The 256,446-nt window shown below is 54.2% G+C and overlaps 99 protein-coding genes and 1 non-coding gene across 100 annotated transcripts in view; 54 read left to right on the forward strand and 46 right to left on the reverse strand.

Annotated features, from left to right (window-relative positions):
• Positions 1-188: 188 nt before the first annotated feature.
• Positions 189-2,427, forward strand: POSPLADRAFT_1045210 (hypothetical protein; the record flags this gene model as incomplete). Its single annotated transcript, XM_024478703.1, has 6 exons — positions 189-726; positions 786-1,435; positions 1,496-1,820; positions 1,854-2,125; positions 2,176-2,287; positions 2,321-2,427. The coding sequence occupies 6 exons, from the start codon at positions 189-191 to the stop codon at positions 2,425-2,427; spliced, it is 2,004 nt and encodes a 667-aa protein (XP_024340883.1).
• Positions 2,428-2,718: 291 nt separating this feature from the next.
• Positions 2,719-6,783, reverse strand: POSPLADRAFT_1045211 (hypothetical protein; the record flags this gene model as incomplete). The annotated part of the gene is made up of 8 exons (XM_024478704.1): positions 2,719-2,970; positions 3,032-3,716; positions 3,907-4,543; positions 4,600-4,669; positions 5,106-6,042; positions 6,091-6,239; positions 6,295-6,732; positions 6,781-6,783. 8 exons carry the CDS (start codon positions 6,781-6,783, stop codon positions 2,719-2,721), a joined length of 3,171 nt encoding a protein of 1,056 aa, XP_024340884.1.
• A 391-nt stretch (positions 6,784-7,174) lies between these two features.
• On the forward strand, positions 7,175-8,259 carry POSPLADRAFT_1054708 (hypothetical protein; the record flags this gene model as incomplete). Its single annotated transcript, XM_024480548.1, has 4 exons — positions 7,175-7,669; positions 7,731-7,949; positions 8,016-8,129; positions 8,188-8,259. The coding sequence occupies 4 exons, from the start codon at positions 7,175-7,177 to the stop codon at positions 8,257-8,259; spliced, it is 900 nt and encodes a 299-aa protein (XP_024340885.1).
• Positions 8,260-10,918: 2,659 nt separating this feature from the next.
• Positions 10,919-13,923, forward strand: POSPLADRAFT_1065440 (hypothetical protein). Its single transcript, XM_024481947.1, has 8 exons — positions 10,919-10,947; positions 10,994-11,463; positions 11,535-12,443; positions 12,512-12,666; positions 12,749-12,933; positions 13,002-13,066; positions 13,167-13,553; positions 13,614-13,923. The coding sequence occupies exons 1-8, from the start codon at positions 10,926-10,928 to the stop codon at positions 13,716-13,718; spliced, it is 2,298 nt and encodes a 765-aa protein (XP_024340886.1). The 5' UTR covers positions 10,919-10,925; the 3' UTR covers positions 13,719-13,923.
• Positions 13,924-14,327: 404 nt separating this feature from the next.
• POSPLADRAFT_1039289 (hypothetical protein) lies at positions 14,328-15,490 on the forward strand. Its single transcript, XM_024477521.1, has 3 exons — positions 14,328-14,667; positions 14,722-14,801; positions 15,020-15,490. Exons 1-3 carry the CDS (start codon positions 14,355-14,357, stop codon positions 15,215-15,217), a joined length of 591 nt encoding a protein of 196 aa, XP_024340887.1. The 5' UTR covers positions 14,328-14,354; the 3' UTR covers positions 15,218-15,490.
• A 6,855-nt stretch (positions 15,491-22,345) lies between these two features.
• On the forward strand, positions 22,346-25,625 carry POSPLADRAFT_1168242 (hypothetical protein). The gene is made up of 2 exons (XM_024488003.1): positions 22,346-22,777; positions 22,895-25,625. Exons 1-2 carry the CDS (start codon positions 22,367-22,369, stop codon positions 25,307-25,309), a joined length of 2,826 nt encoding a protein of 941 aa, XP_024340888.1. The 5' UTR covers positions 22,346-22,366; the 3' UTR covers positions 25,310-25,625.
• POSPLADRAFT_1045215 (hypothetical protein) lies at positions 25,624-26,424 on the reverse strand (the record flags this gene model as incomplete). The annotated part of the gene is made up of 4 exons (XM_024478705.1): positions 25,624-25,654; positions 25,714-25,764; positions 25,819-26,251; positions 26,307-26,424. 4 exons carry the CDS (start codon positions 26,422-26,424, stop codon positions 25,624-25,626), a joined length of 633 nt encoding a protein of 210 aa, XP_024340889.1.
• A 619-nt stretch (positions 26,425-27,043) lies between these two features.
• POSPLADRAFT_1045216 (hypothetical protein) lies at positions 27,044-27,996 on the reverse strand (the record flags this gene model as incomplete). The annotated part of the gene is made up of 9 exons (XM_024478706.1): positions 27,044-27,073; positions 27,132-27,211; positions 27,271-27,305; positions 27,358-27,387; positions 27,439-27,529; positions 27,597-27,600; positions 27,682-27,768; positions 27,833-27,848; positions 27,902-27,996. The coding sequence occupies 9 exons, from the start codon at positions 27,994-27,996 to the stop codon at positions 27,044-27,046; spliced, it is 468 nt and encodes a 155-aa protein (XP_024340890.1).
• A 1,910-nt stretch (positions 27,997-29,906) lies between these two features.
• Positions 29,907-31,999, reverse strand: POSPLADRAFT_1045217 (hypothetical protein; the record flags this gene model as incomplete). The annotated part of the gene is made up of 9 exons (XM_024478707.1): positions 29,907-29,919; positions 29,970-30,091; positions 30,171-30,562; positions 30,616-30,742; positions 30,795-31,002; positions 31,052-31,149; positions 31,209-31,411; positions 31,519-31,738; positions 31,793-31,999. The coding sequence occupies 9 exons, from the start codon at positions 31,997-31,999 to the stop codon at positions 29,907-29,909; spliced, it is 1,590 nt and encodes a 529-aa protein (XP_024340891.1).
• Positions 32,000-32,366: 367 nt separating this feature from the next.
• Positions 32,367-33,332, forward strand: POSPLADRAFT_1137415 (hypothetical protein; the record flags this gene model as incomplete). The annotated part of the gene is made up of 4 exons (XM_024484789.1): positions 32,367-32,452; positions 32,509-32,649; positions 32,707-32,877; positions 32,933-33,332. 4 exons carry the CDS (start codon positions 32,367-32,369, stop codon positions 33,330-33,332), a joined length of 798 nt encoding a protein of 265 aa, XP_024340892.1.
• Positions 33,333-33,487: 155 nt separating this feature from the next.
• On the reverse strand, positions 33,488-34,462 carry POSPLADRAFT_1054715 (hypothetical protein; the record flags this gene model as incomplete). Its single annotated transcript, XM_024480549.1, has 5 exons — positions 33,488-33,800; positions 33,853-33,992; positions 34,052-34,131; positions 34,190-34,202; positions 34,253-34,462. The coding sequence occupies 5 exons, from the start codon at positions 34,460-34,462 to the stop codon at positions 33,488-33,490; spliced, it is 756 nt and encodes a 251-aa protein (XP_024340893.1).
• A 1,632-nt stretch (positions 34,463-36,094) lies between these two features.
• Positions 36,095-37,018, forward strand: POSPLADRAFT_1137213 (hypothetical protein; the record flags this gene model as incomplete). Its single annotated transcript, XM_024484765.1, has 7 exons — positions 36,095-36,187; positions 36,294-36,406; positions 36,510-36,635; positions 36,692-36,721; positions 36,777-36,808; positions 36,865-36,938; positions 36,989-37,018. The coding sequence occupies 7 exons, from the start codon at positions 36,095-36,097 to the stop codon at positions 37,016-37,018; spliced, it is 498 nt and encodes a 165-aa protein (XP_024340894.1).
• Positions 37,019-37,652: 634 nt separating this feature from the next.
• POSPLADRAFT_1088234 (hypothetical protein) lies at positions 37,653-40,199 on the forward strand (the record flags this gene model as incomplete). The annotated part of the gene is made up of 10 exons (XM_024483059.1): positions 37,653-37,868; positions 37,924-38,391; positions 38,449-38,805; positions 38,875-38,966; positions 39,021-39,363; positions 39,419-39,512; positions 39,576-39,643; positions 39,697-39,819; positions 39,883-40,008; positions 40,062-40,199. Coding segments are annotated over 10 exons (2,025 nt in total), but the record flags the coding sequence as incomplete, so codon positions are not given.
• Positions 40,200-41,676: 1,477 nt separating this feature from the next.
• POSPLADRAFT_1136713 (hypothetical protein) lies at positions 41,677-42,844 on the forward strand (the record flags this gene model as incomplete). The annotated part of the gene is made up of 4 exons (XM_024484718.1): positions 41,677-41,826; positions 41,923-42,136; positions 42,205-42,360; positions 42,417-42,844. 4 exons carry the CDS (start codon positions 41,677-41,679, stop codon positions 42,842-42,844), a joined length of 948 nt encoding a protein of 315 aa, XP_024340896.1.
• A 1,267-nt stretch (positions 42,845-44,111) lies between these two features.
• Positions 44,112-45,476, forward strand: POSPLADRAFT_1054718 (hypothetical protein; the record flags this gene model as incomplete). Its single annotated transcript, XM_024480550.1, has 6 exons — positions 44,112-44,257; positions 44,320-44,442; positions 44,501-44,867; positions 44,931-45,091; positions 45,149-45,365; positions 45,420-45,476. The coding sequence occupies 6 exons, from the start codon at positions 44,112-44,114 to the stop codon at positions 45,474-45,476; spliced, it is 1,071 nt and encodes a 356-aa protein (XP_024340897.1).
• Positions 45,477-45,876: 400 nt separating this feature from the next.
• On the forward strand, positions 45,877-47,316 carry POSPLADRAFT_1137636 (hypothetical protein; the record flags this gene model as incomplete). The annotated part of the gene is made up of 8 exons (XM_024484811.1): positions 45,877-46,117; positions 46,172-46,335; positions 46,397-46,523; positions 46,575-46,677; positions 46,732-46,797; positions 46,848-47,101; positions 47,151-47,170; positions 47,230-47,316. The coding sequence occupies 8 exons, from the start codon at positions 45,877-45,879 to the stop codon at positions 47,314-47,316; spliced, it is 1,062 nt and encodes a 353-aa protein (XP_024340898.1).
• Positions 47,317-47,576: 260 nt separating this feature from the next.
• On the reverse strand, positions 47,577-51,363 carry POSPLADRAFT_1137387 (hypothetical protein; the record flags this gene model as incomplete). Its single annotated transcript, XM_024484787.1, is given in 19 exon segments — positions 47,577-47,660; positions 47,714-47,970; positions 48,001-48,299; positions 48,350-48,519; positions 48,572-48,709; positions 48,740-48,741; positions 48,758-48,854; positions 48,907-49,366; positions 49,435-49,495; positions 49,546-49,550; positions 49,607-49,693; positions 49,752-49,889; positions 49,945-50,016; positions 50,068-50,099; positions 50,152-50,471; positions 50,525-50,571; positions 50,624-50,889; positions 50,947-51,111; positions 51,184-51,363. The coding sequence occupies 19 exon segments, from the start codon at positions 51,361-51,363 to the stop codon at positions 47,577-47,579; spliced, it is 2,880 nt and encodes a 959-aa protein (XP_024340899.1).
• A 1,228-nt stretch (positions 51,364-52,591) lies between these two features.
• POSPLADRAFT_1045228 (hypothetical protein) lies at positions 52,592-54,225 on the forward strand (the record flags this gene model as incomplete). Its single annotated transcript, XM_024478708.1, has 5 exons — positions 52,592-52,940; positions 53,196-53,301; positions 53,356-53,431; positions 53,521-53,742; positions 53,797-54,225. The coding sequence occupies 5 exons, from the start codon at positions 52,592-52,594 to the stop codon at positions 54,223-54,225; spliced, it is 1,182 nt and encodes a 393-aa protein (XP_024340900.1).
• An 858-nt stretch (positions 54,226-55,083) lies between these two features.
• POSPLADRAFT_1137856 (hypothetical protein) lies at positions 55,084-57,085 on the reverse strand (the record flags this gene model as incomplete). Its single annotated transcript, XM_024484846.1, has 12 exons — positions 55,084-55,152; positions 55,209-55,374; positions 55,427-55,485; positions 55,546-55,687; positions 55,749-55,802; positions 55,858-55,976; positions 56,031-56,068; positions 56,124-56,305; positions 56,365-56,493; positions 56,549-56,659; positions 56,714-56,927; positions 56,983-57,085. Coding segments are annotated over 12 exons (1,386 nt in total), but the record flags the coding sequence as incomplete, so codon positions are not given.
• Positions 57,086-58,032: 947 nt separating this feature from the next.
• On the forward strand, positions 58,033-58,821 carry POSPLADRAFT_1039295 (hypothetical protein). Its single transcript, XM_024477522.1, has one exon. It carries the CDS (start codon positions 58,062-58,064, stop codon positions 58,791-58,793), a length of 732 nt encoding a protein of 243 aa, XP_024340902.1. The 5' UTR covers positions 58,033-58,061; the 3' UTR covers positions 58,794-58,821.
• A 5,754-nt stretch (positions 58,822-64,575) lies between these two features.
• On the forward strand, positions 64,576-65,332 carry POSPLADRAFT_1039297 (hypothetical protein). The gene is made up of 4 exons (XM_024477523.1): positions 64,576-64,631; positions 64,692-64,975; positions 65,036-65,106; positions 65,157-65,332. The coding sequence occupies exons 1-4, from the start codon at positions 64,593-64,595 to the stop codon at positions 65,252-65,254; spliced, it is 492 nt and encodes a 163-aa protein (XP_024340903.1). The 5' UTR covers positions 64,576-64,592; the 3' UTR covers positions 65,255-65,332.
• Positions 65,333-65,382: 50 nt separating this feature from the next.
• Positions 65,383-65,698, reverse strand: POSPLADRAFT_1045232 (hypothetical protein; the record flags this gene model as incomplete). The annotated part of the gene is made up of 2 exons (XM_024478709.1): positions 65,383-65,533; positions 65,586-65,698. 2 exons carry the CDS (start codon positions 65,696-65,698, stop codon positions 65,383-65,385), a joined length of 264 nt encoding a protein of 87 aa, XP_024340904.1.
• Positions 65,699-66,481: 783 nt separating this feature from the next.
• Positions 66,482-68,652, forward strand: POSPLADRAFT_1054726 (hypothetical protein; the record flags this gene model as incomplete). The annotated part of the gene is made up of 8 exons (XM_024480551.1): positions 66,482-66,497; positions 66,549-66,675; positions 66,729-66,805; positions 66,868-67,359; positions 67,410-67,643; positions 67,694-67,869; positions 67,918-68,046; positions 68,101-68,652. The coding sequence occupies 8 exons, from the start codon at positions 66,482-66,484 to the stop codon at positions 68,650-68,652; spliced, it is 1,803 nt and encodes a 600-aa protein (XP_024340905.1).
• A 437-nt stretch (positions 68,653-69,089) lies between these two features.
• POSPLADRAFT_1138372 (hypothetical protein) lies at positions 69,090-74,772 on the reverse strand (the record flags this gene model as incomplete). The annotated part of the gene is made up of 14 exons (XM_024484900.1): positions 69,090-69,307; positions 69,362-69,521; positions 69,573-70,548; positions 70,600-70,854; positions 70,909-71,084; positions 71,135-71,496; positions 71,523-71,796; positions 71,848-71,937; positions 71,987-72,027; positions 72,085-72,665; positions 73,068-73,772; positions 73,822-74,005; positions 74,056-74,129; positions 74,678-74,772. Coding segments are annotated over 14 exons (4,191 nt in total), but the record flags the coding sequence as incomplete, so codon positions are not given.
• Positions 74,773-75,129: 357 nt separating this feature from the next.
• Positions 75,130-76,270, forward strand: POSPLADRAFT_1045234 (hypothetical protein; the record flags this gene model as incomplete). The annotated part of the gene is made up of 10 exons (XM_024478710.1): positions 75,130-75,267; positions 75,324-75,356; positions 75,427-75,430; positions 75,475-75,553; positions 75,603-75,646; positions 75,701-75,759; positions 75,810-75,884; positions 75,934-75,976; positions 76,040-76,069; positions 76,125-76,270. 10 exons carry the CDS (start codon positions 75,130-75,132, stop codon positions 76,268-76,270), a joined length of 651 nt encoding a protein of 216 aa, XP_024340907.1.
• Positions 76,271-76,460: 190 nt separating this feature from the next.
• On the reverse strand, positions 76,461-78,270 carry POSPLADRAFT_1054729 (hypothetical protein; the record flags this gene model as incomplete). Its single annotated transcript, XM_024480552.1, has 6 exons — positions 76,461-77,280; positions 77,327-77,394; positions 77,446-77,508; positions 77,561-77,602; positions 77,650-77,691; positions 77,743-78,270. The coding sequence occupies 6 exons, from the start codon at positions 78,268-78,270 to the stop codon at positions 76,461-76,463; spliced, it is 1,563 nt and encodes a 520-aa protein (XP_024340908.1).
• A 464-nt stretch (positions 78,271-78,734) lies between these two features.
• On the forward strand, positions 78,735-79,724 carry POSPLADRAFT_1138334 (hypothetical protein; the record flags this gene model as incomplete). Its single annotated transcript, XM_024484894.1, has 5 exons — positions 78,735-78,833; positions 78,885-79,046; positions 79,097-79,193; positions 79,255-79,329; positions 79,396-79,724. The coding sequence occupies 5 exons, from the start codon at positions 78,735-78,737 to the stop codon at positions 79,722-79,724; spliced, it is 762 nt and encodes a 253-aa protein (XP_024340909.1).
• Positions 79,725-80,055: 331 nt separating this feature from the next.
• On the reverse strand, positions 80,056-83,254 carry POSPLADRAFT_1137777 (hypothetical protein; the record flags this gene model as incomplete). The annotated part of the gene is made up of 6 exons (XM_024484832.1): positions 80,056-81,115; positions 81,175-81,682; positions 81,731-81,786; positions 81,849-81,967; positions 82,082-82,256; positions 82,311-83,254. The coding sequence occupies 6 exons, from the start codon at positions 83,252-83,254 to the stop codon at positions 80,056-80,058; spliced, it is 2,862 nt and encodes a 953-aa protein (XP_024340910.1).
• A 393-nt stretch (positions 83,255-83,647) lies between these two features.
• Positions 83,648-85,874, forward strand: POSPLADRAFT_1069597 (hypothetical protein; the record flags this gene model as incomplete). Its single annotated transcript, XM_024482356.1, has 5 exons — positions 83,648-83,824; positions 84,053-84,570; positions 84,624-84,867; positions 84,930-85,740; positions 85,792-85,874. 5 exons carry the CDS (start codon positions 83,648-83,650, stop codon positions 85,872-85,874), a joined length of 1,833 nt encoding a protein of 610 aa, XP_024340911.1.
• Positions 85,875-85,934: 60 nt separating this feature from the next.
• Positions 85,935-87,705, reverse strand: POSPLADRAFT_1039298 (hypothetical protein). The gene is made up of 8 exons (XM_024477524.1): positions 87,629-87,705; positions 87,494-87,573; positions 87,318-87,443; positions 87,182-87,264; positions 87,021-87,130; positions 86,310-86,968; positions 86,149-86,249; positions 85,935-86,096 (listed from the first exon to the last, which is right to left on the reverse strand). The coding sequence occupies exons 1-8, from the start codon at positions 87,675-87,677 to the stop codon at positions 86,024-86,026; spliced, it is 1,281 nt and encodes a 426-aa protein (XP_024340912.1). The 5' UTR covers positions 87,678-87,705; the 3' UTR covers positions 85,935-86,023.
• Positions 87,706-88,437: 732 nt separating this feature from the next.
• On the forward strand, positions 88,438-89,484 carry POSPLADRAFT_1045239 (hypothetical protein; the record flags this gene model as incomplete). Its single annotated transcript, XM_024478711.1, has 6 exons — positions 88,438-88,465; positions 88,532-88,558; positions 88,615-88,736; positions 88,801-89,118; positions 89,177-89,356; positions 89,410-89,484. 6 exons carry the CDS (start codon positions 88,438-88,440, stop codon positions 89,482-89,484), a joined length of 750 nt encoding a protein of 249 aa, XP_024340913.1.
• A 771-nt stretch (positions 89,485-90,255) lies between these two features.
• On the forward strand, positions 90,256-91,283 carry POSPLADRAFT_1138035 (hypothetical protein; the record flags this gene model as incomplete). Its single annotated transcript, XM_024484860.1, has 6 exons — positions 90,256-90,283; positions 90,343-90,369; positions 90,422-90,543; positions 90,602-90,919; positions 90,976-91,155; positions 91,209-91,283. 6 exons carry the CDS (start codon positions 90,256-90,258, stop codon positions 91,281-91,283), a joined length of 750 nt encoding a protein of 249 aa, XP_024340914.1.
• A 750-nt stretch (positions 91,284-92,033) lies between these two features.
• POSPLADRAFT_1045241 (hypothetical protein) lies at positions 92,034-93,067 on the forward strand (the record flags this gene model as incomplete). Its single annotated transcript, XM_024478712.1, has 6 exons — positions 92,034-92,061; positions 92,116-92,142; positions 92,207-92,328; positions 92,385-92,702; positions 92,759-92,938; positions 92,993-93,067. 6 exons carry the CDS (start codon positions 92,034-92,036, stop codon positions 93,065-93,067), a joined length of 750 nt encoding a protein of 249 aa, XP_024340915.1.
• A 596-nt stretch (positions 93,068-93,663) lies between these two features.
• Positions 93,664-94,694, forward strand: POSPLADRAFT_1054737 (hypothetical protein; the record flags this gene model as incomplete). The annotated part of the gene is made up of 6 exons (XM_024480553.1): positions 93,664-93,691; positions 93,760-93,786; positions 93,842-93,963; positions 94,030-94,347; positions 94,406-94,585; positions 94,638-94,694. 6 exons carry the CDS (start codon positions 93,664-93,666, stop codon positions 94,692-94,694), a joined length of 732 nt encoding a protein of 243 aa, XP_024340916.1.
• A 359-nt stretch (positions 94,695-95,053) lies between these two features.
• POSPLADRAFT_1045243 (hypothetical protein) lies at positions 95,054-96,768 on the reverse strand (the record flags this gene model as incomplete). The annotated part of the gene is made up of 7 exons (XM_024478713.1): positions 95,054-95,206; positions 95,284-95,478; positions 95,539-95,692; positions 95,749-95,897; positions 95,960-96,183; positions 96,471-96,693; positions 96,745-96,768. 7 exons carry the CDS (start codon positions 96,766-96,768, stop codon positions 95,054-95,056), a joined length of 1,122 nt encoding a protein of 373 aa, XP_024340917.1.
• Positions 96,769-96,991: 223 nt separating this feature from the next.
• POSPLADRAFT_1138600 (hypothetical protein) lies at positions 96,992-99,242 on the forward strand (the record flags this gene model as incomplete). The annotated part of the gene is made up of 5 exons (XM_024484929.1): positions 96,992-97,135; positions 97,195-97,279; positions 97,335-97,528; positions 97,582-97,799; positions 97,853-99,242. 5 exons carry the CDS (start codon positions 96,992-96,994, stop codon positions 99,240-99,242), a joined length of 2,031 nt encoding a protein of 676 aa, XP_024340918.1.
• A 566-nt stretch (positions 99,243-99,808) lies between these two features.
• POSPLADRAFT_1045245 (hypothetical protein) lies at positions 99,809-100,186 on the forward strand (the record flags this gene model as incomplete). The annotated part of the gene is made up of 2 exons (XM_024478714.1): positions 99,809-100,091; positions 100,137-100,186. 2 exons carry the CDS (start codon positions 99,809-99,811, stop codon positions 100,184-100,186), a joined length of 333 nt encoding a protein of 110 aa, XP_024340919.1.
• A 432-nt stretch (positions 100,187-100,618) lies between these two features.
• On the reverse strand, positions 100,619-102,240 carry POSPLADRAFT_1054740 (hypothetical protein; the record flags this gene model as incomplete). The annotated part of the gene is made up of 5 exons (XM_024480554.1): positions 100,619-100,807; positions 100,898-100,944; positions 101,008-101,095; positions 101,161-101,385; positions 101,443-102,240. The coding sequence occupies 5 exons, from the start codon at positions 102,238-102,240 to the stop codon at positions 100,619-100,621; spliced, it is 1,347 nt and encodes a 448-aa protein (XP_024340920.1).
• Positions 102,241-102,621: 381 nt separating this feature from the next.
• On the reverse strand, positions 102,622-105,074 carry POSPLADRAFT_1065459 (hypothetical protein; the record flags this gene model as incomplete). Its single annotated transcript, XM_024481948.1, has 3 exons — positions 102,622-102,661; positions 103,413-104,130; positions 104,159-105,074. 3 exons carry the CDS (start codon positions 105,072-105,074, stop codon positions 102,622-102,624), a joined length of 1,674 nt encoding a protein of 557 aa, XP_024340921.1.
• Positions 105,075-105,319: 245 nt separating this feature from the next.
• POSPLADRAFT_1069603 (hypothetical protein) lies at positions 105,320-108,027 on the reverse strand. Its single transcript, XM_024482357.1, has 4 exons — positions 107,887-108,027; positions 107,729-107,825; positions 107,171-107,672; positions 105,320-107,113 (listed from the first exon to the last, which is right to left on the reverse strand). Exons 1-4 carry the CDS (start codon positions 107,930-107,932, stop codon positions 105,818-105,820), a joined length of 1,941 nt encoding a protein of 646 aa, XP_024340922.1. The 5' UTR covers positions 107,933-108,027; the 3' UTR covers positions 105,320-105,817.
• A 1,197-nt stretch (positions 108,028-109,224) lies between these two features.
• POSPLADRAFT_1136726 (hypothetical protein) lies at positions 109,225-111,626 on the reverse strand (the record flags this gene model as incomplete). Its single annotated transcript, XM_024484723.1, has 4 exons — positions 109,225-110,043; positions 110,125-111,023; positions 111,076-111,180; positions 111,353-111,626. The coding sequence occupies 4 exons, from the start codon at positions 111,624-111,626 to the stop codon at positions 109,225-109,227; spliced, it is 2,097 nt and encodes a 698-aa protein (XP_024340923.1).
• A 1,133-nt stretch (positions 111,627-112,759) lies between these two features.
• On the reverse strand, positions 112,760-113,859 carry POSPLADRAFT_1179742 (hypothetical protein; the record flags this gene model as incomplete). The annotated part of the gene is made up of 6 exons (XM_024488692.1): positions 113,784-113,859; positions 113,689-113,715; positions 113,514-113,635; positions 113,137-113,457; positions 112,893-113,072; positions 112,760-112,834 (listed from the first exon to the last, which is right to left on the reverse strand). Exons 1-6 carry the CDS (start codon positions 113,809-113,811, stop codon positions 112,760-112,762), a joined length of 753 nt encoding a protein of 250 aa, XP_024340924.1. The 5' UTR covers positions 113,812-113,859.
• Positions 113,860-114,897: 1,038 nt separating this feature from the next.
• On the forward strand, positions 114,898-115,293 carry POSPLADRAFT_1032585 (hypothetical protein; the record flags this gene model as incomplete). Its single annotated transcript, XM_024476871.1, has 1 exon — positions 114,898-115,293. The coding sequence occupies one exon, from the start codon at positions 114,898-114,900 to the stop codon at positions 115,291-115,293; it is 396 nt and encodes a 131-aa protein (XP_024340925.1).
• Positions 115,294-116,388: 1,095 nt separating this feature from the next.
• POSPLADRAFT_1045251 (hypothetical protein) lies at positions 116,389-118,445 on the forward strand (the record flags this gene model as incomplete). The annotated part of the gene is made up of 5 exons (XM_024478715.1): positions 116,389-116,408; positions 116,991-117,117; positions 117,168-117,227; positions 117,278-118,326; positions 118,388-118,445. The coding sequence occupies 5 exons, from the start codon at positions 116,389-116,391 to the stop codon at positions 118,443-118,445; spliced, it is 1,314 nt and encodes a 437-aa protein (XP_024340926.1).
• Positions 118,446-118,669: 224 nt separating this feature from the next.
• On the reverse strand, positions 118,670-121,105 carry POSPLADRAFT_1179745 (hypothetical protein). Its single transcript, XM_024488693.1, has 10 exons — positions 121,036-121,105; positions 120,757-120,985; positions 120,066-120,710; positions 119,731-119,999; positions 119,485-119,672; positions 119,402-119,435; positions 119,315-119,345; positions 119,067-119,257; positions 118,997-119,018; positions 118,670-118,941 (listed from the first exon to the last, which is right to left on the reverse strand). Exons 1-10 carry the CDS (start codon positions 121,053-121,055, stop codon positions 118,807-118,809), a joined length of 1,764 nt encoding a protein of 587 aa, XP_024340927.1. The 5' UTR covers positions 121,056-121,105; the 3' UTR covers positions 118,670-118,806.
• A 243-nt stretch (positions 121,106-121,348) lies between these two features.
• Positions 121,349-122,698, forward strand: POSPLADRAFT_1045253 (hypothetical protein; the record flags this gene model as incomplete). Its single annotated transcript, XM_024478716.1, has 6 exons — positions 121,349-121,397; positions 121,458-121,478; positions 121,536-121,588; positions 121,648-121,751; positions 122,299-122,419; positions 122,543-122,698. 6 exons carry the CDS (start codon positions 121,349-121,351, stop codon positions 122,696-122,698), a joined length of 504 nt encoding a protein of 167 aa, XP_024340928.1.
• Positions 122,699-122,862: 164 nt separating this feature from the next.
• Positions 122,863-124,256, forward strand: POSPLADRAFT_1138382 (hypothetical protein; the record flags this gene model as incomplete). Its single annotated transcript, XM_024484901.1, has 4 exons — positions 122,863-123,027; positions 123,085-123,148; positions 123,202-123,778; positions 123,833-124,256. 4 exons carry the CDS (start codon positions 122,863-122,865, stop codon positions 124,254-124,256), a joined length of 1,230 nt encoding a protein of 409 aa, XP_024340929.1.
• Positions 124,257-125,721: 1,465 nt separating this feature from the next.
• POSPLADRAFT_1045254 (hypothetical protein) lies at positions 125,722-126,281 on the forward strand (the record flags this gene model as incomplete). The annotated part of the gene is made up of 4 exons (XM_024478717.1): positions 125,722-125,770; positions 125,829-126,063; positions 126,128-126,192; positions 126,244-126,281. 4 exons carry the CDS (start codon positions 125,722-125,724, stop codon positions 126,279-126,281), a joined length of 387 nt encoding a protein of 128 aa, XP_024340930.1.
• A 601-nt stretch (positions 126,282-126,882) lies between these two features.
• POSPLADRAFT_1054751 (hypothetical protein) lies at positions 126,883-127,925 on the forward strand (the record flags this gene model as incomplete). The annotated part of the gene is made up of 3 exons (XM_024480555.1): positions 126,883-127,046; positions 127,121-127,484; positions 127,548-127,925. 3 exons carry the CDS (start codon positions 126,883-126,885, stop codon positions 127,923-127,925), a joined length of 906 nt encoding a protein of 301 aa, XP_024340931.1.
• Positions 127,926-129,811: 1,886 nt separating this feature from the next.
• On the forward strand, positions 129,812-130,663 carry POSPLADRAFT_1045255 (hypothetical protein; the record flags this gene model as incomplete). The annotated part of the gene is made up of 1 exon (XM_024478718.1): positions 129,812-130,663. One exon carries the CDS (start codon positions 129,812-129,814, stop codon positions 130,661-130,663), a length of 852 nt encoding a protein of 283 aa, XP_024340932.1.
• A 559-nt stretch (positions 130,664-131,222) lies between these two features.
• Positions 131,223-131,550, forward strand: POSPLADRAFT_1054753 (hypothetical protein; the record flags this gene model as incomplete). The annotated part of the gene is made up of 2 exons (XM_024480556.1): positions 131,223-131,318; positions 131,386-131,550. 2 exons carry the CDS (start codon positions 131,223-131,225, stop codon positions 131,548-131,550), a joined length of 261 nt encoding a protein of 86 aa, XP_024340933.1.
• Positions 131,551-131,834: 284 nt separating this feature from the next.
• POSPLADRAFT_1179753 (hypothetical protein) lies at positions 131,835-133,871 on the reverse strand. Its single transcript, XM_024488694.1, has 3 exons — positions 133,621-133,871; positions 132,974-133,561; positions 131,835-132,917 (listed from the first exon to the last, which is right to left on the reverse strand). The coding sequence occupies exons 1-3, from the start codon at positions 133,834-133,836 to the stop codon at positions 131,886-131,888; spliced, it is 1,836 nt and encodes a 611-aa protein (XP_024340934.1). The 5' UTR covers positions 133,837-133,871; the 3' UTR covers positions 131,835-131,885.
• Positions 133,872-136,763: 2,892 nt separating this feature from the next.
• Positions 136,764-139,825, reverse strand: POSPLADRAFT_1137627 (hypothetical protein; the record flags this gene model as incomplete). Its single annotated transcript, XM_024484809.1, has 13 exons — positions 136,764-136,972; positions 137,029-137,256; positions 137,308-137,422; positions 137,484-137,752; positions 137,804-137,943; positions 137,997-138,397; positions 138,470-138,660; positions 138,717-138,829; positions 138,896-139,010; positions 139,162-139,274; positions 139,331-139,415; positions 139,481-139,640; positions 139,697-139,825. The coding sequence occupies 13 exons, from the start codon at positions 139,823-139,825 to the stop codon at positions 136,764-136,766; spliced, it is 2,268 nt and encodes a 755-aa protein (XP_024340935.1).
• A 504-nt stretch (positions 139,826-140,329) lies between these two features.
• POSPLADRAFT_1138508 (hypothetical protein) lies at positions 140,330-140,980 on the forward strand (the record flags this gene model as incomplete). Its single annotated transcript, XM_024484914.1, has 3 exons — positions 140,330-140,405; positions 140,455-140,505; positions 140,565-140,980. 3 exons carry the CDS (start codon positions 140,330-140,332, stop codon positions 140,978-140,980), a joined length of 543 nt encoding a protein of 180 aa, XP_024340936.1.
• Positions 140,981-141,038: 58 nt separating this feature from the next.
• On the reverse strand, positions 141,039-142,315 carry POSPLADRAFT_1138309 (hypothetical protein; the record flags this gene model as incomplete). Its single annotated transcript, XM_024484890.1, has 7 exons — positions 141,039-141,239; positions 141,291-141,485; positions 141,558-141,692; positions 141,744-141,833; positions 141,892-141,937; positions 141,988-142,089; positions 142,143-142,315. The coding sequence occupies 7 exons, from the start codon at positions 142,313-142,315 to the stop codon at positions 141,039-141,041; spliced, it is 942 nt and encodes a 313-aa protein (XP_024340937.1).
• A 1,307-nt stretch (positions 142,316-143,622) lies between these two features.
• Positions 143,623-144,343, reverse strand: POSPLADRAFT_1045259 (hypothetical protein; the record flags this gene model as incomplete). The annotated part of the gene is made up of 3 exons (XM_024478719.1): positions 143,623-143,984; positions 144,046-144,172; positions 144,230-144,343. 3 exons carry the CDS (start codon positions 144,341-144,343, stop codon positions 143,623-143,625), a joined length of 603 nt encoding a protein of 200 aa, XP_024340938.1.
• Positions 144,344-145,247: 904 nt separating this feature from the next.
• On the forward strand, positions 145,248-146,187 carry POSPLADRAFT_1039310 (hypothetical protein). The gene is made up of 5 exons (XM_024477525.1): positions 145,248-145,293; positions 145,345-145,398; positions 145,466-145,549; positions 145,620-145,756; positions 145,816-146,187. Exons 1-5 carry the CDS (start codon positions 145,263-145,265, stop codon positions 146,014-146,016), a joined length of 507 nt encoding a protein of 168 aa, XP_024340939.1. The 5' UTR covers positions 145,248-145,262; the 3' UTR covers positions 146,017-146,187.
• A 128-nt stretch (positions 146,188-146,315) lies between these two features.
• Positions 146,316-147,511, forward strand: POSPLADRAFT_1073772 (hypothetical protein; the record flags this gene model as incomplete). The annotated part of the gene is made up of 5 exons (XM_024482638.1): positions 146,316-146,525; positions 146,586-146,662; positions 146,717-147,148; positions 147,204-147,267; positions 147,324-147,511. 5 exons carry the CDS (start codon positions 146,316-146,318, stop codon positions 147,378-147,380), a joined length of 840 nt encoding a protein of 279 aa, XP_024340940.1. The 3' UTR covers positions 147,381-147,511.
• Positions 147,512-148,373: 862 nt separating this feature from the next.
• POSPLADRAFT_1054760 (hypothetical protein) lies at positions 148,374-152,095 on the reverse strand (the record flags this gene model as incomplete). Its single annotated transcript, XM_024480557.1, has 5 exons — positions 148,374-148,849; positions 148,957-149,083; positions 149,145-151,064; positions 151,118-151,180; positions 151,901-152,095. 5 exons carry the CDS (start codon positions 152,093-152,095, stop codon positions 148,374-148,376), a joined length of 2,781 nt encoding a protein of 926 aa, XP_024340941.1.
• Positions 152,096-152,598: 503 nt separating this feature from the next.
• Positions 152,599-154,712, forward strand: POSPLADRAFT_1054761 (hypothetical protein; the record flags this gene model as incomplete). Its single annotated transcript, XM_024480558.1, has 2 exons — positions 152,599-154,117; positions 154,219-154,712. 2 exons carry the CDS (start codon positions 152,599-152,601, stop codon positions 154,710-154,712), a joined length of 2,013 nt encoding a protein of 670 aa, XP_024340942.1.
• A 371-nt stretch (positions 154,713-155,083) lies between these two features.
• POSPLADRAFT_1065467 (hypothetical protein) lies at positions 155,084-158,047 on the forward strand (the record flags this gene model as incomplete). Its single annotated transcript, XM_024481949.1, has 14 exons — positions 155,084-155,402; positions 155,522-155,581; positions 155,659-155,741; positions 155,798-155,865; positions 155,922-156,025; positions 156,088-156,184; positions 156,234-156,275; positions 156,457-156,529; positions 156,651-156,953; positions 157,023-157,155; positions 157,204-157,229; positions 157,280-157,321; positions 157,374-157,555; positions 157,611-158,047. 14 exons carry the CDS (start codon positions 155,084-155,086, stop codon positions 157,783-157,785), a joined length of 1,707 nt encoding a protein of 568 aa, XP_024340943.1. The 3' UTR covers positions 157,786-158,047.
• Positions 158,048-158,072: 25 nt separating this feature from the next.
• Positions 158,073-159,349, reverse strand: POSPLADRAFT_1137027 (hypothetical protein; the record flags this gene model as incomplete). Its single annotated transcript, XM_024484750.1, has 6 exons — positions 158,073-158,257; positions 158,316-158,434; positions 158,490-158,709; positions 158,816-158,963; positions 159,001-159,158; positions 159,310-159,349. 6 exons carry the CDS (start codon positions 159,347-159,349, stop codon positions 158,073-158,075), a joined length of 870 nt encoding a protein of 289 aa, XP_024340944.1.
• Positions 159,350-159,596: 247 nt separating this feature from the next.
• Positions 159,597-161,983, forward strand: POSPLADRAFT_1168307 (hypothetical protein). The gene is made up of 6 exons (XM_024488004.1): positions 159,597-159,667; positions 159,718-161,235; positions 161,295-161,365; positions 161,422-161,525; positions 161,578-161,708; positions 161,753-161,983. The coding sequence occupies exons 1-6, from the start codon at positions 159,626-159,628 to the stop codon at positions 161,825-161,827; spliced, it is 1,941 nt and encodes a 646-aa protein (XP_024340945.1). The 5' UTR covers positions 159,597-159,625; the 3' UTR covers positions 161,828-161,983.
• A 19-nt stretch (positions 161,984-162,002) lies between these two features.
• On the reverse strand, positions 162,003-163,512 carry POSPLADRAFT_1179766 (hypothetical protein; the record flags this gene model as incomplete). The annotated part of the gene is made up of 4 exons (XM_024488695.1): positions 162,003-162,760; positions 162,828-163,147; positions 163,235-163,307; positions 163,383-163,512. 4 exons carry the CDS (start codon positions 163,510-163,512, stop codon positions 162,300-162,302), a joined length of 984 nt encoding a protein of 327 aa, XP_024340946.1. The 3' UTR covers positions 162,003-162,299.
• Positions 163,513-163,846: 334 nt separating this feature from the next.
• On the reverse strand, positions 163,847-165,832 carry POSPLADRAFT_1039311 (hypothetical protein). Its single transcript, XM_024477526.1, has 2 exons — positions 164,374-165,832; positions 163,847-164,317 (listed from the first exon to the last, which is right to left on the reverse strand). The coding sequence occupies exons 1-2, from the start codon at positions 165,825-165,827 to the stop codon at positions 164,113-164,115; spliced, it is 1,659 nt and encodes a 552-aa protein (XP_024340947.1). The 5' UTR covers positions 165,828-165,832; the 3' UTR covers positions 163,847-164,112.
• A 2,526-nt stretch (positions 165,833-168,358) lies between these two features.
• Positions 168,359-171,014, forward strand: POSPLADRAFT_1179770 (hypothetical protein; the record flags this gene model as incomplete). The annotated part of the gene is made up of 2 exons (XM_024488696.1): positions 168,359-168,784; positions 169,542-171,014. The coding sequence occupies 2 exons, from the start codon at positions 168,359-168,361 to the stop codon at positions 170,703-170,705; spliced, it is 1,590 nt and encodes a 529-aa protein (XP_024340948.1). The 3' UTR covers positions 170,706-171,014.
• A 200-nt stretch (positions 171,015-171,214) lies between these two features.
• On the reverse strand, positions 171,215-172,329 carry POSPLADRAFT_1045269 (hypothetical protein; the record flags this gene model as incomplete). Its single annotated transcript, XM_024478720.1, has 5 exons — positions 171,215-171,285; positions 171,336-171,400; positions 171,464-171,864; positions 171,924-172,014; positions 172,082-172,329. 5 exons carry the CDS (start codon positions 172,327-172,329, stop codon positions 171,215-171,217), a joined length of 876 nt encoding a protein of 291 aa, XP_024340949.1.
• A 142-nt stretch (positions 172,330-172,471) lies between these two features.
• POSPLADRAFT_1179771 (hypothetical protein) lies at positions 172,472-173,956 on the forward strand. Its single transcript, XM_024488697.1, has 4 exons — positions 172,472-172,663; positions 172,726-172,866; positions 172,926-173,207; positions 173,261-173,956. The coding sequence occupies exons 1-4, from the start codon at positions 172,562-172,564 to the stop codon at positions 173,756-173,758; spliced, it is 1,023 nt and encodes a 340-aa protein (XP_024340950.1). The 5' UTR covers positions 172,472-172,561; the 3' UTR covers positions 173,759-173,956.
• Positions 173,957-174,232: 276 nt separating this feature from the next.
• POSPLADRAFT_1096711 (hypothetical protein) lies at positions 174,233-177,338 on the reverse strand (the record flags this gene model as incomplete). The annotated part of the gene is made up of 7 exons (XM_024483136.1): positions 174,233-174,307; positions 176,502-176,524; positions 176,579-176,658; positions 176,721-176,800; positions 176,853-176,960; positions 177,074-177,194; positions 177,250-177,338. Coding segments are annotated over 7 exons (576 nt in total), but the record flags the coding sequence as incomplete, so codon positions are not given.
• Positions 177,339-178,353: 1,015 nt separating this feature from the next.
• On the forward strand, positions 178,354-180,536 carry POSPLADRAFT_1069613 (hypothetical protein; the record flags this gene model as incomplete). Its single annotated transcript, XM_024482358.1, has 6 exons — positions 178,354-178,549; positions 178,744-178,808; positions 178,868-179,083; positions 179,142-179,348; positions 179,407-179,552; positions 179,860-180,536. 6 exons carry the CDS (start codon positions 178,354-178,356, stop codon positions 180,041-180,043), a joined length of 1,014 nt encoding a protein of 337 aa, XP_024340952.1. The 3' UTR covers positions 180,044-180,536.
• On the reverse strand, positions 180,367-182,221 carry POSPLADRAFT_1054772 (hypothetical protein; the record flags this gene model as incomplete). The annotated part of the gene is made up of 9 exons (XM_024480559.1): positions 180,367-180,634; positions 180,691-180,824; positions 180,889-181,029; positions 181,182-181,518; positions 181,573-181,678; positions 181,734-181,830; positions 181,880-182,002; positions 182,062-182,139; positions 182,195-182,221. 9 exons carry the CDS (start codon positions 182,219-182,221, stop codon positions 180,367-180,369), a joined length of 1,311 nt encoding a protein of 436 aa, XP_024340953.1.
• A 370-nt stretch (positions 182,222-182,591) lies between these two features.
• POSPLADRAFT_1045273 (hypothetical protein) lies at positions 182,592-183,322 on the forward strand (the record flags this gene model as incomplete). Its single annotated transcript, XM_024478721.1, has 3 exons — positions 182,592-182,715; positions 182,770-182,972; positions 183,038-183,322. 3 exons carry the CDS (start codon positions 182,592-182,594, stop codon positions 183,320-183,322), a joined length of 612 nt encoding a protein of 203 aa, XP_024340954.1.
• Positions 183,323-183,523: 201 nt separating this feature from the next.
• On the reverse strand, positions 183,524-184,385 carry POSPLADRAFT_1137202 (hypothetical protein; the record flags this gene model as incomplete). The annotated part of the gene is made up of 4 exons (XM_024484763.1): positions 183,524-183,573; positions 183,628-183,658; positions 183,714-184,013; positions 184,071-184,385. 4 exons carry the CDS (start codon positions 184,383-184,385, stop codon positions 183,524-183,526), a joined length of 696 nt encoding a protein of 231 aa, XP_024340955.1.
• A 322-nt stretch (positions 184,386-184,707) lies between these two features.
• Positions 184,708-186,033, forward strand: POSPLADRAFT_1138660 (hypothetical protein; the record flags this gene model as incomplete). Its single annotated transcript, XM_024484934.1, has 8 exons — positions 184,708-184,769; positions 184,823-184,932; positions 184,994-185,044; positions 185,103-185,107; positions 185,154-185,266; positions 185,323-185,666; positions 185,695-185,892; positions 185,957-186,033. The coding sequence occupies 8 exons, from the start codon at positions 184,708-184,710 to the stop codon at positions 186,031-186,033; spliced, it is 960 nt and encodes a 319-aa protein (XP_024340956.1).
• Positions 186,034-186,187: 154 nt separating this feature from the next.
• On the reverse strand, positions 186,188-187,376 carry POSPLADRAFT_1179779 (hypothetical protein; the record flags this gene model as incomplete). The annotated part of the gene is made up of 3 exons (XM_024488698.1): positions 186,188-186,433; positions 186,483-186,813; positions 186,865-187,376. The coding sequence occupies 3 exons, from the start codon at positions 187,374-187,376 to the stop codon at positions 186,311-186,313; spliced, it is 966 nt and encodes a 321-aa protein (XP_024340957.1). The 3' UTR covers positions 186,188-186,310.
• A 307-nt stretch (positions 187,377-187,683) lies between these two features.
• On the forward strand, positions 187,684-187,976 carry POSPLADRAFT_1138540 (hypothetical protein; the record flags this gene model as incomplete). Its single annotated transcript, XM_024484918.1, has 2 exons — positions 187,684-187,853; positions 187,907-187,976. 2 exons carry the CDS (start codon positions 187,684-187,686, stop codon positions 187,974-187,976), a joined length of 240 nt encoding a protein of 79 aa, XP_024340958.1.
• Positions 187,977-189,598: 1,622 nt separating this feature from the next.
• Positions 189,599-191,387, forward strand: POSPLADRAFT_1032607 (hypothetical protein; the record flags this gene model as incomplete). Its single annotated transcript, XM_024476872.1, has 12 exons — positions 189,599-189,618; positions 189,666-189,712; positions 189,778-189,880; positions 190,061-190,116; positions 190,191-190,288; positions 190,345-190,433; positions 190,484-190,491; positions 190,547-190,626; positions 190,837-190,845; positions 190,899-190,936; positions 190,995-191,195; positions 191,276-191,387. The coding sequence occupies 12 exons, from the start codon at positions 189,599-189,601 to the stop codon at positions 191,385-191,387; spliced, it is 861 nt and encodes a 286-aa protein (XP_024340959.1).
• Positions 191,388-191,836: 449 nt separating this feature from the next.
• On the reverse strand, positions 191,837-195,310 carry POSPLADRAFT_1065475 (hypothetical protein). Its single transcript, XM_024481950.1, has 23 exons — positions 194,951-195,310; positions 194,803-194,891; positions 194,727-194,749; positions 194,651-194,673; positions 194,575-194,581; positions 194,261-194,521; positions 194,171-194,208; positions 193,975-194,117; positions 193,883-193,921; positions 193,758-193,829; positions 193,580-193,707; positions 193,310-193,526; positions 193,099-193,245; positions 192,989-193,042; positions 192,862-192,934; positions 192,760-192,804; positions 192,688-192,710; positions 192,608-192,626; positions 192,492-192,550; positions 192,417-192,435; positions 192,215-192,351; positions 192,151-192,159; positions 191,837-192,085 (listed from the first exon to the last, which is right to left on the reverse strand). The coding sequence occupies exons 1-23, from the start codon at positions 195,246-195,248 to the stop codon at positions 192,047-192,049; spliced, it is 1,962 nt and encodes a 653-aa protein (XP_024340960.1). The 5' UTR covers positions 195,249-195,310; the 3' UTR covers positions 191,837-192,046.
• Positions 195,311-195,843: 533 nt separating this feature from the next.
• On the forward strand, positions 195,844-197,393 carry POSPLADRAFT_1045278 (hypothetical protein; the record flags this gene model as incomplete). Its single annotated transcript, XM_024478722.1, has 9 exons — positions 195,844-195,934; positions 195,993-196,048; positions 196,095-196,292; positions 196,351-196,407; positions 196,460-196,528; positions 196,592-196,762; positions 196,823-196,968; positions 197,028-197,144; positions 197,198-197,393. 9 exons carry the CDS (start codon positions 195,844-195,846, stop codon positions 197,391-197,393), a joined length of 1,101 nt encoding a protein of 366 aa, XP_024340961.1.
• Positions 197,394-197,969: 576 nt separating this feature from the next.
• Positions 197,970-202,966, forward strand: POSPLADRAFT_1065477 (hypothetical protein; the record flags this gene model as incomplete). Its single annotated transcript, XM_024481951.1, has 26 exons — positions 197,970-198,131; positions 198,193-198,291; positions 198,347-198,459; positions 198,531-198,655; positions 198,715-198,810; positions 198,866-199,303; positions 199,356-199,603; positions 199,657-199,767; positions 199,830-199,898; positions 199,953-200,432; positions 200,492-200,574; positions 200,632-200,717; positions 200,768-200,772; positions 200,826-201,031; positions 201,081-201,217; positions 201,267-201,487; positions 201,543-201,582; positions 201,641-201,675; positions 201,738-201,755; positions 201,810-202,136; positions 202,190-202,236; positions 202,295-202,454; positions 202,510-202,672; positions 202,732-202,748; positions 202,803-202,863; positions 202,920-202,966. 26 exons carry the CDS (start codon positions 197,970-197,972, stop codon positions 202,964-202,966), a joined length of 3,594 nt encoding a protein of 1,197 aa, XP_024340962.1.
• Positions 202,967-205,742: 2,776 nt separating this feature from the next.
• Positions 205,743-206,764, forward strand: POSPLADRAFT_1168332 (hypothetical protein). The gene is made up of 5 exons (XM_024488005.1): positions 205,743-205,764; positions 205,823-206,128; positions 206,187-206,247; positions 206,304-206,451; positions 206,506-206,764. Exons 1-5 carry the CDS (start codon positions 205,762-205,764, stop codon positions 206,522-206,524), a joined length of 537 nt encoding a protein of 178 aa, XP_024340963.1. The 5' UTR covers positions 205,743-205,761; the 3' UTR covers positions 206,525-206,764.
• Positions 206,765-208,842: 2,078 nt separating this feature from the next.
• On the reverse strand, positions 208,843-211,382 carry POSPLADRAFT_1137846 (hypothetical protein; the record flags this gene model as incomplete). Its single annotated transcript, XM_024484844.1, has 3 exons — positions 208,843-209,178; positions 210,712-211,269; positions 211,329-211,382. 3 exons carry the CDS (start codon positions 211,380-211,382, stop codon positions 208,843-208,845), a joined length of 948 nt encoding a protein of 315 aa, XP_024340964.1.
• Positions 211,383-212,452: 1,070 nt separating this feature from the next.
• POSPLADRAFT_1039318 (hypothetical protein) lies at positions 212,453-213,209 on the forward strand (the record flags this gene model as incomplete). Its single annotated transcript, XM_024477527.1, has 1 exon — positions 212,453-213,209. A coding segment is annotated over exon 1 (271 nt), but the record flags the coding sequence as incomplete, so codon positions are not given.
• A 1,342-nt stretch (positions 213,210-214,551) lies between these two features.
• POSPLADRAFT_1136753 (hypothetical protein) lies at positions 214,552-215,412 on the reverse strand (the record flags this gene model as incomplete). The annotated part of the gene is made up of 5 exons (XM_024484727.1): positions 214,552-214,671; positions 214,732-214,904; positions 214,969-215,068; positions 215,173-215,294; positions 215,364-215,412. 5 exons carry the CDS (start codon positions 215,410-215,412, stop codon positions 214,552-214,554), a joined length of 564 nt encoding a protein of 187 aa, XP_024340966.1.
• A 173-nt stretch (positions 215,413-215,585) lies between these two features.
• Positions 215,586-219,105, reverse strand: POSPLADRAFT_1168339 (hypothetical protein; the record flags this gene model as incomplete). Its single annotated transcript, XM_024488006.1, has 7 exons — positions 215,586-216,186; positions 216,261-216,644; positions 216,695-216,832; positions 216,888-217,098; positions 217,147-218,103; positions 218,216-218,437; positions 218,809-219,105. 7 exons carry the CDS (start codon positions 219,103-219,105, stop codon positions 215,801-215,803), a joined length of 2,595 nt encoding a protein of 864 aa, XP_024340967.1. The 3' UTR covers positions 215,586-215,800.
• A 1,298-nt stretch (positions 219,106-220,403) lies between these two features.
• POSPLADRAFT_1078639 (hypothetical protein) lies at positions 220,404-220,697 on the reverse strand (the record flags this gene model as incomplete). Its single annotated transcript, XM_024482966.1, has 1 exon — positions 220,404-220,697. A coding segment is annotated over one exon (294 nt), but the record flags the coding sequence as incomplete, so codon positions are not given.
• Positions 220,698-221,690: 993 nt separating this feature from the next.
• On the reverse strand, positions 221,691-223,156 carry POSPLADRAFT_1045283 (hypothetical protein; the record flags this gene model as incomplete). The annotated part of the gene is made up of 2 exons (XM_024478723.1): positions 221,691-221,908; positions 222,001-223,156. The coding sequence occupies 2 exons, from the start codon at positions 223,154-223,156 to the stop codon at positions 221,691-221,693; spliced, it is 1,374 nt and encodes a 457-aa protein (XP_024340969.1).
• Positions 223,157-223,852: 696 nt separating this feature from the next.
• Positions 223,853-226,446, reverse strand: POSPLADRAFT_1179798 (hypothetical protein). Its single transcript, XM_024488699.1, has 9 exons — positions 226,320-226,446; positions 226,049-226,264; positions 225,681-225,986; positions 225,413-225,629; positions 225,187-225,342; positions 224,820-225,130; positions 224,639-224,729; positions 224,358-224,537; positions 223,853-224,300 (listed from the first exon to the last, which is right to left on the reverse strand). Exons 1-9 carry the CDS (start codon positions 226,382-226,384, stop codon positions 223,902-223,904), a joined length of 1,941 nt encoding a protein of 646 aa, XP_024340970.1. The 5' UTR covers positions 226,385-226,446; the 3' UTR covers positions 223,853-223,901.
• Positions 226,447-226,669: 223 nt separating this feature from the next.
• Positions 226,670-227,762, forward strand: POSPLADRAFT_1138072 (hypothetical protein; the record flags this gene model as incomplete). The annotated part of the gene is made up of 8 exons (XM_024484865.1): positions 226,670-226,728; positions 226,792-226,830; positions 226,887-226,980; positions 227,039-227,172; positions 227,231-227,344; positions 227,398-227,472; positions 227,524-227,600; positions 227,662-227,762. The coding sequence occupies 8 exons, from the start codon at positions 226,670-226,672 to the stop codon at positions 227,760-227,762; spliced, it is 693 nt and encodes a 230-aa protein (XP_024340971.1).
• A 345-nt stretch (positions 227,763-228,107) lies between these two features.
• On the forward strand, positions 228,108-234,451 carry POSPLADRAFT_1065482 (hypothetical protein; the record flags this gene model as incomplete). The annotated part of the gene is made up of 23 exons (XM_024481952.1): positions 228,108-228,191; positions 228,249-228,414; positions 228,469-229,400; positions 229,453-229,653; positions 229,709-230,218; positions 230,271-230,342; positions 230,399-230,579; positions 230,640-231,205; positions 231,264-231,488; positions 231,547-232,003; positions 232,054-232,429; positions 232,485-232,572; positions 232,630-232,728; positions 232,784-232,838; positions 232,894-232,940; positions 232,996-233,067; positions 233,126-233,220; positions 233,272-233,434; positions 233,487-233,663; positions 233,720-233,998; positions 234,058-234,188; positions 234,241-234,301; positions 234,356-234,451. 23 exons carry the CDS (start codon positions 228,108-228,110, stop codon positions 234,380-234,382), a joined length of 5,064 nt encoding a protein of 1,687 aa, XP_024340972.1. The 3' UTR covers positions 234,383-234,451.
• An 83-nt stretch (positions 234,452-234,534) lies between these two features.
• On the reverse strand, positions 234,535-234,623 carry POSPLADRAFT_t51. The gene has a single exon. It is a non-coding gene; the product is annotated as a tRNA-Arg (tRNA).
• Positions 234,624-235,120: 497 nt separating this feature from the next.
• POSPLADRAFT_1077219 (hypothetical protein) lies at positions 235,121-235,273 on the reverse strand (the record flags this gene model as incomplete). The annotated part of the gene is made up of 1 exon (XM_024482948.1): positions 235,121-235,273. A coding segment is annotated over one exon (153 nt), but the record flags the coding sequence as incomplete, so codon positions are not given.
• Positions 235,274-237,014: 1,741 nt separating this feature from the next.
• POSPLADRAFT_1045287 (hypothetical protein) lies at positions 237,015-238,178 on the reverse strand (the record flags this gene model as incomplete). Its single annotated transcript, XM_024478724.1, has 10 exons — positions 237,015-237,133; positions 237,186-237,311; positions 237,352-237,355; positions 237,449-237,487; positions 237,543-237,581; positions 237,635-237,705; positions 237,773-237,855; positions 237,915-237,966; positions 238,025-238,064; positions 238,128-238,178. The coding sequence occupies 10 exons, from the start codon at positions 238,176-238,178 to the stop codon at positions 237,015-237,017; spliced, it is 624 nt and encodes a 207-aa protein (XP_024340974.1).
• Positions 238,179-238,423: 245 nt separating this feature from the next.
• POSPLADRAFT_1179805 (hypothetical protein) lies at positions 238,424-242,143 on the reverse strand (the record flags this gene model as incomplete). The annotated part of the gene is made up of 14 exons (XM_024488700.1): positions 238,424-239,344; positions 239,408-239,536; positions 239,617-239,822; positions 239,877-240,119; positions 240,179-240,269; positions 240,326-240,417; positions 240,474-240,483; positions 240,552-240,650; positions 240,734-240,995; positions 241,075-241,301; positions 241,444-241,753; positions 241,805-241,832; positions 241,883-241,959; positions 242,010-242,143. 14 exons carry the CDS (start codon positions 242,141-242,143, stop codon positions 238,658-238,660), a joined length of 2,595 nt encoding a protein of 864 aa, XP_024340975.1. The 3' UTR covers positions 238,424-238,657.
• Positions 242,144-245,215: 3,072 nt separating this feature from the next.
• On the forward strand, positions 245,216-247,085 carry POSPLADRAFT_1065484 (hypothetical protein; the record flags this gene model as incomplete). The annotated part of the gene is made up of 5 exons (XM_024481953.1): positions 245,216-245,634; positions 245,711-245,880; positions 245,953-246,103; positions 246,159-246,592; positions 246,650-247,085. Exons 1-5 carry the CDS (start codon positions 245,482-245,484, stop codon positions 247,083-247,085), a joined length of 1,344 nt encoding a protein of 447 aa, XP_024340976.1. The 5' UTR covers positions 245,216-245,481.
• A 531-nt stretch (positions 247,086-247,616) lies between these two features.
• POSPLADRAFT_1054791 (hypothetical protein) lies at positions 247,617-249,049 on the forward strand (the record flags this gene model as incomplete). Its single annotated transcript, XM_024480560.1, has 3 exons — positions 247,617-248,735; positions 248,790-248,954; positions 249,008-249,049. The coding sequence occupies 3 exons, from the start codon at positions 247,617-247,619 to the stop codon at positions 249,047-249,049; spliced, it is 1,326 nt and encodes a 441-aa protein (XP_024340977.1).
• A 1,283-nt stretch (positions 249,050-250,332) lies between these two features.
• On the reverse strand, positions 250,333-251,525 carry POSPLADRAFT_1032618 (hypothetical protein; the record flags this gene model as incomplete). Its single annotated transcript, XM_024476873.1, has 2 exons — positions 250,333-250,859; positions 250,919-251,525. The coding sequence occupies 2 exons, from the start codon at positions 251,523-251,525 to the stop codon at positions 250,333-250,335; spliced, it is 1,134 nt and encodes a 377-aa protein (XP_024340978.1).
• Positions 251,526-251,994: 469 nt separating this feature from the next.
• On the forward strand, positions 251,995-253,618 carry POSPLADRAFT_1069625 (hypothetical protein). The gene is made up of 6 exons (XM_024482359.1): positions 251,995-252,357; positions 252,421-252,574; positions 252,633-252,739; positions 252,796-253,085; positions 253,143-253,212; positions 253,265-253,618. The coding sequence occupies exons 1-6, from the start codon at positions 252,052-252,054 to the stop codon at positions 253,319-253,321; spliced, it is 984 nt and encodes a 327-aa protein (XP_024340979.1). The 5' UTR covers positions 251,995-252,051; the 3' UTR covers positions 253,322-253,618.
• Positions 253,619-253,911: 293 nt separating this feature from the next.
• POSPLADRAFT_1136678 (hypothetical protein) lies at positions 253,912-256,051 on the reverse strand (the record flags this gene model as incomplete). The annotated part of the gene is made up of 7 exons (XM_024484711.1): positions 253,912-254,157; positions 254,928-255,030; positions 255,083-255,175; positions 255,230-255,323; positions 255,387-255,587; positions 255,638-255,880; positions 255,931-256,051. Coding segments are annotated over 7 exons (1,101 nt in total), but the record flags the coding sequence as incomplete, so codon positions are not given.
• Positions 256,052-256,343: 292 nt separating this feature from the next.
• POSPLADRAFT_1138270 (hypothetical protein) overlaps positions 256,344-256,446 on the reverse strand; it is a gene marked incomplete at both ends in the record, with an annotated part of 336 nt that continues 233 nt past the window's right edge. Inside the window, one exon of the mRNA XM_024484885.1 lies at positions 256,344-256,433. Within this exon, the coding sequence (XP_024340981.1) occupies positions 256,344-256,433 (90 nt within the window). The remainder of the gene's footprint in view (positions 256,434-256,446) is intronic.

Below are 256,446 nucleotides of genomic sequence, written 5' to 3' on the forward strand. Positions count from 1 at the left end.
GTGACATAACGTCCCAACATATCTCCGCTGTTCTCCAAGCGTGTCGTTCTTCTACCATCTAGGCCCCCGCTTAACCTGCCGCCGCTTTAGGCGCCCGCACTCCCTCCCCTCTCAAAAGACTTGTGGCTCGCATTCTCCGCAGCTCGTCCTTGCCAAGACGAATACATTCTTGTTTGCAACTCGGGGCCATGTTGCTCCAGTCATCCATCTTGTGCAGGTTCCCGGCGGAGGTGCTCGTCGACATTGCTGTCGATATCGTGCTCCTAGACGATCCCCTGGGGCCCCCATCGAATCTGCTCTCGCTGCTTCTCACGTGTAAACACATCAACTACATTCTACGCTTTGACAACTGCCGCTATCTCTATGGCCGTATTTTTCGTGGCAAGTTCGACTCGCGTGCGGTCGCACGCCGCCGCGGTGTGGATGCGGCACTGACGTCGCACCAGGCGGCCCAGCTCAAGGCGTATTGCGTTGCATTAAAGCGCATACGCTCGGGGGACCTCGATTCGGAATACCTCGAAGACGATCTATGGACCGCCTTTGTTATGTGTCTGGAAAATGACGGGAGGAACGAGGCTCAGTTGTCCTGGGCTCGCTTGGATTCCCTCTTGGAAGAGCACTTGCGCACCCGGCTTTGGGTGGACACGCATCACTACAGAGGCTGGCCCCCAGAGCATACTAAACACTCCCTAGCCATCTGGCTGTTCTGGTTAAGGCTGGATGATGGTAAGCATGTTTTCTTTCACCTGTAATTTGTCTATCTGACACGCCATTATCGGATTTAGTGAAACTCGACGCTTTGTCTCCTGATGTGCGCAAACAGCTCCTCGATGCGATTCGGTGCTATGCACATACCGCGCTCCGCTACCCATCGTTCTTCGCGCCCGATAACCACTTCAAGTTCCCCCTGTCGGCGGACGTACTGACAGCGACGCTCAAGACTCGCATGACACCGCATGGCCACTGGCCACAGTATCGTGACCCATCGCAGGTCATCGAGAAGGTTACGCACTACAGCCGCCGGCTGGAGTTGTGTGCGCCGATTCTCGGGCATGGCGCGAAACTACTCTACATGACGCTCGACGAGCTCCCATACCAAATTCCCCCCAGCCTCGCACGCGATCGGGAACATGCACTCGCGCTTGGTTGGTCCGATGTGCGCGCGACGCAAGCGGATTTCCTCGAGGCGAACGCACACAGATCCGTTAAGCTCCTGGCACAGAGCGACTGGGACTGGCACAGCAAGCTGACACCCGAGCAGGCGCGTCTCGAGGATGACGCGGCGTGGAGGAAGGGCCTGCATGCGAAGAGCGCCCTGCTCGACGAGCTGTGGAACAGGCTAGCGTTCTGTGGAGACCCGTGGGCTGATCAGGTGCTGAAGGGCGTAGTCTATATGCCTGGCTCGCTCTCTGGTCTTTGGCAGGGCCGGATGCATGTACGTGTTCCCCCGATACCTGTTGATATTGATCCTTGTTGTGCTGACTTCGTAGTACAGTCGTTCAGACCCGGGGAGTACAGCGCCCTTGCCCGGTCTACCGACTACCCTGGAGACATTCCGGACGAGCACGTTCAAAAATGGCCGGTCTACTTCAATTTGCGCGAACACCACTGCATTATGCCCAAGACTCCCATGCCCGCGGGCGGCGACGCTGCCGAGAACGACGAGGGAATCTACACCGCGTGGTTCCCCTCGAATGTTTCGTGGACAGAGCGGGAGGAGCGTGCAGGACGGTTTATCGAACTGAGAGAAAATACGAACGAGTTGCGCAAGTGGGAGTACGAGACCTACGCCGAGGGCCGCCCCAACTCGCATGATGAGAGTAAGTGCACACACTGTGTTGCGCGCTGGAAAGAGGAGGAAGAAGCCACGCAGGAAAGGGCACATCAAATTGTTGCCGGTGCTGTAGATCAGCCTCCCTCTGACAACGACGAGATCGATCAAGTACGGAGCACTTTGAATGCGGCGCTTGGCCCCGATGAAAACGTCGACCAAGTCATCAGCGACGCATTGTCGGACGCAAATCGTTCCCCGCCAGCCTCTGACGACGGTGCCGAGAGCGATTACGAGAGCGAGTATGTGGAGAACTCCTGCAGCGGCATTTGCGACGTCATTGTCACTGGCGAGGTACATTTGTCGTGTCGGAGGATGTGCTACGCTGACGTTGGCCCCCACAGAGTCTGCCGCGGCACGGTCAGGCGTGGAATCACTTCCACTTTTATGGCCGCGTTCGACCCTGGGACGGGCTCATCGCGATCGTTCGTGTACCGGTGGAGGGGCCGCATCTGGGTGTGTATATCTTTCGGGGCTACATTGTTGCAGGCTCCTTCGTCGGGTCCTGGCGTCTCCGTGCGAACAACCGGAATGCGGTTCCTCTGGAAGGTCCATTCGCGATGAGCAAGGTCGTTGGGCCTCGCAGCGAGTCGTAAATATGGTCTCCGCATTCCTCTCACGCGGGCTGTGGTATGCTCTGGAGCACACGCTAGGTCGTGTCTAAGATGTATGACCTCCACCTTGAGAGACTATGTCACTCGTGTTGCGGATTGACTTCGAGTTTGCTATTATGTCAATAGGCGAGTGTAAGATACGCACATCGTATTGCGTCCTGCAACTTTTCATTAACCAATAGGGTGTGTTTGTGGTCAGTCATTCCTACTGAAACATCGTGCAAAGCCAGAATCGTAAGGGAACAGTCAGATGATGTGCAATTTAAAATACGGTCACTCCTCATGGAAGCCACCCATGGCGCGAACTGTCTCCACAAGCCGCTTGTACTCTCTCAGAAGTTCGCCCACCTCCGAAACCTTGATGTCATCTTCTGTGGCGTTCATAAAGCGGGGGTTGGGAGGTGATATCCGTATCGCAATTGGGGACGGAGCGCGAGACGATACAGGTGAGTCGAAACGATTTGGCACAGAGCCTGCGGGCAGCAGCAGCGATGATCTGCGAGAACCAGGCGGAGAGTTCTGGACCTAGCACATGGCAACTAAGTACGTGCAAATAGCCAGGGGATGAGTAGAAGCAGGAACAAACCTTTGAGGGATCCGCTTGCTGGTTCTGGGACAGACGCGAAAGACCAGGCATGCTTGCAAGTCGATCCGTGAGGCTCATCCGCCCGTTCGGCTTTCTCTTGCCTTTCGCCCGTCCAGTGCGACCGCTCATCATGCTTTCGAAACTGCGTATGCTCCTTGTATCGTGTCCGAACTCGGCTTCATCGTCCTCCTCGTCCTCGTCTTCTTCATCTCCAGTGCTCTCTGCCTCTGACGCAGACAACTCGTCGTCTATAATCCGCACAGAGCGACTGGATCCTGGCCTTGAAGGGACCTCGATCATCATCTGCCCGGTTTCCTCATTTGTCGTCGCTGTCGCCGACCTTGCACGACTTCCCGGAAGCGATGCCGCTAAACTCGCAATTGAGAAACCAGTATCTCGTCGCAGGATCCCGAATCCCGGGCGCGACGACGCGTCATCCGTGGTCTCACTAGTAGGACTCGCCACGATCGGTTGGCTCTGATTCTGGCCTGGAAGGAGCGAACGAAGGACCCCAAAGGAGGTGTCGACGACGCCAGAGATCACCTTGTTTGCTGAACCGGTAATGGCATCTACCTGCTGCTCGACACGGCCACGCAAGCTAGCTTGTATGATCTGTGGCGAGGGCGGCTCATTACCCGGGAATCGAACTGATCTTCCGACAGGAATAGGACTGAGCTGAGAGGCGCTGTGTGCAAAAGCGAGCATAAATGTAGGTAAGCCTTCGCGTTGTGTCATGAGAGATGGAGGAACGAAGAAAGAGGGTACAGGTGGTCCAACAAAGAAGCATAATCAGTAGCCAACAACGGGCGGTACAAAGTTTGATTACGAGAGCGCAGTGGCGCAGCCACGGGTAGACAGAATAATATTTCACATACCTTAGCACGGTGCCCTCACTCTCGCCCAAACCCAGCGCAGCCAAATCAACGTTCTCGAGGAACTCAGCCACTGCCATCAGATTTATGAGGCAGTATCCCTCCTCGCCCCCACTTGCACTCTCCCTGCGGAAGCGCTGTGTGTAAAGAAGGTTAGACACGAGGCGCGGGGGGTTTGCCTTGACCACGGCGAAGATCATCAACGGTAGGATGATGTCCCCTGAGACGGGCGTCGGTGATGCATTCCGGGACGATACTGTGGGTTGCAGAGAACTGCTCTGTAGAGACGCGGCGGACCGCGGGGATGGCGGACCGCTGGGCGAGAGATGTGACGAGTCTATCCGTATGGATGCGGGCACGGTAGTAGCGCCAGGCGCGGGAAGCAGTTCTTCGTGTCCAGGCTTATCCTCCGGAGAGAGGATGATCGTCGGTGACAATGGTGCACCCAGGGCTGGTACAGGGTCTTCGGCATTCGCGCCGGACTCGTCCCTCAGCGTGATGTTGTTCTCATCATGATCGTCGTCGACGTCGTCGTCTTCTTCTGATACTCCGCGCCCAAAGCTCGACGCACGCGGGGTCTTCTCGTCCAGCATGTCTTCCTCGGACCTGAGCCCGATAGGTGGAATCTTCGACAGTCCATCTGGCACGAATGCCAACGATTACTCAAGTTAAGCAGGGTCGACACGAAGTCCTCACCGACTATGATCTTGTGAACAGCAACAAGTATAGCTGCCTTCTCGGAAGGCGCCCGGCACGCAATGTCCAGCTGCATCAGAGCTGTGCAACGGTGACCAGGTGATCAATTGAGCGGGGGATAACGTAAGTGCACTCACATTGTCCACACTCGTGCACTACTGTTTCCACCTCTTTTCCTGAGTTCCCTACATCGACGCCGAGATGAGCCAAGCCAAGATCGAGTAGGTTCACGGCAGCTATGCGGCTCGACAGCGCTTCGTCATGCGAGGCGTCGTCCGTATTTGCAGGTAAGAACAATCTGTGAGCCTGGTAGTCAGTGTATGCGCGACAAATGCACATGTAGATACACACCTGTCATAGAAAAGGGAACACAGCACACGCTCGACGGCATCCATGATCTCTCTGACTTGCTCCATTCTGCCTTCTTCTCCATGCGCGTCTTTCTTTTCGTCCTCTCCGCCCCTCTCGTCCATCCCATCCTCTTCTTCTTCCCCACCCTCACTCACGCTCTCCGCCAAGCTCTCCGCGTCATCCGGTGTCTTCCTCCGCCCAAAATGCAGCCCGCGCCTGCGCGCCTGCGGCCGCGCCAGCTGCTCGGACACCGCATCCTCCAGTTCTGCATAGAACTCTTGAAAGCGTGACGACAGCTCTTCTCCGCGCTCGTCCGGCCCCCACGCATTGGCCACCCACTCTACGTCTGAGCGCCCTTTGATCTTCTCGCGCACGCTGCTCACGCGCGCCGGCTCTCCTCCACCGACCGTACGGTGTCCTTTCTCGTCCTTGCCTGCACCACCAACACGCCGGAACGGGTACAGCGGCGCAGCAAAGCGCTCCACTCGTGCAATAGCCCATGGCGGGACGCCTGCCTCGCCGAGCACGGCACGTAGCTCGCTCGTGAGCGCATCCGTAAGCGCGCGCCCGAGTGCGGCACGGTCGATGCGAGATGTGATAGTGTAGGCAGGAACGTCTAGCGTATGTTCCTGTGGGACCGCGCGCTCACTCAAGGCGCCTGAGGGAGGTGTAGTTCCGGGTGCCGGCGTAGGGTCAGGGTGCAGTGGCAAGGGTGTCGTAGACGGGCTGGCGGGAGGTGTGCCGCGGCCAAAGAGAGAGGCAAATGATGTTGAGAGGCGGGCAGCTGCATGCGGAGGGCCAGAGGCGACGCGAGCACCAGGACGTGGGGGAAGTGGAGGTTTCTGCGCAGAAGGACGGGGGGGAAGAGGAAGTGCATGACTGTGGGACGGGACCGTGAAAGTTGGGTATTGTGACACCGACGGGATGGACGAGGTCGATGAAGATGGCGAGGATGGCACGACAGTATGTGGGACGAGGGGTTGCGGGAGAGGGGGAAGCGCAGAAAGTGCGGATGAACGGGACGCGGGCGAGAGGAACTTCTGAAACTGCTCAGACGCGGGTGAAAGTACGGATCGAAATGTTATTGTGGCGCTATAATCTGATGAGTGGGTGCAAAGGGGGACGGCGAAGGAAGCTTACTCTGTAAGCGTTCCGCGCAGTCCCGATAGCGTGACGATGGGCGCATTGCTCTTCGCTTGACCGTCACAAAGTGCTATGTGGTCTTTGATGAATTCTGCTGTGATTACCTCGCTGGGCTTGTACGGTTCGAGAGGAAGGAGGAGGGTCGCCTTGTAAACTGAGCTTGAGACGCGCACGTTCATGAAATAATGTGTAAATACGCACCTTGCTCACAGACAGCGCATTCCAAATGTCATTCCATTCGGGACCGTGATCTGTCTCCGTGCTCAGACGCTCCAATATGGCCCAGCCCACGCTCCCCGAGTCAAGACCAATGCGTTGCGCGGCAGCCTTGAGATTCATGACCTGTAGTTTGCTCGTCGCGTCGCTTGTGCTCTGTTGCTGCGGGGCACTGATGCTCGGATGCATCGTCGTGCCGGTGGTCGCGGATGTGGGGGCGACGCGCTGACGCGGGGTATACGGGACATAGCGCGGGGAGCTAGATGTTGCTGACTCAACAGACGTAGCTGATGTGGGTGAGCCGGGTGGGGGTGGGGATAGCAGAGGGTGAGTCGAAAGGCTTTCGTGAGATGCTGTACGCGATACTGGTGAGTTGCGGCCTAGGGATCCGGGCGGGAAAAGACTGTCTCTTCGAGAAGGAATCTAAGATATAATGTGAGTGCGTGACGGTAAGACTAAGACAGGACTTACCATGTCTACGGTCGTGGAAGCGATCTACTTCGGCCTGAAGTATGGTCTATGATTGGCGAGTGCACTACAAGCCGTCCAGCCTGAGATATAGCTCGTTGTTTGAAGAATTTGTGCTCAAGACGTTCGGGACACCTTGAATTAGACAGACAGGATCCAATCACTGTCGATGACGAGAAACCTGAGTCGCTCGACCCTCGACATCATACGCGGCGCCAAGGGCGGCACATTCCTGCCACGTGGTTTCCCCGCCTCGTGATCGAAGATCGAGCTCGCGAGACCAGCGCCAAAGGTCTTCGCGAGTTGTCTCCGAGTTATCGTTCGGGCTTTAGATCCTTGTTAAGTATTTACGCTTTGGATTGCACTCGCATACACCTGCACACCAACCCTAGTGGCCATGAGTCAGCCCCATCTAAAACCCGCACGTCCCAAGGAAGTCTACAGGGATAGAAATGGATTCGTCGAACCTATCAACCTTCGTATTTCAGGCCAAGTACCAGTTCCCAACCTTCACGTAAAGCCTACCACTTCCGATCCAAATGTCAAAGCCGCATACGCAAAGAGCCTTCGCAACGGTGCAGAGCGCCGTCGATTTGCGGAGGACGTCCTGTTGTTGAAAGGCTCGTATTTTCCCGGGTGGGCCTTCTTGTCGGGTCCCACTGGTGCCCGGAAGACTAACCACGGTGGAATGCCCAATAGTGTGGAGGCAGCAAGGGAGCTGGATGCTCAGCGAGAGACTTCAGATAGCGTCCAGCGGTCCATTGATGATCTGAAAGCACGACACAAAGAAGAAATGCAAACCCTTTATGATTGGCAGGCGGACGACTATTTCGAAGAAGCCAGACAGGCTTGCTTCTCCAAGGATGAGGAAGTGACAGATCCCAATATAGATGTACGACGCCCGGTTTTCTACCCATCCGTTCACGCGTGACTTCCGTCTTGTGGCATTATAGACATTCTACCACTCCCTACACACGCCACATCCACCCATGGTGGCGTCGTTCGACAACGCCGTGTCCGCGCACCGCTACGCGTATCTCTCCACGCTCAAAAATCTCACGCGTCAGCACGCTGGCCTTACGCGTGAGGAAGAGGACCGCCGCCGCCGAGCGGACGCCCAATTTCCTGCCTCGTTGGCAGAATATCGTACTATTCGTTCCAAGGATACACAGGTGCGCCGTGTTTAGGTACTATGACCTCCGTACTCATAGAGGGCACCACCACGACCTGTACCTCAGCTCCGCATCGCGCGTTTCCTGACTGCGGACAACACGGCGCGGGATAAAATGATGGATGAATTCCAGTGGGTCTGGCGGCAGGTCAAGCCGCTCATCGACGAGTACGAGTCAAACGTGAGTCGCAGGGCAGTTTGGCTGGAAGTATATTGACCGATGGTGCGTGAGCTGTTAGACGGACTTCAAGTTAGAGGTCCAAGCGAGCATGCGCCAGGTTGAGACGCACGACCCGCGGCGGAAGGCATAAGTTTAACACATGCCCACGACCACACTTGTCATTCAAGACGGTTCGCCGCCACGCTGGCGGAGATTATCTATCAAGTACCGTATCTGCATGTCACGAGGTCCAGCCGTCTGGTGTCAACGAGGTGGGAGCACAAGTGCCGCATCCGTCTATCTATTTGCAGGAACGTAGATGAAAGGGAGGACATGGCACTGCTCCTCGTGTACGTAGTTGTGAATGGTTTGCTCCGATCCGATGCCACGACTTTGTCTGTAAGGTTGCGCCGCGGTGATCCGCGCATATTCATCTAGCATCTATCAAAATATGAAAAGGACGTGTGTGGAGAGCGGGGAACTGAGTGGTCAAGAAAACGTCGCGCCACAAGATCATGGAAGTATCAACAACATCCGCTTCTCGAACTCCAATAGCCGGCGGAACATGGCGTTTGTGCGTACTCACAACATGGGCACTGCCCTATCCACAGATGTATACAAGGAACTTAGGCGTGCTATCAGGTCAACAAGATGCTATGTACACGTGCAGATATCCATCACATGGCTGCGCTGACCCTTACTTCTGAGATTCGACCGTCGACGACCTCTCGAACAGCAGACAGTAGGTTAGTCAATATGATCAGTTGCAGATGGAGCCATTAGTGGCCCATCTCGCCGGATCATCTGCACGCAGCCAACATGGAGTTGATCCCTGCGGAAAGGGTCTTTTCAGCGCTCTCGAAAGTGATACTGCTTGGAAGATGGCATCTTCCATATTCGCGACCGCCGAAGGACTTCGTGGGATACCGCTGCAGCCCACCACACGGAGACATGCACTTGTCATAGCGTGCACAATGCAAACGTTCTAATCTGCAGCGCGCAGTTCAGAAGCCACCGGGACATCTTGCAAACCTTCCAGCGGTCCGACCCGAGTACGTTGTGTGTCCTGAGCATCTATTACACAAGACGTCGACAGCGGACCAACAATTGAATTGAACAGTACATTTTGCGTGAATGCAAATACGCATAGCGAATCAGTGGATTCGTACGTCACCTTGGAAGGTCGGCATCGGCCATGGCCATGTGCTACTCGGATAGCAGGGGCGCTCCACTAAAAATGAAGGGTCATGAATTGCGACGGTAACACAGGAGAGGGGAGCTGCCTACAAGCTACAAGGTTACCTACCGCAGACGGCACAATCGTGGGGGTCCCTGGAACATCAATCAGTATGCGGATGGGATATGGATGCTTGCCCATCTAACGCCGCAGGCTGTGTGAATGGTCAGGAGGCCTGGCGAAAAGACAGAGCCTGAGAATTCGGGCAGCGGGAGGCGATCGGCGGTCGCTTTGAAGGCCCGTACGACGGCCCTTAACGCCTCCGTGCGTGCGTAGTTGCCAAACGGGATATCCACATATCGAGCCTGCGCGGGTAGTGGTTTCCTCTCGTAATGCCAAGGCACTACTCGCGTTTCGGCAGCTCAGGCGACGTGAACGGCGGGCGACATCTTGACATGAGCGCAGTCCCGCATTGCAACCGTGGCGCCATGGCGAGCTTAGGCCGTCGTCTGTCGTATTAGCACGCAGGAGCACTCACCCCAAACTTTGTTATCTTCATGAGAAGTTATCAGATACGCGTGTCCCATACCAGGCACTCCATCATCAAGGAGCGCCATCACGGCTGAGCCTGTGAACATCCGCGAACACGTCCCGAGGCGCAGCGGGACCGAGAGGGTCTCACGCAGATTGCACCATTTGTACAGTGCGGCCGAGGTCGCGTTAGTGCGGATTGAATTGAGGCGAGCTTCGAGTATGTCAGGCGGCGAGATGTGTGGGATGCTGCCGGTGCGAAGCGGTGGGGCCCCAGTCCGGGGCGGTCGGCATTGTCTCTTCCGTAATGTTCGTGTATAGACGGCGCGACGCCAATAGCATATCTGACATTCGCTTTGAGGCAGCGTTGCTACCCTAGAAGACGAGCGGCGAGGACGGCATGGTCAATAAGACCCGTTATGGGGTGTGAATGCGGGAATTGTGAAGGCTCGTGTTCACTCTGACAGTAAGCTTGGACAGAACGGTTAGTTATTTCCCTCGGTTTAGCATGAGAGAATAATCACGCTTGTTGCCCCCTCCCGATAGGTGGTACTGTGATTGTTGAATACAGCAACTCAAAAGCAGTCTGAGCAGAGAAGGGCGGTCACACACTATGGAATACAGTTGATGCATCTTTTGTAATCCTGATACGGTCCTGGGCACCGAGCCAGCGGTATGAAATGGCAATACCTTCCGCATTGCAGCGATGCAGAAACAAGATAATCTTTTGAGCTAGGCTTGAATAGACAAAGCAGAGGCTCTCACGAAGAAATGGTGATACACGTGCAGTGTTGCATGGGATCCTCACTGCGAGGAGTCGGAGGGTCGCTAGCTATACACAGGAAGGCATCGAATGGTCCCAGCATTCATGCGCATAGTGGTCCAGATACTTCCCATCAAGCTATATTGGATGTTATCAGTCAATCGCATGGCCCTTGTAGACTTCAATTCCTAATGTTCATGGAATATTTAGAGGCGGACGAGCAGAATATGTTCCATTTCGAGCCTGAGAAGCGTCTCCATTGTCCTTGCTTACATAATCCCATTTGCTTCTAGTCGTGAATTACCGCCAGGCGACACACCTACTTACGCCCAATTCCACGACAGAAATGCCCATTAAACATCTGGACGGTGTGTTTTGACTGTATATCCAATTTATTGAACTAAATAATCCCAGGCTACCTCGCTGAGAGGAAGCATTTGCAGACACACCCGCTGTCTGTGCTCTCGGACTCTCGTCTTGGTATTGATGCCTCATACTATTTGTCTTCACTCCTGGACAATCCACCTTCCCGCGAACCTCTCTTGGCAGCAACTGGCGGCCTACCGCTCGCTTTTACTACGCGGATAGAGGAGGACTTGCGCGCACTCGAAAAACTGCACATCAAACCGGTCTTCGTGTTCCCTGGCCTCATTCCGAGCAGACGCTGGAAGCAGTACCAGCAGCAACAACAAGAGATTAATGACGGGTGTCGGGACAGACGGGAAGCATGGTCGAAGTACGAGGCGGGGCAAGACGAAGCTGCGACGAAGTTGTTTGAGGGACGGGCGAACCTGCAGCAGTGGGACCTCTGGAAGATGGTCCTGAGGATATTTAGGCATCGCAACGTGGAGTACGTCGTCGCGCCGTATGTCGCGTGGGCTCAAGTACGTTCTCTCAAGTGACGTGTCATGCGCTTGGACTCGTTCATGCATGAATCTAATACTTTTGACCGCAGTTGATCTACCTCCAACGGCATCAAAAGTCGTACATCCATGCCATTTACGGGCCGACCGACACTCTTCTGTGCCCTGGTGTCGACAAGATTATCACGTCCGTCGACCTCATTTCCGAGAAACCCTCGTTCACCTTTGTGTCCAAACGATCAATCCTCAATGACCTCGGCGTCAGCGAAGACCAATTTTTGGACATCGGTATCCTCATTGGTTTTGACCATTCTCCTTCCTTCCCACCCACTGTCCATGATCAGGCGTTGAAAGCGACTGTGGACATGGTCAAGTATTATAAATCAGGATTCGCAGCCGTGTCTGCATTTGCGGATCAACCTCAAGTGAAAAACATCAGCTATCCGGACCACTATGCACGGACACGGTCCATGATCAAATACTCTCTCGTCTTCTCGTCGGAAGGCTCGGTTGTGCCTCTCCCATTATCCATCAACACACCTCCACCTCACGGGCATCAGAATCACCACCCTCACCACCCGACCGCCGCCGATATCCCTCAAGACCTCCACGAGATATTCACCAACCGACTACCCGATGAGATATTCTTCTATATGTCCCGTGGGCTGATGGGACCTCAAGCTCTGGTATGGCTGACCTCGGGACAGGTATCCGAGCACCCACCCCTGGACAACGGTGAGACCACCGAGTACCGAAGGTTTGTTAGGGAAGTAATTACCGAGGGCGAGACGGGTCCGCGTGCCACCGCTCTTGCCCTGGTTTCTAGTGTTGCGCATCCTTTCTGGGCGAACAAAAAGGTGTCGGCACATTTCTGGTTTGAGCAGTCTGCATCGTCGAAGCCGATCCAACACAATTCCTCATCAACCAGGCAGCTAGCCGAGCGGGTAGCTGGATGGAACGTTCCGTACACGATCGTAGAAGAGGAGTTAAGGAGGCAGAACGTAGGTTTCATTTTGACTTGTTCTTCTCCGATCGCGGCTAAAGAGCAGATTGTGCCGCCGGCTCGCAGTCGTCCACGATCGATTTCGCACTTTGCCTGGGAGCCACTGGCTCGGACAAACTGGCAGCACGCACGAGGATCAAGAGCAGCCAGGCCTCGGTTCCGCTGGAGAAGAAAGATGAAATTGTAGCAAATGTCATCTGGCGATTCCTGGAACTGCGAGGGTGGGTGTCTCTGTCCTGTTTCAGGCTGTTGCAGCCGCTCCCGTTTGTCAGATGTTGACGCGAGCGCCGTGGATCTGTCCAGATTCTTGCTGAACCACACGCACTCGAGCTTGGCCCGCGCTATGCACACAGCACTGAGGACAGCGCGTGTGAACGATAAATTCCAGGACCCCCTCTATCTGTTCCTAGAATTGGTCAGGGCTGGCGTTATGCACGGCAACCTCTGGTCCGGACGCGCATTTAGCGGCGGGCCTAGCTTCGGTACCGGTGAGTAAATTCCCACGGATCATAACGACTGTCGTAATGTTGACGGATGTTGGACACCGCGCCGTTAGACGACGAGAAATCGTGTATGTTATTGGTGATGCGGGTGCTCAGCATAGTGCCATTAAACTTCAAGGTGCGCCCAAGCATGCGTAACGGTGCTGCGGTTGCTGATTGCTCTTTTTGCATGCGCACCATGATGGTTTTGGCCGATCTCGCCTGATAAACGCTTGCAGCCGCAACCGTGGTCCGCGCCCCTGTCACGCGAGCTGCTCGTGTTCAACTCGTTTGTGCGCTCGCTCACACGGGCATTGCGGACATTGTTGGAGGTGACTTCACTGAACATCCTCCTGCGCCATGATGCCAAAGGCGCGCGCGATGATTTGCTCGATATCAATCTGTCGCTGCCTTTCCAGTCGGAAGTGAACACCGGATTTGGGGTCCTCGCAAAGGTATACCTGGATGCGCTGACACATCTGAACAACCGCCAGCGGGTGCGAGATCCGAACGGCGAGGGCGTCAAGGAAGCGAAGCAAATGGCACTTGACATCTGCGAGGAGACATTCCCTGGGGTGAAGAATCCCAAGGGCGAAGTAGAGCGGGGCTTCCGTTTCTGGGACGTGGTGAGTTCGCCTCTCGGAATGCTACTGCTGTATGACGCTGACAGTATATCCACTCTGCAGACGCTGACCGCCATGCGGTGCCTGCATTCCGAGAACGCTGCACCGGCTGAGGTGATCGACCAGTTTGAAGCGGCTGAGGCATGGTTGGCGCCAATGAGGCCCTGAACTCTCACACACAACCCGGTATCGCGGGAATGCGCCGAGTGTGGCAGGCGCTGGTCGATTTCTTGGTTGGGGGCGAGGAGAGGCGTATTTGTCTGTGTAGGCTGTGCGGGGTGATGCATGTGCACACTCCGCGTTCGCGTGTCGGTATTAGTACTTTGTCTACGATGCGCGCACTGGCAGCTTGAATGCCTAAAAAGCGACTGCGACGAGGTGTGCAGCGCAGAGCTGGGAAAAAATGGCAGCAGGTGAGCGGCTTGTCCGCTTAGGGCGGGCTAGCGCGAAACACGTGAAGTGGGGACGAGAATCGCTATGGCGTAGCCGAAAGGGAGGCAGCCTGATTAGGGACATCTGAGATGCGATGGGATCTTGATTCGAGTGGCGGGAAAATAGGTCTGGGAAAAGAAAAAGAAAAAGAAAAAATCGCGCGGATCTGGTGTCGGAGGATGGCGTCCGTTTTTGGAAGTATGCTCCTGAGAGAAACTCTCAGCCTTCTCCCCTGTCTCGAAGATTAAAGATGCTCCATCCCGCCCGCAACGTCAGACTGTCCCCTCGTTTCCCCCTTCGTCTCGCCGAGGCGCCGCCCCGCGAACAACCATGTTCCAGCAATCCATTTCTCTTCCCCACCATGACCTCCTCATGACCAAATGTCCCCAGAGCGGCCCCGTATATCTCCAGCAGCCCTCCATGGAGATCATCCAGCTCACTGAAGTTTCCCCACCGCCCCGCGGCGAGGCTCCCTTTGCTCTCACCGCCAGCTCCTTCGCCTCTTCCTCGTACTCCTCGTCCACCGACTCCGAAGAGGACGAGTCTGTGTGCTCGTCATACTGTTCGTCCGACCCCGAGGAGGAAGCGCGCACTTCTGCGCCGGACGACACGTACAAGACGCGTCTCCACCGTGTCCTGCTATGGCGAGAGAAGCTCGCAAAGGCTATGGGCACAACCGCCCTTGGTACGTTCTGTCCTTTGCCGCCACTGCCGCCCCTTGCCTGACTTGGCTTTTCAGCCTCACTCGCAACCCCACCATCGTCAACTCTGTTGAAGCGAAAGGCCGATGTTGATGTGCATGATTCGGATGATGACATGGTGAGTACTTTCTCTTGGCGGCTGCTGGGGATAGGTTTGTTTGTGGTCGGTTCTGCACCTCGACAGCTACATCCGAGGCGAGTTTCCCTCGGCAGAACGTCACTCATAAAGAGGTAGACACACCGGATGTGGCTGCAACGAGTGCATGCAGCGACCACCTACCCCCAGACTGCTCTCCTCGTCCCGAATAGCCGTTCTGACCTTCTGACATTACGTAGGCTTCCCATTCGTCGAAACGATCGCGTTCGGATGCTTATCGATCGCAAGCGCCGTGGACGCAGAGACGTCTTTGCGCACATTCCTGCCCCGCATGCGACGCGTCGTTCGCCACGCGGCACAGCCTGCAGGAGCACGCCCAAGACCCGTCGTCCAACGACGCGTGCCGCACCGCCGTGGAATATGGCTTCGAGCCGTGAAGCACGACCCACGCACCCCATTCTTGCCGCCCCCATAGCCACCATACCCGCATCACGGCATGGGTCCTTCGCATAGTTTCCTGCAAGTCTTCTGCGTTCTGCACTCTCACGCCCGCCCGTTATGCGTAGATTCGCATAATCCTACCCTACACGTCACTAAGTCGTCTATTCACACCGCACTGTATCGTTTATCCTGTTTGGTAATGCACCGAGCTTATTACACCATAGCACAGCTGCAGCTGCTTGTACTAATACCACCGAAGCTTACACTTATCTTATTGCCCCTCGTCGCGCGCCCGAGCGCGTCCCATGCTCCTCGGCTCGCATCCGACCATCCGATAGCGTGTTCCAGGCGGTTTTCTGCGCTACCGAGTGGGAAGCAAAATTGTTCAGGCTTGCTGCGGTTGCGGTGTGTCTGCGCTAGCGACGGTGATCAGTTCGGAGGCGTTGTGCAACGTTGAGGATCCTGTGAAGAAAGTGCTCCATCAGGGACAATCGCTGGCCGCTGGCGTTCTTTTTTTGCTGGATGCAGCGCCCGCGGCTCCTCAACGTCAACGGCGAAGGGCACTCACATGCGGCCACGTTCGAATTCCCAGCAGAGATGACAGCCTCCACGACGAGAACTGTGGCCTCGGGCGCGGGACGCACCCAAATAGGCAGCACGGTAGCGCGTGCGGGCTCCTCTCGAAGACGCGAAGACGCGAATTCACCTCGACGGGCGGAATTCCTGCGTTCGCGTTTCCACGGCTGCCCGGGCCTGCTCGATGCCCGCGATGGCACGTCTCATCCCCACCCCCTGCCTAGCGCCGCGCACAGTGCACCAGCGTGATTGGAGCGGACAGCTTATTGTCGTTTTCGACTCCGTCTGGTGATGCTGGAAATGTCACGATCCATCACGATCCATCATCACATACATCATGCTTGTTTTCGCACCATCAGCAGCGGGCTGGTCTGTGGCAGTGACAGTCCGGAGCTTGCGTTTGCGTTGGGCGCTCGCGGCACCCCCATGCATATGGGCACAGGCCTTGGCAGGGAAATCGAAACCGCCAGCGGCGCAGTTCGATTCTAGGGCGCGAGCTGCGTCGAGTCGCGAGACGCACAGCGCACGCGCCCCAGCTGAAACGTGCTTATCGCGGATCGCTGCATTCTCATGCCCGCGTTCATGATCGTCTCTTGGTGCTGAATCTATCGCCCTCGCGCACCCACCGTCTGCATCATCGCGGCACCCAGGTGATCTCTGCTGCTTGGCTTCGACGCAGATATTCGGTGTATGCGCTGACGTCGAGGGACGTCAGTGCGTGGTTCAGGGCCTATAGTGGTCACTTGTCCTGTGCACGAACCTCAGGCTGCGCTTGCGTGGGCCTCAGGCATCAAGACGCTTCGCCGGATTCCAGACTGTCACCGAGGCACCGTCGTCCTGATCAGGACGATAGAACATTACTTGGATTTCTGCGCACGCCATGCCAATGGAATGCATGATGGATTTAGATCATCAGGTGCGTCGCTGGGAAGGAAAAGACCCATATACAGCTACTGCAGCTAGGCCAGCCCTACGGGCGACGCTAATCATCGCGCACCCGTAGAGGCACCGACAGGGAACTACACTAGCGACGAACGCGTTCTCGAGCCACCGGGCCTCGCCAGCATGTCAGCGGATATCCATGCAAGTGAAAAGCGTTGGGGAAAGTCGGCTCGCACGCACTGTGCGCGGGCTTCCTGGGCATCCGCAGATCGCGACGCAGGAGGCTGACGGTATCCCGCTCGACATCGCCCTGGGTGTGAACGCACAAGGCCCGAGCTTCCGCGGAGCGCGCCAGGAATACCCTGTTCGCGTTTGTGCTGCCATTTCGGCGGCTGTAAGATCCGTTGTGTGTACATATGCCGCCCCGGATTTGGCACTCAGGCCTCGGGGAGGGGGAAGGCACGTTCTGCGCTCTGCTAAGAGCTAACATGCCGAGCGAGCATTTCAGATTAGATTGATTGACAGCCATTCGTCGCGCCACGGGGCAGCGGAGGCGTTCGCTCAGAAGGTACTACGATGCGTCAATTGAGGCAGTTCCGTCCTGCCTCAATCCAGGTACCACGCTAAAGATAGTGCCGCGATCTATCCACCTGGGGCGTTCTCACTTGAACAACGACTATGTGAAGTACACACCCGTCACACCATTACATGGCGCGGGGGCTTGTCTTTCGGGCTTTCAACATTCACCAGATTCATGTTAATATCGACGGGCGCCAAGCTCGGAGCCTCTCCCGCGTTCGGTGTGGCGCATGATATAGATCGATAACAGGATGCGGAGCAAGCGAATACCGTACAGTGGCTGTCCGGTGCTTTGTTCTCCACCAGCAAAGGCTGTGGCCTGTGGGAATATCGCCTCGAGGCCGACAGAAGGTAAGTTATGTTCAGTGGCCCCATGTAGGGCGCCGGCCTAGTTCACTCATAACTCAAGGAGTTTGCACACGTAGGAATAGAATTTGTTCCAAGAATGCATACGCTCACACACTGCAACCGCAGCGCGATGGATGGATGCAGAACATTTGTGCATGGAACTCTGCAGCGGCGACTGATAGAATACATTCGTCTAATGCAATTGCAATTGCAAGGAACAGACTCCTCGGAAGGGCCCGGTAACAGCATTGTCCTTTTCATCATGCATCAAACAGCCATCGCTTGTGCTTCGGGATGGAGTTGAAAATGGACAGATGAGGACGTATGTCGGGTAAGAGCCTAACGCGTTGTACTTCTGCGCTGCTGTCACTTCAAGTGAAAAAGTTGGGCTAACGAACGTTACGAAACTTGCAAAGCGAGCAGACGTGTTCTTTTGAGATGGTCAATTGGATCCCTCGTTGCGACTCGCGAGTGTACGGCCGATGAGTGCATTGATCGTAGTCGCAATGTTGAGCAGGTGAACTTTGCTACGTTCGCACCCAGACCACTTCTGACGAATGGAGGAATGGAATGGGAGTTGACATGTTATTACCAAGCCGCACTCCATTGTTACCGAGCGGTCATTGCGGAGTCGGGCCGCTTTCGAGTATGTGACGACCACGCAGTTTGGATTATACCGGACTGTGCATGCATGGGTATGGACCTGCAGTTTTCCATACTCCCATACGCCCGAGCCGACGGGAAATCCAATATGTTCCTGTGCAAAAAGTACTTGCATCCACGGCTGGTCTAAAAATAGGTCAAATGGGCGTCACCTATGACCATGGTTCAGGAAAATTCGTAACGCAGGCCGCCAACTTTCGCAGCGGCCAGTGGAGAAGAACGTTACCCACAATGGAAAAACATCAATATCATTCGGTCATTGGGTCGACGACGACGAGGCCCTCCAGTGATAGGCCCGTGCGAGTGTGCTATCAATAACCAGGGGCAAGACGCGGGCTTTCTCCTCAACTCTTGACCGCGAGCCCGACCACAGAAGACGCGGACAGGCGCTCCCATGGGAACCGGACGGTACACATGAAGCGGGCTGGAGCGCATAACCCACGGTGGACAATCGGGATACACAGAGCATGGGCGCCCAGAGCCATCCCGCCGGCATCTCGATGCACGTGAGCGCGACAAGCATCAGGATCCAGGCGAGGAGATGAAGGCCGAGCCGTACCCATCGTCGTATTGCTCTCAGCAATGTCATGCTGCGCACCCACGACGGCCAGGATACGAGCTGATGAGCAGGGATCTTCCCTCCTGGCCGTCCGCGTTGGCAGGAGACCGGATGTGATGGCGTCGCCGTTAACCCAGAGGCTTACTTCCGCGCGACTCCTGCTTCTTGCGCGGCGGACAACCATCCTGATAGGCAACAGTTCGGTACCGCGGCTAGGGCGGCGGTAAGCGCCGCATGGGAACATCTGGCGTACTGTGCACGGCCCAAGGCGCAAAACCATGAGAATGCGCAAGGAAGCGTGGTACGTCAGACGCTCGCTGACGACGGGGACCTGACGCAGAAGCGGATTATAGGTGAATGCATGGGAATGCGCCTGAGCTCCGTGCTGGACAGGGCTTCCGGAACGAACCTGCCTGGCGCCTGCGCCGGTGGGCCGTGCCAACGTGCCAACGAGTGGGAAGAGCCTAACTGTCGGTGTGGCGGCGTTGTATTGTGTGCGCGGTAGCGGAATAGAGGCGAACAGCGTGCCAACTACAGTCTGGTCGCGGGGCAAGCCCGAATAGCGCTCTGCGTGGGACGAAATTCCGCAGACGTGTTTCAGTGACGATGGTGGGTGCTATGTGAGGAGAGAACGACAAGTCGTCTATTCATCAGCAGTACAGCCTCACCACACAAGGGCACCAGCTAACGAAGGCTCATGCAGTGCCATCGAATGACAGTCAATGGTATTCCCACCACATGTGAAATAGTGGGTAACTGTTCAAGTCAGTGTGGATATCTGCATATTATGCACAGTCCGTCTCCAGTACCTACTACGACGTATTGCCATTGGCGAATGCGCCGGAACCGAATAGGGCCTCTTCTTCGGGCGGGAGAAGTTACACGGAGATGAGCCCAGAATCAGCCGCGAGCATTGAACGCAAGGGTGCAACTGTGTCGTCTGTGAATGCGGAGTGTTGGGTTAGATGGCGGTAGAAGTCCCCAGCGCTCAAACGGTGCGACATGGTGGGCGCCCGTATGACCGAGCCCGGAATATGTTGAACTGCGTGAGCGCTAGTGGAAGGACCCGTGGGGAGGTTTGAACCTTGTTTTGAATAACGAGAGGTACGCCGTCCCGAGAATCGGAAATATAGTAGTATTGAATCTCAGTGGTTCTGTCAGCAGAGGCGACCCAGACGGAGATTGGAGCCGAATATATCGGCAATTGTTATTGAAGTAGTGGAGTGGATCGGATTATCGGAGGATTTGTTATGGTTGGCACCGTGGGTGAATGCGGTAGAACCGTGCGGTGGGTAGGCATGACGAAATACAGCGCTGTAGGACGTTGGCGGCTGCTCAACGTCAAATGACCGTGAACAAGAGCGACGTTGAGCGAGAGACTCGGATAATGACTGTGAGGCTTGTGTTGTCGCGGCGTAGATGTATGGCAGTGTCTGTTAAGAGGAGAAGCACCCACAACACAGATTAATCACTCGCAGTCTCTGACCCGTATCCGACAATGCCTCCCGACAAACAAGACAGTAAATCCTATGGAGGTTTCGAAGTCTTTATACGCAGAGGCTATCTGAGGCATCAAATTGACATGTTTGAGGGACGAGTACAAGCTCTTCAGACGATTTGGCTGCGGGAACAAAGATCGAGCGTTGTGTATAGCTTTTGGGAGACGTGATTGGTTGTATATGGATTGAGAATATAATCCATGTACTCGTGGTGGATACACATGGCTTGTGTTTCCGCCATTATGCGTCGCTGCCAGAGAAAATGCGAAATTGGGAAACCGTTGTGAGAGATGCTCACCAAGGAGTTCTCATGCTTTTTACACACCCATCTGCACAAGGGGGTCAACGACGGGTGGCGTGCAGAGCTTCCATACACTGTGAGGGCACGAGAGTTCAAACACGGCCATATAAAAGAATGCACTACAGACCTTCGTTCGTCGTGCACCTTTCTGGAGTCGCGGAATCAGAGAAAAATGCATTCCTGGAGCGGTTTTGACCGACGACTCGTGCCCAGACATCCTCGTTTTTGGCAGATTCACATGCATTGAAATTAGACCGTATATCGTCACGCAACCTGCTGCGGGCAAACAGCGGTGACTCTGAAATCAAAAGCAGGGTAAGTGGCAAACGTGAAGTCGGACCAGTCACGACGGTAAGGGAGGACCGCACCAGTCTTGAGTACCGCACCGATCATGTTATATACATGCGACATGCAACTATCTATTCATCCTTTTTCTTGTTTGCAACCTCCTTCAGCCTCTCCCATGGCTGTGGCAACCGTTTATCGCGGCTTTCTCGACGCTCTAATAACTAGGCTCGCTATGTGCATGCCGCTTTCCCACAAGAATGACTCCGGTCACGCGGCTTGCCATTTGCAAAGGTAACTCCCTAAATGAGGTAGATATTGCCTGAGATGCAGCGCAGAATAACAGACTGAGGGATGGTCTTGCAGAATGTATGCAAGCTTGAATGCGCACGGACATGGTGCGCCTCGAGCACATGGCGTTTCTCGGGCGCGGTTGCTCGCGGGTTTCCGGCAGAATTTCTACCTTAGCGGTCCAGGCTGCCCTGCGGTTGCGGTTGCCCTATCGCCCGACCTCCTTCCCTCATTCCCACCATGGCTAGTCATTACCTCCATCATAACGACACTGAACCGACGCAAGTCAATCAAGGGGAGCAAATGCACGAGCACGGTCATAACCATGGACCTGCACCAGCGGTGGAACAGACGAATAACGGTTGTTGTAACGGCAGCGCTTGCGATTGCGACGGTGAGCAGATTTCTTTGAGGTCTACTATCACATAAAATCCGGGAATTATTCTGCTGGATCAAGAGTATGGACTCCGTATGGATTATCTCCATGTCCTATATGCACCTCTTACTGGGAATCTGCGAATTGAGTGCTGAACCAGCATCGATATGCTATCAGGGGTTCAAAGTTACCCGGGCGCTGCATGTTGATTGTCTCGAGCCCTACGCAACACTCGACATAGTATGGAAAAGTTGTACCTTACATCCGCTGTCTTTATAAGTCCCAAGCTTCGTCAGTGCCAGCTTTTCGTGTTGTGATGTTGGCATTTTCACGTTGTATTGTCTTGCTTTCGGATTGACAGTCGTGATCTAAATGCTGACGACTTGGCCTTTCTAGATTCCTGTTTGGAACAGCTCGCCAGAGCGATCTGTGCTAACGATGCTGGGCATATTCACGAGCATATGAGCAATGAACATACCGCTAGTGACGATCCGATGGATTGTACTACGTGTTGCTCTAATCTGGACACGATGTCATCCGGTAGTGAGTATGAGTCTGCATTGCACATTCTGAGCTTGGAACTTATCGAGCTTTACGGCTTTTATAGTCTACTCTAATGAGACACTGGCCCCTGAACAGGGATGTCTGGACATGAAGGCTTCCGGAGTAGAGCTCAGCGAGAACGGTGGGGAATGCACCCACGGGCTGCGCAGCCGCCACACCGCACGTACCGATTCGCCGACCAACGTAGAACCTCTCCCGAGTGAAGCGTGCGGACAGCACAAGATGTTCGCTCGGCGGAAGCGCTACCAGGACACGCTCGCCATGTTTGGCTGCGTCTGCAGGGCAATGCTTGCTCACGGTCTTCAGTCCTGCTGCACGACTAAGCACGCGCACAACAACCACTCGTCATTGCGACTCGTTCGCTCCATCTATTCTTCCCGTGCCCCTTCTGTCACCTCCGCCAGAAGTCGCAAGTCGGTAGATTCCCACTGCAAGGGAAATGGCTGTTGCACCTCCGAGCGCCCCTCAACAGGCTCGCACTACGACAAAGCCGTCAGTCGCTCTAGTCGAGTGTCGGTGGATTCTTGCTGCGATGGAGATGGTTGCTGCGGTGCTAGCAAGCCCTCTATGGAGCATAATTCCGCATCGCGCATCTCCCTGGACTCTTGCTGCCGTGACGGACAGTGCGATGTCGTGAAATCCGGACAGGAGGTGTACGGCAGCGAGAATGCACACGAGAAGATACCGGTCGCCGGATCGGGCCACATCGAAGTCGAGATATCACAGAAGGCCACCATCACCCCTGACCAGCACGCTGTCCTGGCAATTAGGGGCATGACATGTACGGGTTGCGAGAACAAGATGATCCGCGTCCTTAGGGCCATCCCGGCGATCCACAACGTCAAGACTAGCCTGGTGCTCTGCCGCGCTGAGTTTGACTTCGATACCAGCGTTGCTGACCTGCAAGAGCTTGTGCACGTCATCGCGACGCGGACGGGGTTCTCGATCGAAACAATTGAGGCTGGCAAGACGCGCGACTTGCAATTTACAGTCCAAAGGTTGCTTCTCAGTGGATTCCTAGCGATGCCTTTGCCGAAAGGTGTAGAGAGGGCCATCCGCATCAACAAGGATACAGTTCATATAGAGTATGACCCGGAAACTACGGGTGCGCGCGATGTCATGCGAGCCTACGAGACTTTCTCTCCCATTTTGGCGCCAGAGCCACCCGATCCTGCGATCACTGCCGGGAGGAAGCACATACGCACCCTCACGCTGCGTACAGTTACATCGGCCCTGCTTACGATCCCGGTCCTTGTCATGGCGTGGGCACCACTTCCTCCCAACCCGCACGCGTACTCTATTGCGTCGCTAGTCCTTGCCACAGCCGTACAGACTGCAATCACAGGGCCGGTCTACGTGGGCGCATTCAAGAGCCTGTTCTTCTCGGGGCTCGTGGAAACAGACCTGCTCATTGTCTTGAGCACCACGGCGGCGTATGTCTATTCGGTGGTAGCGTTCGCATTCAGCATTCGTGGGCATCCTCTCGAGTCGGGCGAATTTTTCGAGACAAGCACGCTCCTCGTGACGCTAATCATCCTCGGGCAACTTGTGAGCGCTTGTGCGCGTCAGCGCGCCATCACCATGATATCCATACGTGCGCTGCAGCAAGAGACCGCAACACTTGTGCATGCGAACGGCTTGGAAGAAGTGATCAATGCGCGATTGCTACACTACAATGATCATATCAAGATCGCCCCAGACGAGGCTGTGATCACCGACGGTGTGGTGCGCGACGGGCAGAGTGAGGTCGATGAATCGATGATGACCGGTGAATCGCGCCCTGTCGCCAAAGTGGTCGGCAGCAAAGTCATTGCGGGCACAGTGAACGGGCCAAGCTCGTTGCTTGTCGAAGTCACACGGCTTCCAGGCGAAAATACTATCAGTGACATTGCCTCTATGGTGGACGATGCCCGGTTCTCGCGCGCTAGGGTGCAAGCTACCGTGGACCGCATCTGCGGTTCGTTCGTCCCGGTAGTCCTGTTGGTTGCAATCGCCACCTTCCTCGTCTGGCTCGCTGTTGGCCTTGCCGTTCGTAAACAGTCTGGCGCCGAGGCGGCAGTTACAGCGCTAACGTACGCCATCGCTGCGCTGGCCATCTCGTGCCCATGTGCGATCGGTCTGGCGGTTCCTATGGTCATTCTCATAGCTGGCGGTGTAGCAGCGAAGAACGGATTAGTGTTCAAAGCCGCAACCACGATCGAGTCGGCGCGCGACATCACTCACGTCGTGTTCGACAAGACGGGCACACTTACCCAGGGTCGACTCTCGGTCGTCGCTAGCGAGATATTCGACATGCCCATATTCAATGCACGCGCGGCTATCAGCGAGCTGGTTAAGTCCAGTAAGCATCCCGTCGCACGAGCTGTGGCTGCATACCTTGGCTCGGCCGCGAATGACGAGAAGACGGATGTAAGCGGGATAGAAGTCGTGACTGGCCTTGGTATTCAAGGCAGTATCGCTGGAGGGATCATTCGCGGAGGTAGTGCCAGCTGGCTCGAGTCGATCAATCACCCCGTCGTCGCTCCTATTCTCGGACAGGGCTTGACCACCTTCTGCGTCACGTACGACGGACAGCTTGTCGCAGCGTTCGGACTTGAAGACGCCCTGCGGCCCGAGGCCCGCTTCGTGGTGGCTACTCTCAAGGCACGCAACATCGGTGTCTCAATTCTTAGCGGCGACCATCCTGCCGCGGTCTGCACGGTTGCAGACAGCCTCAGCATTCCTGGTGACAACGTGAAGTCCGCGTGCATGCCTGTAGACAAGCAAGCATACATCAAAGCACTTATCGCGACGCAGGAGAAGGTACTCTTCTGCGGAGACGGCACAAACGACGCGATCGCATTGGCGCAAGCTAACATTGGTGTGCATCTGCACACCGGCGAGGGGGCGGGCTTTGCGGCCTCCACGGCTGCGGATGTAGTCCTGACTCACCCGTCTCTTACTGGGATTATCATCCTGCTCGAGCTCTCCGAGGCCGTACAGCGCCGCATCATGCTGAACTTCGTCTGGTCGGCGATTTACAATTTGGTTGCGATTTTATTTGCCGCGGGCGCCTTCGTCAGAGCTCGCATTGCCCCTGCTTATGCGGGACTCGGCGAAATTGTCAGTGTTCTCCCTGTGGTGCTGGTTGCCCTGCAGCTGAAGTGGTTCAGGCCTTCTGCTTGAGACGTGATCACCCGTGGTCAACAATTCTGATAGACGCCCCTAGGTATTTGGTTCTGAAGGGCAGTTTCGTCTGCAATATTGCTTGTTTGTGTTATGTACAGTATGTATGCGATATGCCGGATTAGATGGCTCCATGTTTCACTGTCGTTATCTTCGCTGTAGTAGGTTACGACCGAGAGAAAAGAGTCGTTCCGATAACAATGCGATGTATGTATCCTTTGAACCTTCTATGTTCCAAGTGAGATGCGATAGCTGGAGGATTATATGCTACAGTAGTGTCCGATAGCATCTGGTTCGACGTCTGCAAATAAAACTTATATTATATCAACGACCGAAGGCCATAAGCTGTCAAACATCAATATGAGTGCGCAAATACAAATAGCAAGGATCCACGTAGGCCGCACCCTAGAAGACCAACAAGCGACTGCAGTAATCCTCCAAGAAATGGTATCCATCTATGGCGTATTGAGTCAATAACCTGGAGGCCACGACGTCAGAAAAATGCTTACGTCGACATATTGAAGTCGCCAGCTTTGAACAAGCCAGCAAGGACATAGCCGATCACTGCTGAGCCAACAACAGCACCGGCAACAGAGAACACGACAAACGCCAAGAAGACTAGCAGTGCGAGGGTAACACGCGAGCGTGTCTCGTTCGGCTTCCACAGCGCACGATACTGATACACGAGCGCGAGCGTAGGATCAGTTCCGGGATTAGGAGATGAATGTTGCCCGGGCGCCATCAAGGGGATGTCGGCCGCTGCAGCGGGTGGAACCCTAAAGTAGGGAGAGAACGCAAATGAAGATGACAGCCTATAACGAGGACGTGTGTGCGTCGCGGGCCGTGGGGGAAAGGTAACGTTGAGGAACGCGTATATAGCGCAGAGAACATAGGCTGGTACGTAGAAGACAAGCGTCCAGTAGAGAGTGAACCGGAATATTTCTGAGCGTACAAATCCCGTTTAGCAGATGCACGCAAGAGAGTGCTGATAGCCCACCGTGAGAGTCATACAGGTAGACACCTCCAGGTTGCACAGCTGCTTTACCTTGGATGGGGTATACCTCGATAACCCAGTTGTACAGAGATGGCCACGGTACCGAGGTCGAGTCGGGCATGGCATTGAGAGCACCCGGCGGTGTCTATGAAGGACTTGGATGAAATGCTCTCCAGTGATCTAGAAAACGCGGGCGGAGAGCGGGAATGCATGAAGGACTACTTCATGACAGTCGCAGTGCGGCAATAAACATGAGGTGCAGGCGCCCGTAGTGAAGGGGCGCTTATTGTTCATCATCAGAGACTGCTCAAAATAGGCAACTCTTCAAGAACACTGTAAATGAAAGGCGGTGGGCGGGTGAACGCCAAGACGTGCCACATTCGACACAAGGCAACATTTTCTGAAGCAGCTTTGCATAATATTATACGTATGCATTTCGAGTACGTATACTCATGTGGGCAAGGGAATACCGGCGTAGCTCTACCTCAGAGGCCCAGAGTATGCCGATATTTGCCATGGTTGTGGATGGTAGACTGAAATGCGGACTGCATTTTTCGAATAGTGGTTTCCGTTAGTCGTGAATTTCATAAGGGCACGACGAGGTGGACAAGCAACTGATGTCTTATTTACAGCCTCCGATTTAAGTAGGTTTATCGTGTATGAACGTCGGGATGACCAGCCGTGCTAACAGTACAACGCTACTTCCATAACAGAGATATCCTTTCTTGACCGCGATGTATTTAGTCGCAGAAGGTGATGACCAAATCACACTGTCAAATATATTAGCCTCGATGGACCTCATGTAGCACGGCGAGGTCTCAAACTTACGTTGGCAACTGTGCAGGGAACCTGCACGTAAGTGTCATCAGGATTAAAGAAAGCACACTCCGTGCAATCAGCGGAAGTGCCTGCATGGATGCAGATCGTGAGACCTCATAAGTTCAACCGCCGATGGAAATGCTCTCACAGTCGCATCCGCTGACGTCGCAGCCGTTGTAGTATCTGCGCGCAAGGTGAGTCCTTAAGAACGAATAGTCGAAGAAATAACACATACCCAAATCCGGTCGTTACCGAGAACGCGTGACTGTGCGCACGTTAAGAACACCGGTTTATTGATGTGAGATATAGTACGCACGGAGGAATCAGGGAGATATCAGTGCTGCTCTGCCCGTTCTCGAGAGTCGTCTCGACGAGGGTACATCCCTCCCCATTGTTGCCGCAGTTGCCTATAATTCGTGCCGATATGGCGCACGTCAAGGATCATCGATCATTGAACATACATGGCTCACGAACCTGTCTGCAAGTAGCTATAAACATATTGATTATTGTTAGCCTTCCTGGAGACCTAGTATCTCAAGTTTCTCAACAATATAAACACGTACGCGATGGCGCCGATGAGGGGGCCGTCGATCGTGTAAGCAGTCCCGGTAGAGAGAACGTCTCCGTTCTGGGCTCTCAAGTACGGCTACATACAAGGAGCCGTTAGCGGCTAGCGTCTGAAGGTTGTGAAGTATCGCTTTGGTACTGACGGTTCCAGTACCACACCTTCAGAAGAGGGGTATCAGTTACGCATGGAGGTACAAAACAGCTGCACTTACTTGTTGTCAAAAGTCACCGTGTGAGACTCAGCGTTGACCCGGACGATGGCCATGGAAGCGGTGAGCAAGGCTGCGAAGGTGGACTTGAAGAGCATGTTAGTAGTTGTTGCGAGGAGTCTTCAGGGTTGGATGTATAGAAGAGGGGAAGGTACTGAGATTCCATGTACTGTGGCCTGGCTTTTATAGAGCCAGAACCCGACATCATTGGGCGGCCTCGTCACACATAGAGCCACTCTTGACAAACAGCGGCGGTACAGGAGGCTGATCAGCTGTGGCGCCAGCTGTCGTCGGGCGGCGAAGGGTATGGGGCGTCCACGGCGTCAAGGGCAACTCACAGCGCGCGATTCAATGGCGGAACCGCAACGAATTGTGGGATTTCGGGCGGCGGTACTGACTACCGCTGATGAAAGAGGGATGTTGATTGTGCGTTCCGATGTTTCAAGAGGGGTTAGACCATGTTGAAATCTCACCAACTGACCGCAATTCGTCTTGCAAGGATTTAAGGGTGACACTTCGTAAGGGATCAGCTCGATGGACGGCATGAACTCCGACTCTCGAAAGATCTGTTGTGTATCACAACAAGAAAATAGTGCTGTGGAGAACTTACCGTCCAAACCGTGGTACATATTGAAAAGCACTCCTCGGCAAACGTGTAGCGTAGACACGTACTATCTTGAAATGCGAGTGTCGTGGAGCATTAGCTGACGATACAACACTCCAAATCCGTGTTCCATCATCATAGAGGCGCGGCGGCCTACATAAATCGAGGTTAGTTGCATGTCGTGATCAATATAGAAGCGGAGGGCTTACCCTTCTGGCTTGTAGAGAGCGAGAATACATCAGGTGTACACCGCGAACAAAGAATAACAAGATGTTCTTGGGGGATGAAACACCTATTAGACGACGTGTATGAGACGGTACAATAATAGACAGCATTGTCGCCAACAATGTCTCAACGTGATCTCTGTAGATGTCCGCCCGAACACACCTCGTATCACTAGGAAGGAGTTAGCAGGTGATGTACGCAAGATCCAGTGATCCGAATCGGAGCTTCTCGCAGGACTGAGTGCACAGGGAAACCCAGTTGCTTGTTTCTAGCGGATATAGCAGCCGCGGAAATGGAAGCGCAACCTACGGCGCGTCAGTGTGATCTGGAGGCGCGCCATGAGATCGGGGACCAAGCACCGGTCACGCGCCCGCCTTCGAGCGGTCATGCGTGCATTCAGTGGCAAGCGGAGCAGGTAAATAGAAGCCAGTTAGGAGAATGTAGGTGAGTATGCGGCAAGCAGAGACATAGTGAGATGCGCCCCATAGCTACATAAACGATATGCGGTGAGTAAGATACGAGTCATATTGTACTAATGCTTAGCAGAATGTGTACCCGAAACACTTTACCACATAACCATAACATGATGCCTTCGTAAAGTAATAGATTGTGAACCACGAGACACGCCAATTTCGAAATGACATACCACTTGCACTAGGCGCTCGACCCTCGAGTCAATATTGTTGATCTGGCGTTTAGTCACAAACCCAATCACAGTTGGATAGGCGGCAAACACGGATACTGCATCCCCAAGGTGGGTGACAATGAAAGCGCATCTTTGAGGTGGCAGCCATGCTTTGCAGCTCCACACACCGACGTACGGCGCGAGCTTTTTTTCTCCACCAAACACAGCGCCGCTGCGTAGCGTGGACAGCTGTCCCCAATATCATTGTTTTTGATTGACAAGGTGGCGACTCGGAAGCGTATGATATATACGCCCGCGCCGCTGTCATGAAAGCGCCAATGCCGGAGAACTGACTAGAGAGAATATGTGAGGTCGTTTGGGCTGGGGAAAAATCTCAGCGCGATGTATCCCCACGAAGCGTCTCGCTAGGCTTGCACTTTGCAATCCAGCAGCGGCAATGAATATATGATGCAAGATGCAGGTAGAGACACAAATGTACTTGACGGTAATGACGATCCGGATTGTGGGTTTTTTTAAACATGACCTGACGGAAGTTAATTCTTCCAACTGTGCAATGAATGAGCGACACAATATCCAGCGTATATCCAAATACATACATTTTAACGGTGCGGTCTCTGCCCCCGCTGACGATCTTGTCCGCGACAAAGTCGACGCAGTACACCTCGTCCGTGTGCCCAGGGAGATCCGTCTTCAGCTTGTACGTCTTAAGGTCCCAGATCTACAGCGCGCGGCCACCGTCAGCTCAACGCCGCCCATGCCCATGCCTAAGCTGCCGCCACACAACACACAACACGCACCTTCACCGTGCTGTCCTTGCTCGCGCTCACCAGCAGCCGCGAGTCCGCGCTCCACGTGAGCCGGTACACCGCCGCGATGTGCCCGCGCAGCGTCGCGACGAACTTTCCCGTGCGCCCGTCCCACACGCGCACGCTGTTGTCCCACGCGGCGCTCGCCGCCCAGCGCCCGTCCGGGCTGAACGCGACGTGCGCGACCTGCCGCTGGTGCCCTGTCAGCCGCGCGACGGGCTTCAGCTTCCCGCCGCGCGCCGCCGCCGCGTGAGCCGCACCGGAGGCCGCCCGCGCGGGGAAGAGCGACCAGAAGAAGAGCGTGTGGTCGTCGGAGCCAGAGATGAGCGTCTCGCCGTTGGCGGAGGCGAGGGCGTTGTAGCGCGCGAGTGCGAGCGATTGCGCTGTAGTGCATGGATATGAAGGCTGACGGGGTCATGCGGGAGGATGGACTCACCCTCGCTGTCTGAGGCTGACTTCTTTCCAGTGTGGTCATACGGGCCTGTGCGCAGGACAAAGTCCGTGTTCAGGGTTAACGTTGTAACCCAGTGCGCATGGTCTTTTAGGGTATGCAATAGCCGGCCCTGCACGGGCGGTCAGCAGCACAGACGGTATCGTTCAATAAACACAACTGACCCCGTTCGCATCCCATACGCGTATTGTTCGGTCACTCGATGCGGTGTACAGCACACCCTTGCCGTCCACTCCGCCGCCGCCCCACCGCACGATGTTGACGCTGGCTGTGTGCCCGCCCAGTGCGTATTCACAGACGCGGGTCGCCACCGACCACACGCGCACGGTGCCGTCTTTCGAAGACGATGCCAAACGCGGAGCGGACGGGTTTCTGGTATATGTCAGATGAAACACGGTGCGAGGGGAACTGGCGTACTTACAGGTGGACGGGCTCCCATGACAGGGACGTGACCCACTTTGTATGACCCTTCAGAGCATCGCCCATCGGCTTGCCGGTTTTGGGATCCCACAGCCGGACCTGCGAGTGGATGTAATTAGTTTATTCGGGTACGCTGCGGCGGAGCAGCCCGCACGCACATGCCCGTCATGGCCACCTGTTGCCAGTTTTCTCTCCATGGCCTCCCATTCGACGCATAGTACCCAGCCTTTGTGCCCCGACAGAACGTGCGACGGCGTCTCGGTGGAGAGATCCCATAGGCGGGCATTGCAGTCGCCGGATCCTGTCGCAAGCAGGTTGCCGGTCGGCGAGAATGCCGCGCAGAGAATGGGAGACGTATGCCCTACAAAGAGGAACAAATGGGAGCAGGAACAAATGGGAGCAGGAACAAATGGGAGCAGGAACAAGTGTGAGCAGAGTCGGCGGTGCGAGCGTGCCAGGGGTGCGTACCAGACAGCGTCGAGGAGCATCTTGTTGCAGGACGCACTCGAAACACGGCTTGCGGCGAGCAGCGCACGACGAAGACGTCTTCCGCGGTGAAGTGTTGTGATGGATGTGCGAGCACGTCCTGTTCAATAGATTTTGTGATGGCTATCCTTGTGGGCGCCCCTGCGGTAGTAGCGTCCGCGGGCAGCGCGATGTGGAAGGAGAACGGAACAGGGTCGTCATCCTAGCCGTTCGCGGGCGTGAGATGCATCAGTAAGTACAGAGTAAGCCGGCGCACCTTTGTATTCAGCTTGTTGACCAGCGCCTCGAGGCCCTCCCTGGAGACATCCGCGGGCAGATTGACGGCGGGCGCGAGGGGCTGGCCATCGTCCTCGGAGACAAACTGCACGACGACGTTCGGGCATGGTTTGGGGGGCTCCGGGACGGGCTCTGGGATGCCGTGGTAGACCTTTTGGCGCTTTGGCGGGGGAAGGAGGGTGGCCATGGCAGACGGAGCAGAGCAAAGTGCGGTGGACGATCGACTCGCTTTGGCTCGATCAGGGCGTCCCGACGAAAAGTTCGGTGAGCCGTGAACAGGTTGCCTTATATGGACCGCGGCCTAATACACATCTCGTAGTGTGATCGCTCGGTCAGAAGAACCTGACCAACGCTGCCCACATCCGTACTTTCCATTCACATATCGTCGCCGTATAAAGCCTCGCCCGCGCAATGGATAGAGCATCCCCTCCTCCCCGTCTACCAAGGTGTCTGCCCTACTTCGCCTCGCAAAGTCCAACGCGCTCAAAGCACGCTTCAAATCAACCCCTCTGAACCTCGCAGCCCTTCTATCCACCACCTCCTCGACCATGTCTATGAAAATTGTCCCTCGTCGCAGCATCGAGCGCGGGAACGCCAACCATGGCTGGCTCAAGACATTCCACACGTTCTCCTTTGCCTCGTGAGTAGCCTACTGCGGGCTTGGCACATCCGCTGACCCAGAGAATACCCGCTCAGGTACTTCGATGATGAGCACGCACAATTCGGATGCCTCCGAGTCCTCAACGAAGACCGCGTCGAGCCTCACACCGGCTTTGGCACGCACGGTCACCGCGAGTTCGAGATCTTCTCGTACGTCGTCGCAGGGCAGCTCGAGCAGTAAGTGCAGGTGCAAGCGCGCGCGCGTGCGATTATCCCAGCTGACGCGCGACATAGCCGCGACTCTATGGGCAACCTCGAGATCCTGAAGCGGGGCGACCTGCAGATGACCTCGACCGGCACGGGCATCCGTCACAGCGAGAAGGCATACGGCGAGGAGCAGGTCCACTTCCTCCAGATCTGGAGCATGCCGTACAAGGGCCAGCTCCCGCCGACGTACTACACCCGGTAAGCTGCTCCGCGCGCGTTGCGCCCTGAGCCGCGCGCTGAATGACGCGCCCAGGCACTTTACCGACGAAGAGAAGAAGGACACCTGGGCCCGCATCGTCGCGCCCGCCGGCGAGTCCGGCGTTTCCGACGCCCGCGAGGCGTCCGGGCCCGCGCCCGTGCACTCGCGCCTCTCGCTGTACGCGACACTCCTGTCCCCATCCGCCTCCCTCCCGCACGCCTTCCCCACAGACGGCCCGGGCGCGCTGCGCAAGGTGTACGTGCACATCGTCCAGACGTCTGGCTACAACCCGGAGGCCGCGGGCGGCGCGACGGTGCGCGTGTCCGGCGACGGTGCGTCTGTTGAGCTGCGCGAGGGCGACGGGGCGTACATCGTCGGCGAGGCAGGGAAGGAAATGAAGGTCGAGAATGCGGGCGATCGGGTCGCGGAGATCCTGCTGTTCGACGTGGAGTAGCTACTGTCCCGCGCCGGACCTGCCATGGGCTTTGACTCGGGTCTTGACGCTTCTCTCTCTCTCAGACGTGTTCGCTGTATCCATAGCACTTCTAGCATTATACTTGCTCTATCGCAATAATGACACAGTCCCAGAAGACCCAGTGTCCGTGCACACTAGCGAAGTGCGCACGCCTCTGCTACGCTGTTTCTCACCTCGTCGATGCCAAAATGCGGCTCCCGCGCTGCGGCCGTGACGATGGCCGGCAGGCATGTCGGCGCCGCCTCGAAGACCGCGTGCTGTATCTGCGCGACCAGGCCGCGCCCGTTCTTCGCCCTCGCGAGCGCGTCCGCCTTCGTGATGATCGCCTGCAGCGTCCACCGCGTGCCCCCGGACGCTTGGCACTGCGCGTCGAGCTGCTGCAGCATCGCGCGGTCGTGGTCGTTCAGCCCGTGCGTGCCGTTCACGCAGACGAACACCCGGCGCAGCCTGCGGGGGCGGGCGGTCAGCTGGTGGGCGCGGGCAGGGGGGACGCACCTACTCCGTGCGCGTCTGCAGGTACTGGTCGAACAGCGCGCCCCATTCCTGGCGGCCGCGGTCGCCGTAGCCCGGCGCGTCGACCAGGACGAGCTTTCCCGGCTCTGGTCCGATGCGGAAGAAGTTGAGCATCTGCGTGCGGCCCTGCATCGTGCGCAGCGTTGAGCGACTGCACACCCTCGAAGGGGGGGGAAGCGACTCACAGCCTTTTTGCTGGTAAGACATAGGTTGACGCGCCCCATGACCGCATTCATGAGAGTAGACTTGCCCACGTTCGCGCGGCCTGTGAGCGAGGGAGTGTGAGGTGCGGATTGCAGCGCGCTGCGCGATGGGCTACGTACCGGTCACCACTATCTGAGGCAACTTCAGCGTCCGCGGCGGGACGCACTGCATGCAAGGCGCACCTCTGGCAGGCCGCCACAGCTGGGTAGCCGCGCGGCGTCCGTCGCCGACGTCAGGTACTTGGCAGAAGCGGGGTGCGAGAAGACGTCGGTTGTCGTTGTTCGACTTGAGTGGTGTCTTGTGCACGGCCGTGCTGGACGGTTGACCCAGCGCTGCGCGCGTGTGAGGTTTTCGATCGTGTTGAGCGCATTCTTGTTCAGCGAGCGGGACATGGGTCGCGTTGGAGAGGTTTTGGGCGTTGGTGACAATGTTTGGGTTTGGGTTCGGAGTCTGTTAGGCGCGGAACGTGCGCTTGTTTGACCAGGCCCTAATAATGCTTCTTGATCGCGATCGCTTACGCGGTCAGACATGGGCATCCGGAGCCGGCGTAGGTTGATGGAATTGTCTACTCTGCTCTCAGGAGACTAGGCAGAACCATGCTCGGACTGAAGTCTGATATACGCAGGACAATGGCACGTATTCCCAGTGTATGCTCGGATTATATTGTCTCACTTTGAGAAATAGACTCAGTCTTGCACCCTCATTGCATGCTTATCATTGGGGTCCTTAGGCCTGTCTAGCGGGGCTGTCGTTTCTGGTAACTGGGCAACCGAACGACCGCTTGTTCTCAGACTCGGACGCCTCAGAAGTAGCCTGTAGACTCCGGGGTGGGCACCAGCCACTGAATGTCGCGCCTGGGAAGCCATGCACAGAACTGTTCGATTGTATGGAGAGCTAGGGCATGTCGAGGCTTCGCGCCCGGCTGCCATTGGAGCCAGACTGATGAAAACTGACTACGGTTAGCTCATCAACACCACGATGGCATGGTGGCTAACCTTGATCATCTCACGAACGTTGTGGTTTTTCCGGGCGTGATACGCAAGAGACGCCTACACTTCTCACAATGAGCTCAAGCAATGTACGTTTCAAATTGACATTGCCTCTTGGAAGCATTTGGATGATAGGATACCATATGACCTCTTCGGAACAGGACCAGTCCCAAGCCCTTTGAGGACGAGGACACCAATATAATAACGTGACTGCGCATTGTTTGAGCGGCTCCGTCGAACGCGCGCGAGCGAGACTCCGTGCCGAGTGCAAATATGGAGACTACGTCAACTGCCATACTCGTGCGCAACACAGCTTCAGAAGCGTATCGGCTAGTCTAACTTGACACATTGCGCATGTGCTCCTTGTGAGTTTTGTGGCTTCATATTCTGCGCGCCTCAAAACGGACGCTCTGCCTCAATATTGTCGTGCCTGGAGCTTTCGTAGTTTCACTTTCGATTTTTGTCGCGAGAATGTATGACCTCTTGTTTTTGTGAGTCTCAAGAAGGCTTAAAGCAAAAAAATAGCGGATTGCGGTCGAGTTTTTTGCCGTACGTCACTGATGTGCACCCGTACAGCGTGACATCTTCAGCATATTGCATCAGCACCTGCTCCCCGACCTGTCGCGCTTCGACCCTATTCACGAGTTTCGTCTCCTCCTTGAATCTAGACTATATGTGAGGTTCTCCACTGCTCCAGTTGCTGTCTGTTCCTTGTTTTCCTGTACTATTTCCCCGTCAGATGCGCCGGGACTTGATCTCGGCCATTAACACTCTGGGTGTGCAGTCCCCCGCTGATGGTGGATTCTAGCTCTCGGGCCGGGTGCATTGAGCGCACCTGACGAGGATATTCACCGCCCAGATGAACATTGTCAGGGGGGATGGATGTGTTCTTGCCGCCATCTGTCCGGCATGGTGATGAGATTATAGACTCTGTGGCGCTTCTCTGTGTTATAAATTCGACAGGGTGTCCCTCAGGCTGGTTTCCCTAACCCTTGCCACGAGCTCTCATAAAAATCTGGATTTCAATCTTGCATAATGCTCGCAACGTTCGCCGTCGCTGTGGTGACCGCCGCTTTTGCGGCGAAGGTCAATGCGGAAACTCACACCGTCAGCTTCACGAACAAGTGCGTCTTACACTGTCTCTTCAACGGGCGCAAACTCATAATGTGATGACCGCATGATTGCAGCTGTGGCTACGGCGTAGTCAGTATGAATTTGCACGTAATAACATGAGTGCACTGACCGGTATTGCTCTCAGCCGTACTTGTTGGGCGAGAACGGCGAGATAGTTCTGTCCACTGGAGGAGAATCATACACGTCTGACGGCCCCCTTGTGGACTTGATCTCGTGAGTTCTCATCAAGGCTTCTCGCTCTCTCGATAATTGACGAATCCTTTTTTGCGCTTTCAGTTTCCTCCAAACGGGCTCGTGATTTCTTGCTGGTACCTAGGGATGCCTTTCTCATGATACGCTCTCATTTCATAGGTTCCTGTGGGGACAGTGGCGAAGGCTGCACGGTTGTGAACGCAACACTGACCAACACTGGTAGTAGTGTTTCCCTAGAACTTACTCCCCCGTAAGACGCGCACGTTTTACATCCTAATAAGATGTCACTGATTGTGATGAACCTAGCTATGCTTTCAGTGTCACGACAGGATTTGGGTCAGTACGATGAGGAAAGAATGACTTCATCTTGTATTGATAGGTGAGACTACAGCTTTTACAATGGTTGCGACGGAGGGTTCGATTGTGAGTAATAATCAATCAATAGCGACTTATCGTTGTTGACCCGCTCTACATATTAGGTACTTCAGTAGAGTGTACAGAACCTTACGGAGTCTCCCCCGGGCCAATAAGTGTTGAATGTTCTGCGCCTAATGTAAGCCGAACTTTACGAGACATCCCAGTACTTACGAGTTCTCTCTAAAGGTCGATCTTGCCATCACGTTCTGCGACTAGATAGCTCAGCTCGAGGATTCGTTGGGGCGTTTGTTACGGCCGGTGCGAGATTACTATTTTTGTCGATTGTGGGCGGTGAAGTGGTGAAAGTTCGTGTGTGCAACCGCCGTGTGCCCTATCAACGTGGGCAGTGCCGTCTCAGACCGTGACACTTCTTGCACCGCATGATCTATGTACCTGGAAGCTGTCAGGAAACTGCCAGCTTCCCAAATGCCAATAATAGAAAACAGAACCGCGCTTTGCACGTGATGGGACGCGTCGCGATGATTGCTTTGAGGGAATCTCCATTGATTCTCCGATGGCATGACCGTGGCGCTCATACTTTAAATTCTCTCCCATGCTCTTGAAGCTTGTGTAATACCGCACGTAAACTTTACCATGCGAGAGAAGCATCCCCCCACCCCCGGTTGTCCTGTACCATTCGCGTTGTACGTCTTCGCAGTGCGATCAAACACGTCCTTCCCATATTGGAACTAACCGTCAAATCAGTTTTGTTTCTCTCATACAGGCAATTGCAGCACTAAAGCCACGGAAACCAGGAGTGAAACCACCCAGTGGTACTTCCGGCGCTGTAAAAACTCTCCAAAATTGGCAGGCGGAGCTGCATCGGCGGTATGCACCCCTTCTGCCAGGAACTACGGCCATTATTTTCCGCCTGCTCTTTCCGGATCACGATGCGGACCGTAAATACGGAATGCAAGAAGCTCGACTCGCGCAATACCTAGCTGAGATCATCGGCGTCTCAACATCTCCTGGGGGCAGGGGCAACGCTCTCGTCAACTGGAACGGTGAAAATGCGATCGGCTGCCTCGGAAATGAGGTACAAGACGTCTTAGAGAAGAGCACAAGCGTAACTGCATACATCCATCGCATTTACGCCTGTGTACTTACACCTTATCCTCTAGACAACGGAAAACACTCTTAGTATATATCAGGTTGACGCGCTGCTCACTGAGCTCGCGGCTACATGTGCCTTCTCCTCCCCGGCATATAGATATCCGTCGAGTTCCACCACCGTCACGACGATGCGCCACCGCCCCAGACGAGCGATCCTCCGCGAACTCTTCTCTGCTCTGTCGCCGGTCGAAGCGTCTGTCGCGACCCAAATCATTCTAAAAGATTTGCGACCACTGTTGTATCCCCTACCTGATGGCCAGACGCACTACACAGCGCTTCTGCTGCAGCACAACAGTAACGCTCTCACGACGCTTACTTTAAGCAATGCAATGTATGCGTGGGATAATCGCGGTCGCTTCTCGGCTGCATTTCGCGTTCGAGCTCGCCTGGCGGATGCAGCGCTTCTGTATGAGCAGATGTGTTTCACTGATGGGCGTTACGTTCCTCTGAAGCCTCGAGTTGGGGTCGCTGTCCAGGTCCGTATGCCCGTTATCGCGCGATGCAGTGTGCTCATAGCCATGTTACGCCGACAGATACCGAAGTGTGTCAAAGGACAAGGCTGTATTCAGTCTCTGCGTTTGCTATCCGAGTCGAAGAAGGTCTGGGCAGAGACCAAATATGACGGCGAGCGGGCACAGATCCATGTGGAAATCATCTCGGGTGAGCCACAGATCACGATCTACAGCAAGAGTGGACGTGAATCGACCATGGACCGCATTGCAATTCATCCGTATGTCGCTCGGAGGTTTCGTATAGTCGAGAAAAGCCTCATGCAATTCATTCTCAGGACTATATGCGATGCGTTTCAGCTGAAGTCAGACGCATCCAGGGTGAAGAAGAACGTGATCGTTGAAGCCGAGATGGTTGCGTATTCAGATACTCTTGGTCAAGTAGATGGTGTGTCGCCTCTTGCATCCCGAAAACAGTGATCTGAATCACGTCCCTGATGGCCCTTAGAGTTCTGGAGAATTCGAAGTCTGATAGGAAGCACGGCTGTTGGTCCCCGGCATACCAAACCATCTAAAGGAGTACCGCTAGAACCTGAGGACGGGTGTGTTGGATGTATGCGCCGCGGAATCAGCGACTAATCAACAAATTATCTCAGTGGTTCTCAGTGCTCTCTCGATTCTAACGCCTCTGATGACAGCGCGCGTCATCTGGCTCTCGTTTTCTTCGATGTTTTGATGCTGGATGACGCGTCGCTCCTGGACTCCTCATACTCCGTGCGGCGCCAGACCCTGGAATCGATCGTCCGCGTCATACCCGGCCATTCCATGCTCGCGCAGCGCCAGGCAATTCCTACCATACAAAGATCCCCCAACAAAGACGTTACGCCCGATAAACAGCTGAGGGATGCATTTGCAAGGAACATTGCCGACCATCAGGAAGGTCTCGTACTGAAGGCAGACGAAGCGAAATACAACGAGCGGCAGTTGCCGTGGATCAAGGTAGCGTTGTCCTGATCATTTCTGGACTGACAGTATGTTGACTGTCTTTCCTCAGTTGAAGAGAGATTATATCCCTGGTTATGGGGACACTGTCGATCTCGTCATTGTTGGTGCAGCTTGGGAAAAGGAGCGCGCGAGAGAACTGAGAGGTGAGTAGTCTCTGCCCAGCCTGCAAGAAACACCTACTTATCCTTTCGTCATCTTTCCACTAGTTGCCCCTACTGCATATACTACATTCTATTTGGGCGTCCTATCCAACAGAGAAGTCATGAAAGCCGACGTGAGTACTTACCTTGATCTTGGCTACTTACAGGTCTTGATGATTATATACAGCCCCGGATATTTCCCCATTTCGAGGTATACTTTACGGTGTCGTATGGATTGAGCCGAGAAGCACTCGAAGAACTCAACTTCGTGATCAAGAGCTCTGACTCGATCGTGTATACTAATGATAACGTGAGCAGCGATATCAAATGTCTCTTGCACACGGTCTTGCTGACGTTCCTTCCCCCGTTGCAGTCTTTGCGTAGCCTCTCCTACCAATTTAATCTGTTTGCTGGGATACCTCGTCCTACTACCCTCCTACGGGAGCCACTGCTAGTGGAGATCTTTGGCGCCGGTTTCACGAAAGCACCACACAACAGAGTTCGTCGTTATTGCTTTTGTCGACCAGCTGGACTGACCTGCATCGTCGACAGTTTTATGAACTTCGTTTCCCCCGACTCACTAAAGTGTATCGCGCGAGCGAGCGTACCTGGGCAGACGGTATGACTTTGACAGAGCTTCAAGAAATTGCACACAATATCGTCGGCCGTGACCCGTCCGACAAGGACGTGGAAGACTGGTGCAACGAGATCTGGGGGAAGCCATCGGCTCCCGGCGCGAAGTGCCCCCTAAAGCGAAAGCGTGTTGAGCAGCTCTGGATCAAGAAGCTGGAAGAAATCGACAATAAAGAGTGCGTCAAAGCTATTGGCAAGTCAGAATCTAGTGCCCGCAAGCGCGTGATGGCGGATCAGAACAAGATTGGCGAAAACGACACCCAAGACGCGGCGAGACCGCTAAAGAGGCTCAAAGCTTTAGGCTCAGTAACAAACCTTACAGACCAGTTTCAGTCGTCAGCATCACATCACTCTTCTTCAAGGAAACGTTGCTCTGTGGAGACAAGCCTTCGCACCGAGCGGCCAACAGCGGCGATCGTCTCGCGTAGCCCTCCGTCTAAGCAGTACACTTGTACGCAGAGAGAATACCACTTGCCATCTCCACCGGCGTCGTCTCCCGCCCCCGAAATGAAGCCTGCTGAGTCGACGGCAAAGAAATCTACCCTTCATGAAACCCTTCTGCATAACCCGAGGCAGATGAAGTCAGAATCTGCAGAGCAACAATTGTTCAACACCCTGTCCGTCAAGCACGAGGTCGATGTTACTGCGCCATCAGTCAAGTGGGCCGATACCCCTCTGGGGGCGTTCTTGCGCAACGCAGTCGTGTGGATTTCGCGTAATCCGCACTCCCATAAACTGGTCAGGCGAGTTCCCTCCTACATGATAGTGCCTGCCGCCCAGCAAGTATACGGACTCGAGTCATTCTTACAAGCATGCAGGTGGTGCACGCCAGATAAGGTTATTCCTAGCTGCGACTGGGTTCAACTTGGTGTCGTTTTCGTCGATGATAACGACAGCGATGTCAATCAATGGATGGACTACCCGCTCAAGACACTACTGGAACGACGCTCCTCTTTACTGGGCACCACGAGTCTCTCTGATTGCAAGCCGGTGTGGGTGTTGAGCATGAGGATGCTTAGCTACGATGAATTACGGACAAATAGTAGTGATATAGAAGGCCGTGCGATATGCAAGCTGGGTTGACGACGTGTTGGTCGTAACTTATCTCTAACTCTTATTCCATAAATCTCCTATTGTAATTAGTGGCCACTTTTAGCATTTGTCACTGGCAGTACATTGTGTAGTCAGAAACTTCGAAACTGTAACGCGTGCATCCACAATGCCCTATTGTCCAGCTCTGTTGTGACTCTTCATCTCGACTCGGAATCCGCTTTTCTCTTCCTAGTCTCGTACTTTAGTACATCCAAGAAGGGTCATCACTTGTGCCGTTATTAGTGCTATAAGATCGCGTACACAGCGTTAAGAACAATGGTGCCGAGGTCTCGATGATGCCCTGACGTGGGCAATATTAATACTTATATTGAACGAAACGGACGTTCTTGTAGACTTACTTTATAAGGAGTCGCAATACCGGCAACCACCGAACCCAGTTGACTCGCGAATCTTGATTTTGTGTACCGCAATCTCGCTTGTCATGACCTCCGCTCTCTTAAATTCCGAGCTCGCTGGTCTCTCTCTGGTCTCTCGGGGAAAGGTTCGCGACGTCTACGCTACATCCTCTCCGGACCATCTGCTTTTTGTGGCTACGGATCGTATATCAGCGTACGATGTCATTCTGCGCAATGTTTGTCCACTTTGCCCTTTTGGGATGCATCAAGTAAAATGACATAGGGTCTCGCTGTGTTCCGTGATCTCTGCGTGATGATCACCGAACCTCTAGGGTGTGCCTGACAAAGGAAAAGTGTTAACGAAGATATCTCTATTTTGGTTCGACAAGCTGAAGCATGTCCTCCCGACGCATTTCGTTACCGCCAACCTCGAGGATATGCCTTCGGAGGCTAGACAATACAAAGAGCAGCTTGAAGGTCGCAGCATGCTTGTCAAAAAGGCAAAGGTCGTGCCGTTAGAGGCCATCGTTCGAGGGTACCTCACAGGTACATCTATGCATCTATGGCGTGACTAGAGATAGATGAAGCTCACCGAAACCTCATAATGCCACCAGGTTCTGGTTGGGCAGAGTACAAGAGGTCAGGGACGGTACATGGCATTCCTCTGCCCGAGGGCCTCGTCGAGTCGCAGAAACTACCGGAGCCTCTGTTCACCCCCTCGACGAAGGCGGAACAGGGACAACATGACGAGAACATTTCCCCACAACAAGGTAAGCGGCCCTGTCCTACCTCGGTCTCGTATTTCACACTTCACACACACCAACAGCCGCAAAATTGGTAGGCCAGAAGCTTTATGATAAGATCGCGGCCGCCGCTATTCAGCTCTACCGTGAAGCCGCAGAATATGCGCTGACGCGAGACCTTATCCTCGCCGACACAAAGTTCGAGTTCGGGCTCGTTCCGTCGCCTACCGGAGGAGAGGATCAACTTATCCTCATTGACGAACTGCTGACGCCGGATTCATCGCGCTATTGGCCTGCTGCGGGCTACCAGCACGGCGGTCCGCAGCCGAGCTTTGACAAGCAGTATCTGCGAGACTGGCTGACTCAAACGGGCTTTCGCAAGGGTCTTGAGAGCGGCCCCGCGGGACGCGAGGGCGAGGGCTGGACTATGACGCAGGATGTAGTTGAAGGGACACGACAGCGGTATGTAGAGGCGCTGACCATGTTGACAGGACAAGGGTTGGGCGCTTGAAGAACAAGAAGTTAGCGGCAGCGCTGTTATTATGTATCGCTAATCGTAAACCGAATATTCTAACCGAATTGTTCCTACAAGTGTCGTATTCAAATGAACCCAACTCGTTGAATTATCCGAGATCCCTCGGAGACGGGTAACAGGGTGCAGTAGAGGCTTGCAACATGTCCATGTCCGTTATCAATCGGATCCCCGACATGGGAGCGTTGTGTCCAAGACGCTTTGCGAGGTGACTACATCGCTACGCCAGGATGACAGCAGTTTGATTGTGTCGATGTAACTAACTACCCCAGTTCTCCCGGGGTACGACACTGTCATGAGCTGGTGTTGGGTCATATTGTGGATATACATCTCAAATGTTTTGTCTCTGATGCTTGTAGACGATGTAGACGACGAAGTCGAATCAACCATCAGAAGGCATTGATGTTTGTGCGAAGTCTCCAGGCACGTCACCCGAGTCCTAATCAAAGTTCAGCTAGCTGATATTCGCTGAACAGAACACCAATGCCACAACCGCCGAGGTACTGAGATGTTAGTCTGTTCTCGCTCCCTGATAACGTTCAGGACCATTCTTGAGCGCTCCGAAATTTGTTCCACCAATCCATGGCCGAGTCACGCGTCATATCGACGTCAGTCTGCTAATTCCTTCGCCGCATTATGAGCGCTCAGATTAACGAAATCACGAGCACATTCAGCTGGCATTCCGCTTCCACGAGTGACCCTGTCGATGCTAATCTGATAACGCGGAATCGCGTCTCCGAGAACATAATCCGTACTTAGGATATAGATAATTCCTATCGGCAGGAATCTGGCAGCGGGGAATCAGCATCAATTGATCATATGTCCGTCCTGTGGACATTTGCTGGTGCGCGGGGACCAGATTCGCACGGATTTCCTAAGCATGCTGACGATGGTCTGGGCGACTACAGCATTTGGGGGGTTTACCATATCTCCACTTTGTACACCGGGTCCCTTATTTGGGTCGTATGCTGAGAAGCTCGATGCGGCTGCTCAAGCGCTCACGATCTGCGACTGCTTCTTGCGGTGCACACTGCTGTAATCTTCCGGGGGCGACGTCGAGCTGCGCGCTTTGTCGCCTGCCAGACTAGGCGCACCCCGTTCCCAGGTCATGACGAAGGGTATACTTCAATTGTACCCCAGGCTGCCATATATAAAAGCACTCCCACCGCTAACTAACCAGCACCGACATCCCCAGCAGACTCACCTCAGAGCTCCTTGTTCTATTCGTCATCTCTGAGCAAGCGCAATGGCAATTCACACTCAACTTCCACCTTTCCCCGAGGACGTGCCTACGCACCCCCTGCTCATAGTTGACTACACCCTGCTTCAGGCTGGAAATGAGGAAGAGATATCGAAGTTGTGGATGGCAGCAACTACGCTCGGTTTCTGGTAGTAAGTTATGCAGGTCTTTCTGTGCAGCAAGCGTAGTGACTGATTACTGCTTTTCTACGTAGTCTAAAGAACCACGGTGTCGACGACGAGGTTAACGGAATGTTCGATATGGGTGCCGAAACTATGGCTCTTCCCTTCGACGAGAAGATGAAGTTCGAGCAAGGCGATGATGGCATGTCATTCGGGTGTGCATCCTTCGCATTTGTTTTACTCCGCGCTGTCCACTGATACTCCTATCTGTAGATACAAGGCACCCGGTGCTAATGCTGTCGATGAGACCGGCGCACGCGACAACGTAGAGTTCATCAACGTCTCTCAAGACGATGCTCTCGCGTGGCCGACGCCTGTCCACCGCACCTATCCTTCGACTGTCAATGGGCGCATGGAGTCGACAATCGTCCCGTTCATGCGCAAGTCGGCCGAGATAAATTCCACGATCATGGAGATCATGAATGCGAAACTTGGTCTCCCAGCTGGCACGCTCAACAAACGGCACTTGTTGGAGGAACATAGCGGGAGCGAAGCAAGGTGCATCAAGAGTCCTCCGAGGCCAGGCGGTATCTCAGAGGAAAAGGCGGCGCTCGGTGCACATACTGACTTCGGGTCTCTGGTCCGTTTATCTATCATTCTTGCTAGCCGCAGGGCTCCAGCTTACCTTAGTTAATTGTCACAGACTTTCCTGAACAATCGCTTGGGAGGTCTGCAAGTCATGGTTCCTGGGACGGACAAGTGGCAGTATATCAAGCCCATCCCTGGTCATGCTGTCTGCAATCTCGGTGATGCGATGTACATTTTTAGCGGTGGCATCCTCAAGTCGAACCTGCACCGAGTAGTGTGAGTGCCAACCACTGGCCAGGTACCATCACGCTCTTATGCACCCTTTCCGGATAGTCCGCCTCCGGGTGCTCAAGGGCACTATACCAGATGGTCTTTGGCCCTCTTCACTAGACCCACAAATTCTGTGATATTGCGCGCTCTGACCGAGGAGAGCCCAATCATCGCCGAAGCCGTCTCGAAGGCGACCGATACGAGTCTGTTTATCGGTAATTCTACTTCGCGCGATTGGTTCGCGAGGAGGATTAAGTACCAGAGGGCCAATAACCAGAAGGTGCAATACCTCTAACAGCTTGTTCGTGATACATGTACTGACGTCAGCTTGCAGGGTGCAGAGACATGGCGCGCTAGCCGTGGCACTGAACATCGCCCTGACGCAGCTTGAAGCCTTTGCCTGTTCTCCGCTATGGTTGATATCAAGACATTTAGTGGCTTCTGTGAACCTTGTACATCATCTCCGGAAAACAAATCAGTTAACCGTCCTCATGCAACACTCTTGGTCGTGTCGACCGCTCCCAATAGCGCCGTTTTGATTTGTAGAGTTTAGAGTGGCTAGAGACGTAATCTCAGTGTTTGAGAGATCGCATAGTAATTGTTTCTTGTAATATTCATGAGATAGGAGAAGTCATATCTAAGTTCGTTGTGGGATTGGTGTAATCGCACTGCAATGTGCCACCTCGAACTTAGACACCTGCCATTTGGGGTTGTTGACAGTTGTTAGATTCTCAAGCCGTAGCCTTTTTCGGCAATTTTCTGACGCAACTTCTCCACGTGCGGTCAGAATTATGGATCCCCTGAAGGGACTGGATGAATCGTCGACCGACGATGATGCAGCCTCTCAAACAACGGAGGATGATCCCCAGATCCCGGAAAGACATGAGCCTCCGGCACCTCCTCCAGTCGCACCACCTACAGCCAGTGGTCGGGAGAGACCGCACTACCAGCTGCGACACACCATGCGGGGACATACTTCCTCAATCTCAGCGGTCAAGTTTAGTCCCGACGGCACGCTACTGGCCTCATGTGGTGTGTATGTTCTTAGACTGAACCGGAGCCCTGTTTCACGCAGAGAAACAATAGGCAACGACAAAGCTGTCAAAATCTGGTCGCCGTTTACCGGCGAACTCATCAGGAATCTAAATGGCCATACGAAAGGTCTTTCCGACATTGCATGGTCGTCAGATAGTGTATACCTAGCATCGGCTTCTGATGACCACACAATTCGAATTTGGGACGTAGATACCGTACGTTTGAACTAATCACTGATCAAGTCCGTATCGAATATATGTTGAATTCTCGTATCAGGGTCTCACGCACAGAACGCTGAAAGGCCATACAAGCTTTGTATTTTGTGTCAACTACAACACCACCTCGACTCTTTTGGTGTCGGGCGGCTGCGAGGGCGATGTGCGCATCTGGAACGCTTCTAAAGGTGGGATGCGTTTTGAGCCAGATTCTCGATCCCTTACTCATATCTTGGCAGCCAAATGTATTAAGACAATACATGCACACCTGGATTATGTCACTGCAGTACATTTCAACCGAGATGCGAGTCTCATCGTATCCTGTGCGCTCGATGGCCTGATGTAAGCAGTCTCCTTTATTGTAACCCGTTCATCTCAAAATCTCCAATTTTTAAGCCGTATTTGGAATACCACGTCAGGGCAGTGCCTGAAAACCCTTGCGGAAGGACATGATGCTATATGGTAAGTTGGCTCTTCCCTTTCCTGCGTGCTGTTATCTCAAACTTTCTCAGTCAACACGTGCAATTCTCTCCGAATTCGAAGTATATTCTCTCGACAGCGCACGACAGCGCAATTCGACTTTGGGACTATCAAACCTCACGGTGCTTGAAGACGTATATGGGACACACCAACCAAAAGTACTGTATTGCAGCATGTTTCAGCGTCACAGGCGGCAAGTGGATTGTCTCCGGGAGCGAAGATAACAAGGTCTATTTGTGGGACCTTCAGAGCCGTGAAATTGTGCAGGTGCTCGAAGGTCACCAAGGTAGGTGTACACCGACTAGAATCGTGAATCTTCGTTGACCGCTTTGCAGACGTCGTAGTTGCAGTCGCAGTAAGTGGGCAATTCTCTCCTCAACAATCGGTGGTTGACGACATGCATATTTCGTGTAGACGCATCCTTCACAAAACATGATAGCGTCTGCGTCTATGGAGTCGGACCTCACTGTACGTATATGGGAAGATCGTGGAACTCAATGAAACCTTCTGTGTCATTGATCCCTTTCGCCTCGCGGAAGCTACTTCCGCTTGTAGCATATCTGTACTCTATTTCGGTACTCATGGATTGTTATGTGTATGTAATGTGCATCGGGATAGCGTGTTATGCATGCGATAGATACTATACAAACGTGAACGAGCGAAACTATACGACAAACCCGACCATCCATACAATCCTCAGACCGGCTCGGCATTGATTAGATCTACGCCAAGATAACCAGTCAGCATTGGCGAAGAATGTGCTACAAAATCAACAACAGACCTTTTGCCACCTCCCGCTCGGCCTCTGTTAGGCCTGTATCATGTTCCTCCAGGAAAGCATCGACCTGCGCATCATAAGTAAACGTCCATGAGACGACAGCACTGGCACACAGCTTACCTCGTCCAAGACACCATCATCCTCGAACCCACTCTCATCTTCAGTGTCTTCGTCCTCATCCTTCGCATCATCGATGGCGAATGGTGTCCGTTCCATATACGCAGCGGCTTGAGCGGCTGCTTGGAACATGCTGGGCATGGGCGTCAACGGTGTCATCGTCGCTGAAGGTTCAGCGCCGAGCTGCGATGAAGACGAAGGTGACACTGAAGATGTTGAAGAGGGGCTTGACGGGTCTTTGGGGGAGCCCTCGGCCGCTGCTTGGTTAAGGCTATTCTTCGACGCTGAACGGCGCATAGTAGGCGTAAGCAGTGACTCGCGAGCCTTCGGCTCCTCCAGGGTGGTGTACTTCCCAATGGCAGGGCGGTGGTACACTTGGTGTTTGCCGATGGTCCTACCGATTTGATCTGTAAAGCTGTTGAAGATTTTGCGGTTGTCATCGCTAGTAATGTTATGCCATAGTCCGCCGAGCAGTCCACTGTTGGACGAGGGAAGCTCGAGGGGCACGGGCTGCAATCGGAACGTTGATGAGAAGTCGGACTCAAAGAATGACTCTAGAATTTCGTCTGCTAAGACGACCATGCGGAATCTAGGATACAGATGAACAACAGAGAATACTGGAGGCATTGAAGAACGTACGTCGCCAGGTTCATATATGGCTGGTTTGACTCGATTTGCGGGGGTGTATCGTCGTCAGTGTTTGCATCTTCTGGTCTTGGCAGCAGAGCATCGCCATACTCAAAAGCATTGGACATAAATCGACTGACAGCTCCCAAGTATGCGTCACCAATCTCATATCGGAAGATAAACTATACACGCATATGAGAATACAGACCATCGACAATTGTGCAAATGACCTACCAAAAGCGACTCGGACAAGGTGAGAACCTCATCCTTAGTGAGGTATCCATCTTTGTTCTTGTCATGCAGATTAAAGAACCATTCGATGTTCTCCATGAGATCGTTGAACATAACACCATCCAAGCCGGACACAAGATCCTACGCGAATGCATCAGCATTGGTGTGCACCACTCCGATCTGAATCACATGCCTGGAAAGACAACGCTCCTCGGTATGATATGTCCCAGAAGAAGAACAAGCGATCGATCAGCTCATGGTCAGCTACTTCTCGATCTATTCTTTGCTGAAAATTAGTGAGCTTCTGGCCATACCAACACTATAGACTAGTTGCCTACCTGGAAGCCATTCCTGACGATCTTCTCGTCTCTCGCCCAAGTGCAGATCTCACTGAGGAACACCTTGAAGGTCTTCAGCTCAATCCGGGTTTCCGGCCTCTCCTCGGCATTGTCCTTGGTCGTCAAAAGCGAGGGCGGGGGAAACGCAACGGAAGTTGGCGGTGCGATACAGATGGCCTTGAAGAGCGCGTCGTAGATCAAACCTGCCTGGTCCTTGCTAAACCTGGCCAGAGTCCTCAAGTTCCGGATAGCCGATCGCTTCGAGAACGACTCGATGCTACTGATGATTTCGGATCGGTATTTGCGTCGCTCGGTGAGGATGGTGTCGTCGGTGATGATTGCGAACTCGCGGAACGATACCAGCAAGAGCTCTTGGAACCTGGTGATAGCTCGCGCACGCGGATCACTCGAGTTGGGGTGAGCTGAATCTCCCAGCGTGGCGAAGTAGCGGCGCATCAGCCTATCCTCCGAGATCAACGTAAGATGGCTATTGCAATTGCATATACCAGGAATGCATGGGAGACTTACTGAATGAACCCTCCGTCATCTTGGATTCGCAACAGTTCCTCGCCATTGATCTTCAAGATCGCTATGGGTCACAATCAGTCAGACGTAGAGTTGACACCAAATATTACTGACCAAGCCTATGCAGGATAATCAGCTTACAGCGCAGTTGAATGGACGTTAATGTGAGGCTCACCCTACTTGGAAGAGAACCCGAGGTCCCATGCAGAAGAAGCAATCGATGATTCTAAACGCGAACACCATAGGCATGCTGTTTATGAATCTGGTTGTTGCACATATTCGTCAACAAATGACTTGCGATAGATGCAATACAATCGCACAAACTCAAAAACCACGGCAGCGATGCGACCGAGAGTTGCACGTCAACTTGCTGGAAGTAGTCGTGGATAATGGGCAGACACCGTTGGACAAGCGACTCGAACACACGTTGGTCCAGTAATGTCCCGTGCATAGATGGGCTTGTGTATGTCATGTCAAAATTCGGCAGATCTGCGAGGTAGTCGGGCACCAAACCTGTAATATCCAGGCAGTAGACGTCCGCAGATGACTTCCAGGAGCCAGAATGCTTGCTCTTCGGACATGTAACTATATACGAGGTTGAGGTATATTTTGGCGCGAGGTAAGCTCTTCACTCACATTAGGATTGCCGCAGCCAGGATGTTCATGGCCTGAGTTGCAATAAAGTTCTAGCTTTAAACACCCATGAAACAAGATGCGTACCTGACAATATCCTGTTTCTGGGTTCTTGAAGGAGTATGCCTGTAGAACCCTTCGGAGCGAGGCAATGCCTTCCTCTGACTGATACGCAGAGTACTCGGGAAGACTGCGGTGCAAATCTTTCTCAATCTCTTCGGTGCTCGTGTTCACTCTACCCGAGTTCTCTTCTAGCAGACGCTCGTAATAGCCCGGATTCTCATATCGCAAGTAAAGCGAGCCTGAGAGGGTCTCCCACATCTCGCCTCGTAGCCGATTTGGGAGACCTACCTGCACCAGTCGAGTGCACTGAGGATATCGTAGCAAAGTGAGGTTACGACCATGCGCTGGTGCCATTCTGCCTCAGCGACATCATAGAGGTTCCTGAGGAGGCCCTCACCTCGGAGATAATTCGTCCACAGCTTAGTCTTAGATGCTTCGCGCAACCTGCTCATGCCTGAGTAATTGCAAACGCCAGAAGTAGCTGGCATGCTCTCACTTCTTGGGATCACCGGGGAATTTGAACTTCAAGCCTAGTCCTCCGTGGTATATGGACTCGTTCGCTGGTCCACCGTCTTCCGCTTTGGCCGCGGCGCCATCTTTCTCCTCGTTCTCCGCTGTCATTACCAACACCTCGGAGTAGCACGACTTCACGAAAGACTTCACAGACTTCATCCGGCCGCGGGTCAGCTCGACCTTCAGCGAGTCGCGCAAAAGCGAACAGAACAGGTCCGCGGTCGGTCGCAATGAGGTCAACTGCACGACCTACTCCCCATTGGAAATTGTGAATGGACATCTCATGCGTACCAGGAGTGCACTCACTATCTTCACGCCATGCCATAGTGACAGACTGAGCGCATACACTCCCGCCCGCGCATTCAGCCGCTCCACCCGCCTGATTGTGCTTAGCGGGACCGTGAAACGCGTCGACTTGCGGTCGAGAGATGCGAAAGCAAGATATGGCGGGTAGAGGTAGAGTTTCCCGGGCTATACGGTAATGCATGACAGTTGTGTAGAATGTGGTCAGACATCCCCGCGCGCCAGGACGCCTGCACTCACCCATGACTGCTCGTCCTGCAACACCAGCACTGCACTGATCTCCATTTTCTCCAGCTGGTCTACATCGCTCTTCTCGCCTTCCAGTGGGTCCAGTGGGGGCGGGAGCGCGAAGAACAGCTGCGTGAGCTGCTCCTTTGTCGGCTCCTTGAAGTTGCGAAGCTGCGTAGAGATGGTCGACATAGCGAGTACCCGACCGATACTACGTCCTACTGAGAGAGCAGTGCACTTATGGTTGCAGAGTATCCGATAGACAACAGAAATGTGGTGACAAAGACCCGTGTGCGCCCGCTGCACAGAGTAGTTGGCGGCAATCTAGGGCTATGCGACGGCACGATCGCAGCGGTGTTTGGGTAGTTTCGGCTAATTCACAACCTGACCGAGACCACCTTGAGTTCGCCTACTCCGAGCCTCTCGACGCCGCTGTGAGCTGACTGCCCGTTGGCTGACGGTTAATCTTACCGCAGGCGACTGGGAGTGCTTCCTAAAAATACCGGATATCGAAGAACCCTGCTGACCCTTGGCTACTGGCATGAACGACCGACTTCCTCCCGAGATCCAACTGTCCTGTAACTGCTCCATGTTATTATGATCTCAGCAACAACTATGCATCGTCCTTGCGTGCTACATGTGGACCGTGTCACGGCTGTACTTGACGCTGATAACGAAGACAGCCCACTAGGCACTCTCTATGACCCTGGACCCTTTGCCGTAAGGGGGAGCAAGTAGTTGGTGTAGGGTGATTGCTCATATGCCCATTTCCTGTATCCACTGAAGGCGGTTTCAGCTCGACTTGCAACGCGTATGTAAAGCAGCCTGTCGGCTTGACTGGATTCGCGATCCTGCTGGCTATCTCTCCAGGCGTGTGCTATGTGTGTGTCCGAAACAGCATGCCCGTGATATAGATCCCGGCCTGCACCCAACGTGTCGGCGCATTACGGACTGACGCAGCCAAAGTTGGCATTTCAGCGGACTTTCAAGATCGGTCTGACTGAGATAACAATGCAGAAGTCTATCGCATCTACAGCTGATTATCCACGCATGTCTGCTGTGTCACTGACTTGCTAGCCGGAAGTGAGGAATCGCGTCAGACAGTACTGCCGGAAGAATTGCAATATTGTCTGGTGGCGTATATTGCCCTACGTTGCAGCTATCAACTCTTGTACTGTAATGAATAATTCTTGAATGTCAAGTCACCCATCAGTAAATTGAATCTCATGGTGCCCGAGAATGAGCAATGTCCAATGTCCATACGGGATGGACTCGGCAAAGGCGCGTGCCACCGACGCGCCTCGACGCGACGCGAGGCTGCCGCTGGCTGCCATCACGTGCGTGTCTCGGGTTATGGCCCTCGTTAGAAAGCATCCGCCTTTGTGCTCCTTTCTAACCACTCCATCTTGACGACTACGCTATGCCCTTCTCTTTCAGCTTCACGCTCACCGTCCCTGGTCTTGTCAATCCATTCTCAGCGCCGTCACAGCTGTCTGCTTCGGCCGCGCCACAACCCAAACAGGCTCTTCTTGACGCCAGAAGTGACATCCTGACGCACGGGGACACGGCCGTATCGCATCGTCGTCCCCCCTCTCCCTCCCTCTTACCTCCGCTCTCGCGCAAACGAGGATGGGTGCCCTCTGACTCAGAACCGAGCCACGCTGCTGCAATACCCACTTCCACCAACGGATATCTTGACACACCCGCGAAATATAGGGACATGATGGCGAACACGAACGAGGACGACGAGATCGAAGAGATGGTCGCAGGTAAGCTTCTGATTAGGTCACACACATCGGCGTACGTGCGTACATCTCGCATAAGTCGCCGCTTATCGCCTCCGCGCCCGAACATTGCTGTCAGCACGTGTTGGCATGCAGGCGTACTTCATGAAATCCTCCCCGCATACACGCACACACAGTGCTCAGCTCACGTTTATCCCATCCGCCAGCTTTAAATGCTTTCCCTCAAAGTCGAATATTGCCCCATCATGTCACCGAAACTTACATTCCATGTTCAAATAGACTTGCCTCCGGCCAAGCGCCGGCGCACGCTTGCTGGCTCAATCGTCTCGACTGCGTTGAGCGCTGCTCTTATCGGGACTGCAGTAGGCCTTACAGTGTATCGCCTGTGAGTGTCTACGCTGCATGTATGCGTGGTCGCAGGCTGATCTTCAGCGTTCAGATGGAGAGACCGGGGCAAGCAACCCGAGTCTTCACCTCCGCCCCCGTATGAACAAGGTGAATGGGTACCACCAAAGGTCCGTATTTCTGATGTTATGCTGCGACGCCTAGGCTCATATATCACCAGCCCAAGCCCTCTTCTGTCCGTTCGACCCCTCCCGTCCAGGTCACGCCCCCCACTCCTCGCTCCCGCAAATCCCGCCACGTTGCTGGTCGACGCACACAACCTCGTCACCGGAAGACTCATTCGCGCCCCATGCACGCTTCCAACTCCTCTGCCTCTATCGGCTCTTCAGCCGCATCGTACATGCCTATTCCTCCGGAATTCAGTTTCAGTGCACCCACTGCCGACCCGGAGCCAGACGCAGACGAAGACGAAGATGACCAGGTACGCTCAGTCTTTCAACCGTGTCTAGTGCGCACATAGTAACCACCATGGTAGATGTCCTGGATTGGCGACAAGCTCACGTCGCTGATCGCAGAAGGCCAGCGCGCTCTTGGCAAAGAGATCGTGGTCATGAGCGAGGCACCGGAAGATGAGGAAGACAACGGCACGGATGACTGGGTCGAAGAGGATGGCGGTCGCGCACAGTCCTCGCATGGCGGCCTGCCGCCCTACTCATCGCGGCACGGCTCACCCCTCCTCAGCGCGTCTCCGCGACGCGATCGCTTTGACCTCAGCTCGTCCTATGCGACCTCGTATGCACGGTCAATCCCTGGCTCTCCCCGCCGTCGCGGCCGCGAGGCGTCCGTCGAGTCCGACCGTTTCGCGAGCACGTCCTTCCAAGAGGACGAGTCGGCGTGGCAGACGCCCGAGCTACGGGAAGCAATGGAGCGCGCACGCCAGCGGTACCGGCGCGAGCACGCGTGAAGTCCCAGACTTTGGCATCCTCGCCGCAGTGTGGGGACACCTGACATTTGCGCCTTGCGTTCCAGGATAGAGGGACGAAGATTGTAACATTATCCATACCTGCACTAGATGACGCTCGCCATGACCCCGACGAAAGCGTAACGTATTATCGTCGTATTGTTATCTTGCACTGCACCGCACGTCACTTGCACCGTCTTTTCGTTTGCCGTAAACCCATTGTATATCTATGTAGCACGTCCGTTGTTGTTCTTCACTCTTTCAGCATGGCTAGGATCGCTTTTGCCATCGGTGCAAGTATTTTTGTAGGTAGTTTTCACGCAATAACGTGTAATTGAAAGCATATTCATTTGTTCTGATGGGTCGAATCTCGCATATAATTAGACTTTAGTTGGGTGATCATAGTGTATAGTACGAAGATCGATCACCGCATGCATGACTTTGTAAAGCTTGGTACTACTAAGAACACCAAAGTGGTCGTGTAGCGATCGTCGAGAGCGTGAGGGACTGAAGTCATCAAGAAAGGACGTCAATTCATGATGTTGCAAAAAAGATTCGGCTGGTACGCTACGTTCAATACCTGCAAGAAATACAAATGAGGCTACCGGGACAATCTACGAGCAATTATGCTGCAACCTAATAGTAAAGGAGAGTCTATGCTGCTCGATGCTAAGAGTGTTTAGATGATGCTGTGGCCCAGCTATAAATTATATGCGAAGAGGAGGCCTGCTTGATGGCAGTCGGCATTTGACATGTGTTCATCATTGCGGACAGAATCCTTCGGCGTGAAGGATACGTTGTGCCCGCCCGAGAGCATGTCGAAGATGCAGACGCGCGCACGGTTGTAAGCGAGGCGCCTTGTTACTTCTGCATGACCTGTGATGCAAACTTGCTCCGTGCACGGATCTGCGGTCCCTTGAAGAACAAGATCTGCGGGAGGATGTTCAATACCACACGGCCAGCAATATATATGCGGAACGACGTACATATGGAATGGGAATCATGAGGACAGCAATGAACGCGAAAATCGTGTTCGCCCAGTGGTACGTGAGCTTTGCAAACATCTGCTGGCAGAACAGCGGGAACGCCATTCCCATCATGTTACGGAACAAACTCTGCCCTGCGAGCGCCGACGATGCGAACGGACCGTAGCTACCGCGAAGTCAGTATCGCCCATGATGGCCACATGAGAGACATGACACACCAGTCCGCGAGGTACGTGAACACAGACAGGTAGAGGATGAACAAAGCCCACATGATGATCTAGAACGTACCGTTCAGTAACCGATAGCAAGACACAGCAGTGGTGGAAAGCTAACTCACCACGATACCAATCGCGAGAGCGATCCAATACACCTTGGAGTACGTGGACCAAGCATATATGAACATGCCAATGGGGAAGATAAACGCTGCGGCCATGGGTGCAAACAGACGCGCTTCCGGTCCGCGGGTGCCGACATATTTACTGTGAGTGTACGGGTATGAGTCCAGCTGGCGTAGATCGTGAGACAGGCGCATATACGCACCGGTACAACCGCTCCTGGATCAGGTTGGTGGCAAAGCCGAGCACGGAACCGATGCTGTTGAGGCTGGTAAGCAATACAGCCTACTAGGACAAAGGTTTGTCCGACTCACGTTATAGCGATGTAGACTGTTCCGACCTGCCCCGAATTAAATTGGTGCAGGGTCCTGAAGACAGGTCCGATGGACTCAATCAGGACGTAGAGAATGCCCCACGCGAAACCGACCCAGAGCTATAGCGATCATTAGTATCCAGCCAGCCGACACAATTAAAACTCTAGACGCACCGTGAAGCTCGCGATCACAGGCTCGGTGAGCAGAAGATCTGCGCAATCCATCAGTCAGCAAAACATCTCCCATGCTGAGAGCCAAATACTCACATAGCGGACGCGTGCAAGAGATCCAGATCAAGGTTGACAATGCCGCACGCTCATCCTCCACCCGCGCGCGGATGCGCTTGTTGCCGTCCTTGCGCATCTTCTTCGCTAGGCGCACGAGCAACACGGAGGCGCGCGTCTCCCTCATGAAGATGGGGACCATGATCACAAAGACACCAGCAAAGCTAGAAACGACAGAGCCTAAGCACAAGAAAGCACGGGAATGGGAAGGGTACTACCATACATAGCATGTATCCATTGAATCCACCGCCATTCCATGTGGGGATTCTGTTCGATCCAGCCGGCAGCAAGACAGCCAACGCCAGTCGCGCCGATAGCGGCGACTGCGAAGCTCGACATTGCAAAGCCACGTCTATAGATGTTGTGTGTGAATGAATGCATATACATTATAGAGGGGAAAATCCTACTCGTAAGGTGCGAAGATATCAGCAACTGTGCCGCCGACCATCGTTGAGCCAGTCGACCCAAACGCGCCGGCGAAGAATCGTGTAATGAGCACTGTTTGTATATTCTTGGCTCTGGGTTATTATGTCAGCAGGGGACCCTGAAGGGGCGAAGTATTGACAACTGACTCTGCGGTCCCAATAGTGAAGAGCAGGAACCCAATGCCGCTGCATAGATACAGTGGCTGCCTGCCAGTTTCCTCACTGAAAGAGGCAGTGACCAAAGGCGGGACACCAAATCCAAGGGCATATACAGCAATACCAACGGTGGCTTGGAATTGGGTGCAGTTGAGATCGCGGGTCATAGAGGGGAAGCCAAGAGCATAGGCTCCCGAGGAAGAAGCTGTTGGGGATGTTAGGCGCACTGTTGCAAAAGGGCACAGATTCAGTTCACTCACCAACAAGGACAGAAAAAAGACATGCCGTGAGTAGGATCGCCCTTTTCCTGGCAACAGAAAAGTTTGCCGGGTCTCTCTGGTCGCCTTTTTCGAACTCGATCTGCCAGTCGATGTAAACTCAAAGCGGATGGTGGCGACAAAGACATGAGCTCACGTAGATGGGTTCCTCCGACGAGTCGCTGGCTTTTTCGTTTTCGTCCTTGCGGTGAAGGTGGTGGTCGCGATGGTGAATTTGATCCGCCAGCTGCTGGACATAGCTCTCGTCGAGGACCTTGTTGTCCGGCCTGTCTGCAAGGGTCAAACGGGGGTCGATGCGCTCAGTAACGTCCTCGACACTATGGAACGCGAGGGGGTGGGCATTCTCGTCGGCGAGGGTGGCCTCTTCATCGAGAGCACGAGTCATCGCGGTAATGTGCAGAAGGGTGGGGAGCCGTCGCAGGCTCTGCGGGGCCACTGCCTATTATACATACTACCACCCTCTTCGGATCTCCAACATTGTGGATGAAGGTGCCGTCGGAAGATCGCGCCACACTCGCCGCTGACTTAATAGATCTCGGGCTCCTCATTGGCCCGTGCACCCCCAAGATCTGAGAGACGATCAATGTCCGAGCCTTGCTTCTGCCGCGCCGGGCGGCAGACTCTCCTAGTCTTTTTCTGCAGACGGCACCAATCGTCTTTGGGTTAGAATTGCCCGGGATCAGTCATGACAGAGCAGTGCGGGTGACATCTTTTACCGGATATTGTTTCATGAAACTGATTTTTGATGACAAAACATGTCTCTTGGTCACTGGTCACGTAGACCGAAACGAAGATGGCGTGTTTCTGTTCCTCGCCGCCCCTAACCTCACCGGGCCGCTCGTCAGATCAGATCTAAGGACATCGGCTTGCGAATCCAACAAGGACAAACAGTCTACTCCTCCTGGTCACATGATCGCGCAGCAGGGCCAATCCCCATCTCGAGTCCATTGCGTACTGTCAGGTTCGTAGCAGTCCGTCATATTTCTTCCTTGCCGTTTTATGCAGTCAATCAGAGATGCTAAATCGCGTTGGACAACAGCAAGCGGTGTGGATGCAGCGACATGCAGGCTTGCCGCCGTACTAGCCGCGACCTCGCGCGCATAGTGCGCAAGACCCATTACAGCACTGCTAGCAACCCAGAACATATACGTCGCGACTTACGTGCACTCCTGCGAGAAACAGCGCAACCAGTCGCCGTCGTCACTTCCCTCATGCCCCAAGCCCCCAGCGAACCGCACCCAGACACCACTCACTATTCTAGGTTCCACGGCGCGACGCTCTCCTCGTTTAGCTCCATCGCGCTGGACCCTCATCCCCTGGTTGCGTTCTCGCTTCGCGTTCCCTCACGTATGGCGACGTCTCTGAAGGACGCGCACGCTGCTCCGCCCGTCCCCTCACACATGGTCGTCAACATCCTGTCAGCGGCTCAGGCGGCCATCGCAGTTCGCTTTTCGCGTCCTGATCTTCATCCGCACCCATTCGCGCATACCCCCTATACGCTGACAAGCGAGGGGCTCCCGGCGATCACTGGCTCGCTCGGTGCGCTCTCCTGCAGGCTGATTGCAGCATCGTGGCCATTGCATGACATAGAGATGCTGGACAGCAAGAACAAAAAAGAAGGGGCACGATCATGGCAGGGTGACGGCATTGCTTCGGAGCTCTTCATAGCGCAAGTCACGCGCGTAGAGTCTCTGTGTGCTTCTGACGAAGAGGACAGCACACGGACATCGCCTCTACTGTACTACCGCCGTCGCTATGCTACCACCTGTGATCTAGAGGCACCAGATCACTGAACTAATAACAACTCAGGCTATCAATATTGATACAACAGTTGTGACAATGAATACAGTAATTGCGACGAAAGCTTAACACAAGATCCAGGAGTCCGTACACCCTACATCTATACTTTCATGAACGAGAAGAGGTTTGTGAGGTTTACCCACCGCCTGCCGCACTGGTCAAGGTACTTCTCAACCGTGTCCGACATGCCCTGCAGGAATTCGGCCTGGGCGCCGGCAAGCGCCCGCACTTCGTCTGAAAGAGAGGAAATTTAGTCGTTGTCAATCCCTTTTGAGAGGCTGCTCACCCAGTCGTGAGCCAGTTGACGTCTTGAGCGCCTTCTCAGCGTCGAACAGCGACGAATAGAACCGCAGCTGCGTGTATAACTGTGCATCTGAATACTGAATAGCAGCCACATAAGCATCACATCTAGGTTCGCAAGCTCAAATACCACTCACCTCGAAGGCCACAGTCCCGCGGCATCCCTGCCGCAGACACCGCCGGCCGTAGACACCCATCATGCGTGTGCGGTTGCCGCAAGTAGGGTCGTCGCACACTGTCCAGCCTTCGTAATACCTGCCAATGTGCTCGCGTATTTGCGTTTCAAGTTGCGCCTGCATGCTAGCCCTGCCCATGATTGTATGGCAGGCTGGGCACGTCGGCCCTGATGCCAGGAGAATTGATGACTGCAGTCGTATGTGAGCAATCAGAGAGTTAGACAGATTGTAGGAAGCAGCGCACGCTTCGATCACTGATGGGTTCGAACGCGACCTCGCCCTTGCACGACCGACAGCGGACGACGAACGGACTAGCGTCCTTGAACCGCTCGGCATCGGACATGAGCGAGTCGAGGGTACTGAAGGACCGTTCTTCTGATTCCCCTGCCGAGGTGCGGTACCGACTGGCATCCAATCCTACCTTGAACTTCAGTAAGCAGTGACAAATGCCATATAGTACTACGGACCTAGACATTCTGCCAAACGGGAACGATCAGTGCCTTCCATGGGTTCACAGAGACGTTCGATTGGCGGAAGGATTTGTTGGGATAGGTAGTACTCGTAGTCTGCAGGGACGTGAGCACAACACAGCATGGACAACTACCTCCGATGCTTCTCACCTATTTTCAAATCGGATTCTGCTCTTCGGAACTCGTCGGGGTGTTTCGCACGGTCGGCTTGTGCAGATTTCGACGTTTCGCCGTTGTCGCCCAAGCAGAAGATGTACGGAATAACATCGCCGGAACGGGCAGTCCCACCCCTTGCCTTCATCCGCAGAGCGACCTGGACGTGCGGCTGGCTCTTCGCATCAGGATAATCCTCCGGGTTCTTACCCAGCCGCTAGAAACGCTGTCAGTACGGGGCACATCTCGAAAACATATATCGCAGTGTACCTTGAAGACGATAAACTCGTCAAGTTTCACCTTCCCGGCGCGAACATCCTCCCCAATTGTTACCAGATAGTCATGTATCTGCTCCACCACCGTTTCCGTGGCTTCGCCCGAGAGAATTCGATCCAGGACGTACCTATTGCATACGGTGAGAAAAAGGAATAGGAGCATAAGTCATACTGTTGCTCACTGAGAAACACTCTTCGACAGCGCACAATACTCCCTCCGCTTCATGTCCAACCCCTTAACCTCAGTGGATGTTCGAGTGCCATCTTCGACCTTGATAGCAGCGTACTTCTTCTTTTGCAACAGAAGGAGCCGCTGGAAAATACCGTCGAGGTCGATTTCGAGCAATCTGTAACGATCGTTCACGGCCTTTTTGAACTCCGCGGAGATTTTGAGAGCCTCAGCCAGATCTGTCACGTTTGAGTTCACGAAGACAGAATCCGTGTCTCCGTAGACGACCTATTTTAGACATGTCAGGGAACCGCTTGGGCAAGAACGATGTCGCCTACGTCGAGCTGCAAACTCTCAGCCAATTCTCTCGTGTGAGTCAAGATCTCACGGCCTTTGAATGTGGTGAGAGCAGCGAGCGGTCGGGCGTAGAATCTTGAATATTCAAACCCAAGACACCCGTACATACTGTTCGCCGTTAGCTTCAAAGCCATCTGCTTGATGTCCCACTGCATTGATTGTCAGTCAAGGAGTGACAACGCATGGTTCTCGTCTCCCACCTGAAGGAGCTGAGCTTGAGTTGCTTTTCGATCCTTCATGAGGCTTTTAACTTGGCGACGCCGATTGACGAGCGTAGCAATGAGTCGGGGTAGAACTCCCTGTCCGACGCCAGGCGAAGGCGGCTCTGGGATTGCCTCCTCGCCATCCTGCAATCAGATATCAGTGAACGCACCATCTATATACAATGATACAGCACGCACTTCGTCTTCTGCTCGGTCTACCGTGGTGAAATCGATGTTGTACTCCTGGATGATACTTGGGTACAGAGAGTTGAAATCCATGACCAGGATATACTTATCCCACAGCCCACGCTTTGGCTCGAAGACAAGACCACCCTTGTACTTGTCCTTCTTGCTCTTCGTAACCTTACCACCTTCCGCGTCGTCATCGTGAGCTTCCTTTTCAGCGGTAGCCGCCTTTTTGCCCCAGAGTTTATCAGGGCAAATATACTTCAAGCGGTGGAACTCATGCAGCAGAATATACTCGTTGCGCTCTGCACGACCACCATTGAGCGTTTTGTTCCTGAAGGCAGGCTGAGTATTGCGCATGTTGTTGAAGTTTATACGTACCACGAGTTCCCGGCAAGATTGGTGAGCTGTCTTGTCAACGGAAGAATCTGAACTTTGGCTACAAGCGCCATCTGATAGTGTGCATCCAGCTCACAGTGACGGACGAAGGTCAGCAGCCGATCCGGTGAGCTCACACTGCTGTCGAAATAGCTGGCAGTGTCATCAGGGTCGATATCCTGCCGATCACTCTTGAGATGTGTCTTGCACATCTCAGTGAGCGACCAAGTTGTCGAGGAGATCATGCCCTGTGTACATTAGTTAGATTCCCTGCGGCTGCTTTTTCGGCGTGATATGGTCTACCTTAGCGCTGTCGCTCGCCAAATCACAGAGCAACCGCCCATTCATGAACTTCAGGTTTGTGCCCTGCCTGCCGATATTCGGCCACTTCGACCGCCGGAAGCGACCTATGCGCGACCAGTGGTCTGCTTTGAGATCACGCATACGATGAAGGAGGACATCCAACGAGACTCCCAAGACCTCATGCCCGACGATGGCATCGGGATCCGCTTTGTGTATAGTAACTGAAAGTTGTGATCATGAATATCCGGGGAAACGTTCCATGAAAAGATGTCTTACCAAGAAGGTTGTTCAAAAGCATGCGCTCGTTCTTCTGGGGAGAAATCACGCCCTTGCCGTTCTTGGCTGCACGAACTTCGAAGTTCGGTGGGAACCGGTCCAAAGGTCGAACGAATGTTCTGACCGTACAGGGTAGAGCCTCCGGAGGAGTCGGGTCGTCGAGGTCCACTGTGTTACCAAGTTCATGAGACTGCACAGGAGATGGTACACGCGTCGAGCTGTTGGGACGTACAATTGGACCATATTCTCGCGGTAGCACAGACAATCTCGCGGTTATTCTCCTTATGGTTGACGATCGTTCGCAGGCTTAAACTCACGACAGTGAGGGGAGGGGAGCCCCTCGGGGCTTGCTGATCGGTCTCAGCAAATGGATTGATGTCTTTCGGATTAGACACCGTTGCTTCCACTTTGCACCATGAAACCTACAGGTAGGTGTGAACAATTGACATCCGCATGTATTCAGAACAATGCTCACTCCTTTGTGCTCGAGCTTAGGCTCCTTGACTTGAAGCCAACAAGGTCCCATGATCTTTCGCTTGAGAACAAGCAGTTCGAATGCAGTAGTATTCGTCCCGAAGACACGGGAGATGTTCGGACTCGAAATATTGCTTGGAAGCTGAGACTCTGCAAATAGCCGTCTCAATCACGTTCGCGATGGTGCTCACAACGGACATACCATCGAAGCCATATACGACCTTGAACCATTGAGATTCGCCCTTGGGCACGTCCTTCTCACCGAAGGCGTACTTTCGCTTCACAAGTTTGCCTCTCCATTTCTTGATGCCCGCCTTTCGGCGGATGCGATCGACATCGTTGTAGATATCCGTCAGCTCAGGGACAACGTCCGTCTCGTGCATCTCGCCAGTCTCTTCGTCCTCCTCCATGCGCCGCTCACGGGAAAGCACGAACAGGTTACGCTCCAAGTTCTCGACAGTCACGCAGCACGATACCCACGCCTTCGACTTCTTATCTTGTACCTTGCCGACAAAGTACAGTTTGCCCTCGTGCTCGAGGTAATCTAGCCAGTAGAACCGCAGAGAGCCATCCTCCTCCAGAACGGTCATGTCAGAGGGATTCGCCGTCGACCGTGAAGCCGTCGCCGCATAACCCAGACTGTCGTCAGCCGTGGTGCTGAGAGACTCATAAATAGAGAGCCATGATGGAGTCTCGTCCTGCTTCTTTATCTTGTCCTGAACATTAAACTTGTTGTCGATGGACTTCAGCGCCTTCGGTTCGTCGTCCACTTCCATCTTGACAGGGCCGATCCTGGGCTTCGCCTTGACAGAAGACTCGCCACCGAGGTCATCTTCGTCCACCGACATGAACGCGTCCATGTCAATGTCGTCGAATGAGTTGTCATACTCGTCAGCTCCGCTTGTGGCGCTGTTGACATCCATCTTGCCCAATCGCTCGATCGCAGGCGTCATGCCGGTGTCCGTTCGCATTCTCTTCTTTGGACTCAGTCTAAGGTCATCACTTGACGGAATACCGCCAACGCAGTCGTCCAGTAGTCCGTCTGACGACATGTCAAAGTCTGCGTAGGAGGTTCGGTGGCTGTGCACGCTGGGTTGTCGGTAAGACGAGCTCGCGTACGGAGTTGGGGAGGAGGCTCTGTCGTCATAGTCAGGCTCTGGGGCCGGCTTGCGCTTGCGGGACTTCACGCTCTCCTTGACCTTGTCAGCGGCATTGTCCATGTCAGCGAGCAGAGACGCCATGAAGTCGGTCTCCTGTTCTGCAGAAACCACTGGTCTATAGACACTGATGCTCGGTGTGACAGCAGGAGGGGGCGCCTTTGGCTTTGACCGCGCCTTCGCCTTCGGGTCTGCCTTGCCCTTCTTCGCTGCGAGAGAATGAATACGAACCTGGCTTTGCGAGGGCTGCGTATTCCCACTTACATTTCGCCTTGCGGTCATCTTCATCGCTCTCACCTTGTTCCTCCGCCTCCTCAAAGTCGTCTACTCCGTTGTCCATGTAGCCCTGAACGCCATCATCCACCACAAAGTCGTCCTTAGCGAGTCGGCCGCGAACAATCGACTTGTACTGGTCTTCTGTAACCTCATCATACAGACGCACGTCCTCCTCTTCCTATAAGACCGATTAGCAACCACGAACGCGTCGCGTATGTAATGGCCCTGCCTTCCACATCCGAGCACCACCCTCTCTGGTGCGTTTGTATTCTGCGAGTTTGTCGAGTTTGGACCTCCGCTCTCTTCGGGCTCTATCGGCCATTTTGTCGCGTGGATGTGTCGCAATGGAGGTCAGGGAATGCGGCGACCACACAAGACGCGGAAGCGGTATGGGAAGTCAGGTATAAACGACACGCCGCAGACGCGACGCGTTTTGAGCGGAGATTAAAAGCGCGTTTAATCAACACGTCGGGCGTTTTCGCGCCGATTACTCCAAATATGGAGTTATGGACCCTAACCCGTTACCTCCTATTGGTCCACAGAGCTCCGCCAACCGATATGTCCGGATTTATCAGCTGTACACGCAAAACCCGGGAGACTCGGTGTAAGGCTCGTCCCTCACCTCATACTCGCACCACCATGGCCACACGCATGTTCCGTTCTGCGTTTCGCTCTACAGTACGCCTACTAGCTACTTTGCCGCGCCATGAACGGTGTTGACGGATTGCTTTGTGACAGGCAAACCCCCTTCTCCGTTCTTCAGTCCCGTCTCAGCTGTTCGCATCTCCCACACTCTCCCTCGCGAGGCGATATCTCTCACAGGAAGCGCGATCCAAAATTCAAGAAGCAGTGTCTACGACGCCTGTTGTTCTCTTCATGAAGGGCACACCCGAGGCACCTGGGTGCGGGTTCTCTCGCGCGGCAGCACAGATCCTCGGTCTCCAAGGTGTGCCTCCAGAGAAGCTGAAGACATATAACGTTCTTGAAGACTCGGAGCTGCGAAGTGGGATTAAGGAATTCTCGTAGGTGCTTTGTATCTTGACTCTTGGTGCACCGCTGATAGCCTGCGTTTCTGTTCCCAGTGACTGGCCAACGATCCCACAGCTATATGTCAACGGTGAATTCGTTGGCGGCTGTGATATCATGTTGAGCAGTGAGTCTGGTCATATATCAGACCTCTTCAGGAATGCTAACACTCAATAGTGCATCAATCCGGTGAACTGGAGGAGCTGCTGGACAAGAAGGGTGTTCTACCGCCAGTCGCAGAGGAGACACAACAGCCTACGTCAGCATCTACCTAGAGCGGAGGTAATGATCCATTATAATGACCAGTGCTATGATGTACCTAGCTGTGTAATATGCATTCCCCTTTTCAGGAATGAGCGTGAAAATGTAACATAGATGTATAGTACCTGGGGAGTGCGATCTGCTACTCTGGTGCATACTCCACAACACCTTCGGCATTCAGCACTCCTCGTCTGACCTTCTCTCCCTTCGACCGCATGAGATCCTCGACTGTTTTGAGTTTACCCTCTTCCATGCTCTCTTTAAACCAGGCAAGGTGGTCAGCTATGAGATGTCTGCAGGACTCCGGTGAGTATGGACTGGCGATGTGAGCAAGCAAGGTCTCACCTATTTTGGCACCCTGGACACTGAACAATCACAATCCCCTTTTCATAACTTCTCCGAGTAAACTGATGCGAGGAGCGGTGACCGCAATCCGTCACAGTGCAAGTGAATGTCATGGATAAACGCGGCTCTATCTGGAGCTGCGCTTCCTTTTGAGGGACCGGTGATGCTGGCGCCTGTATGGCCCCGTGCCCTGCATCATTCTCTGAAGATGATGCATAGCGCCGCCGGGAAGTGGACAATGGCAATGCCTGTGGGCGAAATTGTGGACGCAGTGAGGACCAATGCGACAGAGAACGGAGTTGTAGGCTGTGGGGCGCGGTCGCTGGCGAGCTTAGTGCGTGATGAACAGTTTGTCGGAAAGAAAACATGTTTGCAAAATAATGATTGTCTGAGTGGGAGACTGGGAGCAAGATGGTGGTCGAGGGCAGGGCGGTTAGGATCGGCGATCGCTGACATATGATGCTACGGCATTTGCCGACATAGCGAGCTAACATGCAGGCAAGATCAGCCTGGTTGAATTGTTTCCGCTACACTTCACTGAAATTTATGAAACCTGTGTTTTACGTATGGCTTGGTATATTATCCCAACATAGTCAGTATCACCGCCTGCCTAAGTCTACCACGAGAACTATGATCTGGACTCTGCATACTCCTCGAAGAAATACGGACTTGCCTGGTTCTGCTACTAGTATTTCACATGCGTTACTTAGTAGCATGCACGCATATTTAGTCATTCGTTTCGTCGCCTCTGTACATTCATAAGCATTATCTTGCATGCGAGTTTGTGCGATCGACTTTGGAATGGCGATCGAGAGATCGATGATCGGGGAAAGTCAAAATGGGCGCCAAAGCTAGAACGAAAAGTCTTCATCCTTGTCCTCGACTTGTCCTCAGCCATGGCTGCACCCATCGGTGGGAAATCTCCCCCGCCGTCTTCAGCGACGATGCTGATAGTATGAAAAGCATTGCTGTCCGTCTATGACAAGACCAACCTGCTCGACCTGGCGACCGGCCTGCACGCGGCCGGCGTCCGTCTTCTAGGATCAGGAGGCACAGCGAAGAAGATCCGTGAGGCAGGGATCGCCATCGAGTGCGTTGCTCGTTCACTTGCGACAAACACCACTAGATTTGTCGTCTTTACAGAGATGTCTCGGACATCACGAAAGCCCCTGAGATGCTCGGTGGCCGGGTGAAGACGCTGCACCCTGCGGTCCACGGAGGTGTGCGCACCTGCTGAACGATTTTTGAATGTCTGGCTGAGAAAGTATGCGCCTCCGAACAGGAATTCTTGCACGGTCTATCCCTTCCGATGAGGCAGACCTCAAGGCACAGTCCATCTCCAAAATCTCCATTGTCGTGTGCAACCTGTACCCCTTTACCTCTACCATCGCACAGCCGGGCTGCACCCTCGCCGATGCAGTTGAAGAGATCGACATCGGCGGTGTGACCCTTCTTCGCGCAGCGGCGAAGAACCACACGCGCGTGTCCGTGCTCTCAGACCCTACGGACTACGCCGAGTTCCTCGAGGCATGGCGCGCGGGACAGGGAGACGTCGGTCAGGCGATCCGCAGCAAGCTCGCCCTCAAGGCGTTCGAGATGACGGCCACGTACGACGACGCGATCAGTGGGTACTTCAGGGAGCAGTACGCATCCGCGGAACTTCCCGCAGAAAGGCTTGCGGGGCCCGTGCAGCGCCTCGCATTGCGCTACGGCGCGAACCCCCACCAAAAGCCTGCCCAGGCGTATGTCACCGACGGAGAGCTTCCTTTCAAAGGTATGAGATTCACCATGCCAGCCGCGCTATCTGCTTCTCATGCTATCCAGCTCTCTGCGGCTCACCCGGATATATCAACCTGCTCGACGCCCTGAACTCGTATGCGCTCGTCAAGGAGCTGCAGGCGGCGCTTGGTCTCCCTGCTGCGGCCTCGTTCAAGCACGTCTCCCCCGCAGGCGCAGCTGTCGGTGTCGAGCTCGATGAAACGGAGAAGAAGGTGTATGGCGTCGATGATCTCAAGGAGCCTATGACCCCGCTGGCATCTGCTTACGCCCGTGCTCGAGGTCAATACCCCATCAATTTCGTCTAACTAGTATTCATTCGTTTGGCACAGGTGCCGACCGTATGTCATCATTTGGCGATTTCATTGCCCTCTCGGCGCCATGTGATCTGGCCACCGCCCGGATCATTTCCCGGGAGGTATCCGATGGTATCATCGCACCCGGATACTCGCAGGAAGCGCTCGACGTCCTCTCCAAGAAGAAGGGCGGAAAGTACTGCGTCTTGCAGGTAGGACATTAGTGCCTATGTGCCGCGAGGTATCCTGAGATCACGCAGATCGATCCGTCCTACGTGCCCGCAGAAATAGAGACACGACAAGTCTACGGCATTCACATGCAGCAGAGGCGCAACGACGCAAAGATCGACGCTAAGCTCTTCGAGAACATCGTCACCAAAAACAAGGCGGTGAGCAGCCCGACTCTTTTCTAGGCAGCCCGCACGCTTATCCGTGCTTCGTAGCTGCCGAACCAGGCTCTGACTGACCTCATCGTCGCCACCCTGGCGCTCAAGTACACACAGTCGAACAGTGTCGCGTACGCCTATCGGGGCGCGATCATCGGCATCGGCGCGGGCCAGCAGTCGCGCATCCACTGCACGCGGCTTGCAGGCACGAAGGCAGACCTGTGGTGGCTGCGACACCACCCGCGCGTGCTCGCGCTGCCATTCAAGAAGGGCGTTAAGCGCGCGGAGAAGGCGAACGCGATAGATCTCTTCGTTGGCGGAGAGGTACTCGAGGGCGGTGAGCGCGCGCAGTGGGAGGGTCTCTTCGAGGCGGTGCCTGCGCCGCTGAGCGCGGAGGATCGCGCTACACACGCGAAGCTGCTAGATGGTGTCGCTTGCTCGAGCGATGCGTTCTTCCCGTTCCCGGACAATGTCCACCGTGCGAGGCGCAGCGGGGTGCGCTACCTGGCGGCCCCGAGCGGCAGTGTCATGGATGCGGAATGCATCAAGGCAGCAGATGAGCATGACATGGTATTTGCGCATACCAGTTTGCGGCTGTTCCACCATTAGGGCGGGTGAATGCTGGTCGGAACGTTTCTTCGGGAGTTGTACGATGTCTAGCAAGTAGAGCGTAAACGTAAATATATGTGCAAATATGTGACTGGTGAGCTGAATCCAGCTGAGTACTTTGCCATTGTTAAGTTCACGAAAGCATAACTGGTCACAGTGAGGACTGCATGTGCGAAAAGTATATGTATCTGATAGCTAGAGCGCATTAGGCCCCAAACCTCGATGTGAGCCGCACACTCAAGTGGGCAAAGTCTGGCAGAAGCTCATCGCTCCATTACGCATGACATGCGGCAAATGTTGAGAACGTTGAGAATCTGACGCACTACCATTTGTGGTACTTAGACCATAGTATCAGCTTTTCCTGCTATCGACTAGATCATGATGGGTAATATTACAATGATGTTGCAGAACAACAAAACAATAGTCAATCAAGCTTATTACTCCTCTTCATCGTCCTCCTCTCTCGTCTCTGGCTCGGGATCCTTCTCACTCGCTTTCTCCTGATCCAGATCTGCTTCATGATTCTGCAAACGCATTTCGACAAGGAACTCTTTATCTCGAATCGTCTGAGACCACGCGGCGAGTAGTCGCGAGAGAGCAAATGTGGCGTGTATGAACCCTGCTACAGTGAAGATGCTTGGGTAGAGATGTATGACTAATGGCAAGACATCAGCAACGCTCAAGGTGCCCGTTACAGAAGTGGACTCACACAAGAAGTCATCTGGGACTGGTAATGAGAACACTTGACGAATACCGTACAGGATGCCAGCTGGCAACAGGAGCATGCCCAAGAGACCAATAGTGATGGGCGCGATGATCTCTTTGGTCGCTCTGAATGGGTCGAGATGTGTCCATCCTTGCCGTTTGATCTGAGGCCAATGGTTAGTACTCAGACATGCAGGCCTCCTCATCGCACTTACATGGTCAATACCGCGCACGAAGTCGTTGTCCGGTTGCAATCTTAGGCACCGGATGATAACCTTGCTGTACAGAAGACCTAATGCCCACATGTCTACCATTCTAATCCGCAGGTCAGTCGGAGGCTCTGTGATATGCCGGATGGGTTGCACAATGTAGAATTCGACTACTAGGGCAACCAGCGTCGGGATGACGAAGCCGAGGAAGAACGCCATGTACGAGATTTGGGCAATCCAAACGAAGCTTCTCTTCGCCAGATACAGCGGCCATTCTGCACGAGCTTCGTGTCCGCCTCGTCGCTGACGCCGTTTGTCCATGCGATCAATTGTATGTCCGACGAACCAGCAGACCCAGAGCAAGTAGAACCCAGCAATAAATGAGTAGCCATCGTGTACGTCACGAGGGATGAACAGTCGCAGGAAGAGTCGGCCCAACAAGACTGGAGCGCCCAGGAGCATCCCAAGGAGGATAGACCCAACAATCCAGACGCATGCGATGAATGCAATGACACGATACTTGAGATGCGGAGGGACATAGACGACGGTGTAATCGTCCTTGATGTTTCGCCTCGCCTTCTCAGCCTCGGCGTTTTGGAGGGCCATTAACCTTGCTTGTTCAGCATTGACTGGATTGCCGTCCTCATCCACTTCAGCTGTTGCCGGAGAATCCTTGACCAATGCAACATTATCAGAATTGGGGACACGCCTGAAGGTACCATCGTGGGCAGCCTCTGCATCATCCATCTGGACCTCTGTCTGAATGAATAGCATCCGCCAGTTCCAATGCTTGGGAGTGTATTCTTCTGACGAGTAGCGCCCGCCAAACATGTACGAGGACAAGCGAAGTTGAGCTGCCAAATATTTCCAGAGGTAGGTGCCGAACTGCTTCATAGGTTTTCGAGGACGGAAGTACTGCATGGTATACGGAAGAACGAGGTGAAGGAAGAGAAGATCTATGGGTACTGCTGATAAGGGTTCCCTGTATCATTCCCAGTGAACAATGGAACTAAGAGTGAAGTAAGGAGCATACCTGAGCTTCCATCTGAATGGCAGGATTGTCCGGCTAAACAGCTGCAAGACCCCAGAAACTGTGCCGACACCAGCAGCCACCACCATTCCGTACATCATAGCACTTAGAAGCAGCTTACGTAGTTGTACCAAGGTGGGTCGTTCCAAGATATCTCGTATGGGATGAAAGTTCTGATCCTGGGGGTCCTTGATGAACCACATGGCTCCCTTGCGCATGATGCTTCGGCACCCAGCTAGTAATATCGCAAACTGATACCTGCGGACACAAAATGGTTGGTCGAGTTATCGAATGAGTCGCAGAGTCACTCACATGAACATAGTTCCGATGACCCAATGATAGAAAATTGAGGTGACTGGGGCGTAGAAGAGATACGCTTTCCTGGACGTGATGTTGCCCTGAGGAAGCAGCCACACGGTACAGGCATCAAGCATCAGACCACATCCCAGTGGGAAGATCACCAATTCGATGACGATGAACGCAGCGACCTATAGAGTAGGATGAGACACTGCCCGTTCCACTTCTAGTCGACGCTTACTTTGACTACAAGCAGTTGTTGTCGCACTGCACTGCGGACGGCCCTCCCGGCATTCTTTACGTTCCCGATTGTAAGAATGTTTAGGTAAATGGCAAGAAGCACCGCGGTCGCAGCATAGCCTAGGCCCACCGCGAAAATCCTTTCGTTGGGTCCGTCGCCAAGGGACAAACGCACCCACTCTGACTTTGCCTCTGCAACAGTCAGTCGAGTCTTCTCACCCAATGGCGCGAAGTGCGGTTCAATGAAGCGCATGATGGCAGAATCTTGCTGAAGGAATTGTGAGAAGAACGGTATCGAGGTAGATGAGCCCGCGGCCTCAGGTTTGGAAGTGGACGACAGTGCTACTTGGGACAACAGTCCATCTAAAAGACCAGTGGCCCAGAAGTACTACAAACGGCCATAAAGCGCGGTTCAACATTAGATGCCTCGAAGATACTCACTATATTGGCGATCAAACTTGCAAGTCGACTTGTGAGTTTTTGTCCAATCACGAAACTCGTAGCACGAAAGGAAATGTTTAGTGCAATGTTCGTCACGGACAACAATGACGGTAGCAGCAAGCGACTCATGAGCAGAAGCGCGGTGTCGACTATAGGATCGGTCACAAGGCGGATCAGCCGGAGAGGGAGATGGAGGATGTACAAAAACTGCCGAGGGTCCAACTGCCGACATGTTAGTGACAGTAACACGCAACCCAGTCAAGTCTCACGTACCGAGAGCAACGCTGTGCACTTGCCAATAGTAAATGGAAGCCATATCCCTAGGCCGATGGTCGTGTTTAGGATGAAGATCATTAACGCAGCCTAGAAGCACTCGTCAGTACCACTAGATACCCCCGCAGTGTTTGCTCACGTTCTGGAAGACACCATGTACGGGACCGCGAAGTCCAATAGCTAGAAATCGGGAATGAGCTCAAAGCGCGGATGCGAGGTGTTCATGCATGTACGTACCCTCCAGAGCACCGTCCATGTCGTCATCCAAGTTCACATCCATGTCTTCATTAGCCTCTGGTGGTATGTCATCCATAGGGGCGTCCCCGACTGGCAACGCAGCATTTACAATTTGAATAGGCGGATTGTCTGGAAATTCAACTGGCGCCTCGGGCTCAGGGGGGGCCATGCCATCCCTTTCCTCGTCTTCAGCATCCTGGACATGCTCCGTCCAGTCGACTAGATCGTCATGTTTGTCCCAAGGGGCCACGGGGTCGTCTGGGTGGGTTCGGAAGTACCGCCGAATCTCGGCCACCTTGCCACCCTCGTCCTCATCCTCCTCGATCGCTTCGCTGTCGAAGTAGCTCGCCAAGCGAGACGGACCTGCCTCGAACTCCTCTGGTGGACGGTATGTCGCCAGGTTCGGAGAGGCAAGTGGCGTAGGTCCTCGGCTGCGAGAGCCTCCCGCAACTGGTGATGTGGAAGAAGATGGTGGCAGAGTAACGCTGGGTAACGCTGGACGCCGTAGCGAGCCAAAAGCCTCCGTTGTGGGTTGTGAAGATTCTGCGGCGGATGGCAACGTAGGTACGGCGTGGCTAGCACTACTTTGTGAACCCTCGAAAGTTGTGTCGCCTAATCCTGTGTCACTGACGGGAGACGTCGGCATTGACACAGGCGCGCTGGCCTCTTCAGGTACGTCCACCTTCCGCGGCTGCCACGGGGTCAGCACGTAAGATCCAGATCCTTCAGAACTTTGCGACTGTTCGTCTATTGATGGTATTATGGACGAAATGTCTTCGGGCACATCAGGAATGGTCGATCGCACGCCTTGGGGGTTCTCGCCCAGAACTGCATTGGTGTCGTCAACCTGAATATTTTCCGCGCCGTCCGACTCTGGACGTGACGAACTCGCTGCGATGGTAGATCGTGCTTGTCGAACGCTCAGATTGAGGCTTTGCGACTCGGGCGTGTCCTGCCAGATCGCCGCGGTTTGCTCTTGCCACAGTCTCGCGCGCTCGCGCCGCCGGTCATTAATTTGTTCATCGTCGGTGTCGGATCCACCAAACTGACTGGCCGTAGTCCTGCCTACAGACGTCGATCGCCGTATCACATCAAGCTCATCGCCGTACGGTCCGTGCCTCCTTTTGCCTTTGCGCGCGTTCGCCTGCTCGGGTGGGGCATCTCCAGCTTCCTCGCCGTCTGGTCGTAGGTGCTTGGCACGCTCCTCGCGTTCCACATCTGGTCGTTCAAGTTCATTCGCACGACGCCAGTGATGGCGCAGAGGTTCAGCTGGCGGCACGTTGTGCATTTGCGCATTCAGCGGCATCGGCCGCCGTCTGGCTATCATCCTGTCACCTGGCCTAGCCACCTGCACTGGCTGCACTTGCACGACCTGAGGAAGCGGTCCGACGTCATCGGGTAGTGGCGGTGCATCAGGTTCCTCGAAGATGCCCGGCCGGGCATTCTGGGAAATCCACTCACGCAGTAGGAAGATGGCTACGAACGCGAGCACGATTAAAGAGGCAATGATTTGCCCTGACACAATATCCGAAGACACCGTGCGTACCACGGGATGCGAGAAGATGGAGACTGTGCCATTGTCGGCGCTGGCGGCAGTAGTGTCGTTGGAGGATGAGATATTCGGAGAGCGCGTGAGTAATGCGTCTACGGCCGAGACCGGTCGTGGGCGGTTGCTGACCCACCACGCGCTGTCCTGGCGGTCAGTGACACTAGCTGCGGCAGCAAGCGGACACGCACGCAGTATCTCCCATGGTGAAATACATTCTCCAGGTCCATATCGTGACCCAAGGTAGGAACGCCAGCCAAATTATGGCGACGAGAACAGCTCGGGCACAGAAGAGCACGCCAACAATGGCCTGTTTCGACAGCTGTCGAAGCACCAGTACTGTGGGCAGCCTTGTAGGCATGTGCGATGCATAGACTAACTAGCAGGTCAGCGTTCCGCCATGATGGGACGGCAAAGCAACCCACCTTTCGTGAAGGAGTATGGGTGTTTGCAGATGTCACACGTCTTCTTCTTACTATGTGCTAGCCATGTTGTCAAGCTAACATGCATCGTCAGTTTTCATGCTGGCCTATGTGGTATCCCGTGGAAAACCGCCGCAAATTTTAAGAATAAGCATCCCACAGTCAAGCGCGTTTTGTGAACCGAGAAAATAAATGCAGACGCCTCCTCCTTGGTCAGTCAAAATCTAGGGCAAGGGGGAGGGCCGGTGTAGCCTCCGCTGCAGAGTGAATGCCTTGGAAGTGAGAACGCTGTGACCACCTCACATGTAGAGCATTGAGAGACCTTCGCCGTCAGGGCCGGTGAACGCACATTCGGCACCCTAAAGGGTGATCTCGGGGGTTCGGTGTTGTATCAAGGAAATGCAGAGCCTGAACTTCTACCGTTGGGGTGTGCCTCTGGATCGCCTGAATACTATCCGCTTTGGTCCTTCACGGGCCGGAATGCAGCGACAATATCTTACGAGCAAACATTTGCGAGAATACACGAACTAGAACATATCCCCCATGTGCATGGGTATGAACAACGCGAATGCGACGAACGGGGGAATTCCACGGGACACTTAGTAACAGTGCGGCGATGGCTCACCAGTCCTGATGGATGTAGCGAATGGTACCCGAGCATTTGCAGGGGTGAAATAGAGGCTGGTCTGGTTCCGCTGGTGCGCTGCATATCCGACATGTAACTGTGGCGAGGTGTGAGCGGTGGGCAGACAGTAATGGTGGCCAAGGGACGAACTTTGTTCCTCCTGCATAAGAGTGTCGTCGTCGTGGGGCGTCAACGCGATTCGTCTTGCTAGACTATCAAGTCGTGCGGGAAAGATGTGGGTGTAGCCTAGGAGTTGGTAAGAGAAGGCAAAACGAAGGAGCTCGTCTGAGCCGAGCTTGTTCTGTTCCGAGTAATAGTACTATAACAGACTGTGACACGTGCTGTGCGTAGGCGATTGAGGGCATACTTAGCGCCCAGCGCTGTGATATATGGATTTGATTTCGACAGGAACATCTGAGGTCGTCGTATACGGACACCTGTACATTGTAACTATGATATCTAGCGAGACAACACCCGAAACATCCACAGAGTCGGCTCCTTCGGGGAGGACTTTCCCACCTTTATACTCTTCGGCAGGGGACGCCTCGATGGACAGACTGGCGTTCTTTCACATCCTCGAGAGACTCAAGGTCTCATTCATGGCATTATCTGTGCGGTATAATTGATTCTGACCGCTGGCTCAAAGACACAAAAACGAACAGGCTGGGTCGACAATAAAGTCTGAGTAATCCATAGAGCGTACACATGCGGCAGCACTCACGGACCACCTTAACAGATACCTGATGCAGAGAGGTATAATGCAGAAGTCTAATTCATTGTACGCGAAAACTAACAAGAAGCCAGCATTGCGGATCATATGTACAGGATGGCTGTACTGGCGATGTGTGCCGGAGACACCCAATTAGACGTTTCCAAGTGAGTTCGTTTCGTTTCACTCAAAACGCCCTTCGGGAACCTGAGCCAGATGTGTCATGATGTGCATCGTACACGATCTTGCCGAAGCGCAAGGTGAGCGTTTGCGTCGTGTTCGTCGGTATGCCCGTTGACGTAGCCGTTCATAAGTCGGCGACATCTCGCCACGGGAAGGTATCCCTAAGGCAGAGAAGCGACGTCTCGAATCAGTACGACGTCGTTGCTGGACAGCGTGAAACATTGCTGAGATGCGATGCAGGAAGCTATGCATAATTTCACTCATGAGATGCTTCATAACAGCTTTGCTGCACAACGAATACAAGCTCTCTGGAAGGTAGCCAGTGCCTGTGATGGCCGTGAAAGTGAATCTAACGCCTGCATAGGAATACGAAGATGGTGAAACTGCGGAAGCGCGATTTGTCAAGGGTTAGTCACTCCATTCAGGTCCACTGTTCGTCATCGTCTGATATCGATACCTTGGCACAACAGATCTTGACAGATTCGAGATGGCGTCGCAGGGTGAGCTGCGCGGTACCTCTGAGTGTCATACTGAGTTTGCTAAGAAGATGCCCAGCTTTTGAATACGAGCGGCGACATGACAGGTCATTGCAGCCGTTCTTCGACAGCAGCATCCCTTTCATCCGACATCCCGAGGTGAAAAATTGGGGCGAAGACCTCTTGGCTGAGAGACAAAACGCCAAAGAGTCGACTGCAAGCTGATAACCAGACTTCAAGGACGACAGAGACACAGGTCACAGACCGTGGGCTATATTGTAGAGGCACGAACAACAGAAAAGAACGCCAATGTACAACAGTCTCTGTATGCAGTCAATAGAGATCGCAACCGTATAGTAATCAGCAAAGTCAACAGTACAAGGGAATACAGCATTTGTTTCAGCACACGATCATCTTACATGTCCACATCTTCGTCCATATCCGCTGCCCACGCCTCCGAATCGCTCGTATCGTACTCCTCTACCTCATCCTGCGGCACGAGCCTCCACGCCGTCCACGACCCGTTCATGTCCTCCATGATCTCCCAGCGCTCCGGTCGCTCGAAGATGTCCCCGGTGATCCATTCCATGAACTGCTCTCCCATTTCGTCGCCCTCATGCAGCTCAATATTCCACCCGAGGAATATCACATTTGCGTTGTCCACGACCGCCTGCAGGCCCGACTCATGTGTGTAGCGCATCGAGAAAAGGTCGATCATCTGCAGCGTGGCGCCGCGCCGCAGCATCGCGAGGTCGTCTCCGTCTAGCGAATCAAGAAACGGGAAGTCCGCGGGGGATACGTTGACTGTCGGCGGCGCCCACTGCGGATGGGCGTACGGGCCTTCGTAGCTCTCTTCGTCGTCGGGTGTCCCGTACCCGTAGAATGACCAGCCATCGTCATCGTCGTAATCATCATCAGATTCCTCCCCGCTCCAATCCTCTTCGGAGTCATGTTCCAAGAAGATGCCTGCCCAAGGATCGTCTTCGGGCGGCGGCGTCGCTCGCGGAGGCGCACTGGGCGACGCCTTCGCCTTCTCAATGGCAGATGCAAGAGACTTCACAAGGAAGATCGGAATTGGCCGGCTGCGTACAGCAGTCCGGCAGCACGGACATGTCTTCTTGCGATAAAGGACGTCATCGGGGAAGTCATCATGCATGTCTTCATCATTCGGCGGCGCAGAGCGAAACCATTCTTGCAAGCAGCCCTGGCAAAGTACGTGACCGCAAGGAGACAGGCTGCATAATGTCAGGGTAACGTAGCCAATAACAAATGCGCACGGACCCATGTGGTCTTGACAATAAATCCATGCATATTTGACAAGTAAGGTTGGTTTCAACATTCGCCACAAGCTGGTCAGAGAATGAGACATGGATCAGAGACAGATACTGGGTCTCACTCACTTCATCCGACTTCTTCGTCAGATCTTTCAGCTTCTTGATTTCGCTTTCGTTATCTTTTTGAGCCTGCATGCATTCAGCGACCGTGAGGCGTACATGAGCATAGGCGGGAACCAACCTTCGTTGAATGGCTTAAATCCCTTCTTAACTCGTCGATAACCTACGCATATGTCAGCTCTGTGAATATGCACGGACTCGTCAACCCACTTTGCTCTGTTTGAGGACCGTCTTCTTTGATACAGACAATTGCTGCAAAAACGACTTAAATAACGCATGTAGAGATGAAGACGATAGGCATACCTTCCGCAAATTCTCCAACTCTAGTTTCATACGGAGAAAGTCCGCGCCACTATATTCGGATGTATCTTCTGCGAGCTCTTGTAGTTCCGGCGTAGGTGATTTACTAGGCAACGGAGGAAGTTCGCGAGACTTTGACCGATCTTTACGCTTGCCGCGCATGCTTCCGGCACTTGGCCGAGCCAGTTCTCTCAAGACAAGGCTCTCACCCTGTTCGACGAAATATGACTGCGCCCGATGTTTTCCCTTCGCCTTGCGTCCACGCTCTGGGGCAGCATCGTCAGAGATACCAGAATGTAGCTCAACGGGAGCTGTGGCTGAGGATTGGAGATGTGGCCTCTTCTTTTTGCGGTGTCCTGAATCATTCCTTGCAATAGCGACCTCCTCAAGAGCGCGCGCATCAGGAGAACGAGACTTGCGTCTTCTGTGAGAGACAGCTTGGGTGATCTGCGCAGATCTGTTCTCTCTCTGCCGCGTACTTGCGGTCGAGCGGCGGCTAGAGGGTGGTATGCCTAGGAATGAAGTCGGCATTATGCTCCTTTGAAACGGCGATAGCGAATGTGGTCAACACGAGTGCGGTACTTGAATTAGCTGTTTCCGGCCACGAGGATTGAGCACGACGGATGATAGATGTCGTGCCGTGAGTACGACCGTGTACAACGAGGAGGGAGACGAGACCGCCACCCTAACAATACATGTAACAGTCACGAACACCGATCACGTACAGAATGACGCGAGGCGTCACACATCACGCTACTTTGCGTTTCATGCTTCTGGCGGTCTGTCTCTCTGCTCGAAGGGGGTTACTGACCCAAGGCACATCCGAAATCTCCAAAGCGGGACGTTCACTCAGTAGACGGCATTATTTGATGTCTTCAATGGATTCAGCCCCTCAATCCGAGAGACAGCCACGCAAGAATGAACGAAAACAAGCTCCCCGAGGCGGTGGTTCCGCTAAGCTCAGGGGACACCCAAAGGACACACCCGAGACTCGCATGTCAAAGACGCTATCTTGGGTTCTGCGTCATGGCGCACGATCCGAAGGATTAGAGATGCGCCCTGACGGGTATGTGCGCGTCGACGACCTTGTGAGTGTACTACTCAATTTACCCACTTACTTGTAGTCTGAATGACCCTCAAAGTAGCTGAAGATACCCAAAATGCGCGAAATGAACTTCGACATGCTAGAACAGATTGTAAAGGCCGACAACAAGAGCCGGTATAACTTAATTCACGAGCCTGACAAGGCTGTTGGCTCTCCAAGTCAGATCTGGTGGATCAGAGCAAACCAAGGGCACTCAATGAAGGTCTGCTTTGAGGCACCACTGCTCTCCGACTCTCGCTGACTATGGTAAAGACCGTCGTACTAGACTTACAGCCCATTCAATCTCCTGCTGACATTCCGACCGGTCTTGCTGTGCACGGGACATCGCGAAAAGCATGGGACATCATCTGTCAGCTCGTGATATTTCCTGCAGTCGGTTGTGTGTCCTTACGACGCTTTTCCACCTGCAGGTGAACAAGGACTATCCAAAATGTCCCGCAATCACATTCACCTCGCTCAAGGTGTACCGGGCTCAGGCGTCATCAGTGGTCAGTGTATTCCTGTCATCATGGAATGCTTTCTCAGCGGTACCTGCGCTGCATCTTGTTTAGGCATGCGCAGTTCCTCTTCTATCTTCATATTCGTCGACATACAGAAGGCTCTCGCCGCCGGTATCAGGTTCTACCTGTCCGACAACGGTGTCGTGCTAACAGATGGCGACGAGAAGGGCTTCCTGAGCCCGCAATTCTTTGCCCGTGTTGAGACAGCAAAACGCGAGCCGCTTCCTGGCTGGGAAGGTGCTGGGCCCATCCAACTTCTCAATCAGGACAAGGTAGACGTAGAACAGGTCGAACAAGAAATCGAAGTTCCCAAAGGTAGTAGTTCACAGCCGTCGAGCTCGGAAAGGAAAGTGGAGAAGACGGAAACGCTTCTACTATAAGTGAGGTATACGAGTTATGTATCTATGTAGCATCATTGTCAAAGCACGCACACGTCCGTATCGTTTACATATTAGAGCGCACTTAATTACTGGAGCCTAACATTTGGAGTGGGTCGATCTAACCTTCGCTGTCATCGAGAAGCCACTCATACATATCAGATGTGTCGCCATGAGGCTGGTTTGAATCATCCATGGTCGTGGACACTCGAGTGGGATGACAGTCATGATTAACATTCATCGACTGCCCCCTCCACGGTGCCTTCTGGTACTGCAGAACGCTGCATGTACTTCAAGTCAACATAAAGCAACATTCTTTATTCATTGGGTATACTCACGGTTTCGCGCGCCGTTCCTTTGCTGCCATCAGAGGGAAAGAAACGTTTGGCTTGGTTCCACTCGTGGCAGCGGCGGACGGGGGGGATGAAACAGGATAAATCTTTCTCGGCCGCGGCGTAGCGTCGTCGTCAGGCGCCTCAGCCCGAGACGATTTCGCGTCCATGTGGCGTGTCCGCGGTGGACGCTTGAGCTGGTTTGACGGGGGAGGTTCAATCTCCTGCGCATCAGAGTAGTCCGTGCTGTAGTCCGTAGGTACGTTCTCCTTCTCTAACGTGCTTTCTTGGCCCGCTCTTGGTGGAGGTCGCTTGATCCGCGGTCGAGGACAAGACGTAAGTTTAGGTGACTCGTCATCTGAGCTAGCCCTGAGCAACTCAATATCCATGTCGGAAGATGCGGCGACACCGCGCGCCCTTGACTTGGGCCTTGGCTTCGGACGAGTAGCTATCCCTTTCTTGGGCGTGCGTTGCGATGAAGGACCGCTGTCGGTTAACATAACCACATCGTCTCCAGCATCCACGTCGCTCGTGGCGGCCTTGGACCGCCCACGCCTCGGTGGGTTCTTTCTGACTTCGGATTGGGCCTTTCTCTGATGCCTCGTCCCGGCCCATTCACCGTCCTTGCTGTCATCGCTTGAATCGTTCCCTTGGGCTTTTCGCCGCCTGCCCTTGCGCTTTCCTTCGTCCTGTAGCTGACTGCTCTCGACCTCGTCCATCGATGTCCAGAATCCTTCGTCTCCGGCCTCCTCCAACTCCTTCCGCCTCACACGGGCCCTCTCCATGATAATGCGCTCGCCAGCACTGACTGCGTCCGCGCTATCGTGGTCATCAGGGAACATGGCAACACCATACTCCGCACTCTCGCGAAGAGTAGCAATAGCCTCTTGTCGAGTCTGTTTCATGTCCTCCGTGATGAGAGAGACCGCGGCTTCGGGGACGAGAACAAGGGCAATAAAGTCGGTAGGAGTGAGGGGAAGAGTCGAGTCGGCATGAAATGAAGCAGGAGGGAAGAGATTGTAAATGGTCTGGTTGATGATCATGTAACCTAGCTCGCCATAGCTTGACATTACCAATACATGAGCTCCATGAATTGGCGGTGAGGGAAAATGCCAACTCACTAGCCTGGTTGCGTCTTATCGAAACTGGCGAACTGTCCAGCTACACCGGCGGTCTGCCTAGAGCCTTTCTTGCGCACGCTCTTGACCACATCTCTCCAGAATACGCTGCCTTTCCGGGGCCGATCAGCGTACTGTCCGTCTTCTTCGTACTCCTCCTTACGAGATGCTCCAGGCAAGAAGTCTTCGTCAATGTCGTCGAGAATTGCTTGCAACCTAGGCTTTAGCGCTGCAACGCGCGCACCTACACGGTCCCACTCAATCTCCGTTGGCCAGCCCCGCCGTTTGGCAAGCGGTACCTGATGGCTTTCAAAGCGATGTCTCTGGCAAACGCCGACGAATGCACCCAGCGGAGCCCGCAGACCGAGTGAATTAGAAGGCCGAAGATCTGGCCAGGATGCCTGTTTGGCGATGGCAATCAAAGTCGAAAGATATGGTGTCGGTACAGGTGGTAGCCGTTCGTCACACCAAGGACATAACGTCTTGGGGTCAACCTCAGGATCTAGAAATACTGACACAACATATGAGCAAGATGATGCAAGGGACACACGGAACTTACGCAGATCATCCTCATCAAGGTCATCATCGCCATCCCCACGCATGAGTTCGGCCAATCTGCGCGCATACTTCCATCAGCAGCAAGTTTCAGTGCAATATACGCGTCAAGTGCAGCATACATCGCATTCGGGTTGGCCCTTCTCCTCTTCCGCTCTCTCTGGGCCTCCTCATCAACCACCACGTCGCAATCGTCCTCCGACAAACGCTTCCCTGGAGAGTGACCGATGCTCTCAAGCACCTGCGTCTCCATCGGGAATGGCAGAATTTTATAGCTTGACGAAGGGGGCTCGCATTCATCCGCGCTACTTTCCGCAGACGATAGAACAACACCGTGGCCATTGCCTTTGCTTACCTTGCAACGTTGAGAGGGACTGTCTTGATGTACGGACGACAATGGTGACAACTCCGGAAAGGCAAGTAGCGGCCGCGGCGGAGGCGTTAAGCGATCGTTGTGCTTCTGCGAGGAAAGAGGGGATAGTGCTTCAATAGGATTACACTGCTCCTTCGCCTTGCCCTTCCCATTCACCCTGGGCGGCATAAAATTCTTATCTTTGGAAAAAGGAGACGGCTGGTGCACGCACCCTTTGCGGTCTTTCATTCTCTGGGTATCCTCGTCGCCGCTGTCAAGGAAAGGCGGTGGCATCGGAAAAGGCTGTGGGTTCGGAGTCCGTGCTCCCTTGCGGACAGGGCGAGGCCTTGGTCTCTGAGGACGAGGGGTCTTCGGGTCGTCTTCAATGTCTTGATGATGTATTAGCTCAGAGGACGGTCGGTCATGGTTAGAGCTCAGTTCGTTGAGTGGAGAGTTTTGTTCCCGCCTTCCCTTCCGCGCGGACGTGCGCTTTGGAGGTGGAGGAGGGCTCGTCTCAAGAGCTAGTTTCCGCGTGCCTGCATGAGCTGCTCTCGGCTTTGGACGTGCACCTGAGGCCTTCCGTGGTTGTGATGAGCCTGAAGGCTCCGGTGTGGGAAATCTCGATGTAGAGCTTTCGGCCGTCACGCGTGCAGAGGACGTAGATGGTTGGCTCAAAAGAGGTCCAGAGCCAGTATCGGCATCGAGACCTTTCTTATTCTTCCTGAAACTGGGTAAGGATTTCTTCGGAAGAAATGCCGGGTTATATTCGTGGAATTGACCGTCAATGACGACACCTTGGTTGTTAGAGAGAGGTTTCTGAGACGCAGTGGGCTTCTTGGATGACGTTCCTGGAGAGAAGGAAACTTCGCGCGAAATAGATCGCCTTGAAAGCATGTCCAACTCGTCATCGCTGTCCTCACTGCCTGTGTCCCAAATAGTGGTGCGAATGTCACGAGTAGCCACTTTCACCTCCCCTTTGTCTTGAGACCGCGTCACTCTGCTTTGGGAGCTGGGAGGTTGCTTCGAAGGCCGAGCGAAGCTACTTCCTAGGTCTTCAAATCCCTTGCCTTTGGTTTGCGCGGACGGAAGCGGACGTGTTTTGCATCGCACGTCATGAGAGGTATCCGAATGCAAGGTCGTCCCTCTTCGTCGTAGATTATCCTGAAAGTTCTCCATACTGGTATCTTTCATTCTAGGTCTTGCAGAGGATTATCTCAGGATTATCCCAAGCCGCATACAGCGCTTGTTTGCGCGGATGCACTAGTCTGCAAGAGCAAAGTGTTACCATCGTCAGCTTCTAAGTGATATAACAACCACAGACTAGAGGTACGCACCTCAAAGGCCAAGATCTGTCAGTGTGTACGCAACACGCATACAGTCAAGCACAAACAGGTGTGGCTGTCACTTGTGGCGGCGCTCGCGGTGTTACGCGGTCAGTGTGAAGTCAACGAGACGCGTCGGGTTTGTCACGCTGACGCGATGCGCAGACCGTTTGTCACGTCATGTCATTACGTGACCCAACGCGCCTCCGCCCGCGCCGTGACCGTGTAGTAGCTCAATACTGCTCTCATGCAGCCTGGCCGACCCATTGCTCTTGATGCGCAAGACCACACCACCTCAGGCTCAGACGAAAGCTCAAGATTGTCCTCGCGTGAACATGTCGCCACCCTCCTGGGTATCCCAAGCGAGATCTTCCTGCATATCATCTCATACTTGAGTGCGGCCGACGTCCTAGCAGTCCGTCAGGTTAGTGCTCTTGTCCCGGGCTAAGCATGGCGATGGTACTCTCAGCATGCAGTTCTGCCTTTCATATGGAGTAATGCTTTACTAGCCCGACCTCATGCTCTATGTTGTCGGGATTATATCTTTCGAAGTACTTCCCATCCCGTTCTTACGATCTAGTGACAAGATGTACGGGCTGACCTGCCTTGCAAACTTCTTGTGCGCCGAATCTATTCTAACGTTTGACTGTAGACTTGCATCAGAGCAAACCACCTCACGCGCGACAGACTGCTCTGGCTTGATCTCTTGCACACCACTAATGGTCAACTTCCTCTGCCATCAGCCGTCGCTCGCGACCCCAATGCGACTGCTCGTGATTTGTCCAGCACCGAAATAGAACGTCTTGTACTTTCTTACCATTGCGTTGAGCGTACTTGGCTCCGTCGGCGAGTGTCTTCAGTAACCCTTGAGCCTCGGCCAAAAGGCAGTGTCGACCTAGAATTCGACAGCCACACTGATGGCTCGAGGACCATTCTAGCTCTCGATGTTTTCCTCGACCGATTTCTTCTTTGTGTCTATCATGAACGTCTTATCGAAGTGTGGGACCTCCTGCCCAATAATGTCCTACATACACTCGGAAAGTCAGCAAATGCAACCGAATCAAGACCATTGCTCTGCGCAAGCAAGCCCGTGCTCGGGACCGGTTTGTTTACTTCATGTTGTGCATGCTTGGATGGCTCTCAACGTGTTGTCCATGTCGCGGTGACTTCGTACGTTAGCTACATGTCATATCTTCAATGTTCTCACGGAACTTCGCGTACAGTCATGATGGAAGTACCTTCCTTCGTGTAGGGATGCCACATGAGAAAGACCTGGGGACAGTACCACAAATCAACATCCGTATCTCGCCTGCACTTCAGTTGCCCAATCTGACGATGCTAGTTCGGGCTATCTGCCCGACTTCGAAATTCGCATTTTTATCGTATTCGAATGTGTGTACCCTTGCGAGTCAAGAATTGCAGGTACTATACAAGCTGGACATCCCGGAGCGTGACGAAGATGAAGTGGTATGTCTTGTCGTGAGATGCATTACGTGTGGCGCTGATCTGATCCCTATTCCGTTCTCCAGCAATGGAATGGGGTTATTGCGGCTAGATTCATTACCGAATATCATATTCTCTGCGTCAGGACGCGCTCGGTGGAATTATACACGCTCCCAACGAACTACAAAGTCAATGGGTCGTCTGCTCCTCCTGCTGAGGTTGTACGCCTTCCTGCACAAGCAGTGACCCACGATTTCCCTCGCACAACCTTCCGCGGTGCATCCGTCTCGGAGCCTCAACGATCTCTAAATCCATCGCAACGTCTACATTCCTCTGAATCACCGTCTGAGGCCGACATCATTCGCACCACGGTATCCTTCCTTGCATACGATGTGCTCCGCGGGCTCTTCCACTACCGCGTATCCCTACTCCTCCCCGTACCCACCCCCGGTGGCGGCATATTCCAAGACCCTCCGCCGCCACACATGACTGTCCATCTACTCGCTGCTCGCCATATGGCGCTACCCTACAATCCATCCACCGTGAACATCGGGTCAGGCGTTCGTGTCCCTAGGAGTGGGTTGACGCCAGGCTCTCGCGGGTTTGTCTCGGCATGTACCCTTGGACCGCGGGGCATGCGTGGTATCTGGGTCGAGCGCCGCAGAGGAAGCGTCCAGCGAGGCGTGCTAGGGTTCAAGTCTTCCCCGGATGTGGCGCTGTCATTTGGCGGCCGCCCGAGCGAGCAGGATGAGACCGTCAGCGACACTCAAGCGTCTACCAGTGAAAACGAAGGGACTGGTGAGGGAACGGAGGAGGAATTGAATTGGTGGGAGGATCCTGGCGAGCGCACCCTTCGCGGTGAGACGATTTACGAAGTGTTTTCGCCTGACCTACGAGGTGAGCTCAGCATCCTTTTGTGAAATTCAGTTCATGAATATGCTTTGCCAGACGATATCACACATTGTGCGTTCTCCGAGGCAACAGGAAGAGTCATCCTGGGTACGCGTCACGGAGAACTTCAACTGCTATGAAACATGGTAATACGTCGTTGAACAATCTCGTAGCGCGGCATTGGTAGCCTTCACGAATAATGAAGCTCGGTGCTCGGTGTTCCGTAGATTTTATTGGATATAGCAAGTACAGACTAGTGGCGAGGCTGCGATCTCAATTTTGGGGCTGTTCAAACGCGAGAGCCGTATACGTCCTTGGGCTCAATACCTCCCTGACCTTTGCGGATGTTGGCCTGCGCCCACCTAATGCACAGTCAAGTCAACACGGCTCCTAGCAAACATCCTGTTCACTCACTTCTTAATGCGGATCGACTCAATTTGGATGAAACCAGAGGTGTCGGTCGGCTCGAAACCACCAAGTTCATCCATGGACGACTCTTTCTCGTCGTAGAGCCCCTGATGAAAGCCAACATCAGTTCTTTTTTCAGCATTCGCTTATGATCGAAGCATGCTGACCTCGCTAGACGAGCGACCCTCGACTGCGACGTTGCCCTTGTACAGCTTGAGACGGACAAGGCCGTTGACGGTCCGCTGGCTGCTCGGGATCGCACTGACGACGAACTCGCGCTCAGGCGTGAACCAGTGGCCGTTGTACAGGATGCGGCTCAGCTCAATCGTAACGAACTGATCCCGCAGCGCGCGGACGTTGCGGTCAAGCGTAAGACCCTCGAGGTCCATGTGCGCGACGCGCAAGATTGTCGCAGCGGGCGACTCGTAGCAGCCGCGCGACTTAACACCAATGAAGCGGTTCTCGACGATGTCAATACGCCCGATGCCGTGCTTGCGAGCGAGCGCGTTCAGCGCGAGGAACACCTCGACCGGGTCCGTGTACGTCTTGTTCTCCGCCGGCACAGTCACCTTGACGGGCAGCCCGCGAGCGAACTCGATCGAGATGCGCTCGGGGGTGGTGGGCGCATCCTCGGGCGCGGTGGTGAGCTTCCACATGTCCGCGGGCGGTGTCGTGTCGGGGTCCTCGAGGATGCCTGCCTCGTAGGAAATGTGGAAGAGATTCTCGTCAGTGGACCAGGGCTTGGCCGCGGTCTGCTGGACAGGAATCTTCTTCTCTGCGGCGTACGTAAGAAGTGCTTGCCGGCCCGCAAATCGATGGTAGAACGCTGGGGGTGATGGCTATCAGCTTATGATGAATTGAACAACTGTTTCGCGCACCAGGGATGCGCCATGGTGCAATAACCTTGATGTCGGGCTTCAAGCCGTAGAAGGCAAGCTCAAAGCGAACTTGGTCGTTGCCCTTGCCTGTGCAGCCGTGAGAGACATAGCTATCGGACTTCAGATTCATGCATGAGGCTTCGTGACGGTCGCATACTCACTCGCATCCCTCCTTGTCTGCGACGGACATCATGCCCCGGGCAATGACGGGACGTGCAAGGGACGTGCCCAGCAAGTAGACGTTCTGTGTAATGGATTAGATATCCACAGAGATCGAGATATGGAAAAGGAGCACACCTCGTAAATGCAGTTTGCCTGTACAGCGGGGTAGATGAGCTCAGTTACGAACTCTCGCTTCAGGTCCTCCAGGAAGAACTTCTTCGCGCCCACTGCGAGGGCCTTCTTGCGGGCAGCTTCAAAGTCCTATAGAGATATGAGAGCGATGGAACGTGGAGATGAATACAAGAACGGACCTCCTCCTGTCCGACATCGGCCATGAAAGCGTAGACCTCATATCCCTCCTCAATCAACCAAGCGAGGATGCACGAGGTATCTGGCGCATCGGTGAGCTCGAACGCCCGACACGAAGTAACATCATCATGACTGACCAAGACCTCCAGAGTAGGCCAACAGAACACGACCTTTCGAGGCAGACATGATGGACTGAGATGAGGGTAAACACAGATCACCGCACCGCTGAGGCTTTAGCGCTAAAACTTCGAGTGACTCAAAATCAAGATCAATATGATCGCACATGCAGATCAAGCTACTCAGATAAGACGAGATGCGCCCCCCTCTATCGATTCGGCAAGGCTTGGGGGCTGCCACCACAACCGCTGCTCGCCTGCGACCGCACATTTTATCACTGTCTGCTGACATGGTCCTCCGTGATGAGTCTGTCAAGAGCGGAATTGCTCCGTGACGTGCACTTATATTTGGCCAGATGAACTTAGGCTGCCGTTGACCCGGTCTGACTCAGGCTGGGATTCCACAAATCGTTATAATGCAGGTCTGCACCAGGTGCTCCAAGGGCAAGACATATCTATTATCTTCCAAAAGCACACCATTTTATTCCATTTCTCTCGTGTCTTGGGCTCCTTGGCGGGCAATGTCGTCGAGTGCGTCTCTGAACGTACCGTTTTGCATTACTGCGCACAGTGCCGAAAACTGACTACCACGACGCAATTGGTTGGGCTTTCTCGTAGATCTCCGGTCATATTACTCATCGTGAGCGCTCATGTCATATTTGTAAGGGATGCTGACGCCTTACCACTCGAGAATGATTGAAGACCGACAGCGGCGGATGTAGCACATAAGACAGAACACCCATACCTCTTTAATAGCCAGGGTATGCCGCTTTAATTCATCAGGTCGCCTTTACATCTTCTATCCACCGTCACCAGTCAAAGCGAGCGAAATGAGTTCCTGCAAGGATTGCATCAGCGGTGCGAGGGGGATCAGCGTCGCATTTTGACCCCTGACCGAACTAACGGTATCTTTCTCAACCCAAGGTGTACGCCACGAAGGTACTCCCGAGGGTGAGCGCGTGCATGCCGATTTTACGTTGCGGCACCTATTCTAATCAAACCTCCAGGCAAGATGGAGAAAATTGGCGGCGTTGAATGTTACGTCGCGACACCCACGGGCGACTACTCTAAGGACAAGGTCGTCCTGTACCTCACGGATATCTTCGGTATTCGTCTGAACAACCCCAAGGTACCCTTGCTAGTTTCTACGTCTTTTCTGTACATGAATCGCTAAGACCAAACCACCACGACAGCTACTCGCCGATGATTTTGCGCGCAACGGCTTTAAAGTCGTCATGCCGGACATCCTGTTCGAAGATCCCGTTGGCGAAAATGACCTGAACAATACCAGCTTTGACATCGAGGGGTGGCTTGCGAGGCACACCCCCGATACGTGGCTCCCCACGATCGACGCGGTCGTCGCCGCGCTCAAGGCGCAGGGCGTGACCCGTTTCGGCATCACAGGCTACTGCTTTGGCGCACCGCCTGCGTTCTACCTCGCGCTCAAGAACGAGAGCCACGCCACGGCCGTCGCGCACCCGTCGCACTTGAAAGCTCCTGAGGACCTTGAGGTACCAATTTTGGCAATCCGCAGAAGTGTCAGTATGTCATTAACTCACCATGCTGCAGAAATACAAGGCCGAGTCGAAGATACCCCTGCTGATTGTTACCTGCGAAGTCGACCGGCAATTTCCGCTGGAGGCCCAGGCCATTGCCGATGAGGTACTTGGCGGAGGAAAATTCACACCTGGCTACGAGAGGGTGCATTTCGACGGCTGCGTCCACGGCTTTGCCGTCCGTGGTGATATGGTTTGTTTCCTGTCTCGTTCAGAGCGTCTCTGACGGCTGATACGGGGATGTAGAGCGACCCTAAGGTCAAGGCTGGTAAGGAAGGCGCATTCAAGGCGACGGTTGAGTTCTTCCTGAAGTATCTCTGATTGGTGACGAGATTCTCAGCTATCAGGCGAAGTCATCGTCGTGATTAGGAGCTGTCATGAGAACAGGTTATTTTGTGTCGGATGATATCTCGCGCTGCAATTGATTCTGCAAAAACACGAGTAACGATGACTGCGGTCGTGCAAATGTGGGCATAATCTCGTGTGATGATCGCTCCTTTATAATCACGAGCCGTGGGTGTCGTGTTAAGTACCAACCACATGTTCAAAAGAAGAGAACATCGGACTTTTGTAGAATCGAGGCGTATGAGTAATTGTCCCTCTCAGAACAATGCCTCGTGGCCAATGTTGCCAGACTTGACTTGCATCGGTGGTTTTGATCTTTGTCAATGAAGAGAGTGATCGGTGCAAGCTAGCGATCATGCTTCGGATCATTGATCCTTCGGCTCGATCGGTGATGCGTCATATTTTCGTGATTGGTATTTTCGTGGCTGATATTCTCGTGATTGATATTTTCCTTTGTGGTCGATCTCCGTCATGCCGCTATACATGCCGAGCCGTCGAAGAGCTAGTTCGATCACAGTACTTCCACTCCTGGTCGTGCCGGGGGACTATGTCATCCAATGGCCGAGCAGAAATCAGGTTCTATCTGGAAAACAGATGTTTCCAAGGTCAGATCGGATGGAAAGATGGTGGCGGCGACGGATGGTGTAATAGCTACGATTTATAAGGACTTTGTCTCTCTGTCTACCAGGTACCTCCGTCCAGCAACTCAATCGTCCTTCCATCTCTTTTCTCTCCACTACCACCACCATGAGCTTCTGCAAGGATTGCGTCAGCGGTGCGAACAACTCCCTAGCCTCAATGGACTAAAACTAATTCAATGTAATCGTACCAAAGGCGTCCGCCATGAGGGGACCGCGGAGGGTGAGTGCGTCTAGACTATGTTTTTCCTACCCCGGATCTCACAGGCTCATAGGCAAGATCGAGAAGATTGGCGGTGTCGAATGCTATGTTGCGACACCCTCCGTTGATTACCCGAAGGACAAGGTTATCCTGTTCCTTACGGACGTCTTCGGTATCCCTCTCAACAACAACAAGGTGTGCTTGCTAGCCTTCACCTCTTCCGCATTTTTCTCCGGTCCTTATGCCCTGGTAGCTGCTCGCCGATGACTTCGCACGCAACGGCTTCAAGGTTGTCGTGCCCGACATCCTCGCCGCCGACCCCATCTCGGACGCGGACCTGAACAGCGGCAAAATTGACTTCGCCGCGTGGTTCAGCAAGCACCCCGACGAGTCGTGGAAGAACCCCGTTGACGCGGTCGTCGCTGCGCTCAAGGAGCAGGGCGTGACCCGCTTCGGCACTACAGGCTATTGCTTTGGTGCTCCCCCGGCGTTCTACCTCGCCCTCAAGAACGAGAGCCACGCCACGGTCGTCGCCCACCCGTCGCGCCTGAAGGTTCCCGAGGACCTCGAGGTATGTGCATCTTGCAGCAGACCATGTCATGCACAGAGCTGACGCTTTATCTGCAGAAATACAAGGCCGAGTCCAAGGCCCCCCTGCTCATCAACAGCTGCGAAGTTGACACGCAGTTCCCGAAGGAGTCGCAAGCCGTCGCCGACGAGATCCTCGGTGAAGGAAAATTCGCGCCTGGATATGTGAGGAACTACTACGACGGCTGCACACACGGTTTCGCCGTTCGCGGTGACCTGGTACGTCTTCCATCCCTGTGCGAACGGCGTTTTTTTCTCACCGCGGAATGCAGAGCAATCCGAAGGTCAAGGCAGGCAAGGAGGGTGCGTTCACGTCGACCGTTGAGTTCTTCCTCAAGCACTTGTGAGCTGGGAGAGTGGTTGTGAACATGCGACAATAGTAGTGCCAGATACGTCCTTGTACATTATGAGAGGAATATGTATTCAGTGAACGTATCCCTGAAGCATCACAGCCTTGTGCTTTACTAGATATGCGCGCGTCCTTATGATATCTCTATGTAATAAGCAAAGCCTCAAATGAGCAACTGGTCTTTGTGCCTGGATTCGGCGAAAGGCGATTTTGACGAGCGGCATCAAATGAGTTGGCGAGATCTTAGAGATCTTTCGATATTGACATCCTCTGATCAAAGCGGGGGGGTTGATTTCTGTCTTCTCTTGATGCCTAACCGCGCGCGCTCTAGGACTATGCGCATACAGCGAGGCATCTTCACATATGCTTGTCCTCTGTCAGAGCGGTAGCGATCACAGCGGTTTACAGCCTGAGGCAGCATATGGCTCACCAAATGAGGCATATGGTATAGCGCTCAGCGGCCGAGCATCCCGGATGCCGACGCTGGCGTGGCTACACGGCAAACTAAGTGCTTACTCCCAAGAACTTGGTCAGAACGTCGCCATCGCGCCCTACCCTGGTGTTGCTGTTTAGGTGCGGTGGAGCAGCGGTGGGCAAACTGCCTGCGGTCTGTCAGTCGCGGGGAATCGATGTTTGTGGCAGTATTGTTCGTGGTATATAAAGTTGACGCTCAGCGAACATGGCAGTTCACTCGTCTCCCCGGGCTTCTAGAGACCATCTGCCACTTCGAACAAGTGAATAACCAGCCATGAGTCTTTGCAAGGAGTGTATCAGCGGTAAGGGAGAAGAAGCCTTCTGGCAAAGTGTTGATCTAACCCGCGTACGTTCAGGTGTTCGCCACGAGGGCACGCCCGAAGGTCAGTCTGCGACGAAATGCGCCATGACGGTGGTGATCATCTGGAAGCTTACCGGGCTACCCAGGCCAGATCGAGAAGATCGGCGGCGTCGAGAGCTATGTCGCGACGCCGACGGGCGACTACCCAAAGGACAAAATCGTCTTGTTCCTCACGGACGTCTTTGGAATCCCCCTCATCAACAACAAGGTACGCCTTATTTCCCCTTTCGCACGCAGAGGCGGTGCTGAGCCGGTCTCTCGCAGCTGCTCGCCGATGACATCGCCCGAAATGGCTTCAAGGTCGTTATGCCCGACATCTTCAATGGCGACCCGATCGGCGAAATGGACCTGAACAATGCCAGCTTCAATCGTGAGGCGTGGTTCGCACGGCACCCGGAAGAGACGTGGAAGACCGCCGTCGACCCTGTGGTTGCCGCACTGAAGGAGCAAGGGGTGACGCGGTTTGGCACGACGGGCTACTGCTTCGGTGCGCCCCCTGCGTGGTACCTCGCATGCAAGAACGAGAGTCACGTCACGGTCGTCTCGCACCCGTCTCGCTTGAAGATTCCTGACGACCTAGAGGTGAGTCTAGTCTGTCATGCATCACAGGTGCGGACGACGCTGACGCCATTGGATAGAAATACAAGACGGAGTCTAAGGCTCCCCTCCTCATTAACAGCTGCGAGGTGGACAGGGCGTTCCCACTAGAGGCCCAGGCGAGCGCCGACGAGGTCCTGGGTGGCGGGAAATTCGGGCCTGGCTACGAGCGGACGTACTGGGAAGGCTGTACCCACGGCTTTGCGGTTCGCGGAGATCTCGTAAGTACTTCTTGAGATTGTCGTGACAAGGACTCATCTCACTGAAAATGGCAGAGCAACCCGAAGGTCAAGGAGGGCAAAGAGGGATCCTTCAAGGCTACGGTGGAGTTCTTCCTGAAATATCTGTGAGCATATAGAGATGTGCGTGTGCGTTTATCGCGCGAAGATAGTCTCGAATGTACAATAGGTAAGAGATGCCGAGCGTAGCCCGGCTCCATTTAGGGTATCCGAGAAAGCAATCCTTGGCTTGTGCATATGTCTAGGCTACATGCTCCAGTCCGCGACGTAGGATTGACAGCCGTTTTACAAAGCACTGTAGTCAAATGCTTACGTCCCCTCGCATAAGAACTCACTTGAGCGAAGAGCGAACCTAACTCCCAATATGAAGTGATAATATTGCAGTTTCGGAACCGAGGAAGATCGACTCGGATCAGCACAATTGTCAGAGCACGACTGAGTCAGACCGACTGATCGAGCGCCATTACAGCCGCCTCTTAAGTTCGTCGGCATCGGCAAGAGAGTGAGAGATATCTTATATAAAGAGGATTCCTGAGGATACAAACATCCTCCCACCCTTCATTTGAAGCCACCATCTTGGAGGCGGATTCGTTGATTTGGTCGATGTATTGCTAGCTGCCTTCTAGTTCTGTATTTCTTAATTCTGACGGCTCCGGACCGGATTCATACTCGCCAAGTCTTAATCCCGAGACACCTGTGCTGCGATAATGAGCCTTTGCAAGGATTGTATCAGCGGTACGGCGGTCCCTTAGGCTGCGAAGTTTGTCTTACGACTAATTTCTAATGCGCATCTGTTCATGCAGGGGTCCGCTACGAGGGCACGCCAGAAGGTAATTAGCATTGATTTCTATTAATGAGGCAGAGTTTAAGACGATTGAATTGCAGGCACGATCGAGGCGATTGGCGGCATACAATGCTATGTAGCCACGCCTAAGATCGACTATACTAAGGACAAGGTCGTCCTGTTCTTTACGGATGCGTTTGGCATCCCATGGAACAACAACAGGGTGAAATCCCTTCGCCCTTTGTTGATTTCTAACAATCGTGACTGACAATCGGAAAATATGCCGTAGCTCCTTGCGGATGACTTTGCCAGTAACGGCTTCAAAGTCGTCATGCCCGACATCTTCAACGGCGAACCTGTACCTGACGAGGAGTTCAACAAAGGCACCTTCGACTTCCCCCCATGGTTCAAGCGGCACTCGGACGAGTCGTGGCAGCCTGTCGTCGATTCCGTGGTTGCCGCTCTCAAGACGCAGGGCGTCACACGTTTCGGCACGACGGGCTACTGCTTTGGCGCGCTGCCTGGGTTCTATCTCGCGCGCAAGAACGAGAGTCAGGTCACCGTAGTCACGCACCCGTCGCTCTTGAAGATCCCCGAGGACTTGGAGGTCAGTGCCGTGATCTGCGACTGAATTTCTCTGACGTGAGACTACTTTGGTTGTGTAGAACTACAAGAAGGAAGCCAAGGCGCCCCTGCTCGTCAACAGCTGCGAAGTGGACGAGCAGTTCCCCAGGGAATCCCAGGCGATTGCTGATGAGGTCTTCGGCAATGACAAGTTCGCACCTGGCTACGTCCGGACGTACTGGGACGGATGTACACACGGATTTGCCGTCCGCGGAGACACAGTACGTGTTCGACATCTACCTCTGCGATTGAGTCGCCAACCGTTGCCCCCAGAACAACCCGAAGACCAGGGCAGGGAAGGAGGGCTCGTTCAAGGCGACCGTGGAATAGTTCATCAAGTACTTGTGAATGCGCAAAGGCCGAACATTCCCAGGTGGTCATACATATCCGGCGCAGCGTCGTCACCCGCTGTAGCTGATCGGCAGGTATCCAACATACCTGTCACGGTATTCAACTACTTGTGCCATTACGATTACTGCCTGCACCACTGGATTACTCATCATGATAAACACTGCGAGTGTACACGTATGAGGGGATCTGCAAACGATGCATTGACCATTCAAAGAGTTGCGCAGAAAACAAACAAGATCAATTCCCAGCGTCTGATCTGATCCGCTTGAACGTTTGCATAGATGTCGCGGACGCTCATGGCCGGGATGTATATCTCCCGAGTACTGAGTCAAACCGGTTCATATTTCTTCTATTCTGCTGTCCTCGTCAACTGGATCTTCCATTTGAATGGCCTCAATAGTTTCTGTGGCTCCGAGGACGTCGTCCGCTTCTGTCTCTGGCCCTTCGTCCCGCTTGAGAAAGTTGACCAGTCGCTCGATGTGTTCCGAGATCTAGGTACTATCATGAGCCCGACGTTGCATTACATATCTTGATAGTCCAAAGGCGGTGAGGATGATCAACCACTTACCTTGTCGACTTGTTCATTCTCGTGGAGCGCACGGACGATCTCGTACACGCCGTTTTTGCGGAGGTATTCGCGCGCCCAGCGAGTGGTGCACAGCAGGAGCAGAGTCTCCACGTGTGTAAGGCGAAGCACAGGGTCGGACTCGCGCCGTTTGGTTGGAGGGAGGAACTGCAGTGCAGGAGGGAGAAGCTCTTGGTCCTACAGTATGGCGGACCTATCTCAGCGACGATAGAGTACGAGAAGAGAGGGTAGACATACTTCGAGGTCGAATTCTTCTGGGCCTGCGAGAGGTAGCAGCAGGTACGGAAGAATTTCCATGCCGGATGCCTCCACTGTCGAAGGCGAGACCGCGACACGCTCGGATTCCGGTAACAGGAGTGCACGATGTGATTGAACATAAAATGCACAGTTTCTATGACGACAAAAGCAATGAATAGACTGTTACACGTCCTCAACATCCGCACTGACTTGAGAGTCGAGGCGACGCCGCCTCTGCGAATTGTGTCCTTATGTTCCGTAAACACAAGAAGCTTGGTAAGCGGATACTCGAGATCGCCGTCTGCCTTGAGGGGGTCTGATGTGCGTGGTGTCAGGAAGAACATGCGGCCAACTGGTGCCTGTCAATATTAGTGTGATCGGGTCAAGAAGGGCTCAATAAAGAAGAACACGCTGAACCCACCGTGGTCAAATTTGCAAACACGCTTGAAAGGAAGTGCAGGTTTGCTTTTCTGGGCCGTTTATCTTTGTCCTCTATCTCATCGGCTGCAGCTCCTTGAATGAAGGCGTCTAGGAGAAGCGGGAGAGCCTCTACGCTTCGCGGTTCCGCAGATGGATATGGTACAGGCGCGGGAGACGTCCCGGATTGCGATTGCACAGGAAAATACAGCGTCAGTGACTTCGGATCTGGTAATATCGATACATTGAGAGACAATAGTGCAGAACATGTTGAGCGTGAAGCAGTCAGGTTCGACAACAACATTGATGCGAGATCTGCGAGAATTGATTTTGGGTTCTGCAACGAGCGTGAGACTCGCTGATGTGAGCGAATTTCTGAAGCATACCAAGATATAGGATACAAGGAAGCTCAGGAAGGAAGGCTCAGACAATAAACCAATAATTAGCGAATAGTCCGACAGGTTGACGAGCGCCCTGAAGGCATCATGAGCAGCCGCCTAGAGCAAATCGTCAACCGTTGCCCTGGGCGAGGTCAAGCAGTGTTCTCACTAGCGTATCTCTGCAAAGGAGCTTCAGATCATGAATAACCTCGTTGTCCTGTGCCTGCTGCAGGCCACCGGCTCGCAGACCAGTGAAGAAGATCTCTCGATGAGGCGATCCTTTCGGCGTCTGTCCGAGAAGATTGGACAGTGCGATTTGACGGACTTGAGGATTCGGGTCATGGAGAAATGGCAGAAGCTTCATAAACACTATCAGCGTACATTTTTGTAACGCAGAATAGTCTCGCACCTCCTTCAACTGGTCCGCGGACATGGCTAGTAACTTGACGGTTTCGATCTTACTTTGGGAGATCAGGATATTCCCACGGGCCATTTAGCGAAATTGGCTTATGTAAGGAGAGGCGCGCTCATTTCGAGACCAACCGTGACTGAACGCGACAGTGGCAGTGGCCACAATCTCTCTGCCACCGTGCTCGGGTCATAGCCGGCATGTTTCTTGCATGATCCACTGTTCCATCATCCATGTGCCGTGTATCATGACCAGCTACAATACTGTGCGCTCCGTTAAGGAGCTACTTCAGTCCCACAAGTCCTCCCCGCCCTCATTTACCGTGAAGCTATACCCCGACTATTGGATTTTGAACAATGGGTCCAAATGCCTGTACAACAACCCTGTAGCGGTGTGTTTACCTGCTCGCTGCGCTCTCCCTGCCGGTCTGACTTATGTCGCCATGCGTAGTCCCTATTGGACGACATCCGCGCGCAACGAATACCCGTGGACTTCCTCGAGGCATTTGATGCCGCGAACGTCCCGTTCTATGATGGTCCGTCCCTAGAGGTCCCGGCACAGCAGTATTACCTGACATGTGCTACGCGAAGGTTGCATGATCGTGGAATTGCAGGATTTCCGGTCGCCGAAGGCGACGGACGCAACTCTGGACGAGCCAGACAGGAGCCGCGTCGTGCTCTCGCCGAATATGGAGACACTCTGGGCGGATATCTGCCTTTTGAACCAGAAGTCGGGGAAGGCCTGGACGGACCAGCAGTCCCTTGAGGTAGAAGCACGCATACTGGTACGTCCATTTGCATTGTCCGCTATTATTACCATCTAATTTACTGCCCTTAGCTGGCTACGTCCCCGCCGTTGTGCTTAGACCCGGATCCGCATTTGGCTCGTATTGCAAACAATGTTCACAGAGCATCTGTACCACCACAACCGCGGGCCTTGAAGCGGAAGGCTGCAGCGGTGGAACAGGAAGACGAGGAGGTCGAGAGGGCACGCCGTGCGAAACTTGCGCAGTACATGAACCCCAAGTTTGCAAGACCAGCCGTGACCGCTCCAAAGTAAGTCTCTGTGGTCCTAGCGTTTCGCAGGCCGTAAATAATGGAATTTCCAGCTTCCAAAGATTGGACATAATGCAGAAGTTCAGGCAGAACAAGCTGAAATCTGCAACGAATCCGTCGCAACCGTCACAGGGGCCTGCACAACCCTCTGGTCCCATAGCGCTTCAGTATCAGATAGGGGTTCCTGTCGCACCAGCGCCTGTGGCGACTGCCGCGCCTGTACAACCGCAATACCCTCCTGTTACAGCCGTCCCTACAGCAGTGTCAGCAGGTACCGCTACTCCTGCGCCCCCATCTACACCAGCCCCCACTATTATCGCCGTACCTCACGCGGCACCAGGGACTGGTGTCCAGAGGAATGGACAAAACCCAACTGGACAGTCGCCAGTACTCTCCCGCACCTCTGCGACGCCTGGTGTCCCGCACGCTCCTTTACCCATACCGCACCACTTGCAACCTCGTCATCCCGCACAGAACGGCCTCCAGACGCCAGCTAGATTTTCTCAGTCGCCCCATTCACCGTCCAACACCGGCTCCGCTGCTGCCTCTAGTCCTCCTAAACCGGACACTCGACCGTCTTCCACGGTCCAGTCTTTTCATGCTCAGCAGCCAACTCAACCTGCACAAGTACCGGCGCAAGCCGCCGTCGCCAACGCACAGCAGGCGCACCCGACTGTGACCTTCCAGCCACAAGTGCCGGTGGCGAATTTTGCAACGCAAGCTGCTATAAGGCAGAAGAGGCAACCACAGGCGGGCGCTCCGGCGAACGGCGCTCCGGCTTCGACATACCCGCAAGCGGGACAGGCTATACCTCTCCAAGCGCAAGCCCAGAATCCTGCGTACTTCTACCAATACGCACACCTCCAGCAGCAGCAACGGCAGAACGCAGCCCAGCAACAACTCGGCCAGATACAAGCCGCGAACCCGTCGCCTGCGGCGCGCAGCCCTGCGGCGGTTGCACCACCCGGGGCCACGCAACAGCGTAGCAGCCCACTTGCATCGACGCAGCGGCTAACATCGCGCTCACCGATGCCGCCCACCGTGTCCCAGGCGCAAACCGTGCACAACCCACAGCAGCCATACAACTACCCCGCGTTGCAAACCCAGTTCAACTCTTCACCCCTGCACGTCCACGGCCATCCGCCAATAATGCCGCCGCAGCTGCCTAATACTGGACCGCAGGCTGGTGCTACTGGCGCGCAACAGCAGGGGCAGATGGCATCGCAAGACCAGGCGCAGGCCGTGCATATGGTGCCCCCACATTACCAGATGTATTATCAAATGCAGCATGGGCGCATGCCTCCCGTGGGATACTGGCCCACCATGGGCATGGGACGCGGCACGCCTGTCGCGAATGGGCAGCACCAGACTCCTGCCATAGCTGGACACCCGCAGCAGATGCAGATGGGAGCAAACAAGACGGGCGGCGTGCAGGGCTCATGACCGCGGTGGTATGTATCTTATGTATTTTTAGGTAGTGTAGATGTAGCATTGTTGTAATATCTCTCCTTTACTAGGTAGCCACCCGTCAGCAGGGTCAGCGAGAATCTGACGGCTGTTATTGACATCCTGAATATCTGGCTTTCGTTGCGATGTTGACGAGATCCCGCACAGTCGGTGACCAGTATGGGGACGAAGGTTTGACGATGGTGGGATGCCCCTGGTAAGCCCCTGGCTTCACGCCGCCTCAGATCAGAAAGCTTCTCCATCCAGATCCCTTGAGAAGGCAGGAAGGGTATCTGATTGGTTCTGTCATATTGTGAGAGTAGAGAAGGCGTGGATTAGGTCCGCGAACCCTACCTAATCGTGACTGATCTGTAAATCTCTCCCACCTACTGGTCCAATTGGGTACAGCTCCGGCCAGCGGCGTTCTCTTAACAAATCCTAGTGCACCATGGTGAGGGTCAAGCCGACGATGTCATGCAACCCTCCGCCCTGCGTGGGGACGGTCCGACAAAAACGACGACTGTCCATTCGTCCCACTGCTGGAGCAGCCATTGTAAAATTACATGCCTGTACATAACGCGTCAATCGCGTATCAGACCCACAACGAGGTCCTGTCGCACGTCGCGCCGAAGCCCACACGCCGGACAACTAATGACTACGCGTGCATTAACGCGAGGCGACACTATCATCAAAAGCTACAATATGATACATCAGATAACTTAGCAAAACGGCGAAGGACACACCACGCTTGTCCGTTGCGCCCGGTCCAGACCGCTCCATCCCACCCACCTGCCCCAATGGCCGCGCACCGCTGTGCGTTTTTTCGGACTCTAAGTGAGTTTCGGAGTGAGCCGCAGGGGCAGCGAAGGCTCATGCCGCGCTGCAAAAGAGACGGCAACCGGAAGTCTTCTGTGAACGTAACGGAGCATGCCACCGAATGAAGCGGCGATAAACAGGGCATAGAGGCATCTGGCATATGCCAGGCATGCGTGTGCGGTGGTAGGCGACCTGCAGAGTGCCTTCGTTAGGTGCACACTACATCTCGTAGCCGAAGTCTTGCCGGCAAAAGACAAATATGCACGCAGGTTGACAGGTGGATGGACGGATGGGTGAGTGGACGAAGGTGGACGGACGGCCTGTGCCCGATACGCGTTAGCTCACAGTCCTATAGAGAAAGGGCCGGGCGAACGCACGCACAAATATTCCCCTTATGTGTACAAGCAAATGTAGTGCAAAGATGCCAAAAGACCAGCGAGAATAGAACGAAAGGAGAGGTGCCGACAGCCAGCAGACAGAAGGAGATACTGTAATAGCTACACCGCACCCAGACACGATCAGACCCCAGCACCCAGTCACCCGAAATAACGGTCACATCAATCTCGCCCGCCGTGAAACCCTCCATCGCTATGCCGGTCTTGCGAACCATACGATTCATCGTCGTCGCTGCTGACCTCGCCGTTCGACGCGGGCGCAACATCGTCGGGTGCCTGTATGTGCGATGCTGAACCTCCACCGACATACGTATTGCGCGTGCGCTGCCAATCGCGGTTGCGCTTCTTAATCTACCAAACAATTCATGATACCGGAACAGCCGCGTCCATGGTGTTAGCCAAGCGCTGGGAAAAATTAGTCAAAGCGCGAGCGTCACGCACCAGTTTCGCATAGACGAGGCCGCATGCATTGCAGAGCGTCCGGGGCCCTGAAGGCATGGCGGTCAGCATACCCGGTCTTTCACAGAATGCACGGGGAAAAGAAGACGAACCCATCGGCCCTCTCCGCCATTCTGGCGTCGAGGTCGCGTTACACCCTAAACATGTTTGTCCTTCCGAACCTGGTTGTTCCGACGGCGGCTGAGAAGAGTAAAAATAAAGATGAGACGTGCGGAAAGCGATGGCGGAAAAGAACCTGTACGTACCGGTGGAGGTTTGGGCTCGTTAGAATCTGGTTCCTCCGGACTACGTTCGTCAGGTGGACGCGGGGCGTCTCCCTGGACCATGCGCTTTGCAGCAGACTCTAATGCTTGCGCGCCATACGCGGCAGCCTGCGCCATGCGCTCCATCGCCTCTGCGGGGATAGCAGATTGAGTGTCATGCCCGAGAGCAGCGGCCGACTCCCGGACGAGACCATACTGGTCTCGCAGCTGTGGAAACAAGGAACGCGTTAGAGATCGCACCAAGTCTTGTGGCACAACAATCACCTTAAAGAAGTCGACGCCGAGGCTGGGCGAGCGGGGTGGGGGCGCAGGCGCAGGTGTAGGCGTAGGAGGCTCAGGGTCCTTCACTTTACGTGGATTGGATGGATTGGATGAATTGGATTTGGGCGCCGCATCTGCTAGCCGTGGTGCCCGCTCGTCGGCTCGATCCGACTCGGGTCTCGAAGAACCAGGCTGATATTGCCGATGCTCGGGGGGAGGAATTTCAGACCGCGTGCCATTGGTGCTGTATGGACTGGGACCCTCCTGCGGGGGAGGCTGGGGCGGCGGAAACGTCGGCGGGTAGTGTGGCCAGTTCTCGGCTGTCCACGGACCGCCGGGCGGTGGGGCTACCGCGTACGGTGGTGGGCCATAGGGATGAGGAGGATGTGGGGGCGGGTATGTTGCAGGCGGGGCACTGTACGGCTGTGTCGCGGGCGGAGGTGGATGGGGAGAATGTGTCTGTGATGAGCGAGCGGGCGGCCTTGGCATGTTCTGGGCGAACTGGGGATGCTCGTATCCAGACGGGGGATAGGGGGCGTAGGCATAAGGTGCGGGAACGTCCTGTGGGCCGTGATATATGTAGCGGCCGTCAGAAGCCATCTGCTGGCCCGCTGGTTGGTTAGGCTGTTGTGGGGGTTGCAGGATTGGATCGGTGCCTCCGCGAGCGCCTTCGTGGCCCAGCGCGTGGTCGAGTGATGTGTAAGTGCTAACTGTGGTGGAGCTGCGGGAAACGGGTTGAGCAACAGCAGCAAAGACCGCACCGGCGAGTGGTGGGCGTTGGTAGGGAATATAAGACGGCATAGACGCGATTCGAGAGCGCAGAGCGCAGCATTTATGGCTGTTCACGAGCTGCGAGAGGCGAGGGGCGAGCGATGCGAAGAGAACAAAGGAATGGATGCGTCTACAGACGACTGAAGGACATGGAGGCGAGAGAGAAGGGCCCGCAGTGCCGCCAACGCAGGAGGCGGGGCTGAGTGCGAAACAACCGTGACTCTCGCGAAATCAGCCTCCAACGACGCCGATCGGCAGATCTACTACTGCCCACAGATGGCCCCCGCTACAGCACAACCCGAGAAATACACTCACTGCGCTATTTGTCTTGCGCCTTAGGCTGGTTCAACTGCTTCAAAGACGTCCTGCGCGCGAACTGGGCCGCATTCGCGTCGGGTGACCGTTGATTATTCACGTCAATTTGCGTGCCGCGGGGATCGGTCCACGGCGTCTCTGTCTCTGGATCACGCCTGGGGTCGTCATGCTCGTCAGCAAAAACAAACAACCTCCACGGGCGTCCACATCCCCTGGAACATGCAGATACGGACTTACAGGCGGCGGGGTGATTGCAGTCGAACAATGAGTACCGGAGAACCTATGAATGCAGCACACGTGACCGCAACCTCAAGTCTCAGTTCAACTATTAGCGTTCAATACACAGCGGCGCTCGGCGAGCGCGAATCTAAAAGACCTTCAAAACGTCTGATTCTGGCTTCAAAGTTGGTCTCAGAAACCCCAAACTGCCTTACAGTTTGTAGGCTAGGACCCGAGGACGAGAGGTGAATAGATTACGTAAGCCCCCCAAAGGGCTATTGGACTACCATAAATAGGACATACATTGCAACGCCCGTCTCAGATTCACAAGGTGTTCTGTTCCGAGAAGAAGACCGCGCGAGACAGGGTCTCGGAATTTGCCTCCGCCAGATGTATCTCAGCTTGCTTCCAATTCCTGGCCCAACGGCACCAATTATGATTACGGTTGGCATTGCCGAGCATTTACGATACACTACGCTAGCATTGTGTGATAACAAGCCATGCAACGAAAGTGGTCAGAAGAGCAGTACAAATGCAAGGTCCACACGAGACAAAGATTGCAGTTGCGCGGTTGCGAATGCGAATAATCATCCTAGGATCATCCAAGTGCAGACTGTGAAGCGCCGTGCCCCCCACGATCGCGCTCGTCCTTCCATCGCGCCGCCTGCTTGCCAGCCGCAGGGATCTCATCCTCCGCGGCAGTGGCATCGAAGTCCGCGTGCGCATCTTCGGGTGCAGACGTGTCCTTCTCCGAGGCTTTCGCGGTAGACGTGCCGCTCGCGGCAGCGGCAGCACGTTCTCGCGCACGCCGGCGACGGCGCAGGATCTTCTTTCGGCTTCGCAGCGCGCGCTGGAACCCCGCCTCATCCCCATAGAACAGGCTGTACTCGCAGAACGGGCAGATCCACTCGTCTGTGGGGTTCGCGAGCGTCGATACCGGCGCTGCAGGGCGTTCGCTCTTCTTGCGGCGCCGTGGGGGCAGGTCCGCGGAGAGGAAACGTAGCGGCAGCGGACTGAGGAGGTTCTGGGTATTCTGTCCCGCCTGAGTAGCATTAGCCTGTCCCGAGTGTGGTAGCCGTGAAGGAACGTAGTTGCGGAGATGGTGCGGGTTGGATGCATTAGCAAGAGCGGACCGCTTCTTCTTCTTTCCCGTGCGCTCCTTCGTACCCAACAGAGACTGCTCCATGTTCCCCGCCTTCTGGTCGGTGCCACGTCCTGCGTGGGCGCGGGCGGCTTTCGCGGAATCTGCGCGCTTCGTCCGATTCAATGCCGCGGCGGCCTGTTTCGCAGCCTCTGCCGCCTTCTGCGCCTGTCGAGCAAGCTCGGCCTCAAAGCGTGCATGGAGGCTTGCCACCTCTTCCTTCGTGGCCACAAGCCGGTCGGAAGCTGTCCATGACATCAGCAACTAACCCACGCAGAAGGCACACCAACTCACTCGCGCTGTGACACACAAAACCGAAGTCCGATTCGGGCACTACAGCGCTTGCACCATCCTCGGGGAGCGATGCTAGGAACGCCCTATATGCACGCGCCAGGCGCGCCTCACGCCGCCGCGACAGCCGTACCTTCGGCGGCTCGCTGGTCCCGATGCGCGTGAATGGGTAGCTCGCCGACAGCGCCTGATCTAGTGCGAGTGTGTCTCCGTGCGACAACGCCCCGAGAACGGCTGCCAGCTGCCGCTTTCGGCTCTTCAACATTTCCTTGTGCTGCAGTCCCGCAAGCGTTGCACGCGGCAGCCGACCCTTGCGCTGCGCCTGCGCCGTGCTCGGCGTGGGCGGATGGATGCTGATCGTATCGTAGTCACGATCCAGCGCCGCTCCCGTTGGGATTGCCCGGTCGCCTGGCTCGTCGTCGTCACCTGCGAGTGCACCGAGCCCGGGGTCATCGCGGTGCCCGTGGACGGACCCGGACATGTTCGCGGGAACCTTTCGCTTCTTTGTATTGCCCGGCTGCTGCAGGTGATCGATGTAGTCAGCGTCCGCACCGTCGTCGCCGTCGTCATCGTGTGCGCCACGCAGCTCGCCGAGCCCGAACGAGGCGCCACCGAGGTCGATCGGCGTCGATGTCGGTGAGCCGAGCGGGCTTTTGAAGAGCTCCTGGACGCCACCGAGGACGGGCATGTAGTACGACTGTAATGCCATCTGGGCGGTCAGGGCGTCGGCTTGCGCCATCAACTCCTCCGATGGGGCATCGAGCATGGGCCGCGCGGTGACGCTAGATTCGTCAACATGGGCCGTCTCGGATGTCCGGCGTCGTTTAGGCAACGGTTTGACCCTACGCAGGGTAGGGAGTTCAGGAACATCGAATATCGGTGAAAGCGCTCTGTACATGGCGTGCGGAGAGGTCTGAATCTAGTGTTGTTATTACGATGAGCAACTCTGTGTCTTGTGAGAAACTGGAAATGCTGACGTGGTGGCCGTCTTGAATGTGGCGGTTGGTGAGAGAGTGCCACGCGAGCGTTGGTGCAGATGAGGGACACTCAGGAACTGTCCCGGCCACACTCCGGCCAAATCAGGGCTCACTCAGCAAACAGTTCGACTCAATTCCGCTTGTCACACTTTTGTTACGCCACCCATTAGTGGAGAAGAGTAGATAAGACGATGCTAGACTATGACTACGTTACAAGATATGCGATGCTCTAACAGATTGTCTCGTGATGCTAAGCTATAGAATGTACGACCTGCGCGCCGCAATAAGTAGGGTATCGCGATACGAAGACCGACATGGATCTGCTCATGCTTGGAGGATGGCCCCTCGTCTATGGATATGATGCTGTATGCAGGAGGGGGCGGAAAGCGCCCGACTATTGAAACAGAAGACGATTAGGAGGGCCGTACGATAAACGATGAGCAGCAATGCAACGAGACGAAAACCGCAATGATGTGAGAGCAGCGCATAGTCCAGAGTCCAAGGAAAAACCGAACGAGACCGATGGGACCATGGAGACGAGTCTTGCCATTTTGCCGAATTCGATAGAGGGCGATTATGGGTCATGAAGGGCATGGAGGGTAGGAAAAGGCGATGTCGGGAATGCATATTCTGGAACGTCGGAGAATCGGGAACACATCGGGATTTACCACCAGCTGCCGCCGCCGCCACCGCCTCCGGCACCACCGCCGTAGCCGCCAAAGCTACCTCCGCCTCCACCATACTGAGGACCGCCGTAGCCAGCTCCGCCACCGCGTCCGCCATATCCGCCTCCACCTCCGCCTCCGGACCTGAAGTCACGAGAGGCCGGCGGGCGACCGCCACCACGGCCACGACCGCCACCACCACGACCGCGTCCTCCACCACCGCCGAAGGAGTTCTCGTGCGCAACAGTCTCCAACCAGGCCGGGATTTCCTGATTGGCCTCACGGAGCAGCTCCAGGAGATCACGAACGATGTTGCGGTTGCCGCGGTTGAAGAATGCAGTAGCGATACCGACATTACCGGCACGGCCAGTACGACCGATACGATGGACGTAGTCGTCAATGTCGGAGGGGAGATCGTAGTTTACGACGTGGGTAACGTTCGGGATATCGAGACCACGGGCCGCAACAGCAGTAGCGACCATAATAGGAGTGCGGCCAGTGCGGAATGTCTGCAGAGCCATTTCGCGCTCGCGCTGGGTGCGATCACCATGAATGGAAGTGGCGGGGAGGTTGTTTGTGAGAAGGAAGTCCGACAACATGTCAGCCATCCTCTTCGTCTCGACGAAGACAAGGGTGAGCCCACCCTGGCCACCCTGGTGCATGGACAAGACATCCAACAGAACAGAACGCTTGTCGGCATCTTCGACATACTCGACCTTCTGCGTGATGTTCTCTGAAGTCGAGCCGACACGCCCGACGGAGAGGAAGACGTAGTCCTTCATGAAATCCCTGGCAAGCATCTGAATGTCGCGGGGGAAAGTGGCGCTGAACATGAGAGTCTGGCGATCCTGGACACCGGGCATGTCCTCGCCCTGTACGATGCGACGGATCTGGGGCTCGAAACCCATGTCCAACATACGATCAGCCTCGTCGAGGACGAGGTAACGGATGTTGGCAAGGCTGATGCGGCCACGTTCGATAAGATCAACCAGACGACCAGGGGTGGCACTAAGCAGATCACAGCCTCGCTCAATCAGGCGGAGCTGCTGATTGATGTCGGCACCACCATAAACCACCGCAGGGCGAACCCAAGAACGATAGCAAAACTTGCGAGCTTCTTCGTGGATTTGGCTGACCAACTCACGCGTGGGCGCAAGAATGAGGGCCGTGGGATATGCTTTGCGAGAGCGACCGTACCCAGCGTTCGTGGCTTCCGCCGGAGGCGCACGAGGACCGTTGGCGAAGGATGCCGAGAGAATAGGGAATAAGAAACCGCCTGTCTTTCCAGAACCGGTCTATGGCATGAAACATGAGGGATACGCGCGCGGATCAAATGTCTCAAAACGACGTACCTGGGCACAAGCCATAAGGTCTCTGCCAAGAGCTACAATAGGTATCGAGTACTTTTGCACCGGTGTAGGTGTAGTGTAATGAGCGTAACCGATGTTCTCAAGCAGAACAGGGTCTAATGGCGGGTTTGTGAAAACATTCACGGGATCCGGGACACCTGCGCCTGTAGCCTCGACGGGGATGTCGTCGTACTTCTCGAAGTTGATCCCCGTGTGCTGCTTAGACGGATCGCCGATTTCTCCAAATAGCTCCTTCTCCATGCGTGTGTTGCGAGAACCTGCAATGTGGACGCCATCCTTCCAGGCACCAAATCCTGAGTTTTCACGAGGACCGCTGTCTCTGGGAGATCCCTGCCAACCGCTGGTGGAACGGTCATTCCAGTTTCCTCCACCTCCACGCCCACCAGAAGTGCCGCTGACAGTTCTGTCAACAGGGCCACCCCTACCACCACCATAACCACCGCGGGACGAAGGAGTGGAAGAGCGGGATTCAGCCCAGCCGTTCCTATCAGTACGAGTCAGGTAACCGCGCAAAAGGTGCATGGTGATTAAAGGACATACCCGTTAGTAGGAACTACGGGAGAGGATGCAGCCCGCTGCGAGTTCCTCATATGCGGAGGAACATAAGCGGATTTCTGTCCGTTGATACCGAGAGAGGCTGAATGGGACATGGAAGACGGTCAGACGCGCAAACCAGACACTGAAAAATGACAACTCACCGAACTGGTTCTCTAGCCCGGTACCGTTTACAATTCCATTGGTCATATTAATGTGAGACAAAGGAAAGTTTACTGTGTTTTCAGAAAGCAAGGTTGCTGTCTAGTTGCGTTGAGCTCGATAACGAGATGGTGACGGTTCACCAGAAAGGCGATGGAGGAAAATTGCCGCTCTTCCTCGCCTTACAAACGATGCCATGACTAAGCATCCATATGAGGCAGCTTTCCCCAGACTCCCCACGAGACGTGGCAATGTATACCGGTGCGCGTTAGCGCCGGTGCACTACAGCTCAATACTGCTCACCAGTGCTCACCACGACCAGACGCGTCGACACCGTACCAGACGTCCCCTAGCATGTCTCATGCACACTCGCACGCGCCAGGCCAGCCAAGCCACAGCCATGGTCCTCCGCCTCCTCAGCCTCAGCAGCAGCTCGTTATGCGCCCTCCCGACCCCGTCATGCAGGCGTTGATTGAAGCGAGCTTCCAACCTGTCGACATTGCCCTTGGTCCTCCTGACAACAGCGCTGTGCTGTGCGGAAAGCACTCTCTTGAGAAATGCTCGGAATGCGATGTCGACTATGTTGGCTTGAACCGCCTGTCGCGTCTACTGCACACCAACGCGAACTTGCGCTGTCCACCGCCACCTCATGTCGTCAACAGGCAGTTCTCACAAGTCATCACAAATACCAAGGACGAGGGCAATGTACGTGTCATGCGATAGTGCATATGAGTGGCCCCTTGATGACACCATTTGCAGACCCTCTTCAAAGGCGGCCTTCATGACAAGGCTATCCAACGCTACACTATGGCGGCCAGCGTTGCCATTCAGCGTGTTCCTTGGGAGGCGAACCAACTCATGCGCGAGGATCTAAGCCTTGTTCTCTCTAACCGATCGGCTGCGTACCTCGAGTCCGGGGACACCATCAGCGCCCTTGTTGACGCTGAGGTCGTCGTTCAGCTGAGGCGGCCATGGAGCAAAGGTCACTTCCGGAAAGCAAGGGCGTTGTTGAAGCTGGACAGATATGAGGAAGCAAAGGAAGCTGTCCTAGTAGGTTTATCCTTCGAACCCGACAACAAGGTAGGCGACATTTTCCGCAATGGCTATATATGCGCTGACACTGCCCTTAGGAACTGGCAGAGATGTTGGGCGGTATCGACGCTGTTATTGAGCTCACCGGAGGCCGACCTCTGGGGCCAGAAACGCCAACCATCTCTGATACACCTATACATTCATCTTGATCATTTAGCATACTTTCCACTCTTCCACGGTGCGTGTCATATGGAATACTCTCGATGCGGATATCCTAAGTACAACAAGATTGTTATAGTAAATTATTATCAGTGTCCTGGGATTAATCCGTCCAAAATGATATTAGCCTCCTCGCACTCTTCTGGCTGCCTAAAAATGCGCAAGGGAATGTGTTCAGGTACATCTAGCCTCGCTCGCCAGATACGCATTTGTAACTCGCTTAGTCTCCTCTCTGCCTCTGACATAACTTGCCGAGCATCCCCGTATGTGTCGTAGCTGACTTGCTCTGTGATCATCCCAGGCGACGACTGCGTCGACATTTGTTCGATGGGTACAGGCTCTTCTGTCACTGGGGAATCTGTAAGAGATGAAGTGAAGTACGATCCTGAATTCTCCAGTGGTGCCGTGGAAAGCATTGTATCTGACTGCATTCTTCTCGGCCTTCTCACTGCGTATTTGGGTGTACCACCTCTGTCCGAAGTTGATCTTGCAATTGGCGTACGCATAGTACTGCCTCTGGAACTGGACTTCCTGGATAGGGGTGGAGGGGTAGCGCGGTCCATCTCAAACACATTGGATCCCGTAGGGTCGCCGAGAGGCGGCAGGCCGGAGTTCGCGCTGACATCGCGGATGAAGATCGCCAGGATTTGGGCAGGTCGCTCCTTTGCGATGCTCGCATAGAGCTCGAGGTCCTGTTCGCCCGAGTCGCCCACTAGAATGAACTGTGAATCAGGGAAATTGTCGAGGAGCTCGACAACGCCTCCTCGTTTCCGGACTGCTGGTGCGGAGAGAAGGCCGCTGAAAAGGGATCGCCCGCCATACGACCTCAGCTTGACGGATCCTGGTGGGAGACGACTCAGGGGAAAGAATTCATTCAGAATAGGTAGGATCTCGAAAGGCCCATTGGACTAAATTCACCAGAACACAGATCAGTTGCAGTGAGTCGCTGGTGCAGAATGAATCTCACTGACCACATAATGGAAACGCACGCCGTGCTTCCACATGTTGGTGTACCAGTCCGCCATACCAGGAATAATGCTCTCGTGCAGATCCTTCACAAAAACATTCTGGAATACAGTACGTGCTCCGCTGAGCACGCTGGCTAGCTTGACAGTATCGTCGATGTCGGATATAACGCGCACGGGCGCATACGTGAGTGGCACTGTAATCGAAGCGCTTATGGTGTTCCTCATTGAAAAATGGTACGCCGCGGAACCTGTCGACTGAGACGCTGGGGGCAGTTCAACGGCGATATAGAGCTCATCTTCGATGCACCGATCACCGAACGCAATTTGGACTCCATGAGGATGCTGGCACAGTGTGGCCCATGGGACGTGAAACCTTGTTTGGAACGACCCGTCGGCGGTAGTGCTTACAACACAGCGGAGAAGAGGTTGGTGCGAGCTGTCGTCCGCATTCCCCAAGCTGTGGTCCTGCTTGTACAGCGATGGATCGGTAGCGAACAGCGAGATACGAATTGGTCGTCCGGAGAGTGCAGATGACCAGAAAGGATGCAGTCTTGTCTCCAGATTCGTATGCCACTTCTGGATCTCGGCAGAGACATTAGAGCTTGACCCATTTGCGTGCGGATTTGAATAGGCGGCATAACCAGAGGCAGTTGACTGGGCTGACGAGTTAGATGTGCATGACGATGCTATGGACACTGTCTCGGCATTCAGACCAGGGGATGCGTCCTCGGCATCAACGTCGAGCTCTCGAAGCTGGCTCTCCAGCGCTCGGAGTTCGGCGTCATCGTCCATCTCCTCAGGTGGAGGGGGCAGATGTCCGGATTCCAAAAGCTCTTGTGTCAACCTGTTGAGCTGTGCATCTGTTGTACAGGTTCCGTTGTAGCCCTGGGTGGCCGTAAGCTTTGGTAAGGCTGCATAACCTGAGACATTTGTGAGTGGCTGGAAGGTGGTGGAAGAAACAACATAGTGTACTTCTTGCCAGTCTCATGAATGCCTTGCCTCCACGAGTCCCGAATCCGGGCCCACTGGATCGTGATGCGTATCCCGTAACAAACACCTCAATGTCAAAGGGAGCGTCTGTATGAGAGATTTGTCAGTATGAGCTTTCAACGGGGACTACTTTGCGTCTGAGGAAGATACCCGCTGCTATCGTAGTAGACGGAGTATATTGTATGCGATAGGAGCACACCAGGGCAAGTAGCCCAGACTCGCAGAAGTTACAAAAATAAGGCAGTCAAACTTAACGTACCATCCGATGCAGGGTCCTGGGGAGGAGTATGGAATCTCCTTGTGGCCCAGCCAGGGAACAGTAGCAATTGGTCCGCGCCAAGAGATTCGCCCTGGACTTGCCGGAGTTTCTGTCCAGCCCACTGACCCCACGTCTGTCCCCTGGAACTTCCCGCCACGTTGGCATCTCGACTGGTTGGGAGCGGTTTTCTGAAGTCGCGTTGCGATACATAGCCTTTGATCGAGCGCGAGGCTGCGCTAGCGAGTGATCTCCAGGAGGGCGTTTCTTCAGACATCGCAGTCATTCATGAAGGCCTGGATAGGATAGTAGGTGAGATGCCACGGCGGTGGGAGGGAAACGAGCGTCCCAGAGGCCGTACAATATAAATGAAACTGAGTATCCCACTGGCCCGTGGCGGCGTTTCCAATGCCCGATGGTGGCTGTTGTGAGTCTTGTCTCGACCGGCACTTGCGTGTGGGCCCGAGCCATTCGCCAGTGGCCTGTTGTATGCAATTGTCGGGATAGCACTGCCGGTCAGCGCAGTAAAGCAGTGTGAGTCCCAAGATCAACACTCGATTCATGGACGCGCCGGCCAAAGCGCCCACAATATGCGGGGATATGGACCCTTGTTGCTTATCATATAACCGGAAAATATGATATCATATGATATCATCGCACCGATGCCTTATAGTACAGATCTAGATAACAGTCCAACTACTACCAACCCACGCATTCTTTCTTTTGCTCTGCTTGTACCACCACAAAAATTGTTCCTGTCCCATTCAGGCATTGCCACAGTACATGGAGGGGTACTCAGGATCAGACCATACGCGAAGGACATCCTGTGGTGGAGAGATGCCGCATTCGAGGCCTCGCATTGCAGTAGTTTTGCAAAGACTGTCACGTCTGGGTCACAGCGGCAAGTTCAAACTCCATTCGAACAGACGTTAACGTTGCAGGACTGCAAAGTGCGCTGCCGCGCCAGGCCGCACCGTGTCATGATCAAGCGCAGGGTGCGAACATATCACGCTGACAGCGAGTGTCACGCCTACTCGGCCAGAACAACAACCGTCGCTCACTAGCCACGCCCTGCTGAATGAATCGGGCTAGAGCAACCAAAGCTGAAATATACTAGATCAGATGTCCGATTGCCGGGAAATAAAATGTATCTCTTGCCGCATGTTTGCAGAAGGCCTTAAGAAGAGTCTTCGGGCTGTCATTTCACTTCCTCTTCATATCTTCAATCGCTCTAACGTTTGGGATAGATTCGATGTCTACTATCATTTACAATGGTCAAAAATAACAATCTTCAAAGTATGCAGTAGAGGTCATGCAGTTCTGGGAAATCGATGGGTTTCGCAAAACCTCGTATCCGATGGTATTCAATTCCGCCACTCGACTACACTCTCGATATCCTGCTATCTATGTCTACAGATGCTTAATCAGGAATTCGACGCTCGCCTTGAACACACCCTCCTTTCCGGCCTTGATCTTCGGATTGCTCTGCATCACAAACACGTGTCAGTCATCGCTTATCTAGTACGTGGCTGCAATGTCGTACCAAGTCGCCGCGGACGGAGAACCCGTGGACACAGCCCTCCCAGTACGTCCTCTGGTATCCGGGGGCGAACCCTCCACCGCCCAAGATCTCGTCAGCTTTGGCTTGAGCCTCCTGAGGGAACATCTGGTCGATCTCGCAGGTGTTGATCAGCAGTGGCGCCTTCGATGCGGCCTTGTATTTCTGGACTCGGCGCAAAAGACAATCAACATACACTCGTGTTTCAGCCGCTCAGGGAAACATTCACCTCAAGGTCTTCCGGAACCTGCAGGAGACTCGGGTGCGAGACGACCACTACAGAGACCTTGTTCTCGAACGCGATGTCGAAGGCCGGGCGCGCACCATAGCAGAAGCCAAGAACACCAATCTTCTCAACACCACTCGCCTTCAGGGCGGGGAGAACCTTGTCGAGTACGGGATGGACAGTGTCCATTCCGTGCCTGCCGAGCCACGCCATAAAGTCCCACTTTGACCCAGCATCGAGAGCGTCTACCGGCGCAGGGTCGCCGTTGAGGATATCCGGGATCACGACCTTAAACCCGTTGCGAGCGTAATCGTCTGCAAGGAGCTGGGAGAGCATGCAAGTCTCAGTGACCTTTCAGAGTTTATGTCCGTAATACTGACCTGATGGTTGGGAAGGTGGATACCAAAGATGTCCATCAGGTAAAGAAGGACTTTGTTTGAGGGATAATCGGCGGTGGGCGTAGCAACATAGCACTCTACGCCCCCAATCTGCTCGAACTTGCCTATAGATAGAGTGTTTGTCTGCATGAGTAAGTCTGATATATGTTGTTCACACCTTCGGGGGTGCCCTCATGGCGTACGCCTGTGCATCCAGAGGGTGAGCATTCGTAACACACCGAAAGTAGCATGATGACTAGGGTGAAGACTCGCCGGAAACACAGTGCTCGCAGAGACTCATGGTAGGCAGGCTGTGAGTAGAAGAATGTAGATATGCAGACGAGAAAGTCTGCTGTATGTGTGAGCAGCTTGGTCTTTTATATCAAGTGCTATATATACTGTGAGAACTGTCATCTGCCGCCGAATCCCCTTCCTGTGAGATAAATCTGTAGAGGCTGACAGAGTCTCCTGGGTCTTTCCACTTATCGGGAAGGGATATCAGTTGTAGCGCCATCAGCTAGCGGAGAGCGTACTGTCATGCATCACGCAAATGCTATGGTTTCTCAGTGGATGCCCCCATAGATGGCCAGGTATGTGATGGCGCAACAACCGGGCACTCCGCTGCTCTCGGGATTATATAAAGACCTACGTTTTCGTATGCCTACTCTCACTTCCAACTTGAACGAGAGCGAACGGATGAATCGTTGAGGAGTCCCTTCTTTCGATAGATTGAACGGCGATGTCACGCCCGAGAACGCGATGGCTACGACGGACTCGAGCGGAGTAGAAAAAAATTGGACTCGCCGTGTGAGCTACGCACCACTGAGCAAGAGTGTCCCCGGCCCTGCGAGCCGAGCGGACCTCTAAATCGGCACAATTACATTGATGTGACGAAGTGTTACCTGTCCATCTATAGAGGGGCAATCCAATAAACCATAGTAAAGGTAGATCGAAGCGCGTCGTTCGCGATCGCTGGAGTAGATCCTCGAATTAGAATCACGATTTGATACATATGCACATACCCACAACCCCAGATCGAGTCGAGATGCAATGTTTATACATCAGACGAGGCCAACTTCACCGAAATGACTCGAAGTGCTTGCATCATCTGCAAAAGTGATGGACTCCAGAGTGGCTAGCAGTCCGGGCATCGGCTTCACAAAGGGATTTACCACAAGCCACATGACATTTCAGGCCTACAATAAGACATAAAAAGGCATTCTGATCTGTCTACTTGCAGCCCTCCTCAAACATGTGTTCGTAGCCGGGTGCGAAATTTCCACCGCTAAGGATCTCGGCTGTCAGCGCAATTGATCAAGGGGGGCGTCTTCGACTCCTTGAAGCATGTCTGCTCATAACAAGGGAGAGAATGGTTGAATCAGTGAGTATGTGGGTAATTCCAAATGCCATCGGCCTCGAGGTGGGCAAGAGTTCGCCAGAGAGACGGGCGGAGACAATACAGACCGATGTCACCCCAATGAAGGCAAGGTCTGTCGTAGGGCGCGCCACGAAGCAGTATTTCGTTGCAGCGAATGTCCATATGCCGTTTCGTGAGAGGATTGATGGCCTTCTCGAAAACAGGTTTCACCGTCTCCTAGCCATGCTTCGTCAGCCAGGTGCGGGAATCAGTATTTCCACTGGCAAGCGAGGTGCCGGGGGGGGAGGGGGGGGGAGGCACAAGATCCCCGTTGAGGATGTCAGGGAGGAAAACCGTGACCCAGAAGCCGTTGCAAGCGTGATCGTCCGCCAGAAGCTGATACAATCGAGGTCAGGATCATTCTAGAGATCATAGCTACGACTCGAGCGTAGATCACCTAGTAGTCTACGTAAGTTGAATAAAGCACGACTTTGACCTTGGCATACTCCACGGTGGGAGTCGCGACATATAACTCAACATCGCCGATGTCATCGTATTTTCCTATCAAGTCAGCATGACTCGTACTCTCCGCACGCTTGGGCTGCGGCGGGTTGGCCTCCTAGCGGGCGCCCATTCATAAACGGAAAACAAATATTGTAAGATAGTAAACACATCGGTGCATCTGCATTACGTACCTTAGATGCAGTGTTTACAAAGATTGTTGTCAGTAATCACGCCACTCAATTGATTGAGTAAATTTTGTTCTTAATCGGGTCCTCTGTCTTGTATCCCTGCAAAGCATGGCGATTCATCAATGAGAATCTCGATCGGACTCGTTTCTTACATATACCGACATCAATATGAGGCGCTGCCGGATCACAGGGCGTAGGGCTGCTCAGTTATTGTCGCCCGCTCGTTCGTTCACAGACCTCCCACCTGTTTTAGTAGGTAGTTCCAACCCCACGGTGGCTGAGGGTTCGGTTGGGGTTGGAACTACCTACCAGAGAAGGTGAGAGCTCCGTGAACGAGCGAGCGAGCGACAATAATTGAGCAGCCCTGATTCTTGCTGGTCATTTCGCTGGTCAGATCATTCGATGCAATCACAGGCACTGATGCCTCGTGGAGTGACGGCCAGTCTCGTTTCGTCTTGTAACGACGAGCTCAGACTGACCAGAAAGACTTGAGAGGCCCTCACGAGCTCTCACAACACCCTGCGCAATTGTGTGTGGCTTCTTGTCGCAGAGTGCTGCTAGTTGCCGATGCATGCTCTGAAGCTCGACATTAACATTTGCGAATTCAAATTCAAGGACCAAAAACACTCATCGTCGGCCGCCCATATTGTGACGATTATTGTCTGTCTAAGTGATCTCAACTCCGCTATGAGCGTTGGCAACAAAGCACGCCCGGAGCATCAAGGCAGCATTCGCGCAAGCGACATGCAAAGGCAGCGGCACAGTTGTGCCAGTTGTGCAATACGTCTTAGTAAGACTCTTCCTATCAGAGCCAAAATCTAGAAGCAGTATGGAGTATGAGGCGTTATCGTGAGTATGGCCAGGATTATCAGGTAAGCCTGCGTTTGAGGGTCATGGCACTGGACATTAAGTCGAATGAAGCTCGTGTGTCAAATGCATCTGACTCACAAGAGGACACTCGCGCTTATCGCATGCCTTCATCTGCCAGTTTTACATCACAATTGTGTAGCTCAGAGTAGTATTTGTCTTTCAACACGCTCGTATGCAATACATAATGAAGCAGAAAGTGGTCATGAGTATCTCGCACAGCTGTGATTGGGCTGTGACACTAAGTTTGCAATCTCGATCTGGCACGTTGCACTCGCGTGGCGTTCGATCAACCTTAGTGCGCCGGAGTGTACTCCGCTCTTGAGCCGGATATCTATTGGGTTGTTTAAGCATGGATCAGGTGGGTATATCTGAACATCCTCTAGCAGACTTGGCTCAAAGCTTGCCAAGGAATCTTTCAGAAAACTCTTACAAACTCCCAAAGCTTATGCGTCTACGACACCGGCCTCCCGCGGATCCCTACTTGCAGTAGCGACGTCTAAGACTAAGCGGCGAGTACATGTGCCTCATTCATAATGTTTGGTACCAGAGCTCTTACCTTAGGAAGACCGTTGATGCGTCAAAACCTGCTTTCAAACCGCGTACAGTCAAGAAGAAAGCTGAGGGAACAGAGGCATATCGGGATCGTGCCTCCGAACGACGCCTCGGCCTCGACAGCGACTACGCACAAGTACGTATCTCACATGTTGTTGTCACATTTGATCTTAAAAGGACGCACAGGTTGAAGCGCTTGCGGACGACTTCGAGCGCAAGAATGCGGACAATGCTGACCGCAAAGCGGTATGTGCGTCACCTTCAAGACTGTATGCCCCCTGACCACAGCACAACAGGTGGAAGAACAACGGCGTTACCTAGGCGGGGACAGCGAGCACACAGTGCTCGTCAAGGGTCTGGACTACGCGCTCCTGGAGCAGGCTCGCTCGCGTGTGGCTGCGTCCACCGCCGCCGAGGACGATGCTACGCTCGAGCAGGCCTTCCTTGAGACTTCGTCTAGCGTCCCCAAGAAACGCACGCGTGAGGAGATCGTGCAGGAGCTTAAGGCCAAGCGGGCCAAGAACGAGGGCAGCGCAGAGCCTGCACCACAACTGCCGGGCGCGGACGTGCCACTCGAGGAGGCTAAGAAGGCGGGAAAGTTTCGGCCGATTGGGTTCAAGCCCGTTGGCGCGGGCGCGGGCGAGAAGGCGAGGAAGAAGAAGGCAAAGAAGGCGGGGGGCAAGGAGGGAGAGGACACACAGAAGAAGACAGTTAAGAGGGAGGCCGCTATAGCAGAGGCGAAGGCCGATGAGGAGCTTCCTATACCTGAGTCATCTCCAGCAGAAGCGGGTTTGTCGCAGCCCGTGGCCGCTCCGCCTCGTCCGCTGCTTCCAGATCCAGAGCCGATCGACGACGATGTCGATATCTTCGCCGACGCGGGCGAGTACACCGGCATTGACCTGGGCGACGATGACGACGAGAGCGATGGGGAAATCAAAAAACGGCCACACGACGAAGACACAGACCAATTGCGGGACGAAGATGCAGAGCAGTCGCCACCAACCGGGCAGTGGTTCGCCACGGATGACGGCGACCGCGCAGCGCGCGCCAGCTCCTCAAAGTCCGAGGCACCGCCCGAGCCAGCATACGCGAAGGCTAGCCCCCCACACAGTTTCGGGCCTCCACCAGAAGCACTAGAGGACGGCGAAGAAGAGGAAGACGAGCGTCCGATGCGCCTGCAGCCACTCGCATCGTCTGCGCTGCCGTCAATCCGGGACCTTCTCGAGATGGACTCTGCCGCGGGTAAGAAAGACAAGTGGCGCGCGAAGAAAGAAAAGAAGAAAGAGAAGGCACCAAGCGGAGAGGGTAAAGTGGACAAGGACAAGATTGACCGGGACTACAAACGGTGCGCTATAAATTGTGTCGATCTACACAATTTATGCTAAATGTCTTTTTCTTTGTGACAGTCTGAAAGCATATACGGACAAGAAGGCCGCTGCTGGTGGAGGCGCGGCGAAAACGTAGCATGTCCATCACATTTTTCACATTCTCAGACGTCGGATCATGGGTAGTGCTTGATTCCCTATGTGCGTTGTTCTTAATCCTAATCTTAGACTGCTCACACACTCCTTCCGAGTCGTGGTACATGGGAAAGAATAACATTATATGTGGACTGTGTACATTATGATCGAGAGACTATCGTACAGTAAGTGGATCGTATACCCTACTCGTCATCCATTGCAGAGGCATTGATATCTAGTCGATGCAATTGATAATCCTGTATACAGTAGTGAAGTTGTATCCTATGCGAGAAAACCCTTTCACACAAGTAACGAAAGGTGCGAATCATAGCGTATTCGCGGTTGCTATTGCCGGAGCAGTGGGCTCAGTATGCAACGTACGCTACACAGAGAAGGGGCATGCCAATGAAGAGCCCTGCCCAGAAGACCATGTTTCCAAGTAACTTATTACGCTTGATGGCAGGGATGCGCCCGATGACGATCATCGGTATTTGGCTTAGCTACAGGCAACACATCAGAAAAGGTACAAATGGATTGAGTATTGGCGGTACTCACTTGGAGAACAAAGAGGTACATCCTATCAAGAGGTCAGATGCGTGGAAACTAGATGAAACACGCTACATACCGGATCTTCTTCGTGACGATTGTCATTACAAGCTCGTGCGCTGCGGCGCTCAGCAAAAACGTGAATATCATCGCGCCATTGCGTGACAGTGCAAAGTTGCTCATCGAGCCCGCGTAGACGTGTCGCAATAGGAAGGTGTGCACTGGTCGATTCCACTTGCGCGAGAACTCGTCCCATGACGTCGAATTCCACTGTACAGGAAGATGTCACTCAGAGAAAGTGGATAAGACTTGAGCTATATAGCCTACCCAGTCATCGTAGAAACGGCGGTCAGCGAAGCTGAGTGTCACGTCAATCTTCCGATCCTCGCTTACTGATAGCCAATGAACACTCACAATGATAGCTCAGCGAAGCCGTTGCATATACACTCTGATGATGATGTCAGATTTGGAAGAAAGACGGCAGAGGATTGACGAACCAAATATCAGGTAGAACAGGAGGAGAAATGCTACCATGAAAGGAAGGGAGAGATCGAGCAGGGATCGCCATATTCTTTGCTCCGGCGTAGGTGTAAGAGGGATGATAAAGCTCTCCGTCACAGTGTAGAGTAGTGCGAACGTGCCAAACGTCGCAACCGTCTTCTCGAATACGTACAATGGTCGGATCCTGCAAGAAAGTTCAAACATCAGCCGACCGTGACATCTTCGCGTGCCTATGCATGTACCTGTCCGTCCGCGGATACTCTAGCTCGTACACGAGCGTCGGAATCGCCATGTATACCGCAAAGTTACGCAGTGATATGTTTTCCGGCCAACGTACGCGATCCGGGCCCGAACTCGACAGTTCGACCTCCAGCTCGGCATGCTCTTGCGCGAGCTGGGCGATCTTCGGATCAGGATGATGCGTCAGGATTTGAGTGGGTGTGCGCGGCAACGGCGACGGACCCGAGGGCGACGGGTCTGGCGGGATCAGGCGTGTGCCGGTCGTGTTCACCTGTGTCGGGCGCTCGGGAGGGAACTCAGAGGATGGTGCCGGACTGGGAAGTGCCGCGTCGTCGACGATGTCTGTGTTGCCGGCAACTTGCAAGCGATGGCGGAGTGCAGATCCAACATTCACGTCGACATACGATGTAGTCGATCCCTCGGGCGCCATGGGCGTGCCATTCACGATATCGTTTACTTGTGTTCTGCGCTCGTGCTCCTGAGTGCGCGCCTTATTTTCCTGCGCCGCGGCGAGAGCAGCCTCCCACCCACCTTCATCCTTCACTGCTTTCTCCAGCTGCTTATACGACGTCTTCGCCTGCTCGTTCACCCAGTGCAGCTGGCCGTTTGTCGTCACATACGAATGCATTTTCATGACCATCACCAAGGAATGTAGCGTCAAGAAGCCGGACTGTACCCACGGCCAATGGCGGTTGAACGTCCACTCGATTGCGATGAAGAGCACAGACGTCTGCCAGAGGTGCTGTAAGATGACGCCGGTCCAGTAGTACCGGATCCAGCCATTGCGGATCGCCTTGACGAACGGAACGCAGATCCCGGTGCTGAGTACGAGCACGGCGTCGGACAGTGCGAGGGTGACAGGATGTCGCGAAAACATGGAGAAGAACGCGCCTTCGAGAGGATAGCCATGCTCTTCGATGCTGCGAATATACGTGCGGACAGTCAACAAGAACATGGCGAACCAGAAGAGCATAAAGAAGCCCTGCGAGCGGTTAACTACCGGAAAGTATAGATTCTCTGGTACTCACTCTGAACTCATTGCTGCCCGACCTCTCATTGCTGATGTCAAAGTGCGACTTGCGCGGGGAGAAGGTGACCATAGTGCGCAGCTTGTTGGAAGTCGACGAGCGGTACGGTCTGGAGAGATGGATGGTGCCCTCTGTAGTCTTGAAGTCCATGCTTTCGTTGCGGGAAAGCGCAGGCGTGCCGTGTACACTCTCACCCGGCACAGCGCCCCGCTTCTCGTTTAGAGGAGTGCTGAGTGGAGCGTGGTCAGACTGTGTCCGAGGGCGTCAGAGCAAACTTACTCTTGCTGCGACGAAGCCATGGTGTCAGAGCCAAGTCGGGGGACTGATGTTGGTGCAATACGAGGGTGTACACTCCCCAGCCTGCGGAGGAGATTTATGACGAGCCGCCGCCGCCAGCTGGGGAGCACTGGCCCAACGCGCCAAGGTCACGTGGGCGTACTTACACGGCCGCGGAACCGAGAGCGTAAACACGCTCTGCTAACACGGCCGACATTCATCTCGCTCCTTCCACTCAGTTCGCTGACCTGACGTGTCTATCGGCTCAGACACCTCCTTTTGAGACCCCTACAGCCGGGTATAACTTTCTACGACAATGTTGGGTACAGCCATGCTCGTGGTAGCGACCGTCACCATCCTACACGGTGAGCTCACACGGCCCGATGGTCTGTTATTTGCTAAGCTTCACTGACGCGCACCTTCAGCTGCCTTTTCCACTTACGAACGTTAGTCTGGACCAGTCTGCCCCTTTGTAATGTCATGCCGATCACATGTGTGGTCAGACTTATCATATCGCAAGGCGTTGGGCAAGCCAGAGGGATCTCTGCCCCAAGATGTACGTCCAGTATCTTGACCATTGTGCTGAGCTATGCGGAACCGTTAAAATTTGCACAGATCGTGATTGAGGCTTTCATTTCCCTTTTTCTTGCCATCGTGGGTGCTGCAATCCGTACGCCAGAGCTGAGGGAAGTCACATGGCGCAGCGAGATGAAACATCGGTGAGTAACCTTCCTACAGCCTTCATTAACGAACTGTTATTGACTTCTGGGTCAGGGCATCTGAAGAGCAGAATCCGCGCATGTCCTTCGCAACTTTCGTGCAACGTGCTGGAATCCTGAGTTCTAGTGCCTCATGACTGAGTATCCATGGCTAAGTTATTGACCGAATCCGTCTTGCTTTTGATGCAATCGAGGCATGTCCCCTAGGACAATGTAACATTCCATACCGGAACTCATAGGATGTGCGTTCACAACGTCCTCACCGGCTATACATCGGTATGTTCCATGAGTGTTATCCGGTCATACTGTGGAGTTTCCCAAACCAACTATAAGAACGCGGGAGAGGCGCGCATGCCGTCACTGGTCTGCGTAAGATTCAGCGATTTCTACTATGAACAACAAACAAGAGAACAATCTATAAGCTGTCGCCCGTGTTCGTTCAGCTCAGCGTAACAACTACACGAATAATTAACAATTGGCATACAATTTCATGCACATTATTCTGCCGTTGCATTCTCTACCACGAAAGAAGAATACGGGCTTTTAGGTTGGGGCATGCCGCAGCCAATGTCAGTTCTGGGGACTGTGACGCGGATGTTACTACGAACGGCATTTCCACCACTCCTATTGTGGCGAAGACCGACAGCGACGCGGACACATCTATCACAGTTCGTCTCATCTCATTCATCAGCACGGATTCTCGAATGTCACATTTCGTACTAGGTGAGTAAGCGACCCACCTAAGACGCCCAACAGTCGACGCACGAGAGTGTTGCTGAGTATTCTGTCAGGTACTCGAGATCATGGATTGGGAAGCACGTACAACGAACAACCCCATTTATGCGATATTCGTTGGCAACCAGACTGAACCAACGGCCGAGAATGATTTACTGAGCGTGCAGACGCAGGATTCGCACTTCGCGCTGTATCCCGATGCCGCGGGTTGACGGATTGACGTATATCGCTCTTCTAGAGCGGCCGCTTTGTCAGGACCATATCGTCTAGAACGATATACTCTCAAGAAGAGGGTGCACGGCCAATAATTCCGACGCCTTGCGCGCTACATGATTTATAAAAGCCACACGAGTGGAATCTTCATCATTACCACATCATGGAGGACATTGTCTCACCCGCTGCGCCAAACACCCCATACTTCACCCCGCTTCAGGTCCCGCCTGCGGGGACTGCAGTCGACGCGCAGCCCGAAGGGAAGCCGATCCCAAAGCTCTTCCAGCCCATCAAGATCCGCGGTGTGCAGTTTCAAAATCGCATAATGGTAGGCTTACCACTAGTCCCTTCAGTTGAACAGACTTCTTGACAACATTTGAAACAGCTCTCGCCACTGGGACAATCGTCCTCTCATAATGGCCAGCTCACGCCGTGGCACAGTGCACACTGTACGTCCCATACTTCCATTATGCATCAATGGTACTGACGGCGAGCGATACAGTGGGCGGAATCCTCACGTATGGCCCTGCTCTTACGTTCATCGAAGCAACAGCCGTGCTCCCCGAAGGCCGCACCTCGCCGCAGGACAACGGGCTCTGGGACGACGCGCAGATTGAGCCGCTGCGCAAGCTCGCCGAGTTCGCGCACGCCCAGAACCAGAAGCTCGGCATCCAGCTCGGGCATGCTGGGCGCAAGGCATCGACCGTCGCGAAGTGGCTGCATCCTGAGGCGGGCGCGAGCATAGCGGTCGGCGGTTGGCCGGACGACGTCGTGTCCGCGTCCGCGGTGCCCTTCAGTGACAGCCTGGACTATCCGAGGCCAAAGGCACTTGACGAGGCAGGTATCAGGCGCATCGTGCAAGGCTTCGTGGACGCAGCCGCGCGTGCAGTCAAGGCAGGTGTGGACGTGGTTGACGTTCACGGTGCCCACGGATATCTGCTGCACAACTTCATGAGCCCTGTCTCGAACAAGCGCACCGACAAGTACGGCGGGAGCTTCGAGAACCGCATCCACCTCACGCTGGAGGTCGTGGACGCCGTGCGCGCGGTCATACCCACGGACATGCCGCTAATGTTCCGGTGAGCGGAAGCAGGTCAGATTGAGGAATGTGCATCAAACTGACCGTGGATCAGCGTATCTGCCACAGACTGGCTGGAGGAATTCGACGAACCGTCGTGGCAGCTGGAGGATACCGTGAATCTGGCTGAGATTCTCGCCGATCACGGTGTGGACCTTATCGATGTCTCTTCTGGGGGAACAGATCGCAGACAGAAGATCAAGTTCATCGCGCCGGCGTATCAGGCGCACTTTGCGGAGGCTGTCAAGAAGCGTGTCGGCGACAGGATGCTCGTCGCAGGCGTCGGGGGTATCAAGGATGGACACATCGCGCAGCACGTTCTGCAGGAGCAGGGCGTCGACATGGTGCTAGTCGGCAGACAGTTCTTGAAGGACCACCAGAGTGTCTGGACCTTTGCCCAGCAGTTGGGGGTGGAGATACATCTGCCTAACCAAGTTGACTGGGTATTCAAGGGACGTGGCAGTGCCAGGCGCAAGTGATATTACTAGTAGCTTGGCCTGTTGCGTGAACCCATCTCCTGCGATGTCTGCTTCGTAGTCAGCGCAATGGTCAATAAATTGGAGTTATTCTGGGAAGGGAATGTAATCTTCCGTATGCCTCATTACTTGAGGCTACAACCCGTGATACTTCAAGCTTCACGTGTCGATGCCGTCCTACATGTTTATGTCGCGCGTCCGCTATGATGCGGCTTTCCTCTCATGACGTCGCCCAGACCAGCCTGGCCATCGACAACACAGTCCTCGCCGACATTGTTCAGCTCATTGGGTGCTCGTGTGTACGCCCAAGTTCATTGCCCGCTCAACAGCCGTGCGCCGCCGCCTTGCGCAGAACGGCGAGGATACCGAGCGCGACGACAGCTACGAAACCGAGCGAAACGAACGACCCTTCCGCGACGCACAAGACGTGCACTGGCGTTCACACCATCGAGTCCCACAAGTGGGCCGCATACGTCCTTTTCCTGGCTGTCTCCACTGCTGATTCTAACGATAAAGCGGATCATGTAGATGCCTATGTGCTTGGTTGTGCACTTGCAGTGGGTCCGGCGCGGCCAGAAAGCTCCGGAGAGTTTTATACACGCGCAAAGCCTTCCCGGATATTCGTGGAATTTCGCTAGCATAGGCTCGTGCCATATGTGTCAAATGCAAACCCCCAGACATGCAGGAGGGGGGCAGGGGGGGCTCTGCTGCGGCGATGCCTAATGGCGCGTTACGCTCGAGCTCCCTCGCTGCACTAAGCAACCCGACAGCGACAGGTTTACCAAGCCCGGTGCAGGCCTCCGGTGCATGCGTGAGGAAAGTGCAAGCCCTACCGGTTTCGTAGCAAATCACAGCGAGAAATGTCGCATGCTTGTCCGCCATCGACGTTTCAACGCTCACGGACGATGACATCTTCGTAAGGTCTTCACTCACATCACAAGTTGTATTCAGCCATCGGCAAAGGATGTGGGTTGCAAACCAAAGGTCATTTGTGATAGCTTTATTTCCTTCGGACGGTGAAGCTTGAACATATGGGCTGCTCGCATTAAAGAAGTTTCGTTTTATTTTTGATGAATGTGAATTTATCAGCGAATAGTTTTGCGAATGAGGAAGTGGCACGGGTGCAAATACTTGATCGTTACGCAACGACGTATTGTTAGAAGGCCGGCCTAAGGTAGCATACGCTTTAAGTCAAACAAGAAGCCTGGGTAGAATATCCAGGGCAGCTGCAACTACAAATGCAGACCAAGAAATTTCAGGGGGTACGTTCACAAGCAGTACAAGGACCAACAACTCCAGGATGCTGATCCGAGTCTGGCCCTCTTGCACGTGGCAAACTTCCAAAAAGAAACTGATGGAGCACTCACAAGCGCTTGGTAAACAAGGGGAACCAATGAGGGCGATGCTTCCGTCGGCAGATCCTGACCCTCGCAGCAACCACCCCGCCCTATAAGACTTCGAACTCAGCATGTTGTTCTGGCTGTCCGTCTTCGCTCTGTCGGCATTACTGGTAATGTGTGCGTACCCGCCACCTCCTTGCTCGTCGTGGTCCAAAGTAAGCTGACATCTGCGCAGTGACATTTCGGTACCGTACCAACCTCATCCCCTACGTCCCCGAGCCGGTCAAGTCTCTCTTTCCAAGACTCGGCCACTACGCTCCTTTGTCCACCTTTGCTGACCAAGCCAATGCGGGTCTGACGTCGTCGTCGTTCGACATTGAGGCGAACATCAGGGACGGGGACTCTAGGGCTGGGCTGGATGAACGTGGTACGCAGGAGGTGCTGGACATCATGCGTCGTGAACGGGTCAAGTGAGTACAACTGTGTGTGTTGCACATGTGCCGAATGTCTAAATGGCTCTCGATCTGTCTGTAGCTTCGACCAGGCCAGGTTGATTCGCCAGAATCAGATCCTGGCAGCCAACGGCATCGACCCCTCTGGTGCGTATCCTTCACAGACGCCCACTCGCTCGACTCACACCCTTTCCGTAGGAATGCCGTTGGATGCGAAGGCTGTGACGAGACTGTGATGCTGATGCCTCCTGTATCTGCTGTGTGTACCATGGTGTTGTTTTGAATGGACCCTCACTCCTTGTCATTTGTCTCTTACCGTGCTTCAAGGTATCGATATCTTATCTAACACCTGTTCTTCTGGGCAACTTGTATAACACCAATGTATTCCTGTCTATTGGCCGGAATCGCTATGCCTGAGGCAAGTTGTGTTTATGAGTTCGCTCGCAAATTGCTGCGTGCTGCGCTCAACCGTTCGGTGTGTCTCGGGAGTTTCGGGAAGTCTGCTATGACATCACGTGTTGACTCCCAGTCGATCGTGTCTCGATCACTTACAGCCTCTTTTTGATTGCTCCCGTCTACAAGTTCATGCTGAGTTCACTCCTTGATTATTGAAGCCATACTTGCTGACTTTTGTAATAGTCTTTTGTCAACGTCAAACAAAAAAGCATGCCTTCAGTAAACCGAGTTCTCTCTATCACGCCTTCCGCGAGGACGAGCGCGAAGCAAGGCACCAAGGCAAGTCTCCAACCGCGTCGATTCGTTGCATAAGTCGCTTCACCTCGGGGGAATACTTTCAAGCACGTACCGGCTGAAGTGCTCGACGAAATTACCGCCGCAATGTTAACAGACAAGGACACATTCTCGTCAATCGCCAGCTTCTCGCTTGCCTCATACCAGTTTCGCCAGATTGCCTTCCGACGCTTCTTCTACAGACTGTATGCGCGCAATAGCGCGCACTTTGAGCGGTGCTGCCAGATACCCGGCATGTTCACATGGGTCCGGTCAGTCCAGTCACAACCCCCATACTTTGCGCGAAAGGTGGCGTTGCTTGACGCATATATGCGCATACACACAGCAATCTAGAATGCTCAACGAAAACCCTGTCGACAAAACCTGACTTGCTAGCAAAATTCGACCGACTACAAGTCGTCGAGATTGACTTCTTTCCTGACGGCCTGGCGACGCAGACTGACCGTACCAAACTGCTCTTCGTGCACCTGCCGGCCACTATCACCGAGCTCAGACTGACCTTCTTGCCTCGCATCGATACACAACTGCTTTCTGTTATCGCCTCTCGTTTCCCTGCTCTTGAAATGCTGGATTTGACCTGTACTGACCGACTGGACGAAGAGTGTTGTTGGCTCTGCTATGAAGAATCCTCGAGTTGCGCTGTGCACTCGCCGGTCCCGGACATCTATCTCACCGTAGAAAACCTCGCGGTAGCCTTCTTGCACGTCTGCCAGTCCGATATATGCTGACGCGTAGTCGGTCCTGGGACGTAGGCAGCTTTCGGCGACGCCCTGAAGCCCCTCAAGAAGCTCGAACATCTCTTTCTCGGCATCTTCCTATCGGACGTGGACGTCCTGCACCAACACTTGGTGCATCGCGGTCTCGAAATGGAGAGCCTTGGGGACGCACTGACGGCGCCATACGGCCCTGACCTCTGCACTTTTTGCAAGACCGGGCACCAAGAGGCAACGAGGAAGAGGGAGCTCGTCGCTAGCGCGTGGATGGCGCGATCCCTGCCTTCGATGAAGACAATCACCTGGAGCTCGTTTTTCGCCAAGTCGGAGCCAGGTGACGATACTCAAGCGCGGATGACGACGGCGTGGGTGCGCAGAGCCAATGGGGCTGTCCAGGTTAGGCGGGCGCCGTGGTGAAGACTCGTACGACCCAGATATTGAATGGTCGGGGAAGATAGTTATTCCATGATGATTTGCTATTGCTTCTCCGTTCTTGTGGGCATGTTTGCTAATGTTTCCGCTGTCAAAGAGTTAAAGATAGTATGGTCGCTCGGCTGCCTGGTAACACGCGCTGATGGAAGTATCATCTCCAGCGGTGGGAGAGATCTCCAGCCAATCCATGCGGTGTGGATTGTCCGAAGTGCGGCGAGCGGGCGTCGGCCTTCTGCTCATTACGACTATGCCGTGGCCGATCGTTCCCACCCCGCCCTACAGACGCCTACATGAGGTTTCAGGACGATCACGATGACCATCACTACACGCACTCACCTGAACAGCGTCCGATCTCGCGATGTTCGTAGGCGAGATTCATGCAGATGACGGAAATGGTAGTACTTTTTCCAGGGAACGGAGGCCAAATATCGGAGATCCCTCGAAGGTGACGGCAAAAGCAGCACATGTATTACTATCTCGCGTGGACCTGATTTTCGTCGACGGAGCCGACAACGCCGCGTGGGCGATGGTGTATTGGGATGAGTACATGCGAGGTGATGATGCAGACCGGCCGGCATTGCTCGATGTCAACGACGCAAAGCTACAGTATATGAATGGTTCAATAAGACACGGATTTCGTGTGAATAATCGAACCATCAGACGCGCAAAATTGAGGCTCGAGAATGCGGGCAAGAAGTAAGTTGTATCCTTGCAGTTCAAAATAGCCTTGGGGTGAAACACGAACACTCGCGGAACAGAGGATGTGGTGTCAGTCGCTTGATACAAGTCCATTGCATTGAGGGCGATACGCAAGTTGAAATGGTCGGGCAATATTAGCGCAATGTTGGATTGTGGACTACAGACGCCGTAGCTACGTTCTGGCCGTTGAGGACGACGGGCGCAGTCGAGCGGGGTGGATGGACAGATTCGTGTCCGCAAGATGAATGGCAACGACGCACTACCAAACGATAGCAATAGTGTATTAAAGATACACAATGAGGAAGGACGCATCCTTTTCCGCAAATGCGCATTGCTTTGAACAGGCGGACATCGCAAGCGTCTTGATCAGGCCCTCCAGTAAATGTGGGTTTCAGTTGTTGAACACCGTATGCGTCATCGACTAGGCTGTATATGTCATGAGTCGCACGCCATTTGAGCATATCTGTTGAAAGGTCAATGGCTCCTGCTGCTAAATTGGTCGCGGCCTGTCTTCAAACCTACAAATTGTCAGGCAAGGGTATGGCAGAAGGATTAATACTGAATACAAACAATGGTACGATTCGATGCGCAAGACATAGAATTATGATGAGGTTGAGACATCTGCCTTGAATTTATACGCATGTCAATTTGACATATCGACAACGACATAGATGCCTCGATGGCTCGACTGAAAATTTGTGTCGGTGATTACACCCTTATCAGAGCCGAACGAGTAGGTTGTGGAGGGCACAGTGAAAGTTTTGGGGCTGTTGAACCTGCTCTAGGTTGCTTTTCTGTTGTATGGATCCCGACGATGCGTATCATAGGGAAACAGTAACACAAAGGAAATTGAGAGAGCCAACCAGTCGTTTAGACAATTCCCGGGAGGACTTAGATTCCTCGCTGTAATTCAACAACGGTAAGTGAGAGGCTTATCGGACACAGAGGCGATATGACCTTTTTGGCTATACCGGAATACAAGGCCTCTGCGTTGAGCTTGGGCCATCACAAAGTTCCCACCCTTTTGTGGCGACAAGGTGCTTTGGCCTTTGAGCACGTGAGGGAGCATGCTCAACCGCCAGGCCAAAGCGGGACTACAACTTGTGGCTGAAAGCGCGTCGCTCACCTCTCTTTCAAACCACCACCATCTCCCCACAACCCCTATAGCGAAAATGAGCAGCTCCGCTACCAAGATGGTCGACCATGCCAAGCTCTCCGACTTCTTCTCCCGCCTTGCCTCTGGTAGCTCTATCGAGTACCACTCCCTTGCGAAGGAGATCGGGGTGGGGTCGAGAAAGATGTCCTCATTCAAGCCCTCGACACCTGTCGCATCGTCCGTGGCGTCGGAACATATCCACCGACGCGTCGCTCCGCCCGCCCGCCCGACGCCCAAGACCGATGCTGCTCGGTGCGATGCAGCGCCGGCCAAAGCCACTCTGACGGACAAACATCAGTTCACATTCAAGCTTATGATTCACAGTCTCTATACCATTTCCGAGTTCGCGATGATGGTCACCGACGTCCTGACGGACTCACAATCACGATTCCAGCCATTGCCACCGTCCATGCGCGAGAGGAAGCCTTCCCTCTCGCCACTCTCACTCGATACCGAGGCTGCGTTGCGTGCATTGAAGAAGCGTCGCGTGGCCGCTGCCCAAAAGCATGACACCGTTGCTACTTTCCTCGAGAGCCCGTCCCCCCAGACCCCGCCGTTGTCACCTACCGACTCTTTGTTCAGCGAAAACTCCTCCATCTGCAGCCCAATGACCCCGCGAAGCAACCGCAACGATATGGCGCTAGTATCCCCCTCCGCGGCCTTTGATGAAGAGGAGGTTCTCGACTACGTGCGCGGGCTGGTCGAAGAGCGACTGACCGCAAGCAAGCACGCTCTCACTGATGAGGCAGAGAAGCAGTCGTCATCGTCACTCGCAACAAGCACGCGAGCGAAAGCTGCTGGCGAAGGCGTACACGGGTTGCCTCCCCCTCTCAGGCCGAGCATGAAGCGTCGCCTATCCTTCGACTGAAACCTGTGGAATAGCTGGTAAGTTTATCATGCCGTATATAACGATACAAGTTCATTGATGTACTGTTCGTATAGACTTTATTACATTCCTTGTATGACCAAGGGCCCGGGCTTGTCTCATATTTCGTTGTCAAATGCTTTGCGCACCTGTTACAGTTCTCTCGTATCTTTGCACTCACGTCAGTTTTCCTCATTTTACTGGCGGACTTCTGTTGTTGTAAATCACCGATTCCGACGATGCGCTTGTACGATACCTCCACGACGATGTACATACCAGTGCTATCCCACGATGTTTTCCTTCTCAATCCGACGTAAACCATGTCCTGTATTCTGTTGTGCGCGTTGGCACAACCAATTTTGCAGGTCCTCCATTGCAGTCTGACGGGCAGGGTCCACGAGGAGCGACAGGGGAGTTGAGGATGAACCTACTCACTTGCCTTCTGTGGCACGATGTCGGACGATGTCGGACGCGCGCCACATCGCGTGTGGCCTTGATCTTCGCCAGCCAATCCCGGACCGCGCTTGCTCTCTCCCGTTGCAAGTCAGCCTCCAAGTCGCGCATGTCTCGCATAGCGAAGGCCACTCTCGTCAGCTCGCTGCTAGCCTCTGCGGTCATCATCTGGGGTGTCCATTTCCTCCAGACATCCGAGCGCGAGGTAATATTATCGACTTGCATCTTCTAGCCCGCGTGCTCACTTTGAGATTCATTTCATCGCTTCAAAGACCATGTACCAGGGTGTTCTGCGCGACGATGAAAGGCGCCGCGAGAAAATGCGTCAGAGAGAGCAAGATCTTCAGGAGTCCGTTCGCAAACGTGAACTATTCGAGCGCGTGCAAACTGTCTCGGGCGCAGCTTCACAAGCATCAGACTCCAGGGAGGGCAGTTGACCAGCAGTGGACTCTTGTCTGCGTGAGACGTCGGTATCCCTCATCTCAAAAACCTGCGTTGCCACAATGCGCCTCATCCGGCTTGCAGCTTCATGAGTGCCATTCAAAGGCATGTAAACCCTACCTTCGCGCCCATTACCTCGCTACTGAACGACTTGCCGGACTACTCTAAACCACATTGCATCCCGACACAGTTGGCCCACCTGCACTGCTGACTAACAGCTGGTGTACAGGCACTTGCAATTAGTGGGGAAATCAAGTGTTGCGGAGATCGGTCAGTCACGTTACAGATGAGGGATACATTTTTCATGTCTGCCAAATGGATGTACAACAAATCAGAAGTGCCCAAAAGTCGGTACTTCCTCAGCCATAGCTCGCAAAGACTCCAAAAGCTCTCTGTCCTCCACAGACATCGCTGCTATCTTTTCGCCGCCAACCTGACCGATGAACGGCAACTCATCCACTTCACAAACTGTCCCCTCTTCAGGAATCGTCCCATTCTCGTAGTATGCACGAATGTGCTTCGCAGTGCAGAGCGATGGTGCGGCCAAGGAGCAATGGCCGTATGAGTTCTGCACCAGCAGCCCAGAACCAGCGTACCGTGCGTGTACCGCGCGCGCATCAGTTAGAGGACACACAGTATCATAGGTTGGGGACACGATCAGCACCGGATTGGCCGTCTTCTCCGCGGCGAGCGGACCCATATACCGCCACTTGGGTCGGATGCGCCATTCGGAACAGCGCAGGTACTCAAAGCCCCAGATAGGCGCGGCAAACTCCGAGGTCTCGCTCAGGTGGGAGAACCATTCGGCGTAGTCTTCATCGGAGTAGGTGATGGGGTCGCCGTCACCGCATGCAATGGCATAGAATGCCTCGGTGTCCATGAGCCAGGGTAGTGACTGTTCACATTTGCACTGCACGCCACCGCCGAGCTTGGGTGCCGCCGCTGCTAGCGCGGTCTGATTATCCTGCTCGACAGCTAGCAGGATGTCAGCCAGGGGTGGATAGTTGATGACAGGACTGTAGGCGGCACGGAATGCAAAGTTGTGGAGTGTCTTCTTCGTGAGTACCAGTGGTCCTCCTGGCGCGAAAGGGATTGCGCGGGGGTCAGCTGTGAGACCGTTGATGATAGCAGTCACCCTGTCCTGAACATCCGCAGGCGACGATTCGTAAAGAGGGCACTGTTCCGGGCCGGCCTCGTAACAAAAGTTGTGGAATGATGCCCAGACTGCGTCCGTGTCTACAAGGTTGGTGTTCCAGAGGGTGGCACGGTAGTTGTATGCGTCATAAACACCGTCGATGATGAGTCGCCCGACCTTGTCAGGGTACATTGCCGCAAAGTACTGCCCGAGTACGGAACCATAGCTCTGCGCATGGTCTTAAGTCAGCGATGACAACTCGCTTTCTTGTAAGATGTACTCACGAAACCCCAATACTTCAGCTTCTCTTCCCCAAGCTTCTCCGTGATCTTGAGCATGTCCGTCGCCACACTGGCGGTGCTCATAAACCGTCCGGCACCCCATTCCTCCACTGTCCCGTTGAGGTCTTCCCTCCCGTTCCCGCCCAGGGCTTTCTCACACATCTGCCCAACCACCCGCTCGCGTGCCCTAGCCATACCGACCGAGCCATCGGTCAGATTCAGCAGCTGGGCCCCTGCCTGGATCCCCCAGATGTCGAGCTGTGACTGTGAGTCGAAGCATTGTGCGGACGGCGTGCTCGCGCCCGTCCCACGCGGATCAAAGCCCAGCACGTCGTAAGAGCCACCAGAAATGCGCGCGATGTCCTTGCCGCGTCGCTTGATCAGGTCGGTGCCAGCGCCGCCTGGACCACCAGGGTTGATCAGAATGGTACCGCGATAATTTTCCTTGTCCGCCGCCGGCAGCAACTGAAGGGCGATAGTGACATTCGGGCCAACACCAGGCGGCGACAGATAGTCCAGGGGCAAGATAATCCGTGCACACTTGTATTCAGAGAAGCAGGGTGTCCAATTGATGTCTTCTGATGGTGTGAGCTGTAGGTAGGCATTCTATCAATGTGGTTCGGTCAAGATCAGTGACATTTGATACGCACGGAGAGCCAATCGAAGTCGGGCTCCGCCCGATGCAACTCTCTCTCGACGGCCGGTCGAGTAGTGCGCTTGTATTGTACACTGTATATGATATACAGCCCAGCAAGTAGATAGGCTAGCATAGAGAATATGGACATGACCCTTGTCTTCCGGCGAGCGGTGGGTGGGACTACCACGGACGGCAAGGTTGCATCTGCCTTCAGGTCGTAGCCCTCCATTTTGCTCGTCGTTTCCGCTGACAGACAACGGGAGGAGGACGTGGGAGACAAGGGAGTGCACCGTGAATCGCAGCGATATGACGAGAGATTATATATGCTGCGTGTACCTGGTGGAACACCGAGTCCTGAGGGACCCCGTGATGGGAAGTTCTAGCTGCCGAGATATAAGCCGGCACGGAAGCGCCGTCTTGAATAAGTATTGCAAAGCCTGGATACGCTCTTGCTGTTGCGTCGGCAGCACTTGGTACACCTCACGCTGGGCAGAGAGGACTAGGACGATGAGTATCATACAACACATTACCGTTACAGTGTAATGTCTGTGTAAACGCCTGGCTTGATGCGTGGTGTCTACATTTCGGTAAGAATGCCATAAATGAACGGCTCTACGATGCCAGAGACAGAGTAGAGTGGAGGGGAACTTGGGGGTTTGTGTCAAGAGTATGAAAAGCGGGAGCCGCCGGCAAAACTCATTCGAATGTGCGAAAGAAGCGCTCAAGATCGACAGTAAACTCGATCAGCCGTATCCCTATGACATCACGAGCGAAAGTCACTGCTGCTAAAACAGGCAGGGCGATAACTATTAAAGGAAATAGATGTGGTGGCTTCAGATGCCCCGGCGCCGCTATTGCAGCCTTTATCAAAGTTACAACGTGCAGGGGACACCACACCAGTGCGCTACAAGCGTCCCATGACCAAATTTCCGAGTGTATGCCGCGGACTATACACGTACGATATTAGGTGTAAAGGGCTTGTCAACTTGAAGAAAAGCACATATTTTCAAACACTAATTTACGGACTTCCGTATTCTGTGGAAGAACGTCTGTCTTCCACATACGAGGGCTGATCGACGCGCAAGACGTAGAATATCCAGCACAGATTTTCAGACCAGTACGCAGACTGCGTGGGTTGTTTGCCCAAGTAATGTTGAAGTCGGGATTTGCGGCCGACAGGCAAACCGCCGCGCTCATTAACCAGTACCCGGTCAGGGACGGATAAGTTTATCAATACTATATTTAAGTAGCGCCTTGTTGACGAAACACCCCGCGCCTTTGCTACGCGGACTCCCTGTTCCTCGGAACGGCTCGTTTGACGGTACCTGCATAGCCCGTTCCAATAAACCATCCACGCATTCGTCTGATGATGAACCTTTGGCGAGACGAATCCGTGAACGGCGTTGAAAGTTTGTAGTACTTCACAGACCCACTTGCAGTCGAGGCTCTTCAGATTCGCCGGCAGGGCTCGGTAACAAGTGATGCCAATTGTGACATTTCTGGAGGTACTTTATCGCAGTTTCTTGGCAGAAAGTCACAAATCGAGGATGGAGCACGCCTGTGACCGGGAATACTGGAACATGGAACGTTCGTCAGTCCCACCAACCCGAACCATCTTGTGAATTCACATCTCAGGGTCATGACAAGAATCTAGTTATGGACAACCGTATGACCATTCCAAGAATGCCCATGCCCAATATATCGCTCACATAAACAACGCTACGAGGTGACTGGCTCGGCACGGCCTGTGAGAGCGATAGGAAAGACTGTATGAGGGGCCGGGAATCATACATGTGAGGACGTGGAGTCGTCTTCCCATACGTACCCATACGTACAATGGAGATGAAACGTGCGCTGGCGTGCGGATCATGAGGCGCTCATAAGGCTAGAGATCAGGATTACACGCGACGGTCAGCTTAATAAACAGAAACTCATTGGACACCAAACGTTCACCAAGGGCGGACCGCTTTGATAGAGTCGCCGCATGGACGAGTGAGTAAAGGCACAGCGCGCTCAGAACGGTAGAGACGAATGTAGGTAGGCGTTTCTGACCGGACTGGCCTCTCGCGCCTCTGCAAAAGGAACATCATCACCATTAGTTCACGAAGCAAGCGCCATCGGTGACGATCTGTCGTGGAAACTTCCGACGACAGCGCTTACTCCGAGGGCGTCAGTCCCGACGCACTTTGCTATCGGTGAAGTTATGAGACACCGATCATTTTCCCTCAGCGGGGGTCCACAAATCTGGCGAGTGTGCGCACCATGCGACCATACCGTGCCGATTTGTCATTTGGACATCGCGTAGTAACGCGTGATATTCGTAAAGCTTGTGCCCAGATTCCAGTGGTCGCCTATACACCATATGGCGGAGTACGTCGCTAGAAAGGCGCAGGAAAGTTCCTCGAGATGAGCGGATGGCCAAGGACAAACGTGTGGCTTGCGCCATAACCTAAACGTGCGTCTATCTGTCACCACCTGGTCGAGACTAGACACGATGGGCTCACCGCAGTCCATCCGCATGACGATGATTGTGAAAAATCTGTACTGTAATTAGCTCGTGCGGTGCCACGGATGATGTGCAGGGATAGCATCGCCCACCCATACCAACCCCATATGCATCTGTGTTTCAGTGCATTGTTTCAGCGGGTGTGGTTGAGCATTCCCATACAATGATTCGGAACGTCCGGCTAAGCTCGTTCCAAAGCTGGCAGCCTCGGGTCTGTCATGTCGCGGAGATCACACGTAAAGTAGAAGATGATTCAAACACGATCTGTAGTTCCCACATCCCACGGCGTCCATCTAGCGGCGGCTCAGGGACCAAGGTCAGACAGCTTTCGCAATTCATCGCGCACACTTACGGAACGATAGCAGGTCTCGAATGCTCTATGTCGCGTACGCCAACAGAACCTGCGTCGAGCACATGCTAACGACGAGGAAGTTTACCGATTGGGCCTCCATGCAATGCGAAGGATAGGCGCTGGGCGTGAGGCATCCCACCCGCCCAGGGAGGGCAGGGGTAGCGTGTGACGCTGTCGATCCACACTGTGACCGGATGAGCCCACAATTTGGACCTTGTGTGGATCGTTCCATCGTGGAAAGAACTCGATCACATTCGACGCTTCCGAAGACACTCCTCGGGGCACGAGGCCGATCCGATCACACCAACGTCACGAAGGTGTTGCCACAGTAAAGACACCGTCGTACAGCTTCCAGCAAGTCCGCGACCAGCCAACTATCCCGAACCTCGACGGGGAGCCAGCGCGGGTCAGTCATTTGCGAGGGCGGGAGGAATGCCTTGCGATGGCAGCCAATGCAAGTTCGGACGACAGGCGTAGCAAGAACAAATGACGTTATGGAACATCTCGCTAGATGGATAAATATGTGTGAGCCGGTTGCAAATGCATAGCATTGGGAATCTCACACCAAACATGGCCGTTGGGACATGCTGCCGTTGATATATCCTCGATAGTAATCCGAGTATGGCATGCCGGGCAAAGGTCACTCAAACCTTGTTGGTCAGAACATGCTTCGTGAGGTACGACAGTCCTGATCAATCTTTTGAGGTCTTCAGCTTGTTGGACAAGAGTTGTAGGCATAGATGGAAGCGTGGAATTCCAAGTAAGTTTGAGCAAGAAGGGGACATCCGCAGCTGATGTAAAAATGAGAATATACTTCCTCAAAACCTGCAAGACAAGCATACCGGTCACCAGCCTGAATATGCCTCTCATATGTCGGATCAGCGCGTGAAGAACATGACACCATATCCTAGAGACTATGTGACTGCAGGCAGTTGCGAGGCTCTGAGTCGACAGCTGCTCGGCTAGGACCGTCTAAAGGAACCATCAGTAGAGTATGATGAAAGAACTGTTGTCATACCTTGCAAAATTCTCCCAGAACTAACAGCGCGCGTTGCCTGAAGAGAGAATCCCACCCGAAGAGATGTGTTGACAGACTTTTCATGAACTCGTTGCGGATATCGGCCGATAATTCCCCCTCATAGTCCGCAACTTCAAATTGCACTACGTCACCTGGAGACGTGGAATCCAGTACACGGATGATATCAGGCAATATCCGTGACAGCTTCTTGCTCTCGCGCAGATGCAAGAAGTCGGGACGGAGTAAGGCTACGGGCGTCTGTCCCGTGTCTGTGTAGATTAGTCGGTGGCAGTCTTGTAGGTGGTGGGATTGTTACGTACAAGCCTTCGAACTTCGGATACGGTGTTGGATATACCCAACGAGTTCGTCATCTCCCGGCTCCTCCTGTAGATGAGCTACAACCAACATACTGACGTGTTTCGCGTCATGTTTGTAACTGAAGTCCGCCGGTTGACATATCCTTCATTCGGAGATTAGAGTACGTATGTGACAGATGAAGTTCGAGGAGCTTACTCGTGCAGCCAAACGTAAGTTCCACGATAATCATAGGATGCGAAGCCGTGAATACGGTTCACGTCCTTCCACGACAAGGTTTCGGCCTCTACTTCTGAACATGCGAGACGACATGCGCGGGACATCTCCGTACTCGTACATGTGGTTTTGCTTGATGGAGGGACATCGGTAGGTTCAGTCGACAGGGAGTAAATGACGTGGAATGATCCTTCAGTGAGAGAAACAACGAGGATATCGTCGCTGGGGACATAGGTGACTCCAGAAGGAGGGCACAGTGTGGAGGAACTGACGGCCAGGCTCGTGGTATGGAGCGGGATTGCTCGGCCACCCGACCAGATTTCATCGGAGTTAACATGCGAATAGAGATGAACGAATCCGGCTGTGAAAAATACCAGAACGGGCTCAAGAGATACCGACTGCATGAGTCGTCAAAGCAGCGCGTCTATGAAATGTCCGCTCACATTGCTTCCCACGTCGACCCAGTGCATACCGGTGATACCTCGACCATTGCTATCGGATGGTCTGATATCCAGGACCTCGAACGTTGCTTGCAATTCGTAAATCGGGAAGAATCCCGCGGCAGCGGGTATGGGCCGGACATCCTGGACAACCTTGACGAGAACAATGGAACCATCACCCACGCCGCATGCCACGAAGGCTTCGCCTAGATGTCATATAGATGTATTCAGCTGCAAGCATGCGGGTCTGCCAGTCGCGTACATTTGAGACTCTCAGACAGTCTCCACGAAGACCAGGCGACGTGAGTCAGCCATCTGTCACTCAGTGTAATGTTGGCCACCGGACGGGATTCATAAGTGCCGTCAACGTTGACACTCAGCCTGCGCACCGTCAAGCAGTCAGTCACCACCATCAATGTTGTGTAGTGAGCCAATCATCACCGTATAAAGCTCACAGAACCCGCTCTATTGCCCACTGCAAGGAGTGAGCCGTCTATTTGCGGCGCAGGTGAAAGACCAAAATCGGCTTGAGAGGACCACTCGATACCTGTTGGATCTCAGTCACACGGTGAAATGATAGCGCAGCATACATACAGGTCGATTGCACCTGCAGAACATGCACTAGACTAAGTTTGTCATTCTCTGCATATCTTGCACGCATTTCAGCAGTTATGTCCAAAAGCTGCTCGGCGAATCGCAGGTTAAACATATGTCCATTATTAAAAACAGACCTGCCTGGGTCCATTCTCCTATGAGCCTGTTTTTCACAGGTCCCCATATGGCTAGCTCCATATTAGAGTTAAGCACAGCCAGAAGACATCTACGTGTCTGTCAGAATGCTTGTATTGGTTCCACAAAAGACACGGAAATCTTTACCCAGCATCAGCAGTGACATTACTTGGAGAGGCTGCAACTCTTCTCAGCACCGGATCAATGGATCCCAGAGAGACCGCTGCAAAGTCTATGCGAGAATGAATTTTCCGTGAGCCCATGAAGGTCTCGGTACTATTACATGTAACAAGTTACCTTGGCAATCGACGGGCCATTGATGCGTACAGCCCCCCCTCTGAGAGATCACGGTCTTGCGCCATCGGAAGAGCCTGGAGCCCCCTTGTCCGTTCCGCGCGTCCGGAGTCTGTCGTATGGCAGATGTCAGCGTGCCTAAGCTTATGCCCATCTCGGGACTCTGTACGAAATGACATCAGGGGCGGCCGCTAGGCATAAGTCTAGAAGAGTGAGGACCATTATATATAGTGCATTTCGGGTTTGCAATAGAAGCTGGCCGTCGTCGGACCATTGTACGCAGCTCAGGGATGGTATAGCCGAGATCCCTGTAAGGCTCAGAGAGCTCAGAACGAGTACACGCGCCATTAGCTATCAGCGCAAAGATTTTAGCCCAACTGTTTGTATAATCTGGACGCCGAGGATGAGAGTTAGAATGATTTTGTTGCGACTTATCTGCGTTTTTGGGCGCTGAATAATACGTACTTGATACGCTCGCTCGAAACAGCGGAGAACGTCCCGGCTACCCCGCGATCCCCCCGCGATTGCTCAGCGTCCGGACGAAAGTGCTATGTTGGCGCAGCTCATGATATCACGCTGGTAGCAGATAGCGGGTAACTAGTACTTGGAGCAGGGACCGAGGTGTTTCCAAGTCGATCATCGCGCCGGATCCCACGCCACACACGCGTCTCGCACCAACCGCCAACTTGGGCCTTACCTGACAATACGCCGCGTTGCATTCAGCCTCTTCCTCCGGGACAGGCCTCCAGCAACAACCATTCTCCATGACTGTCCGATGTCTGCTCCCACTCCGACCTGATCGCTGTAGCTGATGCGCGTTTCACGTAGGATCTCACGTACTGCTACCTGCATATGACCCAGCACGACCTAGAGATTCTGGACACCATCGGCACTCCGGATTACCTCAAAGGCGAGCTTTCTGATGACGGTGCGGGTTTCCATGTGCTGTTTCGCCGGGCCCTGATCGCAAGCGGCAGACGTGGATGTCCCCTCCCACATGGTGCCTCCAAATCCCGAGGATTCGGACGGTGCGTATATGCGCCATCTAGCCGTGGTAATCGCGTCGCTCAGCGGCACACCATAATAGTTCTCCCTTCCCAGGTGCACCCATCGTACCCTTACGGCAATCCGTTAAACATAAAACATCCGGCTGCTAGGCCACGGCGGCCGTATGATCCTTCATCGCGAGCACTATTTGAGGACATGGGGTACTCAGGTGGTGGCGTCAACGGTTCGCTGCGCTGGAAAGATCTCGCACTAGACACACTGTTCCCTGTGGATGAGGCGCGGGAAGAAGCCGAGAAGGCAGCACAGGCACGTAAGATGGCGAGCGGCGCCACTGCTAATCATCCGCCTCCTCAGCCGCCGCCGATCCAGGCGGCACAGATGGTTGATGATGGTGAGGACGAGGAAGAAAACGATGAGAATGAGAATGATGAGAATGATGAGGATATAGACGACGAGAATGAGGGCGGCTCAAGCGCTGAGGAAGATGACGCATGAATGTTCAATGTACCTCCCAATTGGAGACCCGCCCCACGACAGATGGTTATGTAACATATTAATTGTGCGCAGTGACAGTAGCTACCAGAGCATCGCCGACGTCCTCCTGCAATAAGTCGCGCACGTCGCCTTCCTGTTCAACCGCCCATTCATATGCCTCAAGGAGCAATGTATCCGTCAAGGGAATGAAGTGTGCACCGAAAACGCGAATGATATTGCTGACTCGCGATATAGCAATGCGCGTCGCGCCGTCAATCTCCTGACGAGCGGCAGTGTCAATGGCTGTTTGTGTGTCAGATGAGCCACTCACATCATTCCGGTTCGAATATACCGCTTCTCCGTCGAATGCATCTCCCTCTTGTTGGCTCTGGCTCATATGCTTGCTAACCCATATGTAGCCATTAAGGCCGAGGATGAGGTCTACACCACACGGCAGTGAGATGAAGTGGGACTTCAGCCGCCGAATCAAAGCCGGAGGTACTGTGACCAACTGCCCGTTACGAAGCTGACATGATGAGGTTCATGCGTCCATCAACGACTGAGACGTCGGGAGACATGCGTGCGAGAAAAAGCATACCTTGCCGTATCGCAGCGAGCGGGTATGCAAAGACATGGCACCGTCGGCGAAGAAAGCTTGCACCTCTGCAACCAAGAGGTCACCGTCCTCGAAAAACGTACGCATTTGCAACTCGTCGCTCTCCAGTTTGCGGCGCTTATCGGACGTAAGTAATGTACATGATCTTGGCTTCATTTGCCGGCTTACCTGTACCCCTCCTGGCAAATTGACAGATGACAACATCAGAACTGCGTCTTGCCTTGAGTTCGCATCCACCTTCCATCGACGAGGCTGGACCTAAGGTAACAACACTACATGACGCGGAGATAACCCGTCGAAGTGGACCCACACTCACTTCTGTTATTCGCCCCACTACCAAATCACCGACCTCCGGGTTGTACCTGAATTAACGTCTCAAGGTCACGCATCGACCCACAGATGTCTTACTCACCTGCTCCGGACTGCGCGTACCGTGACTAATTTGTTCACGCGCTCAATGGTGCCTGCCACAGAAGCAATAACTTCTTCATTATCTACATATGTTCCATGGCCTCTAGCTCGGACAACATTAGGGGTCTCTCCAATACGGGTATACGATAGGCTCACCGCATGAATGCTTGAGAAGACGTGATGGGCTCGCCGGGGCAAGTCAGTCGTTGATAACCGCGTTCGAAGTCGTCCTCCCCAAGGTCTACATCCATGTCATCCACCACGTCCGGATGATGTCGCGGGAATATGGCATCTTGCGGTGGTTGTGCAAAGGAGGCGAACGCAATCATGCTGAAGCGTTCAAGTCACCCAATGCGCGTGCATCAAACAGGGCGATCGAGTTGTAAAGGTTCGCGGGCGGCGGCGGGCCGGCGAGTTCGGCAGAGAACCCTAATTTCGGAACAACTAGAGCAAATAACCTCTGGTCAGAATTGGTCTCAATACTGTCACTCAAGGTTCAAGCGCCCACGCTCGGCTTGAACATCTCTCCGCCACCACAATGTGCACACACTGACCAAAATATGCTCGGGGAATAGCCGTCATGCCGCATAATAGCCGCTTGTTCATTGGCAAAAGCCCAGGCGCTCCGTGGTAGATCGCGGTGCTCTGCATTGCTGTCCCTGGTTGCAACACAAGGTCAGGTACATCCCAGGACCTACCAGATGAGAAACAGCTTCGTAAATCTAGCCCTGGACCCTCGGCGATTGCGATCTCGATGTAACGATGTAAATCTACGATACATCCGTGCGCGCCCGAAGTGGCCCACATGTAGCACGACTGCGGCTACCCCGAAGTTCTGATTCTTCTCCCATCGGGCCCTTCTAGGCATCTAGGGACCAACCTCCAGTCTAGTTATCCATGTGTAACCAAGAAGAACATTCGGTTCTTTCTGCATGACAATGCAGTTCATTTTTGCCGTCTAAGGTATGGTGTCATTGTCCGGTCGCGCCAGCAACTGCCTGCCTCTTGTTCACTATTCGGGTTGGACTGCTCAGCGCTGGAAGTCGACGCCAGCATCTCACTTTGCACTCAGGCTCTGACGCTCGGCTGTCTCTGGCTGTCTCATGTAGCTCGTTCCACGACTTCGGGAGTTTGACAGTTTCAAACAGCGTTATTTCTGCGGTGTCGACTCGGTCCCGTATTTTGGCGTCCATCAGAATAATCGAGATTAAGCAGACGATCCGAAGGTGTCTGCCAGAGGTATGTGATCGCTTTCGCCAACCCAGGCGAGATCAGCATTGTCTACACACGGGTAAAAGTAGCATGGTGCGAGCATGCTGTTACGTTGTGCTTTGCCGTAATACTCACGCCGGCAAGATCGGACACCACGAGTTGCATTCACCATTTGCAAAAACAGTCCGATACAATTCTGGTACTGTGTACTAAACAACGCGTCATTGCCAACACGGCATATTTTGGGTGTCCTAAAGACATATTGAAACTAGATAGGTCCGCGACTGCGAAGATTGTCTAGTGTCCGCACATTGAACGATTGTCCTGATTAAGCAAGAAGCACAAGTGCTCTGCCGGAGCCAAAGGAGAATGTCAGTCGTGAACTTCGGGTGGGCAAGACGCTGAACCGGCCTACTTACTTTGATCACTTGTAAGCGAGGAAATAAGCGGATAACGCGGCTAGATCATTCGTGCCGGCATCAGCATAACCCTGTCTCCGCGAACCGTTGAACTTGAGGACAATCGCGGTACCACACCATGGCTTTGCGGCGGCACCGGACGTGATGCGGTGAATGGCGCGGTTGACAGGCGAGCCACGTTGAAGAGCTTTGGGACAGTACCAAATGTGCAGTGGGAAACGCAGCGGTTCGCCGTTGAGACCCTGTGTGAGAATGATGGTATTCGGAGTGCCTTCTTTGAAGTAGTCGTGCACGAGCGGCAACGGGCATATTCCCTGGGAAGCCGTGCCTTGCGGGCGGCATGGCACGGTAATCATTCGAGAGCGATCTAGTGCCAGATTCAAGTTAGCGATTAAGCGCGTAACGGTAACCAGCCATGACATATGGACCTTCTTCGGGTGCGAACAAGATGGCCATGACGGAAATGAGGCCTTGCTGCGCGGAGGGTGGCGTGGAGATCGAATGGGCTTGGCTGGGGTCTATCGATACACATTCAAGACGATGGCGTGGCCAATCCTACAGTAAATTGTGTCAGTAGAGTACTAAGGTATTTGAGAAGACACCGCCACATACGCTCTGAAGATGTTCAGGTGAGCAGTACCAAGCCCTTTGGCATCGACTGCACCACATATTTGTGGATTGGCGGCATACGAGGCAGGAACGGCACGAGAGAGACTGCGCAGACATTGCAGCTAAGTAGAGAGGAAATACGGATGGCAGGGCGGGTGTGCGCTGTGCGGCGGCGGAGGGTCGTCATGCTGTGAGCTCCTTTTATGACGCTCCGGTGGAGGTGGGAGGCCCGTCTGTCGAATTTTTCACAAGAAAGTATATGGCCCATCAACGCAATTTTCAAGGCGTGATCAGGGTACGATGAACGAGAAGTAACGGTGACTCACGCAGACCCAGATCGGAAACGGGAGAGCATGGTACGTAAAACATGATACCAGGCACAAATTTGGGTGCGCGAATAACCGTGAGCTGGAACAATCGAGTTGGACATGGCTTAGCTTAGTATGGCATCCCATCATAGTCCCACTCTGTATCCAAGAGTGGCCATCTGGTTCCGCGCAACTAGTGAATTTCCATTCAGGTCCGACAATTGATGACAAGAGGAGGACCCGCATGCAACTCCATGAGTTCATGTGCAGAGGAGCATATGTAGTCACGTCAACTACGCTTTGCCGAGGGTTCGCAGCCTGTGATAATAAATGAATAATGGACAAGCGCAGATAGGCTTTCCACACGCAGGTCAACTAGACGCGACACATTCGTCAGACACACAGCGCGCCCGAGATGTTCGCGCAAGATCACATCGTAGGAAGCATTCGCCGAGTACCGAGCAAATGGTCGTTCTCATGTAAGTCAGTAGCCATCCCAGGCATGTCATGTCGTCGCTGGCAAGCGGACTCTGAGACTCCCTCCGCCCTCAGCCTGAAACTTGAACAGCACCAGGCGTCTCCAATCTCTTGTCACACCTGTCACATTATTTCCCGGGGACTCCCCGTACTGGCCGGCATGTCGCCGGGCACGGCCCGTGACCGTCGCGCAACGCGTAAACAGGCGCTACTGCTTCTTCTAAGTCCACTGCCTCGACCGCCCCGCCATAATGTCCGACGATGAGATGAACATTGATGACGGTATGTTTTTCGTATGGGCTTCCATTCATCCACTGAGGAAACATCCTTCAGCCGGTAATAGTGGCGTTGTGAGGCGCAAGGGCAGAGGCTTCCAGAGCGCTGCTGGTGAGTTCTATCTTTTCCACATGATAAATGGAACTCAATCCTAAACGAATAACGTCTACTTTGACAGGTGCAAATGAAAGTGCAGTGACCTCGGAGCAGACATTCGACCGTGTGGAATCCTCGCAAGCGTTAGAGACACGGGCTGCGCGCTGTATGTGATTCGTATGCAGCATGCGTGAGAGCACAGCGTTTAAGCTAACATTCCCATGCCACGTTCCTAGCCGTCGAGGGATGGATTGTAATGGTGGCGAACGTCCATGAAGAGGCAACCGAGGAGGACGTTATGGACAAGTTCGCCGAGTATGGAGAGATCAAGAACCTCCACCTGAACCTTGACAGAAGGACAGGTTATGTGAAGGTGCGTTTAACCTTTGTGCTCTTCAAACCCTGATGACTCATGCTCCGAGTTCACGTCAGGGATACGCGTTGGTGGAATACGAAACAATGGCAGATGCGCAGGCTGCCATTGATGGCGCGTCTGGCACCAGCCTCCTGGAGCAGAGCCTGCAGTGTGACTACGCATTTGTCAGGCCCCCTCCCACCGGACCAAGAGGTGGCCGAGGTCGTGGAGGTCGCGGGCGCAGCGCGAGTCCGTCGCGTCGGCGGGAGCGAGAGTAAAAAAGCATTTGGTAGAACAGTCCCGTTCCCACTGGTGTTCTCGTTGAATGACCCCTTGCTCATGCGTCATGTCTCGTTTGTTTCTGCTTCTTTCGCATCCATAATCGCGCACCTGTATGTCGTAGCTGTATATTGAAGTCCCACTTTGCCGAGCGAGAAACGCGGCGGGCCACTAGCCTTTTACGGACGACGCGCCTCGCGGCCACTTCGCACGGTCGCGTCTTTTGTGTCTCAAGCCATATCCTGGCCTCCCTCTATCTCTTTACTCTGTCGTTATACCAGCAAATACACGTGTCATTATGCCTAGGGCTGCGGCCGCATCTGATAGCGACAGCGAGAGAGCCACGAAGTCCAACAGAAAGAGCGTCAGTGCCACGAAAGCATTTAGGACGAAGAAGCCGGAGGAAGATGTTGAGGTGAACGAGGGGTCTGAAGGTGAGGAGGAAGGAGAAGAAGAGGAATATGAGATTGAGAAAATCTTGGATGCAAAGCTTGGGACTTTCGATGGTGTACGTTCAATGCATCTCCCCGGGTTCGGCTTAGTACTAACATGTGGCGCACAAATGTAGGGCAGGATGGGCTATCTCGTGAAATGGAAGGGGTATAGTGAGGAGAATAATAGCTGGGTTGACGAGAAGGATGCAGAGTAAGTCTCCCTTCATCTGCGTCTGCATGCAGCCTCACGCGTTCATCGCGCCAGGAACGCCCAAGTTCTCATTGACGACTACTGGAGGAACCACAAACAAAAGAAGTTCGCGCGAAAGTCAGCTGGGACAGCTAGCAAGGCATCCACGGCCAAACCCCGCAAGTCGTCGACTCTTAGAGAAGAAAGCTCAGAGGTTGAGGATACACGACCAAAGAAGCGTGGAAGGCCATCCAAGGCCAAGCCTATGGAAAAGGAAGAAGACCAAGATGAAGATGTCGAGAAGCAGGTACCTAAAAGGGCCAGGAAGAGTACAGGTAACAAGTCCGCCAAGGCTGCTTCCCCCATGGACTTGGATGAGGATGAGGATGTCCCCGTATTCCGTGACATGAAGACCTGGAAGAATTCCGCCACCTGGGAGCACATTGTTGATTCCATCGACACTGTTGAGCGCGATGCTGAGGGCCAGCTCCTAGTTTACTTCACTTTGTGAGTGCTACACATCATGACAACGTAGCTCAAGCGAATTGGACGCACATTGCAGAAAGAATAACCAAGGTCGTGCGAGGGAAAGCTCCACCTTATGCAAGGAGAAAATGCCACGAAAGGCAAGTAGAAGATGCTCTGAACTCCTGTCACATACGTGCTGACTGGAGTTGTGTAGTTACTTGACTTTTACGAGAGAAACCTCCGTTGGAGGACGAGCGACGAGATGGAGTAAACTCGTGTCATGGCTCGAAATTTTCGCTCTTCGCATTACCAATGCGTTGCTAACCTTGCCCCGCTCTGCGACATTTTCTTATAACTGTTCATGTATGGAGTACGAATTGCGTTTTGCCTGGGTTTTATTCTCACCGAGGTTCCGGCCGAAGTGCCCGGTCACGCCTGTGTCAGTTCAAAAGTGACACAAGAATACCTCACGATACTGACAAGATCCGAGTGTAATTCTAAGCAGGAGAGTGAAATAGGCACAGCTGCCGTCCTTCTGACAGATCCGCGATTATGCACGTCGATTGCGAGCGTGTCCTCGGAAGCTTAAATAAGGTGTATCTGAGTGAGCAGGGTGGTTGCAAGTGGTGGGTTGAACAGCTAGCGCTAGACATCACAGGTTGAATTGTAAGACACACTTCCCGTCATAGTATTGAGCTTTGTGGACGAGACACCAAACTTAACTCCACTTTTCGGGAGCATTAATTTTGTGGAACCGTTGTGCCTACTCACTGCCTTTTGTTGTTCGTTAGTGTCATTACATCCGCAAAAGCATGTGTCCAGGTACGAGAGCTTGCGAGTAATTAGTCTATTTCCCGATAGTATCATTATGCTGACGGTCTACCGTGATGCCCGTGCGCGCATATGAACTTCCCCGCGTCCATCAGGAGAACTATGCAGTATCTTAATAGGAATCAGACTTATTGCGCCAAGGGCAAGATGCAACACAATCAGTTGTACTCAGGATCAACCACACGATATCGATGTGATGCTAGAAGGTTACTACTTCGTCATATTGCCCAAATAACGCATAGCTCCGTGTTCTTGGAAGAGCGAAATGATCGGCGTAATCAAGAATGCATTGCCGTACATGGAGCGTGACACCACAAGACGAAGGGACTCCATACTATCAGCATAGGAAAAACATGACCGCCTGAACCAAGACAATAAATGACGATTTCAAATAGGATGTAGAAAAGGGAATGTGATGTAATGGAACAATCCGTTAGAGCTCTTCGCGGTTCAAAGAGTCTGCATGGCTTTGTACCACGACTTCCTCCGCAAGGCTGCGCGCAACGTTATCAGGGTCTGAGGGCGCGCGCGTTGCATCAGGGGGGGAAATGGATTGGCCATCTTGGTCCGCTGCACGATTCAAGGCCTCCACGACCTCTTCCTTGCTCCGCCCGATGACGACGGGTGGGACGTTGATATCTGCGGGTGATTGAACCTTCTCCTTGTCTTCAATTGGTAAAATCGAGACCGTCTTGTCGGTAGCCATGCTAGCCTCCGTTTGCTGGCTGTTTTCGCCCAGCACACGCTCGCCGTTGCGTTTGACGCGGCGAAGGCGCGTCTCGAAGCCAATCACAACATCCTGGACCTCGGATTGTATGTCGCTAATCTCTTGCAAGACAGGATTGGCCGGTGCGGCATGATCAGAGCCGTTCTGCATCGCGTGCGCCGCGTTGGTGAAATTGTCACTTCCTGCAGAACACAACCGTCAGAAACAATGAAAACAACCCCTGAGCAGAAGAGTTGCGGGATCGGCCAAATAGCGCCATTTGATCAAGCAGAAAAGACAACAAACTTACTCCTCAGGAGATCGTGGTAGCGTTGCCAGTCCTGATACGTAACGTCGTCCAAATATGCATAGTCCATTCCAATATCAGTCTGGGCCTGGTCGGCAAGGTCTCTGACGGGCTGTGTAACCTTGCGAACCTGTAGAACGTTTAGGAGAGGTTAGAATAGAGAGCGGATGTAGTAATGCAAGCCGACTGACTTCTGTGAGTTCCTTGTCAAGTATGGGCATGTACCACCCGTTGACGACAGCCTCGGTCTGACCCAGTCGGTCCGTGAACTTTTCTTCCACCTTGTCTGCAACCCGCTCCCACATAGCACGCTTCTCCTGTTCAGTCCTTCCTTCGCTGCTGAGCGTCTGCAGATATTTCTCAGCACCCCGTAGGAACTTCTCCGCCTCCTCAACTAGCCCCTCTATCTCCGCACGGATTTCAGGGGAGTCTTTCAGTTCCGCGGCCGCTGTTTTCCTCGACGCGACCAGCGCCCGACGGAGCGCCTTCTTATTGGTCTCGATTAATGCAGCAAGCTCCGCCTCCCATTTGTCATGACGCGCCATAATGTCCGCACGCCTATCTGCTGTTTGAGCATCGCGTATGCGCTGCCGTTCGGCCTTCTCCTCCTCGGACTCGGCTTTCACTGATACTGATGGGGCTGACGTGAGCTCCGCGCTCGGGGAGCTCGTCTCCGAAAGCACATCCAGAAGCCCGAGCTCCGCATAGAATTCGTCCAAATCGATGTCCGCGTTCTCCGACATTTGGGAGAGCGCGACACTAGGAGCGGTGGCCGATGTCACGGCTGATGCGACTTGATCGACAGCTGACGAGACGCCCGCCGCCAAGACAGAACTTGCATATGCTACTGAAGCAGATACGGAGGCTGAGGCATGAGTAATGGCAGTTGATGCAGAAGACAGCAATTCCCCCGCAGTCGGTGATGTGATGGACGAGCCGCCGGAGAAGGTTTTAGCTGTGGGTTGTGACACAATCTCGGCGAGGGACGATGCGACAAAGGACGCGTGAGGTATAGCGTCCTCGCTAAACGAAGATGCTGCATATGATAGGGAGGAGACAGGCACAGATGCCGCACTGTAGATGGGCGAGACGGCAGCTTCGAGTGAACTTGATAATCCCGAGGCGGCAGCAGACTCTTTGGCTTGATGGATCGAGAGCGATGTCGGGGATACTGCGCCAGTAGGGGACAGGAGAGACTCTGATGCTGATATAACGTCCGAAATGACCGAAAGAGCTGTGGTCTCAACTATGTCGGAAGCGAGCAGCGTCGTAGACGGAGCTGGTGTCTGTGCGGAATTCAGTGAGGATGCGACAGATGCTGCCTCCCCAGTGGCTTCAAACACCAGCGACGTGATAGAGTCTCGAACGTCGACAGCGGCCGGAGTTTTTGGTCCACCGCTACTAAGCTCCTTCACGCGTTCCCAGATCGTCCGCACGTGAGGGTCTACGAACTGCCGCCGCCGGTCTGCCAGTATGGCGACGACCTGTGCAAGGAACAATTTGATCTGCTCCAAGACTGGGCGGGCATATGGCGCGGCACGCTGGTACCCGTAGTATGTTTTGTGTGCCGCAAGCACGACATAAGGACGTGCCTTCTGCTGCCACTGACGCAAGTTGTATACCGTCTGCTCGACATAGGGACTTACCTGGCGCACAGCGGGGCCCACCCAGCGCTCATACTCCTGGATGGCATGCGTGCGATATGGCACGATATGAGCGTCAAGCCGCCGGACCTGGGGGACTGCATGTTTCCTCCAGAGGGGAACAACGCGCTTCTTCCATTGAGGGACCACACGAGTGTGCCACTCGCGCGCCGTACGTTGAATAATCGGTTTCGCGATGTTGACTGTGCGCTCCGTGTAAGGCTTGGCTCTCTCCACGTATGGGGCGATCGATGGGTGCGCCAAGACATATTGGATGGGCGGTAGAATGTACGGGCCAATGACCAGGCGGCGGTACTCAGAAAGACCGCGACAAACGTGCGACTCCAAGTGCTCGTCTTGAGGGCATACGGTGAGCGTGTGATACGAGAACCACAGTAGGAAGATACGGAAACACAGTAGGAAGATTCGGGACAGCAGGCCACGGAAAGTGAATCCCCTAGAAGATTTCTAGCGCAAACAATGAGAAGCACAAAATGGTGGCGATTATAATTGCAGCAAACCTTTGTTCCGCTTTTCTGCTTAGCCCTTTTCTTAAATCGGGTGTTCTTCTCTAAAGGTGTGCCCTGCTCAATGGAATGAGTAAGCACTGGAGAGGCAATCGAGACGATGTGAACCCAGTCTGCCAGACGGGCATAGAATCATGGCCATGCTGAATCTAATGAAGAGGTCTCATTGCCAGACGTCGTAAAAAGAATTGCGCCTTAAGGTTAGCTTAGCGGGCATGGAAAAGGCACGTCTCGCTTCAGTAGAGAATCTATAGCCAGCCTTGATCGGGTGGCATGGGTAGCCTTTTCATTCACTTCCAGTCTATTGTACATCAAGAATAGTCACCAATTTCTCCAGCGCTAGCGGGAAATTGTTGGCAAATTCGCGTCCTTAGGATACGGACGAGTATTGCGTGCGGTTACGCCCGCATACGCGGTGCGACGTGTTCCGCATCGGAGAGAAGGTAACGAGGCACCCATGCCAGCCGCAAGTCCCTGTCATGCGCGCTGTCCTGATGTCCACTATGCGGACGCAACACTTCAGCCGCCCAGACATGACGTCCACACTGAGGTACCTCAATAACAGCTAGCTAGCCAGAGCGTCCGCTTTATTTGGCCCAGATTTTAAGAGTCCCAGAGTCACGCCAGCGAAGCTCTGCTCGTGTGACTCTACACAATGGACCGTCAGCCGTGGGACCACTGCTTTCCGCCTCTAATTCGCGTGGCATTCAAAATGAACGGTAGTATGTCACAGAATATATCTGAAGGCAGTCGAGCAGCAAAAAGGTGAACACATACCGCTTCCTGTGCAGTCACTGGTTGACTATCAAAATTGACGTCGCCTTTGGCAGCTCCATTTCCAGGAGTGGCGAGCCCATCTGGAGGTTCTATTACATTGGAATAAGCGGTCCCCTTCACGCGTGGGATCGGCTGCGTCGAGTGAGTGCGCGAAGTTGGCGCAGGAGGCACAGGAGCTCGTCTGGTGACGACCATCTGGACAGCAACCCTAGATAGATAGATATGGTTAAGTTTTTTTTTGCTTGAGTGCGTGCGTAACGACCAGCGCAGGACAAGATCAGGTAGTGGGTTTAGAGAGAAAGGGCCATATAGAAAGCTGAGTAGGAACGGTTGATACGAGCACCAACCGCAACGCGCCACTGACGTGGGACACGGGCTTCACGTGATGGACGCGACATATACCGTGATCGTGAGCGCCCACGACTCTAATAGCTCTAAGTGTCTTCAGTCGACATCACTCTGTACGGTGCGCATATACCCATTCCTCCGGAATTCTGAAAGCCGTACTCTGCTACGTTCTTGCTGCCATAGGGTATGTAATGTACTAGCTGGAGAGGTAGGGGACATCCTGATCTCATCACTATACCTTTATCACATCTGTCACAGTCTTAAACGTGGTACATATCTGTGAACCACATATCATGTTCCGCGTCGCGCGTAACGTGTTCATTGCCTAAAATCCGCTCCCACTCACGAAAATGGAACACAAGTCTCGAAAGCTGCTCACAACTTATTCGCATCGCCGAACGCGTGTCAAGAACACCACATCCGAAATCCCAAAATCATCTCCGCTGCAAGCCGTTCCCAGTGACACAGAGGAAATTACACTCGAGGAGATGGCCCACAGAATGAAGAAAAGGTCTCGTCAGACGGCTTTGTCTGACACAACTCTCAGCCGATCCTTGGCCGTCCGGGATAGCTCAAAGCCGTGCAAGAAAGCAAAGCTCTCTTCCTTAGTAAATTCAGATGATACGCTTTCCTCAAACGCAGCCGGGTTCTCTTACATTTCTACTCAGTCTCTTGCCAGTGGTCAATTCTGCACTCCCAAGCCTGCTGTATGCTCTGACCAGCCCGTGTTATCCGCTGCTGACTCTCAGGAGCGAGCCCTAGAACCCGCTGGATTTTCCCCTCTACCTGTTGCCCACCATTTTCTCTCCCGTACTAGCTCTCGTAACCTCAAAGAAAATAGTAATCGTGGCCTTGCTTCGCCTTTCACCAGTCGTCCCAACTCTCGTGCTGGCTCTCCTATGGGTCTTGTCAAGAGTAAGACCAAAGGAAATGGACGGCGTCCTTCTCATCAGAAGTCTCGTACACTGTCTACATCTCGGCTCTCCCCTGTCACTCGCCAGGTGCAAGATAAAGCCACTGAAGCCAAACCCGATGTCATTACTGCGTCTACAAATGTACTCTCTAGCTCATTCAAATCGGGGAAACAATACCCGGTCTCGCAGGCAACTGGTGCGGTCAAGTCGAATATGCATATCCGCACAGGTTCTATTCCTACTATGGCTGCTTCCGCTTCTGACACCTGGCTTGTTTTACCTGAAACCTTTGGTCGCTCAGCACAGCTGGACGGATATTCGGAGCATGCATCTTTCTTCACTGACGCTCCCACCCAAGTCTCCACCCCGCCCAGAATGCGTCGTGCAACGACGGGCGCTGTGCGCATGCAAGCTGGTAGCCTTGAGGCTGATATGTCTGACTCGTCAGCCTCGAAGGGCGCCAAGCTCGATACAGACGCGCATATGCAAGATGCCTCTCCGTCGCGACCATCAGTAGGCGCATTCGTTGGACGACCACCTCCACGTCGGCGGCGCCGGACCATCAATCATCCCTCTACCGATGGCCTTTTCTCATCTGTCCTTGACTTCTCGACCTCAGCTGAAGACAAGCGTCCCTCTTCAGCTCTAGGCGTTCCGATAGGACAATCTGCAAATCAACAACATATGCTGCATGCTGGCTCTGCGTTATCGCTGTCTTCCAATTTCTCTGGACTCGACCTGGGACTTGCTTCTGCTTTTGCGTCGATTTCGAGCCCGCCGTCGGCTTCCTCTACGCTGTACCAGTCTCCATCCGCCCCTGCTCCGAAACTCGACCATGGACTAGGCTACATACACGTTTCCGAAAGTCGCGCCTCATCGTCTGATCCCGACGTGCACATGCATGACACAGACGGTGAAGAGTTGAGAGACCTTTTCTCTACTATGGGGTTGGACGGTATGTACTTGGTCCTTCTCCGCGAATCCGTGCCAACTTCCACTATCTGCAAAGTATATCGCCGTATATTCTCACTAACTTCATGCGCTTGCCCTCGACAGAGGATGAAGAGCAGAAACGGACGGCATCGTCCATACTTGCCAATGCCTCGGGTGTCACGTCCCACTCTCGCTTACGCTCGGATTCTTCGAAGACAATATCACAGAGTACAAGGAGCAAGGAGCACATACACAGCCGCAAGCGAGGCGACACCATCAGAGCATCCGACTCCTCGCGTCTGCCAAATCTGCCTGGAGGAAGTACTACTGATTTGAATAGTCAAGCAAATGTTGCCGTCAGCAGTACACGGACGGCGAGAACACGCTCCGGGACGGTCACTCTAGCCAACTTCGCTGCCTCAACCTCCGCATCCCGCATGGTCGCAGAGCGTACGCGAGCTGAGATTGTGCTGGCTTCGCCTCTGCACACCCACAAGCACAAACGCGGAGGATGGCCGGCGATCAGGACGACCTTCAATGACAAGCCGCTCCGTATTGCTTCAGACGAAGATTCAGACGACGAGCTGCTTCTGAAGGCAGGAACTAGATTTGGTTAGACTCGCAGCGGTTGTTGAGTGTCTTCGTTCGAGCATGGCGCTCGTTTTTCGTGATACAAATACTAGTTCTCTAAAGCAGCCCTTCACTTAGGCCTACAACTCGCATGGGTTTTCATGTATTTATATGGTTCGCCGCTCTGCTGTCCCGTAGCTGTTTTGCACATTCGCGTAGTATATCTTGGACCCTTGATGACAACCAATAATTCTCGTAGTCTTCTACGACGCAATTCATACCCTACTAAGCCATCGCCTCGTTAACGAGACGGTAGTACATCATTGTCGCAAATGATGGCGGTAGGCGCGGGGACGCGCGCCGCGTGATCGCGTTTACCATAACTGCATTCCTTTGCATCTACCACCACCACGGTTACATGGACCCCCAACCACCCACAACTAGCTCTCAAACTGAGCATGCCAGTAAAGGCGGCCAGTCGTCTCCAGATGTGAACGCAAATGCCGCAACGCGTCGTCCAAGCAGTATATACGCCTTGCAGGTGCAGGCTTTCCTTGATGCTGCTGAAGCAGTAGACGTAGATGCCGATGTCGTGGAAGACCTTCTCGAAGGCTTTGTTGGTGATATCCACAGCGACAGCAACGACGACACCGACGTGGTAGATGTAGGACCAGCATACTATGGCGGCGAGAACGAAGACGAGAATGCTTCAGAATGGGAAGGACTACTGCGCGAAGGTGAGTCACTAAAACAAGGCGCGGTAGGCTATGCGACGAGGGTCGACATAGAATTTGATGACTAATTACTTGCGAATGATATCCTTTCTAAATGGCGTTGTTGACTGGGACTTGTGTAGCCCAGTCTGCATGGACTAAAGAACAGATCAAGGGCATGAAGATGCTGCTGAAGGAATCAGGTCAGTGCACATTCACTGACATCTCATTCATTGGTCAAAACAATAATCATATTGCAACCGCTGGATCTTTCTCAAAGGAATGTCCGCTTTCATCAACAAGTACATCGTGACAGAAGCCGCTCCCATTCCCAAGCTGCTTTACGCATTCGGCATATGCCTCGTGAGATTCACGCATGTGACAAAAGCTGCACGCCCTAAGACTGATTTTAACTACAGTGTCCGGAGCTGAGACAGAAACGCCCGAAGACATTGATGTACTTCTTGAGAGTAGCTTTGTCACGCGAGTGAGTTGTAGCGGACATGTTCAATCTCCTCCCGTTAACCTCGTTATGTTGTGAAGGCTGCAGTTGCGGGAACGGCTACAACATCTGAATGACATCGACGATGCTGTCGCCCTTATTCAGAGCCGCAGACGAATTCTTCTTCTGACAGGCGCAGGTATAAGTACGTCACTGTTCCTGTATATGTATAGCATCCGTCTAGGTCGTGATGGGTGATGGGCATAGGTGTTTCATGCGGAATACCTGACTTTCGGTCCCGCAATGGGCTGTATGCAAGTCTCCAACAGAGCGGGGACTATGATCTAGACGACCCACAGCAAATGTGAGTCCATAGGTCCATCCCGTCAAACCCTTAGTAATCAGACCCGTAGGTTCGATATAACTTACTTCCGCGAGAATCCTGCAAGTGAGGCGTAATCGAATGTCTACTTAACATGCCGCGCTGACATTCAGATATTCCTTCCACAGTTTTTTAGTAGGTTATTGCCACAAGAAACTTATCCTTTGCTGATTGCGTCGTATACGACAACAGTTCGTTTGCCAGGCGAGTCTCCTCTTATCTGGCTGGTCACTCTATACTGAAATTATTTTCAGCAAAATATACCCATCAAATTTTATACCCTCACCTTGTCATCGCTTCATCAAGGCTATAGAAGATAGAGGAAAGGTAAGTTACCTGGCTGGGAAATGCCTATCTTATCTGCACTAACCGGCTTCGTTCAGTTGCTCAGAGTACGCGTTGAAATCCTCTGACGTCTGCTATCGGCGAGTGACACAACTTCGGCCAGAACTACACACAGAATATCGACACATTGGAAACATTAGCGGGCGTTAAGCGCGTGCTTCAATGTCACGGAAGCTTTGCGACAGCATCCTGTCTTAATTGCAAAGTCCGTGTCCCGGGAATCGCGATAGAAGACGATATCCTCAACCACAGGGTCCCGCTCTGTAAAATATGTAGCGCGGACATAGAGGCTTCCGTGACTGCGCCGAGCAAGTCGTTACCTAAGAAGCAGGGCAAAAGCTCCGGATGGAACAGCAACGAGTCGGATGAACCGGACGTACCCTTATATCCGCCATGGGTCATGAAGGTGAAGACTTAGCTATGTACTGCTATTGAGATTGGTATATGCTGAATGTTTGCGAATACGCTGAGGCAGCCCGATATTACTTTCTTTGGTGAGAAACTCAGCGACGAGTTCGACCGGTCATTGCTGGCAGATCGTCAAGAGATAGATCTACTGATTGTCATCGGGACCTCGCTGAAAGTTTCTCCTGTCTCGGATATCATTGGTAGGTTCTGACAGCGTTGCCGTAGGCCAGCAGCTGATGGTATTCCAGCACATCTGCCACACTCCGTACCGCAGGTGAGTTTACGTCGGAAGAACATAGGCAGATGCACTCAACACACCTGCAGATCCTGATCAACAAGACGCCAGTAAAACACATCAATCCTGACGTAAAGCTTTCCCCCATATTCTTTCGTGACATATGAGCCAAGCCATCCCCAGATTATCATGCTGGGAAATGCGGACGATATTGTGCTCCATCTGTGTAGAAAGCTCGGGTGGGACCTGCCTGCCTACATCGGTAACGGTACAAGCCTTGCCGTGCCGAACCCCGAAACTGGCGTCCTGAAGAAGCGACGATCGTCGGATTTCGAGGGGCCGGAGCCACAGCGGGTTGGAAACAGGTAAGCTCTACGGGAGTAAGTACGATGCTGCTGTTGGCCTGACATCCGGTGCCAGTCATGTGTGGCTATTCGAAGGTGCCGAGGGGGGGAAATGGGTAGAGGAGCTGGCTCAGAAGACACAGGTCGTCGAAGAAGCTCCTGAGGAGTCATACAGCTCCGAGGCAGACGACCCATCGTACGTGTCGGGCCCTAAGAGGCAACGGAAATCCAAGAAAGCACGCACGCAGTAAGGACCCACTCGTGGACGTCATCGTCGCAACCGCAGGCGGAAAGCGTTCTTCGATGCGCGCGACTGCGGATCAAGGTAGTCATCATAAAACCCGACGATAAATTCTTCTGCTTTGAACCCGAACCTGTTGTAGAGGAGCTGCGGTGTCATCAGGTTATAGGTCGTGTCATGATGGACAGTATTGACTTACCATGGCAGGATTATTGATTGAGACATGTAGGGTGATATCTTTGTTTGGATTTAGCGTAATCAGGTGGTAGAGCATTGATCTAGACCGTAATGAGGATCTCAGCCTCGAGGAGTCGGTGCAGGGGCGTACGTTGCTATATGCGCATTCTCCCATCCAGCGCGGACAGCGAGATAGGTAATGTACGTCTCTTGTGGTGAGCTGAGGAGTGCGGCCCCGACAACGAGCTGCTTGTAGGTCGCTACTACCGTACACTTTTCAGGAGAGTACTGCAGCGAATCGCTCACTGAATCACGTCTTCATGTCAAGAATCGACGATGATGCTCGGACCACGACGTACGCACCGTTTATGCCTTCCCAAAAGGTGCGAGCGAGGAGGTCGTGTATCTGGTCGAGGTGGCAAGGCTGTAACGACACGTACGTGATCGGAGCTATGGTCTCTTCCGGCTGTTCACGGCCAGGACTGAAGTGCTCGTCAGTACGTTTTGACAAACAGCCAGGTGAGATCGTGTACATACTGCATAAGTGAGTAGTGTTCGCGGACGTCCGCCATCAGATCCATCCAGGGGCTGCGTGTCTCCCAGTCTACGGCGATGGGGTCGGGTGCACGAGGAGGCTGGAATCCTCCCATGCGCGAAAGGAACGAATGCTCGTATGGCGTTGTCTTGATGGCATACAGCGCATCGAGCACTTGCGGATTGACCGTGGATGTCGCCCGTGGTGTTGCCAGCGGCGTAACTATCGCGGGATCCGCGTGAACGAGGGGGCGATCCAAAATTTGCCGTCGAAGAGCTCCCTAACAGTGACCATGAGTTTGATTGGCGGCCAGCACAAGCTCGCTTACCGGTTGCAGCTTCATTTTGCGTGCCAGAAGTGAAAGTAGAGGCGATGATGGTGATTGGCTGGACCGCCCCAGTATTTCTTCCGTCAGAGCGCACGCCTCCGTACGGGTGAGAGACTGCACCAATTGTCCCTGTGGCAAATATTACCATCTGCATGACTTATTCGACGTCAAGACAACTGACTCACTATATTGTCCTGCTCAGCTAGATTGCTCTGTATTCTACCTCCTACCGCCAGGAGCTCTGGAAGCATCTCCTCTATAATATCGTCGAATGACACATCTGGCTTTTCTCCATTCGTGGGTGAGCCATGACGATCGGCAAATGCATGTAACAAAGGTGACACTGAAAGCGGATAGACTATGTGCGCGATCTCTGAGGGCTCCCTATTCGTTCTTCTCCGTTTGCGTCTGTGAGTCTAATTCTTCAGTGAGGATGCACGAGTCACAATAAGTTGACAGTTGCAAACTCACTGGTATCTCCTCGGCGTACTCACTGTCGTCAGAACTGTACTGTTCCCACTTTGCTGGAGACATTTTCAAGTGCTTTGGGCTGAAAGATACAGCAAAAATATACGGAGCATCAAGTCAGGCTAGAGAGCTATGGCAGGCACGACGCGTACTCACGAAATTGAAGCCGGGGTCAGGCATTTATGATTGCCTTATCGGGAAAGGTGCGTCAGCGCATTTGCATAAGCGCCAAAGTAGGGCTTCTGCAGCCACAAGCCAGCCTCCGCTCGAAGACATAAGAAACCGCCGCACAGCTTGGCAGTCCAGATCGTCCAAGACAAACACCACTTTCTCACCACAAACATGGGATCACTGCCACAATCTGCCATCCTTGACATCCTACAGGTACGATCTCATCCCAACTGCGTCTCGCACATGAACCGACCAGCTTCCAGGAGGAGTTCTCCCCTCCCCTCGACAGCTCGCTTGTCGCAGCTATCATAGCCGACTATGTTTCCGGGGATAGTCCAACACACTCTACCGACCAGATCCAGACGTGCCGAGAAATCCTCAGTCAATTGGCGACCCTCGCGGAGAAGGAGCTCCGGGATGAAGATGCACTCTCCGAACAGCTTTCTAATGTGCAGATCACATCCTACTCTACCACAGATGACACCCATAGCCTGAGCGGATCCTTCTCACCGGATTCAAGCCAAACCAACTCGAGCGGGACATCTGATGTCTCAAGCCAACACTCGTTTAGCTCCCCCCTCGGATTCTTGCAAGCTGCTTTCCCCCACATAGCCACGCCAAAGCTCAAAAATGTCTTGAGCTCGCTGGGAGATGCCGACACCATTGATATGGAATCAGTTGTTGAGAGCATACTCAGCAGCGAGTATGTGCGGGAGCTCGAAGAACGCGGTATGGACGCCCTGGACGAAGCCGACGGCTTACTGGATTATGGACCGGATTGGTCCTTGGTCGAAGGAAACAAGAAGCCGAGCCCCAAGACTGCGAAGAAGACTAAGAAGCGCGGAACTACAATCACATTGGTTGACATCCGCCAGAAGCAACACGAACGGCCTGCGCTCTCGTCTTCGCGCATTGCGCCTCCAGACCCATGGACGCAGCTATCTTCCGTCGCATCATACTTGTCTACCCTGATACCGACTCACTCCGCCTCGTTTTTCCAGTCCGTGTTCCATTCCCCCGAACACACTACGCCGGCGAAGGCGCTTCGTGCAGCGTTGCGTTCTGTCGTAGCATCAGCCCCTGGTACATCAGTCCTAGGCCCCGATTCTGAGCTCACACCAGAGGAAGCACCCTCGTTATTCAGCATGCTCGATATCCTAAGTACAATACCCGAGTATGCCAACCTCGACGCGGAACAGCGCGATCAGCTGACGGCGGACGTGCAGCTTGCTCTGCGCGCGACTCGTATGCAGCCTGATATTGCACTCGACATTGTGCGGCTGATCCTCGATCTCGACAACGACTCCGCCTCGGGCGAACACGAGTGGGGAGTGTATCACTCTCCGGCGCCTTCGTCTTCTCCCCCTATGGCCAACGGTCCAATCAAGGCTGTTACTTTACCCTCTGGCCCACCTCCTGTACCGCCTCCTCCCCGCCCACGTTCACGCTCACCGGCCAACAAGGCCCGGGTGGCGGCGCCGCCCATGAACGCATGGAAGACTATACCGCAGCGGCAGCCAAGCGGCCCGCACCCGCTCGCGGAGTCGATTCCAGCATACCGGCGCAAGGTGCGAAGCGGCGGGAACGGGCTGGGAAAAGGCGGCAAGGGCGACGTCGGCGAGCTCGGCGGACGGCTCGTCTCGGGCGTCGGCGGCCACCGTCTCCGCGCGCGAGAGCTGACGGAGATGAGGAGGGACGCGTTGAGGGAGGCGAGCCGCGCGTGGCAGCGGGGAAACGCCAAGACTAGGGGCGGAGAGGTTGCGTTCTATTATGCCGAGAGGGTAAGTTACACCGGAGGGTGATGTGATGACATCTTGCCAATGATGACCGCTACTCCCAGGCCAGAGAGCTTCAGCAGCAAGCCAGACAGGAGCAAATGGATGCGACGCGAGAAATGGTGCAGGCAAAACGGTACTGTCACCTACTCCAGTCGTCCGTAGGAACTGCATGCTGATCCCTGCGTTTAGGTCATACTCGATGCATGGCGATACCGTTGATCTGCACGGAGCGACCGTGGTCGAGGGGGTCCAGATTGTGAAGGACATACTCCGCGATGGCAACTACTCTCCTTGTGAATCTTCTTCCCTCTCCCGCGTCACCATTGTATCTCATATATGCTATAGCGAGGCCGCTTCGTATCATCACTGGGCGTGGCACACATTCCGTCAACGGTGTGGGCGTGCTCGCGCCTGCCGTAAAGAGTGCTCTTCTCGGCGACGGGTGGGCCGTCGGCTCCTTCGAGGGCGGGCTCGTCGTTCGTGGCAAATCTGCATGGCGGACGTTATGATCTCAATCTAGGTTCAGCTGATCGTCGACATCATATATCCAAGGCAGCTCACCCTTCCAGATCGCGTCCCCAATTATTACTCCTAGAGACTATTTATTTCTATTCTGCCCTACAGCCTACAGCTCATTGTATTGCGTCTACGTGGATGTCCCGGACTATGAGTCAAGCTCATTGATGTAGCCATTTAGAATCCTGCTGTATCCGGTAGCCCATCCCTTCTTACGAGTGGAAGCTGAACGTGCAATGTCTCGGCCTGGTATATTTCTTAGGTTCATGGCGGGTCCTTACTCGCCACCTCCCGAACTTGGTATGTTAGATATCTTAGACATGATGTTGCTGTTCGGTTGAGAAGTCCATTGTGATGCATAAGGATTCCCGTTAGCATCGCCTAGGGGCCGGACACGACCATACCCTTCACCACACCCCACCTGCGGTGCCCATAAACACGCACCCCAAAAGTAGTAACCGACGCTTGCGAACGGCGAAACGATCAGGTACTGCCAATGATATCCAAGACCATCGTGGGTCACAAGTGAGACGAATCCAAAGCACAATGCACTACGCCTTGCCCAGCAAGCTGGTCGTTGCGACCCGCCGACGCTTGTTGCCTCGCATGATCTCGTTAAGGTCCGAGTCGACCTCCGCCGGAATAACTCTTTCGAGGTACAGGACCGCCTTTGTGGGCGCGCCGGGTGCCTGCACTTCGCGCGGCGGGGCCTTCGGCCGCCGCCGCCCATTGCCCGCCGCGCCTGGCCCACTAGCATTACCGTGTCCAGAGCTGTGTCTTGGATGTGTGGACGTCAGGGACAGCGGGAACGGCGAGGGGAGCTCGTCGACGGAAAGCGAGTGCGGGTTGAGCAGCGGGCCCGAGGCGATGGTCCCAGAAGTCGCGAGGATGCCGTTGGTGCCCTGGCCAGGACCCGCGCTGGAAAGCGGCGTAGGCGGCGGGGACGTCCCCGCGAGTTTGTTGCGCAGCTTACGCGTGTTGTGTGCCCGCGACTGCGAGTCCAGGCCCGCGTCTGTGCACCGAGAAGGCGTGTCGGCGGCGCAGAATTCAAATAAATGTATATGTGTGCGTGCGCTCACCTGTCACTGCGCCCTCCCCGTCCTTCTCTTCGCGCGCGCGGCGGCGGCGCTCCTCGATGCTCTCGAGGAGGCGCTCGCGGACGCGCTCCCGGCCCTTGCGCCACTCCTCCTCCACCTCCTCGCGCTCCTCCTCGTACGCGGTCTGCACCAGGTCCAGCGAGTGCCCCTCCTGGTGCACGAGCGCCGCGAGCAGCGCGGAGCGCTCGAGCGAGAGGGGGTACAGCCGCAGGTGGTACGCGGGGAGCGTCTCGGGGCGCGTCGAGAGCTGTATGGCCGTGCTGTGCAGGTCCGAGATGACCTCCGCGTAGTGTCTTCCGATGCTGGGCACAATAATGAGGCGGCACGCCGCACAGTCAGCTACGGGCCGCGCGCGGGAGAAGCGGTCGACGTCGACCGGGCGCACTCACTCCATCCGGTCGGTCATGTCCTTGCCGAGCTTGCTCATGAGCTCCCTCTTCCTCTTCTCCCGCCTCTGTTCCTCTGCAGAAGGGCCTGGCGGCGAGGGTCAGTGTGCGGTTGCGGTCGCGCGGAGCGACCGCCAGCTCCAGCACGCACCATGGGTCTTGCTGGGCCCCGCGGCGGGCTGGTGGTGGTACACCAGGTCTCCCGCATCAGCGTTGTTGGCCGCTCGTGTCTTGTGCGTTGTCGCATGCGGGAGGGGGAAAATCCCTGGTTGGGGCGGCATGTCTGCGGCGATTGTGATGAGGATCGGCACCTGGGCTGCGGTGGCGGTTGTGCGTTGTATGGTGATAGTAGTATGATTTAGACGAGCGGAAAATGCAGAGTTTTCCCTCTAGTAGATCAATGTTTTACAAGGGTTATGTTACACAGAAGCGGAGAGGGTGAGCTAAGGACGCGCGAAGAGCCGCAGGGACTGTTGTGGCACCAAATAGACGCCCAACGCGTTCTTGCAGGATCACGTGCGATCGTGTGCAGCGGCTAATTCGGCGAATCACAATATAATTGTCCAAAGCCAAATACCCCGACATCATTGACCCAACGGACGTACAAAGCCCTCGTGTCATTCACCGTGAAACTTTGAAGCTTGACCCTCTGATTAATCCGAAACAACTTTAATACACCATACAACAGGAAGACAGACTATGCTACTGTGCGCACAACTCGCACGCCGCAAGAATAAAATATCGTGAGCTGGGTTCGTGAATCGTGTGTATGCGGGACATCATGTATGGTGGAGTGGGGTGGGATGGATGTTGAGTGTTCTAATGCGATAACGGGGGACGTACGTGCGGCGACGCAGCGGTTTTGCGCGGACGACGGCACATCACTCGATGCCGCTCACGCTACCCGTGCTGGACGCGACCGCAAACTCATGGCGCGCGGGGTCGTACCCTTGCACCCAGTCTGGTCTATGGAAACCGCCCGCGGTAGCGCTCACCGCATGCCCGCCCATGCGGATCGAGTGCGGGTTGCCAAACGCCGGCAGAGGCGGGTTCCACATGCTCTGCGCACGCCCCGTCGTGTAGCTGCTGCAAAAACGCCACGTTAGTATCTCGACAACAAAGGCAGCCGAGATGGCGCTCACCTCTTGCGCAGCGTCGGCGTCATAGACAGGTGTGCAAAGCTGCTTGGGAACAGCGGGTGCCCAGGGCCGCGCTCGTGCAACGCGTCATATGGCATGTCGCGGTCGTGTATTGTGTTCGAGCGCGGGATCGACATGGGGCTCGCCGCGGGGCTCCCCAGGGGCAGCGACGACGGCTCGCCGCCGGGGCTCAGCGCGTAGTTCGAGCTGAACGGCGTCGCGGGGCTGGTGGCAATCCGCAGCCCGTGCACCTCCTGCTCATCCTCAATGTCCGCCTTCGTGTCTGCGTCGTTGCCTGCGTCTTCCTCGTCCTCGTCCTCTTCACGCACCTCGCAGAGCTCGTGCGGGTCGAGCGTAGAGGACGTGGGCGGACGCGCCGAGTTGGCGAGGACGGGCTCGATCGTGAGCTCGTCTGCACCGAGGGTGGGGGACGGTGGGGTCGCGCAGAGGACGGGGCTAGGAGCCTCAAACACGATGGGGAACTTGTCCGCGGAGTCTGCGGAGTCTGCAGAGCTAGACAGCACGGGAACGCTAGAAGCAGTGGGCGTTGAATCGAGCACGGGCGGCAGCGCATCGTCGTCACCGTCCAGTTCAGCGGGGACGCCAAGCGCACCTTTGATTCGCTCCCAGATGAGCTCGCTCTTCGCCATGATACAGGTGCGCGCCCTGTGGACCCACGGCGCGTCATCGGCAACGTCACGGTCGACGCTTTTGAGCCAGAACGCGAGCTCGGCGTACGTCCATGTCTTCGGGTCGCTGGACAGGAGCGCGTCCGCGGACTCTTTGCCGGTAAACGCGCGCGTGCTCTCGGGGAACATCTGGGCAAGGAGGGAGAAGAGCTTGGCGGAGGGCGGAGTACACATGAGCTGGCCGACTTCAAAGGGACGCTCGACGAAGGGGAGCAGGATGGCGTCGGGAAGAGGCGTGAAGGAGACGGAGGAAGGCTTCTCCGCAGGTAGGATCGGGCTGCCGCCGTTGGTAACACGCGGGTTGCACGCCTGGCGGGCGACGTCCAGCAGCTGCTCGGGCGGCAGCTTGTTCATGGAACCGGAGTAGCGGCGGCTGAGGGTGGGGGACTGGGGTCGGATGCGCGGGGACGAGGTGGGACTGCTGCCGTGCGGGCCGCCGCTGCCTGGGGACGTGCCGAAGGACGAGAAGGCAAAGCTCATGCGGGAGCCCTCGGGCTTGCCCGCGGACGAGTTGGAGCTGAGGGACGCGTTGCTGCCGTGACGGCCGTGCCTGCGGGGGTACTGCTCGCCCTCGGTCGGGGGCGGGACGCGGACGATGGTGAGGCGGCTGGAAGTGGAGCGGAGGGGGTTGTTGTTGAGCGGCGAGTGGACGCCCCACGGGTCGGAGGCAGAGACGGAGCCTCTGCGGGAAGAGAGTCTGCGGGAGCGGGTCGGGCTGAGAGACGGACTGCTGGAAGGGGAGACGACGGGATCTACGAGGGTGGTCATGGTGGCAGCGGGTGCGGCGATGCGGGGCCCCACAGGGTATTTAAGAGAGGGGGAGTGTTGACTGCGCTAGGAGGAGCGAGGGCGAGGTGGCGGCGGGTGCATTTGTGGTGGCTGGAGATCGATAGCCACCACTTCCCGTCCGAGCCCGTGCGTCAAGAATCCGCCCTCGTCTTCCAGATGCGCCTCGGGGCCTCCCTTTCCAGTCCAGGCCCTCCCCCGCTGACCGTCTGGACCTCGGCCACCCCGCCGCCTTGGCGTCCATTCCCCGGGTTATGGAGCCTACGCTATGGGTCTGGAGTCTGTGTAAGGAGCCTCTTGAGTCAGAAAACAGGCTGAGGCAAGGCACAGACAGACGAAGACTTACTCCAGTCACCGTGAGCACCTGACGCTTCCTTCTTCGACGCAACGCAGCTGTATTACATCAAGGGTAGACGATGGCATCGATAGCTCTCACACAACGTAGCGCGCCGTTCAACTATTTTGAGTATTCCCCATGCTATAGAAGGATACCCAGATCGCCACGGCTGGTACCCAATTGAAGTCGTCTCGTTCCGACGCGATGATTGCGAGCGAAGCGAGCATATCTCGGCTAAAGGGGCTGAGGCCAGGCTTTCAGTTGGAACAAACAAGTACAAAGGATACGTGCAAGCGCCCGATGTGTGTTTACGTTGAAAGGACTGAAAGTCACCCAAACATCCTTCAAATCCCATAATCAAGATCTAAAAACACATGCAAGCATGCAGCAAATTAATGCATGGAAAAAGAACGGCATCAAGGTGAGAACTCGTTGCCAAATGAGCATAAGTACACGAAAATCAATTAGACGCCCAAACCGCTGGTGCCCGCTTACCACACAACTTCGTTCTGAAACCTGAGTCCTTTGTCGGAAATATCCGGGCATGCTTGCAATCCCTAGATCTTGTGATGGGCCTTGTGAAGTGCTTGTAAGACTTTGCAAGCAATTCAGTCTTACAAGCACTTCTCGTCGTCTAAAGATATTGCAATAAGCAGATGCCTGATTAGGACTTAAGATTGTTATCTCAAGTTATCGCAATAAACTATGATAAGATTGCAATCACGTTGGCGATTTTGATTGAGTACTTGCTCGGCTCTTGCTACTTCATAACAGTGCCAACCCCAGTCAATCTTGCTGCATTATTCATGGACTGACTTAAGCAAGATATGCAGTGTCAAAAGCACACTCAATGCAGGGTATGTATCTTCTATGCATGGTCACTATATTGCGGGTATTTAATGCTTTTGAGGCAAGTACAGGGGACCATGAGGTGCTCAATATGAGCCAACAATGAAAGGACTTTTGATGAAGTGGTTTTGTGGCGCGTTGGTAGTATAGTATTCCTACTTGTATCACTAGGATCCGGTGTTTGAACCCACTACGTAGCACTTTGTTACTGATTTTACTCATTTTGTCTTGTTGTATTTACTTATTAAATTTACTTATTAAATTGATTGCATCAGTATATCATTGAACGATCATTTCTATTGCTATTATAAATATTATTACAAATCAGTAACAAAGTAATAGAACAAGATAAGGACGATAAATCCTGTAGAATACCCAAACAGAGCAGGTGAGGCTGGAAATCATCGATATTGCAAGCCGCATGACCGACATTGCGTTCATTTTCTACCTAGTCACATGGTCATTGCAATCTCGGCAGGTCATTGTGACATTGTGACCCATTGCAATGCTTTGCAAACTCCGCTGGGTTTTTCCGACATTTTCTCTTGGGGATTTCACTAATTTAGACATAGCTAAATGTCTTACCAATACATTTTTAACGGTAGTGCGACGTAGAATTCAGCGCTTCGCGAGCCACTTCCCGTGCAGCGGGTGCATATTAAATTTGCACCTCCATGGCGAGACCTTGCCAGCGTTTCGACATCGTGCAAGTCAGTTGATGGTCTGGAATCGCTAGGCGCTCTACTCTTCCTCGGGCGCCAGCTCGCCAGAGCAGCATGCGCTCACCCTCACAGTATAGTGTTCAGACAGTGCCAGATTGCACGGCGTTGAATTGGCCTTTAGAAGATGACCATTTAGCTGTGAGAGCGTAACTCAAAACTCGCCCAGGTGTTCCATCTTCAATCATAAACGATAGAATCGTTGGACAAACACACGCAAACACCGTGAGCCACCATGCTGCGGTCAAGATTCGGCCTTCGCTTCGCTGCCTCTGCGTCCACCGCCCTCTGGATGCTATACCAATAGACTCAAGCTTGCTTCAAACTCGGTTTTTCCTAAGGTCTGGCTATATCTGACAGTATACCCTGCGGCATCTCTCACAATGGGCACTCCCAATCCCTGGAACACCTCGCAGCAGCGCTCGAATGCTCCCCCTGGCTGGAGGACCTACGATGCTCACGAGAAGGGCAGACTCCCTAGGAACAAAAGCTGGCTGGCCAGCTTTGTCTCGGGCTCCAACAGTCCGCTTCCCGTCCACGGCACCGGCGACAAGCACCCCTGGGAGACCATGGACTCGCTGCACGGCCCTGCCGTCCGGCTGAGGAACATGAAGCGCCACCTCCTACGCCGCCTCTCATCCTGGAGCGGCGGCGACACACACACGCGCCACGGCTCTGGCTCGCTCACACGCCAGCCGCCCCCGTCGCCGCTGTCCGCGGCCTCCGCCTCGACACTCCGCTTCGCACTCCTCTGCGCGCTCTGGTACACGACGTCCGCGCTCTCGTCGAACACGGGCAAGGCGATCCTGACGCAGTTCCGCTTCCCGATCACGCTCACGTTCGTGCAGTTCGGCTTCGTCGCGGGGTACTGCCTGCTGTTCATGAGCCCCGCGGTGCGCTTCGCGCGCTTCAAGACGCCGACGCGCGCGGTGTTCAGCAGCACGCTGCCGATGGGCTGCTTCCAGGTCGGCGGGCACATCTTCTCGAGCATGGCCATCTCGTGCATCCCCGTGAGCACGGTGCACACCATCAAGGTCAGTACAGCATCTGTTCGGCTTTGTGTCGCGTCGCCAGGGCGCGCGTCTAGTCGCATCCGCGCCGGCCCCGTCGCGATAATCAATCTAGCTTCTCGGCTCCTGATTACTCGGGCTGCGCGCTGTCGCGTCGCTAAAGAGGCGAGCTATGTGCACGAAAGTCAGACATGACAGGCTCGGTGTCAGTGGTCAGACAGCTGGGTGACCGATGGTCTTGAGTATGCCATCGACGTCTCGCTGGTAATAGCGGCTATCTCAGGCGCCAACACCAGTTCTGCATCGTACGTTGCGCCCGCTGGTACTTCGATTACTCAACGTTGTTGGCACCATCGCGATGGTTTTACGCTGCTGACGCGACAGCTGTCGAAAGGCATCTATTTTTCACGGCAACCGCAAGGTTGCTGCGACAGACGGCCACAGCCTCACGACAATCGATGTGGGTACATCATGTGGTGGTTATCCATTTAGATGCCATCAGGACGACAATTCGGTGCGCCGATTTTTGAGCGCATCGGGTTGTATCCTGTGGTGTCCACTCAGGAGTCCCAGTTACCGGGCCTCGCCTTGCCCATTTTGAGGGCTCGCAGAGCGTCCTTCGCTCCACGGTAGCATCAGACACGAACAAGCATCCCGGGGTCATACCCCCTTGATCGGTCCCATTCTACGGCTAATCCTCCGCCATACCTTCGTTTAATGATGGACTCCTCCCTTACGTGTCCGCCCCTATTGACTCCGCGTACTGATCACGTTCTCGCAGGCGCTGTCTCCGCTGTTTACCGTCGCGGCATATGCACTCCTGTTCCGCGTGCGCTACTCGGCCAAGACATACGTCTCATTGCTGCCGCTGACGATCGGCGTTATGCTCGCATGTAGCTTCGACATGTCCGCATCGAACGCGATTGGCCTGCTGTGTGCATTCGGGTCTGCGCTGGTCTTTGTGAGCTCGAACATTTTCTTCAAAAAGATCATGCCGTCGGGTCCAAATGCAGCTGCGGCCTCGTCACACAAGCTGGACAAGCTGAATCTGCTGTTCTACTCCTCAAGCATGGCCTTCGTCCTCATGATACCCATCTGGCTGTACTATGACCTCCCTGCGCTGCTGGTGATGCTCCACGACCCGGCACACATCGGGCACCCCGCGCAGGGGCACGCGCACTCGCACCACTCGGTCGCCTGGGACTTCCTCGCGAACGGCACGGTGCACTTCGCGCAGAACATCATCGCGTTCATCCTCCTCGCGCAGACATCGCCCGTCACGTACAGCATCGCGTCGCTCATCAAGCGCGTCGCCGTCATCTGCATCGCGATCGTGTGGTTCGCGCAGCCCGTGCACCCCGTGCAGGCGTGCGGCATCACGCTCACGTTCGCGGGCCTGTACATGTACAACCAGGCCAAGAGCGACGTCGAGCTGGGCGAGCGCAGCATGCGCCGCGTCGCCGCTGCCCGCGCGATGGAACTCCCCAGCACCCGTGCCGAGCTCTCCCCAGCATCGACTCGGGCTCCCCCGCCCGACGTGCTCCCGGCCGTCGGCGTGGCCTCTGGATACGGCCGCCCCCGCGGCCAGCCCGCCGCAGCGGCGCACGTCACTTCATCCAACCCCCCACTGCGCACCCTGCCGCACCACCCCTCCACGGACCCCCGCCCCACACAGCCTCTGTCGTACTCGCACACGCATCATACCCCCAACCTGCGCATCCAGATCACCCCGCCCGCGCCCGCGAACGCGAAGCCGGGCACCGTGCCAACGCCCGTCGACCTGTACCCGTCGCCGCCGCCGTCGCTCGACTCGCCGCCCGCGGAGGAGCCCGCGCAGGCATGGGTGCCGGCGTCAACACCGCGTCGCCGTGGGTCGATGGCGACCGGACACGCGCCACCGCGACACCGCGAGCAGCCCGCCCCGCGCGCGGCAGCCGCCGCGTGAAAAGGCGATACGCGCACCGCTGTGCTTGGTTTGACTCCCCCGGACACGGACAGAATGCTTGCTAGACAGTAGTAGACTACGCTCCACGAATGCACGAAGACGACGAGTTTGACACGCCCCAGGACACGCCTTGCCCGGCGCCGCCGCCATTGACATCCTCACCCCCGTTTCCGCTTCGTTCTTTCAGTGCTTCGCAGCCGAGCGGACTGTATTTATTACACTCCTGGATATTCTCCACTTAGCGTACCTGTCCACCTTCTTAGTTGTGCGTGTGCACACATCTTGCTTTGCGCTTTAATGCACATTTCCATAACATCTGCGCGCCCCGAGGCGGGTTTGAGTAAAGACTGACTTACACGTTACCGTTTGACAGGGGACGACCGTGTCACTGCGAGGTTCGCTGCCAAAGCCCCAAAGGTCAACACTATAAAAGCATAAGATAGCTTGTCGTATGGCTACATGTTTGAGGCAACGCTTGCACGGCGCCCGTACTCGGGGATCACCTATTGTCATGACTGCGGTGTGCGATCTACGCTTACGCTGGCAGGTACCCGGAAGCTCGACTTGTCTTGCATGGAGTCTGAAGAAGCTTGTGAGTAGAAGAAAGATATAATGAACGTGTGGGCGTACCATTGTTTGACTTGTACTCCATGACGGTTGTTGGTGGGAGGTTGAGCACCCGCCAAATTGTTTCTCTGAAGGGGTACGAGAAATAACGTATAAGCTAACAGCCTGTTCGATAGGACACACAGACGCACTTTACTTTCTCCTTTACCTGAGCATCCGAGTCATGGCGGTTCCAGACGGAGATGATGTCCTCGTTCTGACGCACACTAATCGTGCACCCGCAGATTTCGGGCCACTCGCCCTCCGGTGCGGCCCCGTTCTCCTCGCCCCTGCCCGGCTGCGCGCCGTCGGTAGGCGCGTCTCCAGTAGAGCACTCGGCGAACTGGTCGCCAACGACAGCGAGGACGAGGTCCTCCCAAAGGCGGTCCGCAATGCCCTTGCGGAGACGGATTATCCACTTGCCGCCGGGGAGGTTAAGAGGGTCCTCCCAGACGGGACGGCGGACGCCAGAGTGGAAGAGGAGATAGTCGGTGGTGGGAAGGAGGGCGGACGGCGAGTGGAGGTGTGTCCAGAGGGACCAGAAGGACTCGACCTGCGGACGGTCGGGCAGATGTCAGGGCTGGGCAAGGGTGGAGACAGGGGCGGGCGCACCGAGCTAAACGCAGAGACCTTCTTGATGCCCTCCTCGTAGTTTGTGATTTTTGTGCCGGGACCGCGCTGCTGGCGGAACCAGAATACCCAGCTGAAGACGAGACGCGGGAGTTCAGCTGTCAGAAGGGGGCGGACGGCGAGGGCGGGCACGAACATACGTATGGCGGAGGGGATGCACGACGGGGCTCGCGTTGCGGCTTGCGCTGGCGGAGGGTTTGTCCTTGTTCGGGGACTTTTCGTCGGCGGAGGAGGTGGATAGTGATGTGGAAAAGTGCTTTGACGAGGGCACGCGGGGACGCGGTGCGGGTGAGGGTGTCGGAGCCACGGTCGTCTGGGTTGCGGAGGAGGTAGAATTGGAGTTTGCGAGGAAGCGGGACTGGGAGTGGTTGGAAAAGTAGCCAGCCATGGACTGTGGGCGAGGACGACGAGGACGATGTGGGCGACGGCGGCGGCGGAAGAAGGAACGTATAAGTGGCGATCTGAGAGAAAGAAGATACCCGCGCGTGCAGCCCCGACGCGTCTGCCTTTCCCAGCAAACTCGTCCGCTCCCTTCGTCTTCTCTCCTTCCCACCACGCCTCTGCTGCTGCTTCCACGCCTAGTCGATGACCGCAGTCGCCCGCTGTTAGTTGTATTCTCCATGAAACTCACGCTCCGTCCAGAATGGCGCCTCCGGCCATTCGCCTCTGCCCTCGGCTTCCTCGACCTCAAGACCGCAGTCACCATTGTCCTTCTTTTCGCTGTACGTCTCGAGCTGCCGGAATAGACCTGCAGATACTGAGACATAGCCTTCCGTCACGGTAGGTTCTCAACAAGGTTGCAGGTGTCTATGGTCTCGTGGCCGTCTTCACCGGAGCAGGAGGCTCTGCCGCCCAGCTCAGCATGTATATATACTCTGTTATCGGCCTCGTAGGCCTCGTATGGGGACTCAGAGTCGTCTCACAGGTGCCTCTATCCTACTTTGTCTCGTATTCGCTAATCTCACACCCCAACTCCATGAATAGGAGAACCCGAAGCAAACACTCTACTTTGCGCACCTCTTCTTCGCCGATCACGTCCTCTCCACCGCCTGGCTCGTATTCTTCGCCGTCGTTTGGTGGGTATACACACCACATGATGGGCGGCGTCAGGCCAACTCCGCAGCGCAGGAGGAGATGATGAACTCGGGGCCGGGCCTCGGAAGTCATAACATGACCCAGGAGGAGCGCGAGCGCGCCGCCACGATTATATGGCACGAAGAGAAGGGCCTCGCCATCGCCGTCATCGTGCTCAGCTGGGTCGCCAAGGTACGTCCTGCACTCTCCCTTCCTCACCGCCCCGGCTAATTCGCACGCGCCAGATCTACTTCGCAGCGCTCATCTACTCCTACGCCATCCACCTCCGCAAGGGCTCTTACCGCTCTCTTCCGCGCTCCCGTCCATCTCCTACACTTGCCGCCGCGCCTCTCGGCATCCTGCCCGATGAAGAGGACGAGGCGGTCGAAGATTTCTACCGTCTTCCCGTGCGTACGCCACCAGCTCATGTGCTCGGACATAGCCGGCAGTCCAATTCGCTGTCCGGCTTCGCGGACTTCGTTAGCGCACCAGGCCCCGCGCGCCGCGGGCGCCCGGGCAAGTCAGGGCTCAGCGCAAGCCTCGGCGTCGGCGGGGCCGCGGATAGTGTTGCGGTTGGAGATGATGAGGTCGACGAGGTGCTGTTCGACGAGGACGAGCTCGCGCGCCGCGCGGGCACGAGTGCGGAGGAGAGCACGAGTGGGGACTCGTTGGACGAGGGGCAGAGCCGGAGCACGAGCCATAGCAGGCGACCGAGCCGGAATGCCGCCGTGAGTAGAGGCTAGTTCCCCGCGCACGGAGTACGGCTGTTTCGTCCACATTTATTCGTTCCATATCCATATAGCTATCTGTGTCGAGGACGGAGGCTCGGGTCAGGCTCAGGAGTTGACAATATACAGTACTCTAGATCGAATATACAGACATCACACGGCATCTGCGTATGGACAGAGCGTATGGTCGTGAATGCATAGTTTGTGGCCTTGATACGTAATCATTGAACCCATTATGCGACATAAATCCCATAAAAGAACAAAACTTGCGACCTAAACGTCCTCTTGTGTCCGTGTGACGTCGTGTGTCAGATCTCTTCGTTTTTCGTCCGCATCCCCACTTATCTCGTGTGCTGATGCTCCGGTATTGCAAGGTGGCGCTTCAGCTTCTCTTGCATTGGCAGCAAGCTCGATGTCATTCCTGCTGTCGTCAATCTGTAGACCAGAGGCGGGCTGCGGATCGATCGACTCGGCGGCGGCGGCGGCGGCGGCCTCGCGCTTGCGGCGTCTCTTTGCAAGGGGGTTGAGGATAAGCGCGAGCAGGATGACAGCGCCGTCCATGACCTAAATACACAACACCAACAGGTACTGAATATTAGGGCCGAAGACTGCTGCCACAAAACTGTGGGCACGCACGACAACCAGAGAGTATGTCACGCTCGCGATGACGTTAAAGTCAGACTTGAATGCGAGCGAGAGATCGTTGAAGACCCCGCCGAGCATGTCGATCGTCATGAATGGCACGGAGATGCCGACGACCTCGCGGCGTTTGTAGATATCCCAGTACTGTGGTCTATGATTGTTGAGACGACATTCTGCAAAGTCAGATTATGTTGAGGTCTGAGTCGCGAGGCATACGTACAGCAGCGCAACAGCGATGACTATTGAGCTGAATATGCCGAAGAACTCGGCGCCAGCTTGGTTGCCCTTTTCATACGAGGGCTGGTCATATCAACGGAATGTAAGAAAGGCATCTAGGTGATACGTTTCGAAACATACCCGGATGGCGTACACCATGCCGGCTTGGAAGCCGGCGAGCACGCATAAACAGACAAAGATAAGAACGATGCATGTTGTTTTTGACCTCTTGTGTCCGTAGTACTGGCACTGGGAGCATGGTCAGCGTGTGTGGACAGCGACAAAATTTAGCCACGGGCGAGGGGCATCGCGAGTACACGAAGCATGTGTTGGTCTTGCGGAGACCGCAAAACGGGCTTGCCACATGTGTGCCTGTTAGCTTATGGCCGCCTCGGCCGGAAGAACCACGAATGAATCCCGGCGAGCGGTGCAATAAACATTACAGGAATAATGCACGAACCTGTGCCCACGACCCGAAACAAAGAATACCAAAGAGTTGCGGCTGCAATATGAGCGGGATATTGATATTGAGAACGATAGCATATACACCCATGAAGGCACCTGACGCCCCCCACAGGAATCTATGGTTGAAGGTGAGATTGAGCAGGATGTCTGTTCAGTGATCGTGCACGCACACTAAGATCTCAGAGAGACCCTCGGTAGATTTTTCGCGCCAGCTCTTCCAAATTTGAGGGATCATTTGAATAGTCCAGCAGATAGTCCCTGGTCGTGCGAGCAAGTCAGTCCATTTAGTAGCGGCGAGAGAGGGAGGTCAGGCAGGTGATATTCTCCCGACAGTGCATAAGCGTCTTGCAACATGCGTATGTCTGTGCCATCATTTTCTGGCGACAGGAATTAGGCAACTAAGGAGCGTGTAGCTCTAGACGGGGCCACGAATGGTTATAGTTTAGAGGGAGCAGACGTAACCATTTACAATATTAGGCAATGCATTTTTCGTCGTATTGTGACGTCTACATGCATCGAGCAACGTCAAAAGAAACTCACCCATAGTGCCCAAAGCATTCTCTGCCGCTGAATTTGCAGGCATTTCTTTTAGCTGTGGATGACAGAACCAGTGCGGGAACGCCTTGAATTAATGGTCTGTTACCTGTTACCCCACGGGGCTGCAAAATGCTCTGGCAAATTGAGTGACTTATACAAGCTCTGAAGGATGACTAAAACCCCAAGAGTGACTCAAGTTGTAAGACATGGCACGACATTCATTGCGAAAATCGGAAACCGGAAGAACAATCTGCGCCCCGGCACTACCGGAGAAGCAATTAAATTGCCGTTCCAGCCAACGTCAGCATGGTGGCCCCTGTGACGACGCGATCACGTGTGCGCAATCCACGGGCAACGCGAACGCGTCCCGGTCGCAGTGTGTGAATTCAGACCCGCTGTGTCAACGAGAAGAGTGCTAGAACGAAAAGTAAGAATGGGGTCGCTCAAATGAAAAAATTAGATCACAGGCATTCAAGCCAGGGAGCTTGCACAACATCATGTGTCAAATTCTGGACTCTACAGGGTCTAACCTGTCGTCAGCTTTGTCAGACAATAGCACGATTGCAATAGCTGGAACGTACACATAACTTCATTCACGATGACGCAATCGCTAGGCTCTGTGTGTAGTCCGCGAGACCGCGCGAAACACTTCCCTCCCTCTAGCCTCTTCGTCTCCCGCTCGGGGACTGGTGGGCCGCAGTTCCAAGTTAGACCTTGATGTCTCATGGCGCGGATGGTCAGGCAAATCTGGCACCGCAGCATCTCGTCGGCGGCGACGTGCTGCTACTGGATTGAGGATGAGCGCAAGTAGGACGACACCAGCATCCATGACCTGATGTGCTCCCGTCAGGCACGCAAGGCACAGATAGCAACAGTTGCGATGCATGGCTGAACGCACAGCAACTAAAGAGTATGATACACCTCCAATTACATTAAATTGGGATTTGAAAGCGAGGGACAGATCATTGCAGACACCGCCAAGCATGTCGATTGTCATGAACAGAACAGAGATACCGACAACTTCGCGGTGCTTATAAATCTCGTAGTATTGCGGTCTGTAGGTATTTACAGGCGTCGTCAGTAGAACATCATTGTGGGCTTCGAGAGCTGTGCGTACAATAGTGCGACGGAGATAATGACTGTGCTGCAGATCCCAATAAATTCTACACCAGCGTCGTTCCCCTTCCTGTATGAAGGCTGAGTTGCAAACATCAGTATGGATTTTCGAATAGGCAATTTATGAACACACTCGGATAGCATAGATCATACCGGCCTGGAGACCGCCGAGAAATCCCAAGCAAATGGTGTATAACCCAATGCAAGTCAGTTTCGATCGTCTATGGCCATAGTATTGGCACTACATGCACACAGGTCAGCAAGGCGCCAATAAAGAGATTGCCGGTGTATTTAAATATGCGGCAGGTAATGTTCTTTGCAGACTAAGTTAGAAATCTAACAGCAGTAACCGACCTGTGTCCATGACAGAAAGCAAAGGGCGCTGAATAACTGAGGCTGGACGATCAGAGGGATGTTCAAGTCTTGAACGATAGCGTAAATTCCCATGAAAAGGCCAGCTGTCCCCCAAAAGAACCTGAGGACGCACTCCCCAGTGTGAATAAGATCCGCGCACAGCGTGTTACACGCACACCAGGTGTTCAGAGAGCCCATCAGTTGATTTCTCACGCCAACTTTTCCAAATTTGAGGGATGAGTTGGATGGTCCAGCAAATGGTTCCTTGAGCGCAAAGTCGATTTGATTGAGAAGGACCTCTAAACCTTAGTCTGAACAAGTTCATTGACACGTACCGGCTATACCTAGAGCATTTTCCGCCGCTGCATTTGCCGGCATCCCTAGACTGCACGCCGCGGTCAAGACCAGCTGCTGACTCCTGTTGATCTTACTGGTAAAAGGGCAAATGAGCATCTCGTTAGAGATGGAACTGTGCCTCGCTGCGAATCGTACAGCCATCGCACAGAACGTAAGATGACGTCGGATGGAAGCGCGGTGCTGCGCGTCCATCAACGCGATCACGTGTACGCGAATACACATAACTCAAACGCGAGGCAAGGGTTCAACTGCGCTACTCACCTTGTGGGGGCCCGTTGGTCAATGCAATACCTTCCAAACTGGATCAGCTCTTTCATGAACAGCGAATATCGCCGAGATGCAGACGATTTATCGCCAAGGCAGTGAGATAACCAAGTTTAGGGAGCATTGGCGCAGACAGATGCCGTCTCGGCATGTCACGATGCTCGCGTCAGTACCGCGCAGCACCGGAGCCGTGTTATGTCCATCCCGTACCGTCTCAACTGCTGTAAACCGCAGTCCATATTCGCATGGCTACGTGCTGACCCCTTTCTTGACACCCCAATCCCTGCCTATGAGTCTCGAGCAAGAAAAAGAGTCTGTCAACGCTGGGAAAAGACGCAGTAACGATGTCGCGAGACCAAACGCAGTTCACCCGAATACTGGAGCAAATACACAGCATACAGATGGCCAGATTTCAAAGGCGGTGGCAGGCTCGTTGCTAGACTTCACGCTTATCTTAAGTCTTCTCTTTGGGGGGTGTTGCGCGTAAGCATGATCTCTCAGCCTGCATTTCATCTTCGTGGATTAAATTAGTACAGGAATGTCTGGTCTTTCGAACGATTGCTCAAGATGGACTCGAACATTGGTACGGTCCTGATTCGAAGTCTTACAGATCGCGTCGGCTCATTCATTAAATAGGCACTGCTCTGACATTCTCCCAAATGTGCTTCATCACCTTACATTCCCTGCCATCCTTTCTTCAGTTGGAGTCCTGCACCCCCCGGTTACGGAGGAGGCATATACCTATTCGCCGTTGGATAGCGCAGGTGCTGGTCCTCACCTTCAGCTCACTCCTCAACAATTGGGCATTTGCATACCATGTCCCCCTGCCAGTACAGATCGTGTTTCGCTCAGCAGGTGAGTTGTAAATCCGTGGGCTTTCTCAGATATTATTTGCACGTTATGTCTGGCCCTTGCACAGGAATTAACAGATATTGGATCTCGACGTTCTGTTCAGCGTTCTTGCCTAATGCTTTATGAGCAAGGAGCTGCTCGTTGAAATCCCCGCGTTGTGTCCGCGATGCATGATGCTGACTTGTCGGATCAAACAGGTTTAGCTGTATCAATGCTCTTTGGCTTTATCTTTTTCAAAAGGCGATATTCGCTGTACCAAATTGTAGGAGGCAATTCAATATGTCTTGTAATCTCTTATATTCATCAACATCATGGGTACAGGCTGCTGTAGCCTTTGTCTCCCTGGGTGTCCTCTTGGCGACGTTCTCACGCCCTTCGTCGTCTTCTAGCTCGGACGACCCGGCGGAGTTTGGCAGATATTTACTGGGGGTAGCCATGATGACCACCTCTCTGATTCTCACCGGCGTGCTTGGGATGCTCCAGGAGAGCACCTACAGCAAGTTTGGACCTCACTGGAGGGAGGGAGTATTTTACACAGTGAGTTCTCGCTCGCACAGCATAAGTAGACAAGCCTCATACATATCCGCTATCGCAGCACCTGTTGTCTCTACCAATATTCGTGTTCTTGATACCTGACGTCAAGCACGGATTCGTGAGCTTGTCCTCGCATACTGCATCGGTGACATCAAGTGCGGCCTCGCCTATAACACACTGGGCAACAACCTACGCGCCTTACATTGTGCTGGCCGCGAACCTCGTTACGCAGCTCATTTGCGTCTCGGCCGTGAATCAGTTGACTTCAGTGAGGTTTCCTCTTGCCGGACCGAGCTCAGGGACGCTAATAGAATTACATTATTTAGCGGGTCACATCCGTGACGACCAACCTCGTATTAACGGCACGCAAAGCCATCAGCTTGTGTCTGAGCGTATGGTGGTTTGGAAACGGATTCAATGCCCAGCTGGGCCTAGGCGCGGGGATGGTATTCGCAGGATCCCTACTGTACACGTTAGTCAGCTCCGGCTCCAGCTCCCGCTCTGTAGCTGAGTCACCACCAGGTGGTATACCTCAGAAGACAAAGAAGACGAAGAGCGAATAGAACATGTAGAGCAGTTAGAGAGAATGGACCCTGTCACACCGACGTGGAATGTTTGAAAATGTAGAAAAGAGCTACGGGGAAGGCTAATCACGATGTGAGGTACAGTATAATGCATACTATGCATTTAGTTCGACGAGATCCCACCTAGACATCTGGACGATGACTATTAAGAGTACTAGAGAGAGTGCTATATAATGCCTATAACATAAATGGCAGGACAGATACGCGAGAGAAGCGGCCAACGGAAGAGCGACGATGGTATAACTATGGGACAGTCCCAGCCAACGACGAGCAGAAGGACTTCGGAGGATACAACGAAGCGAAGGGACATGGGGGGGTAACCAACTGTATCGGTCAGGAACTAATCCGGCGACTGAAGACGAGGGAAGGCGGGGGATAAGATGTGGGCGAACACGGGTTAAAGGTGGGATAATACCATGTCCATCCGAAGAACGAGGCACGATTCGCAGGCGGTATCGACGTGAAGAGCGTAAAGAGACGTGAACAGGATATCGTGGGGCATGGCGTGCATGAGCGCAAGTGGGTTATTGCAATCGGAGATGATGGGAATATAGATTCGTGAAGATCGGTTGCACCGTGGGACCAGAAGACATTCCGGCACGGCACCTAGATGTAGACAGCCAGGTCCATCCAAAGGATGAGCGATCTACTGCGTCGAGAGCTAGCGCAGCAGGACCCGTCACAGGCGAGCCGATATACGCGTCATATATCCTTCTCAGAGACGTATTGGTTCATCTGGGGGTTGACAGGCGTGACTGGTGTCGCTGGCACGTCGACATCGTAGCCATCGTATGAGCGGCCCCTGTGTTTCAAAGCATAGTCCTCTTGGGTACCGTCGTTTGCGATCGTCATCGGGGTAACTGGACGCGACGATGCAGGACCGGAGGAGCTTGTTGCTGTAGACACAAGCTGCTGATTCTGGGGATAGTAAGAGCGCCGCTGCATCTTCTTGAAGTCATACGGTGTGAACCTGCGTGCTGTACGTTAAGCTCTGTCTCATATGGCTGTATTTGTTGGAATACGCACTGTTCTTCCATCTGCCGCATTTCCGCACTCAAGCTAGTGATATCCTGTACCTTTCGCTGCCGTGCTTTCAGAGGGTTGTCCTCTAAGAGCAGCTCTTCCAGTTCATGCGATGCATCGAAGTTCGCCTTCTTCGACTGAAATGGTCCGCCAGGAACCGTCAGTGGACTGCGACACTTGAGCAGGCGATATCAGACTCACGTCAGGAATAAAAGGTGACGTCTGCTTCTTATCCTCCAGCGTTTCCCAGTCAATTGACTCGAACCATGCATGCCTCCGGAGCGCCCCCATGCCCTCGTTAGGGGACCATCCCATACGTTTTGCGGGATCCCGCTCCAAGAACTGGGTGAAGAAAGATTCCGTGTTAGCCAAGGGCCTAATCTCTTGGTCAAAATGTCAATCGAATGACTATCCCGAGCTAAGTTAAGAGCGTCTAGCACGGAGATAGATAGACGCCCAATTGATGCTAAAAACAGCAGCGAATAACAACGCACCCCTCTGAGGGCCTGTATGCCTGCCCTGGTGCACCTGCTTTCCGCGTCCTCAGGGAACCGTAGTGGATCCTTTGCGATGCTGTAGGTGAGGTCGCTGTTTGTCTTGCCCCTGAATGGTCTCCGTCCGAAAATGAGTTCGTACGCGCATACGCCGAGCGACCACCAGTCGATGTTAAATGTGTACCCGCGCTTGGCGAGTATCTCGGGAGCCATGTACGCCATGGAACCTGCCACCCCAGTAAGCTGCTTGTGTTCGGTGTAATGCACGGCGATGTTGAAGTCCGTCAAGTGAGCATGGCCTTGTTCATCCAGAAGAATATTGTCCGGCTTGAGATCACTGAACGACGTGAATGTCATGGATGCGGTCCCAAGTGTATGGAAGCCAACTTACCGATGAATAATCCGGTGGTCATGGAGATAGGCAAGTGCCGACGACAGTTCAGCCATGTAGAATCGTACTGTTTCTTCTGGCAAGGACCCTAGTCTGTCCAAGTGGACTAATGTAAACAGTCAGTTAATGACCAGGTGTAGAGAATCGAGGGCTCGGCGTACATCTTAAATCCCCACCCAACATGAGATCCAACACGAAGAAGCAATTCTCGTCGTCTTGGAAGGCATATCGCATGTTGACGACGAATGCGTGGTCAATCTGCAAAGGCGCCTTAGTGATGAGCCAGCGCTCGCTGCGGCGCACGCACCTCTTCGAGCAATCGCCGCTCTTGGATAATGTTCGCTACAGCCTTCATCTTGACACATTTCGCCTTGTTGATATACTTCAAGGCGTACAAGTTTCGTGTCTGCTTGTGCTGCACTACACGGACCTAGCAGACAATCCATGAATCCATCAACACTCCCCGCTGACAATCTGTGCAATGCTCACCTTGCCGAAAGCCCCCTTGCCCACACATCGTAGAAGAACAAAATGGAAGAGGTTAACATCCCCGTCGAAATCTATGGGCTGCAAGACACGAGTCAAGTTTGTTGCGGATCCGGGTACCCGCGGTCGCACGGACCTGAGGTCGACAACACACCGCACCCATGGTCGTCCTGAGATATGGTGGGCGGCGAGGGACCAAGTGAGGGTACTAAACGAGGGAAGGAGGGGAAGGAGGAAAGAAAGCCAGAACTACAGGGTCGGCTTTAGCCAGGGATAACGAAGTGTGGTGGTGGGAGAGCTCCCGTGCAAAACAAGCCGAGTCGAATAGCGGACCAGAACCGGCGTCGGCGCTCGATTTCCCTACTTATCCCCGATCGAGTCGTCCCGGCAGCGCTCGGCATTCTTTATTTGGTCATGGATATCACATTTATGGCGCCTATCACCTGCCCTCTTGATGCAAATTTGTAAAAATATCTTGTACCTTTTGTGTCCAGTCCACGCCTCCGTCTCCTTGTCGTCTCCTCGCCGTGCTCATGTCGCCCGTAACAGACGTCCTTCGTCCCCTCGTGATCTCTGGACCGTCTGGCGTGGGTAAAAGCACCCTTCTCCAACGCCTCTTCACCGAATTCCCAGACAAATTCGGGTTCAGCGTCTCCCGTGAGCATCCTGTGTACTTCCCTAATCGATGTCTTCAGACGAACCACCCCTTAGACACCACACGCGCCCCCCGTCCAGGGGAGCTCCATGGAAAGCAGTACTACTTTGTGCAACGCGAAACATTCCAGCAGCTGCTCCGAGAGGGCGCGTTCATTGAACACGCCGAGTTCTCGGGCAACTTCTACGGGACAAGTTTCATGACCGTGCGCGAGATCACACAGACCGGTAGGCGGTGTATACTAGACATCGAGGCGCAGGTGTGTACAGCCTGCAGCGCTCCCCTCCTTTGACCAGACGCCAGAATGCGTCTGTCATTTCATAGGGTGTTCAACAAATCAAGAAGACCGATCTGAACCCGGTCTATTTGTTTATATCGCCTCCATCTCTGACCGCCCTGCGAAGCCGACTGCGGGCCCGAGGAACTGAATCCGAGGCATCAGTTGCAAAGCGCTTAGCGGCAGCGCTCAGAGAGATAGAGTATGCAAAGGAGGGTGTACACGACTCCGTCATTGTCAACGATGATTTGGACACTGCATATGAGAAACTCAGACACGTAGCCCTGGGAGAGGACATTAAGAGCGACTCATTGCCGCCATTGGATGATTAGAAGGGCTAGATTTGTACCATCTAGACGAATAGCGTGCATAAAGTGACCATAGATTACAGATACCCGAAATACAACCAAAGGGCTCCTCTGTAAACACAAGATGCATCAGATGAGGACTCCGCGTTGAAATGCTAGATCTACATACTTATGGTATATTTACAACTGTTGCAGAATCAACCGTGTAGTGATTGGCAAGGGGCATCACACTCGGAAACGGAGGTATGCCATGAGCAATGCTGAGCATCCAGTAACTGTCCACTCGCACGTCAATATATGTGCAACATGATGCCACCACTTAAACCCACCGAAACCAACAAGGTATTGCAGCGTCGTCGTCTTGCAATTGGCCTAGTGTGAGCATCGATCATGAACCCTATGCGTCGGAACACACCTTCGAAGCCTGAATAGACGTCCGGAGAGTCGAAATCTCGTGCTCTATTCGCGTGTCGACCTCCTTGATCTTCAGCTCTTGCTTACTGCTCTCCTCGCGCATGCGTCCCTTCTCGAGGTTCAGGTCAAGGCGCACACCAGCTTGCGTGCGCGTGATTTCCTCGCGCAAGCGCTGCTTAAGCTTCTCGATGTCAGTCATTAGGCGGTCGTTCTCTGCCTTGACCATCGCGAGCTCGTTCTTCTCCATCAGCTGCAGCTCGGACTTCAGCTGCGCGAAGTCGACTTGTTGGGTATAATGATGCTGTAAAGCCCTCCGCGATTAGCGCGAATAAGCGAGAAGAGAGTAGGTACGATGAACCTTCTCCTGGTCTGCTTTGGTCACCATGCTATTGGTCATATTCCGGATACTCTCTTCTATGACCCCAGCCATGGCGGTCATGATGCCCTCGGCTTGTTTCCGGGTCAGTCCCTCACGCTCAAGCCGCTGCACAAAATGGTGCGTGTCAAAGTGGTAGTCCGAGCGGTAGGATGTGGTTTGGAATCTGCGTATCCGCGATCGCAGGGGCGACGGGAGGCGGGATGTAGAAGGGAGTGGCTGGGGCGATCTACGCCGTGCGAGTGATGAAGGCTGTGATACCGAGGCTGAGGCGCGGGTCGCGGCTGCACGAATCATAATGGCAAGATTTGTGGAGGTAAAGTAGGTGGAATCTAGAAGGTACGCCAGTCAGTCGTAGGGAACGAAGTAGCACGCGTTCAGGATGGTAAGTAATATGTACGGCCGATCGCCCGTGTCTGGAGATGTCGCTCACGTGATTGAGAGAATGTGGGAAAAACATACCGATCGCGCATCAACCAATCAGAGCCCGTGGACTAGATTTTCTACGCGAGTTTGTGTGGACGCTGCCTGCTCCAGGACCAAAGTCTCTCCATAGCGGTTTCTCTACCTCCTTTATACCCCTCGGCGTCGTCTGTGTCGCCACCATTCCTAGAGAGCCATGCAGAGCGACGATGTCATCTGGTCTGTAATCAACCAGCAGTTCTGCTCGTACAAGGTCAAGTGAGTCCTGCCGGGAGTACAAGTGGACAGGAATGACACTAACCCATGAAAAGAACGGCGACACAAAACTTCTGCCGAAACGAATACAACGTAACGGGCCTTTGTAACAGACAGAGCTGCCCGCTCGCGAACTCGCGGTATGCGACAGTACGGGAGAAGGAGGGTACGCCTGTCCGCGCATTTCGAGCCTCCCTGTCACTGGAAATGCTAACGGCAGTTTGTAGGAGTGCTGTATCTCTATGTGAAGACGATAGAGCGTGCACATTCACCAGCACGTATGTGGGAGAAGATCAAGCTCTCAAATAACTACACAAAAGCCCTCGAGCAGGCAAGTGCCGGTCCCAAACCCCTTCCTGAAGAACGGACTTCTGACGCTAGATGTAGATCGATGCCGAGCTGAAATACTGGCCGAACTTCATGACCCATAAATGCAAGCAGCGTGTAACGAAGATCACACAGTATCTCATCAAGATGCGCCGAATGCGCCTGCGGGAACAGTGCGTCTGCTTTTTCGACGCTGTCTCCACACAACTGACACAACACTCGTGCGCAGACCTAAGTTGATCGGTGTTAAGAAAAAGCTCGACCGCCGCGAGGCAGTCCGCGAGCGCAAAGCGCTCTCCGCCGCCCGCCTCGAGCGCGCGATAGAAGCCGAGCTGCTCGAGCGTCTGAAGAGCAAGGCGTACGGTGACGCACCGCTCAACGTCAACGAGGAGGTGTGGCGCGCGGTGCTCGACCGGGAGAAGGGCAAGGGCAAGGAGGCGATCGCGGAGAGCGACGAGCTGGACATGTTGGACGACGAGACGGACGAGGAAGACGAGGAAGAGCTGGAGAACGAGAACGAGTGGGATGACCGCGAGTTCGTAAGCGATCTGAGCGGAGATGAGGACGGGCTGAGTGACATGGAGGATGTTGCGGTGAGTAGATACGCTTTCTCTGCATGTCTCGTGTTCACGAACGTTGCAGTCCGGAGAGGACGAGGACGAGAGTGGGGAAGATGACGATGAGGAGAGTGATAGCGATGAAGACGATGAGCAGGCTGAGAAGACGAATCTCGGAAAGCGGAAGGCAGCACCCAAGTCGCAGAAGCCAACTCGTCGGAAACCGGAGAAGAAAGCACGCCGTGAGTATAGCCAGTGGGCACACTATATCTATTGCGGTATTGATATAGGCACTCTTTCATTTAGGTGGAGGAGCGAGAGTGGAGGTGGAGTACGAGGAGGAGACCGTCCCACTCACGAAGGAAGCACTGGCGAGCTGGTAGCTGTGACATGTCTATCGTGTATTGCACCGTCATTTCTGCTACTGTGTTATTACCTGCACCATGCAACTGTCGAAAGTGCCTGCAGAAAGGGAGCGCCATTCCGCTCAAAACAGCAGAAGATGTGGATAGCAATTGTACAAATTGAACGGTGGTATAGTATCCTATCACAGTGGCACAGGCATTATGGAGTCATGACTATTACACTACAAACACTGGAGATATGCATAACCAAACAATTCACATTCATCTATTTGTTCGTGAACGAGGGAGGGTGCAGCTACTGCGCCTTCTTCTGTTTTTCCCTGCGAAGTTCCATGTCTCTGCGCGTCATGCGTGTCCCGAGGAGGGCGTCCCAATGCACGTAGAAGGGCTGTGCGAAATTTGATTTGATGCCGATGCGCTAGACAACGATCATCACCGGATGATCTAGCAAAATAGTATGCACATACCTGATGGTGGATGTCGTGATAGTCGGCGTTGTTGCTCGTCAGGAACTGGAGCGGGTCAAAGGGTAGTCTGTATCCACAGTGGTCGTCGACGGTCTTCAACGTCGAGATCGAGAAGAGTACAACCGCCTCGCGCGTTGACATACCCGCAGCCGCTTCTGCAATAGCACCGCTGAGGGTGTCAAGCAGAAAACCTTCCAGCGGATGGTTGTAGAGTGCGCCGAACGCGTACGGGACATACAGGCGGTGATGCACCGAGTGGAATTGCTTGTACAGCCAGGTGTTCATATGCATCCCGCGGTGTAGGAAGTACTGCCAGGTGTCGATGATGAATCTGTCGAATGGTTAAAGTTTGTATAAGCAGTTTGAGCGGGAAAATACGCACGTGCCAAACATGAAGCGGCCAGCTGGGATGCCCCACCAGTAGAGCGTGTACAGCAGAAGCGCCCCGTCCTTGTCTAGCAGCCGCCCTCCAGTCTTGCTGCCCAGCGTCAATGTCATGACCCGTGTCAATGCGGGCCCCAGGCGCAGCATGTTGCCGAGGTGGTCGACGCCTGCACCCGCCACGGCCTCTTCCATCCAAAAGTAGCCGAGGATTGACTGCACGATCTGCTGCAACAACACTGCGCGCACAACTTGCCAGCGGGTGACGAGGTTGCGCGACTTGACCTCAGCGGACTCGTGGATGCGGTACCTATCGAGCCACCTCCATTCGGAGATGTCAAGGAAGTGGAAAAAAAGTGAGGCAACCCAGTAAGTGACAACTGGCGCAGCAAGCGCGACGTAGTGGTCCGGAGCCCATGAGATCAACTCCGAGCGCGGAGAGTAGTAGAATGGGCGGGCAGTCGAGAGGTAATGCAGCTGCGACGGGTTGAGCGTGAAGGCGGCACTAGTCATATTTGTCGTGGCCATGGTGGCCTACCAGCTATGATAGCCGCGGAAGAGCTCTGGTGTGATGGAAGGAGGAGACAGGGGCCCTTCTTCGCTCAGCGGAGTGGGCAGACCTGCAGTCCCCAAGGAAAAGCAAATTCACGCGCCGGTGCCGCACCAGATCAGACACGCGCACGTGACGTTAGCCCAGCCAAGCCCAGCGCGTCACCGTCCCCGAACCTCTTCCATCTTTTGTCATCTGATAACGCGTGAGCACGCCCCAGATTTCCCCATTACGCGTTCTCATTGACTCCTGCCCGTGTAGCTTCGCATCATGCAAGCACTCCCAACATCGGCCACCCAAGCAAAGGACAGGCACTACACCCAGCTCTCCCACAGCCTCGTCAGGCTCTCTCACGCAGTCGGACACACCGCAGATTTGTGCGAGCTGCTCAAGGTGAACCTGGATTCGATGCGCATATTGGCCGCGTCCCATGCAGCACAGTGAGCGCACAAACCCCGTTCCAAGCCACCACACACTGACCGCATGATGGCAGATTCATGACCGTCGCGTTTGAGCTGAATCCGAACCCTGAAGTTCATGAAGAAAACGACGAGAGCCAATGATAGTGCCAAGTTGAATCGGTGAGTCTTGAACACAGGAAGGTGACAAGGCGTGGTGCGGAATTTCCAGCTACTCACTTACTGAAGACGATCAGACGGCGCGCCATCGAAATACATATATCGGCATCCACTCTACGGCTATGACGCGCCATCATTTCGGGACCTTGACATTGGAACACCAGTCGATCACTCATCATAAGGATGATATGACTTTCGCTTACTGCGGTGCTACATCATAGCCCGTCTTTCACCCTCCGGCGCGTGAGTACCGCCTTTGCTTGCGCGACCGCGTTCTCCGCCTCCGACTGCTCTACTATTCGGTGCTCCCTGCTACATACGGTTAACTAGACCCTTGCCTCACGAGACAGAAACTCTCGCATGGATCAATGACTTCTTTCAGCTTGATAGCAGCCCGGTAAATTTCTGAGCAATGGGCAAGGCGTGGCCCCGTCTTTAGAAGAGCGGTTTAGCATGATCGATATACCCAGACAGGTTCCTTTTCAGACTCACATCGTATGCAGTCGACCCAATGCTCGGATGCTCCAGTGACAGATATCTAACGGTATGGTACGAATGACGAGGATGGTGAACACGATCTGTCAGCACTATTCGCCTACGCTGGTGGCTGTCATAGCACCATCCACTCCTTCCACCGTCCATTCTGTCATGGCGACCCTCCGCCGTCACCAATCATCTAAACTGTAGCGCCAAAGTACCGACGACTTCAAGCTTCGTCGTGGTCGATCGTGTGAAGAGATGCGGGCGCTTGAAAGTAGAACAAGGAACTACAACATGTTACCCAGTTTCTTCCGGTGAAACCCGACTTGCGCAGGGCGAGATTGCGCCGTTGATGGGCTCATCGCCAGTAATTCGTGTCCTTTCGTTGCAATCACCGATTTTCGGATCTCTCACGCGATATGGCCATCGTGCTTGACACTGTATATAGTGAAATAGTCTCGTGGCATCCGAACAGGGTTGCTTCTCAGATAAATATGGCTATTCCGCAGCTTCAAGTGGACCGATGGCCACCTTTCAGCCGATGACTGCGGCATGGACAAGGTCAGTGAAGATGAGAAGCTGTCAGTTGATAAGTGTGGCGGTGAGACATAGATTTTCCAGCTCCAGATGTTTGTATGTATCTCAATGTTGTCTGTTATGAATTTTCGCTCATGTGCTTTCGCCGCTCATGACGTTCAACTTGGGAATTAATGCAGCGATACATTTCAAGGTGCGTGCATCCGATGTCGCTCAATAAACCTTATCCACATGGGCGTCTCTACTGTGTTCTGCTCCCGACCATCTCCCATGCTGGGACTGCCATAGACATTATGAGACACAGAGACATACGTCAAGATGCAATCTTGCAACGTAGTCCCGCCATCACAGCTTCCGGTTTTCCATGCCTCCCGTACGATGTTGTCTACGATCTTCTCGCTCCACCAAAACTCGAGATCTGCGGAAATGCAGGGTGCGAACAAGGGCCATGTCATGCTATGCTAGCAGACCTATGACAGAACCTTATGTGAGAAATGGATGTCTTCAAAAAGCATATATTGACGCACTTTTGGCCTGCCGCAGAGCAACGACCACGATCACCTCTGTACGGTATTCTTTGAATAGATGACATGGACAATCTCAACGAATTGTGCGTGCCACATATCTGCTATGGCTCACGAAGATAACTTTCGTCAGTGTTTTCGGAGTGCTGCTCAACCGTTGTATCTTGGTTGTCTCGTTCAGTACGTTCTCATGTATTGCCGCATATACCTAGCGAGTTTCTTCACTGATAATCTGCATTTCTCAGCGCTCCTATATTATGACTACGCCCTGACCGTCACAGGAGAGATCACCCATTTCTGGTGGTACGGGCGCACCTCCATTGTGTCTATTCTGTTCTTCTTGAACAGGTATTTTACAATGTTTGGCCAAATACCCATCGCACTTGATCTCTTTGGCGACATCCCAGAAGAGGTAGTTTTTTTCCCATCATCTCTGTTGACTATTTTATCTAACCGAACGCAGAGGCAAGTATGCTTGTAGCTGTCAATCGCGAACGCTTGAGGGGTTCATGATACGCTCAGCTGTAGATTCCTCCAAGTCTACAACCAGTATTTTCTCATGGTTACACAGGGCATCGTGGTGGGTGAGTGGGTGCTCAACCACTGATCCTGGGTTTATTGCGATCTCACATTCAATGGAACGGGTTTTGGCATCAAGCTTTACTGGGAATGCGCACATTCGCACTATACGAGCGCAGCAAGCGTATAGCTTTCCTGTTAGCCACAATATACCTTATCATGGCTGTGGTAGCTGGAGTGAGTATGCACGGGGTCCAATGTGATTTTTGTTTCTTACGGTAAGAACCATCTAGTGGGCAATTTTCACAAGCCATACTTCTCGGGACAAATCCGAGGACATCGTCATTCCTTCCACATGTAATCTGTCATTAACACCCCAACAGTACGCGGCTACGTGAATAATGCTACGGATGATTCTAACCCCCTACACAGGTGCCATCGTACGTCCGTCTAGCTAAAACTAAAGCTGCAACTGCAACATTGTTTGCGATCTAGGACTTGCCGGCATCTGGGGCACGGAGATTTTATTCGACCTCACTGTTTTTGCATTGACTTTGTCGAAATCCTTGCCGGCCGTACGTAGGTCAAAAGGGACGATACTGATTGTACTACTGCGAGACGGCGAGATTGAGTCCAAAGGTTCTTGCCTCTTATTTATTTTCTTTATCTAGGTGCCGTCTTTTTCTGTGCGCTGATAGTACTCAATATCTTGAACATCTTAACGTTCTTGGCATGTACATCATTTTTGACATCTCTGAGCAGAAGCTAATCTACCTTAAACGCAGCTCGCGGAAGTATGTTATCTATTTCCCTGGACTTTGCACGCATAAACGTGTGTCGTTTTTAGCCACCAGCCAATGGAGCTCTTTCGGCCCTGACAAATGCGTGAGTGATTTATTGACTTTGTGTATGCAGTGCTTGAATTTAAAAGATTACGTTTCAGTACATCCAGCACTCTCGTCTCTCGAATGATGCTCAACCTTCGAGAGACAACCGGGAAACATACTAACGCATCAGATCCAGTAGCCTCGGGAGCTGGAGATAGTCAGCTTGTGAGATCGATGCGGTTTCATGGGCAACACTCAGACGATGAGATTGAGATGGAGGAGCCCGCGGATCGCCTTCATCAGACCTCAACCTGCTGGTATGTCATGTCTTGAGCGACTGTCGTTGTAAGACATTGATCATATTTTTGACAGAATACTATGTCGATGGGATGTTCAGCTTGGTGAAAGCGTACCTATTGTTTATAGGGCCCATTTATACCCGGTCGATTACGAACACACCGGATGTGCTTGAAGGACCTCCTATAGTCTACTGTTGCAACCTACGTTGACATGCTATTGGACCGCCGATCAAGGAGCTAGCAATATTAGTACATTACTCACCCGATCGCTCAACTTGCGAAACATTGGTCAGATAATTATGCTTGTTTCAAGCCCATCGCATGTGAAGATAAGTCCGCCGAAATTCGTTACAGCTGCGGTCGCGACGCTGGCGCTTTCTGCGTGTGTTCTCTTTCAGGATCTTTGCTGTCGGCTGCTAGGCCTAAATTTGAATCACCTGGATCAATTTGCCATTGACCTGTGAAGAAACCCTAGACGATCGCATAACATGCACCGATCTAAAGGGCGCATGAGCGTCAATGCCCGGATTGCCATGACTTGCGTAGTACTAGAACCAGATCCCAAGTGCGACCTACTATTTGTTCGCCGGTCCCCTTGTAAAGTGATACTTCAGGAGTTCTCAAACAGTAACGGAACCAGGATGCCCTCCATCTCGACAGAAAGGGAGATAAGGATGTATGACCGGTAAGGTATGCACATAGTACCAAGGTATTGACAACGACATTCTGCATAATCTATTACTCTAGGGGGACTCTATGGTGACCAATAGCTTGTCCGTAGCATTCTAGTCCATAGGGAACTCTAGAAAACACGAAAGCGGATCCGCGTGGCGTTGAACCAGGAGCGCGCTCGTAGGTTGCTGTTTGATCTAACAGGCGGGAACAGTCAGTGGGATCTTGACGGTGCGCTGCCGAAGAACGAAGGGTCAGCGTCCATATTTCATGAGCCTAAGTTAGGTTCTGTGCAACATACCGCGAGGCCCTGCGGAACACACGTCGTCAACCATATGGAAACGAATATGTTGCAAATAGCTCACCGAAAGGCTAGTCTCCTTGTATTTCACGCTCATGTCAGCAGCAGTCAGCCGCATCGCCTCAATGGCTTCGTCGAGCGTGACGCTGTAAACGTTCTGGCTCGCCATGGAGAGCTGAGCGGCGGTCACAGCCTTCACGGCTAGTGTGGATTGTTTGCGGCCTATCAGCTTCTCCAATATAATTCTTGACTGATCGAAATCATACCTCCCAAACTGTTCCGCTCCTGCTCAGTCGGTGTCAGTATCGTCCCATTCACAAAAGCGCGGGCGGCTAGCTTACGATGCAAGGGACTTGAACAAGACCGTCAATCGGATCACAGGTCAGGCCAAGGTTATGCTCTAGGCTTCGCTGTCAGAACTTCCTCCAGCGATCTACCGAGCTCGACGATAACGCACCGATACCAATCTCTGCGGCCTTGAATGATAAATATCACATAAGATCATTATGCGGATCTAACAGGGGTAATTGAACATACCTGCAGTACGGTCTCCGGAGAAGCTAAGTGCCCTATGAGCAGGACTTCAGTGATTCATTTATGTGTACTCACCACCCATGCAAGCAGCAAAGCCAGCACTAGCCATGGAACATGCAACTGACATCTGTGCGTTAGTAGCGTCGCCGAAGCCTATCAGCCCATTGAGAGACTTACCTCCTACCTCAGCCTGGCAACCTCCTTCTGCGGCCGATATTGTACTGCCTCTCTTGAACAACATGCCAACGGCCTGCGATACCGAAATCGGATCGTCTTCGTAAGAGAGAAGAAGCTGAGGGCTTACTGCAGCAGTCAATAAAAACGTGACGACGGATTTCTCTGGATCATCGCTGATAAACTATGCGTTTACGATATTGATTTGCGTTGAACATCTGGCACGACGTCAACACGCACCTCTACGATGTACTTCAGCACAGCTGGGATGACGCCAGCTGCGCCGTTCGTCGGCGATGTGACGATCCTGCCTCCGCTTGCGTTCACCTCATTGACTGCGATTGCATAGCAGGAGAGGAAGTCCATTGCAGGGATCATTGTCTTGCGCTAGACCCGACCAGACGGGTTAATTCGTCTTCAGCAACTACTTCGCTCCGAGAATTGCACTTACAGGAGCCATGGGTAGGACAGCATGTTCAGGCCGACCCACAACGCGTGTCGCACGGGAAGCAGGAGGGCCCCCGTTGGACTTCCCGCTCCATTCTCCCTCACCGGCATTGGCTTCCTCGGCGCCCGCATCACCTTCGGGTGCATCAATCCTGCCCGCAGACTCCATTGACCCTGCGCCAATTGATGGCAGAGACGCAGAGGATAGACCTGGATAGAACCTGGACCGTCTTGTCAGCTCGGCCATATCACTGCAGGACGACTGAGCGCCTACCCTCTCATGAGTCGTCGATAGAGAATGGGTGCACGTCGACGAAGCTGGAGCCTTCCAGGAAGTTTAGTCTCCGAGGATGAGACACCCATACGAATGCAGTCGTCCATGACGGCCCATATCCGCATCAGCTACTATAGATGAGCATATGCACAACACAGTGATATTGACAAAGAGTCACCTTCTGATGAATATCCTCGTCGGAATAGCCGAAATGGCGTTCATTGTCATACACAATTTGTGCGATCGTCATCTACAAGGAATCATCAACTTGGTGTGTGCTTGGTTTGAAGAGTAGTCACATGCATTGTGCTTTCTTGTTAGTGCTAACAGACTTTCCCCGGACTGTGGACACCGTTAAATAGATGACCCGGGGTGATTTTAACATGGTTACATACGACGAATGGGTAGGGGGGTTGGCAAGGATCATTTTCTGGAGGCGAGTCACCCCATTGATTGTCTGACAGACTATGTGATTGATGCAGACGCGCGCCGTGCACGGCGCTCTTGTCCACACCCTTGTAGAATAGGTTCTCGTCAACTGTAAGGGAACATCAGCGGTCTGAGTGCGCTTCGAAAATGTCGATCACAGACCCTTCGTCTTGTCGTTGACAACGAAACCGCCTCCAACGCTATAAATTACCGCTCAAAACGGGCATGCCGATATACCGTAACATCACATACCTGAAATACTCGTTGGTTGCCAGCAGATTGCCGTCTGCATCGAAGACGGAAAACCGCATGCCATTCGGGTGAGTCTTCAGCACCTGGTTCCAGCGCCACAGCATGTCACGCTCAGGATCATACACAATGCGGTGCCTCCCACCGAGCGTGAGGCTCTTATTCTCGAGGATTGCGGCGTACCGTGTAGGTATGGTACCCGTGTCTATGGTTTCTGGATCTGATCCCTCCAGTCCAAGTAAAATAGCTTGTGGGGTGTGGTGTCTATAGAATCGAGTTGCAAAAGCATGTATGTAGATAAATGCATCAAGACGCACCCCTTTCCTAAGTACCGAAGCCAAGGTTCAGCACCATTAATATTTTATGGTGCCGGGTACAGACGTATGAGCTCACCTGTAGCAGCCAGTGAACCATATCTGATCCATGCAATTGAACGATGCAGATAGGTTAGAAAATCTTTGAGACCTACAGGGTAATCTTAACAGTCTTAACCTGCGATCACAAAGTTATTCCGAGGTTCCCGGCATCCTTTAGAGATCTCTGACCTTATCCAGCAAACCCATCTCAATCAAGTCGTTAATAAAGATTTTCCCAGCTCTCATAGGTCCCACAGTGTGCGAAGAGCTGGGGCCCACTAATGGAAAGCGGGACAATCGTTGGCGTGTGCCGTTCGACATGATATATTTTGCTCACCCCCAATGCTGAACAAATCGAACGTCGATATGACAGCATGTTCATTTTGTTGTTCATGAAGCCCAACTGTGTTCAAGTCCTCTGCGGGTTTGACATCCGCATCATGGTCCTCTTCCTCCGCTTTGCGCGCCACCGAGTTCGTTGGATACCGTTTCGCGGAACACGACGAGATCACGCGTCCGTCATGAACTGGAAGTATGCGGAGACACTCGAGGTTCGCCTGAGGTACTGAAGGCCGGAGGGACAGGGATTGACGCGTTCCTACAGCACGAGCAGAGCGACTGAGGCGAGCGAGCATGCCTTCGAGTCTGAGTGTCCGTTCAATGTCCACTCCTAGCCTGGTATCGAGCAGACGCAGAGTACGAACGCAGGTGGAAAGCAAAAGCAAGGCGTGCAGCCCACGCTTTTGTTATTTCCGCTGAGCAATGCGGATGCAACGGAAAGGCGGTGTACCGGGAGTGGACCTGTGAACGCGGAGAACGGAGAACGAAACCAGAAACGCACTCCTAACCCTAGGATCAGTCTCGATCGACGCCAAGGAATGGTCCCCCAATTGGAAGGTGCCGCCACCGCCACCGCGAAGTACTCACAGTTGTTTTCGGTCAATTCTGCTCGGTTCCGTCTTGTTCACCCATTTATATCTCTCACTGCAGCATACCTGAAGTCCCCCACATTCATTACTCTGGACCATTTACTGTGAACATCTCCTACCTTCCGATTGCCCAAGAATAGCTACAACGTCAAACGTTGCACCACTCAGTCACGTAACGTATCGAAGACCGCAGCCAACCTTCCTCGCCTCAAATTGGGACTGTGCAGATTCCGAACATTCTAGTATCTTGTGATTGCTGCATAGGAACGGAATGTCGTCAAGCAATCACAGCTCGCCGATCATGAAGGAGGAGGAAGATGTCGCTGAAATCAAGAGAGCAATGGCGACAGGAAACAGCTCCGGCAAGGATAGCTCGAGTACTATCTCTTCAGGTGCGCTACGTCTAGCTGTTGTATCCGGTGTGTACTTGGGACTTACCTGTCTATGTAGTTCCGCCTATTGTGTGCTACTGCCTAGCTTCCATTCTGATGACGGTTGTGAACAAGGTGCGCTCCATGCCCTCCGTATGCGCGTTCTCCTGAGCCCTTCTAGTTTGTGGTCTCCGGAAAGCAATTCAATATGAACTTCCTTCTTCTCGGCATTCAATCCGCCGTCTCTGTGATGTGTGTCGCAATCGTGAAACGTCTCGGGCTCATTTCTTTCCGCGACTTCGACAAACGCGACGCGAAAACGTGGTTTCCTATCAGTTTTCTGCTTGTAACCGTTATTTATACGGGGTCAAAGAGCTTGGTGGGTTATATGTTTACTTGGTGCAACAGTTTCTGATTGAGAATGCGACGACTTACAGCAATATCTCAGTATACCTGTGTACACTATCTTCAAAAACCTTACCATCATTCTCATCGTAAGTGTCCTTCGTTGTTGGCCTTGGCTTTGTCTTATCTCAGCGTATGTAGGCTTATGGCGAAGTAATCTGGTTTGGAGGGCGCGTTACGGGACTAACCCTGATCTCTTTCATCTTCATGGTATGTGATGCCTATGACGTTGCTGATTGTCGGCGTTTCTGACCACCGAGGCTTTGGCCCTAGGTGCTCTCTTCAGTCATCGCAGCATGGGCAGACATTAGCGAAGCCCTCACAGCGGGAGACCCGGCCGTAGTAGAAGGGCTGGGGGCACTGGCTATGATGAAAGGCGTTGTGACCAACATGAATGTTGGTTACTTCTGGATGTTCGTAAACTGTCTGACCAGTGCAACTTACGTGAGTATCTCACACCACGCACTGGTATTGGCGAGGCATAACTAGCCGCGGCGTATCTAGGTCCTCTCGATGCGCAAGCGTATCAAGGTGACTGGCTTCTCAGACTGGGACACCATGTTCTACAATAATCTGCTGTCCATCCCTGTTCTGGCCTTCTTCAGCATCGTCGCGGAGAACTGGGGCTCGGAGAACTTGCACCGCAACTTGTATGTCTCACTATTGTCGCATTGTCGAGTTTGTTGTGAATCAAAATCAAACACCGTAGCCCCGAGGAAACACGGAACTTCTTGCTATTTGCTATTGCATTCTCGGGTGCGGCAGCTGTCGGCATCTCATACACTACGGCATGGTGTATCCGCGCGACGAGCAGCACAACTTACAGGTCAGCTCCCTCTTCATTCAGTCCTGGATGTGAATCTAATGGTCGCTCTATAGTATGGTTGGTGCGTTGAACAAGCTCCCAGTCGCAGCATCTGGTATGCTGTTCTTCGGTGACGCAGTCACCGTTGGCTCCGTGTCCGCAGTAAGCGTTGGCTTCGGCGCCGGACTCGTATATGCGGTAGCGAAGAGCAATCAGAAGAAGGCAGACAGCAGCGTGATGCAAGGAGTTATTCCCATGACGAGGAAGTAAGGAAAGCGCGCGCGACTGTAATAGATTGCATCGCACGATGCGGTGGCCATCGATCATCGGGCCACTACACCTCGGATGGGGTTTTGGAGATGTTCACGGGCCCCAGCCGTCAACGCCGGCGTTCCTATTGTTTTGTTGGGGGTGGAAATATTGGGTACGGCTTTGGACGTTTTGTCGCATATTGACACTAGATGATAGACATGTTCACTCCAATACGACCGATTGGGGAGGTCTTGTACTGATGTAGTACACCATCGTCTGTAATGATTGGCCGCATGTTGGTCTGCGGTGACGCATTGAGTGCTTCTGGACGGAGATTGAGAGAGGGACTTCTCAAATAGCGGGCGAAGAGCAGCGGACATGGAGCGGTTTACCGCGCTAACGCCGTCTGGGGCGCGTTATAAGGGGGCGAGCTTGAATGAGGTCACTTGACTCGCGCCCAGACGCGTCCCTCATCCTCTTGCTCTTTTGCCGCGACGCTTGTCGGCCGAGTCATCCCGCTCGCATTCACAAGCAGTTTTTACTACGTCTCTCAAACCTCATACCGCATTCATCCATTGATCGTCATCCATCGCGATGCCGGGCGACACTGCGACTCTCCACCCCCCGCGTTTGGCGGCCATATTTGCGGGCTCGCCCAGTGCGCCGGGCACACCGGTGCACTCCATCCAGACCATGCGTCGCAAGGCAGCGGGCCATTCTGGCCCTCTCACTAAGATCCTCGTCGCGAACCGCGGTGTAAGCCTTGATCTAGCGATCTTGCATATGTGTTCTACGGAGTTCATACTGCTCGTGCTAGGAAATTGCCATCCGTGTCTTCCGTACCGCGCACGAGCTTGCTATGCATACGGTCGCCATCTACTCCTACGAAGACCGCCTCTCTGCTCATCGTCAGAAGGCGAGTCGTACTCGTTCTCCCCTTCTTAGCCGCCGATATTCAAAATCGGTTACAGGCCGACGAGGCATATCAAGTCGGGAAGGGTCTTACCCCCGTCGGCGCGTACCTTGCCCAGGACGACATCATCCGCATTGCTCTCGAGCATGGCGTGGACATGATCCACCCAGGGTGAGATGCACCTCTCGCAAACGTCCCTGCTGATATCGAGCCTTTTCCTCCCCGCCGTCGCCTGCCATCAGGTACGGCTTCCTTTCTGAGAATGCCGAGTTTGCGCGCAAGGTCGAGATGGCCGGCCTCGCGTTCGTTGGGCCTTCCCCCGAGGTGATTGACTCGCTCGGTGACAAGACCAAGGCGAGGGCAATTGGTGGGATTTACTTTACGACGACGCACACATAGCCATTAACCTTTCCTTTCCTTCTTTAGCCATCAAGATTGGCGTTCCTGTTGTCCCTGGTACGCCAGGCCCTGTTGACTCCTGGACCGAGGCAGATGCCTTCATTAAGGAGTGCGGCTTCCCTGGTAAGTTCCGATGACATCATCGTACGTCTTCGCCAATCCCCCCCCCCCCCCGCAGTGATCATCAAGGCCGCTATGGGTGGTGGCGGCCGTGGTATGCGTGTCGTCCGTGAGCAGTCCGACTTCCAGTCCTCATTTGAGCGTGCTGTTTCCGAGGCCAAATCCGCCTTTGGTGACGGCACCGTGTTCATCGAGCGCTTCCTCGAGCGCCCGAGGCACATCGAAGTGCAGCTCCTGGCGGATGCCGTAGGCAACACGGTTCATCTCTTCGAGCGTGACTGTTCCGTGCAGCGGCGTCATCAAAAGGTTGTCGAGGTTGCACCCGCGACACATCTTCCCGAGGAGGTCCGCCAGGCCATTTGGGCCGATGCAATCAAGCTCGCGAAGAGCGTGGGATACAGAAATGCCGGCACGGCTGAGTTCTTGGTCGATCAGATGGGAAGACACTACTTCATCGAGATCAACCCGCGTATTCAGGTCGAGCACACAATTACAGGTGCGGTACAATTCCTCGTAGGGAGGTTGCATCTAAATTTCTCCTATTCTAGAGGAGATTACGGGCATCGACGTTGTTGCAGCGCAGATTCAGATCGCGGCGGGCGCGACTCTCACACAACTAGGGCTCACCCAAGAGGCCATCACAAAGCGTGGCTTCGCTATCCAGTGCCGTGTCACGACTGAGGACGCGTCGCAGAATTTCCAGCCTGACACCGGTAAGATCGAAGTGTATCGTAGCGCTGGTGGAAACGGTGTTCGCCTGGATGCGAGCTCTGGCTTTGCGGGAGCACAGATCACGGTGAATATCCATTTCTATCCCATTAGCTCGTTGGAATGCTCATGCGCATATAGCCGCACTACGACAGCCTGCTTGTTAAGGTCACGGTCAGCGGTACGACGTATGAGGTCGCGCGCAGAAAGATGCTCCGTGCTCTCGTTGAATTCCGTATCCGTGGGGTCAAGGTGGGTCATAATCGTTACGATGCAGGATGACTTGTTACTGAGCTTATCCCTCCCCTCCTCAGACCAACATCCCGTTCCTGTTCCGTCTCCTGACGCATGACGTCTTCATTGGTGGAAAGACGTGGACCACAGTCAGTTATATCGAAATCTCGTTTGTATTGTGACTCACCGGACGTGTTATGTAGTTCATCGACGACACTCCTGAGCTCTTCAAGCTCGTTCAATCTCAGAACCGTGCCCAGAAGCTGCTCGCCTACCTCGGTGACCTTGCCGTAAACGGCAGCTCCATCAAGGGCCAGCAGGGCGAACCCGGGTTCAAAGATGAGATCGTTGTGCCCGTGTTCCAGAACCGTGATGACCCCAATGGCCCTCCCCTCGATGTATCAGAACCATGCACACTGGGCTGGCGCAACATCATCGTCGAGCAAGGCCCTGAGGCCTTTGCGAAGGCTGTGCGCGAGTACCCAGGTGTTCTTATCATGGACACAACATGGCGTGATGCGCATCAAAGTCTGCTTGCCACAAGACTGAGGACGATAGACATTGCCAATATCGCGAAGGAGACTAGCTGGGCGCTAGCGAATGCGTTCAGTCTAGAGTGTTGGGGTGGGGCGACCTTCGATGTGGCGATGCGCTTCCTATATGAGGACCCTTGGGAGCGTCTGGTGAGTTTGTCGTCTTTTCAGGCCGTTCATTAGATTGATAATGAATGGTTTTATTCTAGCGTACCCTTCGTAAGCTTGTGCCGAACATTCCCCTGCAAGCTCTTGTTCGTGGTGCCAACGGTGTCGGTTACACAAGCTATCCGTGCGCGCTCTTTCATTTCGTTAGCGGCAGAATTTATTGATTCGAGTGCGTCGACAGTGACAATGCCATCTACGACTTCTCCAAGAAGGCCGTCGAGAACGGTCTCGATATCTTCCGAGTGTTCGACTCCCTTAACTACATTGGTGGGTTCTAATAGTACACGACATTTCGCCGAGCTAATGTTTGTGCGCAGAGAACGTCAGTCAAGCAATACGCACTATGGTGACAGGATGCTGATTGATTCCCAACAGCTCAAGCTCGGTATCGACGCAGCAAAGAAGGCCGGTGGTGTCGTGGAGGCTGCCGTCTGCTACAGCGGTGATGTCGCTAGTCCGAAGGAGACGAAGTACACTCTGGACTACTATCTCAACTTCGTGGACGAGTTAGTCGCTGAAGGGATCCACATTCTTAGTATCAAAGACATGGCAGGCCTGCTCAAGCCTGAGTCCGCGAAACTGTGAGGCGCAGTCGAGGGCATATATGAATATCACTGACCTTCCTGGCAGACTCATCGGAGCAATCAGGAAAAAATATCCTGACCTGCCCATACATGTTCATTCCCACGACACTGCTGGTATCTCGGTTGCCAGTATGTTGGCCGCGGCCGCGGCCGGTGCTGACATCGTGGATGTTGCCATCGACAGTATGTGTATATCTATCTTTATGGCTGACACATGTTTATCTTCTTCCAGGCATGTCCGGCCTGACGTCGCAACCATCGATGGGTGCGGTGTGCAGCGCTCTCGAGCAGAGCGGCCTTGGATCTGGCATCCGTTATTCTGATATTCAAGCCTTGAATATTTACTGGAGCCAGGTGCGGATGCTCTACAGCTGCTTCGAGGCGAATGTTCGCGCGTCGGATTCCAGTGTCTTCGACCACGAGATGCCGGGCGGCCAATACACCAACTTGATGGTGGGTTATTGTGTCATATCCGCGGAAGTGGTGTTTTGATACCGCTGGTTTCCAGTTCCAAGCTGCTCAGTTGGGCCTGGGCACACAGTGGACCGGTAAGCTTGAATGCATCTTCGTCAAACATGGGAAAGTGTGCCTCAAACATGCATTCAGAGGTCAAGAAGAAGTATATCGAAGCCAACGAATTGGTGCGTGCTTCTCCTACACATTGAAATAAGATGGGGATTAATTTGCAACATGTCGGATATAGTGCGGCAACGTCATCAAGGTGAGAACACCTTACGAAGTAGGACAGAGATATACTGAGCTGATGACCATTCAGGTTACGCCAACGTCCAAAGTGGTAGGCGACTTCGCACAGTGGATGGTGTCCAACGGCTTCTCCGCGCAAGACGTTCTCGACCGTGCGGAGCAGCTCGACTTCCCTTCGTCTGTCGTCGAGTTCTTCCAGGGCTATCTTGGACAGCCAGTCGGCGGGTTCCCTGAGCCTCTACGCACGAAGATTATCAGGAACAAGCCCAGGATTGACGGCAGGCCCGGTATCAACTTGCCTCCCGTGGACATCAAAAAGACGAAGGCGGAGTTGCGCAGCAAGTTTGGCAAACATATCACCGACGCCGATGTCACGTCTTACATCATGTATCCGAAGGTATGCAATGTAGTTGACGAATTTGGATGTGTACTCAGTACATTTGTCACCAGGTCTTTGAAGAATATCAGGGCTTCGTGGAGAGATACGGTGACTTGAGGTGAGTAATCCGGTTATGCAACAATCGCAGCGGAATTGACAATTGACCTATTTCATAGTGTGATCCCGACCCGCTACTTCCTTGGAAGACCAGACATTGGGGAGGAGATGCACATGGAAATTGAGAAGGGCAAGACTCTCATCATCTGCCTAATGGCCGTAGGCCCTGTCGTCGAAGGCCGTGCGCAGCGTGATGTCTGGTTTGAGGTGAACGGAGAGGTGAGTCACATTGCCGCTCTGCATGGGTCTGCGGTTTGATTATGTTCCTCACTAGGTGCGCGCCGTCTCAGTTGAGGACAAGAATTCTGCGGTCGAGACCATCTCGCGCGAGAAGGCGACGTCTGACCCTGGATCCGTCGGGGCACCCATGTCAGGTGTCGTTGTGGAGGTCAGAGTAAAAGAGGGTGCGGAGATCAAGAAGGGAGACCCTATGTGCGGTAAGTGATTCCTTGCCCTGCGGCTACCACACGTAGTGACGGAATGCCTCTATCTTCAGTGATGAGCGCCATGAAGGCATGTTACACATCTGTTCACCGTCTTGGGATATCACTCACCCTGACTTTGTAGATGGAGTCCGCCGTGACAGCGCCTGTCTCTGGTCACGTCAAGCGCGTCGTCGTGCAAGAAGGTATACTTTGAATCTTCTTCGTGAGAATGTGTACTGATCCGCGATGGATGAAACAGGGGATTCGATCAACCAAGGAGACCTCGTCGTCGAGATTGTGCACTAATTCTGGACAATGCAATGTATTCCGTGCCCACTGGCAGCATCGAGTGTAAGAATAGAAGTAGAACTACGATCATCTTGTTGTTACGAATACGCGCATACATACAGCTTCTTCCATGATTGAGTGTTCTCCGAGCATTGTCCCAGATAGTGTCATAGCATGACGATAGAGCAACCTACTTCGTCAGGACCGAGGTACCGCAGGCCGGATGCAGAAGGCGACTCGTCCAATGCGCTTGAATGTATTGTGCATGTTGACTCGCTGGAATTCCTTGTTGGTCAGGAGACAGACCTAAAAGTATAATTACTCTCTAATCCTGCCGTCATAGGAGCTCGGACTGACCTCATGGTCTACGGATCTTCTCTCTTTGACCTCTCGGAGGAAGAAATACGTAATGGGCTGTTGTCCGGAAGACAGCGAGTGCGGTCATCCCCCTGCGTTTGAGCCCGAAGCTAGTATGCGCTTATCTTTAATTGAATGCGCTGGACACACTGGGCGGCAATCTATAATGGGTCATTCGTGGATGTGGTGTACAGTTTGTCGAAGGGTATAGACGGATTTGTACAGTGAGGCGTCATCACCTGTGTTGAACGTCATCTCGAGATGATGTAGACTCTTCTTCCTTGAGGTCGATTGGAAAGCATGTCTGCATGATTGGCTCCTCTTTGCAAGATTGTTGCCGAAAGCATGGGCCTGCGTGAATCAGAAGAGTAAGCAATAAAAAGTGAAGTCGTGTGACGGGCTAAAAACTATTGACTCTGGACCAATCTGACCTCCCTAACAAGAACACCACTATTCTCCATTGGCGCTTCGTGCGGGCCTAACTCTCGGTTTACGCATGTTATAAATTTTACAAGCTTGCGTCCTGGCACGCCTTCAGCATGCCCTTGCGGTAGCCTGGATGATAGACAGGACAAGCACAATCAGAAGCCCTTTGATCAAGATGAGCTATACCCGTCAACTTCCATGCGCTGCTCGCAACCGTTTCAGCATCGATGTCCACGCCTCCCCCTGCACGCATGAGCATGTAACGTGAACGCTCCACTCACTTGGCTTTCTGGAACGTACTATGCTCCTTCACTCCCGCCAAGTATTCACCGTGAAGCTTTGCCCGTAGTGCTGCCAGGGAGGCCCTCGCAGCTATCGGTTGTGACTTGCAGTAATCCACGCCGTGATGAGACCAGCGACATCTGAATTCCTGTCACAGGGCATGAGAGAGCGCGGTTGTAGAAATTTTACGCGGTATGAGCATACATCTCCGCGGACAATTTGTCGGCGATGTGTGAAAGGCATTCGCAGTACCTTCTATACGCGGACCCTTCTCTTACGAGTCAAGCTGTTGACAAGTGGCAGTCGGACGCGATATAGCTGGTGAAGTGTGAATGAAACTGTGCGCTGGCGCGAGCTCTGGTCCCGACGCCATCTGATGGTCAGGTGAGAGCAGACGGGTATAGAAGGCGAGCTTATCCGGAGATCTCTCCGTTCCTGAGCTACTGCGTAGGATGGCGAAGCTCGCGCGACGGGGCTTATACCCGGGTCGCTGCGTTTCAACAAGCGCAGACGCGCGCAATGAAGACGTGCGCGCGAACTTGGTAAGCGCAAGGCGGCATGCCATAACCTAGGAGCGCCGCAGGTCTTCTAGCCGCTGACCTCACTGCTGTCCCGGTGTCTCGCAGACACCATGCATCAGAGTGCAAACACGCACAGAACGCGATGACGATGATGCCCTGGAGATTGCCTCTTGCCTGCGAAATCTGAGATGAGACTGCTCCGAGGGTCGCTCAAAAATTGCCTCACCTTCTGCCGTCAAGCCGTGCGGTTTCGCAGGCTGATGGCCACCAAGGGCGGGCTCGGAATCGGTAGAGATTACCATCGATATTCAGTAAGCTCGGGATCTCTTTGCATTGGGAGGAGCCAGGGACACGGCTGCAGATAGACTTAGACATTGTATACGATCATGCTAAGAAAGGGAAGGCGCCACCACCAGCTTGGACGGAGAAGTAAGTCCATGGGAGAACCCGAAGCATTGCCAAGCAAGCAACGGAATGAAATAGGCCAACATACCCATGAAATTGCATGCACCATGTTGTCCATCGCTTCAACAGCACCCGCACTCTCGCGACTGTGCTTCACCGAGGAGTGAGAGCGAGTGGATTCGTTTCGTGAGGGATAAGGAGAGCACGCAATCCCGAAGACCAATGTAAAGCAACGGCAACATTATAGGACTCGTACCGTAAGACGGATTGTGCAAAGTTCAAACCTGGCAGCGGAAGCAACTGGAAAGGGACCGGTATGCCAAAGCACCGGCTTTGCAAGAGGTTGCGGGAGACATTGTAAAACGCTTACCCGATAAGATGTGATAAAATCAAGAGACTTCAAGATTCTGTTCGGATCTTGTGAGCGGCGTATAGGGCATGCATGAGCTAGATGAGCAAAATCAAGATATGTAATGTTTTCACTTGCCAGTGCCTCCGACCATTTACGCAGAGGTTTGTTCCATGGCCCGGTGACACGTGTCTCATGAGTCGTCAACGTGTCGGTGTAATGTGGCTATGTGGACGTCGTCCGCGTTCACCATGAACGATAGATGCCATAGTCAAGTAGGTAAGATGGCCAAAATAAGGACATAGATTTGCTTATGATGTTCTCGAGATTGGAAGGACTCCGTCGAGAAATCAGGATCGATCGCTGCGAGGAGCCCGCCACACGTTGTTTGTCCTTGTTTGCTCCCACATTTGAGCGTGTAGTGCTCGATCCTCGTTGTTCACTGCAAACTCTCCAAAAACCAGTTGCCCACCATGGTGCGCTTACAACATGTTCAGAATCATCACAGGAAGCTGATGAGGATATGTCACGCAGCCGCCGCCAAAATCCAAGGGAGGAAAAATGCTCGGTCTCATCAATTGGAGACTCAAAGTGACGATCAACGACGGTCGCGCATTCGTCGGGCAGATGCTGGCTTTTGACCGTCACATGAACCTCGTCCTCGCCGAGTGCGAGGAGTTCCGCCGCGTACGGCCAAAGAAGAAGACTGGCGAGACGGAGGCAGGCCCTGTGCAGGAGATGAAACGCACACTCGGCCTCGTGATCCTGCGCGGCGAGACGGTGGTCAGTCTGTCCGTGGAGGGCCCGCCGCCCGTTGTGGATGACGATAAGAAGAACATGGTGCGCCTCGCACTTACGTCCCGAGCGTGATTTAGTCCCTGATGCCGTTATGCTGCAGCTTCCTATCGGACCTGGTCGAGGAATGCCCGCGGGTCGTGGTATGGGAATGATGCCCCCAAGTACGTTTTGTTTTGTATCTCCGGTGCGCATAAGCTCTGATAGCGGTGATGTGTAGTGGGCGCACCAGCTCTACAGCGTCCGCCTATGCCGTTCGGCGCCCCAGGTATGCCTCCGCCCGGTTTCCGCCCTCCTGGCTTCCCAGGGGGACCTCCGGGCATGCCGCCGTTTGCCCCTCCTCCGGGCTTTGGTGGTCCTCCACCTGGGTGAGTACTGCACATCATGTGTCACTTGTACCTTAGCTCATGAGACGTAATCAGCTTCCAACCCCCGCAATGAGTGTATTGTCTGCAAGCTCTTGTATTTGTTTCACTTTCCTTTCTCATCACTGATGCTCAAGCAAGAAGTGCTGCCGCAGCCCTGTCTCGGTATGTGTAGAATGTGTGGTATGCGAAGAGTGTTGGAATCTGAGGTCTCACTAAAATTGTGCCGGCGCTTCGGCGAGGGAAAAGGTTTGTATATACGCGGTTCCTGAGCGGACATACGCTGCGTGTCCTCGAACTCGTGGTATGTTACTATGAATTCTGTCCGACATCAATCAAATAGGCGTTGGGCAGTGCTACACTCCGGTCTCTGGCGGCATGCATGGCCTTTCCTGGAAACAAGGTATCTGTAATGACCTGCCAACAGATGGTGGCGTCGCGTTAGGATCTGAGTAATAGTGTCATTTCATGATTCTCATATTTTGGGGCGCGATCGACTGACTGTCACAGTCTCGAACGCACATGCAGCTTCGTATACAAATATTTATATGATCACAAGTGGCACATCGACGGGGTTCACAGGTTCAGTGACTTGTTTGATTTCACAGCGCCTACGCGACATTCTCGGCTCGCTCACAGATGCGTACCCAGCCACTGCCTCGCAGCTGACCAACCTCGTGCATCGCAGCACGTCCCAGTGAGGCAGGTGAACAGAGTTGAGAAGTGATCGTACCTTCTCCGTCGTGCGCACGCTCGCCTCTCTGCGGCCTGTCTTCTCGAGCCCCCACCATTACGTGAACGTGAGCCTTCTGCGTCCATTCAGTTCTGCTATCGCTATCGGGGGGCTTATGTCTTGAGCTTAAGATCCGTTAGAAGGGGGTTGCGCCCTGCTGCCACGCAGCACCGCAGAGGAGCGGCACGGCGGTCAGCTGCAGGTCTGCAGCGGCGAGTGTCCCCACGTCGTTCGGTGCTTTTAGGTGCTGTTCGGCAGTGCGCACTGAACTGAATGCAGATGAAACGCGTTGCCGCAGGCGCCGACTCCTGGCCGTCCTCGCAGGCGCGGACGTCATGGAACCAACGCGCAAAATGAATGAATATCAAAATTGGATTTAGGATGTGCGCGCCCGGTGGCGCCGTGCGTGCATCATGCATTCGACACAGAACGCCGTGACGCGACGGGCCTGCCTGCGTTGGTCACGGCGAACAGCGCCGCAAGCTCACACGAACTGAATTGTGGATAGCCTATAACCTCGCCGACAACGTCAGCGTTGCGTGTGGGACACAGCTTTTACCTGCGCGGGTGCGCTAGCCCCGTGACAGGGCATGGTGCGTTCTTAGCCTGAACGCGCACGCGGAGCATCAAATGGCATCATTAGGCAGCTGCTCTTGGGCTCTTCAGCGTGGAGGCATACCGATTGCATCGGTACAGTGGACGTCGTCGGTAGGGCGTAGGTCCCCACCGTTGCAGGGCCGCTGGGCTTCGGCAGACGCCACCACGCTAGCCACATTCACGACGGCGTGATATAGTGACACGGCGCGATCGTGCCTGGAAAGGATATCGCAAACGTGCTGCCGCACATGATAAATTAAACAGGACCATTCATCGGCGCGCAGATCCCGCCGGCGTCGGGCGCAGGGGGTCCGGTGAAACGTGTTTCTGAACAAGTAAGCCGATACCGATATTCGCAAAAGGCGGGAGACTGTGTGGCACCCGTGTGCGAACTTGTGGGTGTCCGACATGTGCGCGCGCGCACATGTTGGGCAGGGAACCTGCACGACGTGTCTCAGAAGCTGGCGCTGCCTGTGGCGCTGCGATGACGCTATGTTCAGATCCGACGGCGACGACGATAGATGCAGACGCGTTCCAGGCCCTCTCCACTCAATCACGACGGCGAGAAGGATGGGAAGCTCTGGCATTGGGAAGCAGCGCCACTGATGCATAGCCTGCCTGCTGCATCTCGGGGGCGTAGAAACGATGCTAGCGTCGATGGACGCAGATTCTTGGGCTGCGGCCGAGACACGCTCAGATCTGCCAGGATGTCGAGTAGGCGAAGAGTCGAGTTGGTAGCTGCTTCGGGCAAGATTACACATTGCGTGACTGATGAGCATATCCGGGCAGCGACGCAGCTCACCAACTTGCTGACGAAGGATCGGGCGGCCGCCGTCAGTGCTGCATACACAAAGTCATCCGGGCCGAAGATGGCGCGAGCACAAGTGCCGTCCGACCCGCGCGCTGGTCGTTTGTCAGAGGGACTCACCGCGACCCCGCGGCGCACAGCGCCAAGATGCGCCCCATCACATCAGCCCCAGCCGGGAGGCCCGATTCGCCTTTTGCGGCGATCGACGGGTCACGCCCGCGACTGCCAGGGTGCTCGGACCAAATAAGGGCATCGACTAAGAACGAATGCGGCCGGAGCCATGTGCACGCGCCCGCTGCCGCCGCTGCCAGCCCACCTCGCCCGTTAGGCCGGTCGCCTGCCCGTAGCGACTTCCTGCGTAGTGCGCAGAGAGGCTGCATTCTGGACTCTTCTGGCTGCTGCTGGGTGCAGCGCGAGGCCCAGATCGTACCAGATCCCGCGCCATCGGCCAAGCGAGGGCCCAGGCTCCCGCCAAGTTAACGTGCGGGGCCAGTGCGCAGGACTCGCCCGGAGCATGCGCGCATCGAATCCCCACGTCGGCGATGCGTGACGCGCGCACAGTCGACGTCCGTCGCACGCCGATGGCGGCCCGCTACAGTACTAACATTTGCGAATTCTGAACCGCGGCACGCAGGCTCAGTCGCCCTCTCGAACGAACGAAGTCGAAGCCGTCCCGGGCCACGCGGGGCGGACGTGCGAGCCCTTCGGGGAGGCCGCGGCCGCGTGCGAGGGAGCGGTGTGGCGAATCGCCATATCCGCGTTTGAGTGTCGCCCGCAAGTCGGAGTGCGCGGGGCCTGCGCTTCGAGAAGGGTGGGTGCTCGCGAACCGTGCACGGGCGAACCGCGAACGGGGGTCAGGCCTCAGGGGCCCCTCCTCTATGGGGCTCGCCGGGCCCTCCAGAACGCAGCACCATGACAGCAGGTGCCACGGACCGAACGTGCTTGGAAAGTGCACTGCTCCTGCTGCGAAGAACTTAGAAGGGGACGTCCGGCGCCAGCCACACGCGTAAGGCCATCCGGGTCCGACGACGCGCGCGCGCCAGCAGCTGACCTCAGAGTTCCCCCTGAAGCTCACCGCAAGCTTACCTGAGAGAGGAGGGAAGTCAGAGGGCGCTATCATCGGCGCTTACTCAGGAGTCAGCGGGCGGAAAGGAGCACTCTTTGCGCAACGGGCAGACAGACGGTGTGGTGTCAGAAAGGAGTATATTCCTCTTCTAAGTGGGGTACGGACTCTATGGCTCCGGGCAATACGATAGTACAATAAGCGTACATCCTCGAGATATATCTGAATGGAACGAGATGCGTGCACGGCAATGCAATAGGTGGGGGCTGTACCGAGCGAAGCGCAAGGCGGAGAAGCCCGGTTGTGATATCGAGAGGAGGAGTGGGAAGCCTCGAAGACGAGCGGCGGATAGGAGGAAGTGAAGACAACAGTGCCGAGGCACGGGTTCCGAAAATTTTGAGCGCTGCACGGAGCATCGCACACTGGTATATCGAGGGGGACGTGGGAGGGCGGTATTTTATAGATGGCGTTTGGCTTTGGGGCCGTGTGTGGGAGAGGGCGGAAGAGTACGGCAGTGAGTGTGCAGAGAGATCAATGGACGGTGAATGAGGGGTGGTATGCAAGCGGGGGGACGGGAGATGCAGGAATGGAGACAGTAACGATGCGCTATGTGCAGGAGTCCATATGGAGGCAATGAGTGAGATCAGAACACAGGGCATCTTTTTGCGGCCCCCAAGAGCGCGGGCGCGGCGCGAGAGCGAGGTGCATGGCGGATGCAGGCGAGGATGAGTGCGGACTATCGTACAGAGCGTGAAACAAACTCTAGAGCGGGGGCAGCAGGCGGCATGAGAATCATGAAATGGCACGCGACGAGCGTCGGCCCCGGGCGATGTATGCAGGATGGTGCTCTGGGGCAACCTGCCAGCTGTGCGGCGACGTAGAGTCCTGCTGCGCCTTCTCGAACCAGCCCAACGTCGTTGGCCATACCTCGGACTCGTCGTGACCGATCTTCACGTCGGTGTAGGATAATTCGTCGTCAATGACGACGGGGGACAACGCGCGACCTGCGCGGGAGGTCATCGCACCGCGAGCTGGCGGCTTCCCGTGCGAGAGAGTCCATACGCGGAATTGCTTTGTGAGCGCGCCGATGAGGCCCGGCTTTCCGTCGTGCGCAGCTGCGCTGGGAAGCACGAATGCGTTCTCGGAAACGGGCGTCGCGAGCGAGAGGGAGGAGGCGGGTGTCGTGTAGGACGCGGTGCTCGCACCTGGCGTACACTGGCTTGCGAGGCTGCGGTGCGGAGTGAGGATAGGCTTCGATGGCGCGGGAGGCGCGGGATCCGTCTTGGACATGCAGAGCGTAGGCGGGATGGGGCGGCGGTGCGGCAGGAGCAACTTTGGCCGGAGGTCTGATGTGGATAGAGCATGCTCTAGAGGACACGGCGGGCCTGGGTGGACGTTCCGTGCCCATGCCTCGATGCCTGCTGCTCCCTTGCCAATCCATCGGCTGCGCTCCGTAGATGGAAGGGAGGGTTCATACTCTGACTCGTCGTAGTCGTCCGAGTCGCAGACGGACGTTGCAGCGGGGGCGTATTCAGCCTGGCGCAGGCAGGGGTATACGGAGGAAGACGAGGGCTGGTCAGAGGCGTAGCACACGCGGGAGCAGTATGGGACGGATGCGTCCTGGAGGAGATGCACGGATGAGTGGCGATGTGCAGCGAGGGTGAAGACCCGATACGTACCGAGTCAATGTGTCTGTTACATGTCAGGCACCAGTTGATGTCCATGGCGTCCATTGCGAGAAGAGTGCGGCGGTGGGGGGCGGGGAACAAGGGCTATGGCGGGCGGGGAGGAGAACGAGCTACGGCGGACTGGGCGGGCGTAGATTTATACAAGGCTAGCGAGAGGGAGGGCACCCTGTCCACCCGATGCGATCTCAAGACCCGCATCTCGTTAATTTAGTGGATTTGATAACAAATTTGGGGACTAACCGCATATGGGAAGTGTGACATGGGGAAGGAAAGGGAATGAGATCGACCGAATTTGGGCGGTGTACAGGGGGATTATGCATCCGCTGCCGAGGGTGCCGAGAGACGGTTCTGATCGAGCCCTCGTCCGGGCGTGTCCATGGCAAGGACTGCTGGCCAGCCCAGGGCATCCTCGTCCCCGCACGCCCTGCCCTGGCCATGAGAGCGGGCCCGGCCGTACCTCTGACTCGCGCGAACGTCGTATCGTACCGCGCGCGCATTCGGTGACGTCGTGCAGGATCTGCATCGCGCCGGCCGCTTTGTGGCGCCATGGAAGGCGTAATATGGCCTGGATAATGGCGAGAGGCGCGCGAGGGTGCACATGGGCGGAAGACATCAGGGGGAAGGAGCTGCGAAGTGGCCGCGAAGATGCTGAGCTGGCTCTGCTGGGAGCGGCTTCTGTCCTCAGCTCGGAACTCTAACCGTCCGCCGCCGAGCATCCGCATCCGCATCCGCATCCGCCCCAAGTGTGCCGTACGCGTCATTTCCCTCGCATTTGATCGCCATCGACGCCGTGTGTCCCACAATGCCATCATCCTCCACTGTCTGACAAATATGGTGTCTGCGCTGCCCTCTTTCGTCCCTCAATCTCATCACGTCCGTCTGCCACCCGCACGCGACATCTGCCTCCTTCCGTTGAACCGTAACGGTAACGTACTGCTGTTCTTCGAACGCTGCGTCGGGAAGATACGACGCACTCACACTCAGCATCCCTGCAAGGCCCTCCTTCCTCTTCCATCAGGCGCTCCCCGTCCAGGCTCTGGCCAGACCACTCCCAATCCGCTCAGGTACGCAGGTCTTGCGCCTCTTCGCGGTGCGTCCAGTAGGAACGGTCGCCGCTCACGTCAATGCTCGATAGCTCGTGTCGTGCAGAAGCGGTCGGCGCCGGCCAAGCCAGGCCCGTGCGAGCACCACCTCCGTATGTCCCTCCACTCGCCTATTTTGGGCCCTGTGGGAGTGCACCCACGCCCGACCCTAGCCCGACCCGCCCGCTTTCAGCGATCGCCTCCGCACCTCCGCGACGCAGATGCACGCGCGACCCCCCAGATCACGCACGCTGGTCACTGGTGCATGCGAGCCCCTTCTCCGGCCGTATCACTGCCCCGCCAGTGCCAGAACGCGCGATGCGCGATGGTGGCTGGCCCTATCGTATCGTGCTTCCGTCGTGCGTGCTTCTATCGCAGGACCCTAGGGGCTCGGCGAGTTGCGTCGGGGCGCGGCACATTGCCAATAGCCCATGGATATCACTGGGCGGATATCTCGCCATCGACGCCTTGGGCAGGGCAGATCTGGGAACCGCGCAGCATCTGGCACGGTAGCTCCTTGCATCTTGCATCTAGCACGCCAGCCCAGCCTCCTGCCGGCGGGAACGTTGGCCTGTATCCACTCTGGAGATCACCACGTTCCCACCCCCGCCCAACTAGCTTCCCCCCTTTCTGTCCAGGGTTCTGCACACACGACGGTTCTGCGTATTGGCCTGTTGTTCTCCCGCCCTGCCTTCTTCGCCGCAAGATTACGCTCTGCCCTGATGTACCGCTGCACAGTGCCCGCCACGCCCGATGCAGGGGCTGCGCCGGCCTAGCTCCTCCGCCGCCCACGCGGCGCTGTGAGCGCAGAGATATACATACATATACATATACTTCCGCGGAGATGGCAGGGCCCCAGCCGTGCTGGCGGCCCGTGCATGTGCAGGAAAATTTTCGCGCTCTTCTTGTGTGTGTGTGCGTGCGACAACGCGTACATACAGCAGCAGATCCCTGATCCCAGCAGCCGCCAAGGTGTCAACGCGCAACGAGGCGGAACGCGCCGGGCCAAAGTTCGCCTTCCGCGGCGGCGAAGCTGGGGCTCTCGAGTACGTATGCGCCGCTCCACAGCACGTTCCCGCGACGAGGCGGCGGGACGCAGGCTGCTGTGTCCTGTCCGCTGCATCAGCGTCGCGGCAAGACGCGTGCCTCGCACGATCACGGGTGGGTTGCCCGGGGCAGTGATCCCATCGGAGGCGGCCCACGGAAGCAAATGCGCAGGCCAGTTACCGCGCCCAAAGATAACGTCCGCTGGATATGGCAGGCACACTTTATGCGAAGGGCCAGCGTCGCCATCGTCATGTGCATGTCATGCAGAAGAAGTATTCTTGCGTATGTACAACGGGCAACCGACGGTAGCGGAATCTGATCGTCGCACAGTGAAGGGGGCATATTGTGCAATGCGCCGGCAAGCCCCTCGTCCCCCGGTTCGCAGCGCTCCCGTGTGTCCTGCGGGCAATTACGCCTGCTGGTGTAGTCTGTAATAGAACGCTACAGGGTCGAAATAATATACATCGTTCGACGCCTTGTGCTAGACACCGGATATCCATAGAACTGTTCATTTTGTTGAATGATTTTCAAAAGCCTGCTGCACCGCACATCCACCGCAGCACGAAATCTTTCATTCATCATGCTTCCAGATTGATTCCGTGTGTGTGCGCGCGCGTCCTGGGATCTGACGGACGAACAGACACATATGCGTTCTGCGGATGGGATCTCGCTCTCCTCGCCGAGGGTCAATGTTCGATTCGGGCACTGTCCATGCCTGCCCGACGTCAGTTCGCATTCCATTGTATCTGTTGGCATGGCTGAACGAACGGCGAAGGGAAGGCTGCACGCTCCAGGCGGGTCTAACATCAGGTCATCATCAGAAGGGGCACATACATCGCATGACAGCCGTACATAGACAGGGTTCATCAGCTCTCCGCGCAGGCGCCCTCGCGTAGCACGTAGCCGGCGAGCATTGGCCAGTGCTTTGGCGTCCGGGCGTCGAGGGCGCGATCGCGTGCAAGCCTGCTGGACGCGGTGGGAACGGCCGATGCAGCGCGCAGCCGCGAGCAACAGGGAACAAAGATCGATATCCAAGCACACACTGTCCCCGTCCTACACGAGCTCTCGCCCCGGCCATCATTAGCTCACTTGTCCTTCGCGCTCTCCTTCCTGTCTTCGCCTGTTGCACCGGCATCTTGCTGGGGCCTGGGCTTTCCAGAAGTCGCCGGGGCTGCCTCTATCCGGCGCGCGTACTGCTCACCGGCCTGCGGTCGCGGAGGCTTTAGTCAGCAGGGCCCTGATACAGGCGTGAAGCTCGGACGCACCTGGAGCGCGAGCACCGCGCCAAGCAGCACGATCATGATGGTGTTCCCCGCGGAGAGGACGCGCAGCGCCTCGACCTGGACGCTCGGCGGCTCGGACTCGAGGGGCGCGGCGACGGTCTTGGAGGCAGGGACGCCGACGGAGAGGTAGACGGCGATAGCGAAGACGAACGCAGCTGCGGGTGCGAGGCATGGAAATGAGAGGCTGGAGCCGCGAAGGACAGAAGGGGAAGCGCGTACCGAGTGATGAGCCGTCGAAGAAAATGGCACTCTCGTCCCACTTGTGCAGCTTGCCCACCAGGCCGAGTATCCCGGCCCCCATAATAGCGTGCATCAGGGCCTGTGCACACGCGAAGAGACGGGGGGCCGCGTGAAGGTTGTTGCAATGCAGGACGGGACAACAATCAGCAAACTGTGCATGAGAAACGGAGCCCAGACACGCACCTTGATGGCAGGAGGAGAATTGTAGAAGGTTGTGTAGAACCCCAGGCCATCCTTGATGACCTGGTCTGTAAGCGGTGTAAAGAGTATTCGGTAGTCGACAGCGAGACAGATGAAGAGCACGCCTACACGGGGGTCAGGGAAGATAGGTCAGAAATAGTCAGTGTGAAAGAGAGCGTGCGCGTAAAGCTTACCGAGGAAGAAAGAAACGGAAGTGAGGACGGCAGCCTGACGGTACCCCATTTCTCGACTGAGCTAGGCGGCGTGGGTGGTCACTGGTGGGGGGAGCAGCGTGCCAGCAGCCATTCACGGGAGAAGCCGTCCCTCGCTACCCCGCCAGGCACGCCGATCGCCTGGCCACAGATGAAGATCGTATGTATGCATATGCCTTCCACACAGCTCAAGACAGACTCAGCTTGAGGATTGAAAATATGCATCGAGAAGGGTATCATCAGGCTATACACACATGCAATCTACACTACTACCCTAATCATAAATGCCGTTTGTGGATACATAACGCGGGGCTCATCGCCGCCGCAGACATACACTACGAGCATCAGGAAACAGTCTATCGTCCGTGCCACCGTTCCCCCATGCCCACAGCGCGAGAATACGCAGTGCGGCGCGCCGCCTACCGCGGCGTGGACAACTGAGCAGGATCGACGGGTGAAGGAGCTCCGCTCTGCTGGGGCGTGCGAGGGCTCGGCCGCGGCGACGCAGGCAGGCCCACGACGCGACTATGCCGGTGGCTCGACTTGTCAGCAACCGCGACGTGCAACCCCCGCGACGCTGCCAAATGCGACGCCCGCGAACGTCCGCCAGGTGACTGTGGCGCCATCCCGCCGCTGGATTCCGGCAGCTGTAGGGTGTCTCCGTGCGTCCCGCCCTGCAATAGGTGCGTGGAGCTCGAAACTGCCGAGGATTCCACGACGTCCGACTCGTTCTCACTCGTGCCTTCTGTGCTCTCTTCGATAACAGACGCTTCCTCGCCTTCATCTGACGGAGCTTCATCTGCGGCTGGCGACGCGACGCGAGAAGGCGGTGATGTCAGCGCCCAGAAGACGGGAGACGTGTGGAAGTGGAAAACGCACCTGGTCCTTCTGGTAAGGCTCTGCCCGATAGCCCCAGAAGCTGGTCTGCAGCAGCGTCCGTGTACCGTCTGCTGTTCCGACGATCAATATCAGCAGCCCCCTCGCCTTCGTCTTCCGGGGCCGGCTCGCCGTCTTCCAACGTGCCATCGACATTGAAGACACGTTTGAATTCGCCGAGCATCAAACTGAACACACCAGCGGGGATGCCCAGTGTCGGGCTAAACACGATGCCCACGTTCCTCATCGTCATCTTGTTCACATTCGCATTCTGCACAATCAGAATTAAGTGCGCCGTTAACGCACGTAGTAGGCTGTAGTTGGCTATTGGCAGCGACGCGATGAGATGGGAGAGCTCCCTTATGCGTTCCTGCGGATCAACGAAATCTAGCAGAAACGGTGAGCGGGCGCAACGGCAAGTTAATTCCATGACGTACCGATAACGGCCAGGAAGCGTAAGTGCAGATCGCGGGTTAGTATACTGGCTGGTAGGTCACGCAGAAACGTTTTCAACAAGCCCGCTATGGCATGCGGATCCCAGTACTCGTCGGAGCTCAGCAGATCGATGTCACCCTCTGCTCAACTCTGGTAAGTCCAACGGCGATGGGCACCGATACGCTATAAGCATACCTGCATTAAAGCGGTCCTTGAGACTCTTGATCACTGCGGAGCTTCCACTCAGCCGGTAAATGCCCTCCTCCTGTTCCGCCTGCTTGGACTCCAGGTACTGGATACACCGGAATACAATTGCAGGCAAGCTCGCAATCTGTGCGACATCAAGCGACTCGTCTAGTGGCACGCCAAAGACGGGACGCGGTACCGCGACTGGCACGTTTGGCTTCTCTGTACGACAGGTATCAGTGGCGCAGGAAACACATTGAATTGCAACGAGGCTGGCATTACCATGTCGACCGAATGCCCAGAAGACGCGCGACTTAGCCTTTTCCCGCCTATCGCTGCCTGGCGTGGGAGCCTCTGCAGGGGCGTCCTTCCCCCCGAATTTGTAGCCCGCAGGTATGGGCGTGCCATTCATAGGCCCGGATATCTTGACCTTGCCGTGCGAGTCGACACGCGGGGTGGTCAGGGACGCCTCCTTCTCGGGCGACGGCGTCCGCTCAGGAATAGCTGGTTTCAACGGAGTGATGGACATGCGGTTGGCCTTCCGCCGCAATTGCTCGGGGGATTGCGCCACGCGAGTGGCCAATGCCGCTGGCGTTGCCAAGTCAGAGTAATGCCCTAGCTCTGAATTAGCACGCTGGGAGACAGACGCTAGGACGTCCACATCCTCGGGCGCAAGTGGTGATGAGATTGGCATCGAGCTCGACAGAGGACCCTCCAATGAGGCATGGTCGATAGGGGACGCAGCCGAGGCGGACTGAGGATGCCCGAGATTATTGGGGTACAATTTGCCGTTCGTGAAGTCTGTAACGACCTTGACTGGCGTAACACCCTGCCCTGTATCACGAGTCCTGCGATTCGGCGTGCTTAAAATGTCTGTCGGTGGATTCGAGCTCGTGCTCGAACGTGGTTGAGAAGGCACATTTTGCGCGGGGCTGCCCACCACTATGGGGCTTGGTCCGTTCTGAATGACTGCGACTTGATCTTCGCTATACGTCCCAGAGACATATCGCACGAGCTCTTCCACCCAGCCATCGCGCTCTGCGTCGCTGTCCGCACAGAGAACGTGTCGAGGAGTCGAACCACTAGGTCCACGTTTCGCTTCGATGATGAGGAAGGCATGCCGATACTCATTGTCTTCGTCCGAGTCCCGCCTATCGGGCGCTCGCTGCTGGCGGCCGATTTGGGCGCCGGTGATCGTGATGGACCCTAGGTGCGTGCCCCCACGCTACGTCATTCAGAAGCTCAATGTCAGCGCAAGTGTATAGGGCGAGAAGTAGTCGATTTGCATGTGTGTGCACAGGAAGGAGGACAAGATGGCAGAGAAGAAGTGTGCTCACGCTTTCGTAGTACTCTAAGGATGGGCCCTGCAAGACGAAGTATCTCGACTTCCATCCACCGAAGTTTTTGCCCCGTTTTGTCAGGTAGCCTTCCTTGTAGCCCGCTTGCGAAACAGGCTTCAGTGCCTCGCGGACAATGTCTGATGTGAAAAAAGCGATAATTTCGTCCTTGTTCTTGACCGGTAGGGCAATCAAGGACCGCAGATACTGCTCAAGCGCGTGCTGCGGGTGAGAGAGATGACAAAAACACAGTCAGCCAATACGAACAATTCAGACATTCGACATGACACCCGCGGGACTTCCATGGAATACACAAAACTGATGCCCACGGGCATAATGATGAGAACGAAAACTGTGAGCCCCACCCAAGCACCGAGAAGTATGGTGCAGAATCTACGAGAACTGAGTGTGAAGGTAGGTTGGCCCAGTGGGCGCGCGTGCGCCATCAGAACAAGGGCACGAGGTCAGTGCGAGGATAGGGCGCCCTCGACCGATGTCAAAGAGGGACAAATCGTCGCGAAACAGTGGAAACAGAGTGAATTGTCCACAGATGCAAGTCGAAGAGAGCTTATTGAGACAAACGAGTGACGCACCTTTCGCTGGTCAACCTTTGCCGGCGCATGGTCCCTCCATAGCCGTCCCTCCGGCAGCGCAATCATCCTCTTGATAACGTTCTTGCTCACACTTGCGCGTACGCGGGCGTCCAGCCCCAGCACGTCGCTGTAGAGCTTCTCGACATTCCATGGCTCCTTTCCCTTCCCGGGGTCGACACAAATGATGAAAGAGAGTACCTCCTTACCACGCTCGTTAGGCCGGATGGTCGACGTCACCACCAGTACTTCCGTGTGTGGTAGGTCAGACGCGAGGAGCGGCAGAGCACGGAATTTCATCTGTGTGGGTGCAGACGAGAGAGGGAGGGGGGATACGGGGGTACCAGGCGCCGCAGGCTGTACGGACAGCTGCGCAGAGTCTGAATTTGCCTGCCCTTCACCGGTCGAAAACGTTGTTGTGGATGGCGGGAGTGGAAAGTCCTCGACGACCGCGCCCTTGCTCGCATATGTCTGTCCGTCGTCCATACCGTCGTACGCACTCTCGCCGTTTACAGCGCGATCCTCCAGGCCTGAGTACTCGCTGTCCTCGTCGCCCATGTCCAAAAACGGTGCCAGCTCGTCCGCCGACTTCCGTGATTGCTCCCCGCTCGCGCGTGTGCTCGAGCTCGCGTGTGAAGGCGTGCCTGAATGGCTGCGTAGCACCTCCGGCACCTCCACGACCTGAGATAACTGTGGTTTCACTGGAGAGCTCTGGCCCGAGCCTGAGGGGAAGCCGGATGCACCAACGTTCGGGCTCGGCATAGGCGAGTCGCTCAAGTTGGCATAGTATCGCTTCGCCTCCTCAGGCAGAGATATGCGTGACTCCCGCGACAGCATGCGCGAGGCGTCCCCGTTCATAGAAGAGCTGAGCGTGCTCGACGATGCTGGTGGCCGCTTCTCAGGTGAAGCTTGGCGCTGACGAGTAAGAGAAGACCCGCGCGGCGCCGGTTGCGCGGGAGTGGCAGGTGTGGCAGGTGTGGCAGGTGTAGCAGGTGTCAGTGCGATCTGTGCAGACGGCCGCGCCATGTCGAGCGATGGCCGAAAGCCTGGCTGCCAATGCCCCAGTACAGGGTCTGCGCGATCGCAATCGGCCGGCGCGTTGCTGGACAACGACTGCTGTTGAGATAGCGAGGACGACGTGGACGGCGATTCTGGTGGCCGCAGAGACGTGGGGAAGGACATCTTCGTGGGGCTTAATACAGGCTTGCGTCCATCTGGAGTGCCGTCGCGAAACGGAGAAGGACTAGACGAGGTGGGCTGTGTGGACAGCGGTGATGGCGCGGCTGAGTTTGCACGGGGATTTGACACAGGAATGGTAAGACTCGTCTGCGAGCCGTACTGGTCACGCAAATTCGGCTGTGTGTGCGATACGTGGTCATGCGAATGAGAGTGGTGAAGGCCACGAGTTGCTTAGGACATATAGTTAGCTACAAGCAGATGCGATGACGGCGGAGCTCAGTACCTGGGTCGTCCGAGTTCATGCGCACAATGTGCCCCCGCGGATCTAACGCACCTGAACCGCTACTCTCGCTACTCCTCAGATGCGAATGCGACGCTGTCGAGCGCAGCGTGCTCTCCTTCGCCTCCCGTCGCTCTTTCTCTCGATGCGAGCGGAGCAGTGCGTCCGTGTTCTCGCCCATCCCCTGCAACTTATTGCGATAGAGATCTCGCTCACCACGCACGCGTTCCAGCTCTTTCATGAGCTGTCCATATCCTGAGCGCTGCTTCTCGATCAATTTCCACAATTGGAGGTTCTGTGTAGAGAGCGTATTCCGTTCTGCAACAGTAAAGTCCAGTGCCGCTTTGGTGGGGTCCGGCGCCGTTGAGTAAGTAGAGAGAAGCCCATCAAGGGTCAGAGGTTGGGAACTCGGGGCCGTCTGGTTGGCAATGGAGAACGAGGCGGCGGTGCGGAGGGGCGCGGGCGACGAATTCGAGTCGGAGCGACCGCTTTGGTGACGTTCACGAGACGAGCCGTTCAGCCTGCTCTCGGGCACACTTGTGGTCGCCATGACTGTAAGGACCAGTGGCCGAACACTGTTCGCGACTTCCTGAATAGGTTGAACAGGTTTCAGCTCACAAACTGTGAGAAATCAGACAAGATAAAGCATACCTAGATTTCTGCTGCGACGTGGAAAGCAGAAGTAGAAGTGCAAGTCAGGGTTGGGAAGTGGACAACAAACCAAGAATCAAACAGCTTCGAAGACCGGTGCCATGGCACGCGCTCAGAAGTCACTTGTCGCGAGCTGCCGCCACCGAGCCAACCAACTTTCATACACGCTAGCCAACCATAAGCCCATCACAGTTGTTCTATGCCAACCGAAGCTCATGTGTGCTGGTCTGGTGCTACTGGCCCACTGTAACGACTATGTACCTATAATTCCCATGTGCTCTATCTCATGTCAACGCCATGCACTTGTTCGCCTCGGTGCCCCATGTCTCACCATTACAAATTATCGAGCTGCCTTCTACCGCCGGCATCAGGATAATCAACCCATGCCATCTGTGTGGACACGAGCGTGAGTGTATGGGCATCCTCGGGTTTCACCCGACAATGCTAGTCCTCGAGATATTCGGCGATGCCGCCCTCAGAACTTGTGATGCCGTCTATTTGAGGCACCAACCTCACATCCCCATTTGTGCGTGCTCGCGTTTCTCTTCACATCTGCGTTGTGTGCGGGCCAGTCTTGGTCAGATTCGTCGAGACAATAGACAAGATTGTGAAGAATTTCAAGGCTTGCCACCAACCATCACCTCTGTAAGGCGGCTTCCCTTTGACTAACCCCGTCGCCACATAGCAACGGCTTATCTTCAAACATTCATTTCCTATCCTCTCGGATCCACCATACTGTTTGCGTGCGTACCCCCGTTTCGTGTGCCTGGCTGTTTTACGTGCCTTCGTCTACTGTGGACATGTCTACTATGCATTTTCCACAACTACACTCAAAGAACCAGCCTTCTCGTAGCTCTTTCTGACGCTGCCGCCAGCCCATTCCTTCTGCATGCCCATAGCTGATGCATAGTTCTTCCCCGGCTCTCACTGACCTTGTCGTCACGAAGGCTAGCCCTCGGCCATACCGTTCTTTATTCACATTCGGCGAACAATCTGCGAAAGCAAAATCCTATCAGTTATATCATTGACTTGACAGTGAGGCTTCTAGAGGAAACGTCGGCGCCCGCCAGTGCCTTGACACTTACGGTGGTTGAAAAATGAAGGTCTCGGATACACCGCGAACCCTAAACACTCGCTCTCTTCGGTGAGGGGCACCTCCCAAATTCCAAAAGAATTGCCCGGGTCAACGCTGAAAATCGCACGGACATTGTCAATGGTAATTGCGCTTCCCAGGTCCATCAGCATGTCGCCATTGTCAGCAGTTTTCCCGATCCCGTCGCCCTGGTGGTGTCCGGGACGTGCGCCGTGGTTCTGCTCCTCTTCTCTGTTGACACCTTCATCGGCCGGCCCCACCGGCTTGTGATCCGACATTGACGAATTAGATTCTGCGAACCGTCCCTTCAACACCTTGTATATCCTGATCTGGTCCTCCAGCAGCTTGGGGTATGTTCTCAAGTGGTTAAGCTCGTTATGCTGCAGGGTCGTGAAGTCGTTCCAAGTTGCACCCCAGAACCGTAAGTCGTGTCTCCCATCCGTTGGCAGATTACGACGAATGCATGCGTCCGTGGCTTGGGTTTGCTGGTTCTGCGAGGGTATCCATGCTTCTTCCAGCTCGCGACGGAGATGGATCAACGCAAGCAGCACATATCTAGCCATGTCAGTCTCGAAGTTGTCCAGCTGGAGATTTCTCCATTTCTTCCGCTCTTTCAGGTTCTTCTCCTTGTCGCATACCATCGTCCAGGCCTGGTCAACAATGTCCGCCGTTATCTGTGCTGCTTCCAAAGGGTTCGGCTTTTTCTTACCCTCTTCTTTTTTGCGCCGCGCCTCCTCCAGCACCCGAAAAAGTGTGATTGTCTCCATGCCCTCCCTCGCAATCCAGGCTCCCTGGCACCCTTCATCGCAGAACCAGAGGCCGGCTCCGATAGTTTCCACTCGGGTGCCGTTCCGGATCATCCTGTTGGCTCCACCGGCAGGATTGGTAACCCCTATGTCATCCCGTTGCTTGAGAAACGTTCGTCTCCCTCCTTCGTACCGCCAGCATTCTGCGCAGACTTCGTTTCTGAACTGCTTCCAAATCGTGTACGTGTACGGCGTGGAGGCCCTCAAGACGGTGCTTCCCACGGGGATGTCGTCGGTTGCATGATACGTGCGACCAGTGTGCACATCCGTCTTGATGTACAGGAGGTCGTTTTCGTGTCGTGGGCCAGGTATATTCGTCGATGCGCATTTGGCTGGAGACATGGGGAAATGGAGGAAAGGAGGGGACAGTCACGTGTGAGTTTCATTGGTAACATGGTGTCACCCAGATCGAGAAATTGTTGGAAATTGTCGTGACCTCTGAGCTTTGAACTTGAAAGTCTTGAGTCGAGGTCCTTGAGTGCACCAGTCACCGGAACATAGGTCACTTCTGAACGACCTTCATGATGGGCTTCTGTTTCGCCTTCCGGCTTCGAAGCAGGGCTAAAATTGGCTCATAGCCGTGGGGGATTGTATACAGAAACGAATTCTTTGTATGCGGATATACTTGAGGTGATCGGTTTCGTTTAAATCCAACAAAAGCCTTCGTAGACTCGATATCAACGCTGCTCATCGTCGTGTTATGAGCATATGGAAGGAGGCGGACACATGCGAACGAATGAAATCATCTCTGATGACCGTGTCCCTTACAATTGGCAGCCAGGAAGGAAGGCGCGTATTATCCTACTTGACATGACTGTCGCGCACGATCACGTGATCGCGTTTGTCCCCTTCACAGGACGGTGGGCACTGGGAATATTAGATTCAAAATGAAACTTCTAGTCCGCACATCAGCGTACATCCAGTACCCGCAAATGAGCCCGACGCGAACCTCCCCCCCCCCCGGGGAATTATGGATTGTGAGGATCAGATGTGATGCCATCAATATATGAAGAAATGTACTCATTCAATGCCTCGTTTCAGCGCCGATACATGAATGCAGACAGGACGTCAAGCCTCATACAACGTATCACAGGCCCCCAAACTCCCCATCGAACACCTCTTGACTGACCGCTCCGCGCTTCACCTTTTTCGCCATCCTCTCTTCCCTCGCTAATTCCTCCCAATCATCTCCATCGTCAACGTCGCTCCCATCTTCCTCGCTCCCCCTCTTCTTAGTTGCGCTACCCCCGATGGCCACCGGCTCCTGATGTTCCTTTTGCCACTTGCGCTTGCGATCCTTCTTCTCCTTCCGTTTTAGCTGCTCTTCCTTCCTGGTGAGCTTGTTACTCCAAGCCGCATTGGCCTTCTTCTGCTCGAGGCGCTCCGCCTTGCGCTCCGCACCTTCGGCCGTGCTGCGAGTCTGCTCCGCTGCAGCTGCAAGACGCTTCGCCTCCCGCGCTTTCTCCGCATACGCATAGGCACTCCACTGAGGGCAGCAGGCCATCAGCAATACGACACACGGAGGATGGCACAAAGAACTCACGTCAACGTCGGCATCTTCCCAGCCATTGCGCGAGACGTCGGTCAGCTCAGGCATGCGCGGCAGACGCAGGAGACCGAAGCTCTTTGCAACACCAACGAGGTCCAGGTCTTTGACGCGGAATATGTACGATGCCTCGTGCTTTGAGTATGCACGCACGAACGACACAAATGCTTTTGCAGCCTATGTAATGCACAATATTCGAGATGTCGGCGACTTTTTCACGTTCATAGGATATTGAAGGAACACACCTTGTCGTGCAGCCCCCTGTCTGTTAAAAGCACTTTCCGTATCTGCGAGACAGCAGAGGTTACCTCGGCGCTGTCGTCCTCAGTATCGCGATCTCGTGCAGATCCATCTTCAGAGAAAGCTGGTCTCTCGATGAGTGGTATTTTGCGAATCGACAAGAAGTCTCCACGCGATTGTTAATGTTGTCTTCATGCTGCAGACTTGAAAACCGATCACCTACCTACATAATCCCGCTCCCTGCCTACTAGGAGTACCCACGCACGCCCGCTCCGTCCGGCACGCGCCGTGCGCCCACATCGATGCGAGAACGCTTTCGAGTCCGATGGGGGGTCGAATTGGATGACGACGTCTACATCAGGGAGGTCGAGTCCCCGTGCGGCGACGTCCGTGGCAAGGAGCACGGAGGGAGCAGAGGGGAGGGCTACTGAAGAGGAGAAATTGGCGAGCGTGCGTGTACGGGTCGCAGGCGGGAGGTGGCCGTGCAAAGAGTAGAGTGTTGTGTTGGGCGGCATGAAGGGAAGGAGAATCTAGGGGAAAATGTGAGACATAATGGCGGAGAGGGCCCGCAGGAAGTAGAACATACACGATAGAAATATTCGACGCATGCACAGGTAGAAAAATACACAATGAAGCGGCTTGATTGATGCTTTGCAACTTCATGAGCTAATATCCTCGAGACTTGCACAAGCTTCTCTGAGGCGCGACATGTGAGACAATAATTCTGCAAACTAGAGACGAACTGCAATCAGGAGGACATTCGGGGGGTAGGAAGGGCATGCGTACTTAGCAGGTATTCGTCTCTCTTCGACGACTTCACTGCGGTCATCACTCCCAGCATTCTTGAGTTTGGACTTCTTCGTCTGTACCTTCACAACAATGCGTGCAGGATTGCGGAGCCCAACTCGGACCAGTTCTGAGAGAGCATCGGCATCTGTCATAGTTGCACTAAACAGACCCGTCCGGCGCTGTTTCGGCAGATGGGTCAGGATGCGCGAGAGAGTAGTTTGGAACCCAAGGTCCAGCAACCTACGCATCTAGTTTAGCTGTGTGGAGCGCTGAGAGTACAATAATTCGCACCGGTCGGCCTCATCAAGGACGAGCACCTCAAGCTCCTTGGCATTAACGACGTCTCTTCCCTTTCCAAGAAGAAATTCTTCCACCCTGCCAGGAGTCCCCACAACGATGTCTGCTCCAGTTGACAAGAAACGTTGAATGTCCTCCGTGGGAGGAGAGTCAGAAGATATCACAAGCAGAGGTTGTGGATGTGCTGGCTCTATTGTCTTTGTATTCACATGCTCGTCGTCTTCCGAGGCAGAGTCATGGTGTCCGGGCTGACTGGAGAGAAATAGGGAGAAGACGGAATGGATCTGTGTCGCGAGTTCTCTACATCCTGAAATGCTGAACTTCTGCACTTCTGGATTGAAGACACGAGGTGTTCGACGCACCTTGTAGGGCTGATTATTAACGCGCCAATCTCATTCTTCCGCAACCTCCTTTCCCTCCGCAGTAGCTTCTCGAGAACAGGAATGACGAAGGCGAGTGTTTTCCCGGAGCCGGTCACAGCCTCCACAACGACATCTTTGTGCTTCATGAATAATGGAATGGTAGAGGCTTGTACGGGGGTCATTTGTGTGTACCCCATGGACTGGATCACGTCCATTCTGAACTGATGCATTAGCTTTGAACTGTGATGTACTATTAGAGGTGTTGACTTACATCCATGGGGTCAATGTAGTTGGGAGCGAGGACCAAGGTCCTGCGTATGCATTCGACGACGACATGGCTTTTCAGAAGCTAGTGTTTGTACAACGCCGTAGCGGGCTGCGAATGGGGGATGTATGCAAGGAAAATGCAAGGCTGTCTTCCGCGGAGAAGGCTGCCCCAAAAGGAAGGAGTGATCGGCCGGGTGATCGAGACGCGTCGGAGGATGGCTCTGCTTTGCGGCGCGCCTGCCAGCGGGCTGTAGCGCGTCAATGACTCTGATCTCTCTGTTGACTTTAGCTTTATCACTCGTCCCCTCTACCAGCATGTCTCCGACATGGGTATCGACGCTGGCCTCTATCGGCATGGCCGTGGGCCCGCCCCTCGTCTATGCCGATCAAGCCTTCTCGATCGTCCGGAACAAGTACGTTACACTGTCTCTGAGCCGGAGCAACACTGACTGACACAAAGGTATCACCGCACGCAGAGACTCAACAGGATTCTCCCGTGATGTCTGCGCTATACTGTATGTACATGCTCTTCATTTCATCTCAACGCTTGCTTAGCCGGTGTCTCATTCAGGCTACTCGCGAACATCACTCGATGTTTCTTCTGGCTGGGGAGCCGGTTTGAGCTGGCCTTGCTCCTGCAGTCCCTATTCATGATACTGGCACAGGTGAGCAACGAAGCTGCCGTATGCAGGCCAGCCATGTCTTATTAGTACTCTTACACAGCTAGCACTCCTGTATATTTGCATCCAATATCGCCCGTCTGGTAGTCCCGAGAATGTCGGTGCTTCGACAAGGCCATTTGCCTTCTGGCAATGGCCCACGTACACACAATACATGGAGTTCCTTGCAGGATTCATGTATGTTCACGTTCACATTCAACCACTGCTGCGGGCATCACTCATACATGCACAATAGTCTTGTCCAAGCCATCCTGTACCTCATCTTCGGTCGCTCGGAAGCCTTCATATTCGTCCTTGGGTTGATCGCTTTGGGCGTCGAGAGTACGCTGCCAATACCACAACTTATCAGGTTAGTTGTGCGTTGCCTTTGGTGTATCGTTGATACCATTGGATATCATACAGCAACCACAAACAGAAGTCCTTATATGGCTTCAGGATGACAACCTTGCTCGGGTGGGTTGGTGGCGATGCCTTCAAGTGAGTGCCACGCACGATGCCGTCACGAACACGCTGAACAATTTCGGGTAGAACGGTGTACTTCTTCCTGCAGAACTCTCCTTTGCAATTCAAGATATGTTCCGTCTTTCAACTGTCTGTGGACTGCGGTGAGTTGCTAAATGAAATTATTTGTAGAGATGAACCATTGAACCCTAACACGTCTTACAGTCATTATTGGCCAACGGCTGTACTTCGGGAATGGCCTCCCTGCGTCAAGGCTCATGGAAGAGGATGACATAGAACAGGCGTTAGCACTAGCGGAAGAGTAGATGTTCCGTTTGTCGTGTCTGCCTTGAGGGATCTGCATTCGTCCGTCGTCACCGTATCTGTATCATACGCAGCTGTATGCTTGTCATGGGCAAAGGGTATCTTATGCAGGGCTGCTGTATAAACTCTCTAGTGCTCGTCTGTGCGCAGATTGTGAACTTGTACACGTCGACCCGACGTCTCCCAGTGAAACTCAGGTCCGTTGCATTGAGCGAGGCGCCCGTCGCACAGCAGTCAATTGCCGAATGGGGAGTAAACACACGTCAACCCAATTCCCCTCCCTACTCAACTACCGCCGCAGGACGCAGCTCTCGACGAGCTCAACGTGGCCTCAAAACTTCGTGACGATGGATATTTCCAAGCCTATTGCGTTCTGTGAACACGTCCAGCTTACTGCGTTGGGTGTACAACCTGCCTCCATCGGCTTCCAGGTGCGTATAACGGGCCTGTGTCGGACCCATGTGCTTACTATGGCATGGGACGCGTAGACCCTGTCGCTCGAGTCCGACCACTTCATTTGTGTCCGCGAGAAAGTCGGCGAACAGAACCAGGTCGTGATTATTGATTTGTTCGACGCCAATAATGTGCTACGTAGACCCATCACGGCCGACTCGGCCATAATGCACCCGCAACAGAAGATTCTTGCACTCAAGGGTACGTACGCACTTCTATACGCGCGCCAGATATACTGAGATGGCACTGGTTTAGCGGGTCGGACATTACAGATATTCAATCTCGAGACGAAGCAGAAGGTCAAGTCGCACGTGAACAACGAAGACGTCGTATTCTGGAAGTGGATCTCCGACACGACCATTGGGCTGGTGACAGAGACGTCTGTGTACCACTGGACCATGGCAGATACTACATCTCCCCCGCAGAAGATCTTCGACCGGCACCCTACGCTCGTCGGTGCACAGATCATCAACTACCGCGCGTCCGGGGACGAGAAATGGCTCGTGTTAGTCGGCATCTCCGGAAATACGACGAACCCGTCTGCGTTCAAGGTGAAGGGCTCCATCCAGCTTTACAGCCGCGAGCGCAATGTCAGTCAGCCAATCGAAGGGCACGCAGCGTCATTCGCGGAGATCAAGCTCGAAGGGCACCAGAAGCCGACGAAGTTGTTCACCTTCTCAGTGCGCACTGCGACGGGCGCGAAGCTGCATATTGTCGAGATCGACCACCAGGCGCCGGATCCGCCGTTCACGAAGAAGGCGGTGGACGTGTATTTCCCTCCTGAGGCGACGAACGACTTCCCAGTCGCGATGCAAGTGTCGAAGCAACACGGCATCGTTTACCTCGTCACGAAGTACGGCTTCATCCACTTGTACGACCTGGACACGGGCGCGTGCATCTACATGAACCGCATCTCAGGCGAGACGATCTTCGTCACAGCAGAGCATGAGGCGACGAACGGTATCATTGGCGTGAACAAGAAGGGACAAGTGCTCAGCGTCAACGTCGATGAACAGACCATCATTCCGTACATTTTGACAACGCTAAACAACACGGAGCTCGCGTTCAAGCTTGCGAGCCGAGGAAACTTGCCGGGTGCAGACGATCTCTACATTAAGCAGTACCAGCAGCTGTTCCAGAGCGGGCAGTTTGGGGAGGCAGCGAAAGTCGCTGCGAACTCGCCAAGAGTATGTATGCAAGATGCCTTCGCGAAGACAACACTGAATAGGGGTATTACAGGGTATTCTTCGAACTGCACAAGTTATAGAGTCTTTTAAGCAAGCCCCTGCCCCTCCTGGTGGATTGTCACCTATCTTGCAGTACTTCGGTATCCTGCTGGAGAAAGGCGAGCTCAACCACCTGGAATCCGTTGAATTGGCGCGTCCGGTTCTGCAACAGGGTAGGAAGCAGCTGCTTGAGAAGTGGCTGAAGGAGAACAAGGTGCGTTCGGCCGGTTCCATGCTGCGATGCGAGTGCTGGCTGACCTGGCTTTCAGCTGACGTGCAGCGAGGAATTGGGAGACATCGTTCGGTTGTACGACATGACGCTTGCGCTGAGTGTCTACCTAAGGGCGAACGTACCAAGCAAAGTCATTGCGTGCTTCGCGGAGACCGGCCAAACAGACAAGATCCTGCTCTACGCGAAGAAGGTCAGCTACCAGCCAGATTATGTTGGATTGTTGCAGCACGTCATGCGTTCGAACCCCGAGAAGGGTGCGGAGTTCGCCATGCAACTTGCCAACGACGAGAGTGGCCCCCTCGTGGATGTCGAGCGAGTGGTGGATATCTTCATGTCGCAGAACATGATCCAGCAAGCAACGTCGTTCCTTCTGGACGCTCTGAAAGACAACAAACCCGAGCAAGCGCACCTTCAGACTCGTCTCCTCGAGATGAACCTTGTCCACGCTCCTCAGGTCGCAGATGCCATCCTCGGGAACGAGATGTTCACTCACTATGACCGGCCAAGAATTGCGAATCTGTGTGAAAAGGCAGGCCTATTGCAGCGGGTGCGTCAACCATTTGACTATCGTGTCGTGCTCGCTGACAGTCACCATCCAGGCGCTGGAGCACTACGAGGATCTCGCGGACATCAAGCGCGTTATCGTCCATGCGAGCGTGTTCCCGACGGATGTAGGTCATTAGTATGCTCATATATGCGCGCTTCGCTCACAAGTACTTGCTCCTAGTGGCTTGTGAACTACTTCAGCAGACTTACAACCGAACAGTCAATGGCATGCATGGAAGAAATGCTTCGCGTAAACATTCGCCAGAATTTGCAGGTCGTCATCCAGATTGCGACGAAGTACTCAGACATCTTGGGTCCTGTGAAGCTCATCGAGATGTTCGAGTCGTTCAAGACCTTTGAAGGTGTGTTCAAACAGTTAGAATGTCGATTGTCTCATGCTTCATGCTGATCATTCGATATAGGTCTCTACTACTACCTGGGCTCAATCGTCAACCTCAGCACCGACCCCGAGGTTCACTTCAAGTACATCCAAGCTGCTACCCGTACCGGTCAGATTCGCGAAGTCGAGCGCATCTGTCGCGAGAGCAACTATTACAATCCCGAGAAGGTCAAGAACTTCCTCAAAGAGGCTAAGCTCGCAGACCAGTTGCCGCTCATTATCGTCTGCGACCGTTTCGATTTCGTGCACGACCTCGTGCTTTATCTATACCAGAATGGTCTCACGAACTTCATTGAGGTGTACGTGCAGCGCGTCAACTCTGTCAGGACCCCTCAGGTCATTGGAGGGCTATTGGATGTTGACTGTGACGAGACAACGATTAAGTCACTCCTGGCATCTGTCCCGGGCAACTTCCCGATCGACGAACTTGTGCACGAGGTCGAAGTCCGTAACAGACTAAAGTTGATCCTCCCCTGGTTGGAGGCTCGCGTACAGCAAGGTAGTCAGGACGCTGCGGTATACAATGCGTTGGCCAAAATCTATATCGACTCAAACAGCAACCCGGAGGTATTTCTCAAAGAGAACAACGTGAGTAGCCCTTCGGCAACCGAGTTGAAATCGCTAATAATGCTTACCAATCATGCAGCTGTATGAGCCTCTGGTGGTCGGAAAGTTTTGCGAGGCGCGGGATCCTTACTTGGCATACATTGCTTATGCAAAGGGCTTATGTGACGATGAACTCATTGCTATTACAAACGAGAACTCTATGTTCAAGCAGCAGGCACGCTATCTAGTGAAACGCCGACAGCCCGAGTTGTGGGCGCAAGTCCTGACACCAGACAACATGCACCGACGCGCGCTCATTGACCAGGTAATAACACCCTTAACCTGCCATTAATTGCAGAAAGCCTCACCTAGATCGTTTCTAGGTCATTGCGACTGCTCTTCCGGAATCCACTGACCCCGACGATGTTTCGATAACAGTCAAGGCGTTCCTGCAGGCTGACCTTCCTATCGAACTTATTGAACTGCTGGAGAAGCTCATTCTGGAGCCTTCACCATTCTCGGACAACAAGAACCTCCAGAATCTGATGATGCTCACGGCGATCCGTGCGGACAAGGGCAAGGTCGTCGGTTATATTGACAAGCTCAAGAACTACGACGTCGCGGAAATCGCGAAGATTGCCACAGATCATGGGTTGTACGAAGAGGCGTTCCTCATTTACAAGAAGTACGAGCAGCACGCAATGGCCATAAATGTTCTCGTCGAACATATTGTCTCTCTGGACCGTGGCGTGGAGTATGCGATCAAGGTCAACAGGCCTGACGTGTGGAGCAGGCTTGCGAAGGCCCAGCTCGACGGCCTGCGGATCAAAGACGCCATTGGTGAGGTCTCCCTACTCGCTCGTAGAATGTTACCTTATCGCGTCGTGTAGATTCCTACATCAAGGCGGAGGATCCTTCCAACTATGTGGAAGTCATCGAAATCGCCAGCCGTGCTGGTAAGCACGATGATCTTGTCCGCTATCTGCAGATGGCCCGTAAATCACTCCGGGAGCCCAAGATTGACACTGAGCTGGCGTACGCATATGCGAAGACGGACCGTCTGCACGATATGGAAGACTTCCTGGCCATGACGAACGTTGCGGACATTCTCGAGGTCGGAGAGAAGTGTTTCGAAGACGAGCTGTACCAGGCGGCAAAGCTCTTGTTCACCAGTATCTCCAACTGGGCGCGCCTTGCTACCACCCTCATCTACCTTGAGGAGAATCAAGCGGCTGTCGAGAGCGCGCGGAAAGCTGGGAACACCCAGTGAGGATCAGTCTTCTTAGTGCATGCATCTAATTGACCGACCGGCGCATATTAGGGTCTGGAAACAGGTGCACGCAGCATGTCTGGAGAAACGAGAATTTCGTCTTGCGCAAATCTGTGGTCTCAACATTGTCGTGCACGCGGTAAGCAGTTGTGTGGTCGTTCGTGTTGCGCTGAGCTAACAAATTATGTGTGTGCAGGAGGAGCTCGCTGCTCTTGTGCAAATATACGAGCGTCGCGGTCACTTCGACGAGATCCTATCACTATTGGAAGCCGCATTGAGCTTGGAGCGGGCACACGTGAGGCTCTCTATCTGCATACTCTTGAACAGATCTGAAGATGTTTTCGTTTCAGATGGGCATCTTCACTGAGCTTGCCATCCTATATAGCAAATACAAGCCTGAGAAGCGTGAGTGTCCTGGTCCTCCTGAAATTGTTCGCGACACGAATAGTTCTGTCCGCAGTCATGGAACACTTGAAGCTCTTTGTGTCTCGCATCAACATTCCCAAGGTCTGCTGAGTTTATACTTCAGTCTCGATGGAAAAGCTAACTGCTCGATAAATAGGTCATCAAAGCGACTGAGAAAGCCCACCTCTGGCCCGAGCTTGTCTTCTTGTATATCAAGTATGACGAGTTTGTAAGTGCTGACAACTAGATCAGGTGCCTTTTCGTCGTGGTGCTGACAACGTCTATAGGACAACGCAGCCCTGGCAATGATCGAGCGGTCTTCAGATGCATGGGAACACAACCAGTTCAAGGACGTGATTGTTCGGGTGGCTAACATCGAGATGTACGCATGTAGCGATTATGTGATGTGGATGGGCTAATCGCTGCGTTACAGCTACTACAAGGCGCTCACTTTCTACTTGCAAGAGCAGCCGAATCTCCTCACCGATCTGTTGACCGTCATGATTCCTCGAGTCGACCATTCGCGTGTCGTCAGGATGTTCCGCCAGATCGACCATGTCCCACTGATCCGCTCGTATCTCATCGCCGTGCAGCATGTACGTGTGTAGCCTTTTTGGTGAGGGCATGTAACTAAATCTGAGACTGTAGCTCAACATCGAAGCTGTCAACGATGCCTACAATGACCTGCTCATTGAGGAGGAAGACTACAAGACTCTCCGTGATTCGATCGACAGCTTTGATAACTTCAACAACGTCAAGCTCGCTCAACGGCTAGAACAACACGAGCTGCTCGAGTTCCGTCGCATCGCTGCTCATCTCTACAAAGTATATATTCATTTTCGTCATATGTAATCAAGTGCTGATCCCATCCCCTCGCGTAGAAAAACTCTCGCTGGGAAGAGTCAATATCACTCTCGAAACGGGACAAGCTCTACAAGGATGCTGTTGTCACTGCAGCAACCTCAGCCTCAACAGAGGTAGCAGAGGAACTTCTTTCATATTTCGTCGACATTGGCAACAAGGAGTGCTTCGCGGCCACGCTTTACACGTGCTTCGACTTACTCCGATCAGACGTGGTGGAAGAGACGTCATGGCAGCATGGCCTGAACGACTTCTACATGCCATATAAGATCCAGATTTCACGAACAATGGTAGATAAGGTATGCTTTGCAAAAACGACTTTCTATTTGTGTAGCTGAGCACTAATATCTTGTTCAAGGTGTCTGCGTTGGAAAAGAGGGTCGAGGAGCTGTCCAAGAAGGATTCGCAGAAAGAGCAGCAGGAGGCAGAGGCGCCGATTATTAACCCCGGCTTGATTGGCAACCGCCTGATGCTTACAGCAGGGAATGGGTAGGTCTGCTTCTTGGTGACTTTCCCCTTAGCTCACGGCTGCACTCTGCAGTTTCCCGTCCCAAGCGCCACCTCCAATGATGCCCAATGGAACAGCAATTGGCATGCCTCCTGTAAGGGTCAATAATGTTGATCGCGTCTATGACCACTGAGTTTCTTGTCTCTAGGCAATGACTGGCTTCGCGAGCTTCTAATCTGTAGATACCTTCCTTATTGTATTATTTCGGACGTATAGTTATGCACATGCTGTGTTTGTCGGTTAATGAAAGTTTCGGGTTACACGATTGCACGGTGCGGCACTTCAGAATCACTGATGTTCGTTTAATAATGTGAACACAAAAAGGATTGACCACCGCAGGGGTCGAACCTGCAATCTCCTGATGTCACATGATCACATGATCGTAGTCAGACGCGATGCCATTTCGCCAGGCGGCCGATGCATGTGGATTGTATTATGATTTGTATCATTATGATGGCATGGGAAGTGACAACAAGCACTCTTTCTTATTTATCATGTTTAAATTTTTAGGAAGCCAGGAGCCCGCCGGACAACTAACTTGGGTCAGCCAGGTTGCTTCCGGAGGGTTACAGTATTGGCGTAGGGTTCAGGTTTACACCCGCACCAGAGGAGGAAATGCACTCCCGGACAATGCAGGCTCGGTCATTATAGTGAGTCGAGACACCATTCCCGAGGACTGAAACCTCCTCTTCAAGTATCCAGTCGTCCGGTAGGGAGTGTTCGATCTGGGGTGTTCTACTCCATGTCTCCAGTACCAAGTCTTTTTGTAGGGTCTTGCGGCCAAGTTTACCTCCGTTCGTGAGCACCCTATCAATGGATCAGCATGCTTTTAGGGACGACCACCAGAGGACTTGTATATCGGCCCCGGCCTGTTCCGGTCGGAAGGTCCTGTGGCTGCGTAAGTTCCAAGTGCGGCCTCCGTAACGAGTATCCGGTAGAGCCTCGTTGGCCTTCGTCGTAGTTTCTTTTCCGTGGAGCGGAAGCCAATGAGGCCGCATCCGAGCAGCAAACCCCAGGAGAGAGCTGACCATGGGATCCCGCGTCGTTCCCAGGTACTCTGTGCGAGGGTCCAGACTTCCTACCGGTCCTGGTGAGTGCACTGCAATAGAATATGTTCCATCCGAGTCGTTTCTTCTACTCCGCACGTCTGGTATAGGGCAGCGTGTACCAGATTAGGCAGAACGGGCTGCACCTATGGCCCTGTGCAGGGCTTTCCACCAGAAATCGGAGGCCTTCTTGGAGAATGCGGCTTGGCGCACCGACCGCCATATCGCGCTGTCGTCGAGTGGGGCTCCCGCATGTTCCTGCACCGCGTGCCGAGCAACAAGTATCCTTGAACATAGTGCGCCAGGATCCCGTAGCCAGCAAGAGTGACGGAGCATCTGGATGTACAAAGAAAAACCAGGCGAGAGAATTACTGACTGAAATCCAGGTTATAGCACTTACCTAGTGCGTACGACATCCAAGTCGCTCGTCCATACCAGGATGTAGGGAGAGGGGGTTTGTGCGAGAGAGGGGAACTGGATTGCTCGACGTTGAAACCGCTTTACATATATACAGGACAGCCAAGGCATGGTGATGTCACTACTAGTTTGAGAGGAGAAGAATGACGTACAAGAGACACGATGCTTCATAACTTGTCCGATCGATCGAAACGCGTCCGAATCTGGCAAACTGCTATCCGAATTGGGATGAGAGCCCCGTCCTAAGCCTGGACAAACTAGACTCGAAGTCTCCGGTTCGAGTCCGCAACTAGCATTGTCTCGGCTTCTCATGCTCAAGCGCTCAAGAGTGTCGCTCCCGACGCATCATATTCACTTGCGCTTCCCGCCGCCCTCAGGAGCAGTGAAGCAATCTGCCAAGTGTGAATATTCTTCCTAGTTTCATCTCGATGTTACATGTTGACGCTAGCATCACCGGGTTCTACAAAAGCGTCTTGCATATTGTCTTCCAGGAAGAACCCGGTGCTAGGAGGCGACGTGGACGGTGCGAATAACTATATGCTATACAACGAGGTTATGTGCGGTCATGCGAGTCTGCTGAGTCGTCTCTAAGTTCTCCAGGGGTTTGATACGGTGCATGGAGAAATCTGGTGCCCCACAGGGTGACATATATCAATGAATGGTCAGGACGATCCACATCCTTGGGCTCCTGAAAGTGGGGCACACCGTGCGGGAATACGCCGGTCAATAGGAGGATGTGCATGGCATCACAGAACAAGAGCTGTCTGCACAGACTATGTCAGGTTGCCGCCAACTTGAGAACAGCAAAATCTGCACTCATGCGCTCGTCACCATTATGAGTTCATACCTTCCAATTATAGCCTGAGTCTCGCTCGCGGTGAGAGAACAAGGAAGCCTTCAAACTCGCTGTTCAATATTCAAGTCTCTCACGCCCAACGGCTATTACATATCCTGATGACGAGCAAGTACCTTTCAAGGCATTACCAGATGAGCATTTTGAAAGTGAACATCGCTCGGACCGCTGTCCGTGCTGAGGATATGTAATTTTGCTAGCGTTTCTGCTCAACAGACGACCATTGTCAGTGATATGTGAGAGTCCGACGGATATACGGCCAGGAGCTGACGAATTCCAGCGGAACTCATTCTATGACAAATACACAGCGAGGGCGTTAGTACATGTATTATATCCGTTTTCATCAACGGGGAATTAAGTTGAGCCTCCGAAAAAAGCAAAGCGAGCCGTAAGCAGAATGCACACAGAAGGAGCCATGATATCATAAGTGAGGGTATGAATGAACGAATGCCTGGCTCTGACGTCCTGCAGAAGCCAACGGGGATGGAGAATCAAACGATGACGCAGCCACCAAAGGAGGCTCCTGAGCCTTTCGCACGAGTCGCAATCGAGACACGGGCTGCTTCGTAGAACACCTCACTAACACCGCGATTGTGCTTGGCGCTGCACTCTTCCACCAGCCGGGTCAGCAGTCGACGATAGGGGGCGACAGGAAAGCATACCTAAGTATCGCGATGCTCGTATCCGCCTTGCGACTGCAAGGCCCTCCTCATATTGGACTGTATGCGTGCCGTAGCGTGACAACCGCTCTTGAGTTGCGCGGTCTTCACGAAGATCGCATTTCAGCGCTAGTGTGACGTCATTGAGGTGATTCCATTTGAGCACAACGCGACTTGATGGAAGCATACAAACCACTCACCAACAAGAACGAGCTAAGGAAACACGTGGTAAGCTCTATAGCTAATTTCATACACATCCGACACACCTTTACACCTGGACAATATTCCAGGATCTCATCAATCCACTACCGCGCGCCCTATGTGAGAACGAGCACAGATACCAACGACTCTAGAGCCTACCTTCGACTCGATATTGTCAAGAGATGTTGGATTGTCAATCTAAGTGTAGTGGTTGTTAGGCCAGATTGATCGAAATTATCGCCGGCACCTACTGAGAAGCACAACATCACTACGTGCGTCTCCGCGTAGCTTAGTGACCGCAGCCGATCAAACTCTTCTTGACCTGGGCGCGAACTGGCAAGATCAGTTTCCAAGCATACCCTCTACCTAATGGGCACACGAATACACACCGGCGGTATCCCAAAGACTGAGCTCGACCAGTTGGTCTTCCACGTGCATGTCGTGCACGTAGTTCTCGAACACGGTCGGCTCACTACAAGGAACGCGGCTTAACAGAGAGTTCAATGACACGATTCACAGGCCAAGACTCACTAGACAGCGGAGAACCACCCACGCGTGAAGACATTCAATAGAGACGTCTTCCCTGCAGCCAAATGATGCGCTCAGGCTCCATCTGCCAACAGAGCTCCGAAAACACGCACCCGTGGCGCCGTCGCCGCACACTACTATCTTGCGCTGGATCTATCCGAGCGGTCGTCCAGCATCTGTTTCATTCGCAGATAAAGTGGAGTGGGGGCAACGTACCGGTCTTGTACGGCCAAACGTCGGCCGCGCAGTGCTACCACATCTCGGCATTGAGTCCCTGGTCGTACGTGGAAAGGGCCCTTAGATGATGAGGAGACCGAGCGTGCACAAGGAAGTCAGGGGAAAGGACAAGGTGCAACCAACGCAGATGCGCCGACGTCAAAATGGCTCCGTCAAGTTGGACATGCACCAACCAAGCGACGTCAAATCCAGTTCATACATAGTCACGTGCACTCGTTGAATTTGACTGGTCGGACGCGCGCGCACTCCGCACCTTTCCCCCAACACACTCCGCGCGCATTGTACAGGCCTATATATTAGCGGGAGTACTTATCCTACGTGTCACCAGCAGTACACAGAAAAAACCGGGATGCTGAGATAGAGCAGAGAGTAACTGTAGAAGGATACAAAAACGCAAGAATAAGAAACGCTACGAAACCTCGCGTGAAGCCGTGTGTAGTAAGTGGACTGGCTGACACAACGAACATACGGACGTAGGTACATCCGTCAGGCTTGCAAGCTTACCCAGCTCACATCGATATCTCCATCTGCGCCATAAAATCCTGCCATGAGCTCTGCGCGTTCGCTTCTGGCGAGTACGACCGTGGGTCGCTGCCATCGAGCGAGCCCGACGGCGACGCCATGAACATCCCCTCCGGGTTTGGTGGGCCATAATCGAACACGGGAAAGTACTGCGGGTACATCCCGCCCATGCCCTCCATCTGCAGCATCCCGTTCGCCGGCTGCGCGCCGTGGTGGTACGCGTCGCCCGCCTGCCCAAACGACGTGCTGATGGGCGAGAGCTCCTGTATCGGTGAGTGCTGCTCGTACCCCGATGAATGGTGGCGCATGCCTCCGTTCATCATGCCTTGGGACGCCAGCTGCGCGTGCAGCGAGGTGGTTGCAGCGGACTGTTGTCCAGGAGCCGGCGATGCGAAGCTCCGCATGTACTGCAGCACGGACTCATGCTGCCAGTCGGCGTCCTTGAGCGGCAGCGGCACGATCGGGTTCAGCGACGTCGGCGAACGATCCATGATCTGCGGCGACATCGACTTCTCTTTCGACGCGACGAGCCGCGTGCGTCCGCCCAGGATGTTGAGCTCGTCGTGTGCGTCAGCGGGTGTCGTCGGCTCCGACGTGCCATTGCGGTGCGGTGGCGAGTTGCGGCATGCCGCGAGACTCGCGTGAGCCTTTTCTCGGAGATTCATCATGATGTCCTGTTCGCAAAATGTTGATCGTCAATCAAGCACACAGGCAGCACGTCGTTGACAGGCACTTACCAACACCTTCTCGGCATGGAAGAATCGCGCCGTTTTGGAGAACAATTCACATGCCGAGTCGAGCTGTAATAGAGCCGATGGTGCAAGGCTCATAGATGGACATCGGGTCACGATCGACCCGAGGATGATCTGCGCAACATCGGCACGTCAGTATCAAGATGTTCATCACCGGGCCCAGGAGTCGAGCTCGTAAAACGCGATCAACGCACCGAGCACGAAAACAGATGCGTCCAGAGGAACCACATGCGCTCAGTGAGCTCCTTGAGCTGCGAGTAGATATTGCGCACAAGGGCGACGAGCGAGCCCGCGCTGCGGTACGCGGCGATGAACGAGCTGCCATATGGGCTGCCCAGCGGATCCTGTGGATGATCGCTGATGGCACGCGCGAAAAAGCCGCGGTGCATGTACAGCAGATCTACAATCAGAGTAAGTGAACCGGCACCGCAGATCGGTAGCTAGAGGAACATACGCGACTCCCGAAGTGCGAGCACCGTGTGGCGCTGCAAAATCAGCGGCACGCTGTCCGAGTAGTTGTTCGCGCGCGTTTCGGTGCCGCCGAAGCCGGCGATCTGCAGCTGTGAAGGCACCGGGAACGAGCGGAGTTTGCGGTCGAGCTGTAGCACGGTCTTGTACGTCGGGGTCTTCGCGCCGAACGCCTGATCGTACACCGAGTTCATGCACTCCGACGTAAATCTATGCTTCCACCAGTGGACTGGATCGGTGATGCGTGAGTGAGCAGGCTATATGCGGCCGATTGGGGAAATGACTCACATGTCTCTTCGTTACAAGGATCCTCGGAGTAGGGCTTCTTGCAATCAATATGGGCCAGAGGAAATGACGGTAGACGTCCTAGCGTGAAGCACTACGACAGTGCATGAGTGTCGCACGTCACTCTACGAGGTGTGTTGAGGCACAAACCTGCAAGAGATCGTACGAGAAAACCTCCCAGAACGTCTTCCCCCGCCGCAGGATCTCAACAGGTTCGACGTTCCACTTACCCGCGTCACGATCTGTACTCACGGCATTAGCACCAGTGCCGCGACCGGCGACTGGTCAAATCACTTACGCAGTCCCATCTGCACACCGTCACAAGACGTTTCAGTCAGGATGAGCGTCCAGCATCATTCGGTCATGAAGTACTCACGCTGACGCTCAGCTTCACCGCGAGGCCCATGAATGCCCACCGTGTGCCGACGCCCGTGCCATGGCGTTCACACAGGAAGAGATAAAACGCCATGAGGAACTGCATGCACGACGCCGTGCGCCACCATCAGATACCCCGGATCATCCGTCAGCCCCGCCGGCACACAACGATATCCCACTCACCAGCGCTTGCACTGCGCTCAATGTCGGCTCTTCAAAGATTGGGCTCAGGAAGAGCGCCGCGCGCGCGAGCTGGTGGTACTTCTCGGCGTCTATGTTGTATGAGGGCCGCGCGAGGTCCATCAAACTCCCGATTGCTAGCACCATGAACATGAGCGCGAGCTGATGTACGAGCAGGGGGTCATCTGTTGGTGGTGCGGCAACCGGGTTGTAGAACACATCGAAAACCAGCTCGTTGAATGTTGCGAGGGACATTGGATTGTACCTGTCGGCAGAAAGGCGGTTATCAGTTCTCTGCGGCGTAATGATAGGGAAGACAGATAACAAAGCTTGTATGTACGTACATCCAGGCAGCATGTTGGAAGTATATTTGGCGCAGCTCTGCTGCTTCGGCTGCAGGGGGAAGATACCAGAACAATGTGCGGAGACGCTCGAGTCGGTCCGACTCCGACTCGACGGTAGGTTGGATGTGGGGGGCAACGGGAAAGACACCGCTGAGTGCAAGAACTTCAGGTGCAAGCAGCTGACGGAGGTTGGCTTGACGTTGATCTCGGTCCTCCTCCCGAGAGCTCTCATTCTGTAACAAAGTTAGCCGGGGATGTCCCTCGGGCATGGAGAAATAATAGACATACCGTGAGGAAGTACTGCAATTACGTGAAGAAGGAGAGAACAGAAGATGTCAGTGACGTGGTAACGGTCAGTCACCACCATACTCGTACCCATGAGCTAGTAGCCTGCCCGAAATAGCTGGTGCGTCCGGTGTCGCTGATGGCGAGGGAGCCGAACGAGTCGACAACATCAGCGCCCGAGTCATCCTGGGCGGAGTTGACGAGTTGTGCAATGCCCTCTCGCTGTATTGGTGCTTTGATCTGAAGGAGTTCGTCGGTTAGAAGAGGGTGGGGATCGGTCCCGTTGGTATTTGACGCATGGGAGGTCCGAAGACCATCCTCAAGTTCGCGTATGCGGCTTGACAGAAGCGCGATCTTCTCATGAAGCTCTTGTGTTGAAGCAAGAACAAATCTGCTGTGGAGAAAATATGAGTGGGAGAGCAGGAAAGAGACGAGGGGTACCAACCGATTGCCCTTGCCTGTCGTGAGGGAACCTTGGGAGGGATATAGCACGGTAGTGGGGTGTACGCGCTGTGGGACTCACCATCGGGGCATATCGCTGAGCACCCCCTCTTGATGCAAGATTCGCAGGGTATTTGACGGTCACAGCGCAACTTCAATCTACACGGCCGAGGTGAGCGAGACGGGGGTTGACACAGGCGGAGACCGACCGCCGACACTCCGCGCAGGAGAGACGCGTTGCACCGCGTTTACGCTTCTTAAATGGGGGGCCGTTGGGTGGGGGATTGAGGTCGTGGCCATTGACGGGGATGGGGAAGGCGGGGACGGCGTCGTAGGAGGACATGATGGCAGGAGCCCTGATGGCGGAGGAGAGATCGAGGCCAGTTATATTCAAGACACTGCGGGGTCCCCCATTGCTGCAAACAGGATGCCATCTCCAATCGGCAACCCACGATCGCGCCCGTGGCAGATCTTCTTTAGGCGCCCGTCCGCTTGACTGCCTCCGCGGCCCTCCCTCTGTTTTTGCGGCCTCTCCCCGCCCACCTGTCTTCTGATCCTTCATCTTCCCCTCTCTCGGCTCATGCTCCGTGCAACTCCCCTAAACGTTCGGCCCACGACACCTCCAAACTTTAGTGTGTCAAAAAAATGGTAAACGAGCCAACGATTTACACCACGTGCAGGGCGCTTATGTATAGTGCTCGTAAACCTGCTTTCGATTAATGAATAGATTATAAATCAGGCACACGCAATGGTACAAGTCACATGCTCGGCGTCGGTGCACCACTATCACCCTTACCACCTTCTCCTCTGATAGTTTTCCTCACCAATTTTGATCACTGACGACTCTGGGAAACAGACAAGTACCATATTCGGAATATCTTGCCGTTGCCTCGGCATAAGCTGGTGACTCCCCGCCCGCTTTCTCTGCCCAGGCCTCCTTCCCGATTCCACTAATCTCGATAGCGATCTCTCCGCAATATGACTCAGCCGCCACCGTCGACCGCTGCCTGTTTCGTTCGTGGCGGCGCTTCATATATGTCGAAAAAGAGCATATATGTCTCCCCCGTACAACACTTCTGGCGTTCATTTGTAATTTCCCAGCGTAAATCAGTACAGAGAGTACCCATTTACAGTAGGTATCGTTGAGACCATTGCCTGACTTCACACTGGACCGCGTGCGATGCCCGATTCATCACCGTAACGCAGTCATTGGGCCGTCGCCTCGAGCCACCCCAGTCCCACCCACATATGATTGTCATGACCATTTCCCGACGCGTATACTGACGCACGCTGATGTCCGTCGGAGTACACGACACAGTCTCGAGCTCCGCTCCAATTCACAGGAATGGTCGATCGTCCTCAATCGCGATGATTTACTAAAATTTCAGATCAGCGCATCCGCGATGCATCGTCAGCACGATGCCTTTCACGACCAATATACCCGCAAGCAGAGCCTCTCCCCCGTTTCATGAGTGGGTCCATGACGGTGGCCGGCCCTGCTTACCTTTCATGGTTATCGTTCCGCCAAGCAGCAGCGCCGCTGCGCTTCCATTCGGCCCGAAAGTATCCCTCAGCATCCTAGATTTACCCTAGATAGGCTTCACAAGCCCACGAAAATAACGCCTGGTCTTCACATTGATGCATGCCCAGCGCCAGAACCTCGGGTTTACGATCTCACTCTAGCCTCTCTCGCGGCTCGACTTGAGCGCACATGTACTTCAAACCCTTGCCCATAGCAGGCGTTGAATGACAAGCGTGTTGCAATCCGATGCCCGACAGGCCCCTGTGATACGTACATTGCACCCGCCAACACATTGGCCCTGGCGAGCCAGCAGCGCGCACGGTCGCAGGGCGGACGAAGACAATCGTGAAGCCAAAGTTCTACCTTTAGGATCGCCGTCGTGAGACCGGGGCGAAGCGCCCAGTACGTACGCTGGGCGGCCTTCCAACGCCTGTCAGATTTCTACCTACAGTATAGCGTTCCTGAGAAACCCGTGAAGCCTAGAATAGTTATCCAATGCCATGGTGCCTGCCCAGTAGCGTTTGCAGGCCATAGGGTACGCATTGAACACAGCACAGGGGCAGTAGTCCCTGTACCCGGCATAACTTAGGCAGTCAGGCGGTTTAAGGCAATTCGTCGAGCTTGAACTTGGAGACCGACTGGTTAGTGACGATTGAGGCAGTCAGGAACAAGGAGCCTTGCCAGCTCGATCGTAATGGAACTATGATTACTTGCACTGTACCGTCAATCGGACTTGCCGCGACTCGAGTAGCCGAATCACGTTGCGATAATCATGATCAACGCCGATCGAGTCGAGGCCAAAGGACACCCCAATCAATCATGTCCTCTCCCGCGATTCGGGAAGCAAGGGGAACGCGCACCGCGTAATTCGCTACGCATGCATTATGGCATCCGCGACACGGAACAACGAGCGTACGCCCGACGCACTATGACATTATTAGGGACCACGGGGCGTGGCGTCACCGGTCGTGCGGTTGGTGAGACGCCGGAACCCAACCGACGACCTGGATGTCGGCGTGGCTCCGCAAGATGCCTCGTGTGCATTGTGCACACCACGAGGGTTAGGCCAGGGACGACGCGCGAGGCATAATGAAAGAAGCGCTTCGCGGAAGAAGCTGCAAGGAAATGGTGGCTGTAGACAAGATCGCGGGGGAAGTGTGGCCATGGCACGAGCACCACGGGTGCACTTACGGGGGTTGTGCGATATGCGCAGGAACGCGGGCAGGGGCGGGGAGTCGTCGGCGCTCGATAGTCAATAAACAGAGATCAGGTGCCCCCGCAGAACATGCAAAAGTCGTTAGTTTCAGCAAGGCAGTTGCCCGCAAAGCGGCGGGCGTCCGGGTAGTGCACACTTTACTATAGAAGGACGAAGACTGATCTCGGTCGGAGATGGACGCGAGAAGTATAGCAGGCACGTCAGAACGCGACGCGTTTCTGCGGACTGCCTTGTAAATAAAACACGGCACGATTGTGCGTCCGCGCGGACACATGCGTCATGAAGACGGCATTCGCCACCAAAGCTTGGCCTAACTTGTAGTATGAGCCAGGCGCTGAAGCTGTAACAGTATATGCACATATGTACGCACCTGGCGGCCTGTCATGCGCGTCAGACCGATCGTCCGCTTTTATTAGCTACTGCGCGAGACAATTAAGAACGCAGACAAATCTGATACAGAATCAAGGTTGCGCCAAGGGATAGAGTTTAGATGAGCATTCAACAAGGACCACAGTGCGGTATCGATACGACAACGGGGAACTCTAGTATGCTGCAGCGTGTGTTGTCTGGGTTCGCCCCGATTACCTTCGGAGATCTCCCGCTTGTCCTTGTTTGCCCCTCGATCGATTTTTCTGCGCGCCTGTAGCACCGACACTTGGCCCACAACTCTTTCCTCCTCCACTGACTTTGGCTCCCCACATCTCACGGACCATACACACAGTCCAGAAGGTACGTTGGCTGATACCGGGTTGACTTTTTATGATGAACTTCAGATGACGAGTCTGAACTGTCGTGGCGAGGCTTCCTCGTCATTGCTTTCCTTGACGACATCCAAAATTTATACCATTCATGCTTTACTGATATTGTCTCCTCATGAGTTCAATCTGCATTGCATGCTGACACAAATTCTTTTCTAGACTCACGACTAACACGCCTGACATAAATGGCACCCAAGGATGAAGAGGATTGGTCAGACTCGGATGAGGAGGTGGGATCAGATGATGAGACCGCCGTGCAGCTGGGTATCCCAGACGGGTCCATCGAGTCCCCTGCGGACCTCCGCGACCCCATGATCTCGCGCATTGGCGGGCATCCTGTACGCGCGTCCCGCCATATATGTAGTTTTCGTATATTGAATGCATTTTGTTCTGTTTCTATGTTGTGTACGCAAGACGTTCCTCGCCGCGCCCGAACCGCCAACCGAATATGCGCTTTGTGGGAATTGTGCACAGCCAATGCAACTGCTCGTGCAGGTGTGGTGTCCAGTCGAGCAAAGTCCCAACGACCGGGTGCTGTACGTGTGGGCATGCCCACGAGGTCCGTGCCAGAAGAAGGACGGGAGGTGAGTATCTTGTGCGTCCACCTATATTTTTGCATCTCTGTCTGCACTCGCTTAAAGGCGGTGGTTTCGCAGCGTCAGAGCATGGAGAAGTCTCCGGCACAACAAGAAGTATGCGAAGAAACTAGCGCAAAAGCTCGCAATGCAGAAAGCAAAAGAGGAGGCAGAGACAAAAGCTGCCGAAGAAGCCGCCCGCAAGAGCGTTCCGAAAGCCAACCCATTTTCTGTATGTCATTCAATGTTGCCAGGCTGCCGGTCATCTGAGGTATGATGATGCACAGATGAAGTCCGCAGGTCTGTCAAATCCCTTCGACCTCGGCGCACAGGTTTTCGGCGGCGGCGCCGCCGCATCGACGGAACCACCAGCACGGGCGGCGAGCTCCGAAGCGGACGCTTCGTCATCATCGGGCGAAGAAAGTGACGAGCACGACGAAGAAGACCTGGCAACCCGCATGGCCAGCGCCACACTTGACGGCTCAAATTGGGCTTCCCTTCCCGCGTATGAGCCACTGTATCTATCCACAATATCCGAATACTTGCCACCCGTTAAAAAAGTCAAAGTTCCGGCCGGTGAAGAATATGTCGAGGAAGACGACGGAAAGAAGAGCAAAGATACAAGCTGGGCTCTCGAAGGATACGAGAACTCCATAGAGGTCGACCATGCCTTCGAGCGTTTCACAAAAAGGGTTGGATACGAAGGCGAACAATGCCTGCGGTATGCTCACGATGTCGTTTCACTTATTCCAATATGTCTGACATTCGATGACAATAGATACGAATTGGGAGGCATCCCATTACCTTTCTCGAGCGACAGCGTGTTCGACAGGCTCTTCCCAAAGCCCTCTGCTCCGCCGCCGCCGGTGACCAAGTCTGCCTTCATGGTGGTACCAGCGCAAAAGCGGATATATAATGCGTCGGTGCTCGCGCACTGCCGCCACTGCCATGCGCCGCGGGTATTCGAGTGTCAGCTGATGCCGAACCTCATCAATGTGCTCAAGACGCCCGCAGCAGGCGGCGCCACGCCGCAGCAGAGCGATGAGGAACGACGGCAGGAGGTGCTGCGCGTACTCAAGGGGGAGCGGGTGGCAGATAGGGTCGGCATGGAGTGGGGGACATGCATGGTGTTCTCGTGCGAGAAGGATTGCGCGGAGGACGGTGCGCCAGTCTCCTGGCGCGAGGAGCTCGTGGAGGTGCAGTGGGATGACTAGTGGGGCTTGGTCGGTCGACGGTCGTCTTGCATGCTGGGGCGCAATCTATCTTTTGTGTCCGTGCCTTGACCGACAAGGAGTTGTATCTGCACGCATTTGTTCCTAGAAGCTGATCTCTGCCTGTTTTGGTGTTTCAAGGCTGTGGCGTCATGATGAAACGTGCTCGCATAGACCCGGTACGGGTCTTCAGCTGAGGTCGTGACCTGAAACTGCAAGAGGCAGCTCGCTTCAAAGAGTCCTAAGAGCAGGCAGTGATCCACGGGGCAGGCTGAGAGTCGGAAGAATGATACGAGCTCGGTAAAGTTGGGCGCGATCTAATCTAATCGTCGGAGGGAACAATACAAGCGTGAGGCTCCCCCGCTTTGGGACGACACCTACAGCATTTGAATTCGATAGCAACGATGCGAACAATGACCTGCTCAGCCTCTTTAGACCGCCCTGCCAGCGGAAACTCGCGTTCTTGCAAAGAATTCCATAGTCTCTACATCTCGCCTCACCTGTCGTGAACTATCCGCTCCTTTATTCCGTGCTATGCCCGTAACGATCAGCCCAAGCAAGCTGAGATCCAAGTTCGACATCAAAGCTCTTCTCTGCAAACATGGTGTAACAAATCTACGCAGAAGGAAGACGATAAGAGAAGTCGAGGACGACCCGCCCCCGCTCCCACCCAAGGACGAGACGAAAGCACGTCGTCGCTACATCGAGAGCTGGCAGCAGCTCTATACAGCCTTCGAGATATCTCAGCTCGCCCGCGCACCTTCACCAGACTCACTCGCGTCCACTTCACACGAAGGTGCGCCCAAGGGCCTCCACCCGTCACAGTCACCACAGTCGACTGCGGTCTTCCTCACGCGACAATTGCGGCCTTCCCAATCTAATCTCACAGCAAACAACCCGGGATCCGGACTTCAACGGGAAACCCCAGTGTCACTCTCGTCGCGTGCAGGCGTGCGTGGCCAAGCACATGCATACCCGCACGCCCAAGCACCTCCCACGCCCCCGCATACCCAACCTGCTCCCTCGCGCATCCCGATGGCAACCCATCGCCTACCCCTCGCCCGCGGGCGTGTTCCCGAGCGGCGCATCGCGTCAACCCCTGATGAAATTGAGCTTCGCCGCCGTGAGGCGCTGAAAGCGAAGGAACGGGAGGAGGAGCAGGCGCGGCACGAGGAAGCCCAACGGCAAGCTCGACTGAAACAGCAGAAAGAAGAGGTGCTGCGCCGCTACGCAGAGGAGGAGCGGCTTCGCAAGGCGGCACTCGAGCAACAATTACGCAGGGTTGCAGAAGAACGCAAACGTAAGGAGGAAGCTGAGCGTGAAGCCGAGGACCTCATCCGCCTGAGCATCGCGGAGCGGAGGAGGGCTGAGCGAGAACGGCGTGTTGAGGAGACCCGCAAGCTGCAAGCATGGCGCAACGAACAGACGAAGCGGGCGCAGGAGATGTCAGGTAAGAGAGAGGAGATGCGCAGGCGCGTCTTGGGGGAGAGGCGGGCTTTGGCCCAACGGCTCAAGGCAACCGTCAGGTCGGAGGGTGGGAGGCAAGTGCACATGTCAGGCTGGGTCACTGTACAAGCCGGTCAGGGTACAGTGTGGAAGCGACGCTACTATCAGCTTGATGATGATGCGCTCATATTATTTAAGAATCCAGAGGTATGTCTTCTTTTGATGCCCGGAAGACAGTTGCTCACCACGCTATGGATGCAGGAGCTGTCACTACCCCTCGAAACCGTTGCATTGGCTACGATCCGACATATCAGAGAATGGCAAGAGGGCTATGAAGAGCTTGAGGGGGTATCGCATTCTTTCGCTGTCGAGTTCGGCGACGGGCGTGAGGCCTGGTCAATGTTTGCGGACTCCGCCCAAGACAAGGTGAATTCGATAGTTTTGCCGTTCCCATGCATGTCACTTACTTTGATGCGCAGGAATACCTTGTGGCGCTTCTCAGCCAGAACGCGTCTATGTGACGTAGGAAATGCTTTCAGCGTTGAGTCGTTCTCTTTCGGACTTGTATAATCGTATACATCTTATTATTCTCTTGGATGGATTTGTCGTAATCACAGTGTACGAGTTATGTTGTATTCGAGTCACAATCATCGTTTCTTCAGGCCACCAACAGGGCTCGGTACATGTTCTGCTAGTGTTTCAAGCGGAGAACGACTTCGCGAGTGTCATGATACTGACTCGTCTTGTCAGCCGATGAGCACCTCTGTTCGAGGTGGACAACAAAACGTCCTTGCACGGATCCTCTACGATCTTGACGCTTTCAATAACAAGCATCTCTCCGGATCAGACTGGATTAAGCCACTTGTCTGCATCGACTACCAGTAGTCGCATAGTCCGGATGGGTGGACCATTACGCTGAATAGCCTCGACGAGACCACTGATGAATGTCGGCGTCCTCGGAAACGTCACTCTGGTGAAAAGTAGTTTCTTCAGGAACATCGACGCTGAACAAAGATACTTTGGAACACTCGAAAAGTGTAGGAACCGCGGCGCGAACGGTGGTCAAGTTAAGCGTCGCCCAGAGCTGCGCGGTGCTAATAGCGCGCCACAGGTGGCAAACTTGCGAAACCTTTCTCGCAATGTCCAGGCTGTAAAGGAACATCTCTGTCTCCCGACATATGCAACGCGGTTTTCAACGATGCTTCTCATATGATGAGACCAAGTAGTTTTGTAAGAAGGCGATTGACTGGCCGAGTGCGTGTGTGTGGCGTCGTATATCATCGACAACAATGAGAAGATGGCTTTCTTCGGAGGGAACTCGAGCTGCGCAAGTAGCCCTCAGTGCTGTACACGACATACGAATATGTCCTTCATGTTAGGTTGATACTGGAAATGGCGATATGCACCTGATCTATAGCTTCTCCCACGACTTAAGAATCATACTGATAGGGAGCAGCTCGCTACGTGTAGGCGCAAGGCCTCAAGCTTCAATTCAAGTGTGGGCCACAGTGACGGTTCAGTGAGATATTACTCCATTGCCTTTTCGGAGATTCTTCGAATCATTGTGGAAATGAGAACAAACAAGACAAGGACAGACTGAGGACGTGGTCGTGAGCTTTCAGTATGATTACTTGGGACCGGTACACACAGATCAACCAGACGCCAAATATGGCAAGTGTCGTCGTTCGTGTGAAGTAGACTAAGGGCTTTCTTGTAACAACTGAACTTCGACAGCCCCACTCGGACACAAATCCAGCCTGTATACGCACATACCATGGAAATGTCATCTGCTACGCCCACCGAGCTACGTCCACTGCCAGTACTTGTGCCGCTCTTCCGTACAAACAGCAGGCAGAGCCATGCTGCGCACCTCTGCTTTCTCAGGGGCTTCGAAGGTGATGACACGCGAATTGAAAATCTCGTAAAAACGAGCTCGATCACGAGGAGAAAGGCCATCAATAACGAGATGTTGGAGAGGGGGAAGTCCGCGTCGCGCCCGGACTTCTAGCAGGCTGCTGAGGAGAACGAAGGGTGCGCCTCCCGTACAGCGCAGCGTCTGAAGAGCAGGGCAGAGCGGTGTGGACGCCTTCACTGCAGACCATATGAAGATCTGACAGAGCATCTCCATAAGCAGATAGTTGCATTCGATGACCCTGAGGGCAGGCAACCCTCTGGCAGACACAATTTTGATACATTGGCGGGCCTTGACCAAAGTGCCATACGCGGAAGTAAGGTGAACCACGATAGGAGCCCTGCGGTCAATACGTCGCCGGACATGTAACAGCAATCTGGAGCGATGTAAAGTTTGCGCAAATTCGGCAAGGTCACCAACTGATGTCGATGGTGCGCGGGTGGGAGGTCGGGTATATGAGTCACCGACAATGACTCACATACGAGGGTTTCGAGATTCGGAGTGCCCGATAAGAGGTTGGAAAGAGTCTGCGGACTTAGCAATCTGCATTTGACGAGGTAGAGATGGGTCAAGGCATCAAAGCGATTGGTAGGCAACCATGGCATGTCATTCCAAGCAAGTTGTCGCAATCGAGGAAAATTGCTGCACAACTTCTGGTTCAGACGACCTTCGTCTACAAGGACCCGTGCACCAAGCTCTTGCAAGCACTCGAATTCCAACGCCTTCAGTTGTCCAGCACAGAGGTTCGCGAGGCGAATGGCATCGTCTCTATGAGAAGGTGGGAATACGGAGTCTAGGTAGCATATGCGATGTCCAGAGCATTTGACGATATTCTGAATATCTGATGTATGGTTGCTAAGATGGTTTGTGATCAAGTGGAGTAAGGACGCCTTGGAGCGTTCCAAAAATGTGGATATTGTGAGGGGGTGATGAACTGGATCAATAGTGTTCCATAGATCAGCAAATCCAAGGGCGACCTCCCTCCACTGGCTGCAGACACTCGATAGCACACAACACTGTCGGGAATCATGGAGTCCAGAGAGCCATGGCCAGCGAAAATTGGGCAGGCGTGACGCATAGTGCATGATGTGACTGAGGATTTCCGGCGGCAAGTGATTGACAGGTTGCAACGCATTCAGGAGGCGTCGAACTGTTGTCCCCATGGACAAAATCGCCTTATCCAGAGAGTGAAGCTACGTGACGCAAAATTGATTTGGGGACGGGACTGTGGGTGTTTGACAGCAATTGTACTCACCACATCGACGCTGGTATCCACAAGCGAACGACTCGTGAGCCTCACGTTTGGGAGCAACGGAGGACCGTAGGTACCTCAGGCGATGGCCGTCCTGGTTAATCTGGAGACGTAGAGCATCTGCCACTGACATAATAGAGAGTGAGTCGAACGAGACAGACATGGTGTAAATGACAAGCAAACGACTGGTTGACAGTGGTTATTCGCTTGGATGAAGCTAGCGCCTGCATATAGCTTAGTCAGCAACAGGAGAGTCTTCGTCCCGAGGTGCGAGCGTTTGCGTCGGCCCTCCTGCGTCTCCCTCGTCGTTGTCGTCAACGCCGCCGCTTGCTGCTCGCAAGTGTGCTCTCCTCTTCCCCATGGCGGGGCTCATTTCTCCTAAACCTCTCTCTTATATGCAGCAATTGCAGTACAACCCGTACCAGCGCGGCATCGCCGCGTATTCGGACTCGCCTGTCAATTCCCTTGGGCCCCTCACGCATACCACCCACCCTTTCGCCAGTCACGCCCCAGGAGTTGGTCTCGGCGTACACGAAGAGAGTAAAATATATGGTCTTGTTATCGATTTGCTAGACTCAAACACTCGCGAGACTGCGCTTCTCGAGCTGAGCAAGAAGAGGGAGCAATACGACGACCTCGCATTAGTGCTATGGCACTCGTTTGGTCGGCTTCTTCTTAAATGCCTCCCTGCACATGACTGATGCCCCTTATCTGGGTTGTATTTAGGAGTCATGCCCGCACTCCTCCAAGAGATTGTTTCAGTCTATCCTCTCCTTACACCGCCCAATCTCACCGCCCACGTCTCCAACCGCGTCTGCAACGCTCTGGCCCTCTTGCAGTGTGTAGCCTCTCATTCGGACACCCGTCAGCTTTTTCTTAATGGTGAGTGCTTAAGTCTGGCATCACTGAGATAGGAGAAATAACGTTAGACCTATCGTAGCCCACATCCCCCTTTTCCTCTACCCGTTTCTCAACACCACCTCGAAGACCCGTCCATTCGAGTACTTGCGTCTCACCTCCCTCGGTGTCATCGGCGCTCTCGTGAAGGTATGTAGCCTTTTGCTCTCTAGCTCTCTCGTCTTGATGTTTGTTCGTCATTCCAGCAAAACGATAACAACACCGTTATTCACTTCCTTCTGTCCACGGAAATCATCCCGCTCTGCTTGCGCATCATGGAGACGGGCTCCGAACTCTCCAAGACAGTCGCCATCTTCATTGTGCAGAAGATTTTGCTGGACGAGACCGGGCTCACGTACATCTGTCACACCTACGAGCGCTTCTACGCCGTCGGGACTGTGCTCAGCAACATGGTCAACCAGCTCGTGGAGACGCAGGCTGTGCGGCTGTTGAAGCACGTTGTGCGATGCTATCTTCGGCTGAGTGACAACCTAAGGTGAGTGCCGTGGTCCCTCCAGGGTGTCGCTGGTCAGCCACTAATTCCTGGTCACAGAGCCAGGGAGGCGCTCCGACAATGTCTGCCGGAACCATTGCGTGATAATACGTTTAGTGCGTTGCTCAAGGTAGGTACTAGGTGCATCTGGCGTTAGTTTCGATTAACAGCAGTTGTGTCAGGGTGACATGGTCACGAAGAGATGCTTGACTACCCTGCTCAACAACCTGAACGAATAATGTTGGCATCTAGGCCCATCAAAAGTCAAACAAGGCAGACTTCACTAATATCCACCCTCTCACGCTTGTAGCTTATATATACCTCGCTTGTTTCACTACAATTTCTGTAGAGTGTCCTCACGCTTACCCTCGTCGCCCATTACACCGTATCATTTTTGCCATAAGGACAGTCGGGAATGCAGTGCGCAGTGCCATTAGCATACGTATGATTAGTACAGTACATTGTCCGGAATATATATCTGCATGGGTCTTGTACATTGCGCAAATAACATCCCAGCTTGGGTTACCGGTGGAACGACGAATGAGAATCCCGAGAGTTAATGGCCAGTGGGAGATCCCTCGACTTGAATCGTGAGCTCCTCAAGCCCGGATATACGGCTACGTAGTAGCTTGTCGACACGTTCGATGACGCGCTCGACGTTTGTGTATGTTACCTTGCGGCTGGAGTGCGGTCCCGTTGGGTCGTACGACGAGTGCGAGGGCGCGAGCTGGATGTGTATGCTGCCGATGATGCTCGAGTCGTCCTTGGGCCAAAAGCGTGCCGAGTTGTATGATGCCAGGCCCTCGATCGAGCGTAGCTGTGCAGCACGTTAGTTATTCAACACTGTTCGGATCATGCCACTGCATTGCTTTACCTCTGAGAGGGTATCCCGGATACGCGCCTCGCGGTCTGACAGGTCGAGTGCGAGCACTTTGCCGGTGTCGATCACGAGCGGAATCACGCTCGCCGCGATGAGCACGGCAATGAAGAGCGACGCGATCGGGTCGAAGCCCGTCCAGCCGTACCACTGGATCAGCAGCGTGGACACGATGACGCCGACCGAACCCAGGGTGTCCTAGACTCGAGAAGTCAGCAATTACACATCGGACCACCGGGAATGAGTCGTGGTACGAGGGAAGGCGAGAAGAGAAGAGAAGGGAAGACATACGGCCATGACGTGTAGGAAAACCCCGCGCATGTTGTGGCTGTGACCCTCGTGCGCGTGGTCGTGCACATGCGAATGATCGTGCAGGTTGGGCCCGTGCGCGGAGGAGTGGTGCGTCTCGTAGTGCACGTCGTGGCCGAATTTGTAGTTGGGCGTGAGCGGGCTATCGGTCACGAGCAGTCGCTTCGGGATGGTTACAAGCAGCTCGTTAGAGTGTGCCTCATCGTGGGTGCTAGTGTGCGAGTGCGAATGTGAGTGAGAATGATCGTGATCATGGGAGTGGGTATGACCCGTATGTGAGGATGACTCGAGAACTGGTTCGCTATCGACGTTTTCAATGAGAATGGCAGGTTCTGAATCGTGTGAATGCGAGTGATGGGCGGGGCTGGATGATACTACGGGGGAAGAAGGCAGGTGGTCGTGGTCATGGGAATGGGAGTGAGAGTGCTCGCTGTGTGAATGCGAATGTGAATGCAACTCTGGAGCATCGTGCGAGTGGTCGTGATGGTTTTCAGCATGTGAATGCGAATGGTCTGCATGATGATCATGGTCAAGAGCCGGGGACGTTGGCGGTGACGGCCCGTGAGCATGGCCATGACTATGGCCATGCGAATGAGAGTGCCCGCCCTGAAGTAGATAGACTCAGCGTGGTAGCAATGAACGAAGGAAGAGTGTCATACATGATGATGTCCGCCCATAGCAAACATCCCGAAGAGGTTCACACCCAACCCCAATGAGCTAACCAGCAATAGTTGACTGGTGTTCATCTCGGGCGGTTCCAATCTGCGCTGCGAAGTCAGGTCTGGACAAGTTCATGATACAGGCAAAACCATACAATCGCTGAATAGCCTCGAACACGATGAATACTGAGATGAGAATGAGGAAGATTCCGTTGGCGAAGCCGGAGAGTGTCTCTATGCGGCCATATCTAAGATCTGCAAGTCATTGATCTGCATAGGGTGGAAGAGCGTAATGGAAGTACCCGTATGTGAAACGCTCGTTCGGGGGCCACCTAGCCATTACAGATGCTATGAGACCGACGCCAATTGCCATGCAGTCGAACGCCATGTGAATCGCTGTCGGACAATGCATGATTTAAGTCAACCAGGGAACTATATGCTAATGCCATCTCCACATACCATCGGATATGAGACCCAGACTGTTCGTCCAGACGCCATACACCATTTGTACAAGCATGTAGCACATGTTCAGCACAAGGAAGTAGAATATCTTCCTGGATTCTGGGTTTGACAATATGGTCTTCAGGTAGGATCGAACGAGTCGTGAGCTCGACGCGTAGGGTGACACGGAAACGGAATTTATGGGTCTTGGATAGACGCCTAATCACCGTCATCAGTTCTCAGTCGCGACTGTGCACTTAATAGCTCACCATAGAGAAGTAGAGATCCGACAATGAGATCAGTCAGTCTTGGGTATTTGCCGTATACGAGAATACCCAACGCGACGGAAGTGAGCAAAGACGCAATATAAGACCCGATGACATATTGTGGAGGGAGCGTCGAGCTCTGGAAAAGCCGTGAAGCTTTTGGAGCTTGGAAGAGCAACGTGTATGCGAGGAAGGCAAGCACGGCCAGTGTACCAAATGAGACCGCGTGCGATGCAGAAGGGACGTCTATCTGTGTCGAGTCAATCACGACAAAATTATAAGGCCGAGATGTGAACGCACCATGACGTGCCTAAGCATGTATAATGGAAGGCTGAACACGAATGCCCCGCATGTGCTGAGGGCGAGCGTCAAGGGTTCACCGAGGGATGGCAAGAGGACACTCTGGGTATGATCCAAGGCCCCTGAAGCAACTGCTTCCAGAAGTAGCGCGCCATACGCTGGGAGCACCTGGCGAAAACTCTCGGAGGAGAGGCTTGCATCGGATATAGCAGCGACGAAGAGTGCGAGCACAATCGCGCAAGTTTGCAAGAGCTTAACGAGAATTGAGTTCCAAATTACACGTGCGTTATGAAGACCTACTGATGCAGGAGAGAGCAGGTGCCTAAACCACAAAAGGGAGAAGCGGGTCACTACAACCACCCTGCGCACAAGGTATTAGTTGCATTTAGATGACCCTGCAGCAGAAAGGTCACCTAGTAGTCGGAAGTCGGTACAATGCCGTCAATAAACCCGCATGCTTGAGGAATAAAAGGAGGGATGACGTCCCGAGGACAGACCACTTGTGCCAGGCT

This window comes from Postia placenta (assembly GCF_002117355.1).
Source record: "Postia placenta MAD-698-R-SB12 unplaced genomic scaffold POSPLAscaffold_4, whole genome shotgun sequence".
NCBI lineage: Eukaryota > Fungi > Basidiomycota > Agaricomycetes > Polyporales > Adustoporiaceae > Rhodonia > Rhodonia placenta.

Excerpts from the sequence above, each read along its gene's own strand:
- POSPLADRAFT_1065440 (XM_024481947.1), top strand. The coding sequence starts at position 10,926 with ATGCCCATTAAACATCTGGACG. Across the intron at positions 11,464-11,534 it reads CGTATGTCGCGTGGGCTCAA|TTGATCTACCTCCAACGGCA; the intron begins GTACGTTCTCTC and ends TTTTGACCGCAG. Across the intron at positions 13,554-13,613 it reads GCTTCCGTTTCTGGGACGTG|ACGCTGACCGCCATGCGGTG; the intron begins GTGAGTTCGCCT and ends TCCACTCTGCAG.
- POSPLADRAFT_1039289 (XM_024477521.1), top strand. The coding sequence starts at position 14,355 with ATGACCAAATGTCCCCAGAGCGGCCCCGTATATCTCCAGCAGCCCTCC. Across the intron at positions 14,668-14,721 it reads TATGGGCACAACCGCCCTTG|CCTCACTCGCAACCCCACCA; the intron begins GTACGTTCTGTC and ends TTGGCTTTTCAG. Across the intron at positions 14,802-15,019 it reads ATGATTCGGATGATGACATG|GCTTCCCATTCGTCGAAACG; the intron begins GTGAGTACTTTC and ends GACATTACGTAG.
- POSPLADRAFT_1168242 (XM_024488003.1), top strand. The coding sequence starts at position 22,367 with ATGTTCGCTCGGCGGAAGCGCTACCAGGACACGCTCGCCATGTTTGGC. Across the intron at positions 22,778-22,894 it reads GTGACGGACAGTGCGATGTC|CACGCTGTCCTGGCAATTAG; the intron begins GTGAAATCCGGA and ends ACCCCTGACCAG.
- POSPLADRAFT_1039295 (XM_024477522.1), top strand. The coding sequence starts at position 58,062 with ATGCAGGCTTGCCGCCGTACTAGCCGCGACCTCGCGCGCATAGTGCGC.
- POSPLADRAFT_1039297 (XM_024477523.1), top strand. The coding sequence starts at position 64,593 with ATGGCCACACGCATGTTCCGTTCTGCGTTTCGCTCTACA. Across the intron at positions 64,632-64,691 it reads GTTCTGCGTTTCGCTCTACA|GCAAACCCCCTTCTCCGTTC; the intron begins GTACGCCTACTA and ends GCTTTGTGACAG. Across the intron at positions 64,976-65,035 it reads AGTGGGATTAAGGAATTCTC|TGACTGGCCAACGATCCCAC; the intron begins GTAGGTGCTTTG and ends TTCTGTTCCCAG.
- POSPLADRAFT_1039298 (XM_024477524.1), bottom strand. The coding sequence starts at position 87,677 with ATGTCTGCCTCGAAAGGTCGTGTTCTGTTGGCCTACTCTGGAGGTCTT. Across the intron at positions 87,444-87,493 it reads CCGATGTCGGACAGGAGGAG|GACTTTGAAGCTGCCCGCAA; the intron begins GTCCGTTCTTGT and ends ATATCTCTATAG. Across the intron at positions 86,097-86,148 it reads GAGTCGATCCGCATTAAGAA|GTGGGCGCAGGCCAACATCC; the intron begins GTGAGTGAACAG and ends ACTGTGCATTAG.
- POSPLADRAFT_1069603 (XM_024482357.1), bottom strand. The coding sequence starts at position 107,932 with ATGACCAATGGAATTGTAAACGGTACCGGGCTAGAGAACCAGTTCG. Across the intron at positions 107,673-107,728 it reads CCCGTAGTTCCTACTAACGG|GAACGGCTGGGCTGAATCCC; the intron begins GTATGTCCTTTA and ends TCGTACTGATAG. Across the intron at positions 107,114-107,170 it reads ACCTTATGGCTTGTGCCCAG|ACCGGTTCTGGAAAGACAGG; the intron begins GTACGTCGTTTT and ends TTCATGCCATAG.
- POSPLADRAFT_1179745 (XM_024488693.1), bottom strand. The coding sequence starts at position 121,055 with ATGGCTTCGTCGCAGCAAGA. Across the intron at positions 120,711-120,756 it reads CGGGCAGCAATGAGTTCAGA|GGCTTCTTTATGCTCTTCTG; the intron begins GTGAGTACCAGA and ends AACCGCTCGCAG. Across the intron at positions 119,019-119,066 it reads ATCGTCACGAAGAAGATCCG|GATGTACCTCTTTGTTCTCC; the intron begins GTATGTAGCGTG and ends ACCTCTTGATAG.
- POSPLADRAFT_1179753 (XM_024488694.1), bottom strand. The coding sequence starts at position 133,836 with ATGGAGGGCTACGACCTGAAGGCAGATGCAACCTTGCCGTCCGTGGTA. Across the intron at positions 133,562-133,620 it reads CCGACTTCGATTGGCTCTCC|CTCACACCATCAGAAGACAT; the intron begins GTGCGTATCAAA and ends GCCTACCTACAG. Across the intron at positions 132,918-132,973 it reads AGCTGAAGTATTGGGGTTTC|AGCTATGGTTCCGTACTCGG; the intron begins GTGAGTACATCT and ends GACCATGCGCAG.
- POSPLADRAFT_1039310 (XM_024477525.1), top strand. The coding sequence starts at position 145,263 with ATGTCCGACGATGAGATGAACATTGATGACG. Across the intron at positions 145,294-145,344 it reads TGAGATGAACATTGATGACG|CCGGTAATAGTGGCGTTGTG; the intron begins GTATGTTTTTCG and ends AACATCCTTCAG. Across the intron at positions 145,550-145,619 it reads AGAGACACGGGCTGCGCGCT|CCGTCGAGGGATGGATTGTA; the intron begins GTATGTGATTCG and ends CCACGTTCCTAG.
- POSPLADRAFT_1168307 (XM_024488004.1), top strand. The coding sequence starts at position 159,626 with ATGGGATCACTGCCACAATCTGCCATCCTTGACATCCTACAG. Across the intron at positions 159,668-159,717 it reads CCATCCTTGACATCCTACAG|GAGGAGTTCTCCCCTCCCCT; the intron begins GTACGATCTCAT and ends ACCAGCTTCCAG. Across the intron at positions 161,366-161,421 it reads GAAATGGTGCAGGCAAAACG|GTCATACTCGATGCATGGCG; the intron begins GTACTGTCACCT and ends CCCTGCGTTTAG.
- POSPLADRAFT_1039311 (XM_024477526.1), bottom strand. The coding sequence starts at position 165,827 with ATGACCACCCTCGTAGATCCCGTCGTCTCCCCTTCCAGCAGTCCGTCT. Across the intron at positions 164,318-164,373 it reads ACGCCGACGCTGCGCAAGAG|CAGCTACACGACGGGGCGTG; the intron begins GTGAGCGCCATC and ends GCGTTTTTGCAG.
- POSPLADRAFT_1179771 (XM_024488697.1), top strand. The coding sequence starts at position 172,562 with ATGAAACTCACGCTCCGTCCAGAATGGCGCCTCCGGCCATTCGCCTCT. Across the intron at positions 172,664-172,725 it reads CCATTGTCCTTCTTTTCGCT|GTTCTCAACAAGGTTGCAGG; the intron begins GTACGTCTCGAG and ends CCGTCACGGTAG. Across the intron at positions 172,867-172,925 it reads GACTCAGAGTCGTCTCACAG|GAGAACCCGAAGCAAACACT; the intron begins GTGCCTCTATCC and ends CTCCATGAATAG.
- POSPLADRAFT_1065475 (XM_024481950.1), bottom strand. The coding sequence starts at position 195,248 with ATGCTCGCTCGCCTCAGTCGCTCTGCTCGTGCTGTAGGAACGCGTCAA. Across the intron at positions 194,209-194,260 it reads GCAACCAACGAGTATTTCAG|CGTTGGAGGCGGTTTCGTTG; the intron begins GTATGTGATGTT and ends GGTAATTTATAG. Across the intron at positions 193,527-193,579 it reads TATCGACGACTCATGAGAGG|GTTCTATCCAGGTCTATCCT; the intron begins GTAGGCGCTCAG and ends AAGACGGTCCAG.
- POSPLADRAFT_1168332 (XM_024488005.1), top strand. Across the intron at positions 206,129-206,186 it reads ATGACGATAAGAAGAACATG|CTTCCTATCGGACCTGGTCG; the intron begins GTGCGCCTCGCA and ends GTTATGCTGCAG. Across the intron at positions 206,248-206,303 it reads TATGGGAATGATGCCCCCAA|TGGGCGCACCAGCTCTACAG; the intron begins GTACGTTTTGTT and ends GGTGATGTGTAG.
- POSPLADRAFT_1179798 (XM_024488699.1), bottom strand. The coding sequence starts at position 226,384 with ATGTCGTCGTCGAATGCATACGCAGGACCTTGGTCCTCGCTCCCAACT. Across the intron at positions 225,343-225,412 it reads GTGATGACCGCAGTGAAGTC|TTCGTCTCTAGTTTGCAGAA; the intron begins GTCGAAGAGAGA and ends TCCTGATTGCAG. Across the intron at positions 224,301-224,357 it reads GGGAAGATGCCGACGTTGAC|TGGAGTGCCTATGCGTATGC; the intron begins GTGAGTTCTTTG and ends TGCTGCCCTCAG.
- POSPLADRAFT_1069625 (XM_024482359.1), top strand. The coding sequence starts at position 252,052 with ATGGCGGGGCTCATTTCTCCTAAACCTCTCTCTTATATGCAGCAATTG. Across the intron at positions 252,575-252,632 it reads CCGTCAGCTTTTTCTTAATG|CCCACATCCCCCTTTTCCTC; the intron begins GTGAGTGCTTAA and ends GACCTATCGTAG. Across the intron at positions 253,086-253,142 it reads CGGCTGAGTGACAACCTAAG|AGCCAGGGAGGCGCTCCGAC; the intron begins GTGAGTGCCGTG and ends TCCTGGTCACAG.